The following is a 241,043-nucleotide window of genomic DNA, read 5'->3' as shown; positions in this document are numbered from 1 at the left end:
TTAATTCGTTACACGAGAAGGTTACCTAGCAACATGCGCAAAATGTCAGGCCGATGCATCAAATACCAAAGCCTACTAGAACGCGCATTGATGTAACAGTGGTCCAGTGCATGCCTCAGTAATGGCACCGATAAATCAAGATCGTGTAGATAAATGAAAAAGCATTCCATAGGTCGATTCTGCACATTTGTGGGGCCCCAATAACGTAATATCGGTATATCTGCCAATAAAAAGCGCCCCAAGTATCGACAACAATTCATTAGTACAAATTGAAGACCGCGCAGGCATGTCAGGGTAAATCATAGTTTTTGTGAACATGAGATGTTGACGGGCTGTTCTAGTCGGTTATTTAAAGAAGCTGTGTCAACTGCTGGGTAATTTTAGCGTCGATGTAATTGGTGGTAACTAGATGAGGTCAGGCTCGCCATAGGGTTACGTAACAGCTGGGGAAAACCCCAACCAAGTATTCACTCCAAGCGGGAATCGAACCCACGCCTAGTGCAGCTCTGGATCAGCAGGCACACACGCCTATGGAAAACTCCATTTAAAACGCATTAATTATTGTCTGATCAATGGAAAAAAGTTATTGATCCAATGCTTGGCGCTTGAGATTGCTCTCCAGTATTTTTGTTCGATGTTATCTCTGTGCATCTTTTGATGTGTTCGTGTTCATCTCTTGATTTGAATGACACAACTTCTTGTAATAAATAGTAATTATTATAGCAATAATATAATTTTATTAGAAGGGCCCAAGCCCAGGCTAGCCTATAGGGCCATGATTGTTCCCCTCTCCCTAGTTATACGTCACCTGGTTGCCCGCTGCAGTTGTTTCGCCTTCTCCGTAAGATCTGCAGATCTTTTCGTGGTAATATGGAGGTCTGAACTCATGTTCTCCATCGCTCAGTTCCACGCGCCTCGTCACTGTCTCGCAGAGCGGACGGAATTCCTGCAACAATGACCAGCAGCAGTTAATTCATTTCATTTTAGAAAAAAAAAAAAAAAAAAAAATATATATATATATATATATATATATATATATATAGTCCTACTTTTCACGTGCGATATTATTCTTCTCTAGTGTTAATATTATATTATATAATTCCATTGCCTCTGTAATTTAAATTTTAGTTCCTATTTTATTTTACTTATTTATTTTTATTATTATTTTTTTATTTTCTATATTTCTCTTATATTAATATTGTATTATATAATTTCTGTAACTGTAATTTTAATTCTATTTCCTATTTTATTTTATTTTATTTTATATTCTCTTATAGGCCTATTAATATTATATCTGAACTGCGACCGAACACGAGCGCTGCTCATTCGGTCTCAAATTTTGTTAATACTACTGTATCTCCTGTTTTATATTGTTTGTATTATTTTATTTCTATTTCTCTTGTTTGTTTGTAATTATATTCTTTATTCTGTATATTTAAATTAAAAAAAAACCTGTGGTGATCACTATTCATAAAATCATCAGAGTTTGGCCAAAAAAATATGAAAGTGTTGCAGTGGGTTTTTAATGTTATCGGATGCCAACATGAGAAGGCATAGATAGGTCCTCGCCACTGCGTGGTTTATTGAAGACGTGCTTTAATTGGATATGTAAGTCTGTTTTAAGAGACATCTGTACTCACATTTTGTGAATTAATATTTTTATTTTCACTAATTTAGTTTCATTCGTAATTTTTAGGTGCTATAAAAGAGAAATTTAGGACTTTATAAAATCCAATTTAGGACTTTTAGGAGTTTATATAAATTAATAATTGATAATTTTAATTTTGGTAAATATTCCGTTTTACGTGGAATTTAAGTACAAAGAACTGTGCTGACAATAAGTGTACTGAACTGAAGACTCAGATTCTATTAGTGAAAGACGCTGGTTGCTGATTGGTCAGTTTTACTTGACATAACGGGGTGTACTGACGCGAAAACTAATTGATAAGCTCTCGCCTAGCCTGAACAAACTATCACCCATTTTATGCTGGGATGGACTTTTACAAAGAAACTTCGGTTCGAGGAAATTATGTAAAATCTTCTTCTCTCCCCTTCTGAGACCAGTATGGGATGAATTTGCAGACCAATATTTTACATTTTTGCATTTTTAGTACCGGTATTTTTATTTTAAATATACTCAGAAATAATAAAAAAGACGCTTTCAGGCACAAACATAGGTTTTAGGCATTTATAGGAGATTAGGTGTTTTAGATCCTATAGAATTTTAGTAGGGGGTCCTGTGTATGTGAAAAGTAGACACATCTGGGTAACGTAGCAAACAGATACACGACTAGAAATCCGTTCCCTAGTAATGTGGCTTGAATCGTTCTGTTCATGAAGCTAGCAAAGCACTGTTTTAAAGAAGACTTTCTATTATATTACTGACTAGTGGCTTGTGCAGCAAATACTGCAAACTAAGTACATTAGACGTTCAAGTAAAATTTTTTCAAATTTATTTTCAGTGAAGAATACCAGACATTTTGAAAGTTATTTGGTTCCATAATAATAAAACATACTCCCTCTGAATGGTTTTTTGTACCAAATACTTTTTATTGAACCTATCCACCTTCAGTTTTTGAGTTTCATTGCGGAAACTCAAGTAACAATGTCAGGACGATCAGTGGGTTTTACATGTGGGAGTAAAGCAATAGCTATTTCAGGTCATTGTGGATTGTAGGTGAAAGTTAAAAAAAAAAAAATGTCAGGTTTACTATGCTTTCGAACAATAACATAGCATCTTGGTATAGCTGCTGCATGTAGAGCTTGAAATGTAGAGGGTAAAATCATTTTATCCTGCTATGAGATGTTACTGAAATGTTATTTCATTTCTAATGATAATGTCACAAAACCACCTCAAGTTTTGTAGATTTTAATATCCAATACACAGCTGTACTCAGAAAATTACACACCGCAGAATCCGACCTGTAAATTATTTTTAGTAAGTCTTGAAGTTTTAATAACCAATTGAATTTGAGCTCTAAATATGTCAGCAATCCTACAGGTCATGGCCTTCGTGTAATAGACTATTGCTTATTGTAGTGTGTGTTTTGTTTTATTCTGAAATGCAATTTGTTCTCAAAACTGACGAAAGATGGATTTTTGGAAAATTATGTAGGAAAACTAATGCTTCACTGAAAGTTACTATTTTTATGAAAATCCTTGGATGCCAAGCTGCAAAATGAGGGGTCATTCATTAAAATCCGTTCAGCTGTTTTCCCGTAATTTCCATTACCAGTTCAAATTATATATATATAGATTCTGAATGTAGGGGTGGCTCAGCATATCATTTAGAATAGCCCAGCCGAGCCTGGCGTTGGGAACCAGCCAACCGACTTTGCGTCCAGTCGATCCTCATCCTGAATACACACAACTTACCACAGTGACCTCCACGTTCCTGTCTCCTCGCTGCAGGGAGTAGGTTCCACGAAGAGAAGACACGTCCCCCGGAACGTAGATGGCACCACGGAATGGCGAATCCCATATCGCATTGCGTTCTCCGCGGAATTTAAGACCCTGAAATGTAACAGAGCTTGCATGACAAACTGGATCTGTAGGCTATGTCCAAGGATTGCATCCCATGTAGCTGGCAATTACTGCCTTTTATACAGAGTTTGTGGCATGGGGTTACAAAAAAGAAAAACACAACTAACGAAGTTCAGGAAGAGCTCTGTATTAACTGCAAGGAATAGGAAATGAACTACATCCGGTCCTGCGTCAGAGGGTAAATTGGAAGGTGTTCAGTTTTCAATGGGAGCTGCCGGCACTTGTGACGTCATAAGTTTGTTTCCCGAGCCTGATAAAAGATGATTTTACTGATTTAATAATTTTTTGTACTCTTCAATGTTTTAGCTTCGTTTTATTTTTTTTTTAAATCATGCCGGTTTTTAAAAACATGTATTATTTTGAATAAGAAAAATTGTTCCGGGGCCGGGTATTAAACCCGGACCTTTGGCTGAGCGCGACCAACGCCGGGGTCCTTGCGTTGGTAAGCTCAGCCAAAGGTACCAGGTTCAATACCCGGTCCCGGAACAATTTTTCCGTTAAAATTATTCAAGTCAGCTTTACAGGGAAGTAAGATTTTTATGTATTATTTTGTCACGTGAATATGTCAGCAACAGACATCGTTCATCTGCTTGAGCATTAAAATCGCTCCGTGATGATGACTTCGTGGATATATAGAAACAAGTGCCGGACGATTGCATTACGGGTATAACAAGAGAAAATGCACGTTCCTGGGGTGCAGGCAGGAGTGTTCAGTTATGTGACCAACAGTTCGTTGCAGTTCACTCACGCCATGTTGTTGATACAGTAGGTTAATCATTGCAATTATGCAGGTAGAAACCACCACTGGAACCATCCGTGCGTATCCCAGGAAAGTGTTGTTTGATTATATTCTAATAATGTGTTAACTATAATTACAGTATGATAGGCTGTAGTTTGTATTGGTTGTACACGACAGACTGCAGGTTCATGGTGCTGGAGTGGATAAAAATGTAGCAAAACAGAATACAGGGAATTGAGTTATTCTTAGATATACATAAAAATGAGTTCGACAAAGGTTCATTAACGTTCTGTGTGTTTACTTCCTTGCTGATATGCAAATATCGTTTATAATATCATTTTTTTGAATTTTATTATTCAAAAGACATACCCGTATTACGTCATTCACTATGCACCTAAGTAAGAATATAAGACTTCGTTCTCTGGGCTACACAAAAAATAAATTGAGGGGCTTAGAACAAAAAGCAGTAAGTGACGGAAACTTAGTTTTGAGGAAATTACAGTTAAAGTTCTACAGGCAATGGAATATTATACACTAGTTTGGTGAAATGATGCCCATATAGCAGCACTGCACAGTGTGATCACTTACCTGATTTTATCCCAAAGAAACATCCTTTTGGGCTATCACAACACGCACTTACCTCATTTTTTTAATAATGTCACTTACCTGCTTTTTGTTCTAAGCCCCTCAATTGTACATAGTGTAAAAATCGTACTGTTTGACTAGGTACCTACATGTCATAAATATAACTCGGATTTTAGACTAAACTCCATTTTTTTTTCTAAAGGGATAAGCTAACACTAGTTACACATCTTCACGTTGTATATAATATATGGACATCTGGAAGGGATTTATGGTGCCTAAAACGCCTATTTTACCAATTGTGATTAATGTTAAGGTTTTAGAGTCTAAAAGTCCCACTTAAATTTTGTTAGTATATGTTTTAATTTATTCGTGCAGAAGTGAAAGAGAAAGTTTCGAATAACATGGGGTAGGTTCAAAGAACTTGTAGTAGTTTGGTTGTAGGAATTCCTGGAGAGTGCCGGTTTTGTTGGCCATTGAGCAGGCAGTAGCAATGGGGAGCATGTACTTCTCCCTAAAGAAATCAGCATAGCAAATGTTGCTAGATTTAAATATGCAGCCATTCCTTCGGTAACACTGGAAAGATCTTTTTGTTCTTATAAAAATGTTCTGTTTGAGAAAAAGCAGTTTCGCAACGTAACATTTAGTTATATATTGCAATTCCAATAAAATTATGAATAATGTGTTAACAGTAAATTCATTGACAAATTAATTAATTTAATTGTAATATTAATACTTATGTATCAGCAGCCAATGAACTTATTAATATAATTATTCATAATTTAAGACGAAAATGTTTCTAACCGCAATTTTTACTGTTTTTGCCACTGTGTACAGCAATGAATAATAGGTCACTAATTTATTGCATTTATATAATTAGAATGGATAAAGCCCATTTTACGTACACAAAGTCATATTTTTAGCTGCCTGTTTTGATAATTGTACAGCCCAATTTAGATGCCTAAAAGTCGATTTTTAAGGGCCTAAAATCCGAGGTCTAGTTGTAAATCTTCCGCAGTTTTATACATATATGTATATTTTAATAATTTCTGATATGAGTTTTCTGTCTACGAAAATATGTTAATTCAATTACAACGAGGCACTCTTCACTTCGGACTTGCCATCTATTGGCTTTTGAGAATAATCACAAAGAAATGTATAAATCATTCTGAATATAATAGTTATTTGCCCCTACAATCACCTACATTTTATAAAATTTGGACCTCTACAGAGTGGAACATGTAAATGTGAATGTCGAACAAGTTGAAAAATGTGCCAGACAAAAACGTTTCTACTGTAAGAGGACTCCAAAAACAAACACCTTCCATTGCAGACAGACTATAATGTTCAAATCGATTAGCTGCTCTTATTATTTTGTCTACCTTTCTAAATTACGTGACGATACCTGAGTGAAGTTCTGACGAGGAACGAACCCGAACTCTGCACACGAGACTGCTGACACAGCCCACAGCACTGTAGCTGTCACAAATATCTGCAACAAACAAGATCAATAACAAATTAAATAGGCTAGACGTAACAGTAATGTTTGTGTAACCTGGTGCTAAATGCAGAACGTTCTATACAACATACAGGTATGCGGAAAATGCCTTCTAAGAAGAAATTATAATCAGAATAGGGACATACTTTTGACTCGCAACTTTTCTACTGAGCTAAACATATTTATGCTAATACAGTTTCATTAAGTTAAAAGATAGGCGAATGGATTTTGTATATAAATACGCCTAGGCATAATCTCTATTTTGTAGAAGCATTAAGTAATTATAAATATTCTGTTTTGTGATGTGGTGTGTTTGCATAAAAAACACGTACTGATGAGGTGGCAGCTGATAAAACACTCCGCTACGTTTCAATAAGAGTGCTGTGTTTTATGCAGGCAAAAATGTGTTAGCTTACTGCACTAATATTATTCTTATCAGTATTGTAAGCCTGAGCACCATTTTTTTTTTTTCGTGGGATACAGACATGCTGTAACGATATAATTTAATCAACCAATGGATTGAAGTTCTGACACCCACTCCTCCCAAAAATTTCGGCAAGGAGCCGCCGCCGGTAGCTATCCGAAAGTGATCATGACTTAACATCTGGTTTTGGAGCCTATCTATACTAATAATAAATCTGTAGCCGAAATGTTTCTGGTAATTTTCGATTTTCCAAAAATAATTGGTCCTAACATATATAATTAACCATCCTGAAACCGAAAAGGGGGGTTATAAGGGTGCCTGAATTAAATAAATCGAAATATCTCGCTTATTATTGATTTTTGTGAAAAATGTTACATTACAAAAGTTTCTTTAAACATAATTTGCGATAAGTTTTATTCCGTGAAAAATTTTGATAGAACTGATATTTAATGAGATAAATGAGTTTTAAAATTAAAATAACTGCCATCTAACGCCGTATAATGAATTAAAAAACAAATGACTTCGTCTATAAGGGGCCTTGGAAGAGCAACAATCGAAATCTATGAAACATAGCCTACAGAGAATGTTTCTGTGTTTGTATGAAGCAATATCGGAAACTAAATTAACCGATTTGTATAATTAATTATTAATTCACCATTGGAAAGTGTAGTTTCTCTAGATGGACATAATGCTATACTGTTATTACAGCAACTTCTGATATAATATAATGTAATATAATATAATATATGATATGATATGATATGATATGATATGATATGATATGATATGATATGAGATATGATATGATATGATATGATATGATATGATATGATATGATATGATATAAGATATGATATGATATGATATAATATAATATAATATAATATAATATAATATAATATAATATAATATAATATAATATAATATAATATAATACACTCAGGGACAAAAAAAACCGGACACTTTAATATTTGCTGGTATTTTGCAAAACATTATCTTCTCATAAAATATTATGGTAGCCATCTGTTGTTATGGAGACGTTTATACATTGTTGATTGTTTTTTGTTTTATAAACAAGCCATTACAACCAAATATTCCAATTTTGCTTTCGGAGTCTCAGCTATAACAATTTTGTCTCAACCATTTTGTGCTTCATTATCGTTATCATTCGTTATTTCTTTATTTTTACATTTTCTGAGTTTAAGTGGGATTGTAACATTTGTCTTAAAACAAGATGCGACCTGAAGATGTGGCTCGAGCTGTAGCCCTTTACGATGATGGACGCAGTGTACGTTACATTGCAAATGTTATGAATATGGCTAGAAGCACAACCCATGATGCCATAAAACGGTGTAGAGAGACCCTAGAATATACCAGAAGACCAGGTTCGGGTCGTCCAAGAGCTACAAATCCAAATGAAGACAGGTATATGGTGTTGGGAGTTCTTAGGGAGCGCAACCTGCCAGCTACTAGTGTAGCCCAGCAATTTGTTAACATGCATGGACGCCCAATTTCGGCCAAAACAGTTAGAAGGAGGTTGAACGCAAGTGGACTGATATCAAGTAGACCTGCAGCTGGTCCCAGACTTCTCAGGATGCATCGAGTTGAACGACTGCGTTTTGCAAATGATCACAGGGATTGGAGAAATGGACAGTGGAGCTGTGTTCTGTTCACCGATGAGTCCCGTTTCAATCTGTGCTCACCTGATGGACATGAAAGAGTTTGGAGAAGGAGGGGAGAACGATTTTCACAGTGTTGCATTTCCGAAAATGTGCCGTATGGAGGTGGTGGAGTGATGGTTTGGGCAGGAGTGTGTACGGATGGTTGTACAGAGTTGGTTTTTGTTGAAAATGGAAGACTAACAGCTGATAGGTATATAAATTAATGTTTGGCTGATCATGTTGTGCCATTTGGCCAATTTGTAGGCGATAATTTTGTTTTAATGCATGATAATGCACGGCCGCATATTGCCCATGCGATCGGTGATTATCTCCAAGAAGTGGGAATCCATGTTCTTCCATGGCCAGCAAAGAGTCTAGACATGAACCCAATTGAACACGTGTGGGACATGCTGGGACGGCGTGTTAAGAATAGACGACCGAGACCAGAATCGTTACAAGAGTTGAGGCGAGCACTTGGCGAAGAATGGGAACTTATTCCTCAAGAAGACATTGCTAACCAAATTGAGAGCATGCCAAGACGTATGGATGCAGTTATTCAAGCCAGAGGGGGTAATACCCGTTACTAAAAAGAGTTTTTAATGTTTAAGGCACCATAAAATGAAAAAAAAACAGTTAGACCAAACGATGCCATAGTTATACGCCCTTTGTAATTTTTTGTAAATTTTCTCATCAGAGATTTTTTTTTCTCAAATGTTGTCGTATAAGGTGCTAAATGAAACATTGTTTTGTTTAAATGGGTTTTGTTTCATTTTGAAATAATTGGCAACAAAATACAAGCAAATATAGAAGTGTCCGTTTTTTTTGTCCCTGAGTGTATAATATAATATATGTAATATTATATAATATAACTTAAGTTATTTGAAGGGTTCAGAACCATAGTGGGCCAAACGCCATTTACTGAATACGTAGAAAACAAGGGTTAAAATTAAGTTATTGCCATAATTCAATGGAAACCTATAACAAGTAAAATAAAATATACACATTAAATCTATATGATGTCAATGTTCATTAAACTATGGTTGCATGTAATAACAATTAAGAAACATGTTAAAGGAATTGTCATTGCACCAAATGAGTGTCTCTGGACCAAAATGATCGCATTTTAATTATTTGGATGCAATTTAAATTAAGTAACATATTAAACGATTTATCCTTCTATCAAACACGAATGTTCCCTGGATCAAATGTCCTATTTTAATTATGTAATTACTTTATATTTATTTCTAACGGGTGCAGCGGAGCGCACGGGTACGGCTAGTAATAAAATAAAAATGATAAGCTGTTAAAATAAATGGTGAATTTTACCTTCTTTGTTGTAGTATTGGGGTTCACAATGCATATATTACTTTGTTGTGAAAGTGTGTGTGTGTGTGTGTGTGTGTGTGTGAGTGACTAATGCCTACCCACTTCACTGCGGATAGAAGGCAGAACTGTGACCCATTTTCAAATTGCACACCACTTCGGCGGGCCACGTTATGCATAATGTGTATCTGTGAAGAGTTATGTCGTGTATTAGGGTGAGTGAATGTTAGGTGTTCGTGTAAGTGTAGTGTAGGGAATGAGTGAGGATGATGATGAAGGTGAGGAAGGGAGAAGAGGAAACCCGTGCCGGCACGTAGCCTACTCCTGTCGAATAGCACCAAGGGGGCCGCCAGGCTGAACGTCCCCATCCGACAACGAATCAACAGTGACATATGCCTTCCCTTCATATGCACTGCGGAGAGATTTCGGATTTAACCCAGGGATATTGGTGCACAATGTAGTGATTAGAAGTTGTGCACACCATCTCTCCTTGTTGTGAAAGTAATGTTAGACAGAATATGTTAATATTAGTACACTGTTGCAGCGCTAGGATTCACAGTTTATTGATTTCTTGGTCAATTTTGAGTTCGTTATTGTTGCGTTGAAGTTCACAATATATTTCTTCATTCGTAAATTTTGAGTTAATTGTTATGACGCTGGAATCAACAATTTATTAATTCCTTCGTGAATTGTAGTTCGTTTGTTGTGGCACTGGAATTCGCAATTTATTGATTCCTTTGTGACTTTTGAGTTAATTGTTATGACGCTGAAATTAACAATTCATTAATTCGTCTTCAATTTTGAATTGGTTGTTGTTTCGTTGGCGTTCACAATTTATTTCTTCATTCGTGAATTTTGAGTTAATTATTATGGCGCTGGCATTGATTCCTCTACTTTATAAATGATATTAACAGTAATTCGTGAATGTATAGTTCATTTCTGGGATGCTGGGATTCATAATTGAAGAGTAGAACAATGGAAGGAGTCGATAATTGTACCTATTTTAAGAAGGGGGACAAAACCAACTGTGGTAACTTTCGAGGAATATCACTTTTGTTGACGTCATACAAAATTTTGTCCAATATTCTTTTGAGAAGATTAACTCCGTACGTAGATGAAATTATTGGGGATCATCAGTGTGGTTTTAGGCGTAATAGATCGACTATTGACCAGATTTTTTGTATTCGACAGATATTGGAGAAAAAGTGGGAGTATAAGGGTATAGTACATCAGTTATTCATAGATTTCAAAAAGGCATATGACTCGGTTAAGAGGGAAGTATTATATGATATTCTTATTGAATTTGGTATTCCCAAGAAACTAGTTCCATTAATTAAAATGTGTCTCAGTGAAACATACAGCGGAGTCCGTATAGGTCAGTTTTTATCTGATGCTTTTTCAATTCACTGCGGGCTAAAGCAGGGAGATGCACTATCACCTTTACTTTTTAACTTCGCTCTAGAATATGCCATTAGGAAAGTTCAGGATAACAGGCAGGGTTTGGAATTGAACGGGTTACATCAGCTGCTTGTCTATGCGGATGACGTGAATATGTTAGGAGAAAATCCACAAACGATTAGGGAAAACACGGATATTTTACTTGAAGCAAGTAAAGCGATCGGTTTGGAAGTAAATTCCGAAAAGACAAAGTATATGATTATGTCTTGTGACCAGAATATTGCACGAAATGGAAATATAAAAATTGGAGATTTATCCTTCGATAGGCTGGAAAAATTCAAATATCTTGGAGCAACAGTAACAAATATAAATGACACTCGGGAGGAAATTAAACGCAGAATAAATATGGGAAATGTGTGTTATTATTCGGTTGAGAAGCTTTTATCATCTAGTCTGCTGTCAAAAAATCTGAAAGTTAGAATTTATAAAACAGTTATATTACCGGTTGTTCTGTATGGCTGTGAAACTTGGACTTTCACTTTGAGAGAGGAACAGAGATTAAGGGTGTTTGAGAATAAGGTGCTTAGGAAAATATTTGGGGCTAAGAGGGATGAAGTTACAGGTGAATGGAGAAAGTTACACAACACAGAACTGCACGCATTGTATTGTTCACCTGACATAATTAGGAACATTAAATCCAGACGTTTGCGATGGGCAGGGCATGTAGCACGTATGGGCGAATCCAGAAATGCATATGGACTGTTAGTTGGGAGACCGGAGGGAAAAAAGACCTTTGGGGAGGCCGAGACATAGATGGGAGGATAATATTAAAATGGATTTGAGGGAGGTGGGATATGATGATAGAGACTGGATTAATCTTGCACAGGATAGGGACCGATGGCGGGCTTATGTGAGGGCGGCAATGAACCTTCGGGTTCCTTAAAAGCCATTTGTATGTAAGTAAGTAAGTAAGAAAGAGTGTAAACAACAAAAGTTATAAGTGTACAGAATACAATTTTTCAGGAGAGACATTTGTCTCCATCCAAATCATGTAGTGGTAATAGCATGCAATACATTAGGACGTACTTCCTATTCGAATTTCACCTTACGGCTTTTGTGGGTTATCGGACTTCACACACAAACCTGTTTTGACAGCCAATTAAAATGACAAAAATGGCTTCTAGAACTGTTGTCGTTTACTCTCTTCAGTTATTGATAATTATATTGTAGAAATAGTGTGAGGGAACTTGTTCGCGGAGCCATGTCCTATCCCAGGCAAGCAAACTGCAGCTCTTCGGTCCTGGCGGAAGACTTCTGTTTCAATTTGGGGCCAGCAGCTTGACAGCTGATTTAAATGGACGTGGGTAGCAGGGGGCAGATCCACACGAGGGGGTCATTACACAGTTATCACATGATAGGCTACGTTAATATAAGTACAGTCGCTTTCGTATCACAGTCCGAACTATTTAGTACTGTACCGTACTTTCGATCTCAGAGACTCAGTGTATTGGACTTGTAAAAACACATTTGCCATTTAATATAACATATAGGGCGCAGCGAGAAAATGTCCGAACTAAATTTTGGAAATAATAAAATATTATCTAATCAAGTAGATATTGTTAATTAACCGTGCATCGAGTTTCATCGAGGAGGAAGTTGTTGTAAAAACTATGATTAATAAATAAGAAACTCGTTCATACAAGATCAATACTGCTCTGCAACTAAAATTCCTGTGATGAAACATATTTCAAGAATAAATTTGTAATGCTCTGTTGTAACATTCATTTCGTCCGCAAGAAAAAAATAAGTTTGTTTGTAATAATAATGTGGATGAAAATTTATTTCTTGTTTTCAATACACGGCTACATTAATTTGTAAACAAAACAAAAGAACAATACTCAATATCTACAGCTGACATGGCCTACATCGTTGAGAATTAAACTCGCTCCGTGATGATGACCTCGCGGGTATATTATAGAAACAAGTGCAATGAATGAAATGAAGGTAACACATGCCTCTCGTTAGGCCCGTAACACACTTGCAGAGTTTTCGCCAGCGAGAAATGTGTTGCGTGCAAATTAAAAGATTGATAACATGGATTCAAATGGACGTCCGCACACTGGAAGAGATTCTCGTTCGAGACAAAAACTTCGCGCGAGTTTCTCGCTGGAATCGGTAGCTCAGCGAATTTTCTTGACACATTTATGAAAGATGTTTGACATTTGAGGGGCTTAGAACAAAAAGCAGGTAAGTGACATTATTAAAAAAAATGAGGTAAGTGCATGTCGTGATAGCCCAAAAGGATGTTTCTTTGGGATAAAATCAGGTAAGTGATCACACTGTGCAGTGCTGCTATATGGGCATCATTTCGCCAAACTAGTGTATAATATTCCATTGCATGTAGAACTTTAACTGTAATTTCCTCAAAACTAGGTTTCTGTCACTTACCTGATTTTTGTTCTAAGCCCCTCATTTATACTCTATATAACGATTGAATGTAGAAAAAGATATCACAGGTGGTGATGAATTGTATTGTTTTTATTTGAAAATGAGGAAAGATGGCTGATAATTGCAGTCAGAAACTTATCGAACTTGTACGATGTCACCCGTAGGCCTATTTATATGATACACGGGATGAAAACTATAAAAACACGAAACTTAAAGAAGAAATCTGGAGACAAATATCAGATTATCTGAAAATAAATAGGGCTATATTTTATTTTGATGAGATTTAATGGTATTGATTAAACATTTGAAATAATATATCTATATGTCTTAACAGTTTACATAATTTTAATCAGAACATAGCAAAGAATCCTCTATCATATCATGAATGGCAAAAAACTGAGGTCCATTCAACCTGAAATAACGCCTAAACGTATCATCATTCAAATCGAAACCAGTGTCCAAAACTCGCCCTTATTTTCGTAAGATACAATGTGATTTTCAGATATTTCTGGCTTTAATTTTAGGTCTAGTTTTTCTTTTCATTAACAAAATATGTTCATGTAACTCCATTTCCTCATCATCTGAATACTCAGATTCAACATAGCGTTCGTACGTAATTTGTAAAGTACGACAATATACTTACAGGTTATATATTTAAGTACGACAATATACGTAAATACATAACCTGTAATATTTCCCCCAACGAGTGATTACTATAATCAAAAAATGCTTTCTGCATGAAGGCAGTGCATAGCTGATCATAGCGAGGTGTGATCTGTGATAGCGAGAACTCGCCAAGTGTGTGGAGGAAGGCTCTTCGCCTCTTTCTCGCTAGCGAAAACTCTTCAAGTGTGTTACGGGCCTTATACATCTCAACGCGTTCCGCTCCTTTGTCACGTGCGAATGATAGACTATTAAGGTAAGCGTTCACTACATCGTATCGCACTCCTCGTACGAATCGCACGCAACTGATATTTTAAGTGCAGTGCGTTCACTGTAACGGCTTCACCTCATCGGATTCCCCTATCAGCTGTTTAAAACATGACGTCGTACGATATTGACATTACTGAAAACAGAGGAGTTGAGGTTAGGTCTATTAATTACGTCTGTTAGCGAATAAGAATTTGTAATTGCTTCATGCGTCGTAATTGAAGAGGAAGAAACGAAAGAAATATTGGTTACATAATATATTTGCAAGAAACGACTTGATTACTGTAATGGGAACGCCTCAAATTATATAATTCTTCGCAATTTTCTACACGCGAAATAAGTTTTCCGTCTGCCATTTTGGCGCGACACTGAACATGGCACAACATAATAGTAACAGTTGACCAATTAAAACTGATTTATTAAAGAAGGCCATGATCGCACGCATCGGAAAAGTTGCCCATCCGAGAAACGTGAACGGATTTGCCGAGAGGCGATGCGTGCGATACGATGTAGTGAACGCTTACCTTTACCGTTTGTAGTTGACTTCCGTGAACTATAATTCACCTCGCATACGTAAATGAAATCACGTGGTGCTCAGTTACATATAAAATGAATTTTGTTTATGGATAATTTTCTTGTTAATTCTATTAATAGAACTGCGTAATGAATGAAATCAAGAAACACGAATGAGCATGCTTACTGCTGCTAACATTCATCCTAAGTGATTAATTAATTGTGAAATAAGTTAAGATTTTCTAACAGAAATTAGATTTAATCCTCCATAATCCAGAAAAGGGACATTTGACTGAAGCGTGTCTCTATATAATCAATTTTTCACGAATGTAGGTACATAAAATAGAAGTAGCTACAGCTTGTGTGTTTTGTTATCATGTCTAATATTAGTCTTCTGTTTGCAAATATCGGCACATAGACCTATATCTGTGTGTGCTTTGTTAGCAAACTTCCCCCCTCTTATTGTAATTCTTTAATATCTCCTTCAGCTGTTTATTTGGTCGTAAGAAATGTAATGATTTTAGAACTGAACGGAAGTTATTTCTGTGAACTAAATATAAGGGCCTGCCCACTGTTGGGCTTTAAAAGAATTCGAACTTAAAGGTATTACAATTGTATGCAGTAATTAATGTTTCCTAAATATAGGCGTCTGAGGTCATGCTCATTAAAAAAAAAAGCAAGGAAGTCATTAAGCCATTTCAAGTTCATTGCCGTTTTGTATATGTATTGATTTTTAATAAATATTGCATTTCATATGCATAATTCCGGGACAAATTGATTTATAAGTGCTGAGTTTGAACAGAATCCGTCAGCAGCTTAGGAAAAATCTCTGTGCGTAGATGGATAGACAGGGACATGACCAAAACCATTTTCTGAATTTCAGCGATGCCGAAAACTCTATACTCGCGAAAATCTCAAATTCGATTTGTTTTGCATCTTTACAAAACACATTTTTTCTCTCTATTCTCTTGTACGGAGGAGGGACCCGAAGACTAGCACTGCAGCCTGAGGCTTATTGTTCTTACCACTCCTGTTCTGTGAATGTTTGGGTAGCCGAACGACCGCGCTCTTGTACAAGTGCCGTGTATTTAACCCGGAATGCTGCATGGATGATGATATGTGAACTAATGATGACGAAATTAATCCAACGCCGAAAGTTACCCAGAAATTCTGTTTCAATTGGTTGAGGGAAAACCCCAAAAAACCTCCAACCAGGTAACTTGTTCCAGCCAGGATTTTAATACAACTTTTAACACCATATAACCCGGGCCCTCACGTTATATGGTCAGACGTGTTAACCATTACTCCACGACGGTGGACAGTTTGTCGGACGACGCTGTATCAACTGCATATAGGCGGAATTTATGCTAACAAAATGATATTTTGGCTAGATTAATCAAGTATTCGCCACAGGAATACCCGGCATTCGCTTTATAGTTGGGGAGAACTGGAAAAAGACCGACCAGCTAATCAGACAAAACGGGCTTCGAACCCATGTCGCTCTCGGCCTCATACAGTAAGCAGAGTTCTAGTGCATCCAGTTGGGTCGTCGGAAAAGCAACAAAGAGCTGAAATAAGCGCGACGCATTCTCAAGTGTGTGGGCCACGTTACTTCCACACTAGGCTATGTTATATATAATACAGCATTGAGAAGCCAGGCGAACAGAGAGGTAGTGCGTTCCACTTCACCACTTGCTGTGTAAACTGCATGGCACTGTTTATTGGATGTCTGTTGGCCTTTGTCTTAATTCTGCTGCGATGTTTCATGGAGCTCCGCCCCTCCGAGCGATCGAGTAACAATCCCGCTCGTGTTCAGCACTGCCTGTTCCTCTCAACAGCCCTTTGCTGGCCTATTTCGCATTCCGATGCCAAATAATTGTGCCATCGAAAGCGTAGTTCATAAAATATTACTGCTGCTGCTGTATTAACTGCAAATGTTATACTGTTACTGCTAGAGGTGGGGAAAAAATAACGTAACAGTTATTTTGGAACTGTTCCAAAAAGTAACAGCACCTTGGAACACTATGTTCCAAAATAACAGTGTTGCTCTGAGCTAGTAGTATTTCTACGAAATACTTGCGGTTACAAATACTCGTTTCGCTTTGGAACTACATTATGACAACGCCTGTTCCACAGAACGGAACTATTGAAAGCAGTGACGCCAACTTTTGGAAAACAGTGAGTGGGCTCAAACATTTGACGAGCCGTAAGTTAAATAAATCTCACAACACGACGAGCCCATATAAGTTGGCACCACTGTTTGAAAGCAGAATTGGGAATCCTTTCGTCGCACTGAAATAAATGTTGGAAACTAAAGTAAAAGATAAATAGTAAAGATACGAAGATCGTCTTTAAAAAATGTACACATTATCTTGGAACTGATGTTAATTGAGTATAGGATTCTATCAAATAACATAATGCCTGTATTATAGTAACTGCATTGTGAATTTTATCAAGGGAGATGAAAATATATAGGTTATGTTTTATTTCCAAATACTTTACAGTTTTAGTCTCATTACCAATTCTTGAAATTAAACTAAAGTCTGTTGAAACATGACTGTATTATTGAAGTTCTTTTGTTAAAAAAAAAGTACAACGGTAAATTTTCATATTTCATTACAATGAGATTATTATTCTTGATGACGGTACATTATTAATATGAATTTTAGCGCGGCCGAATTGATTATAGCTTTTATTTATGCATTTTTGGAGAAATTGAACACTATTGTGACCTTCAGCTAAGCAGAAGAGGAAGAATAGGTTAGGTTTTATTTACCACTGGGATCCATTTCGATTTCGTGACCAATTTACAAATAATTTAAAATTACATTACATTTCCTGCTTCGAACAAACCTGATCTACGAATTCAATTTAGCATTAGAAAAGATTTCATTTCCAGCAATTCACATCTCGACTCATTATGACATCGTACTGCATCACATGGCATACAGGGAAGTGAGCTCTATGCTCACTGGCCTGTTCCAAAATAACACTGTTACATTAAATACTCCTGTTATACAAAATGCTTGCTGTTACAAAAAATACTCGATGTTATGGAACTGCATTATGAGTTATGACTATAAAATAACGTAACGGCCTGTTCCAAAATACCACTGTTACATTATATACTAGTAGTACTGTACCTGTTATACAAAATACTTGCTGTTACATGTTACAATATACTCGATGTTATGGGACACGGCCGACTTGATGGACCCTTCGCGAAGCGAAGCTAGCATCAAGTCGGCCGTGTATGGAACTACATTATGACAACCGTTGCTGCAGTGTTGTCAATTTAGCGACTTTGTCACTAGATCTGGCTACTTTTAACAATTTTCAGGGACAAAATCAATACCAACTTTTAATCCTGAACTGGCGTCGTGCATAAATATAACGTAACTGGTTTCGTGATGTCAATGCTGTCAGTATGACTTCTGGACTTTCTCATGGCCCTCGACTTATACTTTTGCCTTTTTTACCCAAATGTTTGCATAAACTACTTTGACTAAAGGGTTTTAACATAAATAAATTGTGTCACACGCTTCACAGAATGACAGAACTGAATTTAGGGACTTGACTCTGGAGGAGTTTCGTTCATTCCTGGTGTGTTTTATTTTGGTGCAGTTTCCAAATTAAATTAAATTAATATATATATATATATATATATATATATATAAAGTAAAAATTAATTTCTGATCCTACAAATTTATCTGTTATGGTAACAACATGGAGTCAGGCCACAAAGGGAAAACACTGGAAGAGAGGGATTCGATCCAATGCTGTGGAGCGAACTTCGGCGTAGGCTATATAATATATTCAATTATGGTACTGTTATTTTGGAACTGTTATTTGAAACCTAGTATTTTCGTGGAACTGGAACAGTTGGAACTGTTACGAGAAAATAACAACTTTTCCCATCTCTAGTTACTGCTACTGATACTTACTCAGGAGAAGACGAGCGGAAAGAATGTGACCTTCTTGACTATCGCTGCTGATTATTATAAGCATCCCAGTAGCCAGGTTATTACTCGTGCAGGAAACATGAGTAACAATGCGTATGGAAATTAAAGCTAAGTTGAACAGAAGGAGACCTAATGTTTCCGCTTACTGCAGTACAAATATTGCACGTGTTTTCGTACGTTATCTGTTCACATCCCTTCCTCCTCAGTCCGCTCTCGTCTTCTCCTGAGTCACCGACAGTACTACTACTACTATTACTACCACTACTACTACTATTACTACTACTACTACTGCCGCTATTACTACCACTACTACTGAGCGCCTAAATGATCGCCCTGGCTTTCCTTTTAGCAAGAAACAGCGGATGGGCTCCATCGTCCAGTACTATGGCTGTCTTGTGTCTTGTGCGCATACAATGTACTCAGCTGCAATGTTTAAATAATAAATAATAGTAAACTGCCCCCCCCCTTGAGGGTAGCCCTTACGGACTCAGTATATCCTCAAAAAAAAAATATTATACATACTGTAGATATTAAATTTTGAAGAAGGAAAACGAAGAAAAGGGTGTGAAAAATTACAATTGCTATTAATGTGGCACCATGTGATTAATTAGGATTTGGCAGGATTTTTTAACACAATTATCACGATCTCATCCCTCAGAGATGTTGGCAGAGCAAACTGCCGTCGAAATTCTTCGAAAAAAGCTGGTATAGTCCCTCGAGCACCTATGAGCAAGCCGAATACCTCAACGTGAATTAAGGCATATTTCAGCTTGAAATAGTTGACTGTAGACTCATAGATCGACTTCTTCTCAAGGTGGACCTCGGCTGACTGATGACATTCTACTTCAAAATGTATCGTGGGGTCCACAATGATGCCCTGTTTAGTGTCAGCATTGTACGCTAAAATATCTACTCGTCTCGTTGACCCATTTTCAGCTAGACAGGAGATTTCTTCTTCTACTATCCAGCCCTTATTTCTTAATGCGGCAGCAATTTTCGATCTTACAAGATGATGTACTTAACGTTGAGATAACAGAAGCAGCTGTAGTCTGCCTTTGTGCACAGGGACATGTAGGGACTGTGATCTGCAAGTTCTACTTACGGAGTGTGGCAAGTGAGGGGCAAATTTCAATATGTAACTATTTCAAATTTAGCAAGTGACTCAAGAAAATGTGACTGTCTAGGTCTACAGCACTTGCTGGGCAATGAGCATGCGCAGTAGCATTCTAAATTACATAATTTATGTATTGCACGTGAGATGTACTCGACTGCACTAAGAAAACAGGCAGCATGCATTCCACCTTCAACAGAGCGTCTAGTAGCTACCCTACTACGCCATACAATGAATCGTTAAGCACGAACTATGACATTAAATGGAAACGTAAGCTATAGGGGAACAACTTGGTGAACTCCGTTGGTCTGCGAATGCGTCAATCTTACAGTGATACAATATACTATTCACCTCCTCCTTCCTAATTGCCAGCCAATAACGGAAGAAGGCGTTACTCACGTAGACTTCTAATGAAGCAGGATATTACTTAATAAAACGTAGCAGTCATATTCTAATAAGGAAGAAAACATGTTGAATATTGTTTGCAGATTTTAAACATGTTTGAGTCGCCGCAATGTAAAGGCTCATTCACAATGAAAATTAAACATAACGTAAGCGTTAACTTAAGAATATAAACGTTACGGTAAAATCAAGAACATTCACGATGGGAACATAAACATAACCGCAAACATACTTGGTAACCATGGAAACATAACAACGACGCCATTTCCTCATATTCTGTCGTATAATTCAGCGCTCCACGATTGTGTTCTGTTTGCAAATCACGTAAGCATAAGCATGAAAGTTTGGAGTTTGCAAACTTTCATGTTAACGTCTTACTGTAATGTTTATGTCAATCCTTATGTGAATCATTGTGAATGAGCCCATTTGGTAGCCTGGGCGCAAACTTCTGTATTTATGTTGCGGTTATGTTTAATTTTCATTGTGAATGGGTCTTAACAAATATAAGATTTGTTAATTTAGGTCTGTTCTGTAGTGTGGGAAAATATGTTTTAGAAGTAGCAAAGCGATCAGCAATAAACTTTTTTTCTTGAAGAGGTAACTGGGTAGTTGCAGTGTATGAAATCGTCTAAATAGATTCTATTTTATGTTGAAAAAACGCCATTAATAGAATGAGTCAATAAGATATCATCAGTTGTTAAGTTCATGTCTGACTGCTGGCTGTCCTTCAAGTAGCGCGTACATGAACATTATTTCTCTTCAAAACCCAACCATGCTTTAAAAATAAGTATCTATTGTTTTTATTCGTTTCATTTACTTAACGGCCAGACTAAAATGTTTAGTCAGTTATTTCCAGTCTTTTCAATTGGATTTTTGTAACAGTGGGTCCCCACTTAACATAAAGGAACGATTGTGTCGCCGCCTTTTCGCAGAACGCAGTCAGTAATATCCTAGATCATATATGTAACAGATGGCTTATTCCTATGTTAAAATCGGCAGCACTTTGAAGAGAACAACCGCCAGGATCGCCACCCGTCCTCCGTAAACGAACACGAGATGGCAGTATAGTCGCTAATGCAATTCAAATGGGAGTTATGACGTGACTCCTTATGTAACAATTAGCTGGCAGCATAGTAAACCTGACAAAAGTTGTTACCGTCAAAACCTATAAGGCGGAGCAATCTGGGTAATATTCGATCCTGAACAGGACAAATGAAGTCTTCTGTATCAGGAAGCAGTTCACCGTTTAAGCATTTCTTATTGACGTTGAAATTCTCTTACGTCACGTGCTTGTTTCCATGGATCCAAGCTTGCCTCTCTTCTTCATTTGTCACCAGTGAGAAGTCGGTTCCAAGGAAGAATACTAATCAGATAATATTATAGTCTGATATACTTTTTATGTTAAAATGTCTTAATGCAATAAACTGCCCGTTTATTGTTAATCAGTGCAGTGTCCGAAGATAGGTTTGAAACTCATAAGTGACACCAATATCATATCACTCATGAGGCAACTAACCAAGAGATAATGGGATAGGGTGGCCAGTTCCTTTCCCCCTCCAATGCATACATCGGCGACTAGCAACATATTAAGGCTTGAGATGTATGCAAACAATGTATTGTTCTTCCTCTGACACATATCGTCAAGTGAGATGTACTGCCTGATAATAGATGTACATATCAGCCAGAACCTCAATCAGAGGTAAATCTGTACAATACATCATATTTATTCCACCTTCTATCCTGGCCAAGTGACCTGATCATGGGTGCGGGAATTCGGCATTTTATGAAAATGTTTTTCTTCGTAAATCACGTGAAAAGAATACCAGGAGTTGGACTGCCTAGGCCTATACGGCGGTGATTTTTGTTAGCCCTATTCTTACCACTAAACTTGGTATTCATAAGATAATGATTTATTTCACATAATTCAGTCCCTTGGGGCAAGACAATGGTAACTACAAAATACAGGGACATCATTTTATTTTTACTTCAAGTTTTATTGTACCTGAGTTTTTGAATGCACTTCACTCCCACCCCTTCTACTAATGAAGTTCAACCGTCCTCCACACAGATCCAAGACCGCATATACAGCATATATAGTAGCCTTACGGTCATAGTAAACAGTACGTTCCAAAAATATGTTCCCGTTTTCCAGTGACGAAAGAGCTTTCAATATTGCATCATTTTCCATTTGCCAATGTCGCATCTCGGTTTCCCCCACCTGCTTCTATTCGCCTCTCTGTAAATGCTAGTGGCTGGGCTGTCTTAGCTCTTTTCTGAGAACATTAATTTCTGTTAGGAATTGGACGTCTACGTAATATTATACCCAAACAATTGTTTAAAATAACTTAAATAAAAGGGCCTCGTTAAGTAATTAACTGTCATGTGATTTCCTCCCTTTCTACGACGCTGCGACGTAACCACTTGGATGGACAGTAGATAGTATGTCTGAGTAATTTTATTTTTTCGGATCGAGCAGAAGTGAAGATTGAATTTATAGTACGTAAGTTCTCTTTTATACAGTAGGTACAGAATTATTTCAACGTGAGTTACTGATACGAAGTACGAACCTGGTAATTGGAATTACGTGCAATAGTCTATAGTGCGATAATATGCACATTAGAACTGAAGCCTGTATCGAAATGAACGGCCACCATTTTCAAAAATGTGTTTAAATATCCATATTATGAATATTTTTCAATTTAACTTCATTCTCTATAGTGTACGCTAATGTGCTGTAGACAGTATAATATACACTGCATAATGAATACGTCCGCATGGACAGCTCAGTTCGTGAGTAAAAACACTCATTGTTAATACTGTACTGTATTTTGATTAAACAAAAACCTAATGAAAATTATCAAACTCGAAATCGCGATATTTCCTAGTTTACGTAAATGGATGAACTACTTTTCTTCCCTCCTATACCTAGTAAAGTGACTTGTTTGTATATTACGCCAGTATCATCGAACTCCAGTCGTGGAAGGAGGTAGCAAACGGTGTTTCTGGTTCTTAATCGTTGATCCAAAGGTATAGCCAGGTTAATATTAGAAATGTTAGTGAAAATAAAATGATGTCCCTGTATATTTAGACTTCTAATAGTACATTATGCAACGAGCCCATAATGAAGGTAATTAAGAAGCGAGTATGGGTATTTATGAAACGAACGCAAGCGAGTTTCATAATTTTCATACGAGCTTCTTAATTACCATTATAGGCGAGTTTCATACGACTTTTTATGCTCGACCATATTTCTAACTTGATATTATTAATTTTACTGTATCTGACCTGGAGCAATGTCCCGTATGTTGTGAGATGTGCGCAGACGCGAAAGTATTGATTTTTTTCCGAGGAACAGATGTCCACAGTGACCTTGCTAGGCCATAAGAACCTACAGAGATAACATTGAAATAAAATTAGACATTGAAAAACGAGATGACAAATTGAATTTATTTGAATATTATTTACAATTAACGCTAATTATTATAGTAACAGAACATAACCTTCTGCGACAGTATTGGATTTCCAGCCTCCGTGACTTTTCGCTAATTCTCTTTCGATTGCATATCCGAGAATAATCGATACTTGCGGTTTTATAACGGTAGAAAGCTGACCTGTCATTGGCTGAACAGTTGTAACCTGAGTCGTCATTGGCTGAAAGACCTGACCTTTAATGAGTAGGTGTACTTTAATGAGGTGCATTAAAGGTCTGCTACCAGGTGTATAATTACTACATTTCGGCATGGTCGAGCATAAAAGTATTTTTGCAACAAGAGTAAACAAACTTTATATTCATAAATTGTGTGCACTGATAACTAAAACCCAGGGAAACATACTATATTATTATTATTATTATTATTATTATTATTATTATTATTATTATTATTATTATTATTATTATTTATGAGTAATGACAACTTAAGTTTATGCTGAAGATAAATTTGTTGGTTAACATTATCTTGCCTTAAGGGGCTGAATTATTTGGCAGAAAATGTTGTATTTAGTTGGTTACCTTAATTTTATTTTATTATTATTGTTATTATTATTATCATCATCATCATCATCGTCGTGATCTTCACCATCTTTAAAAGTTGCTGTATATACAGTGTCATGCCAAATTTTTATGTTGACATACGTTATTCTTCTTATTAATCGGACATCTTTGTCAACGTATCTATGGCCTTCTTCACCTGTAGTTGATAGATACAAATAGATCTGATAAATGTGCCTAATGATTGCATTTTCCAGGGTCGCGTTTGTGCGGACGGGAGTGTACCGTGCGCTGTCCTTGGTTGCAATGTAGCAGTGTCCGAGCACAACCGTGTCAGTCCTCTTTGGTGCGTGCGTGCGTGAATGTGTGTGTTATGTAGTGATGTCTGCGGATTTCATCAGGATGCCTTTCACAGCCCGGTAAGTTCCATCTTATTGCAGTTTCCTGTTCTACCTTCCGAGATAACCCAAATAGCCTTCTTTACGTATACCTCTGCAGTCACCGAACACTGTTTAACCTACGACTATGCTAATCATGCGGAAGATTGCGTAGAAGTGACTTTTTGACAGCTTTAAATTAAAAATTTAGCTTGAGCATTTATAACGAAATATATGTTGCACTCGAGCAAATGCTGGGTAACTTTCGGTGCTGGACTACGGACTCATTTCACCGGCATTATCACCTTCATTTCATTCAGACGCTAAATAACCTGAGATGTTGATACAGCGTCGTAAAATAACCTACTAAAATAAATAAATATATTGCACTGCATATAATTCAACTCCACTTTACGTCATAATTTCATAGAGTATTTAAATGACACATAAATTTCAAATTGTTAATAAAACCTACGTATATGTAGGCCTACTGTATGTTAATATTTTTAGCTATTGCAAAATGAAAAACATGGTTTAGTCACTATAAGTAGGCTAAACACTTAAGTTTTAAACAGTGTTATTAACAATAGTATCTGAATTCAAACTGAAAATGGCCGTAAGTATACAATAAAAATAATTAAATTAGTTCAGAGGCCGTTAACGAGAGCTAGGGGGCGTGCTGATATGTCTGCAGAATTACATGACTTCAACCTCTGCATTCCTTGTTCAGCCCAAAATGCCTTGAGTTCGTCTTGTCATAAGAATAGTCGTTAAAATGTAACTGAAGAATATTGCTGGAGAATCTTTAGTGTAATGTAAATATTCATAATTTAAATGTCACTATTGTATTGGTCTGCATCGGACGTTTTCGCTCGAGCGCCAAGTAGTTCATAGCATAATCCGATAGGTAGCGCACATGCATGATGGGTAAAATTGTCGCGAGCGATAAATCCTCGAACGGTATAAGCCGAGCGTTAGACATTCGTTCTTGTTACAGAGGTGAACTGTGTAGTAACATCATAGATGTTTATAATTTCAAAACTTTGCAATGTTTAACTAACCTCTCCATAGTACAACTACAAAATTTGCTTTAAAATGTAATATAAATGTTGTAGGTAAATGGGTTTTTTTCCCCCCCACACAGGAGTGATTTTGTTTTTGCTACATCTGATAGATGTTATTGGATGTAAATGTAATTATTATAAACGGAGAACACAATCACGATAATGCAAGAACTGTATCAAGTTTTCTAGTAATAATAATAATAATAATAATAATAATAATAATAATAATAATAATAATAATAATAATCTCTAATAATTAGTGTATCAATCTTTGCGTCTGTAACAGTTGTGCAGCATGATTATTCGTTTTATTATATTTTCTGTGACGTTATCTCTGTACTGATATTGTTATTAATCTACTGCTATATCAATAATATTTTGTGAAACGTTTGTACATTGTCGCAGTATATAGGCGGAACACTATGTATGGACCTATCATATTATGTATGTGGTAAATCAAATATTGAATAATTATTAATTAGCAATAATAACTGTATATCGAAGTTTTTCATACTATTTTATTTATAACTTCGTGTTCCTGTTTTGGTACGTTCCATTAAACGTTTGTCATAAACGCAGAAAATAAAGCCTTATTTTTACCGTGTGAGCAAAACATATGTGTATCTTATCTGTCGCCTTCCATACAAGATAAGACATGTCGGTGAGATGACCTTGTACTGTGCTTCTATTTATTACGAGCGTATCACGACCGATCGTATCTCACTCGAGGGTGCGACACTCGACCGAGTTCAAGCGAACGATTTAACTCCAATGCAGCACTCTGGTATTGATTAAGGCTGGTTGAGTAAAAGAGAAGGCCTTACGACCTTAATCCTGCCAACGAAAATAAAACATTCTGTTCTATTCTATGGATCAAAATAATTAAAAAATAACTTAATCAGTGGATCAGGTTCAGAAATTAGCTGTCGAATTATTCTAACCTAAACATTGCCGTAATGTCACAAGAGAATGCCAATTCAGAATACTCGCCTCTTTAACATCCCTCTCCGCCAAATCACCCTCGAATTCTGAAACACGTTCACATTCAGAGACCTCAAGCGGTTCTTTTTACTAACAATTCTCTCAAACACGTCTGAAATATTGCGTTTCCCGCCAAGGCGCAAAATTTCAAAGATGATTGTTATTATTATTATTATTTTTTTTTTCACCATGTAATGTCAATTAACAATAGTCTTATACACGACATTGTATTTGCAATATTCATTCATGACGAAATAATAATAATAATAATAATAATAATAATAATAATAATAATAATAATAATAATAATAATAATAATAATGATAATGATAATAATAATGATAATAATAATAATAATAATAATAATAATAATAATAACACCCTTTGTAAATCAGCGTTACTATTACTTAACTCAAAAAACCCAGTCATCAACGGGTAGGGCTCGAATTTTTAGGATTCCTTAATCATTTTAAGCTTTATAAAGATATGGTTTAGCCCTTTTTGGGATATTTCTTCAAGCCATACTGCATCCATATTAAAGTGACAAATATTTGCATTAAATGAGCAACAAATGAATTTGAACTGCAAACTATTTTGATTGTACGAAATGGAACTATAAAAATTGGAGATTTAAACTTCGAAGAAGTGGAAAAATTCAAATATCTTGGAGCAACAGCAACAAATATAAATGATACTCGGGAGGAAATTAAACACAGAATAAATATGGGAAATGCGTGTTATTATTTGGTTGAGAAGCTTGTATCATCTAGTCTGCTGTCAAAACATCTGAAAGTTAGAATTTATAAAACAGTTATATTACCGGTTGTTCTGTATGGTTGTGAAACTTGGACTCTCGCTTTGAGAGAGGAACAGAGATTAAGGGTGTTCGAGAATAAGGTTCTTAGGAAAATATTTGGGGCTAAGAGGGATGAAGTTACAGGAGAATGGAGAAAGTTACACAACGCAGAACTGCACGCATTGTATTCCTCATCTGACATAATTAGGAACATTAAATCCAGACGTTTGAGATGGGCAGGGCATGTAGCACGTATGGGCGAATCCAGAAATGCATATAGAGTGTTAGTTGGGAGGCCGAGGGAAAAAGACCTTTGGGGAGGCCGAAACGTAGATGGGAGGATAATATTAAAATGGATTTGAGGGAGGTGGGATATGATGATAGAGAATGGATTAATCTTGCTCAGGATAGGGACCTATGGCGGGCTTATGTGAGGGCGGCAATGAACCTTCGGGTTCCTTAAAAGCCATTTGTAAGTGAGTAACTATAACTGTTTACTGAATTTAAAGCATCAACAAAACATTCTTCAAGAAAGTACATACGATAAAAATTGAAGTTGCTATTCAGTTCCTATATTCAGTTAAATAATTTCATACAAAACAAAATGCGTACTTTTTTTAAAGATTGATATTGCAACGAGCAGCCATGTACAATTCCTAATTATCTGTTGTAAAATATTTTCTATTGTCCCTCAACACATTTCTGTAGTGGGAAAAGGTTTGCTCCACACAACATGAAGTCATTGGTACAAACTTCGTGAATGCCAGTGTTTTCGGTCCCCATGGTAACTCTCCAATTATTTCTTCTCCTCTAAGAGCTGCAGCTACGTCTTTCATTTTCACGTATTCAGAATTCTGTTCAAGGACTTCAGAGAACTTTGAAGAGAGCACATCGCTCACTATCTCTGGACTAGATGTTGATACAGCGTCGTAAAATAACCAAGTAAAAAAAACCCTCTGGTATTTTCTTATTTGAAACTGCTTCAATGATGTTCATTGCTTATTTAGAGGAAGAGATGCACCCTCCAGGTGCTCAATGGTAGCAGGAAAGTCAGCAAAGTGGGCTTTGGTGAATAAAAGAGAAGCGATATTTTTTTTTTTTTTCGAAGAGCATCCGTTGCCTTCGAAATACAAGCAGTGTCGCTATGTCGAATTTGTCTGTGATTCTCTTTATTTCCTAATGATGATCGTGCGCCTAAACAACCAAGTTCCCCAGCTATTTATTATTATTGCATCTGTGAACCTCGTTTTAACCGTACAACGCTTTTTAGTTCTTTTAAGCATTCTGGTTATTGTATTGTGTTTCTGTTTTGTGAAGGATTTTAGATAAGGGCACAAATAGCCATAATAGTTGACGCGCCCTTTTTAAACTCCACTAACTAACTGTTATCGAATCTGTCGGTAGACTTACTTCTGGTAGCATCTCTTTGAATGTCTAACAAGGAGAGGACACGCTCTGTATATCACCGAATTAAATAAGATTTTGTGAGATGAAAGAACAAGACGTGCTGTTTAAAGTCATACCTGGTATGGGTGGCCAATGACCCCTCGTTTTGGAAATATTGGCTATTGTTTGTGACATACTTCCGTTAGATGCTCAATAGGGAAGCATTAGATTGTGTAGCAGCAGGTAGCCCATATGGTTGGATGCTGAGTTATTATCCAGGCAACCTGAGTTCGAATCTTAACTGGTCCTATATTTTTTTCTTTTAATAATGATGAATATTGTGATCACAGTTATCTATTTACATATATCATATTAATGAGAGAGAAATTGCAAGTGTAATTAAGTGAATTAGATATTTGATGTTTTTCAATGTTAGGGTTGAGAGTAGTATGAGAGGTACTATAACTGTAGGAGTATTATAGAAATAAATATATGGAAAGAGGAATAAAATAGGAAATTTAGGAGAGAAGCGAAGAGAAAGGGATCAATACGTAAATAAACAGAGGGTAGGAAAAAAAGTGATGTAAGTGTTGTAAAATAGAGTAAACGAAAAAGTCAGCAAGTAATGTAGGAGAAAATAGCGGGAAAACAATGATTAAGAGTAGGTAGGATTTGAGGGTAGAGAAGAAAATAAATAAATAACGCAAATTATTAAGGAAGGAATATGCAATATTTAATAGTTGAGTGAGAAATGGAAGGGAGACAGTCTAGGTAGGAGGGAGAGAATAGAAGAGGATATAGAGGGAAGGACTTACAGCAATTCAGTCAAAACAGAACATTAGAAAGTAATCAAGAAATTCTCGGCAAAGAATGCACTAATAGAAAAGAGTTGTATGTATTAAAGGGATGGTGGATCGAAAAACAGAAATGTGAAGGTCCACCATAACTGTGAATTGTGAAGTTGACTGACAAATAAATATATCATATATATCATATTGAACGCTTCGTCATGTTTTAAACAAATTACTAATTAAATAACATTGTATTGTAAAGGATAAACAATGAAATATTGCTCACGTAGGAAGGTAAGATGTGTCACGGTGTCTGTTCTGTTTCTGTAGCAGCTATTCCACTTCATTTTGTAGACGATTCATTATGATGTCATAAAAACACACAAACATACATATTTCCTGCACCATGCACAGCAAATGAAAGAAGGTTGTCCACAGTCACACACATTTTTCCGCACTTCTGCTGCGAAACAGATATCCTTCACATTCACAAACACTTCTCGTTCGTTTATCAATTTTGATGCATACCACGCATATTTCATCATGGCTTTGAATGTAGGAACTGACAACTGAAAGTGAATGAAAAAAATAAATAATAATAATAATAATAATAATATCAAGCTTTAAAAAATGAGTAAGCATTAGGATTCTAACTCCGGTTGTCTGGATGACAACTCAGCATCCAACCATACGATCTACGCCGTTACACAGTCTAATGCTTTCCTATTAGACACCTAACTGAAGTATGTCACAAACAATAACCAATATTTTCAAAACGAGGGGTCATTGGCCACTCATACCAAGTATGACTTTGAACAGCACGTCTTGTACTTTCATGTCACAAAATCTTATTTAATTCGGTGATATACAGAGCGTGTCCTCTCCTTGTAAATGTGACTAGGTGATTTAAGATACAATAGCATTTATCTCTGGGAAATTATTTCTGACTTCTTCCGCCAACCGATGTAAGCCAGCACGTTACGTAGGTCATATTTACATAAACATTTGTTAGAACTCTCCTGCTTTAATCATATAGGCGGCATTAACACAAAGCAGGATAATAAAAATCATCTCGATTCTGTCCAGACAACTATACACGTAGAGCTCTGTAACCACACATGCTACAGTGCTATGCTTTGTTTTATCCAGTTCTTTACAAAGTACAAAATGCTGTTTTCCCAGTGACAACATTGGAAAAGTAACAGCTGTAGCTATCCGTGGTTTCATAAAAAAAAAATGAAATGAAAAATAATCGTCACCTATATCGGCTGTTATGGTAACCAATCTTTTCTCACAGAGGGGCTTTGAATATTTCTTACACAAAGTAGATTCATCTGGAACTTTATGACTAGTAAAATCTTCAAGAAAACTACGGAAAGCCGTGTTAATTACATTCCTTGGCACACTGATAGAAGTGCCTCACACAATTTTGTATTCAAAATATTCACCGTAGAACTAGTAACGGATGAAACGAACGATTGAATTAATATTTTTAGCTTTTTGTTATCTTATTTACTTTATGGATGGTAGACTGCTTGTTTTGCTCAAAATGTGATTTTTTTTGTCATAACTCAAAATTTGCTTTTGACAAACCTGACAAAAATGACCTTGTCATCTGTTGAAAGCTGATTACTAATAATTATTGAATAACAGGGCACTTTCCCAAGGCTAGCTTCCATTTGAAAATAAAAATCGTAAATAGTGATAACACAAATGTTTATTTTTATTTTATTTGTTTAGTATGCTGTGTCTTTTGGCAACCCTTACTGAAAGGCAGCTACCCTTGTAGGATTTATATATTTGTTAACAATCCACTGTCGGAGTAAATTACTTTTTTGCGGCTTTCATTTCAGGCATATTGCAGCAACAAAATCTTGAACTAGCTCTGAAAACTTGCTTTCTATACTAAAATTTAACCGCACAGCTTTAAAAGTTTGAAAACAGTTGGAAAAATTTGAAAAGTTGGAAAATAGTTTGAAAAGTTGAAAGCAATTTGATAAGTTTGAAAACAGTTGGAAAAGTTTGAAAACAGTTGGAAAAGTTTGAAAACAGTTTGAAGAGTTCGTAAACAGTTTGAAAAGTTTTAAACCAGTTGGATAAGTTTGGAAACAGTTTTTAAGATTTGGAAACAGTTTGGCGCATATGGTTACTTAGAAGTATTGAAAGCATTCCACTAAAATCAGTGTGAAATATTGTATCAATAAACTAATTGAGAAAATACATTTAAAGAGGTAAATAAATAATGTGCCGTCTCTCTGTCCTGCCGTAATGGAATATTTTAAGATAAGAAGGAGCGATTTTGTACCGTTACTTTCATTTTGTACCATTATTGAATTGGTCTCCGGTTCAAAACCTTTCTTATAGTTTTTGCTGTATGGTATTGTTTAGAATTAATGAATTTATTTTGTAATGCCAACTTTGTTTTTTTCTCTGAAAAGTGTCACTGTTGGTAGTGATTCGTGCGTCGGATGGGGACCTTAAGCGTGGCGACCCCCTTGGTGCTATTCGACAGGAGTAGGCTACGTGCCGGCACCGGGTTTCCCCTTCTCCCTCATCTTCATCATTACTCATTCCATACACTACACTTACACCAACACTTACACATATTCTCACCTTAGCACACGACAAAAACTCTACACAGATACACATCATGCATAGTGTGGCCCCGCCGAAGTGGTGTGCAACTAGAAAAATGGGTTACAGTCCTGCCATCTATCCGCAATATGCGGAACCCGAATCACGTAAAGTGAAGTTGGTGGACATTGAATACACATACATACATACTGTACATACATACATACATACAGCAACTGTTTTTATTCCTTTTTTTGTGTAATTTTCCCATATTTTCAGTGCTTACTTCCCTTAACTTCTCAAGTAGGCTACTTCGTTTTGCACGGGAATTAAAAAGGTAAAAAAGAAGGAAAACTTTGTTAACGTTGAGTTTCGTTGGTGTGGACCGCATATAAGTAATAATGTTAGGCTATCTTGAATCCTCATTATTCCGGAGACTTCATATCTGACAAGCAAACGTTCTGATGGGGGCAGATAAAAAAGTTAATTTTTTTTCTTCCACCATGTTAATAACGTCAAAAGAAGTGCTTATACAAATTTTGGCCACTCGACCGCAATTACGAGGCCGTCCAGAAAGTGATTTTCCCTGGGGCCTTTTACAGAAAAAAACACAATTGCATGAAAATAATTATTGAAACAGATACAGCAGTTGTTGCGCTATTTGTCAAAATATCTCCCACTGGAATTGAGATATTTGTCATACCATAGGATCAATTTTTGTGTCGTAGAAGTCAGCCGCCTCAGATCGGAACCAGCGTTTGACTGCGTCTGCACCTCTCTCTGTCGATCCCATGATATGAGAAATGTCTCAGTTCCGATGGAAAATATGTTGAAAAATAGCTCAACAATTACTGTGTCCGTTCCAATAAATTTGTCCAATGAAATTGTGTTTCTTTTTTGTTAGCGGCCTCTGGCGAACTTATTTTTTTACGACCCTCGTAATTGCGGTCGAGTGGCCAAAATTTGTATAAGCACTTCTTTTGACATTATTAACATGGTGGAAGAGAAAAATTTAACTTTTTTATCTGCCCCAATCAGAACGTTTGCTTGTGAGTTGGCCCTTCGTATTCAGAAACCTCTTGGAGAGGAGCGTTGTTTACAATGCCAGTTTCGTACCTACGCTATATATGTAGTTAAGTGCCCTCAGCCGTCTCGCAAAAGTGGGAATTCCGTGCGTTCGTTCCGTTATCGCCCGTCGCCGCTGTTAGGCTCGTCACCTTGTGACAGGCAGTTGCATTGCTCGTCGAAACTCAACAAGAACTAAGTGCGACGCTTGCGGTTGAGATGCATTATGTAACTCCGCGACTCTGCTAGAGGTGAGAACTGTGCCGGTCATGACGTCACGGTAAGTCCTTTGAGCTGCAGTATTACCGAGTAAATAAAGCTCGGGTGCAAATTGCCAGGTGCTAATGCCTTCTCATCGCGTGGTGCTATTTCGACATTTTGTATTTCGTTACATTTTTTTTCTCTTTACTAATAAGAAAATTGAGGGCTTTGCCGGAACAAAGGAGGATAGACCTCTACGCCCTTCTTCGGGAAAACGGTTTAAAATGTAGTGAATAATTATAGTAGCGAAATTTTGTTTTCATTGTACTGTACGTACCTGCAGGACAGGGCTGCGTGCGTGTATAACATTTTATAATAATAATAATAATAATAATAATAATAATGGCTTTATTTAACCTGGCAGAGTTAAGGCCGTAAGGTACGTGTATCTCAATTCGCCTTATTGACGTATACGCCCTTCTTCTGGCAAATCCCTCAATTGTATAAGGCGAAAATTAATCTTAAATCAATTAATCTCGTAACACATTAGTCTGCATGTAGCTTGCACTGTGTGTAAGATTAGATTAGATGGGATTTCTGGTAGGCAGTGAGCAGTCCTATTTATCTTTTTGTATGACCCTGTATTGCTACTAACGTAACTAGTGTTGGGATATGGGAATTCCCGCGCGAAGAAATTTATTTTTGAAATATTCTCGAATTATTATTGAGAATATTACCAGAGTGAGGTTTCCTTTTTTTCTATTTCTAATTTTCTTTACTTTGGCAATTGTTATCACACAAGGAAACATAGACTGTAGCGAGTATTGGCCATAGTCACGTGATTATTCCGCATTCCACCAGGAGATTATCGAACTGTTGAACCTGTCCGGTTGCTAAGCAATGAATTATTGTTATCTGCAAGAAGCCGGCTTACAGACCGACGCATTTTAAAACATAGTGCAATCATTTATCAGGTTTAGATTTACTACCAAAAGCAAAATATCCGTCCCTTTGCTCATTTGCTGCCAGCACAGCAGCTATGTTTGTATTTGCGAACAATTTCTTCAAAACTTAAAATTGTAAAATCTAGAAAAAGATCGAGTTTAAACAGACGAAAACTTATTTCCTTTATTCAGTTTGTGGAAACGACAGATGTTTGCGGCCGTAAAATTTGAGGTAAAATCAAGGAATATTGCTTTTCAATGTAAAGACTCAGCTTATGTAAATTATGTGTAGTTTTTTTAGTAGGTTATTTTACGACGCTTTATCAACATCTCAGGTTATTTAGCGTCTGAATGAGATAGTGATAATGCCGGTGAAATGAGTCCGGGGTCCAGCACCGAAAGTTACCCAGCATTTGCTCATATTGGCTTGAGGGGAAACCCCGGAAAAAACCTCAACCAGGTAACGTGCCCCGACCGGGAATCGAACCTGAGCCACCTGGTTTCACGGCCAGACGCGCTAGCCGTTACTCCACAGGCGTGGACAGTTATGTGTAGTTCAGCAAAGCCTGAACAATGCGACATTTCTGTACAATGCATTGAATTCAATGACGTCAAAACTCTTGTCATCATGGTAACTATTTTGCCGAGCTCCGATGTTGAGGGATCTTCTAGGTCTAGGCTGACCTTTAGACTACAATACCTTTCCCTTCCAGTGCATCCTTCAGTACACAGTTTCTTCTTATCCAGTGACTCAACCAATTTCTTTTTCCTCCTTCCTCCTAGTCTCCGCATATGATCCATGTATCTTAATGTAGTCTGTTATCTGACATCTTCTTCTGCCCCAAACTTTTTTCCCGTTTAGCATTCCTTCCAGTGCATCTTTCAGTAGACAGTTGCTTCTTATCCGCTTCCCGGCCAGTTTCAGGAATACTAATTGAAGGAAGATAACCCAGCATATAGGTAATTAAGTATGGACACTTCGCGTCGGTACCGTCCACACCTGTGGAGTAACGGTTACCGCGTCTAGCCGCGAAACCAGGTGGCCCGGGTTCGATTCCCGGTCGGGGAAAGTTACCTGGTTGAGGTTTTTTCCGGGGTTTTCCCTCAACCCAATATGAGCAAATGATGGGTAACTTTCGTTGTTGGACCCCGGACTCATTTCACCGACATTATCACCTTCATCTCATTCAGACGCTAAATAACCTAAGATGTTGATAAAGCGTCGTAAAATAACCTACTAAAGTAAAGCGTCGGTACCTTTGATGTAGCCGGATTGATTTCAATGACCTTCAAGCCAGCTAGAGCGTGAGATTCTGATTTCTCCCTAGAGTTGGCGCTGACATCTCACCAGCTAGCAGTCGACACAGCGGAAATATAACACATACAATTAATACATCTAGGTACAGTTTCCCTGGAAAAGGATGAGACGATTGAATATTCCTAAGTCTCAGATGTAAGACACTGCGCATGATCGGAGACCAGAGCACCGATACACAAGATAACGAATATTGAGTTACTTAAATTCAGGCTATTTGGTTTGTTACTAGCATCGTTCCCAAATTCAATTAAAAAACTGCAAAAAATATGATAATATTACGTAAATAAAAGATAAATATATACATAAATCGTGTAGTTAAATCGACAATGGACCTTCATGACTAGATCGACACACGCACAGAAAGGAAAGCTTTCATGTCGTTTCCATAGCTCAGACGGTAAGACTTCTGCGTGTTGTGTAGAAGAGTGCGAGTTCGATTCTTAGTCTACACAACAATTTTTTTTTTGTCTAAATAACGTTGAAATAGCTAAGTCACGTTGAAATATAGTTTTACAAAGTCCTGAGATTAAGTGTTAATGATCGCAAACAATACAAAATTACAAGTTATAATATTATAAACGTTAATCTAATGAATGCATTTATACACACAAATATATACAATGTAAATGCATATATATTAAAAGCTAACAATTAAAATGGAATTAAAAAAATATATAATAATAGACAAACTTTTACAAAGGTTTAGAGTCCTTAGGCTATGTCATTTGTTGAGTAATTATTACAATAATTTATTAATAGCTTTCCCATATGTGTAAGAAATGCACTCGCACAAAACAATTTTTGTTAAAAGTATGGCTTTGGATTATTTCATTCTCACCCCTGCAGTTAATTTTAACTATTTTATCTACGTGTTTGCATTCAATTTTATTCATGTTATGATTGAATGTATAAGCACTGTTGCAGTTATTGACTAATTACATATATTAATAATAATTATTAAATACATCTGTTAAGTAACCAATTGCAGTATCTTTTGCAAAATCTTGAATGTTTAAGTTGTCAATAATATTTCTGTACTATATACTATAATACGTTAAAAGAATTTGCAATAGATTTGGGATCCTCTACTTTATAATCATTGGTTTTAGTGAAAAAATATTTTCTTTCTTAGGATATCTACAAGTTTAAATTTAATAATATTACGAATAGGTTTAATTGCATTATCTGAATTTTGTACTTTTCTACTCAAATATATTCTATTTCCCTCTTTCATAATTTTTGATAAATTACACTGTACTTCTTGCAGTATTTAAGAACATGAAGATCATTACATTGCAACTCATTACATATAGATTCTTCTTTTTAATACATGAGATTTTGAAGTCCCTGCGTTATCTACATGTTTTAACTTTGGAATTTTTTTATAACATTGAGTGGAGAACATCCACTGAAGTGATTATGAAATTAAGTGAAAAATTCAATATATTTACTCTTAATATCAGTAGTACCAGTATCATATATGTTTTTCCAAGATTCATTTTGTAGACATAAATGTAAATAATCACTAGATACAGCAATTACGATCCTTTCTTAGTTTTTAAATTAATATTTTGAAATTGTTCAGTGACATTGGAAACACATACGATTTGTTTATCATGGTCAGACAAGCCATTGATTATAAGTTCTGTCGAATAGGAATTCAGTCTAATTCTGTGTACAAAACGTTTATCAATGGCTGTGTTACTTCAGCTTGTATGCTATGGGAAAATGACCCTACGAATAAGGTTTCCAGTTTCAACGAGTGAATTTAATTTACTTTTACGGAAAAGTTCCGAGAGATAATCTATGTTTATGTCACTACAGATCACAAATTCCATATGAGATTTCTAAAGTCTTTTTTTTTTTTTAATTCAATGTTGGCTATAAATATTAATAAATAATGTAAGAAATATGAATGATTGTAGTTATAAGTCTGATTTACATTATAAAAAGCAAGAAGTTACATTCCTCGGTAAGATTCGAACTTTCGATGTTTGGTTTTGTCGTCCAACGCACAACCACGGACCTATTCAATGCTTAGGTTAATAACATACAATTTAGCTGTAGCAATGTGGTGTCATAACTTGGGGTTTGTTTATTTAATGTAATTAGATTTAATTTGATTAGTTTCGCAACAATTGGACTTCCTGTTATTTAGATATTTAATTTAGGGTTGATTTATTAACTCTTACTATGCAAGATGCCTCTTATTTCAATAATTCTATATCATGTTAAATAGTCATTGTCTACACTAAAGTATTATCGTCATCTCTCATTTCTCATCGTAACGTGACATGAGACAGCGAGTTATAGCTCTAGTTGAGGCTGGATATGGGGTTAGATCTGCTGGCCGTTTGGTCGGTGTTCCTGGAAGTACAGCCGCGAGATGGGTTCATCGTTACCAAAATTTTGGGGAGGTCGAAAATCGCCCTATTCCTGGGCGTCCGCGGATTTCTTCATTGGAAGAGGATGCTCTTTTATTCGAGACAGTTCGACAGGACCCCTTTCTGACTGGTAACGAAATAAGAGCAGCATCTAACTTTCCCGGCTCTTCACGGACTGTGATCAGCAGGTTGAGGAACCGCGGTATTAGGAGCCGGAGGGCTGCGCAAATGGAAATATTGGGGGAAGCACAAGCTGTCGACCGTCTTGCCTTCGCTACCAATCGAGTGGATTTCGATTGGAGAAATGTAATTTTCTCCGACGAAACAACCATCTCGAGTGATTACGAAGGTCCTGTCCGTGTCTATCGTGAGGATGGTCTCCGACATGATCAGCGCTATGTGCACCGACGTGAAAGATCGGGGCGCTTTAGCATATCGTGTTGGGGGTGGATGTCTTACGATGGACCTGGCGTTATAGAACGCATCGATTGCCGGTTTAATGCGGAAACTTACGAGCACATTCTGGAAAATATATTCCTTCCCTCCGCGCGAGAACGTTTCAAAGGAGACCCGAGATCGAAATCATTAATTGGCCTCCGAAGTCACCTGATTTGAATGTCATCGAAAATTTATGGGCGGAATTGAAAAAGAGAAGGATAGCCACCTAAGCCCACCGACGCCCTCGAAATCGAGACGAATTGTGGGATCAAGTTGTTGACACCTGGGAAGATCTCGCCGGGGATCAGAACTTATTCCACAATCTCGTGACATCCATGCCGGATCGACTTAGAGCTGTAATAGAAGCTGATGGCATGTGGACAAGATTTTAAGTTAACAGGTCTCTTTTTGTTTCTTATGATTTTTGTTTGAGGAAGAATACTTTTAACTTCCAAGTAAGATTTATTTTTGTTGACGAGGTTCAGCCCACTTGTAAGACCCAGAAATTAGGCATAAATTATTCCATATTTTTCGACAAATTAGACAGTCGAGGAACTCTGAACAAATTAATTACACCTCAATAAAAAAAAAGTTTTACCTGGGATCGAACACGAGACGTTTCGGTTATACAATGGAACCGGCACGCTACTATATGAGCTACCGAGACAAGACAGTGATAGCAGCAGTCCAGAATGTAGATCCGTTAGCAGGCATTTGCCATTCGGTACAGTGAAGCAATGATATTTTGGGACTCGAGCTATGTTGTGAAATCCTGGCCTTAAATGGCAGTCTTCTTCGTGATCCTTATTGTGGTCCTTGTCCTTGTTGTGGTCCTTGTAACAATTCTTGTACTATCTGTCATGTTATGTATCCCTACGTCGATATCGAGTGAACCGCGCTGTAGAACTTTAACTTCCGACGACCAAGAATCGTCTCATTCTTTTTTAGGGTAACTGTACATTATGTACTCAAATAAAATAAATTGGATCCATAAAATAATAAATCCGTCATTAACTGTAATGTCTAGACTCCAGAGTTCCTTTATAATGAGAGTTGAGACGTTGACCCCAACAACAATTAAAATATGTAATGATTTGATAGCACTGAAAATGGAAAAACAAAACTCTTATGAGAAGTAAAACCATATACCTATATTATATTATGTACAAATTTAAAACGAATTTGATACTTAATTTTATAATGTATTATATTATTTTATAATATAATTTATTATATCTGAAATATTAAAAATGATCATTACAACTAGTTCGTCATTGAGAAATAAGGAAAAGCTGTTAACTTGAATTTATTTGAAGCAAAGCGTTACTGGATTATGCAATAAGGTAGGCGATGTTTGGATCCTGTGTCTCAACTCTATACTCAATTATTATCTTAGCGTATGCTCGATTACACTAACCTCTAGCGCTTGAAAGTGAAACTAAACGCACAGAGAAACAAAACACAGGAAAATTCGCTCAGTGTCCGTTCTTCATAATCCCTATTCGCTGGATAACCCTCGTGTCCATATTTAATTGTTTCCTGTTTCACATATTACGAAAGTAGTCTGTACCACTTAATTTTACTAAGCTTTTTCATTTTGTTGACTGGGAATTTTTCGGGGAGCATTACCGGAAATATTCCCGATGACAAAGTTCCCAGGGGTTTACCCATCACCGATTGTAACTCAGTTTTGCGAAAGTTTGATTTACACAGCAGGCTCTTTCTGGAGTACCGACAACACTGCGAATGTAGGATGGCACGGAATTTCTTAAATTCTGAATAATTGAAACCAAACAAACTGTTTTACTTCTACTTCTTCGTCACGGAGTAGACAGACTCAACGGGTCGCTGTCCTTCATGCTGGTGGTCATGTGATTGATAACTGTAGGCTATGTTTTTCTGTCTTGTCATTTCGTCACATAGGCTGTATTTCATTGCGGTGTTATATTTGTTGTACGATGAGGAAAATACTGAGGAATTGATAATGGACTGACATGTGGCAGGGAACAGGCGAATTAAAAGGAAAATGAACTTCAAAATATGTAAAAATACGAGTATATCAATACAGTTGCTGATATTCAAGTAAGAAGCTTGCAATGACTGGGATACTTATCAGTAGCATTCAGGAATATTTCTGGATGCATGTCTAATGGCAAAATAGAGTTGGTAGGCACAAAACGAGCTGGCTAGATGACATAGCAGATAGCATCAGGGCATCTAGCAATAACCTGGCATGGCGCTGTAAGACTCGTCGTGGGCGTGATGTTGAGAGCATCAATTGTCTGCAATACAGTTATTTCCTGCAGTTGATCGGTAGGCTCTATTCCACGCCCCAGCGTCACTCGAGTGTCGAGCCAATGAATTCATTAATTACCGAATGAAAATGGAGGCTGTGGGTGATGTCCATGCAGACACTGACTCAGATTCCACAAAGTTAGTCTTCCCATAGCCCAGGACTGCTGCATCATCCGGGCTATTCCATATGAAATCGATCAGTAAAAAACCTCGCATTTTTTAATACTCTAATTTTTTCCCTACTTATACAAGGTGCTGAGGGGAGTGCATTTTCAAAAATATACTATCGAAAGTCAAACGGTTTTCGTGTTGTTGAGCGACAAATTTAGCGTATTTTATAAAAACAAGCCTCTTTCAGCGCTCAGAACTCTGGAACCATTTACTGCAGAACATTGAACGGGAGCTCATTTTGAAGTGACATTTGGTAGGTTATGTTAACAAGTAATCCTTATTTTTATTGTATACAGAGAGACAGATAATCTGATTTTACTTACTTTTAGGCTTTTTGGCCATTTGTAAAAATGTAAAAAATATTGAGAAAAACCTTGTATTATTAAGAGGGATTCGGCATTGTTTGCTTAGTGGCTCGGCAATAAGTTTCGAGGGTATTAAATATATTATTTTCACACGCCTAGACTTGAACGGCGCAGTACCCCACACACTGGCCGAGAGCTGAAGATAAGCGAGTATTGGGCGTCATTTTACTCCTGTGTTTATGAAAACTTGTGATAAAGCTAGCCCAGCCATGACTGCTAGACGACACATCACGTGTTTGTCTCCTGGCCTTGCTTGTCTCGACTACCTACAGTCAGCTGGTTACTTTTCGCGCGTACTATTTATTTTCTTTATTTGATATTTTCAATACTTTCTTATCAACAGTGCACCAGTAAAAAATATGTGTTTATTTGTACTTTCGATGCGGAATCTAAACATATATTTTAAAAATATTTTTTCGTGGGCAAAGGCGTCTTAATGAAGAAAAATCTAAATTTCTCCATTTCCATAAAAAGTAAGAAAAACTATTTACATGTCAATGTAAACTTTAATTTCTCAGCATCAAAATAAACCACGATTTTGATCATTGGGTGAAAGGGTTTCGGAGCCACAACAGTTCAAAGTTGCTAATTTTATGAAAATACGGTAAATTTAAATATTTTTAATTTAAACACTGTGAAGTTCTGATGCCTCAAACTTTGCACAAAACATTGTATCACAGTTGTCAACGGACAGAAAAAGTTTCATTGTATTTAAAAATTGCAAGGTCAATTTTCTCTATATTTCGGTCGATTTGAGATGGAATAGCCCATATACACTATACACCAACGAAGGTTGGCAGAGTAAATTACATTCCACTTATTTTACGTAAATTACACTAATTTATATCGCGTACAAAAACTAATATTTTACACGATTTTCTACGCGGGAAAATATCCACAGAGAGTTCTCAAAGGGACGACAAATTTTGTGTTTCCTGTTTTAATATTGGCCTCTGTGAACAGGACTTGTTCGGTGTGGGGATATACTGAATAATAAACGGGTCAGCAAGCCGCACAACACACTATCCACTACCACAGTGATATAAGGAGTCCAGTAAAAAATATGGAGGCAAAAGATGCCGGTGGAAAAAATGATGAAAACCGAAACAGTTGGCAATCTTAGATGACTAGTTAGTAAACTCTGGGATCTGTATCGGTGTGACGAATAGCAAGCAATACGCGGAAACACTGTGTGGTGTCGGCTTATCGTTTCAAGGGATAGAAGAAATGAAGAGCTGGAATGAATTACCGCTAGCAATGCACGCTGCTAGCCTAGGACCTCCAGTAACAGTTTAACACTTTGTTTATTTGTGTATTACAACAAGTTTTGAAGTTATTACTACTTTTTTACATTTATGACATAAATTACGCATCTTTACGTGTATTTTGTAAAGAGTAATTTCTTACGCGTAACTCCCCAACCCCGCTGTGCAATTGCCGGCTTGTTGAAAGCCATGTAACACGGCGTCGAGGCTGGCAGAGTGACGCGGAGAGATTACATTATAAAAGAAAAACCTGCCTACTGCATCGGTCAACAAGATGCACAACACGGCATTCGAAGTCATTCAAGAATCCGTTTCGGACATTTCCGCATAATTCGGTCTAGAGCTGGGGACGGAGCGAGTAGAACTGTTGAGTTGCTCGATTCTACCGGTTTATGTGATTGGCAGCGGAGCACCGGAGTTACTCGGTTAACCGTAGCCGTTACCGGTCAGTTCAAACAGAGTTCTCGTGTTTTACTTAATTCTAGCAGACAACAACGTAGTACTGTTGTATTTAAATATTTTCTGCTGCAGGACAAATTATTTCCTTATCCCCAAGGCGGGCTGAAAGGCCTCTAGTATTGAAGAGGAGTTCATCCTACTATATGACCTGTCAAGTGGGCCTAATGAACACCGACAGTCTGAACATATTGCTACACATAATAATAATAATAATAATAATAATAATAATAATAATAATAATAATAGCAATAATAATAGAGTGTTTGATTAATATTAAAATATGTTAAAAAAGGAAGTGCATTATATTTTTCTTCTATTTGTGTTTATTGGATTTGTGTTATCTCATCAGTCATCATTTTATTTGTACTTATTTCTACGAATTATGTTACTTGATTACTTAGGTTATCAGTAATATTACTCTTCACCAAAGAGAACAAGGTTGTATTTAAGGCTAGTAATGTTATAAAATAAATAAACATTATGTTCTTCAGTTTAAGATTCCACGTTTTATTGATTATTTTATCCACTTTCCGTAATAGTAAATAATTCTGTGTGTTATTTTTAAGTGTTTTAGGCAGCGCTTCATGGAGCCCGTTTCTTTCCATCTTCTCTTTTATTAACTGCAGCGTTTAACGTTTACCTCACATGTTAATTCATTAGCTGTTATTATTATAAATTATTTTATCAATTTTATTTCGTGTGTCATATGTAACAAAACTGGAAGTTAAATACGCCTTTCATACAAAATAACTCCGCAAATAATTGTAATCACGCAAATGAAATTTGCAACCGTCTTTTTGCAATGAAGAAAAGCACTTTTTCCTCGTCAATTGGCGAAGCGAAAGCGCTTTACTACGACACATTTAAAACACCCTTGGTTTCACTTTCAAAGTACGTTCTAAAATCGACTCAATCTATCAAAATTTTTAATCTGCCGCCACAAATTTGTACTCTGTACTGTACTCGATTCAACCGAGTAATGACGTCACAATAACTGCTCCGAACCGAACTTCTCCATTCCCAGCCCTAATCCGATCTAGCCCTCGTCTTCCCTGCTCGGTTTCCTTGACGACGTGATACGCGTGCGTTGCTCGTTACCACATCTTGAGACGTGAGGAGATGGACCTCGCAAGAAGGCTGCAGCAGTGTTGGGCAACCCCAGGACTGTTAGCAACATGCAGTATAAAATTCGTTTCATTCATTTAGTGTTCTGCCCAGGGGCAGGTCTTTCACTGCAAACCCAGCTTTCTCCAATCTTTCCTATTTTCTGTCTTCCTCTTCGTTTCCTCATATGATCCATATATCTTAATGTCGTCTATGATCTGATATCTTCTTCTACCTCGAACCCTTCTCCCGTTCACCATTCCTTCCAATGCATCCTTCATTTTCTCCTCAGCCAGTGACCCAACCAATTCTTTCCCTCTTCCTGATCAGTTTCAGCATCGTTCTTCCTTCCAACACAGCTTCATTCCCTTCACACGTTCCATTCTTCTCCATATCCACATTTCAAATGCCAGTATAAAATATGAAATGGTAACTGCTGTAATCGTATAGACTGAAACACATTATTACATCAGATTGTCATACGACGTAGTTAACGACAGATATACAAGAAATAATTTATTGAGGCATTAAAGTAACAAAGCTAACAAAAACGACGAGAGGAATATTGTATTAATGATTAAACTAAAGAGGCTGTTCATAAACGATGAGACGATTTCTGTGATAATTATTTTATTTAATGAAACTTTAAACTATAGTCGCGACGCTGTTATTTCCGGCGTGACTCCGCCTCTTTGCTTACGTGAAGGCTCTATAAAGTTTAGGTAGGTAGTATCGTTCGCCATTTTTGTTCTTTCGTTCCCGAGCTACCATACGAGGAATCTATTTGCCACACCGTTAAACATTATCATGTCGTAGCTCCTATGATAATAAATCAAACGCATTGTAATTCAGCAAATAATTGAGTGGTAAATAACGTCTTCGTGTGCTTTCTGCGAACACCAACGAAAGAGCCAAAATGGCGGGCGATTATATTAAGTATTTATCGAGCCTTAAGAAATGAATAACGTCTTCATAAGCGACTCACAAGACGCACACGTTTAAATGTAGCCGACCTGCAACGTGATTGGCTGCCGGAAATTAGAGCGACGGGACTATAATGTTGCTATTCATAGACGATGAGACGATTGTTGTAATTATTTAATGAACCTTAGTACTATTGATACTATTCATAGACGAGGCGATTTTAATAATAATAATTTTTTAACGAACATTTAAACTAAAGAGACGGTTGATAAACGATGAAATGATTGTCATAATAATTTAACGAACATTTAAACTAAAGAGGCTGTTCATAGACGATGAGATGATTATTATTCAGAGACAGTGAGATGATAGGTCGGCCATAATCGGGCAATGATGGATGAAATTGCATTGGGAACGAGGAAGTAGGAAATCTGTCTTTAGCCCCTCAGTCGACCGGAATTCTCGTAGAACGTGTCGGGTATCGAAGTACTCTCTTTTTGGTGTGAGAGACAGAGCGCGCCGTTGTTTATTGCAGGAAGTGCGTATGCGTGTAACTTGGCGTCTGCGTGTCAGACACGGGCTGGAGATGGAGACAACGCACCACGGGCCACTGCTGCTGCCTGACCCGCTAACTGGATATTTCACACCAGGCGGACCTTGAACTGGCGTTATGTAGTTCATCGCTTCGTCAGTTAATTCACTCTGATAAGTGAACTGACTGATGCGGTGTGAATATCAACAATAATAATAATAATAATAATAATAATAATAATAATAATAATAATAATAATCTATACTAATAATAAATCTGTAGCCGAAATTTTTCTGGTAATTTTCGATTTTCCAAAAATAATTGGTCCTAACATATATAATTAACCACCCTGAAACCGAAAATCGCCTTTTTTAAATTTTTGTTTGTATGTCTGTCTGTCTTGTCTGTCTGTCTCTATATTTGTTACCTTTTCACGCGATAATGGCTGAACCAATTTCGATGAAAATTGTAATATAAATTAAGTTCGTTGTAACGTAGATTTTAGGCTATATGGCATTCAAAATACATTATTTAAAAAGGGGGTTATAAAGGGATCTGAATTAAATAAATCGAAATATCTCGCTTATTATTGATTTTTGTGAAAAATGTTACATAACAAAAGTTTCTTTAAAAATAATTTTCGATAAGTTTTATTCCTTGAAACATTTTGATAGGATTGATATTTAATGAGATAAAAGAGTTTTAAAATTAAAATAACTGCCATCTAAGGCCGTGTAATGAATTAAAAAACAAATGACTTCGTCTATAAGGGGCCTTGGAGAGCAACAATCGAAAGCTATGAAAGATAGCCTACAGAGAATGTTTCTGTGTTTGTATGAAGTAATATCGGAAGCTAAATTAACCGATTTGTATATATTTCACCATTGGAAAGTGTAGTTTCTCTAGATGGACATAATGCTATAATGTTATTACAGTAATTTCTGATATAATATAATATAATATAATATAATATAATATAATATGTAATATTATATAATATAATTTAAGTTATTTGAAGGGTTCAGAACCATAGTGGGCCAAGCGCCATTTACAGAATACGTAAAAAACAAGGGTTAAAATTAAGTTATTACCATAATTCAATGGAAACATATAACAAGTAAAATAAAATATACACATTAAATCTAAATGATGTCAATCTTCATTAAACTATGGTTGCATGTAATAAAAATTAAGAAACATGTTAAAGGAACTGTCATTGCACCAAATGAGTATCTCTGGACGGAAATGATCGCATTTTAATTATTTGGATGCAATTTAAATTAAGTAACATATTAAACGATTTATCCTTCTATCAAACACGAATGTTCCCTGGACCAGATGTCCTATTTTAATTATGTAATTACTTTATATTTATTTCTAACGGGTGCAGCGGAGCGCACGGGTACGGCTAGTAATAATAATAATAATAATAACGCAAACGTTACGATTATATCAGTTATCATAGGTCTCATGTCTCTAGGAAACCTTACAAAGAGACATATTTACAAAATGGCTCTTAAGAAACTTGGAGGTTCATTCCCGCCCTTACATAGGCCTAAGCCCGCCATCGGTCCCTATCCTGAGCAAGATTAATCCAATCCCTACCATCAGTTTGAGTTCAATGAGATGCCACAATTTTCAAATCGCGGGTACCTAGATCCTAGACATTATAACCCACTGCTGTGGAGTAACAGCATGTCTGAGCGGGCCTGGGTTCAAATCCATGTATATATATATATATATATATATATATATATATATATATATATATTAAGAGGAAGAATTGTTTGTATGCATCTGAAGTCTGATTAGTGTAATATGTAGCTAATCGCCGAAGTATGCAATGGAGGGGGAAAGGAACTGGCTACCCTACCCCATTATCTCCTGGCCTAGTTCTCTGGCCGACTAAACAACAACTACCATCATATCCCACCTCTCTCAAATCCATTTTAATATTATCCTCCCATCTACGACTCGGCCTCCCCAGAGATTTTTTCCCTCCGGCCTCCCAACTAACACTCTATATGAATTCCTGGATTCACCCATACATGCTGCATGCCCTGCCCATTTCAAACGTCTGGATTGAATGTTCCTAATTATGTCGGGTGAAGAATGCAATGCGTACAGTTCTGCGTTGTGTAACTTTCTCCATTCTCTTGTAACTTCATTCCGCTTAGCCCCAAATATTTGCCTAAGCCCTTTATTCTCAAACATCCTCTCTCAAAGTGACAGTCAAAGTTCCACAACTTTACAGAACAACCGGTAATATAACTGTTTTATAAATTCTAACTTTCAACTTTTTGAAAACAGATTGGATGACAAAAGTTTCTCAACCGAATAATAGAAGGCATTTCCCATATTTATTTCGCGTTTAATTTCCTCTCGAGTGTCATTTATACTTGTTACTGTTGTCCGAGATATTTGAATTTTTTCACTTTTTTGAAAGGATAAATTTTCAATGTTTATATTGTCATTTCGTACTTACAAAGATACATACTAACGTATATCATTGGACCGATCATGCTGGTATAATGAAGAGACCAGCAGTTAGCGAGGCGCACCCGTAGGTATGTATGATCAAGTACATCCGTACTGGTGCTAAGGCGCCCTGGATCTGTGTTGATGTGATAACAGAGGATCAGATAGAGCTGCAGTCCGGGTGGGTTTCATCCGGTTTGCCGATCCGGAATCCATCGCTGGACACGATTGCGCCGTTCTCAGTGCTCGCGTTTATTTGTAGAAGGTTGCGGTTATTGCTTAGGCATTTTACGAAGTAAGGAAAAAGTGCTGCGATTCTTCAAATAATAATCGGTTTTGAGATGGCGGAAATACGCGTTCGCATCTTTCTTGATGCAAAAAAAGTGCCCTTGTCGAGATGTCAGTGTTGTGTGCGATTTCCGTGAAATTATTGAATGATTATTTTTAATACATGACGTGAACTACTAACACAGACTTACTTGCTTACTTAGTTACTGGCGTTTAAGGAACCCGGAGGTTCATTGCCGCCCTCACATAAGCCCGCCATTGGTCCCTATCCTGAGCAAGATTAATCCATTCTCTATCATCATCTCCCACCTCCCTCAAATCCATTTTAATATTATCTTCCCATCTACGTCTCGGCCTTCCTAAAGGTCTTTTTCCCTCCGGCCTCCCAACTAACACTCTATATGCATTTCTGGATTCGCCCATACGTGCTACATGCCCTGCCCATAACGTCTGGATTTAATGTTCCTAATTATGTCAGGTGAAGAATACAATGCGTGTAGTTCTGTGTTGTGTAACTTTCTCCATTCTCCTGTAACTTCATCCCTTTTAGCCCCAAATATTTTCCTAAGCACCTTATTCTCAAATACCTTTAACCCATGTTCCTCTCTCAAAGTGAGAGTCCAAGTTTCCAACCATAAAGAACAACCGGTAATATAACTGTTTTATAAATTCTAACTTCCAGATTTTTTGACAGCAGACTGGATGATAAAAGCTTCTCAACCGAATAATAACAGGCATTTCCCATATTTATTCATTAACACAGACTACATTCTTATTCTCATAAGAATGGTAGCCTGCAATAAAACAAAAGCTTGAAAGTAATGTTACCCAAATTATCAAAATAAAAAATAACTGTGTAAGTAATGTAACATTCATTTCCAAACTATCACGAAATAATTAAAATGAATTTAGATTAATTTAAATTATTGTTATTGAAATAAAAGAAACTTACTAAATAAAATTTCTCAATTGTTAACAAAAGTTAATATTTCCTTAACCAATGTCCAAATTGTGTTAGAAAAGTGGTCATATTACAAAAGGAAACTACATCACGTGGCAGTCCACAGTACTCGATCCGAGGACGAGGAGCTCCTGTATCCCTGATACAGCAACGAACATTAGTCTCTTTGGAATCGCAGCCAACAGATTGCAGATTCTCTTGCTGTTCGTACATTAAATGAACATCGGCTAATTCAGCATCAGTGAATCCTTCCATTACGTCAAGTGAGCTTCCTGCAAGGTTAATGACTGAGAAAGAGATTATGCTGGAGTACGTGCGTGTAGTCTAATCTGACAGGCGTTTCATAGTAAGATCGCTCATAAAACATCTGGGGTGCTATGCATAGACATTTCGCTAGCCCGCACTACGAACGTGCTAAACTAGCCCCGGCTATCGACTGATTACTTGTACAGGATTCATATCATATCACATCGCTAACACTGGTTTATGAATACGAAAAACGTTAGTTCGCTGATCATCCACCGGAAGCCCGCGCTAAGAATGTCTATGAATATGGCCCTGGACTCTATTCCATTCCACAAAAGTATGGTCTAATAAACACGTTATTAGTAAAAGCACTTGTAGCCTGTAGTATGGAGTTGTAACAGTTGTATAGTATTAGTGGCGTCATAGAAGTGTATGGCAGAGGAATTGCTTTTGCCACATGACGTCATACTCTGAATCAGTTTATGTCCATCTCCTTGGTAATAAATTCGTATTTCAGGATGCAAGGAACGGTTTATCATTATTCCTGTAATATTTGTCTGAATTATTTTATCAGGAGTAATGAGAATTTAAATGCTTTATCACGTATTTGTCAATATTTAAACGTTATCTTCCACTTCAAGACGACGACGGTCGTAATTATCCGTGCGTAACAGTAGGCGTACCAATTGCAATACATGTATCGGTCTTCCCATTTGAGCGCGTTAATTTGTTTGCTATTGTTTCACAAACAAGAAAAATTTGTGAAAATGGTCTTAAAAGAGACTAAAATTAATCGTTTATTTTACAAGAGCTAGAGGCAAAGAAAGACATTATGTTCGGTACATTTAGAAAAAAAAAAAAAAAAAAAAAAAAAAAAAGAGACACAATAAGGAGTTATGTTCTTCATAGCTACTATCACACAGTGAATTCATCTACACACTGAAAACTTTGATATTCTATGCATATCTGCTATGCCATGGTTTTGACTATCATTACCCAAGCAGTGAAGAGTATTTGAGGAGCATCGTTTCAAAACGTATTATGTGCCCCTTACAATTTTTTTACACGAACGACGAAAAACTGGATTACTCGTAAACCGGAGAAGTTTTCAAAACACTACACAAAACCATTTTTAAGTACTGGTTTAACAGTTTACAAATATGACGACTTGGAACCATCAGACTTCACAGCATGAAAGATAAATAAATAGAAAGTAACAAATTTAATTTCGCCCACTGGGGGACTTAATACGTTTTGAAACGATGCTCCTCATTTACTAACTGGTGCTTAGCTGATAATGATTTACTTCGATTCGTTTGATGTTCTAATCCAGCGGTCATCAGCACATTGCACCCTCGGGCTAACCCGCGGATAACACATTGCACTGACGTACATTCATGGCTGCTTTCTCTCTCTCCCTTCTGCAGGACGGAGCATATTTCGATGCACATCTTACCCGTCACGGCCATCGCCCATTTCAGCGAGTGCTGACGACCAGTTCTAATTTATGTAAAAGGCCCTTCTGCTTCACCTAAAACGTTCATTGCATTCAAGTACAGAGTTAAAATGGAAATCTATTCTATACACGGATACTACTACTATTAGACTACATATCATTTCAGTCAACTATTTCCTTGAATTACACAAAAAGTTCAACGGGACTTGAAGTTATAAGCATTCTTTCAGTTGTAGAGAAATCTGTATAAATTACAACAGACCGACTAATACTTACGTGGAACAGAACAATGAAAAATCGTAAGTATGGAGTAATAAAGTACAAATGTACAAGAAACCTTCGTGGAACACTATTCTGCTATTAACTATTAATTACAGCTCAATACACTTGTAATGTATTACACCATACCTGCACAAATAGCGATCAACGAGCGCGCGCGCTAGGGAGAGCCATGTTTACCGCTCGCCGAAACGGGGAGGAAGATACGTCAGAATGACATAGACTTGCTATAGGTAGAGGAGAGGGAAACGATCACTCAGTTATCTAGCGGAGTGCAGTGTGTAGGCCTATTCTCAGTAACTGTTTCACGTTGCTTACCTACTGCTACAGTACAGTATGGAGGAATCTAAAAGACGGAACATAACATTTAACATTTAACGATTTACAGCTCGAACTTATTGATCTTCAATGTGACCTAAGGGCTAAAGATCGTTTGAATAATACTACTAGCCTGGTTGAGTTTTACAAAACTAAACATTAGCAATAATATCCACGACTACACAGGCTGGCTGTGAAAATGATAGCTATGTTTGGCTCAACATTTATATTTGTGAGCAACTGTTTTCTATAATCAACTTTAATAAAGGCAGACATCGAACATCTGTAACTGATGTTTCATTACGATCAGTAGGCTACTGTTCCTTTCAGCTGCCAACAGCATAAAACCTCGTTTTGATGTACTGATAAATAAAAATATAACAAAATGATATTGTACATTTAAGTAGATATAGTATTTCTATGATTTCTGTAAAATAAATATTTCTTTATTAATTAATAATAGTCCAAGATAGTTTTGCAAACACTGAACGGGAATTCATTTCATAAGCACTCGTAATAGTACTTCCTTTTGTGTATATTTTGTACGAGATCACCCCTTCTTCCAGTCCACCCTTATACAGAGCGCAGCTAATATCCGCATTCCGCTCATGAGCTGTGAGCGCAAACCTTGTGCAGGCCTGTATTAGACCATGCTTTCGTGGAATAGGGCCACATAGGGACACATTTATGGAAAACTATTAGAGCGAGGCGAAATTAAATAGGGCATTGATTTACATGCATTCTTCTTAAGTAAATATCGAAATATTTGGACGTATGCCCCTTAACACCCTATATAATGCGCACACTGTCTACCGCTAATTCCGCCCACGCTTCATTTCGCCCGCTAATCTTTTTGTCAATTGATAGCCTACATGCTTTCTAGTACTCAGCCATTTTGTCCATGTACGTAGTTTATTTTTATAGCAGTGTTACGTAGAAACAGTACATACCTATCTAGAATGGCGTTTTATAGTCACGAACATTACGGCTTCCGTCATAACATCAATTGAAGGACAACTGGTGGTGGAGTTGAGCCATTACATCTACTACTTCAACAAGAATAAGTCACAGAGATGCTGGATGCTGTGCAAGATGTGCCACAGGAGATCGTCACGAGGGGAATAATTGGGCGCTATACTCATTGAAGTCCAGGACGACGAGGTCCTTGCAGACAGGACCAGTTTGCGAAGGAGATAAATAAGTATCAAAATGTTTCACAGCATGAAATCCCACAACTTGCCGCTTCCACAAGAGTGTGAGATTATTCTCAGTCAAGATAAATTCCTCCTTCACGATTCTGGGCATCATGATGGTACTTGAATCCTCACCTTCTCGCCTACACTCTGCTGCAAGTCCAGCATTATTCAGGATCGGCCCAGCGCAGTTTCTTCAGCTGTTCGGGCTCACGTTGACTATCACTAAGACTGAGCATGCGCACCGCGTTACACAGGGCGTGCGTTGAAAGGTGATAGTAGGGAGATTCTAGAGCACGCCAAACCATAAACTATAATTTGTGATTAGTTGCAGGAAATGGAACCTAAAGTCGGATTTTTTCATTTTTTTTTTTTTGTGGTTTCAAAAAGAGGATGAAATACTATGCATTTAAAAAAAATCATGGTTCTATGTGCTTTAGTTTTTAATATACTAGGGTAGGATAAAAAGTAATGGCAACAGTTCGATATTTCTGACATGGCTTTATTCACAGGGGTACAACATTTACGTACCCTCTATATAGTCGCCCCCCTTATTTATTACCTTTTGCCAAATGTTTGGAAGGCGTCGTACACATCTTTGTTGATGTTCCGTATTGACCGCCCTAAAGCACGGATAAGTTCATCTCTGGTATTGTACCGGGTCCCTCGCAGTGGTTCTTTCACTTTGGTGAAAAGATCGTAATCGGATGGATCATATCGGGTGAGTACGGTGGATGTTCCAGTAGTCCGCGTTTTCCGTCTGCCTTGGAGGTACAGCGTGGTGCAGTATTACCCCATCAATGTCATACGCCACAATGAACATCTCCTTCACAGCACTTTGTGTAGGGCGCACTTTCTTTGGACGAGGAGAAACGGGATGCTTCCATTCATTTGATTGGCGTTTCAAGTTTGGTTCATACGAGCGAGTCCAGGTTTCGTCCATAGCGACGATTCGTCCAAGAAAGTCGTCACCTTCCCTTTGGAACCGGTGCAACAAGGCCTTCCCGGAACGCTTTAACCCATCGTGCAACTGTGCAATATGGCAACGCTGCATCGCCATATGCTTCACCCAGTCCCTGAAAACATTCTTGTGCACTATGACCTCGTGCCATTTCAATTTGGATCCAGGGACGTTGCTCTAGTTTTGCAAGGATGGTCTTAGGGCGCTCGCACTATCCCTATGAAAGTGAACGTTGTACACACTGCAGTAGATTGATGGAGTACTGTCGCCGCTGGCTGCACTAACTCATCTAACAGTCCTTGTTCATGTCCACACAGCTGGCAGCTCTCGAACGCACCATCGTCACGTGACAGCAGTGTTTCCATCACTTTTTATCCAACCTATGTATTACTTATTGAATATTTATACTGCATTATGTAGGCCTACTTTTCAAGAAAAATGCAATTAAAGTTTTCACTTGTTTCCTTAGCAACTATAAGAAAGATTTAGGTATTTAAGAACTACGTCCTAGTTTAGTATGTAAAAAAGCCTACAGGTAGCGCAAGATGTCAAAACGTAGAAATACAGTCTTTACACTACAAATTAGTTATTTTGTTCACCTGTAAAATTTCCTTCCACGACTTTACGTTCCTTTTCGCGCAGCGGGTCACATTTACACGTAAATTAGTTCTGTCCAATCACTTTTCAGAAATTCAGTGTATTTCCTAGAAATGAGCGTATTGGCGCCTCAGTTCGTTGCTGTGGATACTATGTACGTATGTCTGAGTAAGTTTTCGGATTTGAATTCAGAGTTAAGTCTGATGGATAAGATTGTGTTGGCAAGCTTACTGTTTCAGAGCCGAAAATAAGTAACTTTATAATATGTAAAGGAACACTAGGGCAAACCGTGAAACATATGATGAAATATTATAAATTTATAAGTAAAATTAGTTACAGTTTTATTTTTTATTTTAGTAGGTTATTTTACGACGCTTTATCAACAGCTTAGGTTATTTAGAGTCTGAATGAGATGAAGGTGATAATGCCGGTGAAATGAGTCCGGGATCCAACACCGAAAGTTACCCAGCATTTGCTCATATTGGGTTGAGGGAAAACCCCGGAAAAAACCTCAACCAGGTAACTTGCCCCGACCGGGAATTAGTTACAGTTTTAAGCAGACATTAACTAATATAAATCAAAGTGAATATAGGACGAAGATAGAATGACAAGAAATAGACTGAAAAGAATAATCCGAAGACAGCAAAGAAGGCCAGTGAAGAGACAGCTGACCTTTGCATGGTCGAATTCCATGATGATGATGATGATGATGGTGGTGGTGGTGGTGGTGGTGGTGGTGATGATGATGATGATGATTATTATTGAATTATGTCAACGATAACGTTGGCTGTGAACAGATTTTCCCCAAGCATTTTGGTTTCCCTTCCACTCCATCACGTATCATCTCATTGCAGTCCAGAAGGAAGGTCAGATCTGTACGGACTTGCATTATGTTCCGCCCGGAAGCACGCAGTTCGCGTCCATTTCGGTTCTTATTTGAGGCTATTCGTAAGGACGACGGCACATAAAGCCTCCTTGACCCTTCAGTACACAGCACGGCCCTAACCGGAGAGGCCGCGTGAAGGAGAACTGGGCTTAGGCAGGTTTCGTCTCCGCCGGCCACTGGTCGGCATTGTAAGAAGCAGATTGGAACAAACGAGTGGCAAAATCGTGCACATCTGTTCTGAAAGAAAACAATCGGGGCAGAAACAGACGAAAATCGCAGTCTTTCAAATTTTTATTTTAACAGAAGACGATCGAAGCGGACAGAAACAGTCGGCAGCGGTATTGCGCGAATCTTTGATTGTTTATCTATTTCACGAGATAACATCGAGGAGTAATTAAGTGGAAGAAGTGCCTGTTTACTGTGCGACAAGATGCCGGAGCACGAGGAGGTGGATCAGCGACGTCAGCAGCGCCAGCTCAAGGGCTACCGACACAAGTAGGAATCAGCAATATTGCTGGAACGTTTCATTATAGGCTACTGCATGTAGCTAAACCGTTAATATACTAATTTGCCATTCTACCTAATATTTAAATAGCATTTTTGTAACATTTTCCTGAATGCTTACGTTATTTCAGAAACACTTGGAACTAAAATAATACATCTTTAACGTCAATGAAAGCATAAGTCTTAAGTTTAAAATATTTTAACACTGTTTTATTAATTCAATTCCAGTGTTTAAATATTAAGTGAATATGCCAGAGCTGTGTATTTATATGTAGAAGAATTGACGTATGAAACACATTAGCTGTAACAAGCATGGACAGAACTGAAAAGTCATTGCAATCTGTACCCTCTTCCATGCAACTTCGTTAATGAGGAGTGCGGTTTTTTAAATTCCAGTAGGGTGCGAAAATCGTAGAAGAAGGAATTTCCTAGAAATCGGAAAAAATTGAAGTCGCGAAAGTGACATGTAGGCACTTGGTCACTATACCTTCTACGGGTCGCTTTCTTCATCATGTTGGGAATATTGTTATTACAGTTTACAGTTAATCTCCGATAGCTATTGTTCAAGACACTGAACTGAGTCAAATCATATAGATGGTCATTAAAAATAGTCATGGAATTTCTGGCTCTGTTGTATGTATGTATGTATGTATGTATGTATGTATGTATGTGTGTGTATGTGTGTATGTGTATGTATGTATGTATGTATGTGTATGTATGTATGTATGTGTATGTATGTATGTGTGTATGTATGTATGTGTGTATGTATGTATATGTATGTGTGTATGTATGTATGTATCTATGTGTGTATGTATGCATGTATGTATTTATTCACACTGCAATGGGTACCGGTATATACCCGGTGGCAGTGGTAACTAATTACACTCAATAATGACAATAATAAACTCATTAATTAAAAATACAATTAATAATAATACTAATAATTAATAATAATAATAATAATAATAATAATAATAATAATAATAATAAATAATAATAATAACAGGGAATATCCTAAATTAAATGAAGCACGATCACTTAAAATAACATTTAAAATAAATCTAATTTGTATCTTAAATCTAAGTTCGAACTAAAACCCCCGAGTATGATATGTTCATATCTGCACAAGTACCTTTCCACATTACACTCATTTCGCTGTTAACTCGCAAACTGCACTGGAACTACGACACATTTCACTGATTCTATCCTGATTTCACTAACACTTCAAAAGCATTTCACTGTTCAAATACTTTGCACTGCCACTATAAACTATAAAGCTTCACTGACAGGAACACGTTTCACTTACACAGCACACCTCACTGACACAGCACACTTCACTGACACGACATACTTCACTGACACAACATAATTCTTCACTGATACAACACACTTCACTGACACAACACTTCAATAACAAAATATCATTTACACCCTGTGAATAGTGTGTATAATATCCTCCCGTTTATTAGTAAAGTCCTTAAGCCTAGGGGACTCCTAGGGAAACAAACGACAGTCAGTATCTATGTACGTACAGGAGAATTTATTTGTTTATTTAAATAAGAGCCTTGTGAATTTTGGTGTTTTCTTTAATCTAGACATTAATTAGTTATTTAACTTGTAATCTTTGGAAATTATTCTCAACTTCCGGGCCGCGACAATGGGAAATATTGACCACCGCCTCCTTGAATGTCAATATCGTTAGGCTGAATGGAAATTCCATGCGTGTTTTAATGATTCTCTGTGTATACCCGTGCGACCAAATAAAGAGATGAAGTTTCGTTTTCTGGACTGAACATAAAAGACATTCTCTATAATGCCAAAACTAAACCAGTTGACGTCATTTATAAGTTCAATTACATGCGTGTGATTATTTCTTCATAAATCTAAATGAAGTGCCTGCACGGTATGTAGTGTGCTTTGCATTCGCCTTTAGAAAAATTATTTTTCTGTTTACGAAAGGCGGCATTTAAAAGTGACGTGACTGCAACGTGTGACGAATAGGATGCTAATCGCATACGAAGAGGCACTCTTCGCCACGATCACCGCTGTCTAGGCTGGAGATTATTCGGACTCTGGATGTGCGCAACGAAAAGTTGTTGTGAATGTAAGAAGTAATTTGTTCGAAACATAGACTATGTCCAGGAACACAGAGGGTTATTAAAACAGATATGGGATTTTCAGTCATCCTAACCATATTGACATTGCAAGGAGGCAGTGGTCATATTTGCTATTGTTGCGTCCTGGATATTGAAATGAATTTCCGAAGGTTACGAGTAAAATAAATAATTCATTAACGTTTAGACCGGCATTAAGGCTGGTTCACAATAAATCGGGAACGGCAACGAGAACGAGAACGGAAATAATGTTAAAATAAATGTATTTAAATGTGAGCATTCACAATAGGTAATTGTGAATACTCACATTTAAATACATTCATTTTAACAATATTTCCATTCTCGTTCTCGTTGTCGTTTCCGTTTCCGGTTTATTGTGAACCAGCCTTTAGACTATAAAACGCTGGAATTGGTTTATTACTTACTTACTGGCTTTTAAAGAACCCGGAGGTTCATTGCCGCCCTCACATAAGCCCGGCATTGGTCCCTATCCTGAGCAAGATTAATCCATTCTCTATCATCATATCCCACCTCCCTCAAATCCATTTTAATATTATCTTCCCATCTACGTCTCGGCCTCCCTAAAGGTCTTTTTCCCTTCGGTCTCCCAACTAACACTCTATATGCATTCCTGGATTCGCCCATACGTGCTACATGCCCTGCCCATCTCAAACGTCTGGATTTAATGTTCCTAATTATGTCAGGTGAAGAATACAATGCGTGCAGTTCTCTGTTGTGTAACTTTCTCCATTCTCCTGTAACTTCATCCCTCTTAGCCCCAAATATTTTCCTAAGCACCTTATTCTCTAACACCCTTAATCTCTGTTCCTCTCTCAAAGTGAGAGTCCAAGTTTCACAACCATACAGAACAACCGGTAATATAACTGTTTTATAAATTCTAACTTTCAGATTTTTTGACAGCAGACTAGATGATAAAAGCTTCTCAACCGAATAATAACAGGCATTACCCATATTTATTCTGTTTAATTTCCTTCCGAGTATCATTTATATTTGTTACTGTTGCTCCCAGATATTTGAACTTCTCCACCTCTTGAAAAGATAAATTTCCAATTTTTATATTTCCATTTCGTACAATATTCTCGTCACGAGACATAATCATATACTTTATCTTTTCGGGATTTACTTCCAAACCTATCTCTTTACTTGCTCCCAGTAAAATTTCCGTGTTTTCCCTAATCGTTTGTGGATTTTCTCCTAACATATTCACGTCATCCGTATAGACAAGAAGCTGATGTAACCCGTTCAATTCCAAGCCCTCTCTGTTATCCTGGACTTTCCTAATGGCATACTCTAGAGCAAAGTTAAAAAGTAAAGGTGATAGTGCATCTCCTTGCTTTAGCCCACATTGAATTGGAAACGCATCTGATAGAAACTGACCTACACGAACTCTGCTGTACGTTTCACTGAGACACATTTTAATTAATCGAACTAGTTTCTTGGGAATACCAAATTCAATAAGAATATCATATAAAACTTTTCTCTTAACCGAGTCATATGCCTTTTTAAAATCCATGAATAACTGATGTACTGTACCCTTATACTCTCATTTTTTCTCCATTATCTGTCGAATACAAAAAATCTGGTCAATAGTTGATCTATTATGCCTAAAACCACACTGGTGATCCCCAATAATTTCATCTACATATGGAATTAATCTTCTCAAAAGAATATTGGACAAAATTTTGTACGACGTCAACAAAAGTGATATTCCTCGAAAGTTACTACAGTTAGTCTTGTCCCCCTTCTTAAAGATAGGTACGATTATGGACTCCTTCCATTGTTCTGGTACAATTTCCTTTTGCCAAATAGCAAGTACAAGCTTATAAATTTTGTTAGATAATGCGCTCCCACCCTCTTGTATTAATTCTGCTGGAATTTGATCGATACCTGGAGACTTATAATTTTTTAGATTTTCTATCGCAATTTCGACTTCAGAAAGTGTGGGTTCGGGTGTAAATGGCTCAGCAGTTTGTATTTCAATTTCATCCCGATAATTTCTATTTGGCCTATGTATATTTAGTAGTTCAAAATGGTTGGAATTGGTTTATTATTCGTTTTAAATACACCCTAAGATACCTTACATGCAATGGGTTGTTCGTAAATTTTGGAGATTTGATAATAATAATAATAATAATAATAATAATAATAATAATAATAATAATAATAGTAATAATAATGGGACAACTGGATAATAATACGCACGGTAGACCAACATCGGTAATCGACGTTGCTCGCTGGCCACTAATCACCGGGCCGTACCGAGCCGTATCAAACAAAAGATAATCGAAATGAGGGTACCCTAGAGATGGCCGATATTTCACAAACCGATATTTTGTCACAGGTATTTTTTTGTCACAGATAAACCTGTGACTGATGATGCGAAATATCTGTTACAAAATATCGCTATCGAAATCTGCTCCGTATTCAGTACTCTGTGGCTGATATTTTCTCCTCTACGTCGTAGGTTTGCGCGTGCGCATGATACAATAACAGCAATCTGGCGGTAGTTTCTCCATCTTATTATAAATTATGTAGTTATTACACGATTTAAATAATAACACCAGTGGTTACCAGTACTTAATCTTGTGTAAAATCCTGTCTGAACAACTGTTTTGTTTTGTAATTATTTTCCAATGTTTTTCCGAATACTTATGTTTCATTAATTTTTATTCTACAGTATGACTCAATATTATGTTAATGCACGACTTAAAATTATTTATCCATTATATTATATACAATAAAAAGAATCAATTTTTAAAACGATTAGGATAATCATATAACCTCAATTTCTCCATACCCAACTACATTTATAAATGATCAACTGGTTCAATATCCATAATATAACCTCTTGGTATATATGAGGTTAACTTTTGACATGCTACTGTTCAGTTAGGTACAGTAAGTATTTATTTGTTAATGGTACATGTACATAATTTCTTTGCTGGATTTTCTCATATAAATCACTGATGAGTGGTGTGTATAGAGAAATCGCATTCATATTTCACTGCTCTTCAATATTTCCTGCTAATTTTTTATCGGTGTGACAAAATATCGGTGTAATTCATGCTACGTATCGATATAAAATATCGGTGTGACAAAATCACCGATAAAAGTCACAGATATTTAATTGTCACAGTCACAGTCGTCACAGATACTTGAAAATATCGATTAAGCTCATCTCTAGGGTACCCTAATATGTTTTCGCGGGATATCAGCCGAGTTAAGATTTTGGAATGCTCCAAGCTTTCGACTGCTATCTCTGCAGCCATCTTCAGGGAAGTGATGTCCGAACAGGTGTCAGAGTTGATTGCTGGCAGAGCCAGCGGTCGTTTTAGGGTCTTACATTACAATGCCCTCTTCGACCGTGAGTGCTTGTGAGTGCAGTGTTATTAGAATGTTGGATATTTAGGGCTTTTATGAGATTGAGATTGAGACGTGGAAAGAAGACAGGTGGGTAGAAAGTAAGAAAGAAGATTTAAGAAACAGATTTAAGTTTTGATTTGTTGTTATTTGAGGAGTAACCATGAACTATTTGTGATGTAAATTTTTTACTGGGCTTGCGTGAATTTTGAATGTATTTATTTATTGTTTAGTTATTCAACGATAGCTATCATGCATCACTAAGCAGTGGTGAGGGCAGTCACAATTTGTTTATATTGTTATCCTTGTGTTTGGGCGTTGGCATTTTGACTTCAGCTATCCAGCAGTCGGAGGGATGTTCGCTGGTACGTTATGTTGTGGGTGGGGTGTTTGATTTCGATTTCCTCTCGTTGTGGATGAAGGTGGATTATTAATTTTATGTGTCGGGTTCTGGTCCATGACATATATGTGCATTCCTCAACGATGGCATTCTTGTGGAGTATTTATGGGAAACAGGCCGCGAATTTGCCGATTCCGGGAGACGAGGGGTGTTGTAGAGAGGGAGAGAGGGGGGGAGAGTTTAATAGTTATTTTGTGGATTGAAGTGATCTTGATAGGCTTGTAGGAGTTTTTCAATGGTTGTGTTCTTATTGGTGTGTGGAGGATTGTTAAACATATGTTGTGTGTATGAGCGACGTAGTGCAAAATGTGTGTATTTAGTGACTGTTCGGATTAGGTGTGTGGAGAGTGGTTTCGTCTTAGTGTGGATGTATACTGTGTCGTTTCTGGTATGTTTGGGTAGTCGAAATATCTGGCGCAATAATTTCCTTTCACGGGACTCAAATTTCTTTTGTGTTGAGGGTGAAGATTGCAATAGAAAGTAGGAGGAGTAGGTGCACTGGGATCGAACCAGTGCTTTATATAGGTGTAGTAATGTGTTGGCGTGGCAGCCTTGTCGTCTAATGCCGCTTAGGTAGCTTACTGCTTTAGTGGCTTTGTTGTATTTGTCCCATATTGTTTGCGCTATTGTGGTCCAAGAGAGTTTTGATGTGAGTGGAATGCCTAGATGGTGTCAGAGTTGATTGCTGGCAGAGCCAGCGGTCGTTTTAGGGTCTTACATTACAATGCCCTCTTCGACCGTGAGTGCTTGTGAGTGCAGTGTTATTAGAAAGTTGGATGTTTAGGGCTTTTATGAGATTGAGATTGAGACGTGGAAAGAAGACAGGTGGGTAGAAAGTAAGAAAGAAGATTTAAGAAGCAGATTTTAAGTTTTGATTTGTTGTTATTTGAGGAGTAACCATGAACTCTTTGTAGTCGGAAGGTTATATAGATGTGGCTGTCTCAGGTGAAACGGGATTGGTTGGCGGATCGGCCAATCCGGGGCCGGGAATTGTCATCGCTCGTAAGCTCCGCCCCTCCCGGGATTACTGCGTGAAGTTTGGCGGGCGGCGAGCCCTGTTCCGCCGGTTGGAATCGGTTGCCGTCCTCAGTCCGTGATCTTCATGACCTTGATTGTAAGAGGGCCTGAGTTGGTCTAAGGCCGGTGTCCATGCCTGACTGAGCTGGAGTCCACTGTCTCTGTTAAAGTTGTTTTTCTCCAGCTTGATCTCTATGGCCTCCTTGATTGTACGATCCCAGTAGTGGCTTGATTTGTTAATGACCTTGGTGTGGTCAAACAGTATTTTATGCTCCTTTTCTATGCTGTGTTGCGCCACTGCAGATTTTTCCGGGTAATACAGCCTCAGGTTCCTCTTATGTTCTTTGATTCTGTCTTCTATTGTGCGGCCAGTCTGCCCTATGTATACTTCGCCACACTCGCATGGAATCTTGTAAATCCCTGGAGTCCTTAAGCCCTGACTGTCTTTAACCTGACGTAGATGACTCCGAATTTTGCTCTGTGGTTTATGGATGGTTTTGATATTAACCTTCTGGAGGATTCTGCTAATTTTGTGTGACACGCTCCCGCAGAATGGAATGAAAGCTTTCTTTGTCGGTTCTTGCTTGCTGTCTAAGTCTATTGTGTTACATCTCGTGGTAACTTGTTTGAGGGCTTTGCTGATGTCTCTCCGGCTGTAGTTGTTTTGTTGTAGTGTTCTACGAAGATGGTCCATTTCTGCAGGCAAGTTGTTGATATCGGAAATGACTATGGCGCGATGTACAAGATTCCATGCGAGTGTGGCGAAGTATACATAGGGCAGACTGGCCGCACAATAGAAGACAGAATCAAAGAACATAAGAGGAACCTGAGGCTGTATTACCCGGAAAAATCTGCAGTGGCGCAACACAGCATAGAAAAGGAGCATAAAATACTGTTTGACCACACCAAGGTCATTAACAAATCAAGCCACTACTGGGATCGTACAATCAAGGAGGCCATAGAGATCAAGCTGGAGAAAAACAACTTTAACAGAGACAGTGGACTCCAGCTCAGTCAGGCATGGACACCGGCCTTAGACCAACTCAGGCCCTCTTACAATCAAGGTCATGAAGATCACGGACCGAGGACGGCAACCGATTCCAACCGGCGGAACAGGGCTCGCCGCCCGCCAAACTTCACGCAGTAATCCCGGGAGGGGCGGAGCTTACGAGCGATGACAATTCCCGGCCCCGGATTGGCCGATCCGCCAACCAATCCCGTTTCACCTGAGACAGCCACATCTATATAACCTTTCGACTTTCTGTTCGGACATCACTTCCCTGAAGATGGCTGCAGAGATAGCAGTCGAAAGCTTGGAGCATTCCAAAATCTTAACTCGGCTGATATCCCGCGAAAACATATTAGCGAACCAACGCCGAGAAAGCCTCAAATCATACATACATCACCTCTACGGGGAGGAAGTATACCATGTCCTTCAGAGATTGGAACAAGGACACAAGAAGAGGGCAAGTCTACTATGTACACTTGCCTTCCTACGTAGATGTCGAGACAAGAAAGTCGTCCCTAAATTTGCTGTCGTTAAACATGAAATTCGAACAGTGAAGGCCCAGAGAATATGCAGACGAGCCAGCTTGGCCCTCATAAGGGAGAGAATTCATCACACATACCTGGAACTCAACAACATCTCACGGGAGCTACTACAGCTACGCTTACAATGCTACGGAAGGCTACAACCATCTGATCAAGAATGGATCGACAGGTCACTAACCGCCCAGGTGCAGATGCATATGAAGAAAGTCAGAGGGAGGCAAATGTAGAAATTCCACAGATTGGCCCCCTCACAGCCAGGCATCCAACCGCTGGACAAGAACAAACTTGTCATTAATGTATCAAGTAAAACATTGGACGAAGACACCATATCGGTACTAGCCAAGGGCCTAAATTTCGTTCCAGCTCCAAGAAAATATCCAGTCAAGGACATTATCAGTGGAGTGGAGCAAGCTATCTCCTCTCTTCCTCCTGGAATATCTGAAGAAGTGAGAAGAGATGTCTGCCGAATAATCAACACAGCCAGACCACCCAAACCCAATATCACGAGGAATGAACGACTAGCGCTCCGGGAGCTACGTGAAGATGAGAGTATAGTCGTTCTCCAGGCCGACAAAGGAAACGCTACGGTGGTGTTGGACTCTTTAACGTACCACCAGAAAATTGTTGAACTACTAGCAGACACGACCTACAAGAAACTGACACGTGATCCCACTAACAGGATCATAAGAAGAACCACCACGCTGCTGAAATCTTCCTCGCTGCCTGCCGAGGTTATAAAAGTTCTACTACCACACTCGGCCACACCACCTCGGATTTACGGGCTCCCCAAGATCCACAAACAAGGGCTACCATTACGACCCATTGTTAGCACCATCGGGTCGCCCACATACCACCTGGCCAAGCATCTAACCAACATGCTCCAACCCCTGATTGGAACGTGTGAACATCATGTGAAAAACTCTACAGAATTTGTTAGAATTCTGGAGAACATCACAGTGGTCCCATCAGATCTACTAGTGAGCTTCGATGTAATTTCACTCTTCACAAAGGTTCCGATAAAAGAGGCTCTTGAACTGGTAGCGGAACAATTCCCGGATGATATTCTACAACTCTTCCGACTGGCCTTGACTACTACTTACTTCACGTACAACAGTGAGTTCTACGAACAAACCGACGGCGTGGCAATGGGCTCCCCGCTGTCACCTGCTATTGCTAACTTTTACATGCAGCACTTCGAACACCAGGCCCTAGACTCAGCCACACACAAGCCGAGCCACTTCTTCCGCTACGTAGACGACACCTTCGTGGTCTGGCCGCACGGACAAGACAAGCTACAAGAGTTCCTACAACATCTCAACAGCATCCACGCGAATATCCAGTTCACCATGGAGGTGGAGTCAGAGGGCTCACTGCCGTTCCTGGATATCCACATACACAGGAAAGCAGATGGTACTCTCGGACATGGCGTGTATAGAAAGCCGACGCACACAGATCTGTACCTGAATGCACTCAGCCTCCACCACCCTTCGCAGAAGAAGTCCGTCCTGACTAGTCTACTACATCGCGCCATAGTCATTTCCGATATTTACAACTTGCCTGCAGAAATGGACCATCTTCGTAGAACACTACAACAAAACAACTACAGCCGGAGAGACATCAGCAAAGCCCTCAAACAAGTTACCACGAGATGTAACACAATAGACTTAGACAGCAAGCAAGAACCGACAAAGAAAGCTTTCATTCCATTCTGCGGGAGCGTGTCACACAAAATTAGCAGAATCCTCCAGAAGGTTAATATCAAAACCATCCATGAACCACAGAGCAAAATTCGGAGTCATCTACGTCAGGTTAAAGACAGTCAGGGCTTAAGGACTCCAGGGATTTACAAGATTCCATGCGAGTGTGGCGAAGTATACATAGGGCAGACTGGCCGCACAATAGAAGACAGAATCAAAGAACATAAGAGGAACCTGAGGCTGTATTACCCGGAAAAATCTGCAGTGGCGCAACACAGCATAGAAAAGGAGCATAAAATACTGTTTGACCACACCAAGGTCATTAACAAATCAAGCCACTACTGGGATCGTACAATCAAGGAGGCCATAGAGATCAAGCTGGAGAAAAACAACTTTAACAGAGACAGTGGACTCCAGCTCAGTCAGGCATGGACACCGGCCTTAGACCAACTCAGGCCCTCTTACAATCAAGGTCATGAAGATCACGGACCGAGGACGGCAACCGATTCCAACCGGCGGAACAGGGCTCGCCGCCCGCCAAACTTCACGCAGTAATCCCTGGAGGGGCGGAGCTTACGAGCGATGACAATTCCCGGCCCCGGATTGGCCGATCCGCCAACCAATCCCGTTTCACCTGAGACAGCCACATCTATATAACCTTCCGACTTTCTGTTCGGACATCACTTCCCTGAAGATGGCTGCAGAGATAGCAGTCGAAAGCTTGGAGCATTCCAAAATCTTAACTCGGCTGATATCCCGCGAAAACATATTAGCGAACCAACGCCGAGAAAGCCTCAAATCATACAGAAATGAGGGTGGATCGGTGTCGGTTAGAGTTCCCGAGTAGCTCAGTGGTAGAGCGTTGGTACGTTAAACCAAAGGTCCCGGGTTCGATACCCGGCTCCGGAACAATTTTTCCCTCGAAATTATTCAAATCAACTTTACAGGGAGTTGTACCTGAAATCTTGATTTGCATAATACACGTTACTGTTCGTTAACAGAAAAACCACAATTTAAGTCACACGTAGTTAGTGTGCACTCGAAGTTGGTTGCTTGACGGTTGTCAGCCCACTTTGAGGTCTGTGGATATAGAGGGAAAAATTGGATCGGTGTCGGTTAGAGTTCCCGAGTAGCTCAGTGGTAGAGCGTTGGTACGTTAAACCAAAGGTCCCGGGTTCGATACCCGGCTCCGGAACAATTTTTCCCTCGAAATTATTCAAATCAACTTTACAGGGAGTTGTACCTGAAATCTTGATTTGCATAATACACGTTACTGTTCGTTAACAGAAAAACCACAATTTAAGTCACACGTAGTTAGTGTGCACTCGAAGTTGGTTGCTTGACGGTTGTCAGCCCACTTTGAGGTCTGTGGATATAGAGGGAAAAATTGGATCGGTGTCGGTTAGAGTTCCCGAGTAGCTCAGTGGTAGAGCGTTGGTACGTTAAACCAAAGGTCCCGGGTTCGATACCCGGCTCCGGAACAATTTTTCCCTCGAAATTATTCAAATCAACTTTACAGGGAGTTGTACCTGAAATCTTGATTTGCATAATACACGTTACTGTTCGTTAACAGAAAAACCACAATTTAAGTCACACGTAGTTAGTGTGCACTCGAAGTTGGTTGCTTGACGGTTGTCAGCCCACTTTGAGGTCTGTGGATATAGAGGGAAAAATTGGATCGGTGTCGGTTAGAGTTCCCGAGTAGCTCAGTGGTAGAGCGTTGGTACGTTAAACCAAAGGTCCCGGGTTCGATACCCGGCTCCGGAACAATTTTTCCCTCGAAATTATTCAAATTATTCGAGGGTAGTTAACTTCGCGACTATATTCTTAAATAAATCACTCCATTAGTCAAGTGGAAGGTTTATGCAGTACAACTGCGGTGTTTTGAATGCACCAAAAGAAAATGCAGATGTAGTAAGATCTTAAAGTAAGTTATCACAACGAAATAGAAGGAGGAAAATGTGTGTTTCGGGGAATATCATTCAAATGAAGGAAAGTAAATTTCCGGTTAATGTTCACCAAAGCGATAAGTACGTAATTATGACCGCGTTGCCGTTTTATTTGTGGTTTAGAGAAAATATCTCGACTTTTACGAAGAAAACTTTTAGCTGCCGTTTTCATCATATTATTGTTTAACAGTATTACGAAACAAAAAATGTCATAAGGACCATGACCGACAGGATCATCTTGGCCGTCTGCGCGTGCGCGGACTTGTTTAATAAAAACCTAAACTGACCAAACCTAACCTTCGTATAATATGCAAGATGTACAACCAGAACAAGAAGGGATCTTCTTTATTTGTTCTGGAATGTACACACGAAAATAAATTCAAATAAGGATCACGCTACTACTGCATGAGAGGTCCACGCTTGCGCCAAACAAAACTGTTCCTGTCGCGAGACCCTCGCCTAAGCCACGTAATCTACTCGCAATATTTACGCTAACAGTGGTGCTATCTCTCAGTAATGTTCAGAACGAAGCAGGTAAAGAGAGAGAAAAAACAAATCTCTCCTTCTAACGACGCCACAGATCTTTATGTTGGCAACATTGTGTATTTAGCTCAATTTGGCCGTAACCATAACGGCACGGTTCGACGCTACCGTAGCAAATTCTTCAGTTTAGCAGGACACTTCCGAATCCATATCGCGTCTCTAGTGCTTAATGACCAGTCTCATTGTATTGCATTTATTAACATTCCATGGTATTCATACATTGCTTACAGCTAGAATATGGAGCAAGTCAAAAAACTTAATACTATTATAAAGTCTTAATTTATAGTCACAGTCTAGATGAAATATATACAGACGAGATTTACAATATAGTCTACTAGTACAACACAAAGTTTTAGTATCAGTTTCATGAAGTGTTATTGAATGTCATGAATTCACTTACAGAATAGAAGGCGTGAGAAATTAGGTACTTCTTTAATTTGGCCCTAAATAATTTTTTGTTTTGAGTTTCATTTTTTATATCGATAGGGAGGCTATTAAAAAATTTTAGTGCCATATAACGCACTCCTTTTTGATAGCACGATAGACTTGCCGATGGAGTATGAAAGTCATTTCTTTGACGTGTATTTATGCTATGAACTGTTGAATTAGTTACAAAGTTTTCACGATTACATACGGAAATTATATGTTTTATTTTCTAATTCAGCAGCACAAATTTCTAAATCCCTGTCATGCAATCGCAGCGGCAGATATTGCGTACACGCACACGTGATCCGTCGAGTGTTGTGTTTGTCCAGCACTTGAGCATTTATCGGTTCGAATCAGCTGTAGTAAGTGTAAGATATCATCACATGTCGTAACTTGGGATTCCAACCGAGTGATGGTGTTTAATATCGTTTTCATTTCGGAGTAGAATAACGTACAGCTGCGATGGCTAGTCAAGCATTAAGGAAACGTCCGTTAACCCTGATGATATTTATTTTACCAATTATTTCCTTAAATTTACTTAAGAAGAAAGATTTTACATTACACTGGAACGGATGGTTCCACTTCCACTTTCTTATTTAAAATCCACTTCTCGCTTCCATATTTCAAAATTACTTTGTATGCAACATTACGTAAGTTAATGAAGAAATATTATAATTTTAGTTTTGTTTCCGTCTTGACTTATTTTAATGTGAACCCAGAAGTATATTTGTTAACACATTTTAATATTTTACTTGTGAACGTTTTCGCCCATTTTGGGCATTTCAGACCATAAAGATATCTGTACATAATTGCATAATACATATTGAAATTCTACAAACAGTTAATGGAAATTAAGAAATTCACTAAAAACATTTTCTAAAATGGTACACTAAATACAGCAACAAATGGTAGTTGTATGATAAATAATCATCTTTAATGTCATATTGTAATCATTCATGACAGCTGGAGATCGCGAACGAGTTATTATATTGGAACAAAAAACTGTATAATGACTCAAAAGTGAATACTTGTTTAACAATAAGACTCTTAGGTTAAATGTGCATATTTTAACAGAAAGTCACATGAAAATATTACATATCAAAAGAACTTAATATCATCATAAGAAAAAAATAATAAAACAGTTCAGAAAGGTGTAGGGGTCCTAGTTGACTGTTATATTGAAGTTGGTGTAAATAGAAAGGATGTGGATTGAAGGCGAAAGGTTTGGAATGACAAAATGAATGTTTAATGTAGTTTATATAAACTTAGGTGACGCTGTGGTAATCTATTAAACAACATATGTTGTGAATATGCACTATTGTGAAGGTTGCAATATAAAATACAGTCAAATTGTTACAAGTATGTGTCGTTATGAGGGATAATATCAAGTCGTTACTGGTAATCTCATATTGCCGTAGATGTTCGTTGTGTATTGAAGATTAATAGATTAATAGTATATGACAAAATATCGTTATGTTGCAGTCGTAAATAACTTCATAAAAGTTGAGAAGTATATTAAAATCACATGTTAAAATCGACTAACCTAACGATATGTAAAGTCGATATTACGCAGTCTGATGTTACTTGTTTATTCTTAACCAATGGCATTCTCTCAGGAGTACAAGCCACCCAACACAAACTTCGAAATCTAAGACACGGAATATTTAAGAATTCAATTCAAGTGCTAGTCTGGTCACATAATGGAAAGTGATTGTACTGAATTCCTGCGTTAGTTACAAGCAATGCATGGATAAGATATTATATCACGCCTTCTTGCTGCAAAATATAAGATGACCAAACAGCTACAAAATGAATCTAGTAGGCTGTGATCGGAAACGAGAATGGTAAAGTTAAAACTTGGCCAACTCTGTGTTCCCGTTCCGGGGCTCCTGCAAGCTTCTCGTTAATTTGTGAACGCTCACATTTAAATACTTTCTTTCTCGTTTTCGTTCCCGGCTCATAGTGAACCAGCCTTTAGTCACGAGTCTTCTGTTACGAAGGAAGCAGATATTAAAGTAAGATGTGCTTCATGAAGGGCCGGACGTGAAAAGAATTCATAATTTTCCATGTTAAAAGATTTGCCGGATATCACGAATGGAGAAAATGTGAGGCATCATCACATAGAGTAGTATTCAATTTCATAAGTAGCCTATATATTACGCCCTGTTAGCATCAGTTTGTGTACACGGAATCTTCAAGGGCAAATGGTAAAGCATGACTGCACATAAATTAGAAAATTTGCTAAAATGATGAGTGAAATCGGTCGCTTGTGTTAAACAAGTTGAAATCTTTAAAACTGTTAATGGTTTTCATCCCATAATTTAGTAAAACATTTTCGTCAACTTGATTATAAAGGCTTTCGTTTAGCGTTTATGAACCTAAATGTGTCCACATAGCAGGTCTTGCCTTACATAAGTTACTCAAAAAGCGATCGGGCGCAATCTGGACTGCATACTTGTGCACCACAACATTCTTAATTTCACACTCCGAGCTACATCTACAATATGCTACGTGTCCCTTCACCAGGAGAAAGTGATCTGTAGGATATCTTCGAGTGGAACTTGCAGACAATTTCGACATGTTTTATGTGGTTAGTTTTCAATAGAAGTGAACTGATCTGATTCGGAGTTTGCACTGACCAGTGTTGCCATCTAAATTCTTGAAGACTCACTATAAAACAGTGGTTAAATTGGTATGTTATCAATGTAAAAATAGATTAGTTTGTCGCGGTGAGGATTAAATCCTTATATTAAGAACACCAGCTTGATTAATTTTACCCTCTAAACGAGCAATTAAATACACCAGATCTTTTTCTAAAACCGCTGAATTAGTAACGCTGGCACTGACCACATACCATTAAATTTTACAAATTACTAGCGCTAATCTGATATCAATTGTTATCATGTCATGGCACTTAAAAGATAATGCCGCTTTTGACATGGGGTTAGTACCTTGATTATAACCATCTTTAAGTAGGCCTATATTAAAGCCTCAAGGCCCATTCACAATGAAAATTAAACATAACCGTAACATAAACACAGAAGTTTGCGCCCAGGCTACCAAATGGGATCATTCACAATGATTCACATAAGCATTGACATAAACATTACCGTAAGACATTAACATGAAAGTTTGTAAACTCCAAACTTTCATGCTTATGCTTACGTGATTTGCAAACAGAACACAATCGTGGAGCGCTGAAGTATACCACGGAATATGAGGAAATGGCGTCGTTGTTATGTTTCCATGGTTACCAAGTATGTTTGCGGTTGTGTTTATGTTCCCATCGTGAATGATGGTATGACTTCTTGATTTTACCGTAACGTTTATATTCTTAAGTTTACGCTTACGTTATGTTTAATTTTCATTGTGAATGAGCCTTAACTCTTCGAAAAACTAATCTGAAAATCGCGTTTTATAGTAGATCGATAATATTACACACATTATATTATAAACTATGAATTAAAATTATAACATATTCCAGCAACAATGACCAACCTGCAGTGTAAGTTCGATTAAACTTCAAATTTTAATGCTTTATGCCAACTGAAGTGTATGAAAAGTTACCAAGCAGTAATTCGAAAGTCGCTAGATTCCTTATTATCAATAGAAAAAGTTTTATTTTTGTGGTTAGTGAGTGCTGAAAAAGTCGCTAAAATCACTATTCAAGCAATAGAAAAGTTGGAAGAAATTATTGTCGCCGAAAAACAGTTAAAAGTCGCTAGATTTAGCGACAAAATCGCTAAATTGGCAACATTGCTTTTAGGTTGCTCTGTTGATGATTGTGGGTGACAGTGCGATTATTTACCGAAAGAAGGGAAAAAAATAAATTACGCATTTTGGTCTGAGCTGCGTTTCTACTGACCTTGTGGTCCAGCTCCACAGAATTCACCTGGGGGTCATGTCTCATGCCTCTTTGCGGACGCATAAGTATGTCAATGTAAACTGCAGAGTCTTCCTAGGACGTCTCTGAAGGGAACAATGGAGAAAATAGGGAGGGGGTTACTTAATAGTCTGCAGTGTATTCAGGGTTCAATGTCGCACGGGGCCTTGAAATAAAAACTACGTTAAAGTATTTGTCACCTGTGATGACCAACATCTATAGACAACCGTGGATCGAAACCAGAGCGCTGTTGATGCAGAGTGAAAGAATGGCACAAGGGCAGACACGAGTGAGTTCCTTATCAAGGTGACGCACACTCCCTCATGCGTTCCGTTACCATTGATATCAGTCCATCGCCTGGGCTGAGATACCAGAATGGAACGATTCACTGTGCACAGCAGATATATTTTATATCGACAAAATCAAGACATGACTTCATTTGTAAACTTTACGGAAAACAGTTCTACATTGTAATCGATCCTGACACAATTTTGCTACCGGTATTATGAAAATTATAATTTAAAATTGACTTAATGACGCCGGCCTGGGTAGCGTAGTCAGTATAGCGCTGGCCCTCTGTGCTCGAGGTTGCGGGTTCGATCCCGGTTCTGGTCGATGCCATTTAAGTTTGTTTAAATGTGACAGGCTCATGTCAATAGATTTACTGTCATGTAAAAGAACTCCTGCGGGACAAAATTCCGGCACACCGGCGACTCTAATATAACCTTTGCAGTTGCGATCGTCGTTAATACTACTATAGTCCCGTCGCTCTAATTTCCGGCAGCCAATCGCGTTGCAGGACCGCTACAATTAAACGTGTGCGTCTTGTGATTCGCTTATGAAGACGTCATGCATTTCTTAAGGCTCGATAAATACTTAATATAATCGCAGAAAGCACACGAAGACGTTATTTGCCGCTCAATTATTTGCTGAATTACAGTGCGTTTGATTTATTATCATAGGAGCTACGACATGATAATGTTTAACGATGTGGCAAATAGATTCCTCGTATGGTAGCTCGGCAACGAAAGAACAAAAATGGCGAATGATACTACCTACCTAGACTTTATAGAGCCTTCACTTCCTATGACGTAAGCAAAGAGGAGGAGTCACGCCGGGAATAACAGCGTCGCGACCTTAGTTGAATAACCAACAATACTGTGAAAGCAAACCGTTCAAGGAGATGCTATATAAATAGGCCTATTAGGGCTTTTCGCTCTCCCGAACAAAGAACGGCATTACAATTACATAGGTGGCGGCGTGCTAAACAAAATAGTTCGACCCCGCATGGTTATGCTCTGTGTGGCTTTCATTTGTAGTGAGAAGCGATTTCTGAGAATGCATTTGAATCTAATTCCACAGAAAAGTAAAAAATCAATACTGATATTAGGCCTACTCCTCCCTCCCCCTCATTCATAAAGACGAAAGTTGAATTAATTTTGTAAAGTGATCTATTTACATAGGCTATGTACGTAGGCTATATGATAGAGATAGGCCTACGGTATGTGTACATGCATTCTATATTTTGAGAGGTGTTAGTATTCATGAAAACAAGAAAAAAATGTAATAAACTTGAGTTCTAAAATTAAATTTTGTACGAAACAAGGACTTTGAAATTAATATTGTAAAAACAGCATATCTTCTAATGTGAACTCTTTGCTTCTTTCTTATTGGGTGTACGCTGTCATATCGGTAAACCAAAAGGTAACAGGATATACGACAGTCATTTTGTCTCTGCATTGAACATTAATTTGTCTTACTTACTTAACCAGATAGCGGTAAAGCTCTGTTAGGATGTGCGTAATACAGAATTCTTAAGAGCAAAGAGCTCACGTTAGAAGATATACTGTTCTTACAGTATAAATTTCAAAGCCGTTGTTTCGTACAAAACTTAATCTTTTAATTTTAGGATACATGTTCATTATAGTTGTTCCAATAGGCTGCTACCATCTCTCAGAATATTGTTTATTTTTAATGGAAATCACATTCAGCATCTCCTGTAGTTTGATGAACAAGGGCCAGTACAGAATTTCAGAAGATGTTCACTACACTTTTTTTCTTGTTTTTATGAATACTACCACCTCTCAAAATATTGAATGTTTTTAAACACCCTGTAGATCTCTAACTTCTAACATTTTTGTGTAAAACAGTTTTCCATTGGAGCTGTAACTATACAATTAATGTCTCCAACATAAACAGTTTAGCAGAGATACTGCTTATACAGTTTTGTCCATCACTTCACTTTATATAAAAGTAGTCCCCCATATTCATAGGCATTCTTAGCGCGGGCTTCCGGTGGATGAACAGCGAACTAACGTTTTTCGTATTCATAAACCAGTGTTAGCGATATGATATGATATGAATCCTGTACAAGTAATCAGTCGATAGCCGGGGCTAGTTTAGCACGCTCGTAGCGCGGGCTAGCGAAATGTTTATGAATAGCACCCTAATAACTGTGTCATTTTGTGTTATTTTCCTAAACAAATGAATGTTTGTAGACATTTTTATATTTCATTCCATGATGAAATAGATCGTAGATATTGAGTATGAACATAGTTTAGTACGAAGACAGACAGACGAAAGGATTAGAGGAAGCCTGCGCGCCTTCACACAACAGACGTGGGGCGGACGTAGTGAAAGGGTCACAGATCAGCTCCTTTCCGGATTTGCGCAACTTTTCATTGTTGTGACGTAACAGTTTGAGAATGAGCCAAAAATTAATTGGGAAGCGCTGTGCATTTCTGATTGTGAAGGTCGGGATTTATGTAATCCATCACAGCTGACAAGGAGTGTCATGCTCATCTTCATTCATTACAGGCTGAGCTGCTTTATCGCATAATGTTAGGCCTACTACTCACATACCCACATGATACAGATGTTAAGCTTCCGTTTTGTGGATTACACACAAAAGTAATTTTCTGTAATTCCAAAGACATTTTACTTAATTGAAAAATTACACGGTTAAAATATATAAAGGTAATTTCATTTTTACAATTTACGTAAGATACCTATAGTTTACTATTTTCCTTAAGAAATAGGCAATAAATATCGAAATCTGTTGTATTATTGATTTATCGTTAATCTTTAATCCATACATTCTCGTCCTAACTATTTCGGATGATGATTGTAATTGTAATTCGTTATTTAACGTTCCTTTTAAACTACAGAGTCTATTCATAGACGATGAGATAATGATTGTAATTGTAATTCTTTATTTAACGTTCCTTTTAAACTACAGAGGCTATTCATAGACGATGAGATAATGATTGTAATTGTAATTCTTTATTTAACGTTCCTTTTAAACTACAGAGGCTATTCATAGACGATGAGATAATGATTGTAATTGTAATTCTTTATTTAACGCTCCTTTTAAACTACAGAGGCTATTCATAGACGATGAGATAATGATTGTAATTGTAATTCTTTATTTAACGTTCCTTTTAAACTACAGAGGATACTCATAGACGATGAGAATATGATTGTAATTGTAATTCTTTATTTAACGTTCCTTTTAAACTACAGAGGCTATTCATAGACGATGAGATGATGATTGTAATTGTAATTCTTTATTTAACGTTCCTTTTAAACTAGAGAGGGTACTCATAGACGATGAGAATATGATTGTAATTGTAATTCTTTATTTAACGTTCCTTTTAAACTACAGAGGATATTCATAGACGATGAGATGATGATTGTAATTCTTTATTTAACGTTCCTTTTAAACTACAGAGGGTATTAATAGACGATGAGATGATGATTGTAATTGTAATTCTTTATTTAACGTTCCTTTTAAAGTACAGAGGCTATTCATAGACGGTGAGATGATGATTGCAATTCTTTATTTAACGTTCCTTTTAAACTACAGAGGGTATTAATAGACGATGAGATGATGATTGTAATTGTAATTCTTTATTTAACGTTCCTTTTAAAGTACAGAGGCTATTCATAGACGATGAGATGATGATTGTAATTCTTTATTTAACGTTCTTTTTAAACTACAGAGGATATTAATAGACGATGAGATGATGATTGTAATTCTTTATTTAACGTTCCTTTTAAACTACAGAGGATATTCATAGACGATGAGATGATGATTGTAATTCTTTATTTAACGTTCCTTTTAAACTACAGAGACTATTCACAGACGATGAGAGATTGTATTTTTTTATTTAACGTTCGTTTTAAACTACGGAGGCTATTCATGGACAGTGGTAAAATGATTGGAGGAAGACATTGGAATTACTCCAAAGGATCCTGTTCCGTTCTGCTAATGTTGCTGAACATTTGGTAAAGTGTGCCTGGGCTCGTTTTTGTGAGAGATCATCTGATAATTCGGCGATATTGGAGCAAAAGTGGAATAAAATGAGGGAAGATTTTGAAGTGTTTAATGAAGACTTGGCCACAACCGCGTGTGCACCACAAATACTTGACGTTCCATTCATTTTGATAAGGAGACATCTTATTGTACGAGAATGATGTATCAGTGGGGGAGGGGAACTGAATTACTAGAACGAAGCTTCCCGTACGGCCGCTTTGTCTTAAACAATGTGTGTGATCATTGGTTCGAACTCTGTCGCTTTGTGATTACAGCAATTGTAATGGGGAAGGATGTTATGGACATTGGAAATACTGCCTGGAGTCAAACCCTGAACAGCTTTGATAAGAAAGATTTTAATGAAGCAGTGGTTAAGTGAATTTGACAACGACAGATGCCTTGTTCACTGACCTGGCCTTGGTATGAATTGCTGCTTTCGGATAATGACAATAATAATATTATTAACAGCGCGCCGATAACCCAGAGGATCGCGTCTGGGCGTCAGTTGCTCGGAGATCTCGCGCGAGTGAAGACGAACGCCATGCCGCGACCGCGCAAGGACTGTGGCGGCGCCGTCAAGAGCGCCTCCAAGAGCTTCGTGACGGCCGTCCTCAAGCCCAGGGTTGCCGCCGCCATCTGGTAAGAACTGGCCAAGGGCAGACCGCATGCCAAGCCTGGGAACTGCACGGGGTTTCGGCACTTTGGGGATTATTTTGGGGTTTTCAACCGCATGTGAATATCTGATTTTTCTTACTTTTTGGAACTGTTACTACTTCCATATCTTTCCTTAAGGAAGTTAAGTTTTGCAGTAACATGAGATTTCGGAACTGTAAAGAAGATTTTGGATATTTCTCCCCCTAGATTGAGAAAAGTAAACTGAATGATTATCCGAAAGTATCAAGTACGTTAATTAATTAAGAAGAAAATAAAAGTGAAGGTGTAATAATAATAATAATAATAATAATAATAATAATAATAATAATAATAATAATAATAATAATGTGATAATTATAGTAATAGTAATAATAATAATTTATTCAAATGAAAACACTGATTAAGATGCAGTGTATCCCGAAGAGCATTGCTCGTGTTCGAGAGTCGTTCAGTAGACGCAGTCATTTAGAAGGCTACAAAAATAAATGATTTTCTGTTAAAACAATAACGAAAAACCATTTAGTAGTTATTAATTTTAATTAGTAAAAAATAAAAATAAGAAAAACCTTAGGAAATTCTTCCATTATGTCTTTCTTAAACTTGTGTATGTTGAGTTTACAAATACCAGGCATCTTTGTGATAAAATATAATAGTCTTGTACTATAACAAAACTGTGATTTGACCCAGATTGCATTACACCTTCTTTCTTGTAAACGGAGGAGGTATTTTGTCTTATGTTATAAGAGTGAGGATGAATCTTATACATATAAATTAAAGTTTAATAAAGTACTACAATAATAGTGAAACAAATGAAACTAATAGGTAAAAAAATGAAACAAATGAAAGCATTAGGTAACAAATGAAACCCGCAGGTAAATAAAGTGAAACAAATGAAATCTGTAGGTAAATAAAGTGAAACAAATGAAACCCGTAGCTAAATAAAGTGAAACAAATGAAACCATTAGGTGACAAATGAAACCCGTATGTAAATAAAGTGAATCAAATGAAGCCAGTAGGTAAATAGAGTGAAACAAATGAAATCCATAAATAAAATGAAACAAATTAAACCCATAGGTAAATAAAGGGAAACAAATGAAAGTCATAGGTAAATAAAGTGAATCAAATGAAACCCATAGGTAAATAAAGTGAAAAAAAATGAAAGCATTAGGTAACAAATGAAACCCGCAGGTAAATAAAGTGAAACAAATGAAATCTGTAGGTAAATAAAGAGAAACAAATGAAATCCATAGGTAAATGAAGTGAAACAAATGAAACCCAGAGGTAAATAAAGTGAAACAAATGAAACTATTAGGTAATAAATGAAATCCGCAGATAAATGAAGTGAAACAAATGAAATCTGTAGGTAAATAAAGTGAAACAAATGAAACCCGTAGCTAAATAAAGTGAAACAAATGAAACCATTAGGTGACAAATGAAACCCGTATGTAAATAAAGTGAATCAAATGAAGCCAGTAGGTAAATAAAGCGAAACAAATGAAATCCATAAATAAAATGAAACAAATTAAACCCATAGGTAAATAAAGTGAAACAAATGAAAGTCATAGGTAAATAAAGTGAATCAAATGAAACCCATAGGTAAATAAAGTGAAACAAATGAAAGCATTAGGTAACAAATGAAACCCGCAGGTAAATAAAGTGAAACAAATGAAATCTGTAGGTAAATAAAGAGAAACAAATGAAATCCATAAGTAAATGAAGTGAAACAAATGAAACCCAGAGGTAAATAAAGTGAAACAAATGAAACTATTAGGTAACAAATGAAATCCGCAGGTAAATGAAGTGAAAGAAATTAAATCTGTAGGTAAATAAAGTGAAACAAATGAAATCTGTAGGTAAATAAAGAGAAACAAATGAAACCCGTAGCTAAATAAAATGAAAGAAATGTAACCAGTAGGTAAATAAAGTGAAACAAATGAAACCTATAGATAAATAAAAAATAATATGATCAATAAAAAGAAACAAATAGGAAGATAAATAAAAACACATATAAATTATAAAAACTGAGATAATTGAAACAGGTGACTGAGAGCAAATAAAATGCAAAAATAACAATATAAAATAAATTTAAATAAAATAACAAGATAAATTATATATAATCATATACTTCTTTCACTATATGTCTGAACTGTGAAGACAATAACCTCATATTTATGACGGTTCATAACTATTCCCGGTTCCTTATCCAGAACTCAAGTTTTTCCTTTGATGAACGATTGAGTTCTTGACTCTGCAGTAATAAATATTGTCACTTACATTGTAGATGTTTTATCAGGGTCAGACACATACATTGTGATGGGTCAATAACAGATAGTCTACTGCCTCATATAAATGGCCAGCATTTTAGCGTGACGAGAAATTAACCTGATCTTCAAATTGAAGTTATTAGAAGAACCACCGCGACCGGCACGACGGCACCATTTATTGCAAGTTTCTTCCAGCAGTGGGCCATGGGTCGAAACAGATGGTTTTCTGAAGGCGTAAGATCAGGGTGTGGTAACAGTTCGATTTCTTAATTTTTTTCCATGATTGTTCGAGCGGTATGGGGCCTCGCATTGCCCTATTGCAAGAAACAATAACACAGTATTTCGATTAACTAACGTCGGGTATCTCTTTCTCAAAACTTCATGAACTCGTTCTAGTTTTTGAGAATAAATATCTGCATCTATTGCACGTGCACTTGAAACAAACTCCCTGTGAATCACGCTTTCAAAATTCCATCAAAGACATAGCATTACTTTGGGGCCGAATCGATTTTGTTTAATGACGACTTTGGCAGGCTGACGGGAATCGAACCAAAGGTGTCAGGATTGCCATTGTCAATTCGTTTCATCCACGATGGGGCAACATCCCATTTTCTACACAATACCTAACAAGACACTTAATGACCGATTGATTGATCGAAAAGGTTCAGTAGCATGTCCTCCCCGATCGCCTGTCCTTAATCCTTTAGACTATTGGCTGTGGGAACACTTACCACAGTGTGTACTGCAATGTTCGACAACCGAGCCATTACAAACTTCGTCTTATTTCATATGAAAAAGTAATCGCAAGATCTGTGCTAAAATCCTTAAGGTATTGAAACGTGAACGGGTGGGAGTGGACAAACTTCAAGCGCGTAATGCACGACACTGGTGTGTACAAACATTGCAGGAGCGTGTGTATCAGAGGTCTGCATCGGACGTTTTCGCTCGAGCGTCAAATAGTTCATAGCATAATCCGATAGGTAGCGCACATGTATGATGGGTAAAATTGTCGCGAGCGATAAATTCTTGAACGGTATAAGCCGAGCGTTAGACATTCGTTCTTGTTACAGTGATGAACTGTGTAGCAACATCATAGATGTTTATCATTTCAAAACTTTGCAGTGTTTAACTAACCTCTCCATAGTACAACAACAAAACTTGCTTTAAAATATAATATAAATGTTGTAGGTAGATGTTTTTTTCCCACACAGGAGTGATTTTGTTTTTGCTACATCTGATAGATGTTATTGGATGTAAATGTAATTATTATAAACGGAGAACACAATCACGATAATGCAAGAACCGTATCAAGTTTTCTAGTAATGATAATAATAACAATAATAATAATAATAATAATAATAATAATAATAATCTCTAATAATTAGTGCATTAATCTTTGCGTCTGTAACAGTTGTGCAGCATGATTATTCGTTTTATTATATTATCTGTGACGTTATCTCTGTACTAATATTGTTATTAATCTACTGCTATATCAATAAAATTTTGTAAAACGTTTCTACATTGTCGCAGTATATAGGCGGAACACTGTGTATGGACCTATCATATTATATATGTGGTAAATCAAATATTGAATAATTATTAATTAGCAATAATAACTGTATATCGAAGTTTTTCATACTATTTTCTTTATAACTTCTTGTTACTGTTTTGGTACGTTCCATTAAACGTTTGTCATAAACGCAGAAAATAAAGCCTTATTTTTACCGTGTGAGCAAAACATATAAGTATCTTATCTGTTGCATTCCATACAAGATAAGACATGTCGGTGAGATGACCTTGTACTGTGCTTCTATTTATTACGAGCGTATCACGACCGATCTTATCTCACTCGAGGACGCGACAATCGACGAGTTCAAACGAGCGGTTTAACTCCAATGCAGCACTCTGGTGTGTACAGTGCGTGCCAGAGCTGCCAGGCTCTCAGCGAACATATGGGGACAACACAACATTAACTGACTGTTCTGACGTGCGGTATTCCTTCTCCTGTGAAGCAGGCCGAGGGAACTATCGCAGCAATTAATTTGTGTGGGGAAAGGAACTGGCCATCCTATCCCATTATCTCCTGGCTTAGTTGTTCATGAGTAATGTCTTATTGGTGTCACTTATGACGTTTTCAAACCTGTCTTCGGACAGCTGACTAAACAATATGAAATTGATGAGGCATTTTCCAAATACACGTAGGATGTGACGACCTTCACACTTGAGACGCCATGAAGCAGCCCATGGTTCAGTCCTGGTGGACGAAGCCAAAGTTACGAGGTTTTGTTTCGGAGTTTCCTATTTTTTCTCTTCAGTCTGTGAACATTCTCCACAATTCTTCCTGTTATTATTTCCGGTTAGAAAATAATAATAATAATAATAATAATAATAATAATAATAATAATAATAATAATAATAATAATTTTATTTTCCCTGGCAGAGTTAAGGCCATCAGGCCTTCTTTTCCAGTCAACCAGGATCAAATCACATACAGAAAAATACATACCGGTATACAAATATTAACTTAAAAATAATAAAAAACATAATTAAGTAAAAAAGGGAGATTGAATACATATACACAATCAGTATTAACTTTAAAATAACAATAATAAACAAATATATATATAATAAAAAAAGAGACTGAATATATAATCACAAACAGGAAAATACATTCTAGTATACAAGTAGTAACTTAAAAAAAAAGAATTAATGCATATGAATATAATATCACAACTAAAGGAATAGTACAATTAGTATGATCAACACAGCACGTGTTATATTGAGACAATGACAATTACCTAGAAATTAATGTTAATGTAAAAATAAAGTAATGACTGTGTAAAATAATAATAATAATAATAATAATAATAATAATAATAATAATAATAATAATAATAATAATAATAATAAATAAAAATTATACCTAAAAAACTAATTCTGTGCATTTAAAATATTTCTAAACAACCTAATTTTAAACAACTGAGGACTAAGACTACCCCTGATTTCCAGCGGCAGCGAATTCCAGGAGCGGGCCATGGCTATTGAGAGAGAACTTCAGTACAGAGATGTCCGATGACGTGGTATTGATAGCAACAGATTGTGCTGTGAACGTGTATTACGAATATGATGTGAAGCTAGAGGCAAGGTAGTTGGGTGTGGAATCATGTATAATTCGATATAGCAGGCAAAGAGAATGTACTAATCGTCGATCTTGCAAGCGGAGCCAGGAGAGTCGTAGAAAATATTCCGATATATGATCATGTCGGCGGATATTGAAAATAAATCGGACGCAGACATTATGTACACGACTTTGTTGTGTGTTGTAAGCTGCCCTTGTGGTTATCAAAGTTTGGTTGACAACAGTTGCGACTCAAATAGAAGCCCGTCCCCTGGCGGTTCTCGACAACCCAGTTGTAATGAGGGACGGACGCCCGTCACCAGGGAGTGGCATTACGTGAACGGCAGGTTGGCAATGCTCCCCGCTAGTACGATAGGAAACCTCGTTGAGAGTGAGATGTCTTGGTGCAGTTCTGAAATAGACCAGCTGGTAAATGAGAAGAGAATGGCGCATGACTTCTGTTTGCATAATTATGCAGACGTGATTGCAGGCACTTAGCGTGCGTGTGACGTAGCGTGTTTATCACGTCGCCTCGGTGTGGCAAGCTTTCATGCAGTGAGGACCGAGCTAGATTTTCTTTTCTTAAATATGTTTCATATGCAATTAACTCGAGGAATGGCTACGACGACGTGCAGATGTGGTGTGAAGTGTTAGCACCATGTCATACAGCGTCGTTACTTTGCCCTAATCCAGACATCGGCCCTTACTCGTATAGTTAACATCGGGCAGTGCGCGTTGTCATTACAAACTGGATTTTATTTCTCTAGTTCATGTCAAAAGAAATAGAGGAAATGACTTTAAATGACATTAAATATACTGACGCTGTGTATTAGAAATAAAAGAATTTAGTTTAGCTTAGTTCATTGCTAGGAAGGGAATTGTACAATTATAAGCACAAATAATCCTTGAAGGAGTAAACAATTCGTGCTAAGGGCGTTATCCAAGAATACTTAACAGTGATAAACATGATTATAAAAAAAAACAAAGTGGGTGTGAAAGTGAAGGTTAAATTAACTACAAAAATAATTTTTAATTTTTACTACTTAAGTCATACACATATATAAATACACGTTAAACAAATACCTATTCTTTAAAAACTAAATTCCTAACGCTATTTTTGAATCTGCTGACACTAAAATTGTGTGAATTTGGGTATTTTTTTTTTATTATTTTGTTATATAGCCTTGCATCAAAGTAGGTACCAAAGACGTTATATAGTATACTAGACTCACACAGAACGCAGGTGTGCTGTCCAAAATTGAAACCAGTCTGCGCATGTTTACGCCGCCATGCTACTGGTAGAAATAGAGCGGTAAACACGATTGTTCGTTTTGTCTCTGGTGTTTTTAGTGAACAGTTTGAAAGTAATGGCAATAGAATTTTGAAAGATGATAAATTTATCGCCGCGGACTCATGCTTAACATGTCGGCATCATACAATAACGTGCGGTATGCTTTTAAAACATAATTTTGCCGACCGATTGTTGCTCTGTAGGTTTCACTCTAAGCGTCACGTCTACTTCCTCGATAAGAATAAGCACTAGTTTGTTATAGTGTTAAATGGCTATTATTAGTATAATTATTATTATATCATATACGAGTACGCTGGCTTTCTTAACTCTTAATAATAACTCTTTAATAATAATTTTTAATCACATACCTTAATGTTCGTCCTCAGCACAAGACATTGCAACCTCAGTTTTAGTCCACGTGGATTAGACAAGTAAGTGTCATTTAATAATGGAATCAGCTTATTGGTTGCAATATTGAAATTGAGGCGAGTGATTGGAGCGGCGACACAAGAAATTGAAAACAATAATGCAATTACATTTCAAAGACCTGCCGAATGTTATGCACGAGGCCGCTCAAAGACCTGCCGAATGTTAACCACGAGAGCGCGGCGATAATACCATCCCTGTTTAATTTTCCAAGCCATTTGCAAAAGGTACGATATATTATCTCTGTTGTTACAATATCAATATCATTCAAAATCAATCAGTAGTTTACGACAATAAAGAAATACTTATCAGACTGTAGAGAAATCCCACTGAGTGAATTATTTAGACTAACACATCAGATGTTAAAACATTAGTGGAAAGATAAATTTTTGTTTTTATTATGTAAATGAATTTATCTGCAAGATTATAAACTTTCATTCAAGATCCATAAATGGATAAATAAATATACAGATAATAAATAAATAAATAAATAGCTATAATAGTTAAGCCGTCTTTGTGAACTTATGATTCAGAGTTCACCTATAAATAACTCTTTTACATTTTGCCGGACATATATTTTATTAACAAAAGCAAGGAATGGCATTTTATTGATATTACATATGTGCATAAAAATTATGTACCATCACTCCGCAAGCAATGATAATATATCTATTTTATTTATTTAAAATAAAAATACAATACCGGTATGTAAAAAATCCACACATGAAAAGTATGTGGTTTTTTTTATCTTGCATAAAGTGATTGTTTAGTTTTTAGGTCTTCACATTACCTATTGTTTGCAATTTATTAGGTACCGGTACCGATACTTTTTATAATTGATAGCATTCCCTTTATTAATTGAAGAATGAATTCAATGGCTAACTTCGCACATTATATTTTGCCAGATTACCTAATGTCCTGTGGTCTAGAAGTATCGGTAATATAATTTTCGATTCTCTAAAACTTAACAACAGGTCTATACTGATTATCACATATTTATTTCACTTAAGAATTTGATTATAATAAGAACTTGTGTAATCAAGGTGCATATATATATATATATATATATATATATATATATATATATATATATATATATATATGTCTTGTGATCTAAGAGTAATGTATGTTAATATAATTTTAGATTCTGTGAAACCTAACAATTTGCTGATTATCGTAAAATTATACAATCTATAATGTGTATTGTGTAGGCCTATTTATGGATGCATGAGTATGTTTTCTATAAATCGCTGCGTACGTATTTTATTTTCTTTAATGTTCTAACACATATCAATGAAACTTTGAATATGTTTATTTCGTCCTAATTTTACGTTAAATGTCGAAAATGGCCATTATCTGTCAATTTTAGATCATCACAGCGTTAAATTGCGTGATTTACGTACTACTATTATGCGTCTGGTCTCCAACAATATGGCGGCAAGCGCAGCGTCCAATTTGCCCCGGTTTCCTCGTTTCGCGCAGCCGAGACTGTAGGGGCTTGGTAGGTACACTGGCGTTCAAAGATATCTGACCTACGATTTTATGATCGTGTAAGCGAACTTTCTAACCACGGGATAAGTCAGAACCAAAGATATATATAAAAAAAAATTGACAAACTTTGAAAGAGTTCCGCTAGTTCTCAATAGGTGACCCCATTGTTGAGGTGGTTGAAAAGTGTCAAGGAAAATTATTATGCAGATTAAGCATAAATTATTCTCATAATTAGCAATATCAATGGTTTCCAGCTAAACCCAGTGTTTTTTACAATCAAGAATGGTATGAAAAATTGAATTCTATAATGTGGTTATATTTATATGCCATTGACAACACTGATTATTATCTTCGCCATCTATTCATAGAAGTTATAAGTAAAGAAACCACATTTACACGAACAAATTATCGATCAGTATCGATATCAAATCCGATCTTCCAGTTCTGTATTTATAGTTTAAATGTATTGTGATTTTTATGTATGAAGTTTAATAAAGCATTATAATAATTTTAAGAACATTGAAATTAGTAAACAAAAGTTCCGATAAATATAATCAAGAGGTTTATTGAGGCCTATTTTAATTTTTTATTTTCTGAACAAATCCTAATGGAATGAGAATAAAATTATAAGCATTTCCCCATCCTAAAATTCCATACTGGAGAATAGATTGAAATAAAGCTAAATAATTTACACGTAAAATATTAACTGGTAAATATGACCGAAGTGTACCAAGAGTAAATAGTTTTACGTACCGGTAATATATTTTGTGCGAGATCGTGAGTATTTGCTTGGTTTCCGCACAAAACCAATCCGCGGAAAGTCTAAAATTCCACATTCAGTATTCCCAACCTAACACACATAACAATTTCCCTCTTCTTACCGCTTAAGTGACATATTGATTTTACTGCTTTAGGCTTTTAACATTATTTTTAGAGACGTTCAATATAGTAATAATTATAAATTGGAAACTTACCATTGCAATTTCACCTAAATTGCACTGTTAATTATTGTTTTTAAATATTTGCAAAAATTAAGTAAACTCTACAACTCCACTAAAGTTATTGCGTTCGTGATGCAAGTAACATTAAGGAAGCCGTGAAAAAATCAACAAGATTCCATAGACTGGGGGGAAAAAAAGACAGACGTATATCACGGCCCGCTGGAGTATAGTAAATACAGAAAACATTTTAAAGCAACAATGTTGAAGATAGATATTTTCGTTTTGCAAATTTGCCGTCATTGAACAGAAACCAAGATGGAAATTTCATTGCAACTAATTAGAAATTTCTCTTTCAGGTATGTAATAAACGATCTTGGCACAAAATAATGTACGATACACGATCGGTATGTTTTCTTTCAATTCTCGGAAATTAAAAAAGCTCAACTACGTTTCGCTTTTTCAAACTTTTCCTCGAACATGAAAACTTCAACATACCGCTCTTGTAACGCATATTACTATTATACCATCCTGCATTATAAACAGGTTGTTACTACATCCAATATCTTGCGTAATCAGCTTATTATGGCACGCGTGCCAATAATAGCAATGAAATATTCGCTATGACGTAATACCGGAACGCTTAAGGTAACGTATAATTTATTTCCAATCTTTAAGAATTTTGTATTACTTTTGTAATATCACATAAAACAGTTATGTTGTTCAGAGAAACTATATTAACAAAATAAAGGAAATTGTTCAAAATAAAGGAACATTTGTAACAAAATTTGATACTAAGGTATAACTCGTTATTCAATGCCAATGCCAGGCAAAACTAATCGATACGAACTATGAAGACTTCGTCAGCTATGGAAGCGAATTATTTCATAATTTATTTCCTACAATTTATAATGCTGAGATGCCATAAAGTGTTGTATCCAACTCGTGGGTAATCTTATTATGACACTCGTGAAAATTGTTGCACGAACGATAGCGATAGCCATGATCATCAAGATTATCCACTTGTTGCATAAATAACTAGTGTAAGTAGATTACATATTTGTTCCATCGTCAATGCTGGTCGATTGCAATGCCTAAGTGCTTAACTGTCGAGGATTCAATTAAAATGGGACATTTACAATTTTTTGAAAAGAAAAACCAGTGAGATTAATTTTAATCTTAAGGGAAGATTGAGGAGATTTAAGGCCAATGGAACTTGTGAAAATTGAACAACGAAGTTTTTATTTGTTTTCTTGCAGTAGTGACATTCTGCTTTCTTGCAGTATTAAAGAGTACAAAACATAAAATATTTGAATAAATTTTGTTTTGTTTGTCAATAGAAAATTTCATTGTAAAAATAAAGAAATACTTCGTTCTTGATTACGCTCTTTTAACACTTACATACTTACTGGCTTTTAAGGAACCCGGAGGTTCATTGCCGTCCTCACATAAGCCCGCCATTGGTCCCTATCCTGAGCAAGATTAATCCAGTTTCTACCATCACATCCCACTTCCCTCAAATCAATTTTAATATTATCTTCCCATCTACGTCTCGGCCTCCCGAAAGGTATTTTCCCCTCTGGCCTCCCAACTAACATTCTATATGCATTTCTGGATTCGCCCATACCTGCTACATTGCCCTGCCCATCTCAAACGTCTGGATTTAATGTATTATGTCAGGTGAAGAATACAATGCGTGCAGCTCTGCGTTGTGTAACTCTCCATTCTCCTGTAACTTCATCCCTCTTAGCCTCAAATATTTTCCTGAGAACCTTATTCTCAAAAACCCTCAATCTCTGTTCCTCTCTCAAAGTGAGAGTCCAAGTTTCACAACCATACTGAACAACCGGTAATGTAACTGTTTTATAAATTCTAAAGGCTCATTCACAATGAAAATTAAACATAACGTAAACATAACACGTGTGTGGAAACAAACATACCGAATCAACAAAACTACAGAATCTATTACATAAAAATGGAGAATTGCACAATGACTGACGATATAGCTATTCAATTTATGTTTCTAATAACTACAATGGCATCAGTATATGGCTTTCAATACTTGAACTCAAAGAAACGGAGATGTAAAATAATCAACTTTTCGTCATATGATTCCATGTTGCGCGCCTAGCTATCATCACGGCCAATAGATCAAAATATTGCCTGTAGGCAAAGCCCATGAGATGTTAAACAAAAAGTGAAAACACGCGTTCCGCTTGTGTACTGTTTCCAAATCGCATAAACATAAGCATGAATGTTTGGAGTTTGCAAACTTTCATGTTAACGTCTTATGATTAAGATTAAGTTTATGCTTATGTAATTCATTGTGAATGCTTTCATTAAATAACATGGACACAAGGTTTTATGCTTACGTTATGTTTATGTTTAATTTTCATTGTGAATGGGCCTTAACTTTCAGATTTTTTGACAGCAGACTGGATGATAAAAGCTTCTCAACGGAATAATAACACACATTTCCCATATTTATTCTGCGTTTAATTTCCTCCCGAGTGTCACACTTACATATCAGTAATAAACTACTGAGTTATAAAAATGAAATGAATAAGAACTTAACTGTGTTAGCATTTAAATTGTGAGGTAAAGTAACACCACGGTTTAAATATTAACATAGTGAAGTTGTTGTTCATTTAATTTAAATAACTTGATAGTTAATCAGTGATAATACTTTGTATAGAACTGCTAGTAGAGTAGCTTTAATGAGAAGCTTAAGCAGAGGTAGGAGAATAGAAATCTACGATCAGAATGTAGCATTGCTAAAGCATTTCGTGGTGATTTTGTTCCCCGAGACTCCTCGCCTTGAGCATTGTGTGTCCTTAGCACATTTCAGACTAATGCAATAAGCGTTCCTCTCCGTACGTGTTTATTAATTTCCATAAAAACAAACAGTAATTCACACATGTGTGTTGAACAAAACATGTGCCGTGTGGAGCACAATGATTGGGTAGTAATGCACGAAAACAATGTGGACGTCACCAGGGAGAAGAAAGGAGGACAGATCGGTAAAATGTATGAGTAGGCGGGGGATTTGCATGAACATTCGTGTTTTTATTGATATGTCATATTTAAGAAATACTTATATGTTTCTGCGTTTCCAACGAACAACAATAGGATAAGACCAATTTTATTGTACATATTTTAACAGTTTTGGTGAAAAATGAATATTTTAGTTTATGCTCGACCATGCCGAAATGTAGTAACTGTACACCTGGTAGTAGCCCTTTAATTCACCTCATTAAAGTACACCTATTCATTATAGTTCAGTTGTTCAGCCAATGAGAAATCACCATTGTACCATTATAAAACCGCAAGTATCGATTATTCTCGGATATGCAATCGAAAGACAATTATCGAAAAGTCACGGGGGCTGGAAATCCAATACTGTCGCAGAAGGTTATGTTCTGTTACTATAATAATTAGCGTTAATTGTAAATAATATTCAAATAAATTCAATTTTTCATCTCGTTTTTCAATTCTAAATAAATTTCCAGGTTATATCTATATTAATGTTCATGTTATTCTCTAGATTATATCAAGGTCAATGACATTCGTGGTCCACACCTGTGGAGTAACGGTCAGCGCGTCTGGCTGCGAAACCAGGTGGCCCGGGATCGAATCCCGGTCGGGGCAAGTTACCTGGTTGAGGTTTTTTCCGGGGTTTTCCCTCAACCCAATACGAGCAAATGCTGGGTAACTTTCGGTGCTGGACCCCGGACTCATTTCACCGGCATTATCACCTTCATATCATTCAGACGCTAAATAACCTAGATGTTGATACAGCGTCGTAAAAAAAAATGACATTCGTGCCTCGGAAAAAATCAATACTTTCGCGTCTGCGCACATCTCACAATTTAGAAGGTCAGTTCCGCTCTTCACTTACATAACCATAACATGAATACTTATGAATAATTTCAAGTTAGAAATATGGTCGAGGATAGAAAGTCGTATGAAAGTTGCCTATAATGGTAATTAAGACGCTCGTATGAAAATTATGAAACTCCCTTGCGCTGGTTTCATAAACAAACATACTCGCGTCTTAATTACTACCATTGTAGGCTCGTTGCATAATTTACTATTAAAATTGCATATAATTGTACACTGCTCGTTTCTGCCTGAGGCCACTGAAAAACTGGAGACCAGGAGTCTACATCCCCTTGATTCATTGCCGGTAGTTTAAAATGCAGTGAAAGGCTGAAAGAAGCGATTTTCGGTCTCAGGGTGGTTAATTATACAGTACATGTTAACACCAATTATCTTTAGAAAAGTGAAAATTACTAGAAAAATTTTGGTTACAGATTTATTATTATGTAGATTTGTTAACTGGATTTTTTAAAAGTAAAAGTATAGTTTTAAATTACCTAAACTGCCCATTTAGAATGCACTTAAGCATTTCATAGTGAACTTATAAAGGTTTGGTATATTAAGTGCCTATTTATAAGGTTTTTGTGCATATTTTGGCAGTTTTAGCGCATATAAATTCTCGGTGTAAGATGAGGAAGCATTTGTCAACGTCTGGATTGTACCAATCCTAAGGAATGGACCTCTGACTTCGGCAATGAGAAGAAGGCGTCTTTTAGAAGCTGGATTAGCTCTATTAATGTTCCTGCGCCTGGGATTGTGAGCAGAAATTCTGTGCAAGTCGCAATAAGGATGCAAGAAGCAGAGCAAAGCGGATATGAATGGCGCGGGGTTTGAGAGCTGCGGACTTCTTAAAAGTCAGCGGGTCGACGTGGTCGTAATGCGTGGGAAGCTGACAACTTGCGTCACGCTACATGATGTTTAGTAATTACAAAATCCGCAAATATGAAGTCTTCCCTTCCATTACAGTTCACGACAGCGGTCGTCAGCACAGAGCACCCTGGGGCTAGCGTCTCTTACCCGCGGAGAACACAGTGAACCGTGGTGCACTCGTAGCTGCTAGCGGGTATGCTCTCTACCTCTTCCTGCTGCACGAGGGGGCACACGCGACGGCTCCGCTTACCCTTTGCACATTTCAGCGAGTGCTGATGACCTCTGGTTTACGAGGTAGTAGATCAGTAGAAATGTTGCGCGACAAGTACAGGTGTACTCAAGCAGTGCTGCACAAATATCGAATATAATTGAGGGAAGTAGGACGGGAGGATATTTTAAAACCGCCTGTTGGAAAATAAAGCGTATAGTAATGTTAATGGAGTTAGGTTAGTCAACTTTGTCACATCAGAAATTTAAGTACAACATTCCTGCATAAGCATATACTTACTTACTTACAAATGGCTTTTAAGGAACCCGCAGGTTCATTGCCGCCCTCACATAAGCCCGCCATCGGTCCCTATCATGTGCAAGATTAATCCAGTGTCTACCATCATATCCCACCTCTCTCAAATACATTTTAATATCATCCTCCCATCTACGTCTCGGCTCCCCAAAGGTCTTTTTCCCTCTGGCCTCCCAACTAACACTCTATATGCATTTCTGGATTCGCCCATACGTGCTACATGTCCTGCCCATCTCAAACGTCTGGATTTAAATTCCTAATTATGTCAGCTGAAGAATACAATGCGTGCAGCTCTGCGCTCGCATAAGGATATACATAAATATACTTGGACTTCTCCAGATGGATTGACACACAACCAAATAGATCACATCTTGATAGATAAACGAAGACATACTAGTATTAGTACACATTCGAACCTTCAGAGGGCAGACTGTAATTCTGACCATTATTTGGTAATAGGAAAATTAACAGAAAGGCAATCAGTAGCCAATCGAGTATAGCAAGTTAATATTAGGAGATTTAATATTCTGAAATTAAAAGACGAGGAAACTAAGCAACATTATCAGGTCGAAATTTTAAATAGGTTAGCCGCTTTAGGAAGTTCTGACGAAGTTGAGGAGGAATATATATTAATAGCGTGTGGGGAAATATCAGAGATAATATCAAAATTGCAGCTGAGTAGAGCATAGGTTATTATGAAACTGAGAAAAAGAAACCGTGGTTTGATGAAGATTGTTCCGTTGTAGTAGAAAGAAAGAAACAGGCAAAATTGAATTCTTACAGGATCCAGTTGAAGAGAATAGAGATAATTGTTTCAATGAAAGATGGGAAGCAAATCGTACACTTAGGAATAAAAAAGAGATTACTTGAAGGAAAAACTGATTGAGGTAGAAACAAAAAAAAATAGTAAGAATAAAAACATTAGAAGTTTATATAAAGGTATAAAGAAATTTAAGAAAGGATATCAGGCAAGGGTAAACGTGATCAAAGTTCACAATGGTGACTTGCTTACAAATTCTCATTCAATCCCGAACAGATGGAAAAACTATTCTGGACCAAAAGTAACAAATATTTCCGGTCCTACGGAGTGGGCGTCAGAATGGTCCAGCTTGCGCCACGTTGAAGAGCAGTACCGGGAGCGATTTAACAAATAACACAACAATGTCAGCTGTCGTCGAGAAATTCCGTCGTACGGGATCAGTTTTATGTCGCCTTGCATGTTATAATGACTTATCTAGATTTTCAGAGCATGTTTGTAATTTCAGCACTCCGTATGACCGGAAATAATGCTGGACATTAAACACCTTCTCTTTTGTTGTGAGAACCATAATTGCAGAAATCAACACAACACTGAATTCACAATATGTCAAACTATTATATAAAACAAATAAATACTTGGTTGCTGGGGAAACCTGGGCAGCAGATGAACGATAATTTCAGTGTTGTTTGTTTTGCCGTATGCTGTATTATGATACTTTATAATAATTTATTATATAGTAGCTGCACCCGTTAGAAATAAATATAAAGTAATTACATAATTAAAATAGGACATTTGATCCAGGGAACATTCGTGTTTTATAGAAGAATAAATCGTTTAGTATGTTACTTAATTTAAATTGTATTTAAAAAAATTAAAATGCGATCATTTTTTCCCCCTCGCTGTTATTTATACTCGCTTTAACATCTTTGGTCGTATCGCGAGTTAATATTTGGTTGAAATAGAATAAAACTTATCGGAAATTATTTTTAAAGAAACTTTTGTTATATAACATTTTTCATGAAAATTAATAATAAGGGAGATATTTAGATTTATTTAATTCGAGCCCCCTTATAACCCCCCTTTTAAATAAAATATTTTGAATGCAATATAGCCTAAATTCTAAGTTACGACGAACTTAATTTATATTCCAATTTTCATGTAAATTGGTTCAGCCATTATCGCGTGAAAAGGTAACAAACATCCAGACAGACAGAGAGACAGACAGACATACATACAAACAAAAATGTCAAAAAAGCGATTTTCGGTTTCAGGGTGGTTAATTATATATGTTAGGAGCAATTATTTTTGGAAAATCGAAAATTACCAGAAAGATTTCGGCTACAGATTTATTATTAGTATAGATAATGCATGAAAACTATTATTACAGCTAATTGTTTATCAATAAGGAATAAGGAAAACTGTTACCTTGTACTTACTAGAAGGAAAGCCGTTGTAAGTGCTTACTGGATTATGCAACGAGGTACTAGGCGATGTTTGGATCCTGTGTCAATTATTATCAAGGAACTCTAGTACTGTACCTACGTCAGCAGGGCCAGAGTCAAGATACTGTACAGACGGAGCTTTACAGTCAAACATTTCAGCTCGACAACCGTTCAGTATAGACCGCATATTCGTATGATAGATACCCTATATTTTGTTCAAAGTGATCAGTACTATCATCTGCCATATTGACCTTTTCTCCTGGACACTCTGTATAAATGATACTTAGCAGTGTTTAATTAAACAAGCTTTCTTGTTTGAAATCCTAACACATTTAAAACATTTGAAGTTGTACTAGTTTCTGCTGTCTGAACACATTAATGACGCAGCGATGTGGAATGTGAGCCTTAGATAGGCAAAGAATTCGTTTCGTCATCCCAAGCACGTTTTAAACGTCCGTCGTTGAGTCTATAGTCGGTTCAAGGGAAGTTGAAGTAATAAAGAATACCTTACAGTTCTGCAGGATTAAGCCCACTAAAACAGCCTAGGCCTACCTACTAAATTTTCATTTTCATAAAATTTTCCTCGCCTGAAAATTCTAATTTTAAAAATTAAAATATTGTTCAAGCAAATTAAGCTTTCAGGAATAACTTCCTGTAAAGTTAATTTGAATAATTTCGAGGGAAAAATTGTTCCGGGGCCGGGTATCGAACCCGGGACCTTGGTTAAACGTACCAACGCTCTCCCACTATATTAAAATATTGTTGCCCGTAAGTAAAATCATGTTACTTTACTCACGTTAGGAATATAGTATGCGTGCACATTATGTTACTCTATTGATATTAAATAAAGTAGATTTCTATTAATAACTAAATAAATATCTACGCAAAAGAAAGAATTCTATTTTTAATTGTCATACATGAACTATGCAATCAAGACCTTACGTGCTTTTTTGTTACCAAAAGAGTTACTGACACTTCCATAGTTAATTTTACGGGCTAGTTAATTTACTGTGCAGATCTTATTGTCCCATGTTGGATCTGTGCACAGTGTTCACCCCAGCCAGCCACTGGCTGATCTCTCGCCCTCTAATACGCAAGATTCGCAGTCTAAAGGCTCATTCACAATGAAAATTAAACATAACGTAAGCGTTAACTTAAGAATATAAACGTTACGGTAAAATCAAGAAGTCATACCATCATTCACGATGGGAACATAAACATAACCGCAAACATACTTGGTAACCATGGAAACATAACGACGCCATTTCCTCATATTCTGTCGTATACTTCAGCGCTCTACGATTGTGTTCTGTTTGTAAATCACGTAAGCATAAGCATGAAAGTTTGGAGTTTGCAAACTTTCATGTTAACGTCTTACGGTAATGTTTATGTCAATGCTTATGTGAATCATTGTGAATGATCCCATTTGGTAGCCTGGGCGCAAACTTCTGTGTTTATGTTACGGTTATGTTTAATTTTCATTGCGAATGGGACTTAACACACAATGCGGAAAATTTCTGACAAGTTTCCTTTCCTTTGTTCAACTTGCTTGGTAGTTCGATTGGGTATTCACGATTACCTCCCAAGATTTCCTTGTGGATTGATTTTAAATGAATGATTTCAGAGGCTAAGTAATTTTTATACACGTGCAACAAAGTATCGGATTAGCTGAACTTTTCGGAAGGTCACATCTTATTACCGTATTCATTCTCTTCTTCCTTTCCAGTATCCTTTCTGTTTCTTTATGTTCGATTTTGATCCCACACTTTGCATTCTTGTAGTCTTGTTCTCTTATTACAACTGTTTTAACAAATAATATTCACACATTCCCTGCGGCAGCTGAGGATATAGCAGAGATATTTGATACGTTTAAAAAAATGTGGATGTGATCAAAAAGTACAAATAAAGTGAAACTGGAAAAGATCGAGAAGTATAGGGGAGAGAGAAAGTGTATAAGCCGATGTGTAGAATAAAATATAAGTAGGCTATTTATAGGAAGTGAGAATAGTGGCAATGGATTAAGTGTAAGCAGAATAGTGAGAAAGTGAAAGTGAGCGCAAATAGGAATGAGAGAAAATAGTGAGAAAGGGTTAAGAGAAATGAACAAGTGACAGCATAAAATTAGTACTAACATTTGAACGTTGGAACAGTAAATGAATATAAGAGAAAGATAGGAGAAAAGGTCGAAGAACAAATAGGACAAATAATTCAATATGATAATTTATAGAGATAAATTGAAATTGAGATTTTAGTGAATAGTAGTTAGAGGATAAAGGGGGTGTGAAAGTAGTATAGAATATTAGATATATTAGGATTAATGAACAAATAGAGAATAGCAAATGAAATGTAGGAGAAATACTGAAGGGGAGTTTGACCAAATAACAAAAAAGGTGCATAGTGTAATTGGGAGTATTTGTGTAGACGTGTGCTGCAAATAATGTGTTATTGTAATAATATGTTAATGGTGGCACCGGATACAGAAATGTGAGGTACACCATTACATGTGAAGAAGTGCTGTGACGAAATGTATCAATATATCAATATTCACACATTCAATACTAATAATGGCAAGAAATTTTGTTTGTTGTTCGTTATTTATTTTTGATTTCTTTTCCTTAGAAATATTTTTGATGGCCTCCAACGTTCTGTTTTTCATTTCTGAAGAATACGGGATGGAAATTTCAATTAATAAAACTAAAGTAATGGGATTCATCGGAAAAAATCATCTCCGCAGCAAAATTGCCTTTATAATAAACCTGTAGAACAGGTCTCATGTTTTAAATATTTGGGTTATCATTTGAGCTATGAATAAGAAAAAAAGAAGATATTTCTACAAAATTGAATTACTTTAAGCATTAATAACATTTTCAAACCTTTTCTTGCCCCCCCCCCAAAAAATACAAGAATTAAAGCCTATAAAACACTGGCGAGAACTGTTCTCATGTCTGGAAGTGAAGCTTGGACCATCCGTAAATGTGATGAACACCGAATCACTGCCAGTGAAATGAAGTTCTTAAGAAGAACTGCTGGCTACACCAGAAGAAAAATTAGGATATTTTGAAATAATTAATTATTGATCCAATTTTAGAAAAAATTCAGAATTGTAGACAGAAATGGAAATCTCATATACTCAGGATGCCTTGAACAAGGATACCACGTCAAGGACTGATAACCGCCCTTCAGGGACAAGGTCTTTGGGCCGTCCGCTGAAACGATGGAGTGAGACCGTAACAGACCACCCGGCTAATATGTGATAGGAAGAAGAAGAAGAAGAAGAAGAAGAAGGAGAAGAAGAAGAAGAAGGAGGAGAAGAAGAAGGAGAAGAAGAAGAAGAAGAAATATTTTGTTGTTGGATGGAGTTTGAAGGTAACTGGATTCGCCCGCAGTGAGTTATCAAAACACAAAGAACAAAAGAATGTTAGGAATATGAACAGATTTTGTTGGTCGGTCTCACCTTCACACCCCTTCACCCTTCCCAAACATGAACTCTCAATAGGATGCAACCCTGTTGTTGGGGGTAGTAATTCATAAACAGTCGTGACCCTGTTAACACTGTCACGCAGAGGGAAAAAAAATACATTTTTCACATCTCTTTTCCCCTTTTATATATATATTTTTAGGGTGAACAGTCCTCTGCTGCAAGGAGTTAATATAAAAAATATAGGGTGGTAAATATAAAAGTTTTCCAAGTAATCTTTGGATAATATTTAATTTGTTTTGAGTTATATTTCCAAGTTTTTGTGTCATATTTTGGTACATAAGTGTATGCATATTGCCAGAGTTTTTAGATCATAGAAATTCAAATCCCAATTATTATTATTATTATTATTATTATTATTATTATTATTATTATTATTATTATTATCATCTGCAACATATTATAAGTTGGTCGCTATTTCTGTTTTGCTTTTGTTTCTTTCTTTAACGCTACACCAAAGTGAAATTTGAAATTTTTTTAATGTTGCACCTACAGTTTTCATTTTTTGCACACACATTATTTGTCATATAAATAGTATACACACCAATTTCCAGCTCAATTAGCAAATTCTTGTGCATTTTTAAAAACGTTTAATAAAAAATTATAATAAATGTTTTTTTACATCAGCATATAAACATTATTTTTAACTGATATTTTCCTGTTATGTTCAACACATTGCAATTAATAATAATTGGCATGGAAATATTAAGCGTGAGTTGTGGAAAAAATTTCATGCAACTAGCTCAAAATTTGTGGTAGAAGGTAGGTTTTGCAACAGTGCAAAAACAAAAAACGGAGAAAACTTGAGTTAGACAGCAGAGACTGTGGCAGATTTAAAGTGCGCGCATATTTAAAAATAGCTGCGTAAACAAGCGTTATAAGGAGCGTAAGTGTCTGAAATTTTACGAGGGGCATCTGGAAGTATCGAGATATTTTTCGAGAGTAAAAGCAAAAAATTGTTGTTTTTCGAGAAAAAGCCATTATTTCGCTTCGATGTACCATTAAGTAAAGATCCAATACATTTTGGTAAAACATATTTAATTATATCACTCATCACTCCCACATAAATCAACTGGATGGTGATAAAAAATCCTGTTCTACACGGACAGACGACATTAGACTACGTAGAGTTTCGGGCTCAGTGATGAACATAGCTTCGTGAAAATTCTAAATGTTGATTATTTGCAACAGCACAACATTTTTATCTAATTGCCCTCTATGCAACAAAGAAGAAGAAATGACTGAAGATCATCTCATAACCTGTGAAGTTCTACCTGATGGATCCACCACAGAGAAATATTGGAGAGCAAGAACGCTAATGAATTCGTTGCCAAAGCCCGGCATTAGATAACAACAACAACATTTTTATCTGTATACAATGAAAACTATTTGACAAATTACCAGCGAAGAATAAAGAGCAGTTGGCAATTCATTCGGTAGTTTTCGATGCGGTCCGCAATTTCGTGTTCGTGGCAGGGATGGACACTCGATTAGGTTCACGCCCTCGTGGAACTGAATATGCTCCGAGCGTGAAATGTGGAATGAAGCGTCTCTCCACGCGTGAAACTAATCCGTGCCGCCAGCAATTGAGCAAGGTCGTGGCAAGGTTAATTGCTATATAAATTACGGATACTTTAAAGCTCTAATTTAAGATATCCCGGGTTTTGTTTCGTGTGTTTCGTACAACGCTCAGTGGAGGCAGCACTGATTGGGCGATGGAGATGGTAGTTGCACATCGTTCTCGCAGATGGCACCGCTGTTACCGCTACTAGTGTCCCTATCTGTGATCGTTAGTGGAGTCTCTGCAGTGACGTGTACACATCCATAAACACGCAATATAATTTACGGCTTGTCTCTGCAGTGCAGATCATTTGAATCCGTTATTAAGCATAGGATCCGACTTCTTTGAAATATTGGGAGGGGGCAGGACTCTACGGACGTTTGAAAAAACTTTAATAATTGCTCTTTCTCAAAAATTTTCTTAATAGGCCTACATATTTTACAGAAAATAACACCTTTTGATTCTTTAATTTAATACTCGTGGAAATTGCTTAACCAAAGTCGTTGAAAACTAAACTGTCCTTATACACTGTTTTTTCCCTCTCACTGCATTCTTTATCTTTGAACGATTATGAACACGAGCTATTTCACTGGGTGCAATGCGCTTGCGCCAGATTTGTTGTTTGTTTGTAATTGAGGAGTACAGTATTAGGGGAATTGGTTTGCGCCAACGACATTCCACATAAATATGTTTTTTAAACTGGAAGAGTATTGCTGTAGTAAGAGGGTTCGGAATATTCCATCTCAAATCGACCGAAATACAGAGAAAATTGACGTTGCAATTTTTAAATACAATGAAACTTTTTCTGTCCGTAGACAACTGTGATATAATGCTTTGTGCAAAGTTTGAGGCATCAGAACTTCATAGTGTTTAAATTAAAAATATTTAAATTTATCGTATTTTCATAAAATTAGCAACTTTAAACTGTTGTGGCTCCGAAACCCTATCACCCAATGATCAAAATCATGGTTTATTTTGATGCTGAGAAGTTAAAGTTTATATTGACATATAAACAGTTTTTCTTACTTTTTATGGAAATGGAGAAATTTAGATTTTTCTTCATTAAGACGCCTTTGGCCACGAAAAAATATTTTTAAAATATATGGTTAGATTCCGCATTGAAAGTACAAATAAAGACATATTTTTTACTGATGGCACGTTGATAAGAAAGTATTGAAAATATCAAATAAAGAAAATAAATAGTACGCGCGAAAAGTAACCAGCTGACTGTAGGTAGTCGAGACAAGCAAGGCCAGGAGACAAACACGTGATGTGTCGTCTAACAGTCATGGCTCTGCTAGCTTTATCACAAGTTTTCATAAACACAGGAGTAAAATGACGCCCAATGCTCGCTTATCTTCAGCTCTCGGCCAGTGCGTGCGGTACTGCGCCGTTCAAGTCTAGGCGTGTGAAAATAATTTATTTAATACCCTCGAAACTAATTGCCATACCACTAAACAAACAATGGCGAATCCCTCTTAATAATGCAATGTTTTTTCTCAATAATTTTTTACATTTTTACAAATGGCCAAAAAGCCTAAAAGCAAGTAAAATCAGATTATCTGTCTCTCTGTGTACAATAAAAATAAGGATTACTTGTTATCATAACCTACCAAATGTCAGCTTCAAAATGAGCTCTCGTTCAATGTTCTGCAGTAAATGGTTCCAGAGTTCTGAGCGCTGGAAGAGACTTGTTTTTATAAAATACGCTAAATTTGTCGCTCAATAATACGAAAACCGTTTGACTTTCGATAGTATATTTTTGAAAATGCACTCCCTTCAGCACCTTGTATAAGTAGGGAAAAAATTAGAGTATAAAAAAATGCGAGGTTTTTTACTGATCGATTTCCTATGGAACAGCCCGTTTAAAGACAATTCGTCTCACGCTGATGAGTGGCTTACATTTATTTTGGCTTGTCCTATTTACCTACACAAGCAGAAAGTGATTGTTTTGTTTTTCACATTGCTGAGATTAAGCCAACAGTTTAGCGAGTATCTTGTAGATCACTACACAGCTGATGAAGCCGCATTCCCCCCTACAGTACGGGCCAAGCATCGTCTGAAAACACTCACAACCAGCTTACAGCATGTGGGGCATTTAATAGGAAATTCACATCTCACACCTGACGTTTTAAAGATAATTTAATGGAATGCACACGCAGATACATTAAAGTAGAAAAAAAAATAGGAAACAAACGACTGAAGATTAAAAATAAATTACGTACAATACGTGTCCTATTTAAACAGATCCCTCATAGCACTTACTCCCTTCAGTTAAAATACCATGTCACTTGTTTTATGACGTGCTTTAAGACATTGAAATATAAGAGCACAGTTTTTTTTATCACACAGCGTTTTCATTCGTGTGGCAGTCCGCAGTCTGGGAAAGTGGGACGGAAAATTATGTCATAACATCGTAACGTGATACTTACTTCCTTTTAAGGAACCCGGAGGTTCATTGCCGCCCTCACATAAGCCCGCCATTGGTCCCTATCCTGAGCAAGATTAATCCATTCTCTATCATCATATCCCGCCTCCCTCAAATCCATTTTAATATTATCTTCCCATCTACGTCTCGGCCTCCCTAAAGGTCTTTTTCCCTCCGGCCTCCCAACTAACACTCTATATGCATTTCTGGATTCGCCCATACGTGCTACATGCCCTGCCCATCTCAAACGTCTCGATTTAATGTTCCTAATTATGTCAGGTAAAGAATACAATGCGTGCAGTTCTGTGTTGTGTAACTTTCTCCATTCTCCTGTAACTTCATCCCTCTTAGCCCCAAATATTTTCCTAAGAACCTTATTCTCAAACACCCTTAACCTATGTTCCTCTCTCAAAGTGAGAGTCCAAGTTTCACAACCATAAAGAACAACCGGTAATATAATTGTTTTATAAATTCTAACTTTCAAATTTTTTGACAGCAGACTAGATGATAAAATCTTCTCAACCGAATAATAACAGGCATTTCCCATATTTATTCTGTGTTTAACTTCCTCCCGAGTATCATTTGTATTTGTTACTGTTGCTCCAAGATATTTGAACTTCTCCACCTCTTGAAAAGATAAATTTCCAATTTTTATATTTCCATTTCGTACAATATTCTCGTCACGAGACATAATCATATACTTTGTCTTTTCGGGATTTACTTCCAAACCTATCTCTTTACTTGCTTCAAGTCAAATTCCCGTGTTTTCCCTAATCGTTTGTGGATTTTCTCCTAACATATTTACGTCATCCGCATAGACAAGCAGCTGATGTAACCCGTTCAATTCCAAACCCTGTCTGTTATCCTGGACTTTCCTAATGGCATATTCTAGAGCGAAGTTAAAAAGTAAAGGTGATAGTGCAGTGAATTGGAAACACGTCTGACAGAAACTGACCTATACGAACTCTGCTGTACGTTTCACTGAGACACATTTTAATTAATCGAACTAGTTTCTTGGGAATATCGTGATACCAACCTAAAACAAAAATGTTCTTAAATTGGTATATGACTTAGTGGCGCTACAGCAATTGGTGCAAGAACATTATGGCGCTATCGCAAATGGCGCAAGAATGGTGCCCCGATTTCATTGCCACTACTGCAACCCAATTTATCATTGTGTTTCCATTGTTTTTAGTTAGATTTTGGACAAAGATTATTTTTTAAATTTCGTAACAAATTTAATTGTTTGTGAAAAAAATTGAACGGCGAACTGATCACTAGGCCTACATACGTTCTGCAATAATAGCCTATATAGCTATGAACAATGAACGACAATCGTGCCAGGGTACCAATATAAGTTCTCTCAGAACCACAGAGATCAATTTCAAGTTCAAGTTGAGAGAAATTGTAACTATAGTCTCGTCGCTCTAATTTCCGGCAGCCAATCACGTTGCAGGTCGGCTACATTTAAACGTGTGCGTCTTGTGATTCGCTGATGAAGATGTTAAGCATTTCCTAAGGCTGGATAAATACTTAATATAATCGCCCGCCATTTTGGCTCTTTCGTTGGCGTTCGCAGAAAGCACACGAGGACGTTATTTGCCGCTCAATTATTTGCTGAATTACAGCGCGTTTGATTTATTATCATAGGAGCTACGACACGATAATGTTTAACGGTGTGACAAATAGATCCCTCGTCTGGTAGCTCGGGAACGAAAGAACAAAAATGGCGAACGATAGGGCTACTATCTACCTAGACTTTCTAGAGCCTTCACTTCCTAAGACGTAAGCAAAGAGGAGGAGTCACGCCGGGAATAACAGCGTCGCGACTTTAATTAAAAGTGTATGTGGCTCGCATTGTACTTTCCTGATGTGCAGTAGAAACGTTGAATTAATATCCTAGCGTCAGGCTTTTTTCTTTTTTGCACGCATCACTGCTTGTAATGTCGAGCGATGTTGTTACGTCTTGGTTGTACAGATTATTCCTATCTACAAATTATTTGTATATCCACAACAGTGCATTGATTTCTACTACCAACATCCACAGTGAATAAATTTTAATCTATAAGATGAATTTTAATGAAACTTGAAATTAAAATCATTAACCTTTTTTGTCGTTGTGGGGTTTTACTCCGCGTGAAGTAGATGTAAGAACATCAATCACAAGTGCTAACGCATCACTGTTATCGCTCCTTGTGGTTGGAGGGCATCTGAGAAGGCCTGTTCAATAATCTGTTCCAAGGACCACGAATTATCTTTCAAATTTTGCCTCCATATTTCGAGACCAAATCTGTACCATCTCAAGTTGTAATCTTCGCTTTGCTAAGGCGGCAACTTGACCGACACACACGTTCCATTGGTTGCAGCTCCAGCCAGGCGCTGTGATTTCAGTTCGATAGCATCTGCAAGGCGTTGGATAGAATGAATGCTGAGAAAGCATTCACTTCATTCGTACGCTTGTAGCCATGTTACAATGTCTTCATCAAGCGTTTATTTTTTAAATTAATTGTCAACTATATAACTTACCATCTCGTAGTGTTTTGTGGCTCAGCTCATCGATGGCTTTACTTGTCAACAATAAGTCGTTGAAACTTGTCTTAGGTTTCTGTTCAGTGACAGTCCTGAAATATTGTATTTTATCTTAAGTCTGGTTAATTAATAACCAGGCATATTCGAAATTCCACTCGCAGCCATACAAATTTCCACACTAGACTAGGGAACTTTTCTTCTTCAAGGAAAATTCCCCAAGGGTCGAGTGCGAGAATCGAACCCGGGCCTCCAGATCTGGAAGACGGCATGCTAACCACCAGAACACAGAGGCAGCCTATGCCTTCATTTCAAGTAAAAAATTCTTCAAAATGACAATATACATCGTCTGTATGTCAAATGGCTCTTTCTTCAACGTTTTCTGGACCTCACATCCACATCATAGCTAACTTCGCATCCCATCTAGTTGAATAGTAATAAATAATAATAGTAATAATAATAGTAATAATAATAATAATAATAATAATACTTGCTTACTTACTGGCTTTTAAGGAACCCGGAGGTTCATTGCCACCCTCACATAAGCCCGCCATTGGTTCCTATCCTGAGCAAGGTTAATCCAGTCTCTATCATCATATCCCATCTCCCTCAAATTAATTTTAATATTATCTTCCCATCTACGTCTCGGCCTCCCCAAGGGTCTTTTTCCCTCCGGCCTCCCAACTAACACTCTATATGCATTTCTGGATTCGCTCATACGTGCTACATGCCCTGCTCATCTCAAACGTCTGGATTTAATGTTTCTAATTATGTCAGGTGAAGAATACAATGCATGCAGTTCTGTGTTGTGTAACGTTCTCCATTCTCCTGTAACTTCATCCCTCTTAGCCCCAAATATTATCCTAAGCACCTTATTCTCAAACACCCTTAACCTATGTTCCTCTCTCAAAGTGAGAGTCAAAGTTTCACCACTATACAGAACAACCGGTAATATAACTGTTTTATAAATTCTAACTTTCAGATTTTTTGACAACAGACTAGATGATAAAAGTTTCTCAACCGAATAATAACGGGCATTTCCCATATTTATTCTGTGTTTAATTTCCTCCCGAGTGTCATTTATATTTGTTACTGTTGCTCCAAGATATTTGAATTTTTCCACCTCTTGAAGGGATAAATTTCCATTTCGTGCAATATTCTTGTCACGAGACATAATCGTATACTTTGTCTTTTCGGGATTTACTTCTAAACCTATTTAATAATAATAATAATAATAATAATAATAATAATAATAGTCTTATGTTCCCTGTAAAAGCGGTTATTTTAGTTTCCGGGCAAGAGTTTTGTTTTTTAGAAAATTTGTTGAGCTATATTGTAACATTGGAGATGAAGTAGCCCTCCCAGACTCCGCTGTGGATTGAATCGGGCTCTTCGCTAAGAAGAGTAATTGAGCTGGTTAGCGCACCACAGAGGACTGTGCAAATCTACGTCAGAGTATGGTGCATTGTGATACTTCCACACATGTTGTTGCAATTAAGCAATTTCGCCGATGAATGCGCAGCCTGATTAGTTCTTGTGTTCCCTGTTGCAACATCACATTCTGGCGCTTCTCAAAATGTTATTTATGTCAGGAAAGAGGAGTTTAATTCCTTTGCAGAGCAGGAAAATATAAAAATGTTGTTACTTTACTGTTATACCTCACATTATGTATTCGTTTCTCATGCTGTTATTCGAAAGGTTTCTGCAAGTCAGTCCATTTACTGTGCTTCGAGTATTTCGTATAGATTTCTTCAAACCCTAAATGTTCTAGCATCAAACTTTCAACTGGAGACACGATTCTGTAGATAAAATTCTACCTAAATACCTTTAAGACACGATTCTATCTGCAATCATCCCACAGTTACACCACAGTTTAGTATATACAGCCACGAAGCTTGAGTTTATGAGGGTGCTGGGAACAATAGACTGTGCAGGTACTATTTCGCATTTCTGTAATGAGGCGATAGTAGCGATCCTAGTGGTTAGCAACTATCTATGGATCCATATTTACTACGTATTGAGCTTCGTGACTGTATATACTAGACTGTGGTTACACGTTATTGTCACAAGCGTTCTCTTCTTATCGAAAATTCGCGAGCTCATAGGCGAGTGATTATCCAAAGAGATGAGAACGCGCGTGATATTTGAATGAGATTATTTCGCGAATAATAAATAAGTTACGTAATAAACGGAAGATAACGTGACTATATTACTATTAATAAGATATATAAGTTGCTAACTTAATATATTTCATTGACCGGCATGGCCTTGGCCTCCTGCAATATGAAATTCACGGTAAACATTTGACAATAGCTGTAGAAATTATGATTAGTGAAACAGCAAAATTAAACAGATATTTGAGGTTATAACATTTTATTTGAAACTAGGTACTTTCATTTAGTGAATTATCTGAGAGATGAACACTCTTGTGAGAGGTGAATAAGACTAGTTGGCGAATATATTAATTAAACATTTATAATAAAGATAAACAGATTACATTATAAATTAAAATATTTAATACTTACATTTGGTAGCACGGCCAACATGCAATATCACGGCCCACTGTATTGTTAAGGAAACGACGAAAATATTTAACATCTGAACATCAGGTGCGACAAGATATTAAACAAATACGCATCAGGTGCGGCACGATTGCAATTAAATTGATAGTTGGCTTTGATTAGTTAAAACTCAATAGATTTTTAAAATCCATTAGTGCGTGGGTTGGTAATGAGCGACATAGTCTGTGTTGTAGATAGCAACTCTGCATTCCACCAACCACGTCACTGCTTTGCAGCGGGACAAGAGTGTGTGTTCGAATCCTGCTTACGCTAATTGTCTGATTGCGATTTTTCATGTCTTCTTCGACTGTAAGACGAAAATCAGGTAATTCCATTGCGAATCATCGGACTCATTCACCAGTTTCGACTGTACGTAACCGCGGAGCTGATGCAATGTCGTAAAACAAGCAACTGTCACAGGTTAGCGATTGTTAAACAGTTTGTCTTTATATCTTTAACATTCGTTAAATTTGAAACTGGTTTTTCCATTTGTCAGCTGAGTTGACTGTCATCAAAACTCGCAGTTTGGGAAGTGTTACTAGTTGACTGTCTTGAAGGAAGCAAACAGTGTCTTCTGAACTTTTACACAAAATTCGTAAATCATTCAAAATAATTGTGGTCGGTAATACTGAGATTTGTATCTGCATTGTTATTGAAATTATTTTATGATCTGCAGATCTTTTACCGTAAAGGAATGTGAGTTTTATTTACTAGATAATGACGAATCGTCAGTCGTACCAATATTCTAAGGAACTATACTCGCCGTGCGTTTGCAGCAAGTGTTACTGACTTTTTAAGATTTTGCACAGTGTTCATTTTGCTTATTTTTTCTGAAATTATTTTTTGCTATGCAATTTTTTGTATTTGATGAATTTTCTAACGGGCCCTTTATTTGAAATTGTTTACCTATGTACTCCGGAACTAAATTTATCAATAACCTCACGCATTTATATTCCGTCTCCATTATACATTGAATTGAATTGGAGGACTACGATCCAGCACTGCGACTTTTTGCTCTATTGTGCTGACCAAACTCGCGCCGGCTGACTACACTAAGGTTCGCTGCGTACTCAGGTTTCAAGCAGGCAACACCACTCGTCGCCAGGTCAGTTCCCTCCGTCGTAGCCAGCCGGGGTTCGGGGAATGCTATGGAATGATGACGAAATGATGTACAGTCCTAATATGGGAGAACTCCGAGAAAAACTGCGACTGCTACCTTGTCCGCCATAAGTGTTACTGTGGATTTTTCAACGAAAAATTCCAGGCGTGACCGGGACTAGAATCCGGACCGCCCGCGTGACCAGCTGAAGTTCTGACCACTCAGCCACCGGGACTTTCAGTGACAGGACCAAAAGAGGGAATATTCTGCATGCAGTTTACAATGTGTTGAAATGAATACGCCTCCTGCTCTGCCTAGAGGAATTCAAACAATTCCCGCTACATTTCTCAGCCTTCAAACTCCTCAGCTTTTATGACCGTCCTATAGAACTGCTTCGGCAGCAGAGGTTACGTCAACAGAAAAGAAATGGCGCTACTTTATCTACAGGGTGATTCAGTAAAAGCGTGCAAAAATTAAAGAGGAAATAGGAGATGCCCTACAGAATATTTTGAGATAGGGAACTTGGGATCTGCGAAATCAGATTAAGGGGACATGAGCTTAAGACTGTGGATCGGTGAAACTAAAGAAAAAAAAATTTAATGGAAATTTTGTTTTTAACTTTAAAAAATAAAATAATGCTTCATTTTTCTAAATCTGTGCTTATTTTGGCCCTGTGACAATTTAAAGTCCCTCAAGACGAATTTAAAGGGACCAGCAGTGCGTGGAGCTACAGCCCTTTAAACTGACACTTAGCTGCCATTCTGACAGACTTTGTTCTTCATTTTAACTAATTTTACTTTTCATTCAGTTCATATTTCGCGTTGTTATGTAGAAGAAAAATGTGTGTGGTAGACCTGTACAGGAAGGAAGGATGCCGATAGTATAATATATCATATACAGGGTGTACTTTGATACTCGTTTTCTCGCTTTTCCAATATTCAACATTTTGTAACATTCAAAACGTTTAATGAACGCAGTTTTTCTCCAATCTCAGTGAAAATTCGCACAGAAGTCCACAAAGGATGTGAAGTAAACTGACACATGTGTTCTCTTCTTCTATTGAAAGTATTGAAATCACCATGTGTTGAAGATGTGATGAGTTTTAAAAATTGAAAAATTAACAACTACAAGTGTAAATATTTTTTTCTTTCAAAAATTAATTATTGGAAAAATATTAAAAGCATGTGTCATATTTTACATACATCTATCAGGAACGAATTAAATATAAATTTAAAGAAAAATTATGTAAACTTTGAAAATTGAGACAATAATATTTCAGTATTTAAAAACATAATTATAAATAAACTAATTGTAATATTAAAGTGAAAATTTGTATATTGCATGTCCACATTGTAAGAAATATGTGGTAAAATTTTCAGATTAATTGGTATAAAAATGTAGAATTAGAAATTTCACAGATCTGTAGTCTATCGCTATCGATTACTGTTATCCATATTTTGTGCAATCATTATTTACATTTTAAAATTATTTATGTATTATTTGCAAATGCATGTATTGCATATATTATATGTGTACCGGGCAGAACTTTAAGCACAACCCGCTGCCGTCATCCAGACTGTAGTGAGCTGGAAACACTTGGACACGTGCTGGACAATGCCCCAAAGGCGAGCTGCTGATCAATGCTAGACATCATCGTGTACGACATGCTTTGGCGACATCGTTAAAACTTTAAATTGGGAGATTCATGAGGAAGTACATTGCGTATCATCAGATGGTTCTTTTAAACGGGCAGACATTATTGCTATTAACGGACGCTTAAAACGGGCTCTTGTTCTTGACCCTACTATCCGTTTCGAAAGAAACCTAAATCAGGCTACCGAAGTTGATATTGAGAAGAAGTCCATATATGAACCTTGTCTGCCTTATCTTTCTCAAAAGTACAACGTCCCTCTTAAACAATGGTCTGTCATTGGTTTTCTGTTTGGCAGTAGAGGTTCTATTTCCAAATTCACATGGAATTATCTTACGGAACTTCACATTCCTTTTGATTATGTAACGTCTGTCCTTATAAATATTATCAAGGATTCTCTTCAAATATTACATCATCATCATCTCTATTTCAATTAATCCCCTTATATTTGCCTTCAACAATTAACTTTCTTTTTTCTTTAATGTATCACATCACATTATATTGTACATGTTTATTGTATTCAGGACCCTTGTGGTCACTCAAATTCTTTGAGCTGATGTCTATAATTATATATATATATATATATATATATATATATATATAAGTAAATATTAAATGTAAATAATAAATGTCGATACATTTCGACCACCTGTGGTGAGGTACAAAATGGTACATGTTAACTCAGGTTTATAAATGATATGAAAATAATATTTTAAAATGTATTTAAATGAAAATAATAACTGTAAATAAATGTAGATAATATGTAAAACAGTAGGCCTAAGTGATAAACATGTATCTCCTTAATCTAACTTAGCAGACCTCAAGTTCCCTGTCTTAAAACGTTTTGCAGAGCATATCCTATATCCTGTTTAATTTTTGCACGTTTTTACTGGATCACCCTGTATAAGAAGTGCAGCCGGTAAGCTAGCTTAGCGGTAACGGCGGGCGCGGGGCTATTCTGTGCACTGAGCTGTTGTTTGCCGTTTCAGCGCTGATTTGAAGAGCCGTCGGAGCGGGGCGCTGAACGGGGAGCCCCCGATCATATCTTTCCAAGAAAGTAGTGGTGGGCTTTTGGGGCAGCTGGTTGTTGGAAAGAACAGGTACAGCTTGGCATGGAACTAACAGCGCTGCCTTCGCATGAACTAACTCATATAAAATAACAGCTACACGTACCAACAGCATCACAACCTGGCAGGACCTGTCAGCAGCAAAAAGGAGAAACTTTATGGCGATCTAAAAAACTGGGGAAAATCCCTCCCTCTAATTTGTATAAACTTTCCTTAATACCCATATGATATGTAGATAATCTATTTCGTAGTTTGGATGGATAAAAATAGATTCATCCTCTCTAATAAATTTTTTCTTTATTCTAACTATTTTTTTTCGTAACTTTTCTATATCTATACCTATATCATAGGAGCTGATGGCTATAGCTATTTTTTCAAAAGAATGACTGAATGAAATATACTTTTCTTGACGAAAAAGAAAAGGTTTTCTTTTTTCATCGTAAAAAACGTTTCTATTTATTCCTATTTCTTCCGAAGAAAAAGTATTGAAAAATAATATGAAACGTGCTCATATGCTAAAAAAAGAAAATAATCAAAATGAGGACCTTAATAATTATAAACTTAGTTTAGTTAGGTATGGAACATCCTAGTATTCCCAAAGGAACCAGAGATTTTTCATCCATGGAGATGAATAAAAGAAACTATTTAATTCAAATTATTCGAAATAAATTTGAACTTTTTGGTTTTTATCCCATAGAAACCCCTTCTTTTGAAAAAATGTCTACTCTTGTGGGAAAATATGGAGAAGAAGGCAGAGAAGTGCAAACGAATAATGTTATAATCTTTAAACAATGAGGAACATATTTTCACTTTTGATATGTAAGATAAAGGTAGGGTTGTCAGGTTTTCAGAATGAGGATAATATATACAGGGTGAGTCACGAGGAGTTATCGGCACTTACGGATCATATTCCCAAATACATTTTGAGCAAAAAAGAATGTCATATAAACATGGATCCTATTCTTAATATTTTCACAGTTACACTAATTTGAAGTTATTTGTAAAATACCATTATTCTTGTCCACGTCTGTGGAGTAACGGTCAGCGCGTCTGGCCGCGAAACCAAGTGGCCCGGGTTCGATTACCTGGTTGAGGTTTTTTCCGGGGTTTTCCCCTCAACCCAATATGAGCAAATGCTGGGTGACTTTCGGTGCTGGACCCTGGAGTAATTTCACTGGCATTATCACCTTCATCTCATTCAGACGCTAAATAACCTAATCTGTTGATAAAGCGTCGTAAAATAACCTACTAAAAACATTATTCTTTAGTTTTAAGTGTAAAAGAATATTCTAGATAAAGAATGAACTATTAGGAGTATCTTTTCTGAATCTAAAAATGTGTTGTGAATTCCATAGTTGCTTCGTACAATTTTTTTTTCTATTTTTACAAAGTTACATTTTTCTTAAGCATTTATCACAACAACTGTTACAAATCACGCCACTCTTGTAAATTCTTCAAGACTGTACATTAGGATGCAGAATTAAACTGTAAAGAATTAAGGGGAGAGGATGGTATTTTTTGGTGAAAAAATGAGTAAATAAAAAAAAAATCTTTAAAATACTCTGTGATATGTGTGGAATGCATAGCATAACATTTTGTGGGTATTTGTGCCCTTATCGGATATTGAGTCGCTATTTATAAACATCCTGTGTTATGGATTTTTAAATCACTTGCCCACTTTTATTGTTGTTTCTGGTAAATTAAATTTAAAAAAAAATTCTTTAAAATACTCTGTGATATGTGTGCAATGCATAGCATAACATTTTGTGGGTATTTGTGCCCTTATCGGATGTTGAGACGTCATTTTTAAACTTCCTGCGCTATGGATTTTTAAATCACACGCCCGCTTTTATCGGTTTCCAGTAACTTCATTTTTTTTTTGCTACATTGCCGGACAAAAATGGATATAATTTCTGAATTATTAAATATGCATGCATGAAATTTAGAACACACATTCTTTAGACTATTAGGAAACTTTTCTCTGTAACAGAATTTTGTTAATTGATTTCATTTTAAAAATACGTCTGTTTGCAAGAAAGGAAATCAGAAAATTGTTATTAAATTTTAATTATTTATTTTACAAATGTAGGGACCATTATCAAAATTCTGTTTCATACAGTTTGTAGAACATGCTTTTGCAAATACATTGCAAAAAAAACTGTTTGAATCTATTTTTAAAAACGGATTAGATATATCGGTTTTAGTACAATCCTGCATTAGGTATTTTTTTTTTAATTTGGGCCCCCAAATATTTTTTTTTCAAAATATTTATATCTGGTTGAGTTGCCTGAGCTATGAACTCTCTACATACAAAAAATTAATATTTTACACTAAATAGGGAAAAAGTTAAAAAAAATACCATCCTCTCCCCTTAATAAACGAACCACTGGTGAAGTAAAGCTTTGTTTTAACCCCAAGTTGTATTGTAATATGTTTGTCCTACAGCACAAATCCAAAATGTGCAGTTTTGTGAATGAGTGGAAGGCTTTTCGTGTCAGTATCCTAACTGAAGGATTTAATCGAGAATTAACTGAAATCGTACTGTCGTTCAATATTTGTTGTGAAAGTTAATGTTGGGTGTGGTTTTTCATATTCTATCTTGTGGACTTATTTCTTTCAATAAATTGAGAATAGACAAACAGCTACAGCGATGATAAGTTGTCAGCGTTACTTCAGAATAAGACATCCCAGTCTGCTTAAGTTTTTCCGAGGTTTTCCTTAATCGTAAGGCAAATGTCAGGTAATCTATGGTGAATCCTCGACCTCATCCAGCCAAATACCATTTAACTATCGCCAATAATATCGAGGCTAAATAACCTAGTAGTTGATACAGCGTCGTTAAATAACAAACTAAAAAACAGGCGTCCCACCCACCTCACATTGTTGGTTAAACTACAATCAACGGGGATTGACTTCAGAGTGCTCCAGTGGATCAAGGAATTTTTAACTTGTCGCACTCAGAGAGTACGGGTAGGGGAGGAATTATCGAACCCAATTGAAATTACTTCCGGAGTCCCGCAGGGGAGTGTCTCGGGGCCTCTTCTATTCTTGGCTTTTGTAAATGATCTGCCAGTTAATATCTTGTCTAGGGTTCGCTTATTCGCGGATGATTGTATGGTATACAGGGAAATAGAAAAGCCATGAAGATACTACTCTTCTCCAGAATGACCTCAATAGAATAAACGATTGGGCAATAGCCAACAAAATGAAAATAAATTCTCTAAAGAGCAAAGTCATCAGCTTTACAAGGAAAAGAAATAAAATAGTCGCATCGTATACGTTAGGGGGTGAAACCATTCCGGAAGTTAACAAATGTAAATACCTCGGAATAACATTTAGCAGCGATCTCGGCTGGGGGGAACACGTTACAGACACAGCGGGAAAAGCATGGAGAGCGTTACACTTTGTGATGAGGGTACTAAGAAAAGGCTCTGATAAATCCAAAGAGATTGCATATAAATCACTAGTACGTCCAGTAATGGAATATGGTGCTGCATGTTGGGATCCTTACAGATTAGAACATATTAAGACACTGGAAAAGATTCAAAAACGGGCTCTTAAGTGTTGTCGGAAAAATTCGCCATTAAAATGGGACACACTCACGGACAGGAGAACGCGAATTCGATTATGCGCACTGTTCAAAACATACAGAGATGAGCCTGCCTGGAGACAAATAAAAAAAAAAATGCAGCCGCCGAATTACTCTTCAAGGAACGACCACTCATATAAATTGAGGGAAAGAAGGCAGAGGACGGACACTGGAAAGTTTTCTTTTCTCAATCGTACTATCAGGGACTGGAATGCTTTACCTGCAGACTTACTAAAGGCTTTACCAAAAACCAAAAATGTATTTAAAAATAGGCTTAAGGACTTTACTAATAGACGGTAATTATACACAGTATTTAAAGGGTGTAAATGATATGTTGTTATTGAAGTGTTGTATCAGTGAAGAATTATGTTGTGTCAGTGAAGAATTATGTTGTATCAGTGAAGACTTATGTTGTGTCAGTGAAGTGTGCTGTGTAAGTGAAACGTGTTCCTGTCAGTGAAGCTTTATAGTTTATAGTGGCAGTGCAAAGTATTTGAACAGTGAATTGTTTTTGAAGTGTTAGTGAAATCAGGATAGAATCAGTGAAATGTGTCGTAGTTCCATTGCAGTGAGTGAGTTGACAGCGAAATGAGTGTCATTTGAAAGGTACTTGTGCAGATATGAACATATCATACTCGTGGGTTTTAGTTCGATCTTAGTTTTAAGGTACAAATTAGATTTATTTCAAATGTTATTTTAAGTGATCGTTTCATTTAATTTAGTATAATTCCCTGTTGTTATTATTATTATTATTATTATTATTATTATTATTAATTATTGTTAGTACTAATTATTAGTATTATTATTAATTGTATTTTTAATTAATAAGTTTATTATTGTCATTATTGAGTGTAATTAGTTACCACTGCCACCGGGTATATACCCACTGCAGTGTGAATAAATACATACATACAATACATTCATCAAGTATTATACAGAAACGCTTCTGTGAGCCGTCAACCTCCACGATAGCTGGGTATGAACTGAAGATCTGAAGCGATCCATTACACTGGGGATCCAGAACATATTTGCAAGAATGTTTTTCGAAAGCTATACAGAACTGGAACAGATGTTATTAGGACTTAAGACCGTATTTTGATTCCTAGTAATTACTTTTATCTATACTAATAATAAATCTGTAGCCGAAATTTTTCTGGTAATATTCGATTTTCCAAAAATAATTGGTCCTAACATATATAATTAACCGCCCTGAAACCGAAAATCGCTTTTTTGAAATTTTTGTCTGTCTGTCTGGATGTTTGTTACCTTTTCACGCGATAATGGCTGAACCGATTTATATGAAAGTTGGAATATAAATTAAATTCGTTGTAACTTAGAATTCATTCAAAATATTTTATTTAAAATCGGAGTTATAAGGGGGCTTGAATTAAATAAATCGTAATATCTCCCTTATTATTAATTTTCATGAAAAATATTACATAACAAAAGTTTCTTTGAAAATAACTTCCGATAAGTTTTATTCTATGCAAAATTTTGATAGGACTGATAGTTAATGAGATAAATGAGTTTCAAAATTACAATAACAACGCCATCTAAGGCGGTATAATGAAATAAAAAACAAATGACTTCGTCTATAAGGGGCCTTGGACAACAACAATCGAAAGCTATGAAACATAGCCTACAGAGAATGTTTCTGTGTTTGTATGAAATAATATCGGAAGCTAAATTAACCGATCTGTATAATTAATTATTAATTCACCATTGGAAAGTGTAGTTTCTCTAGATGAACATAATGCTATAATGTTATTACAGTAACTTCTGAGTGAATCGAGGACAGGTGAGATTAAAATAGCTTCTTATGCATAGAAAACTTGATAGGCTATTCTGTACATTCGTTTCCTGTATTTCCTAAAATAATTTTTATGACCAAATGAGTGGTCTCTGATCAAAATGATCGCATTTTAATTTGTTTAATACAATTTAAATTAAGTAACATAATAAACGATTTATCCTTCTATCAAACACGAATGTTCCCTGGATCAAGTGTCCTATTTTAATTATGTAATTATATTTATTTCTAACGGGTGCAGCGGAGCGCACGGGTACGGCTAGTACTTAAATAAATTCCGTATTTCGTGGATCAAGGGATATTTTCATTTTATTTAAGCCTTATTTGTGGGTATAATTTTAAAAAATAGTTCAAGTTCTCAATATATAGGGTGATTCAGTAAAAGCGTGCATAAATTGATCAGGAAATAGGGGATGTTTCACAGAACATTTTGAGATAGGTAACTTTGGGTCTGCGAAGTCAAATTAATGAGATATGAACTTAAACATATCTATCGTTATCGCATGTTGGAAGGGAGAGGAGACTGATTAACTCCACAAATCCGATATCACTAGAAGACATTCCCGACAGGTACAAAAAGTTCTTCAAAATGAAAGATTATCGTATCTACAAGACCGGGTAGTTACGTATGTTTGGCCAGAAAACAAAACACAGTCCTTTTTATGAAAAGTCACGAGTGGTTTAAAGGTTAATCCCCCTATTTTATACTCATAGCCAGTAATGCATATTATATATGCCTTTTAATTGTTTAACGCTAGCAGTTTCGCTGTTCGGAATTAATAGTTTCGGAAAAATTATTTTCGGAATTTGGTTTTGGAAACGTTAAAGTAGAATTGCAGCCTTTCGGAAAAGTGTACGGGAATCGTAATAATATAATAAGATATTTTATTTTATACCAGGTAGTATTCGAATACGGTTCCCTGGAATATGCGTGGCTGAGTCTGTAGTAAGTAACAAAACTGATCCCATGCCATTTAAAGTAAAAAGCACACAGAAATGCTGTAGGCAATCTGCAACTGCCGATGAAGGAAAGCTAAATGTAGCGGTTTTCATCGTGGTGGCTTTTGTGTCGTTCGATGGTTGGAGAGAAACGCAAGTTTCGGGGTCCAACGCAACGGAAGGAAATTCTGGGAAATAGCTAACATAACATGTAGGCTTCCAGGTGGTGATGAAGTTGATACCTAGTCCCGAAATTTATGTAAGTACCCAAAACCCATATGACAATTGTCCAGGACTTACCTGATGGCGTCCCGTCATCCCGGTGGAATCTGCAGCTTTTGTCCCGGAGAGATTTGCCTGCCTCTGGCTCAAGCCGAGCGCCAGCGTGTGTTTTATATCCCGCGAGATCACGGGCAGAGAAGGGGTGGATAATCCCTCGACGCATACACTCACTTATATTAAAGTCTTGATTAAAACTTGTGTCACTCAGATTATGAGGGAAAAAACAAATGAGCGCTAGCTGACACAGGATTAACCACCTACAAAAGTTTGTTCAGGGTTTGCAATTTAATTTACACAGAACTTCGATGTCCAATAATGTTATCTCTGATTTCTGTAATTAGTGTTGTCACAGTCCGACTTATTATACCTAGCCAGTACCGAATTGTGCTTAACTGTCACTGCAATTGCGACATTCCCGTCACGTGATGTGCTAGAGTAATGTAGTGTCTGTTAGTTTTTCGATAGCAAGTCTCTCATAGGAGCTTAACAAAATATCCGAGGAATATGCAGGGACAGCCTGCTGTCATGAAGGTGATACATACTTTCTAATTAAACGTTGTATTCGTTTTCCTGCTTAAAGTTTAATTTCTTGAATTATCGCCCGAAAGACGCACGTCAATTGAATTAGTCTATTCATTGGGAAGTCAAATAGAAACATGACATGACATGACATGAAGATACATACAACATTTACAGGGCTTACTTAATTCTGGGACTTAATAATATGTTTCCTATATTTTTGTCTTGTTGCCTTTAAAGGGTGTGTGTGTGTGTGTTTTAGGAATCGCCCGATTGCTTCGAAAACGTAAAAGAGGGGTAAGGATAAAGATTATGCGGCGATACAACAATAACCTTTTCATTCCAAACTTAGGACTAGCAGATTATTTTTCCTTTGGGCTCATGCGCCTAAAAATGTTACTTTGATGTAGAGGCTTATTCCTGAAACTGGTAACATCGAATGAAACAAGTGAGATGCAAATTTTAGTAGTAGTGCCTAGAGCTGGGGCCGGAGCGAGTAGAACTGTTGAGTTGCTCGGTTCTATCGGTTTATGTGCTTGGCAGCGGAGCACCGAAGTTACTCGGTTAACCGTAGCCGTTACCGGTCAGTTCAAACAGAGTTCACGTGTTTTACTTAATTCTAGCAGACAACAACGTAGTACTGTTGTATTTAAATATTTTCTGCTGCAAGACAAATTATTTCCTTATCCCCAAGGCGGGCTGAAAGGCTCTAGTATTAAAGGGGAGTTCATCCTATTATATGACCTGTCAACTGGGCCTAATGAACACTGACAATCTGAACATATTACTGTACATAATAATAATAATAATAATAATAATAATAATAATAATAATAATAATAATAAATTATAAATTGTTTTATCAATTTTATTTCGTCTGTCATATAAAACAACACTGAAAGTTAAATAGACCTTTCATACAAAATAACTCCGCAAATAGTTGTAATCACGCAAATGAAATTTGCAACCGCCATTTTGCAATGAAGAGAAGCACTTTTTTCTCATCAATCGGCAAAGCGAAAGCGCTTTACTACATCGCTTTTAAAACACGCTTAGTTTCACTTTCAAAGTACGTTCTAAAATCGACTCAATCTATCTAAATTTTAAATCTGCCGCCACAAATTTGTACTCGGTTCAACCGACTAATGACGTCACAGTAACTGCTCCGAACCGAACCGCTCCGTCCTCAGCCCTAGTAGTGCCACAGCCTAATAATTTTGCAGTTTGATAGCAAGCATTTTTATTAAGTTGTAGCAGAACGCAACTGCCTGGTTTGTACATAATTTACATTATGAATAATCTGAAAACATCAAATGAAACAAATTTGTGTCAACTCTATAAAAGTGAGCGTTAAAAAACAGATAGGAAGGACTCGCATGCGTTTGTTGATTTTTTTAGTGATATTCCCTTCTCATAAATAATTATTGCTTTGATTCAACATGTTTCTTAAACGACGTCTCCTCTTTTTCCTCCTGTTGACAGTTTTGTAGTTCCTACCTAGTGCAAGTCTTGCATTCTTAAAACGCGATTCAGTTGTTGACCTTTGCGAGATAATTATTTTTCTCTTTTATTGAAGTCTTGTTTAATACAAATAAACGAGCAACGAAATCCGAAAATCCCTAAATGACCAAGGCCTTCTCTATTTGCTCTAATTTTGCTCAATAATTGGTCACAGCCGACTCTCTGTCCACATGGCAACACTGTCTGTACTGAATTACAACAGTTGTGATGTAGGTCTGTAAAGTACCGACATAAATTATGGTCGTTTAAACAGTTTCAAGGCATAATTGTTTTGCACGAAAATATTTCATGTCTTTTCAATTGCAGTTTCTCTCATGTTACGTATCGCCCCTTCATAAGGACATAAAGACCAAACATTTTTTTTTTACAAAATGAGTTATGTTCACCATGTAATGCTATCACAGTCTAATATATATACAGTCACTAAGCTTGAGTTGTTGAGGGTACTAGCAACAATAGACTGTGCAGGTACTGTTTCACATTGTATATGATGAGGCGATAGTAGCGATCCTAGTGGTTAGCAACTATCTAGGGATGCATATTCCCTACGTATTGAGCTTCGTGACTGTATATACTAGAACTAGACTGTGATGCTATACCATATTTTTCATCAATCAGCAAAAGGACTGCCGTTTTCACAAGTTGATGATACCTGGCCACTGCAATGGCCAGCGTCCTGTGTTCGCAGTGTGTAAACGATGTTATAATGGACTTTATTGTTTATTAATTTTTCCTTTTAAATATCTCAGAGTAGGAACGAAGCACAAAAAGTAACTTCCAAACTCACTGTTCTTCTTCTATAGTGCCGTATTTGTGGGATATTTATTGTTTGAATTCTGTGAACATTGGTTATCGTGACTGTTGAATATTGAATGAGGGTTTTCTAACTGTTTGGAGTAGTTATTGTGCCATTTACCAAATATAAACTGTACCTATCACCGCTAGATGTTTAAAATGAACAATTATTACAAGTAAGTTTGAATTTCATTCAATGTTTTGTGTTTTAGTACTCAGATGCTCTGTAAATTGTTACGATTTGAAATGCGAGTTTGGAAAGTGAGGTTAAGGTTTCAGTTTTAACATTAATTGTGCAATTAAAAATAAACTCTTTTATGTATTTTGAAGCAATTCCAACTACTTAAAATACGGAGTTGCACCAACATTTTAAAACTATTATTAAGGAAATTATTGTTATTAAACGGATGATAATTTGAAACGTTTTTTTCTCTCTGTAAAATGAACAAATTATTATACTGGCCCTTATGCCTATAATGGGATGATATGGTCAACCTAGTCTTCGCCCTGCAGAAGCCTGGCAAGCCCTTTTCCTTCTTCTCTGTCCTCATACCTAGCTGATCGAGTCCTGGCCACTCCCTTAATCTGCTGAGTTCGCACTTCTGTATCCTTTTTGCATGAATAGGCGAGTTGCTTTAAATAGACTATTACACTCTTACTACGTCATACTACTTTTGACCAATAAAACGGTACGAAAGGACGTATTTCAACCAATCATGGCTGCTTATCGCACAATTTTATCGCGTCCCTAGCATTTGTTTCTTTGTTTGCCAACATTTGAAACCGCGCTGGTCTGGACGTCAAAAAAAAAAAAATATATATATATATATATATATATATATATATATATATATATATATATATAAAATTACAAACCACTCCAGTCGATGCACAGCAGTTTCAAATATGACTCGCATTGGCATTCAGGAACAAGAATTAATAAAAATCACTGATCATACCTATGCATCTTCTGAAATCCGGTTTACAAATAAATGAAGAGCACCATTCGGAAATCCTGAATAAGTTGAATACACCATGTAGGCCTAAATCAACGAGTTCCACTTCTATTACGCACACGTCCAATATAACATCAATTGAACCACCAACCATATTCAAATTTGAAAATTGTACATTCAATAAGTATTCCTTTTAAAATTATTCATGTTTATTTTTTATGTCATCGTCGTTAATTAAAACTTTTCTAACACTTGTGTATATTAGTTAGGTTATGTTATAGCTTCTGCTATGTGATATTATGGATAGTCACGTATCAGAGATTGTTTAATATTAAGATTTATTGAAAATCATCTGTCAAGTGACGTTGATTACTGGAATTCGGATAATTGAAGTGGAATGCAACTGTAACTCACTACTGCCATCTAGTATGCATCTAGCGTAATATTTGTAATGTTGAGATGGTACAATAATACATTTGAAGACAGTTGTATTTTCGTAAGTCAATTAATATTTTATTGTATTGGAGTACTTCGTTACTTCTAATCTTTGTATACTTTCTTCTAATCGTATAATAGTCAATTAAATCCCACTCGAGTTTTGATTTTCTCTAGATAAATCTGCTCGTCTTCCACTCGCAGATTTATCGATAAAATCAAAACGTCTAGTGAGATTACTGTTGATAAAATATTGATCAACGTAAACGTAAATTTATGCACAACGTAATCTTCCAGTATTCGGATTCATTACATCAAGACAAAGATAAACTCGAGATGTGATCTTTATTCTGAAAGAAATTGTCATTAAAGATACAAAAACGAAATTGCGTAAGGTGATAGCCACATGTACATCAACTTACGAGTACGGAACACGGAAATTGGCAAAGGAAGGTGCGGACCGCGGAGACGACATGAGGTTATATTGATAAAGGAATACAAGAAAATTAAGAATTGCACATTACAAGACCAATTAATAAATGGAGATATGAGGGAAAATAAAAGATATACACACCACAAGGTCAGTTGCAAAATGGGAATATGAGAACGCACTGGACCCGAACAGAGCACGAGAAAAAAAAACCAAGTTTACAGAAGAATGACAGAAATAACAAAATTTCAGTAGTGAAACCAGTAAGTGGACATAAGTTTCTTGTTAAATCATGATTTCCAAACACCGAGTTACACATGTTTATGGCGAAGTGTGACGCATTTTGAACGATGCTGTACGCGTCTTTGTATTGCCACCTGTTGGTGCCAGTTACGTCACTGTGCATTGCATGTAACTCCACTTCCTATTCACGAGGTGCTACACCATATCCAGAGTCAGCAACTCTTAAAAGCACGGTTTGGCCTCGTTACATCGTCGAAATGACTGACATTCAGTATTTAACTGCTAAACGCCAATATGCGCGGCGTTGAAAAAAACATTTAACTGCAGTTGTGTGGTTATACACGACTGATAAACGTGGACTGAGCTCTCTCTTTCCATAGGCTTAACCATAAATAACAACTTCTGGTTACAGAAATTTCTATCGCTAAACAATTTCGGACTGAGAGCACTGGCAGGAGATTCTGTTTAGAACAGGCCTGCACAAGGTTTGCGCTCACAGCTCATGAGCGGAATGCAGATTTTAGCTGCGCTCTGTATAAGGGTGGACTGGAAGAAGGGGTGATCTCGTACAAAATATACACAAAAGGAAGTACTATTACGAGTGCTTATGAAATGAATTCCCGTTCAGTGTTTGCAAAACTATCTTGGACTATTATTAATTAATAAAGAAATATTTATTTTACAGAAATAATAGAAATTCTGTAGCTACTAAAAAATGTACAATATCATTTTGTTATATTTTTATTTATCAGTACATCAAAACGAGGTTTTATGCTGTTGGCAGCTGAAAGGAACAGTAGCCTACTGATCGTAATGAAACATCAGTTACAGATGTTCGATGTCTGCCTTTATTAAAGTTGATTATAGAAAACAGTTGCTCACAAATATAAATGTTGAGCCAAACATAGCAATCACTTTCACAGCCAGCCTGTGTAGTCGTGGATGTTATTGCTAATGCTTAGTCTTGTAAAACTCAACCAGGCTAGTAGTATTATTCAAACGATCTTTAGTCCTTTGGTCACATTGAAGATCAGTAAGTCCGAGCTGTAAATCGTTACATGTTAAATGTTATGTTCCGTCTTTTAGATTCCTCCATACTGTACTGTAGCAGTAGGTAAGCAAAACGTGAAACAGTTACTGAGAATAGGCCTACACACTGCACTCCACTAGATAACTGAGTGGTCGTTTCCCTCTCCTCTACCTATAGCAAGTCTATGTCATTCTGACGTATCTTACTCTCCGTTTCGGTGAGCGGTAAACACGGCTCTCCCGCTCTGAAGGTGCGCGCGCGCTCGTTGAGCGCTATTTGTGCAGGCCTGGCTTAAAATGTCGGAGAGCTTAAAGAAAAGCAGCGTTATGAAGCAGGCAAAATTACGCCTTTAGGTCAGTATGAAGTGGAAATGTCGCCCAACAGAATAGACTGAGATTGTTTCCCTCCTCCCCCAAGAACAGTTCCATATATTTCGATTCAGGCTTCAAGTAACAGTCTGACAAATGAACTGCGAGCTAGCAAGAAGTTCTGTGTGACGCAACATGTTGTTGGGAATTGGCTGTATACACGATCTCAGAGAAAAATATTGGTCACAGGTCTGTTTGCAGTGGGTGTTTGTGATGTAAATTATTGTAATACATTCGTATATTCATATTCATTTTATTTGTCACATGAGCAATTACATTTGCTGTAGACATTGCCAATACAAAAGTAACTTGCCTTTAAAAGACACGATCTAAACATTCAAATGTGGAATAAAAGTATTTGAAGACCACAGGCAAAGAACGTTCTAGCCTAAGTTACATTTGAAAAAAAAATAGATGTGTACGCCATGTGATATTATACAGGGACATCATTTTATTTTTACTTCAATTTTTATTGTACCTGAGTTTTTTTAATGTACTTCACTCCCATCCCTTCTACTAATGAAGTTCAACCGTCCTCCACACAGATCCAAGACTGCATATACAGTCATAGTAGCCTTACGGTCATAGTAAACAGTACGTTCCAAAAATATGTTCGCGTTTTCCAGCGACGAAAGAGCTTTCAATATTGCATCATTTTCCATTTGCCTACGTCGCATCTCGGTTTCCCGCACCTGCTTCTATTCGCTTCTCTGTAAAGGCTAGTGGCTGGGCTGTCTTAGCTCTTTTCTGAGAACATTAATTTCTGTTAGGAATTGGACGTCTACGTAATATTATACACATACAATTGTTTAAAATAACTTAAATAAAAGGGCTTCATTAAGTAATTAACTATCACGTGATTTCCTCCCTTTCTACGACCCTACGACATAACCACTTGGACGGACAGTAGATAGCATGTCTGAGTAATTTTATTTTTTCGAATCGGACAGAAGTGAAGATTGAATTTACAGTACGTAAGGTACTCTTTTATAGAGTAGGTACAGAATTATTTCAACATGGGTTACTGGTACGAACGACGAAACTGGTAATCGGAATTAGATGCAGTAGTCTATAGTGCGATAATAACTTATACACATTAGAACTGAAGCCTGTATCGAAATGAACGGCCACCATTTTCAAAAATGTGTTTAAATATCCATATTATGATTATTTTTCAATTTAACTTCATTCTCTATATTGTACGCTAATGTGCTGTAGACAGTATAATATACACTGCATAATGAATACGTCCACATGGACAGCTCAGTTCGTGAGTAAAAACACTCATTGTTAATACTGTACTGTATTTTGATTAAACAAAACCCTATAATGAAAATTATCAAACTGAAAATGGCGATATTTTCTAGTTTACGTAAATGGATGAACTACTTTTCTTCCCTCCTATACCTAGTAAAGTCATTTGTTTGTATTTTACGCCAGTATCACCGAACTCCAGTCTTGGAAAGGGTAGCAAACGGTTTTTCCCTTACTCCAAAGGTATAGCCAGGTAAATGTTAGTAAAAATAAAATGATGTCCCTGTATAAATTGTAGGCTACTACATTTTGAGCATTCCCAAGTCAAGGAAACATTAACCTACGTCCAAGAAATTCATGCTTGAAAGTGGTACATGATATGAAATATCATTCTAGGATGTGCATTATTACAGGGAATAGATCTCAAAACAAACTTCATGTGACTTAGAATGTTCTTTGCGTGTGGTCTTCATTTGTCAACTAAAATATTTTTCATTGCAGTTTTAAATGTATTTAGTGTCAACTATCTGGAGTTATTGAAAAATTTGTTATAAAACCTAATTTCTGGATATATAGGGTGTTTCAAAAGCGATGGTAAAAAATTTAGGGATGAGAAGTAAAAACGAAGAGAAGCAAAAAAGTTCCAAATTAACCGTCGGGAGTCGCTTGTAAAGTATCCAGGGTTGGAAAAGAAGCTATCATAATATCAACTCTTTATCAGAAACAAATGAGAAAGAGTTTAGATAAGGAAAAACAAGGAAAAGATGGAGCTCGCAAGAAGTTGTTCGAAAAACAACGAAAACTTCAGAAGAAATCAGTCCAAGAAGCACTGCTTGAGTTCGTCCAGTGCTGAAGACTCCGATGTGGAAATGCAGTTAATTAACTCCAGTGACTGGGAATATGGAGAAAATTATGATGATGGAGAGTGCTTGTTTTGCACTGGATTTTTTTCAGAGGACATCAGGGTCAGGGGGGAGAAATAGTCTCCGTGTTCAAAATGTCGTTTGGCGCACGAAGACTGCAGCACTGATGAAGAACTTTTCATTTGTCCAACTTGCTCAATACAGCGAAACAAGAATTGTGTCAATTAAAGGGGTCGCAACATAAGTGCAATCCACTTAAAATTAAAATATGGAGATCGAAGTTTAATATTGTATCATTTTTTCTTTCTCTAGAAAAATATTCATGTTAGCAATAGTAGCCTAAGTAAGATTAGTACATTCATGTCCGATTTAACCGACTCTGTGTTATTTTCGTAAACCATCTTAATTTCAATTGGAAAAAATCCAAATAAACAACAGAATTTCTGTTGAGAAGAGTTAGACCACTGTTGCACTGACCCCTTCAATTTTAAAATGTTCCTGAATTTATTAAAGTATCCACATGATTTAAAAATGTTACATATTGCTTCAATTTTCACCCAGTGATAATAAATAACACACGTGTCTCTTATTTGGAACCCCTTTCCAAAACATCATTATTTCCCAGTTTCACTTCTTTTTATAACTTAAAATAATAATAAAAACTGACTAAAATTTGTATTGTCAATTCTAAAAATAGACGAAATGCTGTATATATTCCACTCATTCAGATTAAAAATGTCTATTACCATCCTCATTTATAAGCAGTTAAAAAAAAAAGTGTCTCTTATTTGGGTACTTTACCTTATACATCTTGATTACACAACTTTTAACACTTTATCACTTAGGAATATAATTTATGCTGACTACTTTCACGTGTTAATGTTGAACTAAGTTTATAAATACCTAGTTGACTAGTTTCAGCTTAGTAGGAGCCATCTTTTTCTGTATGGCTGTGAAACTTGGACTCTCACTTTGAGAGAGGAACAGAGATTGAGGGTTTTTGAGAATAAGGTTCTTAGGAAAATATTTGGGGCTAAGAGGGATGAAGTTACAGGAGAATGGAGGAAGTTACACAACGCAGAGCTGCACGCATTGTATCCTTCACCTGACATAATTAGGAACATAAAATCCAGACGTTTGAGATGGGCAGGGCATGTAGCACGTATGGGCGAATCCAGAAATGCATATAGAGTGTTAGTTGGGAGGCTAGAGGGGAGAAGACCTTTGGGGAGGCCGAGACGTAGATGGGAAGATAATATTAAAATGGATGTGAGGGAGGTGGGATATGATGGTAGAGACTGGATTAATTTTGCTCAGGATAGGGACCAATGGCGGGCTTATGTGAGGGCGGCAATGAACCTCCGGGTTCCTTAAAAGCCAGTAAGTAAGTAAGTAAGTAAGTAAGTAAGTAAGTAAGGAGCCATCTTTAGAACTAGTGAGATCCTTGCATCTTCAGTTGTTTTGCTGAGGGGCGTGTTAGTGTGGAGTCAAATAGTGTGTGTTTTCCCCTACCGTAAGGCGAATGTCAGGTAATCTCTGGCGAACCCTCAACCTCATCTCGCCAAATACCATCTCGCTATCATCAATCCCAACGACGCTAAATAAACTAGTTAAATAGCCAAGTAAAATGTGAAACAACGATGGAAAGGCGAGACATTTAAGTGAAGGCGAACATTGAGAGACAAGGCATTTTAATGAAAGTGAAGAACATGGCTTTTAAATTAAGTTAAACATTTGTGACCAGGACTGTCCTTTCCACATGCCAGTAGTTTACTGTTGCTGCCATCAAGCTAATGAGTCTCAGATTAGCAAACGCTTCAAGTAAATCCTCTACCAACGTCTCTGCTGTTGCTTTTTTGTGTGGAAAGAAAATCTTACAATATTCGCCATGACGTCTGCCTTTCCTGAGAGCGTCATGTGTATCCGTTGCCGTCACTGGGACCAGTTCACAGTGCTGCACCGCTTGGGCAGACCTGGAGATGTTATCAATTTGCAAGCATTATTTATTTATTTATTTATTCATTTACTTATTTATTTATTGACTTATTTATTTACTTATTTATTTATTTACACATTTATTTATCTATTTATTTACTTATTTATTTATTTACTTATTTATTTACTTATTTATTTATTTACTTATTTATTTATTTTATTTATTTATTTTATTTATTTATTTACTTACTTATTTACTTATTTTATTTATTTATTTACTTATTTATTTATTTAACTTATTTATTTATTTATTTACTTATTAATTTATTTACTTATTTATTTATTTTATTTATTTATTTACTTATTTATTTATTTACTTATTTTATTTATTTATTTATTTACTTATTTTATTTATTTATTTATTTTATTTATTCATTCATACATTTATTTATTTACTTATTTATTTATTTATTATTTATTTACTTATTTATTTATTTATTCATTCACTTATTTATTTATTATTTACTTATTTACTTATTTATTTATTTACCTATTTATTCATTCATTCATTTATTTACTTATTTATTTATTATTTATTTATTCATTTACTTATTTATTTTTTCTTTATTTATTCATTTATTTATTTATTATTTTTTAATTAATTATTTATTTATTTTATTTATTTACTTATTTATTTATTTATTTTATTTATTTATTTACCTATTTATTTATTTTATTTATTTACTCTATTTATTCATTTTATTTATTTATTTATTTATTTATTTATTTATTTATTTATTTATTTATTTATTTATTTATTTATTTCGAGTATCCGTTCTGATTAAAATTAGGATACTTTGCATCTGTTCGTTTATTGTTCTCGTCCCAATATTTTGTACAGCACATACCTACCTTTCTGTTGCTTTTTGTTTTGCAAAAACATTTGCCTTCCAGTCCGGAACATTTCTCGCAGAAACCTCCGGACATAAACTATAAAACTGGTGGGACGAAGTGCAGCTGGCTTCTCATTCAGGGACAAGGTTCTTCCGTGTATCGTAAACTAGAAAATTGGTGATAAAAATACGGTTGGCTTCTCGATCAGGGGCAAGGTTCTTGAGTGTGCCGTAAACTATAAAAATAGTGGGACAAGAAATTCAACAATAGTCAACCGAACATAATACACGCGATGTGGCCATGCATGTTAAAACGCAAATGAGAAACAGCAATGAAACAATTGAACTAAAATCTAGTTCGTATCGCGTGTAGGATCTTTTGTCATTAGGCCGTGGACTATTGTTGTCATAATATGTTATATATGGCTTATATTCATTTAATTGATTTCAGTTTTTATTAATGATTATGATAATGGTGATTAAGTCTGTGATGAATCATGGTGAGTAAATTTTCAATCTAGCATTTGCCTTTGTGACTTAGGAAAATTATGAAAAAACCTCAGTTAGACTGGCCGCCCACAGGGATCGAACTCGCTGCCTCCCGAATGTGCGTCTAGTGTTAAACACTGAAACGCCTTGCTCGGTTGTAGAATAGCAGATGGTGCGCTGAGTGTTTGTTTTAGTAAAATTGAAGTCATATTTACACAATTTGTGTGTCTTTTTTTTTTTTTGGACAATTTGAACTTACGTTGTTTTTTATTCTGTTTACACTGTCAATCCGCTTCTCTTTATTTCTTTCACGGTTCGAACGCAAATTGTAATAATATGTGTTTCGTAGAGTATACTAAACGATGCACGCGACAATATTATTCATTTTCATTTAACCTGACAGTCTGTCGCATCTGTAAGACTGCTTCCTGTTCTAATATTAGCCATTAGTGCTTTTTCGTGGAGTAAATTCGCATTGAAAGGCAGAAAAATAAAGCCACCTGGAAATGTTGAAAACTCCAATAGTAAGTTTGACACCAAAAAATATTGCTGTAATTAGGGCAGATTGGCTTTAGGACCTGCACACATGCTCGGTGTCAAATCTAGCTGGCCATAAGGCCTGTTGCGACATTCGTAATAGCGTCTCAGAGATGAAGTCATTTTCTGCTACGGAAAACGTTATTCCTGTCTTTGAATTTCGTATTTCACTTTTTTCTCTACATTATTATAGAGCCTGTTTATCTCACCATACCGCCTTTTCTGTCTTGGATTATGCCTCTATTTTACATTTATTCTTGCATTCCAGCCTCTCCTTTCCTTTTCCTTTCCTTTTCCTTTCCTTCTTTCCTTTGCCTTTCCTTCTCTCCTTTTCCTTTCCTTTTTTTCCTTCTCCATTCTTTCTTTCCTTCTCCTTTCCTTTTCCTTTCCTTTTCCTTTCTTCCTATCCTTTTCCTTTCCTTCTCCTTTCCTTTTACTTTCCTTCTCCTTTCCTTTTCTTCTCCTTTCCTTTTCCTTTCCTTCTTTCATTTTTCTTTCCTTCTTCTTTCCTTCTCCTTTCCTTTACCTTTCATTTTCCTTTCCTTCTTTCCTTTTCCTTTCCTTTTCCTTTCCTTGTCCTTACCTTTTCCTTTCCTTCTCATTTCCTTCTCTTTTCCTTTTCCTTTCCTTCTCCTTTCCTTTTCCTTTCCTTCTCCTTTCTTTTTCCTTTTCCTTTCCTTCTCCTTTCCTTTCCCTTTCCTTCTCCTTTTCTTTTCCTTTCCTTTTCCTTTCCTTCTTTCCTTCTCCTTTCCTTTTCTTCCTGTTTTCTTGTTTTTTGCCTTCTTTCTCCATTCGCTTGCTTTCTACGTGATTCTCAATCTCTCCTACTGTATCTTAGATCCTTGTCATTGTCACAAGTTTCATATTCAATCTCTACATTGCCTTCAGCGTCATCATCAGCATCATTATCTGAACTTTCATCTATGATCTGCAGAGTGGTGTCGATCACCACGTAAGTTTTCATCCAGTGTCACTTTGTTAGATAAAACACACTTAAGGGAATAAATAAACTGCACTAACAGAAAATGTTCTATTAATACTATTGATACGTAAATCTGACGTACACTTCCAAATAATTATATCTCATAATAAGTTGGCCAAGCGTGTAAGTTGCAACCTGGTGTCACGACTACTATAGTCAGCAACTGAAAGACGGAGGCAAAGCTAGAAGAAGGCGGTGCTCTCTTGGCGGGAAAAGTAGTGAGGATCAATTGTTTATCCATTATACATCAAAATTACGTACGACAGAAGTTTTAAACAATGGCATTATTTCCTTGTGAGCAGGAAGAAAACCACTGTTTGATTTCCACATATCCTACAAGTTTAATACAAGTAGTGTTAAATTCATAACAATAACCTTAGTATCTCGTTATCATAATACTTCTCTTCAAATAATTATCTACAGTCAGATGGAAAGAAGTTCATGAGATTATACATACGTTCTCGTGCATAAAATCAAAACTTCACGTTGATGTCGATGTTATAGGCATTCCTAATTTATAGTCTCAACAAATGTTGACGCAACATCCGTCGATCGACCACGCTGTTACGTAAGTTTTATAGTTTTCAGTAATATATATATATATATATATATATATATATATATATATATATATATATATATATAGCCGTTACTCAGTAAATTATAGAAATGAAGATCTAATATAAAATATTCTTTCTCTGCGTCTACTTACTTGAAGCCCCAAAAGGTTTCACTTTCATATCATCAATATATCATTATGTGTTACATTAACTATAATAATATTTCATTTTTAATGGTAATAATGTCACCAAACATTCTTAAGTTTTGTAGTTCTTAATATCGAATACATAGCTGTACTCGGAAAACTACAGACCAGAGAATCAGACCTGTAGATTATTTTTATACGTTATCAAAAAATTACACAAATGAAGATCGACATATTGGCATTATGATGTGAAAGAATCTGACCATCTGAACTCTAAGTATGTCAGCAATCCTGTAGGTCATGGCCTTCGTGTAATAGTCTATTGTTTATTGTAGTGTGTGTTTTGTTTTATTCTGAAATGCAATTAATTAGTTCTCAAAACTGACGAAAGATGGATTTTGGAAAATAGGAAAATGATATAGGAAAATTGACATTTCACTGAAAACTACTATTTTTCTGAAAAACTTTGGGTTCCAAGCTTCAAAATGAGGGATCATTCATTAAAATCCGTTCAGCCGTTTTCCCGTAATTTCCATTACGAGTTCAAATTATATATATATAGATTAGCAATCCGCAGTAAACCAAGAGAGAGAGAGAAAAACTCATCCGGCCTTAATTAAGGATGACCACGAGGATCCGGAAATGAATAGCAAACAAATACAATTAATTAAATATGAATAGTGTTATAAAAATAAAGTGTAATAATTAAGCACCATTGATTATCAATTGTAAAATAAAATCTTAGAACATGGCTAAATTATACTGATAAAAAAAGATTTTATTTGAAATTAGCATATCCTTAATTAAGGCCTTCTGAGTGGTATAAATGAAATTGTATAATCTGCAGGGAATCTTTGAGAATTTGCGAGATGATTTTTTGAATTTCAAAAGATGATATTGATAATTGTTTTAAAAAATGATATGTAAATTTTGGTAAAGAACTCCGAGCACCAAAAAATAAACCTGTCACTGACCAATTGAAGAGAGGGATGTTATACTTGGCACTAAGGTAGGGAATACAAGGTTCATAAATGGCCCTCTTTTCCTGATCAACCTGATGAGCTTGGTTTAGATCTCTCTCCATGCGTATAGTTGGATCTATGATAATAGCCTTTTGTTGTTGCCTGTTTATTGCTATTATATCTGCTCTTCTGTGAGAGTCGTCTTCAGAAATACAGTGGACCTCTTCATGAACTTCCCAACCCTTGTTCCGAAGAAGACAGGCGATAGCTCCACGGACTCTATGATGCCTGTTGTTACGCAATAACTCTCCTTTCCGACAAAAGCCCAACACGTGGCCAAGAGTTTCTGTCTCGTTGCAGCCTGGTTGACGGCAACGGGTCGTGCTGAAAGCTCTGCCAGGAACGGAGCGCACTGCAGTAAGGTTGCAGGACATCTTGATTGCATTAATATATTCTGAAGATGACAAATTCCTTTTAGTGCTGACCCATGAATTGGCTCTTGGATATTCTTCATAGATGACTACACCTTTCCCCTTATGAGGTAACTGACACCAGGAGTCAAACGATCTCTTTCGCAATTCATCACGTAGATGTATTCCAGTTGTTCGAGGTGTTATGTTGGCTTCAGGAATTTTCAGGCGCTTGAGAGCAGTTTTCTTCTCCTCTTCAAGATTCCTGACAAGAAGGAGATGATCATCACTGACTTGTGAGAGTCGTTTACAGATGTTAAAATGCTGAATATTAGCTTCCCATTCAGCCTTAATAAGCCCTAGGCCACGTACTTTTTTAGAAGAATATAGCATGTCATTAGGTGTATCATCAGGAAGAGATATCATTTCTTTGACAGCACTTCTAATTACTTTATCCAGATCTTTAAGGAAGCTGTCAGGGAGCTGATCAAGTGGAGCACATTGCAAAGGATAGATGAGCCCAGGCCATATATATTCATTCACGATCTTCAATTTCTGATCAGGCTTCAGTAATGGAGTTGATAGTTGAAAGAACGTCATTTGATGCTGAAGGTCATCAGTGACGTCCCTGATCAAAAAACGAGTACAAAAATAATAAGAGATTATGAAATTGAATTTAGTTAATTACTTCACTCACATTAGAGTCATAGGTAAGATAAATAAAAAATAACAAAATTGCATAATTTTTATAATAATAATCTTAATTATGAAACATTTTGACGGGCAATTTATTCTCCTATAACCAATAAATATTGAAGTGAAAATTTCTCGACGTTTGAAGTGCTTCATTCATTCATTCATTCATTCATTCATTATATTCCATAGATCTTACATGAGCAATGAAGCTTTAAGATGTGGAACAAGTCTAAATACTGTATTACAATATTACAATTACAATTTTTACAATATTTTACAATTTTTACAGGTTTACAATTTTGTAATTTTCTACAGTTTTTTACAATTTTCTGCAATTTTTTACAATATTTTGGCGAGATGTAGTGAGATGAGGTGAGGTCCGAGGATTCGCCAAAAGATTACCCGGCATTTGCCTTTTGGTTGGGGAAAACCTCGGAAAAAACCCAACCAGGTAATCAGATCAAAGGGGTGAAATGAAGTGATGCCGAGGACTCGCCGTAGACCATGCGGCTTCACTCCCACGGCTGGGGAAAACCTCGGAAGAAACCATTCAATGACACCAAAGGGGGATCCAACCCAAGCCCGAACGCAGCTCCGGATCAGCAGCCCAGCGACAGCGACGTCGCCAGGATCAGGGCAAGGGGGTGCGGATGGGGTGCGAGTTGTAAAAATGTGGTGCATAAAAAATTCAAAATGTTCTGTCATGCACTTGCGCGCATACTATAACGATACATTAAGGGACGTAGTTTTTTCACATCCAAGAAATTGTTTGTTTTTGTTCTTCAAAATAACTTACGCCTAGTATTTTTTTTAATAAATTGCCCTTTGGGATGCGGAAAGGGGTGCTCCGATTTTTTATGGGTGCTTGCGCACCCTTTCGCACCCCCCTAGCGACGTCCCTACCCAGCGAGTCTGCCGACTGAGCTACATCGATGGCTCTACTAAAAATATACAATACATAGCCAATCAGATTATTAAATTTACAGATATACTCGGAGATATATTATAGGCCAATCAGAGAAAGTAAGCGATTAAGATAGGCTTAGATTATTGACATTAAATCACAGTCTATTTAAATCGAAGTCTCGTTTAATTTTGCTATCTATAGACAGATGAAGTAAGCAAAGAAGTAACCCATACCCCATCTAGGAATGACCTACGAGACAATTCGTATACAGAATCGATTTCATGAACTACAAAATAATAAATATAAACGATGTTCGACTGATATTAAATTTGAGATAGACTTAAAATACATTTGATTCGTCCGGTTATTGAGGAAAATAACCAGTTATTAGACTAAACCGGCAAGCAAAAATAACCGGTTAACCGTATGAAAATAACAGGTTATCAAAATAAGAGGAAATACTTTCCGAAGATCATACAGTAAAAGTGGGCAGCTGCTCAGGGTTCAGTTATTAGTGATTTATACAGAGGTTTTGAATCTTACCTAATGCACAATAATATACACATCTACAGTTATCGAGAGAAGAGAGCAAATAACATGCCCCTAGCAGTACATCCCGTGCGAGCATGACATTGCATTTGCCGCATTGTGGCATGATTTACGAAAATAGAACTTATGATAAGAGTACATAAGGCTGACATTACTTTATTTTAGTTATTGATTTAAGAATAGCAAATACGAGTGTTCATTATTTCATCACATTTCTTTCGTCTATTGTTGTCTTATTTTCCACTTTAATTTTAGGAAAATATCGCCGGGGCTGATGCCTCCTGGATCTCCAGGAATATTTCGTCGCAAATCATCCAATGCCGATCTTCCACCGTTTACAACTTACTCCCAATCCGCTAGAGCGAGTATTGGTGACATTCTTGCACACAAGATGGCGGTAACTGGTGCAGGCGTAACACCTCAGGGTTGGCCCAATACTAAAGATGATTATGAACTGAAGGAAGTTATCGGTTAGTATAGTTTTAGAATGAAAAGCAGTGTGATTAATATCACACCTTATTTTACTACTGTCTCTGTTCACATCAGGTAATATATTTGTTTGTAAATATCTGTTAACTTGACACCGAGTGCACGTCACACCATAATTACTAAGGCTATCAAAAACATGTGGCCAAAGTGTTAAAGTACTCTATTGAATTTTACGAACACACGCCTCTCGCAGCTACTGGGGAATAGAATAAATTTGCTTTGCAGCATATTGATATACTTTGCATCTGTATCCAGTTCATAATTTGACACGGGGGCAAAAATGGCAATAGTCCACTTTGAGGGATTGGAAAAAAGATACCGGCATTTGGACGTGAGACATATGTAGTATTGTTATTACTCTCGCTTGTGGTGAAAGCAAATAATGTATACAGTTTTAATCTTACTTGAATGTCATTTTATTATGTTGAAGATTTCATCTTATTTGCTTTTATGTAGGTGTTGGTGCAACTGCTGTGGTTCATGGTGCCTTCTGTAAACCAAGACAGGAAAAATGTGCAATCAAACGAATAAATCTCGAGAAATGGAATACGAGCATGGATGAACTATTGGTGAGCATATTTTTATAACTATTCTGCAAATTAGGCCAAGACCTAAATCTGAAAAGAGTGGTTGTATGAGCTAACTCCATGGTTAGGTTAGTTTGTTTCAAGTTATACCTAATGAGGCATTTTGTGAGCAACTTAGATTTGACAAGGAACTGTAAAGTTATGCAGAATATGTCGTTGGTAAGTAGTGCATATTTTAAAAAAATTTTACGTGCACAGAGTTGAATGTTTATACTACATTTATTTTTAATATAGGCCTAATACGTTGAAGTTTCCCCCCCCCCCCATTACGTTTTGATTTGAAGTCTGTTGTAAGTACAGTTCGTCCTAACAAAATCTTGTGAACATTTATGTAGGCCTAAATAAATGTAGCTCTTCACATTTGTGATCTCATGATTTTTATACTGCACAGCAAAGTAAGAAGCTGATTCCTGTACTAACAAAGTAACAGGCCTGTTTAAGAAGTGAAGCTTCACAACGTTTCAGTGACGTTATAGATCAGCATAATGTAATGTAGGTTAGGTTACAGGTGTACTCTGTTGAAACAGAACTTATGCAGCATTGTAATTAAAGTGCCCACAAAACCATCTACATGGGCTTCATTATATTTGTATGGGCGATGGTATATACAGTCTAGTATATACAGTCGCGAAGCTCAATACATAGTAAATATGCAAACATTAGATAATTGTTCACCACTAGGATCGCTAATATCGCCTCATTACAGACAATGCAAAATAGTACCGTCACAGTCTATTGTTTCTAGCACCCTCAAAACTCAAGCTTCGTGACTGTATATAGTAGACTGTGGTCCTATGTCTCCCCGTTTAAAGGCTGGTTCAAAATAAACCGGGAACGAGAACCAGAATGAAAACGAGAAGCAGAGGACGTGAATATGAAAATTCACAATAAACCGAGAACGTAGACGACTATGCATATCGATATGCATGTCAATAACGATATGTAAAGTCGATATTACGCATTCTGATGTTATAATTGACCAGTGGCATTCTCATGAGTACAAGGCAGCCAACATAAACACAGGTTAACTAACTTCGAAATTTCAACTGAAACATTTCATTAGGTACGGTACTATAAATATGCCCATGCATCTTTATTATCACAGCCTGTTTTAAGTCTACCATAACGTAAAATAATTAGAGAAGAAACATTTGTAATAGAACAAAAATGAACACAACAGTAGTTATTGAATTGAAGCATGAATATGTAGTGTGTAATACAACCACTACAGTAATAAAATATGATTCACTTACGATCGGTGTTCAAAGATGCAGCTATTGAAAGCCACGTATTCTCCTTCATTTTCTCATCTTTATACGAGGCGCGCCGCTTATCGTAAATGTGAGGATTTTCCTCAACACTCAATATTAGAATCTCATCAAATAAAACTTGCTCCATGATGCACAGCACAGAACAAAATAATGCATAGGTTATGTCACGGTCTTCTTGCTACAAAATATATGACGACAAAATAGCTTTTAGATGGCAATAGAATGAATCTAGTGGGCTGTGATCGGAAACGTGAACACCAAAGTTGAAACTTGGCCAACTCTCCGTTCCCGATCCCGGGCTCCGGCAAGCTTTTCGTTAATTGTGAATGCTCACATTTAAATGTACACATTTTAACAATTTTACCTTTTTCGTTTCCGTTCCGATTCTCGTTTCCGGTTTATTGTGAACCAGCCTTAAGTTGGTCTTTTAATCACAGAAAATACACATCCTCTTTTAAAAGACGAAATATCTGCGAAAAGACTTTCTAGTTCTAACACAAAATATAATGCAAACTTGTTAATTTACTGTTTCTCATTTGTTCAATATCCTAACGTTGTACTGAGGATCTGTAGGCGTGGCACCCTGTTCCCTTCCCCAGACCAATGCCAGTTTCAGAGCTTTCCAATCACAGTTAACTTGTAGCAGTTTTTAGATTGTAGTGTTATGCAGTCCGGTAGAAGCTGGATTGCCATGCTCAGTCTGGGGCAGCTATCGGATCGCCGAGGAATATTCCTTTAAAGGGTATGCGCACACAGATGCAATGCTAAAATTAAAATCTGTTTTTACAGCAGATTCAGATTTTTTCGTATGTGTGCAAGCATGCGTGTGTCAGCATTATTTTTTCAGGTGTTGTTAGGTAACTTGTAGTTTAACATGTAGGAAATCAACAGAATTATTCAAGATACCACAAAAAATCTACTTTAAAAATTGTAAGAAGTATTTGTGTATAGTGGGATTGCAAGGAAAACAGGTGTGACAATTGTCAGCAGTTTTGCGAACAATTACAGTATCTTCTAGCTCCACATAGGGCAGTCAGAAACATTACATTATCTAGTCCTATGCCTACGATGTATTACTTAAAAATTCCAGTCCTCAAGAGCACACCACACGCTTGTGCCTTTGTTATGTCCTACAGAGGAGGTAACCTACATGGTTACTTAAATATAAAATATTCTTCGTTTTTCTATGATAAATTATCTAACTCAGGTAATCTTTTCGTATTTTGATTTTTATTATAATTGTAATTGTAAATTTAATACTGATTGTAATTTTTGATGAATTAAATACTATTGTAGTCACAATCAAGCCATGGTATGAAAGAAAAATTTCACAACCTCGAGCGGGAATCGAACCTGCGACTTCCTGTTCTCCGGTCAGGCGCTCTACCACTGAGCTATCGAGTTCGTCTCACGCCAAAGGCTTGAGAATTATCCTTTCATACTGGCTCAGTGGTAGAGCGCCTGACCGGAGAACAGGAAGTCGCAGGTTCGATTCCCGCTCGAGGTTGTGAAATTTTTCTTTCATACCATGGCATGATTGTGACTAGGCCTATAATAGTATTTAATTCATTAATATGTCACATCAATGGACGTTTATACGTCACCCAAACATCGTAAGACGAAGATTATGATTGTAATTTTATTTGTAATTGTAAATTTAATACTAATTGTAATTTTATTGTTCATATTATAGTTGGAATCTCCTGGTACAGGGGCAGAGAAGGCCTGATGGCCTTATCTCTACCAGGTTAAATAAATAAATACTAAAAATACTAATAGTAACTGCAAATTTTATAAAAAAAATGAGATAATGACTTATAGGAATTCTGTGGAGCATTTTGCATCTAATACTAGAGTTCTGTGCTTGTATCGATGCTCTGAATACCTTAGAAATGATTTACAGCTAGGGATATGTGCATTTGTATAGATATTATAAATACTAACCTTTTTAGTGCAATTAACTCGGAACTAACTAGATTGCAGTTACTGCCTCTGTGTTTAGCAGGCAGTATATGAAGGAAACTGAAGCATTTTATTTATTTAATAGTACCGATATGTAGTTTTACTGAAAAACAACTTCCTGAATTTACAGCTGCCATTATTGACAAGAATAACGATAAGACTCTAAACGAATACGCTAAGAAATGACCTAACAAGATCTCAAATGCCTTATCGGGCGCACCTTTATTATTATTATTATTATTATTGACAAGGTAAAAATGGTTTCAATAAAAGAAAAGAAAAGGAGACCATAATTAAATACTGTATCCAGCGAAAGATTTTCTTAGATATAGAGGTGATTCTTCAAAATTCTAATCGAACCCCATAGAGCCATAATCACTATTTCACGAATGTTTTTCACGGGTAGATCGAGACCTTCCACATATGTGTAAAACACATGAACACATGCTTGTGAAGAATTACTGGAAAGGAGAACGTGGCCTGATGTATCATGCTTAAAGGAGAGGAACAAATTGAACAGTTATGCGTGTTTATCCGCAAGCTGTTGAAGTATTGTATTGCTTGTGCCAACCAGTAACCCTGTTACTTCTATGTTCTGAGTGTAGTATTTAGATGTGTAGTAGGGAATGGTACACTCATATATGTTTTCTTTTCTTGGTTCACCTCTTCTGGTTGACCTCTGTGATGTTCGAATTGGACTGATTGGTCCAGAATAAATCCCTGTTTGCTGTTCTCTTTGAAATCAGTCATGTCTATTCGACGTGAAAGTTAACATGTAAAACTTAAAAGTACCCCAGAAGAAGAAAGTTCGTGTTTTGATAAGATGGCAGGACTATTACACAAATTGAGGACCGTTTTTGCAAAACTTGCTAACTGCAAAATTTGCAAAATTGAGATTTTGATGGATTCGTTAACATAAGGCAAGCCTCTACATGATGTTCAAAAGGTCTTAGTAAAATTGGGTTATTTCTCTTCATTCTAGTGTGTCAAAGTGTGATCGTTTTTTCAAAACTTGCTTTCTCCTATAAGTAAGACATACAGCAAAACTTGCTTACTATAGTGTTTTGTCTCTCCTGTAAAATTTAGTTTTTTCAGTTAGCAAGTTTTGCAAAAACGGTCCTCAATTATACTTTATTCACAAATATGTGTAATCTAATACCAGGACCAGGCTCTTCAGAAGAGTACAAAACATAATGACGTAAATATTTACAAATAGGTGTACGTAATTTGTAGACTAACATTTTTACACCAGGATGAGATTATTAACAACTCTATGAAGATAATAATAAAGCTAATAACAAAAATTATACTAATAACTGAGATAAGAATAAACATAATTTCAGAGTCCAGAAAGACATGTTGTTGAATATTATTATTGTTAGTGTTATTAGTAGCAAATCATACTGATATAGTAATAAAGATAATTGAGAGAAATAATATAATTAGGAAAGAAGTAAACTTGCTTTACAATACATTATACATATAAGCTAGGGAAATCTGTCATAATATGTTTAATTCTGAAATTTGTAAATTTCGTTACTGAAAGTAGCCAATTCTGGATGAAGTTTTGGTGTAGAATTACATTAATAGACATGGACCATAATTTGTACTATGCAGTAAAGCAGCAGATGTGAAGCATTTAGTTTCAACCAAAGTGAGAGTATCATTTCGTCTTGTATTAGGCCTATAATCATGTGGTTGGACTACAAATTTCATTCGATTTTTATGATAGAATTTCATTAAAATGTATTTATAAATCTGTGTCTCCAAGGTGAAACATAGTATGTTATTTCTAGCAGTTTTTCAGGAGTGAGCATTTAAAGTTTGAATGGCTGTATAAAACCATAGCATTCATGTTTCATGACAACGGGTTAGAGAGAGATATGCAGGACAGCGTTTGCAATAATAAAGATATCATTAGGATGCACAATATATCACAAAATCGCCAAAAATTGACACATATCTCCTTTTGCTTTGAAACCACAGAAATTTAGTCAGTCTTAAAAACATTAAATTAGGAATAACCAATTTTGTTGGATAATTCAGTCATGTTATGAAACAAATTTTGAGTATACATTTTTGTACTAGAAGTAGAGGAACAAAAGCAGTTTTGTAATGCCTCCCCATATGCAGTTATACCTCATAAGGATAACAGATTAAACTATAGCCAAATAAATCAAACGTAAGACATATGTAAGCAAGTAATGGCGAAGTTAACCAGAGTAACAGTCCCTAGGGCAGTACTGAATTACAGAAAGGAGGGATAATTGATGTAAAAATTGCTGGTAGAAAGCAGGTATAGTAAATGAAATAATGCAGTAGCAAGAAATAACTGTAGAGCTGTGGTGGACAGTTGGATCTAATGCTTTAACGAATTAAGCAGCAAATCATTTAAATTCCGTCCTCTTTTCTGCCTCCCCCCAATCAGTTGAGTGATAGTTAAAATTTTCCTAATTTAAATTTGATTAATGAATGGGGCACAATCTGTACATGTTACACATGTCATGATTGTTCTCTTGTCTGTTACAGAAAGAAATCCAGGCCATGTCCTCTTGCAACCATGAAAACGTAGTGACGTACTACACGAGCTTCGTGGTGCGCGAAGAGCTGTGGCTGGTGCTGCGTCTGCTGGAGGGCGGCTCGCTGCTGGACATCATCAAGCACAAGATGCGCTCCAGCAACTGTCGGCACGGCGTGTTTGACGAGTCCACCATTGCCACCGTTCTTAAAGAGGTGCTGAAGGGGCTGGAGTACTTCCATAGCAACGGGCAGATCCACAGGTGAGAGCAGAGATTAGAACTGTGCCTTGAGACAGATCAGTTGTATTGTATTGTATTGTATTGTATTTATTAACATTCCATGGTATTCATACATTGCTTTACAGCTAGAATATGGAACAAGTCAAAAAACTTAATACTATTATAAAGTCTTAATTTATAGTCACAGTCTAGATGAAATATATACAGACGAGATTTACAATATAGTCTACTAGTACAACACAAAGTTTTAGTATCAATTTCATGAAGCGTTATTGAATGTCATGAATTCACCTACAGAATAGAAGGCGTGAGAAATTAGGTACTTCTTTAATTTGGCCCTAAATAATCTTATGTTTTGAGTTTCATTTTTTATATCGATAGGGAGGCTATTAAAAATGTTTACTGCCATATAACGCACTCCTTTTTGATAGCACGATAGACTTGCCGATGGAGTATGAAAGTCATTTTTGACCTGTATTTATGCTATGAACTGTTGAATTAGTTACAAAGTTTTCACGATTGCATATGAGGAAGATTATTAATGAAAGAATATACTGACGAGCCATGGGCATTATTTGTAGTTTTTTAAAATAGTCCTACACGATTCCCTAGATTTGGCACCTACTATTATTCTAATTACTCTTTTTTGTAATAGAAATATATTGTTACTATCTGTGGAATTTCCCCAGAATATTATTCCAAAACTCATTACCGAGTGGAAGTATGCAAAGTATATTGTTTTTAAGGTATTGATATTTACTATCTTTTGCATAGATCTAATAGCAAAACAAGCTGAATTTAGTTGTTTCTAATAGGGATCTATTGTTAATTATTGCGCTAGAAATTTGCGAGGTTGAATTTGCACAGGATTTAAATTGAATTATGTTAGTACAAAGTGTTTAAACTGCAAACGAAAGTTGTGAGAATCATTACAAATTCCCCTGTGTACGAACACTGCTGTCTTCCCTTAAAGAGAGAAAATAAAGACTCACAGAGCTATACTTACTGGAATTATTATTTGTTTAATAAAACTCTCAGAAATATGTTACGAGGAGTGAAGCTCTGTCTGACATGCCTCATTTTAGATTAACTAAGACTATAGATAATATTGATGTCATGGCTTTAAGAGTGTCTAATGAAATTCATTGATATTTGTTACATGAGCAAGGGAAAATTTAAGATAACTAACTAATCTCTGATTGGCTTATGGGTACTGTCAGTCCTTTTATAATATTAATGAATACTTACTTTAATAATACATATTACGAAAATTTGTAAATTTTAATATTTATTATTGCTTTGTAATTTTTATTTTTGACTAGGTGTAATACACTTTGTGTTCATTGACTGTAATTGGAATAAACATGTAATAAAGTAGGACAAAGAAAACAATTCATATTACATGATTGCAATATGTTGCGTTTTGAAGCTACTTATTTGCTGTTATGACTTAATATGTTAATGAATGTCTCTGCCAGCAGCTCAAATGATAGCAAAGTCGTTAAATTTACATTTTTTTTTAAGAATTGTTAATCAAGTCAGTGTCGGTATACTTCTGCCAACTCAGGCTTAACAATTTGAATTTCCTGATGTTACAGAGATGTGAAGGCCGGCAACATTTTGCTGGGAGAAGACGGAACTGTGCAGATAGCAGACTTTGGTGTGTCGGCGTGGTTGGCTACTGGCAGAGACCTTTCCAGACAGAAAGTGCGTCACACGTTTGTTGGGACGCCATGCTGGATGGCTCCTGAAGTCATGGAACAAGTTAGTTTCAGTTCTCTGAGGTTTGTACAAGCCGGAGTGAGATAAACAAGCAGGTTGTGCATAGAGTGACGAAGCTTTAGTTGTGTTTTAAACTCGTGGACTTCTCATACAATGTTGGGACAATTTTTGTTGTAAATGAGGGGAGGAAGCAGTGATGATCACTCAGAAGAATTGTGGCTTCCACTTTTCCCATTATCAGTGAAATATATAAGGACTTATAACATTTCGATTCGAGAACTGGCTTTTCCTTCATTTCCATGTGAGCAGAAAAGAGAGAACAACATTCTGCTCATTAGGCCAGTGAGCCCGGAGAGGAAGACGAAGAAAGATCCAACCTTCGCACTGCCTTCTCATTGTGCAGCATGTCATCATCAGTGTTGCTCTTGGGTCTGCTACTGTTGGCCACTGCATCTTCTTAATAGTCAATCATGTGGTCAGTAGTTGTTTAATCTTCGTTGTAATTGTTTCTTTTTTCAACCCCCTGTAGATAGGGTTAGTTTCTTAGTGCCTGTGAGCTGTTGAAAGTAATGTGATTTTTGGGATGTTGCTGGTTACATTATATGATAGATTATATTCAGATAATGTAACCAGCAACATCCACATTATATGATAGGTTATAGATTATATTCAGATATTAATTAAAATGTGTCTTAGTGAAACTTACAGCAGAGTCCGTATAGGCCACTTTCTATGTGATGCTTTTCCAATTCACTGTGGACTAAAGCAGGGAGATGCACTATCACCTTTACTTTTTAACTTCGCTCTGGAATATGCCATTAGGAAGTTCAGGATAACAGAGAGGGTTTGGAATTGAACGGGTTACATCAGCTGCTTGTCTATGTGGATGACGTGAATATGTTAGGAGAAAATCCACAAATGTTTAGGGAAAACGCGGAAATTCTACTTGAAATAAGTAAAGCGATAGGGTTGGAAGTAAATCCCGAAAAGACAAAGTATATGATTATGTCTCGTGACCAGAATATTGTACGAAATGGAACTATAAAAATTGGAGATTTATCCTTCGAAGAGGTGGAAAAATTCAAATATCTTGGAGTAACAGTAACAAATATAAATGACACTCGGGAGGAAATTAAACGCAGAATAAATATGGGAAATGCCTGTTATTATTCGGTTGAGAAACTTTTGTCATCTAGTCTGCTGTCAAAATATCTGAAAGTTAGAATTTATAAAACAGTTATATTACTGGTTGTTCTTTATGGTTGTGAAACTTGGACTCTAACTTTGAGAGAGGAACAGAGATTAAGGGTATTTGAGATTAAGGTTCTTAGGAAAATATTTGGGGCTAAAAGGGATGAAGTTAGAGGAGAATGGAGAAAGTTACACAACGCAGAACTGCATGCATTGTATTCTTCACCTGACATAATTAGGAACATTAAATCCAGACTTTGAGATGGGCAGGGCATGTAGCACGTATGGGCGAATCCAGAAATGCATATAGAGTGTTAGTTGGGAGGCCGGAAGGAAAAAGACCTTTGGGGAGGCCGAGACGTAGATGGGAAGATAATATTAAAATGGATTTGAGGGAGGTTGGATATGATGATAAAGAATGGATTAATCTTGCTCAGGATAGGGACCAATGGCAGGCTTATGTGAGGGCGGCAATGAACCTCCGGGTTCCTTAAAAGCCAGTAAGTAAATATATTCAGATACTTGTTCTTAACAGTTATTATGTAAGATTATTGCACCATAGTTCTAAGGTGATCTTGTGTCAACACAGCAACATAGGGGGTATTCTCTAAAGGAAGTCATAATTCGTAACAGACTACGTCAAATAATTGTCGGTTGGATCAGGACTTGACTGAGTACATTAATCTGATCGACATTAGGTCTGGGGGTCAGAGGTTGAAACTCGGCCAAAAATGGATTTTTCGGGCAAAAAATGTTTGGGAGGAAAGTAAAGCTGCGAGTACTGTAGCAATAGTGTCCTGCAATGTTCGAACATGGGAGAGGCAACCGAGATATTACAGAATTCATCTTATTCCATATGAAAAACTAATTGCAAGATACGTACTAAAATCTTTAAGTGGTTAAAACATGAAGGGGTGGGAGTGGAGGACAGCGAATATTTTCATAACAAGGCTGAACAAACATGATAGAGAGCGAACATCGGCGAATTCCGAACTTCGCCATACTCGACAAACTTGAACCGAGCATAGCTCCTGTAATGCACGATGCTATGTGGCATACAGAGTCTGAGCTGTATGTAGAAGCCTCAGTTCTGTAAGTTGCACACGATGGCACTCTGTGTTATCTGAACATTTTTTTAGTGATAAGATTCGTGATCCCTCAGATTTCTGGGACCAAATACCGAAGAGATTGCAAAGAGCAGTTTAAACATTTCTAGGAAAGAAAGAAGCTTTGGGAACTGTTGGGTCTGGAGTATTTACCTATTTAAGCGCGTAATTTTCCAACTTTTTTTTTCCTCTCAAAATCCGGAGGCAAAAAGGGGGGAGGAATTACGTGATGAGTACAAAATATCGCAATAAACTGGTCATAAATAACATTAAGAATTCATATTATTGTTTAATACCAAATTACTGTAGGATATATGTATTATACAATTTCAGTAATTACAGGCAATTTTACGGCTTTTCTTTGTAATGCTGTGTGTTAGTTCTAATGCTGATGGTGTCATCCCGACTAACCTTGGATTGTGCTGTTAAACTTCACGCGAAAAGTATTCGTATGAAAATTAACTTATTAATTATGTAAAGAAAATAAACATAATCTACATATACTTTATACAGTTGCAAAACGGTATTTGTCGAATACAGGGGGGAGAGCCATTAATCCTTCCCATTGAAGGCTTTAAGGAACCAACCTGGACAAATACCCAATGTCCCATCCCTACCTTCCCGTGGTGCAGCTGTTAGTAAGCATAATTTTACGAGGGAGGGGCTACTCATCAGTTAGCACTGGTCAGCTTGATGAGTTAATGACCGAATTTGGTATAATTTTCCTCTATTCAATACCTAATTCTCTCTTTAGCCTTTCCTATCCAGTCCTCTGACTGAACTCTTACTTTCTTCGACCCCGACAGTACTAGAGCATTCGAGGCCTAGGGGTTCATTTCCCTTTCCTTCCTACCCTTCTTACTTTCTGTTCCTAGTGCTGACCTGCTATGGCATTAAAATCGTCCTCCAGTGGCTTAAGGAGGGAAAGCTGGTGATCAACAAGATCTCCCAGCTAGGTCCAGTTGACCCGTCGACCAACAGCAGGTGTGGTTCTCCAGACAGTCTGGGGGTTGTGTGTGAATGAAGTAGCGACCAAAACATTAAAATATGGTGTTCACTTAAATCGGCTACAACTTGCCATTTAACATCTCAAAATCTGTGCGTCAGTGGCTAACCATGACAATATCTTTGAAAAATATTGGAGTGCAAGAGGTCAAATGACTTTATTGTCAAATGCCTGGCATTAGAAAACAACAACAACAACATATACTTTATACTCTATTCAGATCATCTTCCTTGTCATCAGAGGAATCACTGCATTTTTCACTGTATAAGGATTGGATAATAACTTCGGATTTCCCATGCGTGTTTTTACAATGCTTTAAATTCCACGAAAGACACACTCATGCACAGGGAGCAAATTAAGTGAGGAAAATGAAAATTCTAAAAAATATGCCCCAATCTTGGGGGAGGAGGAGGAAATTACTGGAGGAGGGAAATTTCGCGATTAAATATGCTATTTGGAAAATACGTTTTAAAAATTTGTGTTGAATATGTATGCACCAAATATGGTAATTTTCAGTTCAGTCAACTGAGAATTTCCTCAATTCTTGATAGTCTAATCATGAGAAGAGTTTCTTCTCTAAGGTAGATATATCTATAGTCCCGTCGCTCTAATGTCCGGCAGCCAATCACGTTGCAGGTCGGCTACATTTAAATGTGTGCGTCTTGCGATTCGCTGATGAAGGCGTTATGCATTTCCTAAGGGTCGATAAATTCTTAATATAATCGCCCGCCATTTTGGCTCTTTCGTTGACGTTCGCAGAAAGCACACGAGGACGTTATTTGCCGCTCAGTTATTTGCTGAATTACAGTGCATTTGATTTATTATCATAGGAACTACGACATGATAATGTTCAACGGTGTGGCAAATAGATTCCTCGTCTGGTAGCTCTGGAACGAAAGAACAAAAATGGCGAACGATACTACCTACCTATACTTTATAGAGCCTTCACTTCCAAAGACGTAAGCAAAGAGGAGGAGTCACGCCGGGAATAACAGTGTCGCGACTATAGGAGTCAGAATTCTAAGATATGTTAATAGGCAAGAACAATGGCAGGAGTTGAATTTTAACTTATGCAAGAATTTAGTGGCAAATTTTGCATGTGGCTGTCTCATTTAGGGTCAGGGTTTTGTTACATAACATGAAATCTGTAACATAGATCTTCTGGTTTTACTTCCCTCTCGATAGAAGCCAAATTCTTTTACTGTGGTCAAAAATCTGTTGTTGTTAACCAGTTTTGAATTCCCAAACATTCATCGCACATCAGACATTGAAATAGAATTGCTGTTTGTTGTTCCTGTGATTATATTTACTAACATTTTTAATGCAGCAGAACAAATTTTTGTTGGGAAATAATTCATTCAATTCTTAGGGGATAGTAATAGATCTTTGTCTTGTAAAAATTTGAAGTCGAGTATGTTTTATATTGAGCTGCTAGGAATTAACAGATATTGTGCTTACAGTTAGATTGAAGCAAGGTTTGTCCTTCTAGCCAGATGACATCCTTTGTCAGTATTTTGGAATGGCACCTGCTGTGAGACCAAGAGGTTGGATAAATGCTACAATCATACTTATTAACTAACATAAACAAACGGTATCTTAACAAGACGCTGATGAATCTACAATCATCTCTCCGTTCTGATCCTTATTTTGGATCCTACATGTATTAATTTCCCTTCGTTAGCTACAGTATTGAGTCATCTATCAGATAACTGCTGTCAATTTTTTCTGAACTTAAAGGGAAAATCCCTGTTTCTTCCCTCTGTCCAAGGATTCAATACTTGATCTCCATGCAATAGTATTTCAATTAAGTTGTTGTTGTTATTTAAAATAAGTTATCTCTGATTGAGGTTCTGGCTGATATGTACATCTATTATCAGGCAGTACATCTCACTTGACGATATGTGCCAGAGGAAGAACAATTGTTTGTATGCATCTGAAGTCTGATTAGTGAAATATGTAGCTAGTTGGCGATGTATGCAGTGGAGGGGGAAAGAAACTGGCCACCCTATCCCATTATCTCCTGGCCTAGTTGCCTCATGAGTGATGCCTTGTTGGTGTCACATGTGGGTTCCAGACCTGTCTTCAGACAGTTGACTAAACAACAGCAAACAATGCTTCTTTTAAACATTTTAAATGTCATTGTTATTGTTAAAAAAGTCACCGCATTTACAATGACATTGAAAAATTTATGTTATATCTAACTTTATTATTATTGTTAGAACATATTAAAATAAATCCATAACTTCAAAGTTTTCTTCATTTCATTTTCTGTTGGAAAGGGAATAAAAATAAAAGTAAAACAAATCATCTCTGGTCAGTTCATATCATTTGTTATAAACAAAATAAAAATTAGGTGTTTCTTCCATTTAGCTACCTCTTTGCTACCTGTATCCTTTCAAAACTTATAAAAGAAAAAAATTGCATTTATCTATAATTTACAACAAATTAACATTTTATTGCAATTTCTGAAGTGAGTTTCTGAACGAGTTCCAACAACAAATACAGTGAATTTAAATAACTGAATTACTCGTTATCTTGTGATCTGGGACTTTGAATATTCCAACAGCCCAATCTTTCTTTGGGTAACTACATAAATTATAAACGATGTCACTGGTAACATAATGAACTGAATTGTTGCAAATGTTTAATAAAAAGTATGTGTCATCATCATGGTACCTCCCTCCTTCCCCCAGCAAAAGTGGAGAGACCATGTTAAGTGCTTTCTGAGTTACTGGAAAGCAACAATTTTCGATAGAACAGACAAATGCTGTTGCATTTAGTGGGTACCGTGTTTGTCTCTGGACTTCTTTTAGGAGAAAGGTACAACCAGGATTCCTATGTCACACAGTACAATCTGGTGGCTAACAGTGGATGTAATAGTAATACCTGAGTGTTGCAAGGATATTGTATCATTGACAAGGATGTGAAAGGAGTTAGCGATCATAAGTTCATTGTAAATAAAAATGATCATAATGTGAAGTAACTCCCATAATGAACTATTGGCATTGTCTTTTATCTTATAGAACACAACAAATATGAGACATGTAATGTAACTGTGGGCGTGATTTGTTCTGTTGGGCAGGACCACGGTTATGACTTCAAGGCTGATATTTGGTCGTTTGGAATCACAGCAATTGAAATGGCGACAGGCACTGCCCCTTACCACAAATACCCACCAATGAAAGTGCTAATGTTGACGCTCCAGAATGACCCTCCGACGCTAGATACTGGTGCGGAGGAGAAGGACCAGTACAAAGCGTATGGCAAGACTTTCCGCAAGATGATAGTTGACTGCCTGCAGAAAGATCCGTCTAAAAGGTGAGGCTCCAAGAACATGCAGATATCAAGAATATGCCAGAGAACGTTATTTTTGCATTCTTCCATAATTTGTTAACTAAAATAATTGAAGAGTAGAAATGGCAAAGGTTGTATGTGTCATTCAGAAAATTTTACAGGAAACTGTAAAAGGTTTCCCACTTCTGTTGTTGTGTTTATTTTTTAAACTGTTTATGTAGTTGTGAAGAATATATATCCATCTTAAATGTAAATGTAATATATGAATCATTTCTATTTATTGTAATATATAACACAGTAACTTTTGTTGATGTCATACAAAATTTTGTCGAATATTCTTTTGAGAAGATTAATTCCATATATAGATGAAATTATTGGGGATCATCAGTGTGGTTTTAGGCGTAATAGATCGACTATTGATCAGATTTTTTGTATTCAATAGAAAAAATGGGAGTATAAGGGTACAGTACATCAGTTATTGACAGATTTCAAAAAGACATATAACTCGGTTAAGAGAGAAGTTTTATATAATATTCTTATTGAATTTGGTATTCCCAAAAACAAGTTCGATTAATTAAAATGTGTCTCAGTGAAACTTACAGCAAAGTCTGTATAGGCCAGTTTCTGTCAGATGCTTTTCCAATTCACTGCGGGCTAAAGCAGGGAGATGCACTATCACCTTTACTTTTTAACTTCGCTCTAGAGTATGCTATTAGGATAGTTCAGGATAACAGAGAGGGTTTGGAATTGAACGGATTACATCAGCTTCTTGTCTATGCGGATGACGTGAATATGTTAGGAGAAAATCCACAAACGATTTTGGAAAACGTGGAAATTTTACTTGAAGTAAGTAAAGCGATAGGGTTAGAAGTAAATCCCGAAAATACAAAGTAAATGATTGTCTCGTGACGAGAATATTGTACGAAATGGAAATATAAAAATTGGAAATTTATCCTTCGAAGAGATGGAAAAATTCAAATATCATGGAGCAACAGTAACACATATAAATGACACTTGGGAGGAAATTAAACACAGAATAAATATGAAAAATGCCAAACAATGGCCATTTCTGCTCTTCAATTATGATGCATTCATTAGTGTGTTGACATCTTTGAGAGGAAAACTGCTATTCCTCTGATCTTCACACGAATTATTTTACTAGCAGTGTAACTTGGTGCCAAAGGAAAGCAGTGCTGCACACTTATTGTTTACATCGCATATTTCATTTTCAGGCCAACAGCAACTGAACTCCTGAAACATCCGTTTTTCAAGAAAGCTAAAGATAGAAAGTACCTTCAACAGACATTAGTTGCCATTGGTCCAAGTTTAGAGACGAGAGTGCAGAAAGTATGTATAATACACCAGCAGCATTGCATTCTATTATGTTTGTCAGTGTTGCAGTTCGCACATAACGAGAACTTGTTCTTAATTTTGCCAGGCATCAAAACGACAGCCTGGCACATCAGGGCGATTACATCGAACTGTAACAGGCGAATGGGTTTGGTCATCTGAAGAAGAAGGTGGTGAATCATCAGATGACGAGGTTAGATAACATATGTCTTCATTAATTCTTGCATATTCTTAATCATCATCTGCTTTCAAGGTTCAGGTCCAATGCCTAATTGAAAATTGTTAACCAACACTAAGAGTGGTGTCAGAATTCAAACCCAGGTCACTGTATTTGTACAAATGAATGACAGCAAAGAATGTCTGTTGGTCAGTTGCTTTTGTTTGATAAAATGACAGTCACTGATTAAGTTCTGCTTAAGATACCCACATCTTATTTCTGCACTTCATTTGTAAGTAACTTCTACATGTATGATGAAAAAGAGATTCAACATTTTGTGCCAGATCTCGAGACCTTTTGTACTTCTTTGTTAATTCGACTGAGTTTAATTTTACACATTTTTTATACCCTTTCATTACCTAGGTAAGTCTTGTCTAATGTTTGTTAAAGCTACAATTACAGTGTATGCTCGTCCACTTCTCTTTGAACACTGTGTCTACAAATGATTGAAGCTCTTTTAAGTTTTGTTTGAATTGTCCAGCAAGCATATGTTTCTGCCTGCAGCCGTGAGAGTTCTACAGTTGTAAGATGGCGACAAACTGTGAGAAAGCATATGCTATCCTCTAATTCCATTCAAGTCAGTTTGTCACATTGGTTTAACAACGCTTTAAAATCAAGTTCCATAAAGATACACCCAGCGTCAACTCCATTCAGTGATGGTATGAACAGTTTAAATCTACAAGATGCCTCTGAAGGGAAATCAATGGATCGTCGTCCTGTGCCTGAAGATGTTGCTCCACCTCATTTGTATGTCGACATTGATGACTTCTTAAACACCAGGCTGTGTGAAACTGATGAATTTGTCATATTGGGAATAATGATAACGAACTGCCGTAATGGCCTGCATGCTCTCCCGACTTCATCCCTTGTGACTTTTTTGTATGGGGATATGTGAAGGATTCAGTATTTGTGCCATCGTTATCAGTCTATCTGCCAGAACTCTGGGCTCACATCATTAATGATTTTGCTGAAATTGACATAAACATGCTACATCGAGTGTGGGACGAACTTGATTACAGAGTTGATGTGTGCAGTCACTAGAGGAGCACATATCGAGTACCTGTAACATGTCAAAAGACTTGGTGAGTTTTTCTATGTAACTACAGCTTTGTGATCATATGTTAAACAAAATACCTGCTTCAATCATTTGTGAACACCCTGTATGGTAGTAGCTTTGCATTCATCTCATCTGACACATTCTTGTACACATAACTTGAAAAACTTTACAGCTGCATTGCTTGCATCAGAAGTTAAAAACTGTGATGGACGAGGTTTGTTTTTATGTAGTCAACTCGATAAGCTTTCGATTCTTTAGAAATTGATTTTGTGGCAGTGTGCGGAGAAGCCGATGAACAACATAGAGACTGTGGGCTCGTCGGGCAGCGAGAAGGACTTGACGGACACGGAGGGCAGCACGAGGACGAGCGAGGTGCTGGGGCCGGACGCCAGCCAAGACAACCTGTACCGCATGCAGGCCCAGGTCATCCCCCCCGTCAACCTGGTGCTCAGGATGAGGTGGGTGCTGCTCTCTTCTTTTATGGGAGTTTCAGGCATTTTGGTAATGCTAGTACATTTGTCTAGTTTGTCTTCTTTACATTTTGTTTTAAATATTTTGATATTCTTGGTTATTTACATTTTACTTATATTTTCGGGAATATTCTAATACAGTAGAACCCCGATTATCCATCACCCTATTAACCGATTGGCAGATTATCCGACTGTCTTTCTCTCGCTCTTTTCTTTCTTTCTTGCGGGAAAATGTAGCTCTATACTTATATTATTTGTCCACACTTGTGGAGTAACGGTCAGCACGTCTGGCCGCGAAACCAGGTGGCCCGGGTTCGATTCCCGGTCGGGGCAAGTTACCTGGTTGAGGTTTTTTCCGGGGTTTTCCCTCAACCCAATACGAGCAAATGTTGGGTAACTTTCGGTGCTGGACCCCAGACTCATTTCACCGGCATTATCACCTTCATCTCATTCAGACGCTAAATAACCAAAGATGTTGATAAAGCGTTGTAAAATAGCCTACCAAAAAAGTACTTACATTATTACCTATTTTTTGTAGAGTGTATTATTACAAACCTTCACCATTACATAGTACTACTTGTGGCAATAAGAACCGTTACTTGAAGGCGTTTTTCCCAACTTGTAAAATAGTCTCCACCTTCTTTCAGAGAAATGGTTCCAAGAACTTCCGCACAATTTATAGCAAACCCGTGCAGCAATCATCCTTGTCTTACTGTTCGAGTGCTTTATATCTTCTATGCAAAATATTTTCCACAAGTGTCAAAAGTGTTTTGCTGAGTATTGAAATAAAAATTCAAATAATTGAGAGGTTTGGGAAAAGAGAAACTGCAGCTCATTTCGCATCAGAACACAAGATTGTGTTGAAACTGCGCGATTAATGGAAAACAAGAATAGAGTGTATGAAGTCTGTGAATCTCCAACACGAGACCTCTTCCTGGCCCTTACAGACAGACGTAAATTGGTGAACTTCTGGTCCACTTCCTAGCATGTTGTATGTATGTATGTATGTATGTATTCACACTGCAATGAGTATATATCCGGTGGCAGTGGTAACTAATTACACTCAATAATGACAATAATAAACTTATTAATTAAAAATACAATTAATAATAATGCTAATAATTAATACTAACAATAATTTATAATAATAATAATAATAATAATAACAGGGAATATCCTAAATTAAATGAAGCACGATCACTTGAAATAACATTTAAAATTAATCTAATTTGTATCTTAAACCTAAGTTCGAACTAAAACACACTAGTAAACACCAACATTACAGAGGAAATTACAAAAATTGTAATGTGCACTTAATTTATGAAAATATTACATGGTACGATTTATTCGATTTTTTTATTAACCATCCAGTCCACCCTCTTGATTATCACGGATAATAGAGGTTTTACTAGTATGATTATGGTCCTGATGTGTAACGGCTATTTTCGATCTACACTAATAGCAAAAGTGAAAGAATTTTGTGGAACGGAATTTCGACTTATTCCTGTACACAAAAGGAGTTCCCATAATACATAACCTACTTGGAAGCATTTATTATATTCCATGGAGAGTTTACAATAAATAAAAAAGAAATACTATAATTCAGTTGTGCTTTGACATGGACTCGTACAAAATACAGGTGTAACTATAGAAAGTTAATATAAGCTTGGCATTATTCACATACAGATGGATAAATAACAATGACTATTTACGAGGTACTGTAATGTGCTTATATACAGTATACCTGTTAATTGTTAGATGTCTGTGGTTCAACACAGTTCATTACTTGTCCTGTAAATAGTACATTCTGATTTAATACATTATTATTATTATTATTATTATTATTATTATTATCATCATCATCATCATCATCATCATCATCATTGTAGGATTCACTATTATTCATAGCTTATTTCATTTCATTCATTAGACACTCTTAAATCTTACATCAAATTGTATTTATTTTTCCTAATTCCATTACCCTAATTCCTATATAGATGTTACAGACAATCATATTTGATGGTTTTGATCTGTTATTACGTAATTTTTAGGGTGTTTGAATATTTTAGAGTGTCATTTATTTTTATTTTTGGAGGAAATCTAATATTTTAGTCTTATTTTTTCACATTGCTTCTGTTTTGAGTATCTTAATATTTTTCTGTTGGTCAGACGCCAGAGGACTTAGATGCCACACGTTGATGTGTAGCGATTTGCGTCTTTGCCTACATTTTATGACGATTGTGATTAATCCTTTCTGAGGTTGGGGCATCCATATGCACCCTGTTATTGTAATCCTAACAAAATTGGCATACTTCCCATTGAACAATGATCATGCAAAGTTTTTGGATCATAATTATATACAGCCCAGTTACTTTATGGTGACAGCTCGTCGACGCGAGAGAGGAGAAGGTTCGACTGTGGGAGGGAGACCGACCCGAGACGGAGCGAATGGAGGGAGGGAAATACAGTCATATCAGAAATGAAGTTTCACGTTGCAGCGTCTGCATAATTTTGAGCTCCTGTGACTGTGTTCACTTCATACTCCGGAACAATATTCACTAATACACACTAATGCAGAAATACAATGAGCAGCAATTGAATCACTATATTTAACAGATAATCACTAATTAACAATGAAATATACTCATGCGGAAATACCGTTAATGTTCATCAGTGCTTCACTGTTACCTTTCCCATCATCATCATCATCATCATCCATGTAAAAGATGGAGCGGCCTTCTTCTCTGTACTTCTTTATTTTCCTCAAATACTGCAAACTTTTGGCCCTAATGCTGTGATGCTCGACCAGAATTTAGCGATTATTTTGTGTTTTTTTTTTCTAATAAAATCCTGATTTCATAATAACTTCCCTCAAAGTCGAGATACCTCCCTGAAAGTCGATAGTCTTTCAATTTCAATAATATATATTTTTTTTAAGTCTGGGCCGCTGTTCTGTGAAATATAGAACTCGTGCTTTGGTTTGTCTTATGACAGCTTCATTAAAGCTGTCCACAGTTGATTTTGGCGCCGATTATCAATGTCTTTAGTCTCCCTTATTATTCGGCTAACACAGCTCTCAGACACAGCGGTAAACTCTGCTACAAGTTTTCCAACATTTATTACGTTTTTTCTTCCAACACTATCTTCATAAAGCGCTACAGGTTGCCCACGACTTCTCGCGACTGCGAATGCAATACCCGAGCTTTCAGTTTACTTCTAACAGGCAGCATTTTCACAAACAGAAAATAGCAGTGAATCTAGACAATAAATACTACACACTAAACAATACAAAACAGAAGCACTACAATTATTTAAGTAACTAAATGAAATGTACGTAACAAACACACTAAATTGCAATGCACAAGGCAGTGGTGGTGTAGTACGTCCTTAGCGCGACTGTACGCCCACACTAACGCTCCCGAGATGTGACCGCTAGCGCAGCCAGGGGAAGACTAAAATGAACACCCCTTCGAACAAACGGTGAACTCGCCCAAACCACTGCGTCGCCAGGCCAGAGCTGTCACCATAAAGTGACTGGCCTGTATATGACGTGGGGTAGAGGTTTTTAACCATTGCAAACCTTTTCAGTGTTCATTTGTTACGATAGTTTGCTTATATTTCTGTCATCTGCTCTTTCATAAAATTCTAAAAATTCGCATTAAACTTCATCAGTAGCAGCAGTATGTGAACATAACCTCAAAGTAGACCTACAACCGGTTCCAGTTTTCTTCAAAGCTATATCTTAATGACATGTCCAAGAACTACATACTAAGTGAATGAACGACATTAATTCTGGAATTTCACAAGTCCTCCATTTTGATGATCATTTGTAGATAGACGAATGTGTATCATGTCATAGAATTTATATCAGTTTCTATGGCAAAAGTGCGTAACAAATGATCGATCATAACCAGACTTCAAACTTTCATGAAAGCCTAGAAATGAAGTTGGAAGAACTTGTCACATGTGGGCAGACGGATGTGATAATGTCTGTCTGATAATTGTAATGAGAAGATGGTGTTTAGATTGGACTTACGTCAAATATTAGACACACAACATTAAGAAGGTTGGAAAGACAAGAAAATGAAGTGCTAAGTATAAGACTGAAGATTGAATTTATGTACAGACGCAGAAACAAAATTTGGGTCACCTGAATTTTCCAAGTTCCAGTTATAACATACTGCGCATGCTCAGTACACACGTGGTTGCTCTGGCAGCTATTGAAAATCATTTTACTTCGATTGTTGTCGCATTTTAAAAGTTAGGAAGAAAAGTAATCTATTTCTAATAGTAGACGAACATTTGTAAATTTTGCAGTAAAATATAATGATGATAAACGAAATATAACCTGCATAATGAAAACAAAAATCTTCGACCCCCAGGATTCGAACTCTCAACCTTCTGGTCTGTGAGCAGGCATGATAGCACAGAGCTATTGGAATGATTGAGTAGAAGTATCATATTATACTGGTCGTGTTCATTTACTGAATAGCTTTCCATCATTAATTTGATCTTACTTTCAGATTAATTTCGTGCTACTTGCATAGTTGTGAAAGTATACCTTGCTGTAAAACTGTTAAAATAATACTGGGTTGAAAACCGTTGTTAAATTGTGTTATTATTATATCATTACCATCATCATTATTAGACGTGTATAGACATTAATAGTCGTTACGTAAACACTGAAATAATGAAACAATTGTCTTTAGAGACAATTAATATTAGGTATCCTCCACAAAACTGGCTTCATTTATACACCGACAGATCCTTGATCTCCAGAGAACAAGGTGCCGGTGCAGGTGTTATGTGCTGTCTCTTCTCACTTTATAGATCTCTTGGATATGGAACAACAAGTTTTGATGGAGAAATCACTGCAATAAGTGAAAGTCTCAGGAATCTTCTATGCCACATCAATAAATTTAAGAATGAAGTTATATTGTCAGACTCCAAAGCAGCTATTCTATCAATAGTCTCTAAACACACACCTTCATCTCAAACAGCAGAAATAACTAAAATGCTCTCTCAATTAATATCACTCAATAAAAGAATTGTATTCCAATGGATACCATCCCATTGTGGAATCCTGGGAAACGAGAATGCGGATGCTTTAGCAAAGCTACTTACAGACCTGTTACTGAATCTACGTATTACTCTGTGAAAAGATTTATTAAATCTACATACTTAGACTTCAACAAAGAAAATTTGATAACACAATCTCAAGGGAAAAAATGGAACTCTCTGCATCATAATCCACAGTTAATTCCCGATTTACCACAAAAATCGTCTGTAGCTGCATTTAGATTGGCAACAGGGCATGACTGTTTGTCCAAGCATCTGCATAGACTTGGAATATATCAGTCCCCTAACTGCCCATTGTGTAACTCAAACCAAGAAATGGATTCGGAACACCTCAAAATCTGTGCTTCAGTGGCTGACCATGACAATATCTTTGAAAAATATTGGAGTGCAAGAGGTCAAATGACTTTATTGTCAAACGCCTGGCATTAGAAAACAACAACAACTTTACAATGGCGGACCAGAGGGAGGCTTCAACTAATTGCTCTGATCCAACATGGCTTTCAGCTTCAGAGGTGAGCTGTAGACTGGGAGTTTTTAGTTCTATGGCAAAAAGATGGGTCGTTATCGGAATCATGGTGAGGTTGGTAGAAGTCCACATGTTTCAACCAGGACACAGGACGAAGGCTTGGGCAGGCTGGTTGTCAACTGAAGGCATTGTCTCGCTTTCTGGGCTATTTACAAACGGTTGTTAACTGTCTGAGAACAGATTGTGATATTAAATGCTACCGGGCAGCGACTAAAGAAAAAATGTCCGAGGAACAAGCTGTAGACCAAGTTGCCTTTGTAACTAGTCTAGATGACTGCACGAAAGTCATTTTCTCTGACGAAACTGGAATATATCAGCAGTCTGGCCACAGGTATGATCTGACATGGCAGGCCAGGATACATTAGCGTATCATGCTGGTGCTGGATATCTCGGGATGGGACAGATGTCTTAGAGAGAATCTTTGACCGCTTGAATTCAGCGCAGTTTTTTCCTGCGACCTCCCAGCTGACACACTATATGCATTTCTAGATTCGCCCAAACGTGCTGCATGCCCTGCCCATCTCAAATGTCTGGATTTAATGTTCCTAATTATGTCAGGTGAAGAATACAATGCGTGCAGTTCTGTGTTGTGTAACTTTCTCCATTCTCCTGTAACTTCATCCCTCTTAGCCCCAAATATTTTTCTAAGAACCCTATTCTCAAACACCCTTAATCTCTGTTCCTCTCTCAAGATGAGAGTGTCCACACCTATGGAGTAACGGTCAGCGCGTCTGGCTGGGAAACCAGGTGGCCCAGGTTCGAATCCCAGTCGGGGCAAGTTACCTGGTTGAGGTTTTTTCTGGGGTTTTCCCTCAACCCAATACGAGCAAATGCTGGGTAACTTTCGGTGTTGGACCCCGGACTCATTTCACCGGCATTATCACCTTCATATCATTCAGACGCTAAATAACCTAGATGTTGATACAGCGTCGTAAAATAACCCAATAAAATAAAAAATAAAAGATGAGAGTCCACGTTTCACAACCATACAGAACAACCAGTAATATAAATGTTTTGTAAATTCTTTTAGCTTTTTTGGCAAAATAAGCAGTGGAGTGAAATTTTGAAGAATAAACACCTAATTCTAGATTTCCCCTGGACAGCATCAGTAGCCTTATTCACTCACCTCCGCAGAATGTCCCTGTGCTCATCACCTTACTGCCCACTATGCCGAAATTTGCAAATAATAAAATAAAGAATGTTTCCAAGTGTGGAGCCATCTCGAAGACTGATGCAGATGAAGATTCTCAGCTAGAGCAGTGCTATTGTGACACAAGACGGCAAATGGAGGAAATCCAAAGCCAAGAGCATTAGTAAACATCATCATGGCCACAACAAGCGACATTTTGCATCTGAAGACAGAAGTGCAGTCAAACTTTCGAAATATCGTATTTCTAACATCTCTATGGCAATGGAAAATGTTCGATTAAACCCGTTCTCCTTAGTGAACTACTGTACCTGATCTGACAACATCTGTATCAATGTCTGCGCCTTAACCTCAGAAAAGGAAAATTCCGTCAGATTTAGGTCACGTGTAAATCTCGCCAATTTGTGTTTTTAAAAATGTTGCTAAAAGTTGCAGCTGGAGTATAAAACAATTGTGTAGCTGTGAATACTGAAACTCTATGAAAACCATTGTGTTGTGTTTTGATATTTGATACATTTCATTGATATGTCTGTGCTGCTCGTTCATTCAGGTTTGAAAGGTTTCAATTTACGTAATTGTGTTAACATGTGTACTTTTATAAGCAGTGCAGAAATTTGTTTGACTTGTGTTTCTCCTGTCTTTATCTTTCCAGAAAACCCATGCACAAATTCTGTGATTCCTGGTGAGTCCTACACCTTCTTCATTGTCTGTACCACCCTGTTACCAACTTTCCTGTCTCACTTGAATGTGTTCCCACGACTGGCAGTAGCATAAACTGTGTTGCACATTACAATCGCAGTGAGAAAGCAAGCAAGTGTTTGGTGCCACACCATCTTAATCCAAAATGTTCTGAGCACCGTAATCATGTGACAGTAAGAAGGAATTTGTTGGTTTTCAGTGCCAAGGTTTGACAATCATTTCATCAGCTCTTCTTAAATAACGTCGATAAAGTTGCTACTATTTTCACTTCGTATTGCATCATTGAGATTTTCAATCAACATGACTCCAGTCTTTTTCCATCAGAAGTCTTCATAATCATTGTAGCTTGATTCATAATCACCTTAAATTTCTAAAATGTGGAGCCTTGGGAAAGTAGTGATACGGAACATAATAGTGAAACATAGCAGTATTGAAAACAATATTACGGTGTAATGAAAAAAGACTTACAAAGAATTATTTGCAGTGTATACAAATACATGAATAGTACATTATGCAACGAGCCTATAATGGTAATAATTAAGACGCGAGTATGTTTGTTTATGAAATGAGCACAAGCGAGTTTCATAAGTTTCATACGAGCGTCTTAATTACCATTATAGGCAAGTTTCATACGACTTTTTATGCTCGACCATATTTCTAACTTGAAATTATTCATAAGTTTTTATGTTATGGTTATGTAAGTGACGAACGGAACTGACCTGAATTGTGAGATGTGCGCAGACGCGAAAGTATTGATTTTTTCCGAGGAACGAATGTCATTGACCTTGATATAACCTGGAAATTGATTTAGAATTGAAAAACGGGATGACAAATTGAATTTATTTGAATATTATTTACAATTAACGCTAATTATTATAGTAGCAGAACATAACCTTCTGCGACAGTATTGGATTTCCAGCCTCCGTGACTTTTCGCTAATTGTCTTTCGATTGCATATCCGAGAATAATCGATACTGGCGGGTTTATAACGGTACAAAGGTGATTTGTCATTGGCTGAACAACTGAACTATAATGAATAGGTGTACTTTAATGAGGTGCATTAAAGGGCTACCAGGTATATAATTACTACTTTCGGCATGGTCGAGCATAAAAATAATAATGTTAGATAAGGGAGCATTTGCTGAAAACTCCTAAGCCAAGTAGGCAAACCATTACCTAAGTTACTCAGACGGATCAACAACCTTAAAAAGCCTATAGATGTGAGGAAAGATTTCGGGGAAAATATATATCGATGGCCCAGAACCAGACTGTTCCAAGTCCATTTTACTATTTTTTTTTTTCAGTAGGAGACCGGAGGGAAAAAGACCTTTGGGGATGCCGAGACGTAGATGGGAGGATAATATTAAAATGGATTTGAGGGAGGTGGGATATGATGATAGAGACTGGATTAATCTTGCACAGGATAGGGACCGATGGCAGGCTTATGTGAGGGCGGCAATGAACCTTCGGGTTCCTTAAAAGCCATTTGTAAGTAAGTTGTTGTTTTCTAATGCCAGGCGTTTGACAATAAAGTCATTTGACCTCTTGCACTCCAATATTGTTCAAAGATATTATCATGACTAGCCACTGAAGCACAGATTTTGAGGTGTTCCGAATCCATTTCTTGGTTTGAGTTGCACAATGGGCAAATTAAATGGCAAGTTGTAGCCGATTTAAGTGAACACCATATTTTAACGTAAGTAAGGGCTATTTTAAGCTCCTGGCATTCAAAGCTTCGTGAAACAATTTGGAATAGCTTCACAGCAACCCTATGGAGAGGAATATTTACAATTTTGTTCGATTCATATATGCAGACAAGAACTGGAACACAATGAAACACAGATTTCTTTCTTATAAAAAGTTGGACTTAGAACAGTATGGCTCTCAGCCATCGATATATTATATGAATGATTTGTACGATTTGCTTTGACAGAAGGTATGAAAGTTCTGTAGTAAGGGCTGGTCACTGGATTATTACTGGAATTGAAAAGTATCAGTCATTTTTCATTTAAGAAAACTGTAATTGGTCTATTGAAAAAAAAAAAAAAAAAGCTTTAATTTTGGTTCTGCACTCTCCACAGAAGTTGTAAAATTATGACAGTGCTACTATTTAATGATAAGTTGCTAAATATAGGAAATATGCATATGATTGGTTGTAAATTTTCTAAATGATAAAGCATTAAAATTTGCTTCATTGTAAATTCGAGGATTTCAGCTCAAATTGTTCCGAAAGTGTGATTTTTTAAGTTTTCTAATACCCAAAAATTCCATAGTTTCCAGGAACCAAAAATTTACAATTGAGAAACTACTTAACTCAGGATATTGATGTTTACATAGATGCTAACAGATGATGATAGCTTTAAATTTCCGGTAATTTGAAGTCTCTAAAATACATCCTACTCATTTTCTAGCATGTTAATAAAATTTATTTTTCCATAAGATTTATATTTAAAACAGCAAATCTATTAACAAAGATAATTCAGCTGTAAATTTTGTGAAGCTAAGAGGATATGAGCTGAAGCCAGTAAAAGGTATGAGAACGGGAAGCCGAGAATGTGGACATAAGATTTTTTATTCACAATAAACTGAGAACAATATTATGTCAATATCGAAATGTATGTAAAGTCTATATCACGCATTCTGATGTTATTGTGATAATTGACATTATCTCATGAGTACAAGTCAGACAACATAAACACAGGTTAACCAACTTCAAAATTTATGACACGGAATATTTAAGAATTCAATTTACGTGATAATCTGGTCATATATATAGGTAGAATATATTGAAAGTGATTCTGCTGAACTTCTGAGTTAGTTAGAAGCAATGAATGAAGAAGAATTCATTATGTCATGGCCTCTCTGTTACAAAATATATGGCGACCAAGCAGCTTTTTGTTGACAACAGAATGAATCTAGTGGGCTGCAATCAGAAATGAGAATGGTGAAGTTAAAAGTTCGCCAACCTTCGCATTCTTGTTCCTTTGCGCTAGTAAGCTTTTTGTTAATTATGAATGTTCACATTTAAATACATTTGTTTTAACAGTTTTTCCGTTCATGGTTTATTGTGGACCAACCTTAAAACTCAATCATTTTAATATACAGTAACAGTGTATAATTTTCAGTCCGTGAAACTTTTCCACTGGATCATTCTAGATGATTAGCTGTCAGGTCTGACACTCTCAGGCTTAACGATAATAGAATCTTGAAACTATATTAGTATAGTGTCAACTTTTAAACAAGTGTTAATGTGAACAAGTAACAATAATAGAATCCTTTGCAAGGGGCTTGCGTTGTCTTGTGCCAGAACTAGCTGATCTGAATATTCTGCTAGTTATAATCCTTCCCATCCAAATAGAATTCTTCACAGTGGGAACTTAGTAAAATGCTTTCCTCTCCTTTTGATTGTCTTCTCCACGTGCTCTTCTTAAATCGTCACTACGTATCCCTCCCCCACTCTCACGTTATGCTTGTCCCCTTAGAAGATTTCACCACTGAGGGGCAGCATGCTGTGAGTATGGCTTCCCCTCAGTACTCACCATATCCCTCTTAGTCACAGCTTGCCGCTCTCTGTTCAAGGCACGTCACTACTTTCCGAAGTGCTCTTGTCAATATCATTCCTGCATCTTACTCAGTCACAGTGTCTACTTTAAAATAAAGAAAATTTCCACCAATTGAATGTCTGTCGTATAAAACCAATTTTCACCCATAAAATTTTGTGGCAGTCATTTAATTTTCCAAATTAAATAATTTAATAACATATATCAATATAATTAATTATTTATTCCATCTTATGGCTTGAGCATTGATTATATATAAAACAAAACACTTATGTTTTACATCTTCTTTAGTCTTAATACTAACGTTTTCACCCTTGTAGGGCATCGAAAGTAAACATGCAAGCCTACAACTACATACAGTTTCATCGCTCAGTACATCAGAATGAATATTCCACAATATTTGGTCACTGGGATGCAGTGTCGTCATCCACAGAAAGGGAAAGGCGTAGTTTTATTTAAACAATATCTTGGTGCCAACAAATGGATTTGTAAACACGAAGGACTCTCCAACAGCGAATGGCGCAATGGTATTAAAATGGTTGGAAATGTTGCTGCAGTGGGTGCTGTGCCGGGAAGATCTCAGGACAACCGTTGTAGGCATTGCCACAACGAGGTTGAAACTCTTGCACATGCCCTGGGATCCTGTCCGCACGCCGAAGCTCTGCGAAACGCTAGACACCACCAAGTACGATCAATTATAGCCACTGCCCTTAAACATGCCGATTACAACACCTTTGAAGAAGTACATGGTCTCTCAGTCACTAGCAGTACATGGAGCATAGATATAATAGCTTTCAAGGAATCTACAAGATCTGGATTCATAATTGATCCCACTGTGCGTTTCGAAACGAATGAGGAACAGCCAGCAGAAGTGGATGAGGAAAAAAAGAATATCTACAATCCTACCATCCCCTATTACCTCAAAAAATACCAGCTAGAAGAGCTTGAAGTAATCGGACTTCTGGTTGGAGCAAGAGGTACCGCTACTCTCTTCATGAAAGATGTGTTTAAGAGGCTTGGAATACCTACATCTATTATTCCGATTGTAACTTTAGCTACACTGAAAGGCTCAATTGCTCTCCTGAAGAATCACCTATATTCGAAATCAAACTAAGTTCAGTAGCATTCTTTACTTTTTTGTAACACCTTTCTAAAAGTAGGTATATTTTTACTAATCTCAAAAAAAATTATTTGCAGTTATGTATTTGTAGGAATTTTATTGTTAAAACAAAATCAATGGTTTTTCATGAACTTGTAAAAATTTCTATGGTTAAGTACTCTTTGTCCCTTGTGGCAGCTCACGAATGGTGAGAAGATATATAAATTTAAATTTCAATTAAACTGATTACATGTACAACAAATACATCCCTTCATTTCAACATTTCAGAAAACCTGTGTACGGTGATGATTTAGAATTTTCGCATGATTTTATAGGAGAGCACAGAACACTTGACAAGAATTCTACTCGCTCCATCGAAATTAGCCAGTTCATATTTGCTTTTACGACTCTACATTTAGTAATATCAGGTTTAGGATATATATTTCTAGTAATTTATTGATTTTACTATGATCAGCACATTGATTACTACTCTCTGTATGCTTCTTTATTCACTTTCAACAAGTTATTGGCAACAGTACAATATATTTAGGATACCAATGTATTGAGATCTACTTTGTGTGCCAACACTGCGTATTTAGTATTACTTCATAGCAATGCAAGCTTACATTGTTTTAATTTTGTTTTGAATATTTGACATGATCTCTTTTAATGTTGTTTTGGATGATTAGTATTGCCACTATGTTATATTTCACTCTATGTCATTTCCAAATGTAAAGCAAAGTTTTGTAATTGATTTTAGATGGATATCTGTTATATCTTGTACCTGAAGATGCCCTACAAGGGTGAAAACGTTAGTATTAAGACTAAATAAGATGTAAAACATAAATATTTTGTTTTATATATAATCAATGCTCAAGCCATAAGATGAAATAAATAATTAATTATATTGATATATGTTATTAACAAGGGGCGTAGCTGACTATTCCTCAACGTGAATTGTAAATTAAATAATTTAAATCTGTTATAAAGTGTGTGCACAGTTTATGCGAAATGGAATGCGGAGACAGAAGAAATCACCATCATGCATTTTGGTTTAACTGTAATGTGTGTGAAGACTTCTGATTGGAACAATTTGTATGCAGTTAGAGTGAGGAACTCTCATATTATGTGTATCCTAGCTTTGTCTTCTGTGGTTCATTATTTCAGTTTCTAATTGATCAAATATCGTGACAACATACATATTGCACTATAAATTGTTCACCTCTGAGAAGGTCTTTTTTGTCACGTGAGCATGCATTCACTCATTTGCTTAGTCAGCCACAACAGTTTCTTCCAGGGTTGCCAGAGGTCTCAGATTTAAGGACAGCTAGCCTTGTACTGCCCAGTGTTGTGATTTGTTCATGACACACCTGTTGTTGTGAATTCGGAATTTATACGTTTTCAGAAATGCCAGCTGAGGTAAATAAAGGGCGCGGCAAAAATCCTCCCTAATTTAAAGTTTAAATAAAAAACAAATGGATCAAAATAAGGAAATTTTATTAATATGAATGGTATCTTAACAGTGGGAATTTTTCATTTTTTGAATAACGTGTCTCTCAAGTGGTGTCCTTCACTGCCAATGCATTGTTGAATACGACTTCGGAAATTCTGCATCACTCTAACTAGCATTTCTGGAGGAATAAGACCAATTTCTTCCTGTATTGCATTTCTTGGGTCTGGCAAAGTCCTCGGCCGATGTTTGAACACCTCAGCCTTAAGGTGCCCCCGTAGAAAAAAATCGCAGGGTGCAAGGTCTGGTGATCGTGCTGGCCAGGGGACGTCGCCACGTGAAGAAATTAAGCATCTGGGAAACATCTGAGCAGTGACAACAGAATTACCACTTAACAGAAACGATACCACAGCGTAAGCACGTTCTTCACCCATCCACAGCATAGTTGGAATTCGTTACAGATTACAATTTGCATTCATTGAATGTCAATTCCGTGTATTCAATACCCTATTCAATTCTTGTTGTTTTGCGCATGTCATTTGATGTCGCTATGGCAACGCATGTAAACCTAAATTTCCCACTGTTTAGATACAATTCATATTAATACAGTTTCCTTATTTTGATCCATCTGTTCTTTATTTAAACTTTAAATTAGGGAGAATGTTTTGCCGCTCCCTTTAGTAGTGGGCTTGTTGAAATGTTTACCAGAATTCTTGAGACTGCTTTTAGATTGTCGCAAGAAATTGTTACATTCCTTATTGAGATCCTTTGCTAAAAATGTTAATGTTGGATCTAATTCATAACTAACAATCTTCTTTAGATTCTGTGAGTGGCTTCGTGATGAATGTTCACAAGCAGTAGTACAGAGGATTTTAAGTGGCCAGTAATTTTCGAGAATGCAGGCAATAACGCGCCAAATTTTGTCAAATAAGTAAATTTTGTGTAAGCATAACAGTTTTAAATGTGCTTTTCTCAAATTACTTTTAATTAAACTATTTTAACCAATGTCTATGTCTGTCTGTCTGTCTGTCTGTCTGTCTGCCTCTCTAGATTAACAAATGTTTGATACATCTTCCAGTTACTAAACATCACAGAACATGGCATTGCTTAGTTTGTCAGGGTGCCTCACAGGCAGGGGGTCTACGCTACACTTGTAATGAGTGAAGATGATGATGAATGTTGCAGGGGAACCAGAGAAAACTCTTGTGCCATGGGCTTACCAAACATAAGTTATAAATTCAGGATGGATTGACCAGGATTTAAATCCAGGACTCCTGGTTAGCTGCCGTAGCAGTTGTAATTTTTTTTACTTGTTTATGTAACGTTGCTGTACCAACTAATAGGCTATTTAGCATTGATGGGATTAGTATTTGCCGAGATGAGGCCGAGGATTCGCCATAAATTACCCGACATTCGCCTTATAGTTGGGAAAATCGTGGGAAAAACCGACCAGGTAATGAGCCCAAGCGGGGATCAAACCCACACCCAAGCGCAATTCCGGAGTGGCAGGCAAGTGCCTTAGCCGACTGAGCTACAAGCCTGACCACTATTAAAACTAGTAAGATATTTCAGAAATGTTTTCTCCATTTTTCTTTGTCTTCTCAGGAATATTTTTTTTGGCTCATTCTCTCTCAAATTCCGTCAATCAGTCAATATTCCCATCATTCCTAGGTGGAACATAGGGCTCTCAGAAAGCTTCTCCATCTGACTCTATTCCTGGCCAACGCCTTGATCTCACTCCATGTCTTCCCCATCGTTTTTGCTTCTGTGAGAACAGTTCGTTTCCATGTTATCTTGGGTCTGCCAATACCTCTGCTGTCCCACGGATTCCAATCCAGTGCCTTCCTGGCGGGTCATCTGGAGGTTGGCGAAGTGTATGTCCCAGCCATCCCCACTTCCTGTATCGAATTTCAAATTTAACTGGTTTTTGTTTGGTTTTTAACCATAGGTTTTCGTTGGATATCTGGACCGGCCAGAATATTTTTAATATGTTTCTCAAACATCTATTAATAAAAACTTGATAATAGTTTTAGTTATTTTCCAGGTTTCACAGCCATATAAAAGCACGGATTTGACATTTGTGTTAAAAATTTTCAGTTTAGCATTTATTGTATAGGCAGCACTCTTATATAGGCTTTAGCAGCCCAAAGGCATATCTCGCCTTCTTTATTCTTACTCTCACATCACTATCTGTACCACCTTCTGGGAGACTGTGCTGCCTAGATATGAGAATTCCTTCACATTTTCAATTACGCCGCTGCTTAGCGTTAGAAGAGTAGGTTGATTGGTACCTGTGCGCAATCTCAAATTCCGTAATACCGTGTTATTTTTTGTTAAAAAGTAGGAACCTCTAAAGGAAGGTATAAAATAAATATTCTTTTGTAATTGAGTAATGTATTTAATTTATTTGTTGAGAGGTCTCTATGTTTTTGTTCCTTATTCTGATCTGAGACATCTGGCAACTCTGTCGTCTTCATTAGCTGTTCATCTTGTTGTACCATACACTGGCTGAGTGACTTAATGAAGCATGCAACTAGCACCTTGACAGTGTTTAACATTTGTGTAATTATAAATAATTGTGTTTTCTTGCATTTTTTCATTGCTTGTGATAACATATAAATTCAGGTACTTAATTATATCTATATAAATTTTACAAACAACAAATAGAAGTTGTCATTAATTTTATTAAATCCGTTTTATTGGGGGAAAAAAATATACATAACAGGATAAAATGTATATTCACGTAACAACTGAGTGAAGTTTGCATTTTGAATTCGATTAACATTACTTGTAATTGTTGGTCATACATTTTGTGATGATATTACAGTTTGAATAATTGAATGCTTGACGGTTGTTAGCCCACTTTGAGGTCAGTGGATATAGAGGGAAAAATTGGATCGGTGTCTGGTAGAGTTCCCGGGTAGCTCAGTTGGTAGAGCGTTGGTACATTTAACTGAAGGTCCCGGGTTCGATGCCTGGTCCTGGAACAATTTTTCCCTCCAAATTATTCAAATCAACTTTACATGGAGTTGTACCTGAAAGTTTGATTTGCATAATACACGTACTGTTCGTTAACAGAAAACCACAATTTAAGTAACACAGAGTTAGTGTGCACTCGATGTTGGTTGCTTGACGGTTGTCAGTCCACTTTGAGGTCTGTGGATATAGAGGGAAAAATTGGATTGGTGTCTGGTACAGTTCCCGGGTAGCTCAGTTGGTAAAGCGTTGGTACATTTAACCAAATGTCCCGGGTTCGATGCCCAGCCCTGGAACAATTTTTTCCTCGAAATTTTGAAAGTTACATGTTTTGTTATAAGCTATTTTCATTGACAGTTTGTCTATTTCTTCTCTTTACTTATGTTGTATGCCATGAAGACTATACTCGTACGTATCCTCTTTTCCTTTGTTTGTATCTTTTTTTTTAACACGTTTCACTTGGTGTACAGACTGTACTTGTATTCTCTTTCCCTTTCTTTATATCTTCTCTTAACTCGTTTCACTTGATGTGCTTTGAACCCGTGACTGCCGACAGAGTAAGAGACTGTCCAGGCCTGTGTCAAATCTGATAATTATTTCCTTGTCGCATGTTTTCTTAGCCTTCTTTCCTCTGGATATTCGGCTATTCTTGTCATGCCATACTTGGAACCATTATGTTGAGCATGTGAGTTAGTGAATTAATCATTTCCTTGCGTCAGGTATGTGTTACATTCCATACAAGATCGTGTGTACATTCCGATAACACATTAACTCTTCCTCGAGTGAGTCGTAAACTAGTTGTCTGCTTCCCTTTCAGGAATCCGAAGCGAGAACTGAATGACATTCGGTTTGAATTTGCGGTCGGAAAGGATTCAGCTGAAGGTATTGCATCAGAACTGGTTGGGGCAGGTCTGGTGGACGGTAGAGACATTGTTGTCATTGCTGCCAACCTTCAGAAGCTTATAGACAGTGGAGGACAGTTGCGAACTGTTACTTTCCCCCTGGTGAGTATTTGAAACCTTTCCAGGAGCCCTTAGTTTCCTGAGGGCTATGAATTTTAATGCAGAAAAAGTACGAAGTGCAGCTTAGAGGCCCCCTCTTGGTGGAAGGGCTTCGTTCACGAATAGATGCAGAGTGCATTGTTAAAAAAATCATATGGTTGATAAAGTTAACAGCCCAAAGTGCTTCAAGGCTGACCTGGTCTAAATGTAAACAGTGTTAATGTTGTCTGTCTGCTTGGTTGCAGAATTCAGGCTACGCAAGCAATGAAGTTCCTGATGACAAGGCTCTGATCGGGTTTGCTCAAATCTCCATAACGGACTAAAGCGTGGCGATGTTCTGTTGTGTAAATGTGGGGATTGCTTGATTTTCTGATTCCTAAACAAAGTTACGTTAGGAATCGAGGAGAAAGATTTGTAAATAAATTGTGCGAAAAGAATAAATGACCACAGCCAAAAGGAAAACCATGTCTCTGTATTTGTTATGGATGCTTGCAATAGGAGGCGTGGTGGGTGACCAGGTAAACATGCCAAGTACTTACACTATAAATATTTTAATTATTCTATAGGAGCGCAGAATGATGAGTTGATACATTATTTGTTGTAAATTGAATCTCTACAAGAATAAACACGTTGATTTTCTGCTTCTTCTGTGACCTTGTGAAGCTGGTTTCTTAGGTGTTCTCATGCACATCGCTGTAACTGCTCTGCGTTCAGTCAAGTCCGTGCGGACAGATACGCCGGGCCTCACTCTAAACGTGTTTGTTATAAAATAGTTCAGAAAAGTATGGGAAGCGACTTCAAAAGGGATGTGTATGCTTCTAATGTGTGCAGTTCGTTTGACTAGACGAATCGGGAAGCTAAAAAACATATTGTGAGGAAAATATTGTCATTAAGTTATTAGTTGGTTCTATGAAAAACTAACTTTCGTTGATCTGATTACATGAACGGTCCTATTGTTTTCAGACTGGTATAAGATACACTTTTTGTTATTTGCGATACAATTGGCACCATATATATGGGCTATTCCATATGAAATCGATCAGTAAAAAAACCTCGCATTTTTTAATACTCTAATTTTTTTCCTGTTTATACAAGGTGCTGAGGACAGTGCATTGTCAAAAATATACTATCGAAAGTCAAACGGTTTTCGTACTATTGAGCGACAAATTTAGCGTATTTTATAAAAACAAGCCTCTTTCAGCGCTCAGAACTCTGGAACCATTTACTGCAGAACATTGAACGGGAGCTCATTTTGAAGCTGACATTTAGTAGGTTATGATAAGAAGTAATCTTTATTTTTATTGTACACAGAGAGACAGATAATCTGATTTTACTTACTCTTAGGCTTTTTGCCCATTTGTAAAAATGTAAAAAAATATTGAGAAAAACCTTGCATTATTAAGAGGGATTCGGCATTGTTTACTTAGTGGCTCGGCAATAAGTTTCGAGGGTATTAAATAGATTATTTTCACACGCGTAGACTTGAACAGCGCAGTACCGCACGCATTGGTCGAGAGCTGAAGATAAGCGAGCGTTGGACGTCATTTTACTCCTGTGTTTATGAAAACTTATGATAAAGCTAGCACAGCCATGACTGCTAGACGACACATCACGTGTTTGTCTCCTGGCCTTGCTTGCCTCGGCTAGCTCCCGTCTCACAGTCAGCTGGTTAGTTCACGCGCATACTATTTATTTTCTTTATTTGATATTTTCAATACTTTCTTATCAACAGTGCACCAGTAAAAAATATGTGTTTATTTGTACTTTCAATGCGGAATCTAACCATATATTTTAAAAATATTGTTTCGTGGGCAAACGTGTCTTGATGAGGAAAAATCTAAATTTCTCCATTTCCATGAAAAGTAAGAAAGACATGTCAATATAAACTTTAATTTCTCAGCATCAAAATAAACCATGATTTTGATCATTGGGTGAAAGGGTTTCGGAGCCACAACAGTTTAAAGTTGCAATTTTATGAAAATACGATAAATTTAAATATTTTTAATTTAAACACTATGAAGTTCTGATGCCTCAAACTTTGCACAAAGCATTGTATCACCGTTGTCAACGGACAGAAAAAGTTTCATTGTATTTAAAAATTGCAAGGTCAATTTTCTCTATATTTCGGTCGATTTGAGATGGAATAGCCCGCATATTTATTTATAAATTTCTCTACTTTTTACTATTTCCGAATTGCACGATCGTAATTTATATTCAGAGATGCCAACTGTACTTTCTCTGTTGTACATTTTGAGAGCTTTACAATGTTAATAGGTATTAAATGTTAATGTATTTTCGTTTGCATAAGGAGGCATTGTGATATTAACTTGAAATGCTTTCCATTCTAATTCTTCAAACTGAATAGATGAGTAGTGCTACTGTTCTCTTCATGTCCTGGTGAAGAGGTCGAAGTGACTTGTGTGGTGAGTTTTTCTGTAATATTTTACAAATGATTCCGAATTATGTTCTTGCCTTGTCCTGTGCCCCACAACATGTAACACTGTCCTCATGAGGTTCATCCAGACAAATTCTGATCGTAAGTGAATGAAATTATAGCATTTCCAATGTTACTTCATTATTGCAAGATATCAGCAGGGAATGGATTTCTAATTCCATACCTATTTTGTTTGCTACGTCTAGACGTATGTTGCATGTACACAGGATCCCCCTACTAAAATTCTGTAGGATCTGAAACGCCTAAATAAACCATTAACTCCTATAAATGTCTAAAAACTATTTTTGTATCTGAAAAGCACCTTTTTAGTATTTTTTGTATATTTAAAATAAAAAATGCAAAAATATTCCACTAAGGTTGGATAAAAAGTAATGGCAACAGTTCGATATTTCTGACATGGCTTTATTCACAGGGGTACAACATTTACATACCTTCTATATAGTCGCCCCCCTTATTTATTACCTTTTGCCAAATGTTTGGAAGGCGTCGTACACAATCAGCACGTCCATCTTTGTTGATGTTCCGTATTGACCGCCCTATAGCACGGATAAGTTCATCTCTGGTATTGTACCGGGTCCCTCGCAGTGGTTCTTTCACTTTGGCGAAAAGATCATAATCGCATGGACTCATATCGGGTGAGTACTGTGGATGTTCCAGAATCTCCCATTGCCAGCGGCGCAAGAGGTCCTGGACAGCAGCAGTGGTGTGACTCCTTGCATTATCATGAAGAATGATGGGGTTCTGTACCACCAAGTGTCGTCATTTTCTCCTGAGGGCAGGACGATGGTGGTGATGCAGGAACCTGCAGTAGTAGTCCGCGTTTGCCGTCTGCCTTGGAGGTACAGAGTGGTGCTGTATTACTCCATCGATGTCATACGCCACAATGAACATCTCCTTCACAGCGCTTTGTGTAGGGCGCACTTTCTTTGGACGAGAAGAACCTGGATGCTTCCATTCATTTGATTGGCGTTTCAAGTTTGGTTGGTTTGTATGAGCGAGCCCAGGTTTCGTCCATAGCGACGATTCGTCCAAGAAAGTCGTCATCTTTCCTTTGGTACCGGTCCAACAAGGCCTATGCGACTGCATAGTGGTGCCATTGTTAAACCTCGGAAATTTCATGAGGTATCCAACGCCCTGTAATTTTGCAGTAACCCAGAATGTCTTGCAGAATGTGGAGCACAGTTTTGTGACATACTCAGACTTCCGCTGTGCGGTCCATCAGCGCAGTCCATCGGCGATCAGCATCCAACAGGGAAGCAAGGAGTTGAACTGTGTTGTCCTCCACGCAGGGTCGTCCTGTACAGAGGTTGTCCTGAACAGCATCCCTGCCTTCCTGGAACGCTTTAACCCATCGTGCCACTGTGTGATATGGCAACCCTGCATCGGCACATTCTTCATGCAGTTCCTGAAAACATTCTTCTGCACTACGACCTCGTGTCTTCAATTTTGATCCAGGAACGTTGCTCTAGTTTTGTAAACGTGGTCTTAGGGCGCTCGCATTATCCCTATCAAAGTCAACGTTCTACACACTGCAGTAGATTGATGGAGTACTGTCGCCGCTGGCTGCACTAACTCATCTAACAGTCCTTGTTCATGTTCACACAGCTGGCAGCTCTCGAACGCACCATCGTCATGTGACAGCAATGTTGGCATTACTTTTTATCCAACCTATGTATAAAAATACAGAAAATACTATTTATAAATGTAGAAAAATTCTCTTACAGAGAAACAGTGGTCTGCTAAGCTCATTCCATAATGATCTTTTAAGGGAAGGGAAGGTGGTCTTGCCTAATTTCCTGGAACCGAAGTTTGTTTGGAAAAGGGTATAAAAGGGTGGTAAGGTTGTTCAGGTTAGGTTAAAGCGTATAAATTAAGTTCTTGCGCCATTTACACCCCATTATGTGAAATGAAATTGGCAAATCAGCAATCAGTCTCTTTCGCTGATAGAATGTGAGTCTGCAGTTCAGTAGCACTCATGGTCAGCACAGTTGTTTGTACTGAAATTAAAATTACTGTATTGACTGTTACTTTTATATAAATTCTAAAAGTCCAAAGTTGGATTTTATACAGTCCTAGTACTTAGAATTCCGTTCCCTAGACATCAGACACCAGTGAAATGTCTACTGCTGGGAGTAATGGTTAGCATGCTTGACTGGGCCCGGGTTCAAATCCTTGTTGGGACAAGTTACCTGGTTGAGGTTTTTTCTGGAGTTTTCTCTAAAAAATGCTGCGTAACTTTCCGTCCTGGACTCTGGACTCATTTTACTGCCATTATCACCTTCATCTTTTTCGGATGCTAGATAACCTTAGCAGTTGAAAAAGTGTCGCGAAATAACCAATTAAAAAAACATTCAAACTCCAGCATTAAGACATTTGTGCTGTTGAGGTACAGTTTGCTATAACTCTTACTGTAGCAATCTACTTCAGCCAACGGAGAAGCAGCAATTTACTTGCAATACCTCGCTGGTAATCACTTCAATTTCAGCTAATATTGTGGTGAAGTAATACAGGGAGTGCTAAAATATTATCACAACATTACTTTGCTTTTGATGTACAAGGTGTTCCACTTGAGAAGATGCTGTTAACATGAGAACTGTTACTTATTCTTCAATAACATGTAAATACATTCTAGAAGGATGGGCGTTCTGTCCACATTAAACCTCAATATGCATACAATTTCATACACATCACAATATCTTTAATTCCTCCCGTGTGTGACATAATATCTCAAGGGTATTTTTTTGGAAAACGAAGAGAGTCCTTGCTTTAGGATCATCACTGTCCCTGGGTTGCTTTCCATAATCTCATTCGTCACAAAACTGCAAACTAAGAAATTGGGTGGTGTCAGGTTTGAAATATTTGGTAGCCATATAATTGCTCCACCATAAATTCTTACTTCCCATAATTTTACTTACTTACAAATGGCTTTTAAGGAACCCGTAGGTTCATTGCCGCCCTCACATAAGTCCGCCATCGGTCCCTAACCTGTGCAAGATTAATCCAGTCTCTACCATCATATTCCACTTCCCTCAAATCCATTTTAGTATTATCCTCCCATCTACGTCTCGGCCTCTCCAAAGGTCTTTTTCTCTCCGGCCTTCCAATTAACACTCTATATGTATTTCTGGATTCGCCCATACATGCTACATGCCCTGCCCATCTCAAACGTCTGGATTTAATGTTCCTAATTATGTCAGGTGAAGAATACAATGCGTGCAGTTCTGCGTTGTGTAACTTTCTCCATTCTCCTGTAACTTCATCCCTCTTAGCCCCAAATATTTTCCTAAGCACCTATACAATGAAGGGAAAATACTGAGTTCTTTGATAGTTCTACCACAGTGTAGGTATTAATACAGTAAGGGAACTCCGCCATTTTTCCTATCAGACAGACATGCACACACATACTGCTAGCGATCCAAGTGGCAGGTAACTAACACTACTGGAAGAGTCAACTATTTTATTTTTTATTTCGTTTAATTTTTATGTTAAACTCTGTTGTAATGATTTCATATGTAAAAAATGGGTTACAAATTGTCAGTGAGAGGACCTATTAAAAATATACAAAATATTTGAGTGCAAATTACTGCCTTTGCACAGAACAGCCAGTTCATGAATTTCAGTAATTAAAACCGTTGAAACCCTGCTAGGAGGTTCAGATGGTTACATTTGAGACTCGCATTCGGGAAGTCCAAGGTTTAAACTCCGTGGCCAGCCAATGTGATTGGGATTTTTCATGGTTTTCCTTAGTGACAAAGACAAATGTCTACTAATATGCCTACTGCACACGAGATAGATGCTAAAGTGTGTATAAATCGATACTTGAACTGTTGTACCACCGATATTCTTGGATGTTTGTATTTTCTATTTCGTCTATTTAATACTGGGAACAAGGTCTTTGGTACCACTGCACTCTGTACTATCTTTACATTTCCCAATTGGTCAGTTGAATACGAGACTTTTAGGAGTCTTTAAATATCCTTGTCTTCAATATTCCAAAGCTCTCGGATGTTAAACCTGTGAACTTCAGCTTATCTATTGGTAATATCACAGTAGGCATTGCCCATTTTGTGTTGATGGCCTTAAATCGAGTTTATTGTGTAATGATGTTTCTATTCTGTTTTTTTCCTTTCAATAAAAACAGTGATACCAACCTTCCATTAACATGAATCGTTCTGAAGTTCATAAATCTAAGAGGAAGGGGCAAAATAGGAAAGATTGGGGAATGCTGGGTTTGCTGCCCTTGGGCAGAACGTTATGTATGTATGTAATAATAGAGTCTGCAGTACAGACAATGAGGCCTACAGGTTAGTGTTAGTTGTGGAGTAAAATTCTGTGCTTTCCATACTGTTCCTCTATTTAAATTTACGGTGTCAGATGTGCAATACTGTGCATCTTTTTATTTAATATTACATATTTTGTGATGTGTTTACTTATTTTCCCAAGTTAATAGATATGGTGAGCATGTAGTTCTAGTTATTCGCCACCAGATGCTCAGCTAGCAGGTTGTCACGGCAGTTCCCATCCTGTATCAGTACTTGTACTGTGGTTCCACTTCAGGTTTTGATGTCTTAAATGAAGACCATTCTTCTAAAGCAGACTTCTCCAAAAGCGTACTTGCGAGTAAGCCCCTGAACGGGACCGAAGCCAGTACGTAATGAGCGCGCTCTGCCTCACCCATCTCCACCTGTACTGTACTCAATGTTTATGCGCAAACGAAGAGCAGTGGCAGACTGCCATTATCATTGTGTTGGTCAGAGTGTTCCACTGTTTCACAATGTCTTCTAATCATGGCCGTAGTACATTCAAGGATGAATAGGAAGAGAAATATTTTTGTGTTAGTGGGGATAATGTGAAATGCTTAATTTGGTCGAAAATTTTTAAGGTGTGTTAAAATTCAACATGCGACGACACTACTCGACTCTTCACAAAGAATATGATACAATTACAGGCATGTTGGACATGTGAAAATAATTTATTTTGGGGCTATCTGTATAACTGTTATCAGTATATTACAAAACTTTTACACTCAGGTCCGCATGACAAACATGTAGTTTTTCGTATAATTTTAGGTGAAGTGCATAGGCCTATAAATATTTTGATAAATATAAAATAAGAAAGTACAAACACAAATCACACACGTGTCCTCAGTCTTAAACAATAAAAGCCTCTTGCTAGCTATGTTCTAGCTTGGAATACTGGAAAATCAATGAAGCCCTTTACATAAGCATCATTTGTAAAATCGTGCATACAGGACGTTACTGAAATCCTATGTCCAGAACAAAGTCAAAGTTTAAGAAAATTAAATTGTTTCCAATTACAGTTCAGAGAAGGAATTTCAAGATTGCAAATGTAATTTAATCTGAAGTCGAAACCACAATTAAGCAGTTTGTAGCTTACCTGCATTGGACGAAAGCACAGATAGAAATGACAAAGCTCACCTAGCCATTTTCATCCGAGGAGTTAATGAACATTTTACTGTGTCTGAATGTCTTCTAGATGTAATTACAAAATACAACTGGAGAAGATCTTTTCCAGGCACTGAAAGGCACCATAGAACAGAAGAGGTTGAATTTGCAATGGCTTGTGTCAATAGCAACAGACGGGTCTCCAGCTTCATAGTATGTCAAAATAATATACAAACGTATGACATTTCTTATTCTTTTGATGTTATTAGTTGTAAACATAAGCACACCGTTGCCGTCATCCCCCACTGATCGTTCCCATCTGTTGAGGTACGAGTCTCTTCCCCTTCTCTAGTCTTACAGCACACTGTGTTCGGCGGGTAGCATTGAGAGCACGAAAGACGATACGCTTTTTGGAGACCTATGTTCTAAAGGATTGCTCTAGTCACTCTTATTCTAGAAAGGCAGTGGCTTGTCCTTAAACACATAGAAGCAGAACACTGCATGATGTGCGTATTCGTGACTGACTTCGTGCTGTAGTGCCGATTTACTTGCTTTGTGCTTGCCAGTTTAGTGCCTTCCAGCAAATCATGGCTAAATTTAGAAATGGTTTGGAGATAGTACTGCTGTCTTGCCTAGAGACTGAGTGATGTTGTGTATTGTATCCAGTGGAAATAATTAACAGAGTTGTATTTATAGCAACAGAAGAAGAATGGATATTTACTAAGAACTAGGCATGAGGATTTTCGTGTTCAAATTACGAAATAGAAATGAAACTTGATTTTCTTTATTGTACCTATATTTCAGTAAGGACGGTCATTTCTGCCAATTTGCACATAGAAGGGAGTCAGTACTGTAACAAACATTATTGAAAAATTCGAAGATTCAGAACTGTGGAATTGTTTGGTAATTTGTAAACAGTTTAATTATTTGAATAATTTCAAGGGAAAAATTGTTCCGGGGCCGGGTATCGATCCTGGGACCTCTGGTTGAATGTACCAGCACTCTTACCAACTGAGCTACCCGGGAACTCCACCCGACACCGTCTCAACTTTTCCCCTTATATCCACACAACTCGCGTGGGCTGACGAAACGCCAGAGACCCACATCGAGTGCACACAATCTCTGTGTGACTTGGAATTGTGGTTTTCTGTTAACGTACACAGTAACGTATATATTATGCAAATCTAGTCTTTCAGGTAAAGCTCCCTGTAAAGCAGATTTGAACAGTTTTTCCCTTGAAATTATTCAAATCTGCTTTACAGGGAGCATTACCTGAAAGACTAGATTTGCACAGTTTAATTATTTGATAAGTAATGAACATACAGCTCGACCAAGTTAAGTCTGCGAGTCGAGAGGGGAAGTTGGAGGCAGTTCTGTAGTGAAAGGAGGTGGTAACGAGAGGAGACCAGTACAGTCTCATACGACAGCAAAGTTTTCTTACTGCGCTTCAGTTCATAGAGCGGTAACAATTTAAGATGCTTTGGAATAGACTGTACTTCTACTTCTGCTTGACAGTGAGGTTTGCCATTCTGATTGGCAAGCGTGGGCATAGGAGAGAAAGTTGCATGAGGGGGGAGGCAGCGTAACTGTTGCCTTTATCTGAAGACAAGGACAAAAAATGCGTGCGCTCCGTAGTGTATTTTAAACGATGTGCACATGTTGAAATCTGAGCGTCAAGTGACCTATGTGGCTACTGTGTTTTGCCTCTACATTCCATCCCGATATCCCCACTCGCAGACTTGACTTGGACAAGCTGTAGCACTGCATCTGAGCGTACACGGCGATCTTGGACTCTCAGAAAGGACCGTCCCAGCTACAACATTTAAAAGGACTACTAGCACTGACGTTAACTTAACACAGCCTAAGAAATGATGCTTACACAGTGGCACATTATACATTTTGTAAACCCAAAAGTGTTTTGCAGAAGAGTAAATTGTAAAAGCTAGCCTATCGTAAATGTTATCTGCCGCATGGCTTGACTGAACATGGAGACCAGGTGTTGTTTCATTATTCCCTGTTGTTTACAATAACAAGTGTCAAATGGAGAAAAGGGCCTACTGTAGTTGTTAGCACATCAGAGACTGAGAACGTTGATATACAATATAGATGAAGTATTGTATGTGCCTTATCATATGGTTTGTAGCTTCGTGTACAGGGAACCCAGTATTGAGTGGCGTCCATGCCTCCACTGCACAGTGGTACTGCTCAACAGGAATTAATTAATAAATTATTTATTTGTAGTTTTTAACTCTCCTCTCATAGTGCTTCCTGTACAGTTAAATTATTGTGTATGCTGTGAGCTTTCAATGTAATACATTGCTCTTTCAAAACGTGTTTGTGTTTTGTTTTGTCTGCCTTCTTCTTCCTGCCACTTTAAATTCTGACATCTATAGAGAAGATTCTTCTAATTCTATATTTGTGTGTACTGTTATTACAATTCAACCATGTTTCAATAGAGTGTGGGCAGTTTAAAAGTCCCGAAGCATTTCTTGGCTGGTCGTTGGTCTGAGCCCCGTGCAGTCACTGGCATTGCCCTCCATGAAAGTGGGGCACTCTTCCTGCCTGCAGTCAGTTGCGAGTGAAATTTCATCGGAGTGGGACAGTTGTGAGTGACATTTCATTAGGTATTACAGTAATGTTGTGCAATGGTGAGATATTCATTGCGTCATCTTAAGGCTCATTCACAATGAAAATTAAACATAACGTAATCATTAACCTAAGAATATAAACGTTACGGTAAAATTAAGAAGTCATACCACAGTTTAGTGTGTACAGTTGCGAAGCTTGGGATTTTTTTGCATTTTTCGCGATAGTTGCTAGCCGCTCGGAGCACTGTGAGTACTAGGAACAATAGACTGTGTCACTGCCATCGTGATCTAATACAGGCCATGTGACTCCCTTAACCCGATCTCGAAGGGCGGTGTTTCAACCATATAAATTAATTGGAATGCATAAACAGTAACATATATTTCTCTAAAATGTAGTGTAATTGCATTAATAAAATTTAAAACAATGATTATGAGACACTTCAGACATAAATCACTTGCGAGTTAAGATAAAATATTATTTTTGGTGTGAAAATTACGTTGTTCGTATGTGTAATACTTGCCTTTATTTCAATTAAATATTGCGAAATTCTTGTACATTCATTTATGCACGATTCAATAATTTTCAGTTGCACCGCACGGATATTTAGATATGTTGGAATTATAGGTTATGTTTACTGTCCCAGTTGCCCCTTTCTGTCTAATTTTAATGGTCTCCAATGCCCTGCCATTCATATGGAAATATTATAGGTTATGTTTACTATATTTAACTTATATTCCTAAATTCGCAATTATGCATTATAATTAAGCATAATGTCATGTATGATACTCCGCACATTCAATTTGTCTGCATTTTAATACTACAATTGAGTACTGAATTATTGTACTTATCTACTACCTAAGAGACGAAGTAACAATCGTAGGTACACTAATTTCATAGAAGTGGTATGATAAATTTTCTGTCTTTATTAAGGAAGGTAGATGTGCTATATTAAATCACAATATAAATTCTTTTTTATTAAACCTCAAAATAGCTTCCATTCTAAACTTAAAATGTTGATCTGAAAAGATTATGTTAACATGTAAAATTCTCTTCACATTAAAATAACACAGTTTTGTAATTATTTCTGCAACATAGGCTATTATGCAACAAGAAGTAAAGGGAACTTATGGACACATTACGCTAAATAAAACTTAGCTATGATACGCAATAAAGTTACAATATAATAATTCACTGAGCTCCATACACTGAAATAGAAAACCCGAACATATATTACGGCCTGGTCTAGATCGAAAAGGCATTGGCTGTGCCGTATTTCGCATTGGTGTGAAAAGTTGTGTAAACTGAAATGTTCGTTATCGGTTGTAATAACTGTAAATGGCTAAAATACAATAATTTGAATAATAAATATGGGATAAGGAGACGTTTGTAGCACTATAAATTCTAAGAAAAAGAGGTCAGAGTTATCCTTCTTCCGAAAGATCCAGGAAGGTGAGTTTATAAAATATAATATATACTTTATGAAAATAATATATAAACCTTATGTATTTCGTATTTCAAAAGTGGAAGGAAGGTGTTAATTTTTCAAAAGAACACGATATCAAAAGTACAATACATTTTATCGTCTGCTAGGGAAAGAGTCTGTGAAAGGTAGACCGAGAATGACTCACTGAGACCTTAATGGGCCTTGGGCCTTATACTTGTTTGGATGATGATGAGTTATCATAACAGTGTACATGGATTTGCCTCATTAGTTGATCTAACAGTTATTTAGAGGTCTTTTCTTGCTTCTTACTGCACTAGTTAGGTAATGTTTCATTATTCTTGGGAGAAGTTCTTGTGCCATCCATTGGACATGTGCAAACCAAGTATTTTATTATTTCTGAATTTTATCTAAATCTGGGATGACTTCTATTTTGTTTAGAATTTCTTTTATATTCTGATAATATGTTACGCAGTTTTTTTTTGCATAAATTTCCTCCAAGAATTCCACATAAGAAGAGAAAGCTGTCCCACCCTTCTTGCCATGCAGACAGTCAATTCGAAATGATGACATTGAAACTAAAGCACCTGAAAGTGGAAATTTGTCACCAGAAACTTCAGGCATTAAAATTAGAGGGACAGACCTAGGATTATTTCTTCTCAATTTAGTTGAGGCGTTTGTAATGTTCCATAGCAAGAAAGTAGAGCCGGTTTGTATGAAGACGGTTCCATGTTTTTACTGAATAATTGTAAAACATGTTATTGCATAAGTAATAAAAGTTAAACAAGAATGTTAACCTCATAACTCGATTCATTTCAGTTAGTGAAATATTTAAGCAGACTGTTAGCTTTGCAATTGCACAAACATTAGAATCTTCATGTTCAATGTTTTTTTCTATTGAGGTAAGTATATGAGCACTTTGTCTTCCAATTTTGCATGCTACATGTAATGTTATGCATGTCAAGGCAATTTTTGCTGCTTTTCTAGGCTTTAATCTTAAATTATTAAAGCGAGGAAAACTTTCTTTTAGAATATCAATACTGTTTGCACTCGGCTGTTTTTATGGACATGATTAAATCATTGCTTTAGGATTTCTATTCAGAGGTGTTAGCCATTTCTTTATTCCATATCTAGAAGGCTGTGATAATTCTAGCCCTGTTGGTCCATGTGCACTGACTCCAAATGTAACAACTCGATATGAGTGCACTGTGCAGACTACACTACCCAGCCGTTTGCGTTAGCAGCACAGGAAGTGCAGTCTACCACTGATCACAACATTCGGTGTCTTTCAACAATCTTCTTGTATTTTTTTCCTATTACATTTTTTTGTGGTGGTTGGGTTTTTTCTTCTAATCGTAAACATTTACTTATTACATTATTAAGTCTAGAATTTATTGTTTTAGTATTGTTTTTAATATTATATATTTATTTGAATAATTTACAGGTGAAAGTTCAATGTTTATCAATGTCTCATCAACACAGCCACACACAGAAGGAAAATCACCTCTCAACAGGAATTCTGGTGCTAAATCATGTATTTTGAAATGAGATCTGATTATAGCATTTATTTCATTTTTCAATAATCTGCATACAGTCACTTTGATGTCCCATGCATTGATGTAGATCCATGTTGAGCTAGCAATGGAGACTTAAGAGTAGTTGGTCATTGGATGAAAGAAATAAATGACTACTTGGTTTTTTATCCTAGAATAGATATAATTCTTTCAAAAACATAATCTGTTGAATTGGATAATTCGAAACTTTCATAGAATTGAGACATACTTTGGGTAGTGCAAATTTAGTTGATAGTAAATTTTCTTTTATTTCTTCTCTAAAATATTATAAATGCAAAGTAAAAACATATTGAACATAATGAATTTAATCTTAATGGCAAAGAAACTTGGTTTGCAAAGATCATTTTCAGCATATGACTGCACTTTTCCAAGCTAGAAGAAAAGTAATATGTTTGAAAAGTTTCCTCTACTTTTTCTTTTCACTTTTTAGTTTGTCAACTAGTTCTGAAAAGTAGTGGTGAAATAGACTCCTGCTAGGGTTTGTTGTTATAGTAACGGTAGAGGCAACATCTGAAAGACAAAAGAACGAATGAAAAACTTAGTATGAATGAGGCATCTAGTATCGAAACCAACCAAGTGACAAAATTTAAGAAAATGAGTTTTAATTATAAACTGGAAGTACTAGTGTATCTCTATCAGGTGAAACAATTTGCTACAAAATTGGCCACGTCATCATATTACAGACCACTGAATATAGGGTCGTGCAACAAAACGGACCAAGTCACTCAACCAGTGAATTTAAAACTGGCCAAGTCGAGGAGTGACTTAGTGTCGTTTTGCTGCGATGTTTTTGTTTTGAATTCTATGTTGCTGGATTATGCAACAATGTTACCAAATCAGTAGACAACATATTTGCCTATTCTTGAAATTCCTATATTTCATTTTTGCAATGTTGGCAATAAAAATTCTGAAGTTTTGCATTGTTAACAGCAGGACTTGCAGAGTTTTGCATTTATTATGTACGAAGAATCTTTCATTGCAATCACCAAAAGTTGCCGACTGGCGCAGACATCTTACATGCTTTCTCTCCGTGATTTTCCTCAGATGCAAAGATTTAATTTTCAGATATTTTGCAGGAAAATTGAACTACAGACCTACTTGTCTTGTCGATAGAATTGGTGATGGCGAGATGATACAGAGGATTTGCCGTAGATTACCTGACATTCGATTTATTGTGGGGGGGGGGGACTTCGGAAAAACCCAAACAGGTAATGAGCCCAAGCGGAAATCGAACCCATGCCCGAGCGCATCTCCAGATCAGTAGGCATGTGCCTCTGCCGACTGAGCTATGCCAGTGGCTGATTTTTCCTTTTTCAGAAAATTTATAAATAAAAAAATGGTAAAATTGTACAAAGTTGCAACAAAACCGGCCAAGTCAAAATTAAAAAATAGACGTATATACACTTCGAAATAGATTTTAAATACGAAGGAAAACTAAATCTACAACAGTTAACTATGTAACAATGAAGAAACAGCTTTTCTAAATATCACCGGTTCGGCTCTGGAGGTTTTTGATTAATACTGAAAAATTTGCCTTCAGTGACTTGGCCAGTTTTGATATTAGACGCCTCAAATGGAAAATGAGTGTATTATGATTTGTAACAGGGTTAGAGACAACTTAGTGAGGGGTACCTTGTCATTTACCCAGTATTTTTGGTGATATAATAATAAATTATGTATTTATTTTTCAAGAGAAAATTAAAAAATTTATATACACAATTCTGTACCTCAGAGGTAAGGTATGTTAAGTCCAAATTTTGCGATTTTTAGATTACTGAATTCCTTAGGGTGAGATCTATCTCTATTAAGTCCTGGAACAACTGATTCGGGATTTAGTGATTTTTTTTTTCTCCAAAAGATGAGGTTATACTAGATAAGTCCCGCATAACTCTGTTTACTTAGGATTGTGAATCTTATACTTTTCAAGGTGTACTATGGTTCCACTACAACAAAAATGAAAGGAATAGATTTGTAACTTCACCAGGGATGAAAGAAACATGATTGTGAATTCCCCCCCCCCCTAAAGTTGATAAAATGGACTTATACAATACCTCTAAAGGCAGAATTTAAATGAATACGATACCTCTAAGGCACAGTATTTAAATGAAGTGTTGGAAGTATGCATGCAAAAATTATGACGTGTATTGTCGCATTATGCTAGGTTATATAGCGCTGCCTTATTCACGTAACTACCGGTACTGGTACCGTTTCATATCAAGTGGAAATTGAGGTAAATGTCTACAAAGCTCTAGCCTTGACCTTATTACCCTACCCATTAACCTTAAATGTCTTGGCATTGAACTTAATTAAGGAAATAATGCATTTCCCATAGTAATTGTTATGCTAATACGCATAATTGAAAACTGTCATCGTTCATATTCACAATTTAGTGAACTTCATTTTCGCAGTTGGTGTTTTACTCCTGTTTCCGTTAGTATATTGCTGATTTAATAAAATATGCGTGAAATGCAAGGTTAGAAATACTGTACTTTTGTGCGTGTGCGATGTTGCTCTATTCTAAAGGAAAGCGGTCAATAACTTCATAGTTCATGCTACTGCCGGCTGTCGAAGTTTCAAACGCATGCGCTCAGTCAGTTTGGTTTTTCGCTTCCGGCTGGTAGGTCGGGTTACAGAGCTGCCAGTCAGCAGCCTTCCAAGATCAAGCTCCTCGTGTGGTTGGTTATCAACTGAAGTGCCCCTGTTACATACATAGGTAAGTAACAACAATGTATTACTTAACGCCATGACATCATTTTCTGCGATGAATATTGTTGCATATTAATATATGAAAGAGGTTATGTGCAAACTGAAGTGATAAGTTATTTTCAAGGTAAAAGCGGTTGTTGTTGCATAATACAGTTTATCATATTTCTGTTTTAGAAATTAATTGAATAATATAGAAATGCTTCTTAAAATGTGCGATTTTTATTATCATGTTGTATTTTAAAACGAATTGCGTTGGCGTAATTGGTTTAAATTAAAATAATTATTTATTTCATATAATGTAGTTATTAGAGTGGGTTTAAAATATAATTTTAAATTTATTTTAAGCGTATAATACTAATTTCATCAACTATTACTTGTGAAGTTAAATGGAAAAATTATGTATTTTTTTTTCTTTCCTTCTTTTGTGAAATGCGGCATAAAGTAGGCTTAACTGACAAAATCGATATACATCGTTAGGATTGTTCTTAGACAAGTATTTAAAATTCGTTAGCAACAATGCAATCTCGAGCTGTGAATCTCTCGAGATAAGTCGTTGTGCAATTTAAACAATTGACTGTAGCTATTCGTTACTTCCGGAGCTGAATTTGAAAATTCGGAATACATACATACGTGTTCTGTCCATGGACAGGTCTTTCACTGCAAACCCAGCATTCTCCAATCTTTCTTATTTTCTGCCTTCCTCTTAGTCTCTGCATATGATCCATATATCTTAATGTCGTCTATCATCTGATATCTTCTTCTGCCCCGAACTCTTGTCCCGTTCACCATTCCTTCCAATGCATCAATGAGTGCATCCTTTAATAGGCAGTTTCTTCTCAGCCAGTGACCCAACCAATTCCTAATTCGGAATAGACCTATAGAAATGAACGTTTACGAATTTCTTATGAAAATAAAAAACTGAAACTTTGTTTCGTTCAATGTTACAGATATATTTTTAAAGCCTCAATGATAAATACTGTGCATCTTCAGAGTAAGCTAATACGAACACACCAAGGCTATTTTTCAACATCTAATTATCAGAAAATTCAGTCCCTCCTTGCAGTCATTGTTTGGGACCCCTTAATTTATTCATAAATATTTACATAGCCAACAAGCCGCATATTTATTACATCATGCAGGTTCAGTTAGGCTAGGTTTTAGGTAAGCTTACCGCCGGTACGACGTATCGACCAACAACATCAACAGGAACGTATTTCCGAGGCCTGATCGATGCATCATGCATAATAAAATTACCTTTATACTTCCTCATAATGTTCTGTCTTTTCTGCAACGTGTTTATGTGTATTATAATCATTTCTATATTATTTTCAGTTTACTAAAATCAACAATTTAAAGGGGCATGAATGTTAAAAATATAGACGTAGACTTGGCTTTGGATCAGCCACGCGTAACAAAACTGTGTTCACGACAATCTAGTACTGATAGTATTCCAGTTTAATAACATGTTACAGGGTGAACCTGGAGGCAATTTTTGGACTTTAGATATTTGCAACGAAAAGTACAGGGACATCATTTTATTTTTACTTCAATTTTTATTGTACCTCAGTTTTCGAATGTACTTCACTCCCACCCCCTCTACTAGTAAACTTACAATCGTTCTCCACACAGAACCGAGGCCGCGTATGCAGTACTGAGTTAGCGAGTATAGTACATTCCAGAAATATGTTCGCGTTTTCCAGTGACGAAAGAGCTTTCAATATTGAATAATATTTTCGCACAGGTACTGTCGTCCGTTTGCCTACGTCGCATCCCGATTTGCCCCACCTGCTTCTGTTCGCCCCTCTGTAAAGTCTAGTAGCTGGGCTGTCTTAGCTCTTTTCTAAAAACATTAATTTCTGTTAGGAATTGGACGTCTACGTAATATTATACAACTGTTTAAAATAACTTAAATGAAAGGGCCTCGTTAAGTAATTAACTGTCACGTGATCCCCCCCCCCTTTCTACGACCCTGCGACATAACCACTTGGACGGACAGTAGATAGCATTTCTGAGTAATTTTATCTTTTCGGATCGGGCAGAAGTGAAGATTACATTTACAGTACGTAAAGTACTCTTTTATAGAGTAGGTACAGAATTATTTCAACATGAGTTACTAGTACGAAGGACGAAACTGGTAATTGGAATTAGGTACAATAGTCTATAGTGCAATAATATGCATAAAGAACTGAAGCCTGTATCGAAATGAACGGCCACTATTTTAAAAGTGTGTTTAAATATCCATATTATGATTATTTTTCAATTTAACTTCATTCTCTATATTGTACGCTAATGTGCTGTAAGAGTACAATATACACTGCATAATTAATACGTCCACATGGACAGCTCAATTCGTGAGTAAAAACACTAAGTGTTAATACAGTAGGGCTACTGTATTTTGGTTAAACAAAAACCTAATGAAAATTATCACACTAAAAATTGCGATATTTCCTAGTTTACATAAATGGATGAACTACTTTTCTTCCCTCCTATACCTAGTAAAGTTATTTGTATTTTACGTCAGTATCATGGAACTCCACTCTTGGAAAGGGGAGCAAGCGATGTTTCCGGTTCTAGACCTTTAATTCAAAGATATAGCCAGGTTAATATTAAAAATGTTAGTAAAAATAAAATGATGTCCCTGTAGAAATTGTAGTAGGCCTATTTATAGTAATTAATTTCTCCGAACTATAAAGATCTGGGAACATAATGGACCACTCATTCAATTTATTTCATAATTTCATGGAAGAACTAAAATTAAAAGATAAATCATCTGAACCATATTGTGTTATTTTAATTTTTACGAAAGTATTTTTTTTTCTTCCGGAGGACGCGTGGACAAGCACCTATGGACCCGCCATTTTCAGATAAATTATCTTAGATTAGCCCTAGGTATTGAATGTAAACAAAATTCGTCCAATAATTTAGGAGGAATTGCTGTAGGCCATACGGACAGACTGCATGCTCAAAAATAAAATTTTCGGTACAAGTGATGCTGAGAACCTATTTCCGCGAAAATCTCGAAATCGGTTTTTTTTTTTGCAGACTCTTGTGAGAAAGTAAACCAAAGAAGTTAAGAAATCTGACATTTTGAGGCTCTGCTAATAATAGCTACTGCGGGAATTATGAGCGCCCTGCCAAGCAGTGTTGTTCTGCAGCTGCGCTTGGACGCGGTTTCGATTCCCGCTTGGGCTGATTATCTGTTTTTTCCGAGGTTTTCGCATGCTGCAAGGCGAATGTCAGGCAATCTATGATGAATACTCGACCTCAGCTCGCCAAAAAGCATTTCATATCAGAAATTGTTAGAAATAAGTTATTTACGTATTTTCTAACGCGTATAGGCCCTAAAACAACAGATGTAAATCTAAATATAGTAACTGAGTATTGCTTCAAATATAAACGCTTCATATTGCTAGTTTAATATCAAAGACGGACATCTGTCGTCTCCATAGTTTTGATCTAGAGGCACTTTTTGTTTCACAGTGTTCTTTGTAGTATTTTAAAACAATTTATTTTTATAAATGTAGTGTTAGAGATGTATATAGTTTCATCATAACTGAAAAAAAGCGTAAAAAAATGTATAAGAATCCACATTATCTAAATTTCATCTGAAGGTCAGATGTCCGCCTTTGATATTAAGCTACTCATATATTAGTTTTTGTATTTCCAGTAACCGAATGAAAGGAATATATTTACTTACGCTATTTTATCTACGTTAGGAAATACGCACATAACTCATTTCCATTATATTACAAATAAGGAGGATGTCCGCTAAGAAGACGCCTGTACACCCGATGGTATTTTCTAAACTCCGAATGTTTTTTAATGTTATGTTTTATTTAACGACGCTCGCAACTGCAGAGATTATATCAGCGTCGCCGGATGTGCCGGAATTTTGTCCCGCAGGAGTTCTTTTACATGTCAGTAAATCTACTGACATGAGCCTGTCGCATTTAAGCACACTTAAATGCCATCGACCTGGCCCGGGATCGAACCCGCAACCTTGGACATAGAAGGCTAGCGCTATACCAACTCGCCAACCAGGTCGACCCGAATGTTCTGTAGTAGTTGATATAGCGTCGTTAAATAACCGACTTAAAAATGGACAGTGAAAGAACTGCTTCCAAGATAACCCGATTTGACTACATCGCCTCGGATGGGGTAGTCCTGCCTGAGGGCGCGCAGTGGACGTCGAAGCTGCCTCACATCTCAGCCGCGCGCACCGCTTCATTGCGACAGCGGCCTGGCCGTGTGGAAACGGCGTGTCCGCGAACTTATCGGTAATATTTTATCATATATAATCGACTCCATTGTTATTTGTACGACGATTTATTATCATGCATTGGAAAATATGTATGATTCGTTCTGTAACTTGCTCATAAATTTAATGACTTTATTTAATGCAATAGACACGTCGACGCTGAAATCTCTTGCGGTAAGTTACGTGCAATATGACTGTAGGCCTATATTACGATTTACACCAGTGATTTTCAACAGGGGAGCCGTGGCCCTCTGGCGATGATCAGAGTGGTTTGTGGGGGTAGGCGAGAACAAAATAATAATAATAATAATAATACTAATACTTACTTACTGGCTTTTAAGGAACCCGGAGGTTCATTGCCGCCCTCACATAAGCCCGCCATTGGTCCCTATCCTGAGCAAGATTAATCCATTCTCTATCATCATATCCCACCTCCCTTAAATCCATTTTAATATTATCTTCCTATCTACGTCTCGGCCTCCCTAAAGGTCTTTTTCCCTCCGGCCTCCCAACTAACACACTATATGAATTTCTGGATTCGCCCATATGTGCTACATGCGCTGCCCATCTCAAACGTCTGGATATAATAATAATAATAATAATAATAATAATAATAATAATAATAATAAAAATTTAATTATTCTCTAATATTATTAGGAAAAATTCTATTAAAGATCTTGGTGTATTACTCGACTCTAAATTATACTTTCACGATCATGTTCAATATATTTATAATCATTCAATAAGAATGCTTGGTTTAATAAGGTCTATAACTTATTGTTTTTCTACTCCAGAGTCTCTATTAATTCTATACTTTACTTTGGTTCGATCTAAACTTGAATATGCATCTGTAGCCTGGAATTCCATTACTTCAACCGATTCGGTTAAATTGGAAAATATTCAAAGAAAATTTATTTCCTTATGTGCTTTTCGATTTATACCCAATTCCTCTGACTTTAACTATGAGATTACCTGTAAATATTTTAACTGTTGTAGCCTTTATTCTAGACGTCAAAATCTTGATTATCAATTTTTTTGCAAAGTTATCAAGGGTGATATTGATTGTGAGTCTATCATAAACAATATCAGCCTTCGTATTCTTACGAAAGGTTTAAGATTTCAAAAAAATTTTTATAACTGAAATTCAAAATCACTTTCTCCAGTCTGTAGATGCATAAAATATGCCAATTTGCATGGGCACAATTTAGATCCTTTTAAGGTTTAGTTTCGTTTTGATTATTAGTATTTACTGTTTTTGTTCTCAATTTTATTTATATATGTTTTTGTTTATTTAAGATATTATTTATTTATTTTGCACCTTTGTATCTTCTGTTTGTGCATTGTGCTGAACTATAATTGGCCTTTGGCTGTTGTTCAGCACACAAATATTAATAATAAATAAATAATAATAATAATAATTATTATTATTATTATTATTATTATCATCATCATCTACTTTTTAAGTTCTGTGAAAATGTAAATATTCGACAATTTTTCGTTCCATAAAGACATAATAATTGGATTGTTTCCTATTCAAATTGATACCAAATTTCACATTACTATGTTCAAAACATACAGAGGTGAGCCTGCCTGGAGAGAAATAAAAAATAGGTTGCAGCCGCCAAATTACTCTTCAAGGAACGACCACTCATATAAATTGAGGGAAAGAAGGCAGAGGACGGACATTGGAAAGTTTTCTTTTCTCAATCGTACTATCAGGGACTGGAATGCTTTACCTGCAGACTTACTAAAGGCTTTACCAACAACCAAAAATGTATTTAAAAATAGGCTTAAGGACCTTACTACTAGACGGTAATTATACACAGTATTTAAAGGTTGTAAATGATATGTTGTTATTGAAGTGTTGTATCAGTGAAGAATTATGTTGTGTCAGTGAAGTGTGTTGTGTCAGTGAAGAAGTATGTCGTGTCAGTGAAGTGTGCTGTGTAAGTGAAACGTGTTCCTGTCAGTGAAGCTTTATAGTTTATAGTGGCAGTGCAAAGTATTTGAACAGTGAAATGTTTTTGAAGTGTTAGTGAAATCAGGATAGAATCAGTGAAATGTGTCGTAGTTCATTGCAGTGAGTGAGTTGACAGCGAAATGAGTGTAATTTGAAAGGTACTTGTGCAGATATGAACATATCATACTCGTGGGTTTTAGTTCGATCTTAGTTTTAAGATACAAATTAGATTTATTTCAAATGTTATTTTAAGTGATCGTTTCATTTAATTTAGTATATTCCCTGTTGTTGTTATTATTATTAATTATTATTAATTATTGTTAGTATTAATTATTAGTATTATTATTAATTGTATTTTAATTAATAAGTTTATTATTGTCATTATTGAGTGTAATTAGTTACCACTGCCACCGGGTATATACCCAGTGCAGTGTGAATAAATACATACATACATACATATATTCTACTCCGCATCTTAGGCCAGGGAGCCGCACTGATGTGAGGAAAAGCGGGCCCTCAACATTAAGAAAGTTTGAGAATCACTGATTTAGACTGGATACCTTCACAGTGAGAACTGAACAAACACTACGAGCACAGACGTAGCTTAATTGGATGAAACCATTAGCAGTGATACAAATAAACAAATTCATAATAATGAAATTAAACGTTCACCACCACCACCACCACGATTGTATGGGTGATTGTCCGAAGCTGATGCAATTAACCAATGACAAGACAAGTTATAATGACATTGAAATTGGCTGTTTACGTCTACTCCGTACACATCCTGGATAGAGTATAAAATAAAACGTATGGGCTATTCCATCTCAAATCGACCGAAATATAGAGAAAATTGACCTTGCAATTTTTAAATACAATGAAACTTTTTCTGTCCGTAGACAACTATGATACAATGCTTTGTGCAAAGTTTGAGGCATCAGAACTTCATAGGGTTTAAATTTAAAATATTTTAATTTATCGTATTTTCATAAAATTAGCAACTTTAAAGTGTTGTGACTCCGAAACCCTTTCAGCCAATGATCAAAATCGTGGTTTATTTTGATGCTGAAAAGTTAAAAGTTTATATTGACATGTAAACAGTTTTTCTTACTTTTTATGGAAATGGAGAAATTTAGATTTTTCATCATTAAGACGCCTTTGCCCACGAAAAAATATTTTTAAAATATATGGTTAGATTCCGTATTGAAAGTACAAATAAACGCATATTTTTTACTGGTACACCGTTGATAAGAAAGTATTGAAAATATCAAATAAAGAAAATAAATAGTACGCGCGTGAACTAACCAGCTGACTGTGAGGCGGGAGCTAGCCGAGACAAGCAAGGCCAAGAGACAAACACGTGATGTTTCGTCTAGTAGCGCATAGCTGTGCTAGCTTTAACACAAGTTTTCATAAACACAGGAGTAAAACGACGCCCAACGCTCGCTTATCTTCAGCTCTCGGCCAGTGCGAGCGGTACTGCGCCGTTCAAGTCCAGGCGTATGAAAATAATTTATTTAATACCCTCGAAACTTATTGCCGTGACACTAAGCAAACAATGCCGAATCCCTCTTAATAATGCAAGGTCTTTTCTCAATATATTTTTTACATTTTTACAAATGGGCAAAAAGCCTAAAAGTAAGTAAAATCAGATTATCCGTCTCTCTGTATACAATAAAAATAAGGATTACTTCTTATCATAACCTACCAAATGTCACTTCAAAATGAGCTCCCGTTCAATGTTCTGCAGTAAATGGTTCCAGAGTTCTGAGCGCTTAAAGAGGCTTGTTTTTATAAAATACGCTAAATCTGTCGCTCAACAATACGAAAACCGTTTGACTTTCGATAGTATATTTTTGAAAATGCACTGTCCTCAGCACCTTGCATAAATAGGGAAAAAATTAGGGTATCAAAATGCGAAGTTTTTTTACTGATCGATTTCATATGGAATAGCCCGTATGGAAGACAAGCACACATACAGTAGGTTGAACCCTGAAGATACAGTAAATGTTGTGTTCATTTAAAATCGTAATTCTAATGAAGTTGCGTGAAACTTACAGTATTCTCTAAATTCATTCATTCATTCATTCATTCATTGTTTTCTGCCGAAAGGCAGGTCTTTCGCTGCAAACCCAGCATCTCCAATCTTCCCTATTTTCCGCCTTCCTCTTTGTCTCCGCATACGATCCATTATCTTAATTTTGTTTATCATCTGATATCTTCTTCTGCCCTGAACTTTTTTTCCGTTCTTATTATGGTTAAGTAATTGGGGGTGTGGGGAAGGATATTAAAATGAGAAATCTTTGCAATACTGACACTAAATATTACTTTTTAACAATCAGAAGTACCACAGATTAATAGTTGAAGTCTTTAGCTGTGCTTCTTTTCGTCCGTGAGTGGTAACGTTCAGGGTGCTAGCGTTGAATGTCCTGCGCTACACAGAATGTTTACTCGCAGGCGCATGATCTACGTTGTTGAATGCCAGTAACTGTACAAGAAACAAAACCCTTTATGTAAATCAAGAGTAAATACCTACACAGCTATCTGCTACGTAAGTTATTTTATGACATAAGTGTAATCATAGACGAAAAAAAAAAAAGAGAACATAATGCAAAATTCGTTATCTTCATGAAAGATACCTCCGAATTGGACTTGAACTCTAATCCTAATAGTATTGAACAACGAGGTTAGATCCATTCATAGACGTGGTACAGTGGAACTCCACAAATAGACGCTCACTCTCGTATACACTTCACGATGCAAGGTAAGTCAACGCATCCTGTCCCGCGCTGCACTGGGCTAACCAGTTGAACCAGTGCAGCAGTGTGCAGAGATACTGGTACACGTTGGCAGCAAGGCAGGGAACAGAAATGTGTGCTTATGTTGAAGCAGAAGTTACAACTATTGGAACGGTTTAAAAGAGGTGAATCAATCAGAGCCATCCCTCAAGAATTTGACATTTCGATCAGAACAGTGCATGGGCTAAAACAAAATTCATCTAAATACGAGGAATTCTGTAGTGATTACAAGAAGCTTTGTTATTATCAGTTGATTGTAGGATGAAAACACAGCTTATTTGGTGTATTTCCTAAATTTAAGCAATAAGGATGATTTATGTTCTCTCTTGAAGGGTATACACCATTTTAAAATAATTTAATACACAAACACAACTATTACAAGAAATGCTCAATAAGTTTTTGTAGCTTTATTCTCTTCGACTCTAATCAACAATAACAACAATCCAGGTTGCCAGGCGACGATAGAAAAGAAAAGATGCGAAAACAAATGAATGTGGTGTATACACAATTGAATGCTCTTTCATATTCCAGTATAAAAATATAGGGGTGCCATTTGAAATTTCGAAGTGGGAGTGGCTAGGGGTGGGAGGTGAAATCTAAAATGCAATTAAGCCTTGTTTAAGACTTCCCCCTTGATATCTAAATTCACGTGGTTTTTTGGTTTAAATTGAATTCAATTAATTAACTAGTTATTTAGAGTGGAAAGTTTTGAAATGAAAGCCCCCTATGTAGATATATTTAGACAGTTTTTCCTCTAGAAGTTTGTTTTATGTTTCAGATGTATCACGTATATATTATACTTAATCACGTATTTGTTTTGTTATATATTTTGTATATACTACAATATATTATTTAAAATTATATACGTTAATTATTTATGTTTCGGTCCGCACGCCATAAAAACATTGTACAGCCCTTATGTTTACCAACGTCCGCAGTACTCCGTACAAAGACAGCGTTCGTACCTCGTCTCGCACACGAACCATTGCTGTGTCTATTGTGGAGTTCCACTGTGTTAGATCTATTCACATACGTGCTATTAGATCCATTCATATACGTGGTATTAGATCCAATTAGATCCATTCATATACGTGGTATTAGATCCACTTAGATCCATTCATATACGTGGTATTAGATCCAATTAGATCCATTCATATACGTGGTATTAGATCCAATTAGATCCATTCATATACGTGGTATTAGATCCAATTAGATCCATCATATACGTGGTATTAGGTCCATTCATATACGTGGTATTAGATCCATTCATATACGTGGTATTAGATCCATTCATATACGTGGTATTAGATCCATCCATATACGTGGTATTAGATCCATTCATATACGTGGTATTAGATCCATTCATATACGTGGTATTAGATCCAATTAGATCCATTCATATACGTGGTATTAGATCCATTCATATACGTGGTATTAGATCCATTCATATACGTGGTATTAGAACCAATTAGATCCATTCATATACGTGGTATTAGATCCATTCATATACGTGGTATTAGATCCATTCATATACGTGGTATTAGATCCATTCATATACGTGGTATTAGATCCATTCATATACGTGGTATTAGATCCAATTAGATCCATTCATATACGTGGTTTTTCTCACAAATATAGAGAATGTTTTAACGTTATTGATTGGTAACTCGGGAACTGACGTTCTGTTAATTTGTTTGTTTTTCTCATACGAGATGAAGTATTTTTTTTTTAGAAAATAAATAATACTTCTACATCGTCAGTTACCATTACGAAGATCGCACAGTCCATAGTATCCTCTAGGAAAGATGGCGCTATATTCCCATTTAACAACTAATTCTTAAATAATAAATTAATAAATAACCTGCCTTCAAATAGAGAATGATCTCGGGGCCTAGAAAAAAGAGATAATTTTAGAAATAAAAAACAAAACTTATAAAATAGTGAATTTTACATAGCATTTACACTGCGGAATAAACTATGAAAATATTTTAACAAAATACAACGTATTACCTAATCGGTACACAGAAATTAACTATTAAAATGTAAATTATATTGTAAAATATGCAATGGATTCTTAATTTAAGTAGAACTTGGTCAGTTTCAGAAGTTTGCATATTTTAAGGATTTAAGTAAATTTTGAAACCGAACCTCTAGCTCCAAATATTAACTCAATGGTTGTACAGTTAGATAGAGTGGACAGGTTCATACATATGCTTGTACTTTGCCTCCTCTTGATCTAGCCTGCTGCACTCTCCGTTCACAATGGACAGTTGGACCTGCTGTAGATATTCCTTTTCGCTTTATTATTTTCTGTAATTCATTACCCGTGCAATTTTACGGTTGTGTCATATTTATGAATAGTGTTGGTTTGTCTCTGTTTAACGTAGTCAGATGCCCCCAGTGTCATTGTTGTATACTGGAAAATATATTTCTTCGTCGTTAGTCCATCACATAAATTAACAGCGTCAGGAGATCAAATGGGGCGAGAGAACCTGGCTCGGGCGCCGCAAGTTCCGAGGCTGACGTGGCACGCGGCACTCGACCTGGACTTTTCTTGCTGAATGGATTTCAGCATCTTCCACTTCACTTGCAAACTGAATCTGGAGAAAATAACAAAATTGTCGGGTGAGAGAATAATAATGTACTGTAAACACGCGTTATTGTGCGGCGACCAACCTACTAGAGACCGGCAAATCAGACAAGACTCACGCCCGTACCTGCTTGCCGTCAGGCTTGGGTTCCAGTGACGCTACAAAGCAAGTTAACTTCTAAGATTGAACCCATTTTAAGATGAAACAGTACTAGTTTGAAACCTAAGTTCGTTGGCTATTTAGTCACTTCAAAAGATCTTTATCTTATGGTCCAACACGGCAGATAATTGAGGGCTTTGCCGGAAGAAAGGCGGATACACCTCTAAGCCCTTCTTCGGGAAAACGGTTTAAAATGTAGTGAATAATTATAGTAGCGAAATTTTGTTTTGATTGTACTGTACATACCTGCAGGACAGGGCTGCGTGCGTGTATAACATTTTATTCAGGTGCGTTTTAAAATCTTAGATTGCATGTATCTCAATTCGCCATATTGACGTATACACCCTTTTTTAGGCAAACCCCTCAATTCTTGATTAAAGAAACACAGTTTTACGATTTATTACGCTACAGAATTAATAAAATAATAAGACAGTATTATACATTTCATAGTCCTGCAAAGTGTATCTGACTCAACAAAATAGTAACATTTTGTAACTTGAGAAGAGGAGAGGTGGGGAGAGGAGAGGAGAGGAGAGGAGAGGAGAGGAGAGGAGAGGAGAGGAGAGGAGAGGAGAGGAGAGGAGAGGAGAGAGATTATAGAAAAGTATTTCATTTTAACTTTTTCCTTATCAACAATTAAAAGCCTTGTGAATACCTGTAAAATGTATAAAAGTTTTTCGTTCTTCAGAATATTGATTTGCTATTTAACTTCTGAGGGACAGATTTCTTTTTATTTATGAAGCTGAAAGTTTGAATGGTTTGCATTAAATTTATATTACTGCGATGAAAAAGAAAGTGCAAGTAATTTATAATAACTGTTGGCCTTTAATGGATATTATGTTGACGAGAAATAGTTTTCTTTATCTTTCTTAACGGTACGTTTCAGAAGACAACAAATTAAGTTTTCAGTAGTTTGTCTATATCTGTAGGCTTCTTGTCAGGTTTGAATGACTTGGTTCATATTCATCATGCATCTGAAAGCAGCACAGTCTGGCGCAGGTCGGCGGAACCCAACAGTCCTTTCGGGTCACTCTTAGGACTGTTTGGGAGTCACGTGCAACCACACTGCCTGCCTGCTTGAGAGGGAAGGTTGCAGGCGGGCGAACGATACGAAGCGTAAGCCCGCTCACGGACGTAAACAGTCATGGGCAAGCCTGATCGACATTTTGCCTGTGTCTGCAACCTACCGCTTTGCAGTACTTACACGCGTCGTCCAAGTATTGCTGTGGTGAGTTTTTTATTGTAATTCCATCTTCCACGCAACGCAAGTCCGACATGTGGGAACATTTCGAAGTTTCAGTTTACTCTTACTGCTTTTATTTATTTATCATCGGGTTTTACATCCTCCTGTGCCCATTTTCAGAATTATCTACCCTTCCTCCATTCTTCTCTATTCTCCCATGCCCCATTATTATTCTGTTTGGTTATTTAACGACGATGTATCACCTGCTATGTTATTTAACGTCGATGGAATTGATGATAGTGAGATGGTATTTGGCGATATGAAGCTGAGGATTCGCCTAACACTTGCCGTGCGGTTGGGGAAAACTTCGGAAATAACCCAATCAGGTAATCAGCCTAAGCGGGAATCGAAACCAAGGCGTTGGTGCATTGGTGGTTATTACCTGTTATAAATAAAAGTATTTTTTTTTTAATTTAGATTGAAATTTCTTTGTCAATAACGTTTGTGTTAATTTCTTCGCCATATGCTTTTAATTATAGTCATTATATTGGGTTATTTTACGACGCTTTATCAACATCTAGGTTATTTAGCGTCTGAATGATATGAAGGTGATAATGCCGGTGAAATGAGTCCGGGATCCAGCACCAAAAGTTACCCAGCATTTGCTCGTATTGGGTTGAGGGAAAACCCCGGAAAAAACCTCAACCAGGTAACTTGTCCCGACCGGGATTCGAACCCGGGCCACCTGGTTTCGCAGCCAGACGCGCTGACCGTTACTCCACAGGTGTGGACTTGTAATTATAGTCGCGACGCTGTTATTCCCGGCGTGACTCCTCCCCTTTGCTTACGTCTTAGGAAGTGAAGGCTCTATAAAGACTAGGTAGGTAGTATCATTCGCCATTTTTGTTCTTTCGTTGCCGAGCTACCAGACGAGGGATCTATTTGCCACACCGTTAAATATTATCATGTCGTAGCTCCTATGATAATAAATCAAACGCACTGTAATTCAGCAAATAATTGAGCGGCAAATAACGTCCTCGTGTGCTTTCTGCGAACGCCAACGAAAGAGCCAAAATGGCGGGCGATTATATTAAGTATTTATCCAGCCTTAGGAAATGCTTAACATCTTCATCAGCGAATCACAAGACGCACACGTTTAAATGTAGCCGACCTGCAACGTGATTGGCTGCCGGAAATTAGAGCGATGGGATTATACGTAGAAAAAAAATATATATTAATGGGATAAGACGTTAAAAACTAGGCCTGTGTGTGGAAACTGTCAATACACTGTAAAGTGGGGTAAATTTGATCACAAAATTAAAAAAGAAAAAATGAACTGTATGATATCAGTTCTATTTGTGACTTAAATAATAAAAAAAATAGTTAATAAATTTATAAAAAATAATGAACTTTAAAAGCATGATCAGTGCTTCTGATGGTTTAAATATTTTTAGCGGTCAAGTTTACCCCACTTTACGGTATGCAAAGTGTTCACTAAAAAATCACCCTCCCTCCCCGAGCAAAAACTGAAATGACGCCCTTGCAGCACAGTATGTCTACGAGGTACAGAGCTGCAGGTTCGTGATATTGCCGTCAGATGTCACGATATCAGCCGTTAGTGCGCGTTATTTGTGTGTTAACATAGGAAAGTAAATAAATTTCATTGTGCTTGTCAAGTTCTCGTTTAGTGCAACATTGTTTCAAAATAAGCTTCATAGAAATTTGTAACTGTCATTATAGTCAATAATAATTTATCTGTTTGGACAAAGAAATTTGTTTGTCACTCTGTAGTAAGTAGGCCTACTCGTGAAATTCACACAAGATATCTTGATTAAATTTTACAAACTTCATTTCTCTAATGGACTTCAGACATAGACGGTTTCTCTCGTTTGTCCATAGAGAGAAAAGCAGGAAAATTTCTGATTTTCTACAATGCCTGACCGGACGCAGAAAAGCAGGACATGCCCGGCTAAATCGCTTGCACCGACTGTACATAGGCTACAATCATTGTCGCAGTGTAATAATAATAATAATAATAATAATAATGATAATTTATTTAATCTGGCAGAGCTAAGGCCAGTAGGCCTTCTCTTCCGCCCAGCCAGACTCTAATTCTAATTGAATACAATTGCTTACACAGTTATTACATTAATTAATATCTAGACCATAAAACAACATGAAAGTAAATAATGAAAGTTGGATAAGTAATGTTAGTGTGACAATAATAAACATTGGTAAGAAATAGTGATGATGATAATAATAATAATAATAATAATAATAATAATGATGATGAGATAATTTAAATATTTATTCTGTGATATATATATAACCATTAAACATTGAGAAACCTGAAAGAGCTATTATTGTTAACAAGAATTGTTAGAAAAATATTTCGTTAGTCTATTCTTAAATTGGTTTGATGCCTGACAGTCCCTGACATTACTCGGTAGGGAATTCCAAAGCCGAGGAACAGCCACAGTGAAAGAAGATGAATATGAGGATGTTCGGTGGGAGGGAATGGATAATATTGAGGAGTGTTGTGATCGTGTGTCTAGGTTATGATGGGTGCATAAATTTTGAAAACGAGACGCAAGATTGACAGGAGTGGAGAAATGCAATATGTGAAAGAGAAGGGAAAAACAGTGGATTTTCCTACGATCTTCTAGACGGAGCCAGGACAACATTTCGAGGGATGGTGTTACGTGATCAGCCCGGCGAATATTGCAGGCGAAACGGACGCACATATTATGAACACGTTGCAGTCTCTGCGCCGAAGTAACGCTTAGGTCAGTAAGCAGAATATCACAGTAATCGAAGTGGGGCATCACGAGTGTTTGCACTAACATTTTTTTTTTTTTCATGGAAAAGGGTAGAAAATTCTTCAATCGCCTAAACGAGTGGACTAATGAGAATACTTTTTTGCAGGTTTCTGCAACTTGAATGTTCCAATTTAAACTTTTATCCATGTAAATACCTAAATTCTTTACTGATTCACTGAACGGAATTTCTGTACTGGGTATAGGGTGTGCTGTGCAAATTCTGCCGAATCACCACGCGTGCTATCTGTAGCTCAGCGTTACGTCTTCGTCTTCTGTTTCTGTCCTTCGCAATAATTCTGCAGACTCACTTGACGTCGCTTTATCTGTCCTGGATGTGAGACGAGAGGACTATTTGCTTACAGTGTGTAAGCATGCAGTTCAGTTGCCAGTTGTAAAAAAAAAAGTAGTTAGATAAGCAGTGTTCGAATTGAAGGGGATGAGAAACCTGGAAAGTTCCCCCCTTCTGGATTTTCTTTTCACGACTTCTGCATTCCTGTGTTCATTCCCGACAAGCGGGAAAAATTGTCTTTCCTTATACTGTATTTCAATATTGTTTGTACCATATCTATCTGAATAGAGATATGTCGTATACAGCGTTCCATCATACGTCACAAAACCTTGCTTAATAGCAGTGGCGGCTCGTGATAAAATATTATGTGTGTTCACAATTTTGTGTTCCAAAATCGAAGAGAATTTGAAATCGTACGTTTTTAGCCTATGAAATGTCATGATTCCAATGTTTCACTGTCGAAAAAACCGTATATAAATTCAAAACAACATATAATATTAATAATAATAACACAATTTACAAAAGCGTGTGTTCAGTAATATGTTTTGATTCACAACACACTGGTTCACTGTAGCCTATACCAGTACTGTAATCCCATTCGCATAGATTGATTACTATAAATACATGCCAGTAAATATTATTCTTAAATAATATACACCACCATACATATATTTAAATTCATACCACCATCACATTCAGCCAGCACGTCTTTGAAAGCCAAACTATGCTATATGCCGACACTGAAGTATAGTAATTCACAAACTACACTCTCGTAACAGCACTGTACACACATCCACATAAAGTAAACGTTCCGACAGTGAGATGCTGACACCTGCAGGCTAGAATACAGACTTATTAAATTTCCTCCTCGAGATATAGCACGTAAACAATAGGCATCGATGCACCTGACATCTGTAGGATAGATTCACTGTTCACTTAACGCTTTGTGCTCTTGACGAGTCATAAGCGGCCAGCGAAAGACAATTTTCTCCCGCGCATGCGTGAAATTTCTGTAACCTTCTTGAAAAGAGCACGGTTTGTACGTGAACGCATGTTGCCAAGTTTACATAAGAAGTTTATGCAAGATTATGCGGGAAATTTAAAATACTCGATCCTGATATTATACATCCCCACTACGCCAATACGGTATTAAATAATAAAACTAGTGCATTAATGGAAACAAGGTGTTCACGTGCTCTTATTGACGCACCGCCACTGCTTAATAGTTATGTCTGGCAACTCTGTATGTGAAGGATTGTTTCAGGTTGACTCCGTTTTCTAGAAGATAATCACGTAAGCGCCTTGGCAGTTCGGCAACTGTTCCAACACGACGGCGTGTCTCGTACTCAAGTGGCGTTTAATTATTTCTGGGCTTGGAAACAGCATCTTGTTATTTACATTTCACTTATCGAGGTCAAGGAGGTCCCTGTCAACTGTCTCCACATTGCGATAGGACAACGTCAATTATTGTGTAATGTAATTCATACCTTCACCGTTTGTATTAGAAGAATCGAGTTATATTTCTGACAACAGAAAAAAATCTGAAAGAGAAAGCTGCAATACTGCAGGTAGAACAAAATTCCCTGCCACGAAGAATGCGTTTTACACGTTCAGTAACAATTCAGTGCCTTATCGTTTTACCATTACACTTCGCTTTGTAGATTTTTTCCAGCTGTCATTTACAAGGACTACGGAAGTATTATTTTAGTATCATCCAAATTTAATTTTTTGCATTGCACACAAATTACATTCAGTAATTCAGAAATCTGGCTTCATTGAATGGTCTACGTATTTACCTCTGCAGAAATTTCCAGGACATCTATCTCTTTGTACATATCCATGGCAACTGAAATCGCAATTTTATTCAGATGGCAGAAAAAAAGTTCAAATTTGTTGTACAGTGACAATTGTCCAAATCTGACATGATCCGCATGTCATTAGTGAATCTGATGTTAACAGGTGGGCTATCCTGCCTCAGACGTGAAGAAGGAATCGTTCTAGTAAGAGAACAGTATTTGTATGCAGTAAGTGGAGTTTGCGTTATCGAGTAGCAGTGGCGCCAACTTACATGGGCCCACGAGACTCGAACCCACCCAATAATTTGTCGTGTTATCATTATTAATTATGAGATTTATTTATTTTAACTTACACGTCAAATGTTCGTACCCACCAAATGTTTTACAAAAGTTGACGCCACTGTCGACTAGGATATGCCATCTCGTGAATGCGACGTAATGTATCAGACCATCAGACTTTACAGAGAACTCTATTTTAAGGGTTGTATTCATAGACGACACTTTGGACCAAAGTTGACTTTGGAAAATACAAAGTCACCATTTTCCTATTCATAGTCGACACTTTGACGAAAGTAAACTTCGACCGTGACTTTACTTCGAAGTCGCCGAAAATCTAGACTTTGACTTTCGTTCGCGGATATAAGGAAAATGGCTGATATTTGGGAAATTGTTATATTTGCCGAGAAGATTGATAACATCCAGGAAATTATTGAAGCTCCTCAAGTTTCTCGGCGTATTATTAGACATGTGCAAAACTCTATTGAATTTGATAGAGATAATGAATTCAAATCAAGATACAGATTTGAAAAATGGACCGTATTAAATAATATCTACGATTCAATATGCACTGATGAATAATAGAATAATAAAAAGGATTACCTGTTCCATTAATAATAGTCTTATTTCACTTCGATATTGCTCTATGGGTATAAGGATGAATGGTTTACTATTGATTTTGTATATTTAATTGTATTCTTTATACGTCTTCACCAGTTCTAGTAGCATGTCTCTCATAATGTCATTGGTGGCATCTTCTTATCTTTCACATCTTCACAATTTTATTATTTTTACATTGAAATAATTATATGATGCTGCAACAAACGCTTAATGTCTGCCGATGTTCAATTGTTTCACTGACATGAGACTCAAAAGATGGCTTTTATTGTGGCAATGCCTACTCTACTTCAGCTGTTCATTAATTTAATTCGTTTAGAAGGCCATGATTGTGATTGCCAACATTAGAACAAGATCGTCAAATCTCGACTTACCGAAGTCAAAGTCAAATTCTCAGAAGTATTGTCTATGAACAGGACTTTTAACAAAGTTAAACTTTACTACGAAAGTCGACTTTGGGAAGTCTTCATCCAAAGTCTCGTTTATGTATACGGCCCTAAGACGAAGATGTGCTGTGAAAGGAAATACAGTAGCTTGTTCCGTGCATTCCATCTCTGAGGCCGATAATGCTAATTGCAAGAATTATCGCGAGGTGTTGCTACATACGATGGCGGCTCGTTCCTGCAAGTCAGCTTGCTCCTTCATCCTCGGCAAGCGGAGACTGGCCTTGCTCTGTCTGATTTAGGAGCAAGAAATGAACTACGCAAAGGGTTTAATTTAATTGTTCAATCAATTGATTCATACGTCACGCCAAACTCGAATCCCCGCTGTTGACGTGTGACGTAATGAGCAGATTAGATTGCATCTGTTTTTTTTTCTGCTTATAGAAAAAGTTCGTAAAACAAAAGCGGGTCGAACGCGCATTTAAATGAAACCCAGATGAGCACAACAAGTAGTGTGGGGTGCTTATGGCACAATGTCCCCTTATCTACTCGAAAATCATCCTATAAAATTGTATGATAAGAACTTTCTTGTGTTAAATACTGTATTATTAACGTACCTTGTTAACATGTTTCGACATATTTTCGGTCATCTTCGGAACTGATCGTTGTTGGTCTTGGCGCCTCTTGTTTCCTGTGAGGGTGCGTTCGTAGTGTAGAGTCAAAGAGTGTATGTGTTTTGAAATTCAGTTGTGTGTTGAGAATGTCGTTGGGGTGTGTTTTCGTGTGTCTGTATATTTCATATTGTTCTAGTGTCTTGAGTTTCTGGCTTTTTGATTGGATGTGCAGTATTTCCATGTCTGTGTTGATGTCTTTGTAGGTGTGGTTGGCATTTGTGATGTGTTCTGCATATGTGGAGGTGTTTTGTAATTTTGTTATGGCTGTGATGTGTTCTTTGTAACGTGTTTGAAATGATCTGCCTGTCTGTCCTATGTAGAAGTTGTTGCAGGTGTTACATTTGAGTTTGTATACGCCTGTGTGGTTGTATTTGTTTGTTTGTGTGTTGAGATGTTTTTGTAGAGTGTTATTTGTTCTGTATGCGATGTTGTAGTTCAATTTCTTGAATGAGGTTGCAATTTTATGTGTGTTTTTGTTTTCATATGTTAGTTAGTTAGTTAGTCAACAAGGTACGTTAATAATATTTAACACAAGAAAGTTCTTATCATACATATTCCGAAGTGATACAGTGTTAAAAGTTGTGTAATCAAGATGTATATAAAATTGTATAAGACGTGTTGCTAACAAGTGTGCTGTCTGTCTCAGCACTCGTTGAACCCGTGTTGTTAGTGATATAGTAAAAGCGTACAAAATTCAGCGGGTGTCTCCCGAACATTTTGAGGTAGGGAAGTTGAGGTCTGCAAAGGCAGATTAAGTCGATTTCGCTGTAAATATCTGGGTTAGCATTGTAGAGTACAAACCATCTCATTGGGCCATATCTCATTCTGAACGCCTACATGCACTCGTGTACTTGCTGTTCTTGCCAGAGTTGTTGCTGGACGCACTCTTTGCTGTCCATGAGAGGAAGTGGCTGCACCGCCTCACTTCTGTGTAATGTCCGCAACCATCTGGATGATACATTTCCTGGTCGGTGGATTGGAAGGGAAGGCACTGTTTATCCTGCGAGGTCACCCGACATGATTATTTCCTATTAAGATTGATACCTGAAATCACTTGCTGTAAGAAGTCAGTATACACGGGCATGGAATTAGTTGTCAGGGTTGTAGCCGTCTGTGATGTGATTAAAAACACGTCAGGGATGTTTGAAAGGGTGCGGCAGAATTCGTACGTCGATGTCCTGCTTGTATTGAGGTTGGTCACCATCATTTGAGCAACTGATGTGAGGAACAAAATGGTACGTTGTTAACGTAGGTTTGTAAGTGATATGAACAGAATTTTAAAAAGTAACAATTGTATAATATAAATAAGAAAACGGTAATCGATAGCGATAGACATGTTTAAGCTCATATCTCCTTAATCTGGCTTCTCAGACCCCAAGTTCTCTGTCTTAAAATGTTCTGTTCAGCATCCCCTATATCTCTTATGTAATTTTTGCACGCTTTTACTGAATTACCCTGTATTAGGCTCGACGTGTGCAGTATTTTTATTGTTAAATGCGAGGTCCGGCTTCCTACCCCGGTCAAGCCTGGGATTTTTCATTGAAAACTACCTAGTGATGCTTGTGGCGGACCGGGTTTTTCTCGGAGTTCTCCTTATTCTTGTGTTAGGCCTTTACATCACGACACCGATCCTCCCTACTTCTTACCTCGCGAGAATACCCAATTCCTCTCTGTCAAGACCGCTAAACTTGAACTATACAACAGCGTTCAAAGGAAGCGTTCAGATCATCTGTTTCCACGCAACCAATACTTCTTCCTGCACTCCTCTACTTGAACCTCACCGCTGAAAATTCTCCTTTCTGTCAACACGACTATCTTGTGTCTGGAGCTGTTCTATGTTTTCCTTATTTATTTCTGATCAGTTGATCATTTTCTGTACTCCTTCCTATTCACTGCTGGTAGCAAAGCATTTTCTTTTTGGTATCCACTTGATTTCTGCACACAAGACCTACATATTTACATTTTCATTGAGGAGAACTTTTAGGGTCGATTTCTAAAACGAGGTCTAGACCACGGCCATGGCTATAAACCGCGTTTGGATTTATAAAACGAGGTCTTTTTCATTTTTCTGAGCCATGGCTCGAAACCATGGTCTGAAGCAGAGACCACGGCTGGGGCAGGTTTAAAACCACGGTTTCATGTATACAAGATGGAGGCAGTAGATCAGCTGGATGATTATCAAGTGAACATTTATCTCTACGGGCATTAAATCTCCGGATTAGAGTGATGGGAGACAGGAATAATCCTTTGTAACTAAATAACGACGATAATTTCAGGCGAATATTTCGATTTTCGAAGGAATCAACGCAAAATTTAGCAAGAATGCTAAATAATAATAATCTGCAACGAAATGCAAGAGGCTGCGGGTTGTCAATTTGTTGACACCTTCTTGTTGCTTTGAGGGAAGTAGGATATAATATTTTATATTAATTATACCTTCATGTCTATAAGACGATATAACTTAATTCTTAGTCTTTACAGTGGTTTTGGACATTTTATTTAATACTCGAAATTGATGTGAGCCTATAAGAATATGAAGCAAACGTGATTTTGTCTTCTTATTTTAAGTTTTATGCTACTGAGGCTTTCCCCATAGTAAGTCTAGTATAGGCCTATGTGAAAATATGTAGAACTACACTACATTTTCGTTTCATATGAAATTTTAATCCAGCTAATATTTAGGTTATTAATTCCTTAGAATCGGGTTTTCAGGTAGTTAATGTTGGTAGTAGTTATGAAGAAATGATAAACTGCAACATGAACGCTCGATTTGTGCTAATTATTTGGGCAATATCATTCTGGTATCTAAAAATCCGTTTCCTATTAAATACTAAGTAATGCTAGTATTTTAAACGCACATATATTCTGTAAATTAGTAAATATAACAATACCTTAGCTGGGAACAAAAGAATGTGACTTACTGCAATTGAATAAAATTATTAATCCGATGTTCATTTATTTCTAATATCGACTGTTTACAACAATAAAAATCGATTCTAAGCTGCGTTGCCATATATAAAACCCACAAACCTCGGGTTCTTCTCAAGCTGCGTCTCGACTTCGTTTTAGAAATCGCATAAGGATTCAGACCTCGATCGCGGTTTAAAAGCCGAGGTTTGGAACCAGGATTTCTTCCGTGTTTTAGAAATCGACCCTTAGGGTTTCGAACCGTATGTAGTCGCAACGCTGTAGTCCTGGATAACTTCTAGTGCATTGCTGCCAGAGTCCGTTTTATAATGTTAACAAATTACAAATTGACAACTTACAAGTCACAAGTGAAAGATTACAAATGCTTGTTACACAGTGCAGCCTTATTAATTTGTAGTTTGAGGAGCTTTACAAAATCGGGTAAAGAAACTAATAATGGGAGTTTTCATTATGCATTGTTATCAGGGACAGCTACGAAAAATCTCAAAGGAACACAGCTACACCTGGAGTCTTCTGATGTGAATGGGCTTAAATAATCTATACTAGAATAAAATACGAACATGTCCATTGACATTATTCTCAAACTCCAGCTCGAGTAATTTTTCATCTAGTCTCTTCCTGTAAAATGATGTTATCCTTCAGTAGTTCTAAATTATACTTTGGTTGATTTATTAAATTTGTTTTATTATTGTAATATTATCCTCCCATCTACGTCTCTTTAATGTTAGGATTCCATAAATACATTTAATAAATATGTATTTGTTTCCCTTAGGCATAATTTCTTGGACTCACAAACTTTACACAATTAAAGACAATTGTAGAAAATGTGCTAGCTTTACAAGTAAAATTTGCACGTTTGTAAAATCATTCAAGTGGTGCAGCAGCAGTTGCGGAATTCCCTAATTATCAAACGCCATTCTTCGCACCGCTCAGCGTGACTTTCAGGAAGGCTTGCGCTATCTGTGCTGTAATCTTGAGTTTCCAGATTGTTACGTAATGTAAACATACGCGTATGATTGTGTGACGTATTTAATGTGGATGGGGTTGGTCTAAGGAAAAATGGCGTGGCCTACTGAAAATCTGGACATTCGGAAAGTGTGGGTTGGAATTTAGGCAGTGTGCCCAACTCCAGAAACAAGAAATCCGCTACGGATCTGCCAAAATTCCGCTACATTCCGCTATGGTTATGAATCTGGAGCAATCAGAAATATGTCAAAGGATAATAAGAATAGGTTTTATTGCGTTTCCTGACGTAATTTATATTGTTTGAAATTCAAAGCTGTGAATTATATTAATTTTATTTCATATTTATTCAGAAATGCTTAAACTTTAAGAAACACGTATTTTTTAAACAAATATTAGTTGGGCCTAGTGATATTATTTTATTGAAACATATTTATTTTATAAAGGCAAGTCTGAAAGCAAGTTGCTGTGCTTATTCTTCTTTCTGTAATAACTAATGACATAACTATACATTTTAATTCAGCTCTGTTATAATTTTTTTAAGTGGAAATATATGTAGGATTAATAAGCATATTCTAATGTATTTATTTACTTACACACACTAGAATACACAATGCATGATGAATTTGACAGAGTTGGATGATGAATGCTGAGAAGGTGACACAAATGAAGGGTACACGGGAAAAACGATCAAGGTCCATAAAAAATCGAAATTGAGTTAATAATGCTATCTTATAGTGGAAAGGAATTACTATCATGTGGTCTAGCTAGTAATAAGAAATCATCGTTCTTGACATTCCACTACGTCAATTTCTATTAAATAAACACATAACAAAGTATTAAGTGCTTAAACTTTAAAATTCGTTTTTCTCAAAACTTAATAAATGGACCTTGATCGTTATTCCCGTGTACCCTTCAAATGTAACGCGCTATTTACCTTCCATGCTGTGATGATCTCAGTCATAAATATAATATTCAAGATTGGGATGCCATTGGACTTATGTTTGGTGCACGAGGAACAATTCCCAAAATTACATTGGAGATCCTCAGAAAATTAAAGGTTCCGGAAAAGACTCTTCAGACAATTGCATCAACCATTTTAAAAATCTTCATTGAACATCATCAATCTTTATAATATTCAATGTGTATTATTTATTTTCAAGAAATTTTTATCGTTTTGATAGCTACCACATCTTGTCGCAGAATATTCTTATTTAAAATTTCATTATGTATTTTTTAACATTAATTTACATTTTATTTTTTGTTCATTTGAATTGATTAGGATGCCGATATTTTAAATCCAAGATTTGGACGGCTATCATTATGATCGAGTATGCCTCTACTGCTGAAAAAGTCATTTTTTTTTTTATACAAAAATTAATCAGATTTCTCCCTCAGGTGAATCCTATGAAGTTGATGAGGTTTCATTATCATTAATTTGTTGGTTGAATCTCCTGATACGATTATCACCAAGTTTATAGTCTCACATCATATTATATTTGTATTTTTCAGTTATAATTTTATTCTCAGTGAAGCACTTACAATGGCAAGTGACAGTCTATTTGTTACAGTTGGGAAAACAATGATATTTTAAGCATTAACGCCATTTGTGAGCAACAGAGTTACGCAAAATCTTGTATAAAAACGAATAAATAAATAAATATATGTGTGTGTGTTTTTCACAGAATATACACAACTTTTTTTTTTTCGTTGTTGGTAACTCTATAGCATCTATTAGATGCTTTATGGTTGTGCTAACAGATGGAGTTACTTGTCAACAATGTGACGCTGAAACATGTGTTCAGGTTACTGCCCAGCGACAGTCCTGATGTATTTTTATATTTGTGATGATTGGTTAATTAATATTAACCCGGCACACTCACATTCATACAAATACCAACTTTATGCTTGTAAAATAAATTTCTTAAAATTCCGCTACATTTCGGGATAATTTAGATTATCGCTGCCATGTCTGCCGGAGCCTCAAATTTCGCGGAATTCCTCCACAGCTGGGCACACCGGATTTCGGAATGATTATTTTCATAACCGTACTGTGACTTGCTTCCAGCCTGCTGTACCAAGTCAGACGTCGCACTCTAATCTCGGCCAAGGTCGCAGCAGCTCAAAGTCCATCCAGCAGGTGTAGTCAGTTATCAGTCCGTCACTCCGCCTATAGATATAGCGCGCCAGTGTCTAACACAACACAACACTACTTGACCGACTATAGTGAGGGTCACGTAAGAATAGTTCCTAAACAGCAAATATTGCCGTCTTGTCAGCAGTGTTGCCAATTCAGCGGTTTTCCAGCTAAATCTAGCTGTTTTGGATAACCATCTCGCGGGTAAAATTATATTATCCCGTTTAGCGGGAATACTAGCGGTTTTTAATCTTTAAAATTTCTGAAATTAAATTCATATTAGCATTATAAGGGGCTTTCATAATTACGTTTAATTCGTTCAATGTGTGTTTTGTGAAATAATGGATGTGTTAATGTAGTGATAGTTCCATATTATATATGTTACCGTTAAAACCCGAAATCCGTCAAAACCAGTTTCAACTAGTAAAAACTAGTTTAAGCAAATAAAGATAGAAAGTGAGTTTTCCTATAATGTAGAATCAATGTCAGGTTAGGTTTAGTTTGTTTAGGTGTTTGTTTGGTTTAAAAAAACCTATATAAACCAAACCTAACCTGTCATTGATTCTAGATCTTACGAAAATTCGCTTTCTATCTAAACTAGTGGCTTGTGGAGCAAATGCTGCTGCAAACTAAGTTCGTTAGACGTTCAAATAAAAATTTTTCAGATTTATTTTCAATGAAGAATACTTGTCTTTTTGATAGTTATTTGCTTCCATAATAATGAAACATACTCCCTCTGAGTGGATTTTTTTTAGGCCAAATACTTTTTCTTGAACCTATCCAACTTCAGTTTTTGAGTTTCAACGCGAAAACGCAAGTATCAATGTCAGGACGATAGCAGTAGCTATTTCAGGTCATTGTGGATTGTAGGCAAAAGTTAAAAAAAATGTCAGGTTTGCTAAGCTTTCAAACAATAGCATTTTAGTATAGCTGCTGCATGTAGAAATGTAGAGCGTAAAATCATTTTATCCTACTTAAGAGATCTTGCTGAAATGATCTGGAGACTACAAAATTTTCTAGGCCTCTTGTTTTATCAGTAGGTAATACCTTTTGATCTTTCCTTAGGAACTGTAATTTTTGCGCTCTCTCGAGCCAAAACTGAAGACAATGACACATATCAATATCTACACTACACCACCATTAAGTATATGAAAATGACCCAACCCCACTGGGTTAATAAGTATAAAAATATTTGATTTTTAATAACAATATTATTATCTACTTAAGTTTTGTAGTTATATATAGCAGCCACTCAGTAAATTATAGAAATGAAGGTCTAAATTAAGATATTCTCTACATTTACTTACATAACCTCAAAACGTTTCACTTTCACGTCATCAATATAGCATCAATATTATGTACAATTAATGAAAAATAGACGCATCATGATATTAACTATAATAATATTTAATTTCTAATGGTAATAATGTCATCAAACCACCTCAAGTTTCGTAGATTTGAATATCCAATACACAGCTGTACTCAGAAAATTATACACTGCAGAATCAGTTTTTAATAACAAATTGAATTGAGCTCTAAATATGTCGGCAATCCTGCAGGTCATGGCCTTCGTGTAATAGCCTATTGTTTATTGTAGTGTGTGTTTTGTTCTGAAATTCAATCAAGTCGGCCGTGATTCAATAAAATTAGTTCTCAAAACTGACAACAGATGGATTTTGGAAAATAGGAAAATTATGTAGGAAAATTGACATTTCAGTGAAAACTACTACTTTTCCGAAAAACTTTGGATGCCAGGCATGAAAATGAGGGTTCACTCATTAAAATCCGTTCAGCCGTTTTCCCGTAATTTCCATTACCAGTTCAAATTATATATATATATATATATATATAGATTTTAAAATTTTGGGTTTTAACGGTAACAATATAGTGCAATAAGAATTTAAATATGTTGTGTCTGTGATAAAAGTGTTCTAAATTGCTTTATAGCGCCACATTGGCAATGAAAAAAGTATGCAATATTCGTTACATTGGCGGGCGGATGTCGTTACACTGGCGGATGGATGCTCTATCTTGACCGTTATTATTATTATTATTATTATTATTATTATTATTATTATTATTATTATTGAATAATAAGTATACATTAAAATCTAGAGATATTTACTAGAATATCGCGGGTTTTCGAAAGTCATCTAGCAGTGTTGCCAACGGTTACCCCAGATCCTACGTACTGAATGACTTATCTGCTTACCAGGGGCGGACGCAAGGGGGGGGGGGATTAAGGGGATATATCGCCTCCCGGAATTTTGAGAAAAACAGGAAACAAAAATAATATTCATTTTAATTCCTGAATGTACATAGGATTTAGAGGATTTTCCACGTAAATTCTGTTCCAAGAATTGCAGGGAGACAAATACAGCGTTCTGTTGAAATAATAAGCATAGAGGTCCAGTCGTAGCAGCGACGTATTCCCTACAAAGCCTTTGTGACTTAGCGATAATGCTCTTTGTTCTCGTTACAAAGACCGGGCTTCGAATCTGTACAGGCTGTAACAGGACCTAACCGACAAACTTTGAGGCCACACAGAGAGAATAATTTGATATATAGGAACATATGCTCGAAGACACGCCCTTAAAGAGCTAGTGTCAGAGGTGCGGTAATTTTGTTTTACAGAAATGAAATTTAATTTCCCATGCATGTTTCGACAATTTACAACAGCTGTTAAAATTACATACAGTATCGGTAGCTCGTTACATTTTTGACGCCTTCTCAGCATTCATCATCCAACTCTGTCAAGCGTGGTGGGGATGTTGAATGGTAAGACGGACTGAAGATGCATCACACAGATCAACAATAAACTGCAGTAGTGCAAAGATATGATAAGGGCTTAAAACGTACACTTACGCAATATTTATTTATTTGTCTAATGGCTAGTAAATGATATTTACTATCACTGACTGAGGGGAAAAACAAGAAAGTGGTGAACAAAACTACGGATTAAGTAATGAAGTCCACACCTGTGGAGTAACGGTCAGCGCGTCTGGCTGCGAAACCAGGTGGCCCGGGTTCGAATCCCGGTCGGGGCAAGTTACCTGGTTGAGGTTTTTTCCGGGGTTTTCCCTCAACCCAATACGAGCAAATGCTGGGTAACTTTCGGTGCTGGATCCCGGACTCATTTCACCGGCATTATCACCTTCATATCATTCAGACGCTGAATAACCTAGATGTTGATACAGCGTCGTAAAATAACCCAATAAAATAAAAAAATAAAAAAGTAATGAATTTAAATACTATTATAGTCACAATCATGCCATGGCATGAAAGAAAAATTTCACAACCTCGAGCGGGAATCGAACCTGCGACTTCCTGTTCTCCGGTCTTCTTTCATACCATGGCATGATTGTGACTATAATAGTATTTAATTCATTAATATGTCACATCAACGGACGTGTATACGTCACCAAACATCGTAAGATGAAGATTACGGATTAAGTAATTAAAAACATTCGGGCTCTGGCTTCCCAGTAGCGGTCGACTTCCTTGGAGGATTTCAGAGCAGGGCATTTTGCAAGATGTTGTCTGTCCATGTCTTCCTGTTGATGGCACGAAATGCAGGATGCTGATGGAAGGATGCCAAGACGATTGAGGTGTTTACCTAGGATGCCATGTTCAGTGTTAAGACGAAAGCTTGCAACTGCCAGTCTTCTGGGTTCAGGAGGGATATCCTTCAGTAATTTCCTACGTTGTTGCGAAATGTTTATGTCCAGTTCTTGTTGGTGATTATTTTTTTGTAGTTGCTTGATACATTGTTTTATTGAGTTAAATGACAAAGGTTTCCGTGGGTTCATTTTGAGATTGGCACCCTTCTTAGCTAATGTGTCAGCCTGTTCATTCCATTGTAGATTACAATGTCCTGGGATCCATTGTAACACAATTGTTTTGCCACGTTCTTTTAAAGTTGCAAGTATTTTTTGACAATTATTGATTTGTTGTGTGTAGGGGTGGTCAGTTTTATTTATGGACAAAATGGCTGCTTTTGAGTCCGAGAGGATGACGGCGTTTGTGAATTTATCCATATGGAATAAAAGTTGATTTAAGGCAACATGTATAGCTTCAATTTCTCCATCATAGGCAGATAGATTGTAACCAACTGGGAGATAGAAGCAAACTAGATTACTAAAAAATACCAGCTCCTACATTTCCTTGAGGGTCTGTTTTCGAGCCATCGGTATAAATTCTTATCCAATAGTCTTCCGGATATCTGATGTTGACGGTTTCAAGGGCCAATTGTTTTAAATTTTCTTTACTGTGTTGATTTTTGGTGATTTGTTCTAGGAGGTCTATTTCTGATTGAATGATATCTATCTGAAGTGGGTTTTGTGGAAGCATTAGAGGTTGAAGGAGATTGGGTATATCGAGTTCTTCTTTTAGTTTCTCTGCATATTGGATGAATCTGTGTTGCGTTTCCAGATACCTTTCTGTGTTGAGGTATGTGGACCAATAGACTTACGCAACATACGTGATGCGGAATACGCCTCTAAAAAGGACGCATAACTCAAGAAGGACGAGTTATCGAGCTTATGTTTCTTGACAAAAAATGATCCTCTCTATGTGACCTATCATTCCTCAAAGTTTGTCGGTGAGATCTTGTTACACCCTGTATATTATGTAAAACGCACGCGTGTAAACACAGCTATTCCGAAGTGGGACTTTGAACAACGACCAATTTCCATGTCAAAGGGTGTACCATCACATTCTAATAAACACTCCGCAGATTCTGATCATCTCCGGTTGTTATTAACTTCAGTCGTTGTTGCACTCTTGTGTTATCAAATTCGCACTGCAGTCTGCATGGAGTGGCTAAAAATATTTGGTTAGGTCGTAAATATTCCGGGCCTGTCTCTGCTCCAGGTCGTGTACTTCAGCATTGGGCAGACTTGACCTTCTCTCAAAATACCAAGAAGCAGAGAAAATCCATCGTTTTATTTTTAGAGGCGTGTGTCACCAGTTTTGTCTGACACACTGGAATTAAGTGGCGTTTCTCTACACTACTATCAAGAGCTGGGATCGGAACCAGTGTATGCACCTCTGGACGGTGTGACAAATGTCTCAGTTCCGGTGAGGTATATGTTGAAAAATAGCTCAACAGTTACTGTACCTATTACAACAAATGTTTCCATGAAATTGTGTTTTCTTTCTATAAACGTCCTCAAGAAAATTACTTTCTGGACTGCCTTCGTAATTGCGCTCGAGTGGCCAAAATTTGTGCAAGCACTTCTTTTGACATTATCCTAGATTATTAACATGGTAGAAGAAAAAAAAATTTATCTGCCCCCATGGGAATGTTTGCTTGTTAGTCTACAATCTATATTATTGTTTCTTAGATTTATTCTAGCGCAGAACCCCATTTAAACTATAGTAGGCCTGTAACCACCCTTGTAATTCATTTCTTTGTTTTGCTATTATTATTATTATTATTATTATTATTATTATTATTATTATTATATAGAAACTATATAATTCATGAAAATATTGTATATAACAGAAAATTAAATAAATGCGTTAATAAACTTACATAATCAGCGAACAACCTCCATTACAATTATAGGTCTATTAGAATCTTTCTTATTTTTAACATTAATATTGTAGTAGTACAGATTACAAATATTTCAAATTCTGATTTATATGGAATACCTTTTTTTTTTTAGCAGGTCTTTAGTCTAAGGATTTAATTTTGCAAATAGTATCTTACTTACTTACTGGCTTTTAAGGAACCCGGAGGTTCATTGCTGCCCTCACATAAGCCCGCCATCGGTCCCTATCCTGAGCAAGATTAATCCATTCTCTACCATCATATCCCACCTCCCTCAAATCCATTTTAATATTATCTTCCCATCTACGTCTCGGCCTCCCTAGAGGTCTTTTTCCCTCCGGCCTCCCAACTAACACTCTGTATGCATTTCTGGATTCGCCCATACGTGCTAAATGCCCTGCCCATCTCAAACGTCAGGATTTAATGTTCCTAATTATGTCAGGTGAAGAATACAATGCGTGCAGTTCTGTGTTGTGTAAATTCCTCCATTCTCCTGTAACTTTATCCCTCGTAGCCCCAAATATTTTCCTGAGAACCTTATTCTCAAAAACCCTTAACCTGTGTTCCTCTCTCAAAGTGAGAGTCCAAGTTTCACAACCATAAAGAACAACCGGTAATATAACTGTTTAAGATAATATAAATATTTCTGTTTTTTTTTCTGCTGCTTTAACTGTTTCTTACTTATTTCGTTTCTTTCATTCAGTTTTTATTGGAATTTTTATTAAATTATTTGTTATTTATAATTATGATTTCAATTAGTCATTATTAAGATTTATTTTTTAACATTTTTCTTACAATTTTAAAAAGAATTAGGCAAAAAATTGTTGTTATTATTATTATTATTATTATTATTATTATTATTATTATTATTATATATCATTTATTATTGGTTAATATTTTCGTGATTTTTTGTGCATTTTATATTATCCACTAAGTACAACCTCAGATCACATATAGATTGCTCATTCCTATGTTAAAATCGGTTGCACTTTGAAGAGAACAACCGCCAGGATCGCCACCCGTCCGCCGTAAACGAACACGAGATGGCAGGACAGTCGCTAATGCAATTCAGATGGGAATTATGACGTGACTCCTTACGTAACAACTAGATGGCACCATAGTAAACCTGACAAAAATAGTTACCGTCAAAGCCTATAACGCCGAGCAATCTAGGGTACAACATAGAACTTGCGAGTAACGGTCAGCGCGTCTGGCCGCGAAACCAGATGGCCCGGGTTCGATTCCCGGTCGGGGCAAGTTACCTGGTTGAGGTTTTTCCGGGGATTCCCCTCAACCCAATATGAGCAAATGCTGGGTAACTTTCGGTACTGGACCCTGGACTCATTTCACCGGCATTATCACCTTCACCTCATTCAGACGCTAAATAACCTGAGATGTTGATAAAGCGTCGTAAAATAACCTACTAAAAATAATAAAACTTGCAAATCATTTAGGACTCGCAGAATCCCTGAGATTTGCTCCTGAAACCCTGGGGTTCCGCGGATCACGCTTTGAGAAAACAGAAGTTGGTCTAATTCAGCCCTGTACTAATCTGCTTGGCATTTCATTTCGCAGATGGGCAGCTATCGATCTGACGCGCTCCTTACGTTGAAGGAAGAAGAGCGCAGGAAAAGCCTTCGGATAAATATGTTGTGGGGTGGAAATCAATTTAGAAGATCAAGTAGAATGAGACGAAGAGAAAGAATGCGCAGCTATTAACAGCGGTTAATTTTCTCATTGTCCAAGCGGAGCGTATGAGCTATTCCATCTCAAATCGACCGAAATATAGAGAAAATTGACCTTGCAATTTTTAAATGCAACGAAACATTTTCTGTCCGATGACAACTGTGATACAATGTTTTGTGCAAAGTTTGAGGCATCAGAACTTCATAGGGTTTAAATTAAAAATATTTTAATTTATCGTATTGTCATAAAATTAGCAACTTTAAACTGTTGTGGCTCCGAAACCCTTTCACCCAATGATCAAAATCATGGTTTATTTTTATGCTGAGAAATTAAAGTTTATATTGACATATAAACAGATTTTCTTACTTTTTATGGAAATTGAGAAATTTAGATTTTTCTTAATTAAGACACCTTTGCCCACGAAAAGATATTTTTAAAATATATGGTTAGATTCCGCACTGAAAGTACAAATAAACACGTATTTTTTTACTGATGCAATGTTAATAAGAAAGTATTGAAAAATCAAATAAAGAAAATAAATAGTACGCGCGTGAGATAACCAGCTGACTGTGAGGCGGGAGCTAGCCTAGGCAAGCAAGGCCAGGAGACATAAACACGTAATGTTTCGTCTATTAGCGCATAGCTGAGTTACCTTTATCACAGGTTTTCATAAAGACAGGAGTAAAATGACGCCCAGCGCTCGCTTATCTTCATCTCTCGGCCAGTGCGTGCTGTGTTGTGCCTTTCAAGTCTAGGCGTGTGAAAATAATTTATTTAATACCCTCGAAACTTATTGCCGAGCCACTAAGCAAACAATGCCGAATCTCTCTTAATAATGCAAGGTTTTTCTCAATATTTTTTTACATTTTTACAAATGGGCAAAAAACCTAAAAGTAAGGAAAATGAGATTATCTGTCTCTCTGTGTACAATAAAAATAAGGATTACTTCTTAACATAACCTACCAAATGTCAGCTTCAAAATGAGCTCTCGTTCAATGTTCTGCAGTAAATGGTTCCAGAGTTCTGAGCGCTGAAAGAGGCTTGTTTTTATAAACTACGCTAAATTTGTTGTTCAACAATACGAAAACCGTCTGACTTTCGATAGTATATTTTTGCAAATGCACTCTCCTCAGCACCTTGTATAAATAAGGGAAAAATTAAAGTATAGAAAATGCGAGGTTTTTTTCTGATCGATTTCATATGGAATAGCCCATATGTATCTCCATGCTTTTCTCCTTGTTAACTTTAATTACCGGTAATTAATCTGTGTACAGTTACCGAATTCAGCGTTTCGTTGCCTGTACTGCATTCCTTTTCCAATTATTGCGTCATAGTTTAAATGGTTAGGGCGGCCTTGGAATTTTAATTCTCTGCACGTGGAATATCAATGATCTTTATGTTCGTTGAAGTTAATTTCTTTTTAATGGGCAACAATTGAGTGTGAGCATTTTATTTCTTTCTCTTCGAGATCAGCCCCGTTGAGTCCGCCAGGACACTCGGAACTTGACGAAATTCTGGAACAATGACTGTTTTATCGACATTGATAAAAATACCTCCGTGTGTTATAAATAGAATTTTATCGCTCATGGTCAGGCGATCTGCAGTGACGCACAAAAAAAAAAAAAGTTAACAGCTAATCAAGTTGAGGAAATAACCCAAAGATTAGCAAACTACATCAGATTGTCTTCTATGACCAAAAATAGAATAACAGAAAAAGCGTCAATATGACATTCGTTGTATTGTTTTTGTTTGCGATAATGAAGCACTTAACCTCAAATTCAGTTAATTGCGTAGGAAAAAACCGAAATCACGAAGACAGGAAAGTTGTAGTTTATTTCATTTCATTTATTGTATTCCAGACATGTTACAATAGCATTTTAAGCTTTGAGTTGTGGAGCAAGCAAGAATTATATCGTTAAAGAACTAAACAACTACCTCCCTGTATTAATATTAAACTTTGTTGATATTTTTAACCTTAATTGCATAGGCTAGTGTATTATCTTCTGAATTCTAGTGAAGTCCATTGCTATCTTCTGCCTTTCTGTTGCTGTCTTGGTGGAAGTGTGTGTTTTGCAAAGGATGTGTTGTGAATTTCAGTTGAGTGTTGAGGATGTGTTGTGCTTGTAAATTGAATGTCAGAACACATCCTTTTCGATACATTACCAATCATGAACACACTCCACTAAAGCTACGGTTTGGCTACGACGATCTTCGTCGAACGAACATCGCCGACGATTGAAATCGCCAGCGGTCATCGTCAGAGAGTGTTTTCTTTACCGGCGAACTTCGTAGGTAGATAGTAAATTTTTTATGTAGTTGACCATGTCTGATCAGCTGTTAAGTGGATGAAAATATGATAACGTTATAATATAAGTTTTGCCTTGAAAAACAAGTACGGATCTTTAAAGTAGTTAATGTCATGTTTAGAAATAGATATACAGAGGGGTCTTTTAATTCATTGATATTAAGACATCTTGAAAATGAACCCACCAATTTTAAGGAATATTTCAGACTTTCTCCCGAACAATTTCATTTTGTTTCAAGTTCAATTGAAAATGATATTGTAAAATTACCCCCAAAATTTATTCACAAACAATAAGCCCAGCTGAAAGATAAGCATAACTTTAAGGTAAAAACCAATGATATAAACACTTTATTTTTACTTTTTACAATGTTATTTTTTTCATTTAGGAGCATTTATTTACGAAATAATGTTACAAATAAAAGAAATAATGTGAGGAGGTTGTTGCACTTCTCTCCTTTGCTCGGAATTCCACTCACTTACTGTTTCACACTCAAACTTTTGCTTCAGTAGCTAAATCTGCCGCATCGTGTGTGTCCTTCAATATGAATCACTTTACTCAATTGTATTAACAGTTCTGGTTGTTACAAAATATAGATTTGTTATTGTTTACGTTGGTTCTTCTTTTTGGCTCATGTCGAACAGGGATTTGTGTTTAATCAATTAATATCTCGTCTTCATTAGTGGAGAAATTGCAGAAAGATGTCTGTTTTACCGCCATTATGGTATGTATGATGTATACATCACATGTTATTAAATGACTTAATTCATGACCTACTGTAATTTTACAATTGGTTTCTCGGCGATGATCGCCAGGTTTTTGCCTCCAAGGCAAACGCCGACGATGTTCGTCGAGCCCAACGACGTTCGTTGACGTTCATCGCCGTAAAGAAACCAAGCACATTCAAATCAACGGGACAGAATCCCAGCGAATATCGCCAGCGATGATCGTCGGCGAAGATCGCCGTAGCGAAACCGTAGCTTAAGACTCGCAATAGTTGTCGAATAAGAGAGTGTTAAATATTTGGGAAGAAACATTTTTTTTCTGAGAAAACTATGAATTTTTCTTAAAATTGTATCGCATTTTTCTGCAGTAGCATTTTTGTTTGAAGTACATGTTCTGGTATCACATCACTTCTCACCAAGAGAGCGCCTTTCGTCTGAAAATAAAGTCCTTACTTGCTTTCCATTCTGAGACTGTTTTCATGGGTGATGGAAAAAAAATCGACGTAGGAAATTTGGGTAATAAATTTAGTGAAGCAGGACCCGTATGGGACAAGAAACCCAAGGGAAAACGTGAGCTTGACATGTAGAAACCAGCTTGGAACGCCTCTGCAACGATTGTGCATGTCGGTATTGATGGTACATCTCTAAAAAAATATAGACATGTATGAAATTTGAAGTAATTTTAAAGCAACGGAGGGATTGGCACGGATACACATGGAATGAGTGACAGTAGATTACTAAAAATGTAATTAAATATCAACCTGCAAGATAATAGTAATGTTGGAAAGCTTCTACGAAGATCGGAACAGATGAAGGTCGGTCGTATTCTTGATGCAGAAGAAGAGGTAACTGCAGCACAAAGAAGTTTGGGTTTCTTCACAGGTTTTGCATAAAAATGCTAAATGTGATGCAAGAACTTGCGCTGTGTTTGCCTTGGATTTATTCCGCTGTTTTATTGCTGTGAACACTTAACTTCTAGCTCGGTTTTTATCCCGGCGTAAGAAAGTTAAACATGAGTTTATTGGATGAGGAGGCAGAAAAGAGTACATTACAAACATGTGGCTTCTTCTAGGTCACGTGTTCTCGAAATAAATTCCCTAGTTTATTTTAGCTCCACTCCACTTTGCGCCTTGTTTCCCTAACTTCCATAATGTGGGAGTCATCACAGTCATAAGTTGCTGTACAATCTTGGCACAGTTCATTTTGCGCCCTACGTTGCCTCGTCGGATTTAAGTAAAAATATTTTAGTGTTCGCTTAATTCTGCTCTTTCAAGTATGAGCCACTTCTAACGGAGTTGCAGAGCTTCACCTCGCTGTAGAGAGACGGCACAATACTGTGATTATGCAAAATATAGGTTATGGTAATTACTTACTTACTGGCTTTTAAGGAACCCGAAGGTTCATTGCCGCCCTCACATAAGCCCGCCATCGGTCCCTATCCTGAGCAAGATTAATCCAGTCCCTACCATCATATCCCACCTCCCTAAAATCCATTTTAATATTATCTTCCCATCTACGCCTCGGCCTCCCCAAAGATCTTTTCCCCTCTGGCCTCCCAACTAACACTCTATATGCATTTCTGGATTCGCCCATACGTGCTACATGCCCTGCCCATCTCAAACGTCTGGATTTAATGTTCCTAATTATGTCAGGTGAAGAATACAATGCGTGCAGTTCTGTGTTGTGTAACTTTCTCCATTCTCCTGTAACTTCATCCCTCTTAGCCCCAAATATTTTCCTAAGCACCTTATTCTCAAACACCCTTAACCTATGTTCCTCTCTCAAAAATCATATAAAACTTGTCTCTTAACCGAGCCATATGCCTTTTTGAAATCTATGAATAACTGATGCACTGTACCCTTATACTCCCATTTTTTCTCCATTATCTGTCGAATAGTCCACACCTGTGGAGTAACGGTCAGCGCGTCTGACCGCGAAACCAGGTGGCTCGGGTTCGATTCCCGGTCGGGGCAAGTTACCTGGTTGAGGTTTTTTCCAGGGTTTTCCCTCAACCCAATACGAGCAAATGCTGGGTAACTATCGGTACTGGACCCCGGATTCATTTCACCGGCATTATCACCTTCATCTCATTCAGACGCTAAATAACCTGAGATGTTGATACAGCGTCGTAAAATAACCCAATAAAATAAAATAAATCTGTCGAATACAAAATATCTGGTCAATAGTTGATCTATTACGCCTAAAACAATATAATATAAAAAGTGTCAATTGGCTTTTTAATTATTTGCAGTATATGGTACATCAATAAAATTAAAAATATTTGTAAAACATGTCTTTCTTTATAGCATATGAAGAGTACAGGGGAAAAACCACATAAGTCACGTTTTACTGTTTTTACAGGAGAGCAAGTTAAAAGTTTCAAGACGCATGATATTGTACTGGGTTGTCATTCTTCCAATTTATTTGGGCTAATGAGGTTGTTGTTCTGTACAAATTAAAGTACAAAATGTACGTTACCTAAGGTATTGCATGACATCTAAAACAGAAAATTGATAATTTTGGACTTCTGCGTTTTCCCTTGCCCTTCATATGGAATTACTATAAAATAAAACGTGTCTTTGTTCAAACTCACAGGCGTGTAGTTGCAAAATCAGATAAATCACTTTTTTTTTCGAAAATGAGTTAATGTTATAGGCTATTTCATATCTTCATATGATTCTACAACTGCTATAGCATTGTTATGCTCCAAAGCCATATGCATCACATGGATTTGTATGATGAAAGAATAGTATTGGTTGCAAATCCTTGGTTCCTTGCAAACGTTTTTCCTTCATACTGAATATTTTACTGATGTGTGTGATTTTGCAACTAAACGCCTCATTTAAAATGAATTAAAATTCGATGAACCGATCGAATCCGGTTAACCTACCAAAATTTTTAGTCGATCCACAGCTCTAGTAATAATAAGTGCTAAAGCCATTGTTGAGTCACTTTCCATTTTGCAAATGGGTTGGGAGGAACAAGTCACTAATACCACAAGGAACGCCTGGAAAGCACTGAATTTCTCTATGCGTATTCTGAAGAAATCTAACCGAAAGTCAAAAGAATTAGCGTACAAAACCCTTGTTCGCCCAATTATGGAATATGGAGCAATAGGTTAGGATCCGTACAGACAAAACCAAATCGATTCAATAGAAAAGGTCCAACGCAAGGCAGCAAAATATGTCAGAATGGGGAAGGGACATGGTGAGGAGATAGTAAAAGACTTAGGGTGGGAACTTCTCAAATCAAGGCGACGAAGAACCAGACTCACCGCATTGTTTAAGGCACGAATGGGACACAAAGCATGGACCGACATCAATGCTAGATTAGCAACACCATCATACTTAGGAAGGACTGATCATATTAGAAAGTTTAAATGTAGAAAACAAAGAACGGACGTGGCAAAATTTTCCGTTGCTAACCGCACAATAGTAGACTGGAACAGCTTACCTGCGGCAATCTTTCAGAGTGGCCCTCTCAAAATCAATACATTTAAGGAAAGATTGAGAAGATTAGACTGAAAATGTAATTGGAGGTGCAGTGTAATTATTTAAGTTGTGTCGTGTAACTAATTGAGTTGATATGTAATTAATTAAGATGATATGTAATTAAGTTGGTATGTAATTAATTAAGGTGATATGTAATTATTTAATTGGTAATATTTGGGTGAAATAGAAGTACTTATAAGTTAGATTTACTTTTGCTTATCGTAGGCGTTATTATAGAATAGTTTTTATTTATAGTCCTAGGTTTATTGCATCTACTATTTATAGATTTACGTTTATTTTATTTTATTTCATGTAATTGTAATTATTGTATATTATATATCACTGCCACCGGGTGTATACCCAATTGTAGTGTTAATACATACATACATACATACATACATAAACTTTTGGAATAATGATAAATTTCACTGTATCATTCCCAGTGTAATGATTCGTAGTCACTAAATCTGAACAAAATCCGTTCAGTAATTTAAAAGAAGCCGCTGAACACAGATAGAGAGCGCACCTACGACTGTCACGTGATCAGAGTGCTGAGAACTTCTCTATTTCCTTAAATATTAAAATTAATGTTTGCAGCATCACGGTTACTCCTTGCACTCCTCTGGAGTGAAATGCTGGCATGGAATCAATTGCGTGCTAATGCTGCTCTATCAGCCACAGATACGTGCGTGCAGTTATTCAACGATGTGATAATTTGACGACATTTATTAGCAGAAAATGGTCTTTTCGGAAGGCGCTTTTCTTCTCCTGACCTTTGTGATTTAGAGATTACATTATATTACATTTAATAAGGCTCGTTTTGCTGCGAGATAATGGAAGTCTGTAGAAGATATAAAGCGATCTGCGTCAGATTACAGGAGCAATACCATGTGGAGAAACTTTGTGTCGTGTGCTTGTGTGTCCTTCCTGTAGTTTAGAAGTATCTCTATCAACTTGGTACGTAGCATCTGCAAACTGCGGCGAACTAATTTTTCATTCGTGGGAAGACTTCCGGGTGAATCTGAACATTGCAGGCATGAATCCAGGATAAGCTGTCAGAAATCACCGGACTTCACATATCACACTTAGCCTTTGCGCGTTCAATTAACTTCATGACTTACAGGAGATTGACTACGTGTTCATAATGCGTGTGTTCGTTTCATTTGTAATGTCCGCTACTACGATCACATTTCGCCTTCTTTCGATAAATTATTATGGCTCAGGTTAAATGAGAGGAGAAAGTTACATTCCCTTTCTCTCTTATACCGAATTTTGCACACCTCTGCTCCCTCTTACTTATCTGTCCGATTCCACAGTCTTTCTCGGTATCATAACTTAAATACTCGGTCACAATATGCTATAAATACCACTGCACACATCATCTCTTTATTCTTCATCTTTCACTGTTGCTACTTCTCGTCACTGGAATTCTCTGCCGCCTGAAGTCAAGGGCTGCCGAACTTTAATTTCCTTTAAATGTAAATTAGAAAAATATCTTATGATGAGTTGCCAGACCTAACGCGTTGCAAATATTTAATGGAATGTGTTCCACTGTATTTATTTTTATTTTATTTTATTTCTTTATTTTTTTTTATTATCTAAATCGTGTTTATTTATCACTTAACGCCAATATGTATCCCACTGTGTTGTTTTTTATTAATCTATTTTTTGTGTACATTTTATTCAATTGTCGGTTTCTGGTTTAATTATGTAAATCCTACTTAATTGTAATCTAATACTAATATGTATACTAATGTGTTTATTTTTATTTTTACTGTGTACATTTTTTTATTGAATTATCGGCTTCTGTTTTTATGTGATTCGTATTTGATTCTAACAACATTAATATTATTTCACTATGTTTATTTTTATTTTATGAGGTAAATTTTACTGCTGAGCCATTTATACCCCAACCCACACTTTCTGAAGTCGAAATTGCAATAGAAAATCTGAAAAAATTATAAGTCTCCAGGTATCGATCAAATTCCAGCAGAATTAATACAAAAGGGTGGAAGCGCATTATCTAAAGAAATTTATAAGCTTGTACTTGCTATTTGGGAAAAGGAGATTGTACCAGAACAATGGAAGGAGTCCATAATCGTACCTATTTTTAAGAAGGGGGACAAGACTAACTGTAGTAACTTTCGAGGAATATCACTTTTGTTGACGTCGTACAAAATTTTGTCGAATATCCTTTTGAGAAGATTAACTCCATATGTATGAAATTATTGGGGATCGTCAGTGTGGTTTTAGGCGTAATAGATCGACTATTGATCAGATTTTTTGTATTCGACAGATATTGGAAAAAAATGGGAGTATAAGGGTACAGTACATCAGTTATTCATAGATTTCAAAAAGGCATATGACTCGGTTAAGAGAGAAGTTTTATATGATATTCTTATTGAATTTGGTATTCCCAAGAAACTAGTTCGATTAATTAAAATGTGTCTCAGTGAAACTTACAACAGAGTTCGTATAGGTCACTTTCTGTCAGATGCGTTTCCAATTCACTGCGGGCTAAAGCAAGGAGATGCACTATCACCTTTACTCTTTAACTTTGCTCTAGAGTATGCCATTAGGAAAGTCCAGGATAACAGAGAGGGCTTGGAATTGAACGGGTTACATCAGCTACTTGTCTATGCGGATGACGTGAATATGTTAGGAGGAAATCCACAAACGATTAGGGAAAACACGGGAATTCTACTGGAAGCAAGTAAAGAGATAGGTTTGGAAGTAAATCCCGAAAAGACAAAGTATATGATTATGTCTCGTGGCCATAATATTGTACGAAATGGAAATATAAAAATTGGAAACTTATCTTTAGAAGAGGTGGAGAAGTTCAAATATCTTGGAGCAACAGTAACAAATATAAATGATATTCGGGAGGAAATTAAACGCAGAATAAATATGGGAAATGCCTGTTATTATTCGGTTGAGAAGCTTTTATCATCCAGTCTGCTGTCAATAAATCTGAAAGTTAGAGTTTACAAAACAGTTATACTACCGGTTGTTCTTTATGGTTGTGAAACTTGGACTCTCACTTTGAGAGAGGAACATAGGTTAAGGGTGTTTGAGAATAAGGTGCTTAGGAAAATATTTGGGGCTAAGCGGGATGAAGTTACAGGAGAATGGAGAAAGTTACACAACACAGAACTGCACGCATTGTATTCTTCACCTGACATAATTAGGAACATTAAATCCAGACGTTTGAGATGGGCAGGGCATGTAGGACGTATGAGCGAATCCAGAAATGCATATAGAGTGTTAGTTGGGAGGCCGGAGGGAAAAAGACCTTTGGGAAGGCCGAGACGTAGATGAGAGGATAATATTAAAATGGATTTGAGGGAGGTGGGATATGAAGATAGAGACTGGATTAATCTTGCTCAGGATAGGGACCAATGGCGGGCTTATGTGAGGGCGGCGATGAACCTCCGGGTTCCTTAAAAGCCAGTAAGTAAGTAAGTATCTCTTTTGATCTCATTATGTACCTAAATTGTATCAGTATGTAATTACTGAATTCTGATCCCGTTTTATGTTCAACTGTGTAAGCAAGTTTTAATCCTGGTTGAGTGTAAGAGAAGGCCTTACGGCCTTAACTCTGCCAGGTTAAATAAAGCCATTATTATTATTATTATTATTATTATTATTATTATTATTATTATTATTATTATTATTATTATTACGTGATGGAGACCAGCAATAAATCGACTATCCACCAAAACCAAACAGAACGTTACACATTGACTGTATATAATCAGTCATCATCATCATCATCATCATTATCATCATCATCATTCTGCATGAATGTTAGACGGGCTGGTCCGTTTCGGCTAATTAGTGATTGACTACAGTGCTGCAACGTAAAAACTAATAAATATCGAGCAGCGTTCGATAGGCTAAATATCTGATTTCATTTGAAATACTCCTCTAATCCGGAACGTAAATAACATGTTCTATTACCCTTTTATGATCACTTCTTGCAGTATTTCTTTTATTAATGCAGCTTTTATGTAGGCCTAACATGTAAGCACAGAGTTCTTAAACACAAATGAAAAATAACACAAAATTAGCAAATAAAAATGAATAGTCTACAGCAAGGAGTGACAGCCCAAAACGTCACGCAGGTTGGTGCGCGTTATATAATGAATCCCCTTCCAGTGTGCGGCGACGCGGCACAGCGTTGTGAAGCGAATGACACGTTGCGTTGCTCAGGCTCGTGGGCAGTGTAAACGACCTCGAAGGACCCCTGCATACGAATGGAGAGCATTTTAACCTAATTTTACTCAAGCAGGAGGCCTAGTCATATGCAACCAGATAAATTAGGTACAATCGTTTCGACATGTACGCAAATCTGGCTTTCAGGTACTCCCTGTGAAGCATACTTGAATAACTTTCAGGGAAAAATTGTTACGGGACCGGGTATAGACCTGGGGACCTTTGGCTGAGCGCGCCAACGCTCTACCAACTGAGCTACCCAGGAACTGCACCCGACACCATCTCATTTTTTTATCATGTTTAGTTTTATATGAAATCAATTCAATCTTGAAATCTAAATCAAGAACCAAGCAGTTTTCCTATATCCTGAGAGAACCAGCGCGTTCAGTACAGCCAACCTTCTTTTCCATTATGTTATAATTAAGCTGAGGATTTATGCCTATATGCCTGTTTTAATCCTTAACCTCAAGGCAAAAGATTTTAGGTTACATATCCATTTTAAGACATTGTGAGTATTATTTGCGAATTCTATAGTGCCTATAATTGCCTTTTCACTAATAAATGCCTATTTGCTTATAAATGCCTAAAAGTTGCCTAAATATCCGTATTGTATATTATACTTGAATTTACTGACCATTCTATCTATATTTTTTGAATCTGTAATATGTTTCTTTTTTTATCTAGCTGAGGGAAGTGATATAGAATATCGATAATTCTGTGTTTTACGTTTTACTGCCACCAGAGCGCGGAGAAATCGAATAATTTAAAATCAACCGATAAGAAAAAATTTATTTCGAAAACCGCATGAATCATTGTGGTAGTTGACTAGGGTAGTTGTTTTAAACTATGTATCCGTTTTGTGAGTTTTTGAATTGAGTGTGGAGTTGAGTTTTCAGCTGTAATACGTGAAAAGCCACCGGCGGGGCTCAGTCGGTTAAGGCGCTTGCCTACCGGTCTGAAGTTGCGCTCGGGCGCGGGTTCGATCCCCGCTTGGGCTGATTACCTGGTTGGATTTTTTCCGAAGTTTTCCCCAACCGTAAGGTGAATGTCAGGTAATCTATGGCGAATCCTCGGCCTCATCTCGCCAAATACCATCTCGCTATCACCAATCTCATCGACGCTAAATAACCTAGTAGTTGATACAGCGTCGTTAAATGACCAACTAAAAAAAATACGTGAAGTTTACAATGGAGATATGCCAAAGCAAAAGTCATCAGAAGCACTGATTGGAAAATACATGGACATTACTGCGTTCCCACTGGTTTGGTCCCCAGCTGATTGAAGTATTGCCCATCACTTCATGCGAGGTAGAAGGGAGTTTCTCCCAATTTAAGAACATTCTTACAGACAATAGACATCAGTTCTCAGTACAACACTTGGACGAATATTTAATTATTCACTGCCATAATGACATTCCTATAGAAAGTAGTGTATAATGCTATGCTATGGTCGTGTTAGCCGTTGAGAATTAGAAATTGTTAGTGCCTTTTTAAATGCCTATTTTAGAATTTTGAATGCCTATTTTGCCGCCTATTTCATATGTTTTTAGTGCCTAAAAATCCGCAGCTTGGTTATAATGATGGTGCCAGATAACACAGTAGCCATCCATTCTGCAAGTCATCTGAATTAAGTTGTCGCGCATAACAAAATTGGTGTTGAGAAGTACGACATCGCAACAGTTTGGTGTTAGAGAAGCAACTCTACACAACGGTGAGACGGTATCGGGTTCAGTTCCTGAGTAGCTCAGTCGGTAGAGCGTTGGCGCGCTAAGCCAAAGGTCGCGAGATCGTTACCCGGCTCCGGAACAATTTTTACCTTGAAATTATTCAAATCTGCTTCACAGGCAGCTATACCTAAAGCCAGATTTGCATAATATACACGTTACTGTAGGCACGTTAACAGAAAACCACAATTCTAGTCACATAGAGTTTGTGTGCACTCAAAGTTGGGTTTCTGGCGTCTTGTCAGCCCACTTGAGGTGTGTGGATATAAAGGGAAAATTGAAACGATGTCGAGTGCAGTTCCTGGATAGATCAGTCGGTAGACCTTTGACGCTCTCAGCCGAAGGTCCCGGGATCGACACCCGGCCCCCGAACAATTTTTCCCTTGAAATTATTCAAGTCGACATGTATGTTTGCGTTTCTGTAATTTAGGCCTACTTCTTACGTAATTTAATATAGGCCAAGCGTATAATTTTAAGTGTGTCGTCACTTTTTTAGAACATTATGACTTAAATCTGTTCTCATTTTGATCTTGTGTTAGTTATTTAATTTAATATGACTTGGAATTAATTGTTAAAGATATGCGGCCATTTTATTATTTCACGTAATAATTGAAATTTGTTCTGGTTTTAATATTGTTTCTGTTATTTAATACAACTCTTAATTTTTTAAGATATGCTGCATTTTATTCTTTCCAAGTGTGGCAAAATAAAAGCTCTAGAAAGGACCATAGTTTCCACTGAACAGTTACGATACAGGATCTGCCATTTCAAACGCTGTATCCCACAGAATTCATCCAACTCTTCTCCATATGCCTTTTGTTGAGATATGTATTATAATATTCTCGTCATCTTGCACATCTTTGTAATACTATTTATATGATTCCATTCTTCATTTAAATGATTCCATTAATTCATTTGTAACTATCAATTTATTTAATTGCCACTTTTTTAATTATTCAATTGTACTTTTATTGTAATTTGTATAATTGCTTATGTTTTTGTTATTTTCTTTGTGCTGAACTGTAATTGGCCACTGGCTGTTGTACTTACTTACTGGCTTTTAAGGAACCCGGAGGTTCATTGCCGCTCTCACATAAGCCCGCCATTGGTCCCTATCCTGAGCAAGATTAATCCAGTCTCTACCATCATATCCCACCTCCCCCAAATCCATTTTAATATTATCTTCCCACCTAGTCTCGGTCTCCCCAAAGGTCTTTTTCCCTCCGCCCTCCCAACTAACACTCTATATGCATTTCTGGAATCGCCCATACGTGCTACATGCCCTGCCCATGTTCCTAATTATGTCAGGTGAAGTATACAATGCGTGCAGCTCTGTGTTGTGTAACTTTCTCCATTCTCCTGTAACTTCATCCCTCTTAGCCCCAAATATTTTCCTAAGAACCTTATTCTCAAACACTCTTAACCTATGTTCCTCTCTCAAAGTGAGAGTCCAAGTTTCACAACCATAAAGAACAACCGGTAATATAACTGTTTTATAAATTCTAACTTTCAGATTTTTTGACAGCAGACTGGATGATAGAAGCTTCTCAACCGAATAGTAACAGGCATTTCCCATATTTATTCTGTGTTTAATTTCCTCCCGAGTATCATTTATATTTGTTACTGTTGCTCCAAGATATTTGAACTTCTCCACCTCTTCAAAAGATAAATTTCCAATTTTTATATTTCCATTTCGTACAATATTCTCGTCACGAGACATAATCATATACTTTGTCTTTTCGGGATTTACTTTCAAACCTATCTCTGTACTTGCTTCCAGCAAAATTCCCGTGTTTTCCCTAACCGGTTGTTGATTTTCTCCTAACATATTCACGTCATCCGTATAGACAAGCAGTTGATGTAACCTGTTCAATTCCAAACCCTCTCTGTTATCCTGGACTTTCCTAATGGCATACTCTAGATTGGCTGTTGTACAGCACATTAAATATAAGTAAATAAATAAATGTATTATTATTATTATTGTTATTATTATTAATATTATTATTATTATTATTCAGGATTCCGGGATAATTACTCAGTAAACTTTTCTGGAAGCAGTATCGGCGCTTGATTATGTTTAAGTGATGGTGCTAGTTTTAATATCTGTAATTATATTGGAGTCAGTATCCTTTTCCAATAAGTTCAACTAGTTGAAGAAGAGGGGTTGAAGTAATGTGTTACAATTTTTCAGGCGATGGAAGAGAGTGACTCTGGGACCTTCAGCCCGTGGGACTACGTGGTGCTAGTCGTGATGCTGGTCATCTCGGCTTCTATCGGAGTGTACTACCGGTTCACAGGGGGGCGGCAGAAGACAACACAGGTATTAGTACCATACCAACCAGCAATGTAGGTACACAGTCAGCATTTTGCTGTTTTTTTTAACTGCCCCCCATTGAGGGTAGCCCTTACGGACTCAGTATATCCTCAAAAAAATTATTATACATATGTAAACATAGATATTAAATTTTAAAAAAGAGAAACAAATAAAAGGGCGTGAAACATTACAATTGCTATTAATGTGGCACCATGTGATTAATTAGGATTTGGCAGGATTTTTTAACACAATTATCACAATGTCATCCCTCAGAGATGTTTGCAGAGCAAACTGCCTTCGAAATTCTTCGAAAAAAGCTGGTATAGTCCCTCGAGCACCTATGAGCAAGCCGAATACCTGAACGTGAATTAAGGCATATTTCAGCTTGAAATAGTTGACTGTAGGCTCATAGATCGACTTCTTCTCAAGGTGGATCTCGGCTGACTGATGACATTCTACTTCAAAACGTATCGTGGGGTGTGATGCCCTGTTTAGTGTCAGCATTGTACGCTAAAATATCTACTCGTCTCGTTGACCCATTTTCAGCTAGACAGGAGATTTCTTCTTCTACTATCCAGCCCTTAATTCTTAATGCGGCAGCAATTTTGGATCTTACAAGATGATGTCTAGAGTTCCTCAAGAGCAATCCCTGTTCACAGAATCCCAAGACGTGTGCTAAAGTTTCAATCTCCGGGCAGCCATGTCTGCACCGGGTACCGTCGAGAGATCTGCCGGGAACGGAATGAACAGCTGCTAAATTTGCTGTCATTTTCAGGCTAGATATCCATTCACTAGTCGAAAGTCCTTTCTTGTTTGCAATCCAACTGTTGGCGGCTGTTACTTCGCTATACATCTCAACACCTTTTCCCCGTCCTGAAAGGGTCTTCCGTGATTCATATTCACGACTTCGCAATTCTTCTCGAAAATTTCGAATTGTAGCTTTAGTAAAGTCTTCGGGAAAAGAAAGGCAGAGGGAATCACACGACAATTTGAGTTCGACATCTGTCTCATCATGTTAACTGGAATAAATTTCAAAGTAAAATTTTTATTAAAAACTTACCTCATAGATGCTGACCATTAGAAAAGTTTCCACAGAAGGCACGAAATGTAAAGGTTGGCTGGTCAATGTGTCAACAATGACAGTTTATTTTATAAAGATTTTGAAGTTTAAGTTCAACATATTTGCATGAACTTTGTTATTGTGTTCATTAGAATATGAATAGATTTTTTTGCAGTCATTAAAAAGCTCTTATTCTAGGATGTGTGCATCATTCAGAAGAAATTGCTGCAAAAGCCTTGGTTCCTGAGTTGTCGTTTCATTTCTTCAATATCAGAAGAATTATGAAGAAATCTTTCTTTTAGATAATTCTCTAATCAGAAGTCGATTGGTTTACATCTTTGATTGCAGAGGCCAAGTGTTAGGAGGCATTGATTGAATACTCAATACGATTAGTTAATTTAAGAGAGCAGTGTATTCAGGTAATAAATTGTATTGAAATAATTTTAGTTTTGTCCTTTAAATGTGTAGAAATGTAACATTGTAAAATTCCTTTGCAGAACGAAAAACTTGCTTCCTAAATGCAAAAGGCATGGGTCCACAGAAAGAACATGCTAAGTCAAAGTTTGTTTTTGTTTTTTGGACCATCTGCTATCTCGTAAAATGAACTATCTTTCTAGTAAATCAGAATGGGAAAAAGCCTGCTTTGTAACATGGGAACTTAAACTAAATGAGATATAAACTCATAACTTCTTATGAGTGAATTACAGTTCAGAAATGCTCTCCTGAAAAAAATTTAAGAAAAGTGGCGTAACATGTTCTTTCCGTGGACCCTTATCAGTTTCCTTATTCATGTATATGGAATAGAGGAACATTTTTAAGGTAAAATAGTTTCAACTATGAAAATTAGAGCAATATTTGAATACAATAAAACTTAATTAATAACTAAAAATCATTTGATATATCAGAATGGAAATTTGTATGATGCATGGCTATATAACCTGTAATGCATGATAAAAATTTTAGTTTCATGAGACTGAAAATGTAGAAGTTTCAAATTTCAGACATCCATTACCTTAATACATGCATTGAGAGGTATGAAAAAATGTATATAGACTTTTTGTGTCAAAATGTTCTTAATTTTTGTGCTACTGATAAGGAGACCCTATTATCTTTCGATAAATTATTGTGGTTCAGGTTAAATGAGAGGAGAAAGTTACATTCCCTTTCTCTCTTATACCGAATTTTGCACACCTCTACTCCCTCTTACTTATCTGTCCGATTCCACAGTCTTTCTTGGTACCATAACTTAAATACTCGGTCACAATATAGCACGCTACAAATACCACTGCACACATCATCTCTTTATTCTTCATCTTTCACTGTTGCTACTTCTCGTCACTGGAATTCTCTGCCGCCGAAGTCAAGGGCTGCCGAACTTTAATTTCCTTTAAATGTAAATTAGAAAAATATCTTATGATGAGTTGCCAGACCTAACGCGTTGCAAATATTTAATGGAATGTGTTCCACTGTATTTACTTATTTTTTTTTGTTTCTTATTTTTATTATCTAAATCGTGTTTATTTATCACTTAACGCCAATATGTATCCCACTGTGTTGTTTTTTATTATTAATCTATTTTTTCTGTACATTTTATTCAATTGTCGGTTTCTGGTTTGATTATGAAAATCCTACTTAATTGTAATCTAATACTAATATGTATACTAATGTGTTTATTTTTATTTCTACTGTGTACATTTTTTATTCAGTTATCGGCTCCTGTTTTTATGTGATTCGTATTTGATTCTAAGAACATTAATATGTATTTCACTACGCTTATTTTTATTTTATGGGGTAATTTTTATTTAAACTTTTGATCTCATTATGTACCTAAATTGTATCAGTATGTAATTACTTAATTCCGATCCCGTTTTATGTTCAACTGTGTAAGCAAGTTTTAATCCTGGTTGAGTGTAAGAGAAGGCCTTACGGCCTTAACTCTGCCAGGTTAAATAAAGCCATTATTATTATTATTATTATTATTATTATTATTATTATATTACTGTCTGCATACGCACTCTAGTAATGACTTTTCTTGCTTGCAGGAATACTTGCTGGGCGACCGCAACTTGTCGGTGTTCCCCGTGGCCGTGTCGCTGATGGCCAGCTTCATGTCCGCCATCACTCTGCTGGGGGTCAGCATGGAGAACTACACATACGGGACGCAGTTCGTGGTCATCAACTTCGCATATGGGATAGCAACGCCCATCGCAGCATACTGCTACCTGCCTGTGTTCTTCAAGCTGCAAGCCACCAGCGCCTACCACGTGGGTACCAGACATAACTACAGCTGTCTAGCATATAGTGTTATGCCTTAAAGTTCTAAGCCTAAGAAGAGAAAACAATTGTGACCAAAATCAGAATTACAGATTAGCTAAGGCATCAAGACAGACGTGGAAGTTCAAAAGAGGGTCACTCTGGACTAGTGAAATACCGTAGTAAATAATGACGGCAAGGGCACCAATGTGGATTTTCCAAGGGGAGGGGGGAGCTAATGGAGGTCTCGGCTACAGAGCAGTGTGGAGGTCGCCCCCGAAAATTGTTCAGTAATTCGACCTTGCGAAATGAATGTTAGTGTCTGAGCATAATTATTATAAGTCAATTATTTAAGAGTTCCAAGCACAAATTTTCGTAAAAATCTGATTGAAAAATAATTAACAAAAATTAAATAATGTTCCTCACCTAAGCATTCCATTATTCATTTTACAACTGCATTTTATTCTTTCTATCTCTCCTACGAAATAACAGCTAAGTAAGAGAAATTTTGTAATAGTAATTTGCAGACAGTTCCAACATACATAATTTAATTTTTTAGATAAATAAATTAACCTAAAGTAATACATCACATATTCATTATATGAGGTCCCGCCATCCTCATTGAATATTAACACGACTACTATGAAGTAGACAATGTGTATTATCACCATTAAATCGAGAAAAATTCGTTCCGGCACCAGGAATCGAACCTGGGACCTCTCAGCTCTGCACGCTGAACGAATTTTTCTCGAGTTAATAGTGATAATACACATTGTACTACGTCGTAGTAGTCGTGTTAATATTCAATGAGGATGGCGGGACCTCATATAATGAATATTTGATGCATTAAATGTTTACAGTTATCACAGACTGATGTTGAATATGGCCATAAAGTCATTTAAATATGCACTCCTGCATATTGACTTACATAGGTTTAAATGCAGGTAGTAGGCCGTAAAACAGTACAATGAGAGGAGTTTCTACCGGCACTGTGGATTGTGTCCCGGCATAGCTCAGCTGGAAAGAGCCCTCAGAACGCAGAGCTGAGAGGTCCCGGGTTCGATTCCCGGTGCCGGAACGAATTTTTCTCGATTTAATGGTGATAACCTAAAGTAAATTTTGTAGAGGTGGGGAGGAGGAGGCTGTCCTGCCCTTGTCCCTCCCTATTGGGACCCATTAATAAGAGTGTGACATTGTTATAGACAGCATCACCAATAGATATGAAGAGTGTGTGATTGGAATGTTTTGCTCTTCTCTGTGTAGCATTGGAACAATTCAGACATTATTCTTTATTATTTTTGTTGTTGTTGATGTTACATTAACAGTGAAAAATGATATATTAAAATCAAAATATGGCAATATTTTATTTTTTCATAGTACTGTATTTAAAAAAGACCCTCTACCCTTGATACTCGTTGGTAGATAATACCGTTCAACACAAATGGGGAGCATCACTCAGAACTGCTCACTTACATCCTGCTGAGTTTGGCACGCTCTGTTGCAGTACCTGGAGCTGCGGTTCGGGCAGGGAGCCCGCCTGGCAGCGTCATTCGCCTTCTCCCTGCAGATGATCCTCTACATGGGAATCGTCCTGTACGCCCCTGCGCTCGCCCTGGAGGCAGTGACAGGGCTGTCCAAGACCATTGCTATTCTCAGCATCGGCCTCGTCTGCACTTTCTACTCCACTATCGGTGGCATGAAAGCTGTTGTGGTCACAGATGTGTTCCAGGTCAGTTCACGAGGAAATAGACTTGGCGTTATTAATGAAGTTCATATTTTCAACATCTTGACACCAGGAAAGAAAAGTTCTTCTGGCATGTGTTGTCTGCCCGACTGTATACAACAATTTCTCCTGAACTGTCGGATGGATTTTATTCATATTATTCAATATCTACAAGTCAATTCAGCCGGAAATGATGGTGCGTGAAATGTTATTTTACAGAAAAAAATGTATTTTATTTGAAGAAGTAAAACAAATTCATCATTTAGTCAAAACTAGAGCTAATAATTTCGTTTTTTGCTTTTCTCTTTCTCTTAACATAATGTGAAATATGTTGTTGTTTTCTAATGCCAGGCATTTGACAATAAAATCATTTCACCTCTTGCACTCCAATATTTTTCAAAGATATTATCATGGTCAGCCACTGAAGTACAGATTTTGAGGTGTTCCGAAT

General features: G+C 36.7%; 2 protein-coding genes across 9 annotated transcripts in view; both read left to right on the top strand.

The window, feature by feature from the left end:
* Nucleotides 1-24,789: 24,789 nt before the first annotated feature.
* On the top strand, nt 24,790-172,188 carry fray (oxidative stress responsive kinase frayed). 6 transcript variants are annotated; one of them, XM_069842679.1, is made up of 12 exons: nt 24,791-24,941; nt 111,349-111,459; nt 135,781-135,995; nt 136,471-136,583; nt 142,364-142,614; nt 144,192-144,357; nt 150,701-150,936; nt 152,145-152,259; nt 152,351-152,455; nt 153,813-153,994; nt 171,360-171,546; nt 171,789-172,188. In XM_069842679.1, the coding sequence occupies exons 1-12, from the start codon at nt 24,904-24,906 to the stop codon at nt 171,864-171,866; spliced, it is 1,797 nt and encodes a 598-aa protein (XP_069698780.1). In that variant the 5' UTR covers nt 24,791-24,903; the 3' UTR covers nt 171,867-172,188. The 6 variants fall into 6 exon arrangements, with proteins under 6 accessions (XP_069698782.1, XP_069698780.1, XP_069698783.1 ...); XM_069842677.1 differs by lacking the exon at nt 24,791-24,941 and adding an exon at nt 77,926-78,038; XM_069842681.1 differs by lacking the exon at nt 111,349-111,459 and having other exon boundaries at nt 24,790-24,941.
* A 15,370-nt stretch (nt 172,189-187,558) lies between these two features.
* The window catches only part of LOC138711254 (putative sodium-dependent multivitamin transporter), a 76,939-nt gene continuing 23,454 nt past the window's right edge, over nt 187,559-241,043 (top strand). For 2 of the 3 annotated variants that reach the window (XR_011335368.1, XM_069842674.1), the window contains exons 1-4: nt 187,559-187,720; nt 235,434-235,562; nt 238,659-238,880; nt 240,374-240,598. Coding sequence is in view for 2 of the 3 variants with exons in the window: in XM_069842674.1 (XP_069698775.1) it covers nt 235,437-235,562; nt 238,659-238,880; nt 240,374-240,598 (573 nt within the window). In the remaining variant the exon portion in view is untranslated. Of the gene's footprint in view, nt 187,721-228,149; nt 228,262-235,433; nt 235,563-238,658; nt 238,881-240,373; nt 240,599-241,043 lie in introns of those variants that run through there. The other variant, XM_069842675.1, reaches the window with a different exon arrangement.

The sequence above is a fragment of the Periplaneta americana genome, chromosome 12, assembly GCF_040183065.1.
Source record: "Periplaneta americana isolate PAMFEO1 chromosome 12, P.americana_PAMFEO1_priV1, whole genome shotgun sequence".
Classification (NCBI taxonomy): Eukaryota; Metazoa; Arthropoda; class Insecta; order Blattodea; family Blattidae; genus Periplaneta; species Periplaneta americana.
This window is presented reverse-complemented; position numbering and strand designations above follow the sequence as displayed.

Excerpts from the sequence above, each read along its gene's own strand:
- fray (XM_069842677.1), top strand. The coding sequence starts at position 77,941 with ATGCCGCGACCGCGCAAGGACTGTGGCGGCGCCGTCAAGAGCGCCTCC. Across the intron at positions 142,615-144,191 it reads AGCAACGGGCAGATCCACAG|AGATGTGAAGGCCGGCAACA; the intron begins GTGAGAGCAGAG and ends CTGATGTTACAG. Across the intron at positions 171,547-171,788 it reads GAACTGTTACTTTCCCCCTG|AATTCAGGCTACGCAAGCAA; the intron begins GTGAGTATTTGA and ends GCTTGGTTGCAG.